The 288,358-nt window shown below is 45.4% G+C and overlaps 1 protein-coding gene and 1 long non-coding RNA gene across 7 annotated transcripts; one reads left to right on the top strand and one right to left on the bottom strand.

Moving 5' to 3' along the window:
• Positions 1 to 96,937: 96,937 nt before the first annotated feature.
• LOC147106365 (uncharacterized) lies at positions 96,938 to 172,426 on the bottom strand. Of its 3 annotated transcripts, XR_015081436.1 has the most exons (6): positions 172,338 to 172,426; positions 141,369 to 141,421; positions 132,181 to 132,250; positions 129,515 to 129,632; positions 102,788 to 102,993; positions 96,938 to 97,209 (listed from the first exon to the last, which is right to left on the bottom strand). It is a non-coding gene; the product is annotated as an uncharacterized LOC147106365 (long non-coding RNA). The 3 variants fall into 3 exon arrangements; XR_015081435.1 differs by lacking the exon at positions 102,788 to 102,993; XR_015081437.1 differs by lacking the exons at positions 102,788 to 102,993; positions 141,369 to 141,421.
• Positions 172,427 to 172,600: 174 nt separating this feature from the next.
• On the top strand, positions 172,601 to 232,854 carry lrig3 (leucine-rich repeats and immunoglobulin-like domains 3). 4 transcript variants are annotated; one of them, XM_086009410.1, is made up of 19 exons: positions 172,601 to 172,797; positions 187,437 to 187,508; positions 187,616 to 187,690; positions 208,120 to 208,248; positions 210,229 to 210,372; positions 210,549 to 210,692; positions 211,118 to 211,261; positions 213,623 to 213,766; positions 215,931 to 216,011; positions 218,238 to 218,309; positions 219,018 to 219,089; positions 219,305 to 219,468; positions 220,046 to 220,366; positions 223,012 to 223,293; positions 224,094 to 224,543; positions 226,633 to 226,791; positions 227,251 to 227,397; positions 230,326 to 230,586; positions 232,121 to 232,854. In XM_086009410.1, exons 1-19 carry the CDS (start codon positions 172,601 to 172,603, stop codon positions 232,363 to 232,365), a joined length of 3,303 nt encoding a protein of 1,100 aa, XP_085865536.1. In that variant the 3' UTR covers positions 232,366 to 232,854. The 4 variants fall into 4 exon arrangements, with proteins under 4 accessions (XP_085865536.1, XP_085865539.1, XP_085865537.1 ...); XM_086009413.1 differs by having other exon boundaries at positions 230,326 to 230,634; positions 232,121 to 232,208; XM_086009411.1 differs by lacking the exon at positions 210,229 to 210,372.
• The last annotated feature ends 55,504 nt before the right edge of the window (positions 232,855 to 288,358 follow it).

Genomic DNA, 288,358 nt, shown 5'->3' with positions numbered 1-288,358 from the left:
CCAAGGATAGCGAGGCGGGCTGTGCGGAATATGCACTTTTCCTTGTTGTACGTGAGGTTTAGGAGTTGGGCCGTGCGGAGGAACTTATCAAGATTGGCGTCATGGTCCTGCAGGTCATGGCCGCAGATGGTCACGTTGTCCAGGTAGGGAAACGTGGCCTGTAACGCATTCTCGTCGACCATCCGGTCCATCTCCCTCTGGAAGACGGAGACACCGTTGGTGACGCCAAAAGGAACCCTGAGGAAGTGAAAAAGGCGGCCGTTTGCCTCGAAAGCTGTGTACTGGCGGTCCTCAGGGTGGATAGGGATTTGGTGGTATGCTGCCTTGAGGTCAATGGTCGAGAAAACGCGGTATTGCGCTATCTTATTAACCATGTCGGCTATGCGGGGGAGGGGGTATGCGTCCAACTGGGTGTACTTGTTGATAGTCTGGCTGTAGTCGATGACTAGGCGCTGCTTGTTGCCAGTCTTAACGACTACCACCTGGGCTCGCCAGGGGCTGGTACTATCCTCAATAATCCCCTCTTTCAGGAGCCGCGTCACCTCAGATCTTATGAAGGATCTGTCCCCGGTGCTGTATTGCCTGCTCTTTGTGGCGCTAGGCTTGCAGTCGCGGGTGAGGTTGGCGAACAGGGGGGGGGTGTGATTTTGAGGGTGGAGAGACTACAGGTGGGGCGCGGCGGGCAGTTTAAAAACTGCTGGTTGCAGACAGTGAGCGGGGGAAGAGGTCCACCGTATGTCAAGGTGACACTCTTAAAGTGACAATGAAAGTCCAACCCCAGTAGAACGGCAGCGCAGAGATGTGGCAGGACGAATAGCTTTACATTTTTATATACGGAGCCCTTCACCGAGAGGGTCACTACGCAGTAGCCGCCGACGTCTGCTGAGTGGGATTTCGAGGCCATGGAGATCCGATGGCGCGTTGGCCGGACCGAGAGGGAATAGCGCCGTACTGTATCAGGGTGTATGAAGCTCTCCGTGCTCCCGGAATCAAAAAGGCAAGTTGTGGCACGGCCATTTACCTGGATGTCCATCGTGGACCTGGCTAGCTGGTGGGGTCTGGATTGATCCAGCGTGATGGAGGCCGCTGTGGAGTCGGTAGCGTCGCTGTAGAACCCCGGTGAGGCGGCGGTGGGTGAGTCGGGGGCCCGTTGGCAGAATGGCGGACAAGATGGCGGCGTCGGAGAGGAAGGACAAAATGGCGGCGCCCATGACGATCCCGATCCCCACGAGGCTGGAGGGAGGCAAGATGGCCACTCCCACAAATCGCACGCGGCGCTGCTGGAGGTAGGGGTCTTCTGACTTCTGCAGATGCCAGCGTAGTGTCCCTTCTTACCGCAGGCAGAGCAGACCGCGTTTTTCGCCGGGCAGCGCGCCCTGGGGTGTTTGGTTTGGCCACAGAAATAACATTTCTGGCTCGGGCGGGACATCGCTGCAGCAGTTGAGGCCAGGGCCCGTGGCGGCGCCGCGTCCCAAGGTGGCGGCGGCTGCGGCATCCATGAGGCGGCCGCGCGGTCCGGGGAGTAGGCCTCCATGTTCCGGTGGGCTACGTCCAACGAGAGGGTGAGTGAAATCGCCTTCTTCAGGTCGAGCTCGCTACTTTCCAGCAGTCGCTGCCGTGTGTGAGTGGACCTGAGGCCCGCCACGAGGGCGTCCCGGATGAGCTCCTCCGTATGTTCCGTGGCTGTTACTTGCTTGCATTCGCAGGCTCGGCCGAGTTCCTTCAGTGCCCGTATGTATGCTTCTGTGGGTTCCCCGGGCTGTTGTTTGCGAGACCCCAGGAGATGTCTTGCGTAAACATAGTTGACCGGGCGTGCGTATTGCTCCTTCAAGATGTCGATAGCCCCCTGGTAGCTCGTAGCGTCCCGGATAAGGGCAAAAGCTCGGTGGTTTACTTTAGAGTTCAGCACCCTGAGCTTGTCGGCATCGGCGGCGACGGTCTCGCCGGATGCAGTCAGAAAGGACTCAAAACAGTGCAGCCAGTGCGAGAACTTAGCAGTCGAGTCCGGTTCTTGCGGGTCGAGTTCCAGGCACTTGATCTTAAGAATCTGCAGCATCGTTTTTTTTTTTTTTTTCAGTAGTTAATAAAATTGATGCGCTATCAATTCTAATAAAAGGCTGGGCAGAGTTCAGAACGACAGGCTTTTATTAACTACTGAATTGCACTTCAGACAGATCAGGACTATGCCTCTAGTGGACGACCGAATGCCAGGAGCTGCCATGCGGCCGCTCTTATACTCGGTAGCCCAGGGGCGGAGTCAGCTGAGGCATAGTCAGGCACAACAGTGAAACAAGAGTGAACGACAACAACAACAACAACAATAGTGAACACAGTGAACGACAGTGGTTTACCACAAACACCATGACATTTACTTCAGTTTCATGTTAGTCGGATTTGGCAGAAGATTTGTGATCGGTGAATATATTTTTCAAGACTACCGGATCTCCGATGACACTGCTGACGGGTGGCCTGGGTCCGCAGCGCAGTTGTGATATTTGAAAGAAAGAAAGACTTGCATTTATATAGCACCTTTCACGACCGCCGGACGTCTCAAAGCACTTTACAGCCAATGAGGCACTTTTGGAGTGTAGTCACTGTTGTAATGTGCACAGCAAGCTCCCACAAACAGCAATGTGATAATGACCAGACCATCTGTTTTAGTGATGTTGATTTTTTTTAATTCATTTTTATGGGATGTGGGCGTCGCTGGCAAGGCCAGCATTTATTGCCCATCCCTAATTGCCCTCGAGAAGGTGGTGATGAGCCACCTTCTTGAACCATTGCAGTCCGTGTGGTGAAGGTTCTCCCACAGTGCTGTTAGGGAGGGAGTTCCAGAATTTTGACCCAGCGACGATGAAGGATCAGCGATATACTTCTAAGTCGGGATGATGTGTGACTTGGAGGGGAACTTGGAGGTGGTGGTGTTCCCATGCGCCTGCTGCCTTTGTCCTTCTAGGTGGAAGAGGTCACGGGTTTGGGAGGTGCTGCCGAAGAAGCCTTGACGAGTTGCTGCAGTGCATCTTGTAGATGGTACACACTGCAGCCACAGTACATTGTTGGTGGAGGGAGTGGATGTTTAAGATGGTAGAGGGGGTGCCAATCAAGCAGGCTGCTTTGTCCTGGATGGTGTCAAGCTTCTTGAGTGTTGTTGGAGCTGCACTCATCCAGGCAAGTGGAGATTATTCCATCACACTCCTTACTTGTGCCTTGTAGATGGCAGAAAGGCGTTGGGGAGTCAGGAGGTGAGACACTCGCTACAGAATACCCACCCTCTGACCTGCTTTTGTTGCCACTGTATTTATGTGGCTGGTCCAGTTAAGGTTCTGGTCAATGGTGACCCCCAGGATGTTGATGGTGGGGGATTCGGTGAATGTCAAGGGGCAGTGTTTAGACTCTCGCTTGTTGGAGATAGTCATTCCCTGGCACTTCTGTGGCGCGAATGTTACCTGCCACTTATCAGCCCAAACCTGAACGTCGTCCAGGTCTTGTTGCATGCGGGCATGGACTGCTTTGGGATTGAGGGCTAAATATTGGCCAGGACACCGGGGATAACTCCCCTGCTCTTCTTCGAAATAGTACCATGGGATTTTTACGTCCACCTGAGAGAGCAGACAGGGCCTTGGTTTAACGTCTCATCTGAAAGGCGGCACCTGCGACAGTGCACGCTCCCTCAGCATTGCACTGGAGTGTCAGCCTGGCTTTATGTGCTCAAGTCCCTGGAGTGAGACTTGAACCCACAACCTTCAGACTCAGAGGCGAGTGTGCTACCAACTGAGCCATGGCTGACACTTGGCCGCTAAGCTTGCCGACCCTTACCCTTTGAGGCCGTTGCTCAAGTCCTCCCTGTGGGGATCCACATAACTGTAGTTTCTTGTAAGTTCGTAGAGTACATTAGAGGTCAGCAAGCTCCAGGTTGGAATTCAGCATGAAATGCCTGGCTTGGTTGCATCTGCAACATAGTGTGCTATCTAGAGTGTCTAGTCTAGTATGTGATTGAAATGTGCTAATTGTTATTTTTATCGTACGTAAGATACATTTACAGCCCAAGATTACAGTTGCAGCCAGCAAGTTAAGAATCACTAATATAATTGCACAATACTGCGGATGCTGGAAATCTGAAATAACAACAGAAAATGCTGGAAATACTCAGCAGGCCAGGCAGCATCTGTGGAGAGAGAAACAGAGTTAACGTTTCAGGTCTGGGACCCTTCATCAGAACTGGAAAAAGCTGGAGATGTAACAGATATTAAGCAGGTGCAGAGACAGGGGGGGTGGGGTTAGGAGGGGAGGAAGAAATAGAAAGAACATCCTGTGCTTTTGTAAGAGGCAGGAAAGATAAAATGTTGCAAATGGGAATGGCAAAAATCATACTGCATGAAAAATGGGGGCAGGGATAATTACCTGAAATTGTCGAACTCAATGTTGAGTCCGGCAGGCTGCAAAGTGCCCAATCGAAAGATGAGGTGCTGTTCCTCGAGCTTACGTTGAGCTTCATTGGAACAATGCAATAGCCCGAGGACAGAGAGATCAGAGTGGGAGTGAAGCGGTGAATTAAAGTGACAGGCGACCGGAAGCTCAGGGTCACCCGTACGGACTGAACGGAGGTGTTCCGCAAAGCGGTCGCCCAATCTGCGTTTGGTCTCCCCAATGTAGAGGAGACCGCATCGTGAGCAGCGAATACAGTATATTAAATTGCAGGAAGTACAAGTAAATCGCTGTTTCACCTGGAAGGGGTGTTTGGGGCCCTGGACAGTGGGAAGGGAGGAGGTAAAAGGGCATGTGTTGCATCTCCTGCGCTTGCACGGGAAGGTGCCAGGTGAAGGAGCAGGGCTGTTAGGGTTATTGAGGAGTGGACCAGGGTGTCGCGGAGGGAGCGGTCCCTTTGGAATGCTGAAAGGGGAGTTGAGGGGAAGATGTGTTTGGTGGTGGGATCACGTTGGAGGTGGCGGAAATGGTGGAGGATGATCCGTTGGATGTGGAGGCTGGTGGGGTGAAAGCTGAGGACAAGGGGAACCCTATCGTGGTTCTGGGAGGGAGGGGCAGGGGTGAGAGCAGAAGTGTGGGAAATAGAACGGACATGGTCAAGGGCCGTGTCAACCATGGTAGAGGGGAATCCTCGGTTGAGGAAAAAGGAAGACAAGTCAGAAGCACTAGTATGGAAGGTGGGATCGTCAGAACAGACGCGGCGGAGATGGAGAAACTGGGAGAATGGAATAGAGTCCTTACAGGAAGCGGGGTGGGAGGAAGTGTAGTCCAGGTAGCTGTGGGAGTCGGTGGGCTTGTAGTGGATGTTTGTTGAAAGCCGATCGCCAGAAATGGAGATGGAGAAGTCAAGGAAGGGAAGGGAAGAGTCGGAGATGGACCATGTGAAGGTGAGGGCAGGGGCTCAGTGATAGTTTCCTTAGTGACGCAATGGTGCTTGAGACATTGGCCCTGATTTTAATCCAACCCGACCCCATCCCCAGCCATTTGCATATTTACTGCCCTAAATCAGGCCATCAACAATGGTGCCACACACGTTTTTCAGGTGTAAAACTAGCAGCTAAGCAGTCCAGGAAAAGACCTTCAGAGCTTAACTCTCATGTCCCCCTTCCCCAACCCATAGGCAGGCTTGTGGCCTTCTCTAATTGTCAGCTTGGTTGAGCAGTAGCAGTAGGAGGAGCAGGAATGCTCCCCCCTGTTGTGTATGTCCCTTTAAGGGAATAACTGGTCTTAGACTGCAGTACCGGCAGTGACCACCCCTGTATAAAAGGCCCTAGCAGCCTTCTGTAGTTTCAGTTTCAAGCTGCCTCTTGTTCAGTAAAGTACCTGTTAAACTGTTCTCCCGAAGTCCGTGTATTATTGAGGCGCGAACTTTAGAGTGGCGACGAGTAAGTTCGAACTCACCTGCAGTGTGGCATCATCTCACGGGGATCTCGCCTGAAAGGAAGGTCCTGGAAGGTCGTAGTCTGAGCAACGGGCGTCGACCGAGGGCAACCGCCCAAAGAATCCATCGGTGTTTGGAGAATTGCGGGAGAGACTGTGGTTCCAGCGAATCATGCTGGTAGCAGTAGCGCGCTGACCCTTCCGGACTGCGGCGGGCTCAAGCTCGATCGAGCGGCTCTACAAATCGGGCCGCGCAGTGCCGCCGGGAAAAGAAAACAAGAGAGAGAGGGTGGCGCTGTCAGTGCTCGAGAACAGGACAGCGGAGAGAAACTAAACGGGGGGGGAAGGAAAGCGAGACGCGCCGAAGCTGCGGGTCGCCGCCATTACCCCGTAGAACGCTAGGAGCAGCGTGGTAATAAGGGAGGAAGCAAAAGCGCGGGAGGCGCCATTTTATCCCGTTGGGGAAGAAGCAAAAGCGCGGGAGGCGCCATTTTATTCCATTGGGGAAGAAGCAAAAGCGCGGGAGGCGCCATTTTAAATCGGCCAAGATGCCGAAAAGTGGCAGTATCACTGCTTTCGACAACGAGGTAGAAGACTGGACCACGTATGTGGAAAGAATTGAAGTGTACTGCAAGGCAAATGAGGTGGCTGATGGAAAGAGGGCGTCGGTATTATTAAATCTGATGGGTGCGAGTACGTACGGCCTATTGCGGAATTTAATTACCCCAGCTAAACCAATGGAGAAAACTTTTGAGGAGATTGTTCATATCTTACAGGAACATCTAAGCCCTACACCACTGCTGATAGCAGAAAGATTCAAGTTCCATAAAAGAAACCAGCACAAAGATGAGAGCAATGCTGACTATCTTATGGAACTACGCAAGTTATCGAAGCACTGCCAGTTTGGAGCAGAACTGGCAGACACATTATGGGATAAGTTTGTCTGCGGGCTCCAGAGTGAAGGAACCCAGAAACGACTACTTTCAAAAAAGGACCTGACGCTAGAACAGGCTTTCAGCGTGGCAGTATCCTACGAAGCAGCAGCACGGGGAGCTGCGGAAATACAACAGAAACCACAAGAATACAGCGCTAATGAAATGGCGTACGGAGCCGAGAAGTGCTATCGCTGCAGCAGAACAACCCATGAGCAGAAGGACTGCTGGTTTAAAGACAAAATATGCAGGCAATGCGGGAAAATGGGACATATAGCAAGAGTCTGCAGGTCGGGAAAGAAGACCAACACGACAAGAACTACTAAGGAACAGTACAGGAAAGTAAAGAAACTGACAGATAGTAGTTCAGAAGATCAGGAGAGTGATAAGGACTCCGGGAGCAGGCGACTAAGTTGTTTAAAGTTACACAACGTGATCGCAAAAGAAGATCACCGAACCATTTGGGTCACCCTCATGATAGCAGGGTCCCCAGTGAAGATGGAATTGGACACAGGATCAGCCCTAACTGTCATGAATCGACGAGACTATGAGCGGCTACTCTCACACATACCCTTAAAGGACACGTCCATTGTATTGAAGACATACACGGGGCAAAAGGTCTACCCCAGAGGGAAAATAAGGGTGCCAGTTGAATATAACGGAAAGGAAACACAGAAACTATACATGTATGTACTACGAGATGGAGGACCACCATTATTGGGACGTGAATGGATCCGAAGACTACAATTGGATTGGCATTCCATTCTGGCACTAACTGTGACTGACAAAAAAGATGATGACGTCGCACCTGGACGTCTGTCACAAATTCTATCTGATGCGGAAGAGGTGTTCCAACAAGGACTCTGGACTCTAAAAGGACTAAAGGCAACCATAAAGATTGAGGATAACGCAACCCCAAAATTTTTCAAGGCCAGACCGGTGCCATACGCGATACGCCCAGCTGTGGAAGCTGAACTGGAGAGTCTGGAGCGTTCGGGGGTGCTGTCTAAGGTGGACTGGAGCGAGTGGGCCACACCCATCGTTCCTGTAATGAAGAAAGCATTGAGCAACACGCCTGGGGAGCCAAGGAAGGTTCGTATCTGTGGGGACTTCAAGGTGACTGTGAACCCAGTCCTGCACAATAGAAGATATTTTCGCCTCACTATCTGGAGGGAAACGTTTTACAAAGATTGACCTGGCTCAAGCGTATCTACAAATGGAGGTGGAAGAAGCATCTAGGAAATACCTCACGATAAACACTCACAAAGTCCTTTACCAGTACAATCGACTGGTATTTGGGGTAGCATCGGCCCTGGCTATGTGGCAGAGGGCAATGGAACAAGTCCTGCAAGGGATCCCGGGGACCCAGTGTTATTTGGACGACATCCTGGTTACAGGTGAAAATGACAATGAACACCTTGCCAACCTGGAACAGGTGCTCACGAGATTGCAGGAATATGGGCTACAAGCCAACCGTCCCAAATGCGAGTTCTTCAGGAGATAAATCTCGTATTGTGGCCACATGATTGATGAGGAAGGGTTGCATAAGTCACCGGACAAGATTGAGGCTGTAGTCAAGGCTCCAGCACCAGAAAATGTGTCGCAACTGAGGTCGTTCCTCGGGTTGGTGAACTACTACCATAAGTTCTTGCCGAATGTATCTACAATTCTGCACCCACTGAACACCCTCCTTCAAACTGGTGTAACATGGAAATGGAGTGATGAGTGTAAGCGTGCCTTTCAGGAATGTAAATGCCAAATCAGTTCAAAAGAAGTATTGGCCCACTACAACCCAACACTACCGATTCGGTTGGCATGTGATGCGTCACCTTACGGCATTGGAGTGGTGCTGTCACACAAATTCCGTGACGGTTCAGAGAGGCCAATAGCCTTTGCATCGCACTCGCTAACCTCAGCCGAGCGTAACTACGCCCAGATTGGCAGGGAGGCCCTCAGCCTGGTGTGGGGGGTGAAGAAGTTCAATCACTATCTGCACAGGCAGAAATTCACCCTACTGACTGATCATCAACCCCTGGTCTCAATTTTTAACCCAAAGAAGGGCGTTCCGGTGATGACGGCGCAACGGCTGCAAAGATGGTCACTTTTTCTAGGGGCACATCAGTATGACATAGAGTACAAAGGTACGAAACAACATGGAAATGCTGATGGGCTGTCGCGCCTACCGTTGCCTACGGCGGAAGAAGCACCTGCAGTGGACCCGGTGGAGATATTCCATGCGACCATAGTCGAATGTTTGCCTGTTACAAACACAAGTATTGAGAAGGAAACCCGAAATGACCCGACACTCTCTCGGGTCTATGATTTGACGGTGAAGGGATGGCCAGCATATGGCGACTCACTGTTGCCAGCATTCTCGCCAAGGAGGGAACAGCTGTCAGTGTGCCGGGGAACCTTGATGTGTGGATCCCGAGTGGTAATTCCACCCAAGTTGAGAGATAGAGTACTCAATGAGCTTCACGAGGGTCATCTGGGAGGGGTAAAAATGAAGAGCCTAGCCAGGGCGTTTGTGTGGTGGCCGGGAATCGATAAAGAAATCGAGGATATGACCAAGAGATGCACAGGATGCCAGAAGGTCCAAACCGCTCCACCACAGGCCCCGCTACATCCATGGGAGTGGCCCTCATCTCCATGGCAACGGGTACACATTGATTTCGCTGGTCCATTTATGGACTCAATGGCCTAGAAATTCAGTATAGCCACGTTTGGGGCGCTACAGTCGGGCGGCCGCTAAAGTTTGCGCCCGGCGCAAGTTCGCGCCACCTTCGCCGATATTCAGTCGCATCGCCCCAAGAGGTTGCTGCTGCGCTAAAACAGGCGATGCACGACTATCATTAGGCGCTAAGCCAGCGGTCCGGGGCGATACCCCCGAGGGCGGGCGCAGCGCAGGTGCGGCGAGTTGCTGATTGACGGCAGACACTCTGGCGCCGGTCAGCTCTTAAAGGGGGAGGGTGGACTTGTCTGGCTGCCATGCCCTGCGCACTGCAGCCCTGAAGCAAGGCCTGACCAATGCTGGTTCATCAGTTCTACGCCCTGGACCATGGTGAAGCCCGCTATTCTTCCAAATCCCATTGTACGCTCTTGCTGCTTGTCCAGGGTCATGGGGAAGGAGATGTACTGACGTCTCCTTCTGAAAAGGGCATTGTTCACCTGTCGGATGCAGCAATGTACCGCGAACTGGGAGATGTTGGCAATGTCCCCAGTAGCGGATTGGAAGGAGCCGGTGGCATAGAAGTTGAGAGCCACCATCACCTTCACTGCCACCGACAGAGACGTCCTGCTCCTCAGCTGTGGCTGCAGATCTCTGCGAAGCAGGTGGCAGATCTCAGTGACCACCTCCCTTCTGAATCGCAGCCTCCGGACACACTGCTCCTCAGACATGTTCAGATATGAGAACTGCTGGCGGTATACCCTGGGTGGGTAAGGCCTCCTGTGCCGACACCTGTTGGCCCTTCTCCGTCTGGCCATGACTGGCACTCTCTCACGGCGTCTCTGATCCCTTTGAATGCAATGCAGAAAGCCAACGTTTCCACCCATTGTAGCCCCCATTACAGTATATGTGGCGACTCAAGGCTATGGCACTGAAAGTGAAATCCAAGTGCAAAGCTTTGGCCTGAAGCCAGAAGTACCTGTGCGAGCGCTAAGTCAAAGCAGAAAGCTCTCTGCCTTTGTCTCTCACACAGAAGGATTGGCACAAAATGGCTGTCACTTATAATGCAGGAGGAGTCCCCTTTAAATAGCGCCCCCCGCACCCCGCAGCGACTGGGAACCGTTCCCCTCTACCAGTCGCTGGGGGCGCCAAGCGCAAAGAAGGGCGGCGCCACTGAAGTCCCGGTTTGGGGTGCACAAAGGGCGTTGCACGATGAAATGACGTCAGGATCTGCGCGCGCAGCTGAGCGCGCGCAAAGACTTTGCGCCGACGCTAAATCTCTAGTGAAGTTGGGGAGAGGCGCAGATCGCGCTGCGCCCGGCCGCTAGCCGCCTCGCGCCCAACACCTCCTCTTCCTAAGGCGCTACCGGCTGGCGCAAGCAACTGAATTTCTAGGCCAATGTTTCTAATCGCTGTGGACGCCCATTCGAAATGGCCAGAGGTCATTAAAATGTCCTCCACCACCACGGAGAAAACTATTGCAGTCCTAAGGACCATCTTCACCAGGAATGGGTTGCCAGAACAGATCTGTTCCGACAATGGCCCACAGTTTGTGTCTGAGGATTTCCGGAGGTTCCTGAAGAATAATGGGGTGAAACATTACACATCTGCCCCATATCATCCAGCCACAAATGGATTGGCTGAGAGGTTTGTTCAGACCTTTAAAAAGGCCATAAAGGCAATGTATAATGACGACATACCACTGCAACACAAGGTGGATAACTTCCTGTTTGCTTACCGGAATGCAACACATGCAGTAACCAACCAAACTCCAGCCGTACTGTTTTTCAATCGGAGACTAAGATGTCGCTTGGATTTGCTCAAACCAAACATAAGACGAGATGTTGAGGATAAGCAGTTCCAGCACATAAATGAGAAGCCAACCAGGAGCTTCAAGATAGGGCAACCAGTCTTGGTCCGCGACTACCGAACAGAAAAATGGCAGCCAGGCACGATATGCATACAGCAGGGACCACTAATGTAAACAGTGGACGTTGGAGAGAGCATCGTGAGACGCCATGCTGACCAGATTCTAGAGTCACAGGAACAAGCCAAACCTGTACCACAAGCATGTGCACCTGGTAATGAGCCCGAAGTACAGATTGCATCTACCTCAGAAGCAGGGGTATTGGAAGCTGACGAACCAACCAATGACAATGAGCCAGAATTGACTCCACCACCAGAACAGGATACTCGAGAAAGGTGCTATCCAGTCCGGATCAGGAAGCCTCCTCAAAGACTGAACTTATAAATGACTATTTCAGTTGATGTATATATTACTGAGAAAATTGTAATTGTAATTAGTTATTATTTCGTTGTTAAATGAAAGTTATGTACTGTTTATCTAAAAGGGGAGGAATTGTTGTGTATGTCCCTTTAAGGGAATAACTGGTCTTAGACTGCAGTACCGGCAGTGACCACCCCTGTATAAAAGGCCCCAGCAGGCTTCTGTAGTTTCAGTTTCAAGCTGCCTCTTGTTCAGTAAAGTACCTGTTAAACTGTTCTCCTGAAGTCCGTGTATTATTGAGGCGTGGACTTTACACCCCCCCCCACCCCCGGGCCCTGAAAGGGGTCCTTGGGCCTCCCCAGCCCCAGCCTCCCCCGATCTCCGATCGCTCATCAAGGTGCCAGACCCGACCTTACTCCTCCCGATCGCTGCCCTAAAGGCTGATTGAGCCAGCCTGAAAGTAAAAAGGCAAAAAAAAACAGCGTTCAGAGCCTTCCTTCTCCACCCTCTCCCAATCGCTGCCTGGATTCTTCCCCCTCATCCCCTCTCGATCATTACCCAGATTCTTCCCTCACCCCACTTCTCGATGGTTGCCCAGATTCTTCCTCCTCATCCCCCTCTTCATCACTGCCCAGATTCATCCTTCTCCACCCTCTCCCGATTGTGCCTAGAGGCTTCCCTCCACCCCCCCTGCCCCCCCTCTCACTGCCGGGCCCTCCTGCCACTAAATCTCTACTGCCGCTAAATCTCACCAGCCATGCAGTCAAGCTGGCCAGGGGTCGGGCTGGAGTCTACGCATATTTGTTTAAATGAAGCCCTGCCGTTAAGATCGATAGGGTCTCCACGTCCCTGGCCTAGCCGGGTTCTTCGCTCATTACCGGGCTCCCCCGCACCCTTCCCGACTCCCCGTTAGTAACAGGGCCAGTGATCCTCAGTGAAGTTCAGGTAGGGGAAGTTCTCCCTGAAGACCCCCTGTGGGTATGGCCTCCTCCTCCCTCTTCTGCAAGCTGCTCCTGCTCTCTCCTGTCTTTCTTGCTGATCCCCGTCATTTTCCAGCCCCAAAGGCAGCCTACCAGACCACCCATGACGGCAGTGCAAATGTTTGAAAGGCAGCCAAAAACAGTGCAGCACCAGCTAAAACTTCTTCTCAGAAGTCAGGATTAAGTTTTGACAGTCAGAAAACAGGCCAAAAAATGCCCAGATGTCAACCAGCAGCCTCAAATAAAAAAAGCAGCAACTAACGTGTGTGGAGGAGATGAGCCCTTTAAATACCGGTGCTAAAGGGTCCTTCTTGCCTGTTAGTGCCATGAATTCCCAGGCCAGTTTATCATGTGATGAATCAGGGGCTGGGGCAGTCCAATATCACAAAAGGGTCCTACAACAAGCGCAGGATCCTTATTTAAATATTTTATTCAGCAATTTAAATAGGACTGGCGTGTGCCCTGGACGCCTACAGTGCAGCCCAATCCAATATGGCAGGTGGCACTTCTGCATGTGGCTCGCCCACCATATGCTTAGGTACTCATTTTGGGCCTGAAAAACGTGTGCGGCGTCATCGAATTTCTGGGCCATCATTTTTTCCAGTAAATTTGTGATAAGTGAAGTATTTTTTTCAAGTTTAGCAGTTTCATAAGAACATAAGAAACAGGAGCAGGAGTAGGCCATACGGCCCCTCGAGCTTGCTCTGCCATTCAATGAGATCATGGCTGATCTTCGACCTCGACTCCACTTTCCCGCCCTATCCCTTTCCCCTGTGGCTCTGCTGATTGGTAGCCTGGGGTCTGCCAAGCCGGCCTGTCTCTTTGAGGTCACTGCTCAAATATTCTCGGTACACCACATCATTGCGGCTCAAATGACAGCAGAAATGTTGGTGCTAAACACAAGCAAGAGGATGTATCTAATTACATTTTTCTGACAATTCTACATATTTAATTATTGGCTTGGCAAGGATGACATTTAATTCCTAACAGTCACACACTAAAATAGAAAAAATTCAAAGTTGGTTAATGGTCATTAATTCACTGAAGGTATTCAGCTAATGCAACATGTCATCGAAATATTCCTCCCCATACAGCAACAACCCAACATGGCAAGCAAGTCCATTCCTGTGACATGACTGCCATTTTGAGACATGCATCATGGAAACAAGGAAACTCCCAGTGACTAGTGGAAGCATTCAAGGTATCTGATGTGATAAATACTTGTAAATATGAGTGTTGAAAAGAGCTAACTGAATGTAGTGTGGATTGTTCTGGCTGTCGCCAGGTCTGAAACAGAATAGCAATAGAAAATTACTTCATATATATTCTTTTTATCAACTGAAAGGTGATAAATAAAAGTGTGAAAGGAGAATTGAACCTAATGAAATGTTAAACCGAAGGAATGGCATTGTTAAAGTCTAATCTGGAACTGGCCCAACTTTAACACTTTGTCTAACCAGTTTAGCTGATTTTGTTTAATTTGCCTGCTAGAAACTTTATTAACCCTTGAAGTACTGAATTCAAAACTGGCCTAGTAGCCCATTGGACATTTCTGTTTCTAATTTTATAATATTCACATGAAGCTTTCTGATGGTCCACTGGTAAATGCACTGCATGTCATGTTACTGAGTATTATAGAGCAGGAAGGTTTCATGTTTAATCCCTGGTACAGCTCCACAGGCACCAGTCACTCTCAGGTACCTTGCCCAAGTGGTCCTACAATCAGTGACATTCAGTGTTAGCATGCAAGTCGGCCACAGGGAGTTTCCACAGCCGAGCCAAGCCTACCCTTGCCTATTGTCCACACACTGGTCACTGATTAAGAATGGGAACCCTGGCTGATCTTGTCCAACTGAGATCAATTCTTGCATCCCTACTAACAGCTAACTTAGCAAAGGCCAAGGATTAAACTTGGCACATTTCTGGTCTGTATGGCTCAGTTGCTCAAACTGCTTTTATATTGGAATCAGCGGACTGTTTGTTCTAAAGTTCATGTCTCGCACCACCAGTGGAAACCTCTGGTGTCAACTTGCCATCTTGGCTAAAGCTCATGTCCATAGATATCTAGGTTTTGTTACAGACACCAACCTTGGTGAACCTAGCAAGTTTACATTGGGGTTGCCACAGATTGTTTGAGACACTTGCTTCATAGATTTCAACAACAACTTGCATTTATATAGACCCTTAAACATAGCAAAATGTCCTAAAGCGCTTCACAGGAGCATTAGCAAACAAAACTGACACCGAGCCACATAAGGAGATATTAGGACAGGTGAGCAAAAACTTGGTCAAAGAGGTAAGGAGGTTCTTAAAGGAGGAGTTAGAGGTAGAGAGACAGAGAGGTTTAGGGAGGGAATTCCAGAGGTTAGGATCTAGGCAGCTGAAGGCACGGCTGCCAATAGTGGAGCGATTAAAATCAGGGATGCGCAAGCGGTCAGAATTGGAGGAGCGCAGAGATCTCAGAGGGTTGTGGGGCTGGAGGAGATTACAGGGATAGGGAGGGGCGAGGCCATGGAGGGATTTGAAAACAAGGATGAGAAATTTAAAATCGAGGTGTTGTCTGACCTGGAACCAGTGTAGGACAGCGAGCACAGGGGTGATGGGTGAACGGGACTTGGTGCGAGTTAGATAGGGGCAGCAGAGTTTTGGAAGAACTCAAGTTTACGGAGGGTGGAAAATGGGAGACTGGCCGGGAGAGCGTTGGGATAGTCCTACATTACAACAGTGACGACACTTCAAAAGTACTTAATTGGCTGTAAAGCACTTTGGGACGACCTGAGGTCGTGAAAGGTGCTATAAGAACGGAAGTATTTTTTTCTTTAAATCAGCTGTGCAAACATCCCACAGATACAAGTATAAAAGCAGCTTCACTGGACAAACTCTCCGAACCATCTCGGGAGCCCTGGGAGGTTTATTTTGATAAGAAAACAGATTGTCACATAGTTAATCAGAGGATTCAAATCAAAACAACAAATTCTAACCTAAATTTGTTTTCAGTCAGGAAAACTAAACAATCTTGATTTAAACACAAGAGCGCAATTCTCCACCAAGTGGTAATTAGCAGCAGAGAGCGGCAGGACTTCAGCAATGTGTTATCATTTAAGTGAAAGATCCTTTGAGAAGAAGCTTCCCGATAATCAAGAGAGACCAACAGGCTGTTTTTTCTCTTCCCTCAAACCCCTCTCTGAGGGGAAACCAAAGTGGGGGGAGGGGAACTCAGGGAAGAACCTGACAACTGGATGAGACAATTCACAGTTCCCCAGGGGGAAAGCTGCAATTCTCTTCCTGACCTCTTGTTTGACTGATCCTCTTATTTGTTCTTAGCACCTCGCGCGAATAGCAAATAATGGACTAATTTCAAACTGTGGCTGCTGTGGTGCCCCTCAGTGTACAGATAAACAAAGCCCTGCTTGAGTGCATTTAAACAAAAAAAAAAGAGCCGGTCAGGGGTTGTGAGGGAACAGTAAGCGTTCCTCAGCTGGTGTTTTCACAGGTGTTGAATCTAAAATGAGGTTTTCCTTTCAAACGGTGGAGGAATGAGATGGTTTACTGATGGGGGGAGGAGAGCTGCTGTTTTCAAACCATCATTTCCTTTTTATATGGTTCCATTCTTTATATGACAAAGAGTAACTATTGTGAGGGAAACGAAAGGCAGCTAAAGCATGGATTCTTGAATCTTTGACGTTTAATTAATTAAAGATTGCAGGGTTATTTTTTTTAGCACGACATAATCTGATTGACTCACGCTAATCTTTTACATATGCAGCAGGATTTTGGAAACAAATTTGAGCCCTGATGTTACCCTAAACCCTCCCTGCGGGAAGGGGACGGGTTGAAGTCGGACGCCCATTTTACGCCCTACCCAATTTTTACTCTTCGATGCCTTCAGGTTAAAATTGGGGCTTAGATTACCATTTTTGCATTTCATTTAAAAATGTGCAGCAAACCTTTCAGGTGCATGAAATTTCAAGTCAGTGATTGACCAACATTAATGCTGGACCAGAAAATGAGCTTGTAACCACAAAGGTAGGGTGAAATGTCCGCATGCCCGGTACGAGGCTCCCAAAACAAGCGCTCTACTCGGAGCTCCGGCACGGCAAGAGAGCCCCAGGTGGGCAGAGGAAACGCTTCAAGGACACCCTCAAAGCCTCCTTGAAAAAGTGTAACATCCCCACCAATACCTGGGAATCCCTGGCCCAAGACCGCACAAAGTGGAGGAGAAGCATCCGGGAAGGCGCCGAACACCTCGAGTCTCTTCGCCGGGAGCAAGCGGAAGCCAAGCGCAGGCAGCGCAAGGAGCGCACGTCAACCCAAGCACCCCACCCACCCGCCCCTTCAACCACCGTCTGCCCCACCTGTGACAGAGACTGTAGGTCCCGCATTGGACTCATCAGTCACCTGCGAATTCATTTTTAATGTGGAAGCAAGTCATCCTCGGTTCTGAGGGACTGGAGCAATATCGGCCATCATACGTTCTAGATTCCACTTCCCACATTTATTTCACAATATTATAGAATTTGAGGAAAATAGTATCAGACATGCAGATTGTCACAGCAGGTACTGAATGAAAATCTATAGTATTAGTCCAGACCTGCTCAGTGGCATTTTAATGGAGATGAAAGATGTTACTTTGTGCATAGCAACCAACTTTGCACCCTTTAAGCTATATTTTTTAAATATTTAAAATACATTTTATAATTTTGAATATCAGGGTATGAAGTTGTCATTTTGAATTTTTCTTGTGTATCTTGTCTTGTACAAAAGCAGGGAAGTTAAGCTAAACCTTTATTTTAAAAAATCACTGGTTAATCCTCAGCTGCAGTGTTGTGTCCAATTCTGGGCACCACACTTTAGAAAGGATGTCAAGGCCTTGGAGAGGCTGGAGAGGAGATTTACTGGACTGGCACCACGATGTGGTCTTCAGTTATGTGGAGAGACTAGAGAAGCTGGGATTGTTCTCCTCAGAGCAAAGAAGGGGGCAGTAATAGAGGTTTAATAGAGGTTTAAATTAATAGAGGAGTTCAAAATTATGAAAGGTTTTGATAGAGTAAAGAAGGAGAAACTGTTTCCACTGGCAGGAGGGTCGGTAACCAGAGGACACAGATTTAAGATGATTGGTTCTTTTGCCAGAGGTGAAATGGGGAGAATTATTTTAGGCAGCCAGTTATGATGATCTGGAATGCACTGCCTGAAAGAGTGGTGAAAGCAGATTCAGGAGTAACTTTCAAAAGGAAATTGGATATATATTTTGTAATATATGTGGATAGAACAAATGAAGGACAAAGACACCAGTTGCGGGTTCATGAGCTTGCTTTACTAGGCCAAAGCGAACTGAGCATGCTCATATTAAACCATGTGACTAACCATGTGACATTACACTGCTTTCTCCCCTTAAAAAAAATGTACATATTCCCCTCTCAAATACAACAAAACTATGGTCCCACCCTTCCCAGCATTACATGTACCTCATAACGAAAACCCCCGGCTTTTTTTCTTTTAAATGATCTACATATGCTACAAATGAACTACAAATCCAGTTTAATTACAGGTTTGCGAAGCCTTCCTGACCTCCTTACAGAAGGTTTTGGCGTTGAACCAATTTTCGGGTGTTTTGTTCTGTTTCCGAACTCAAAGATGATCCTGTTTCTGTCTCAGACTTGTTTTAATCTGGTACTTCAGTTACTGAAGTCTGACCACAGTTAAACTCATGCATGAGTTCATGATCAAGTGGTTCAAGATCACGTCTTGGTTCATCTCCAGCAGAGATCATTTGATCGACATGAATGTAGTGTATGTAACCGTTCTACCTTTAAGAGAACTATTGTATGTAACCGTCCACCTTTAAGAGAACTATTTTAGGTGTTGCACTACTTTATCTTGGCTGCTGTATACTGTAATACCGGGAGTGACCACACCGGTATATAAGTGCTGTGTAAGGATTTATTGGGCAGATTCGCCCTGACCTTCGAATAGTAAAGTCCTGTTAAAGTTACTCTTGTAGTCTGTGTATTAATTCACCATATAACCCACAGACTTTACAGTGGCGACGGGTTCGATCTTCCCCTGCGGCAGCGACACACCCGAAGCAGTTAACGAGCGTCGAGAAGAGGCACCCGCCCTCGTCGTTCGGCTGAGAGAAGACTCGAGTCTGCAGAGCAAGGAAGAAGGAAGGATTCAGACACGAAGCCTTCCATCAGCAACAGGCTGTTATTGTCCCTTCTGCCACGGCGGTGAGTGAGCCAATCAGCCAAGAGAAGCAAGTCAGCCACGTTGACTGTGAGTGGGGGAAAATAAAAAGAAACGGAGGATAAGGGCGGTGAACTCGACCACGGTCGGGGGGGAAAGGAGCCGGACAGAAGTCGGGCCCAGAGGCGCTGAGACTGGGGCAGCGTAGGGCACGGAAGCCGCGGTACAAGCGGGAACGCAGCCGGTATGAGAGACCGGGCTACAAGCGGGAACGCAGCCGGGGTGAGAGACCGGGCTACAAGCGAGCTGGGAGACGCAACAGCGTCGTGAGACAGCTAGACCGCGACCGGCGAAAAAGGCCGGGCAGCTACCGAGGCCACGAGGCGCTGCGACCGGGATCGTAAGGCGCGGGAAGATATAAAAATAAATAAAACCGCGGAGAACTCAGCCGCAGCCGGGGGAGGAAAGGACCGGACTGCAAGAGGGCTGGGAGGTGCGATTGGAAGCCGCTGAGGGAGGGACAGAGCCCGAGTGAAGGGGGAACGGGACCGAGCGAGATTCCGCCCAGCGGCTGGAACTGTTCGCCGCCAACGGGTTGTCCCCAGCGCCGGTTGCCGGCCGAGAAAAGGGAACAAGGAACGCACTGAAGCCGGCGCGCAGGCTGCGAACTCTGAAAGCCAGCGGTCGTCGTCCGAAGGAAAGCTTACCCCTCCCGCCAGGGGAAGAAACGCGGGAAGCCGCCAGTAGGCGGGGAAGAAGACAGAAGCGGGAAACCGCCATTTTGAAAGTGGGCGGGGAAGAAGACAAGCGCGGGAAACCGCCATTTTTGGAAAAAAAAGTAACGAACAAATTCGTTGTGGTTTCTCAAAAAGATAGTGAAGATGCCTAAGCATGGTAACATCAACAACTTCGATTCCGAGGTGGAAGATTGGGCCACGTATGTAGAACGCATCGAGATATATTGTGAGGCCAATAAAATAGCAGATGATGATAAAGCTCTCACCTTATTAAACGCAATGGGGGCAAAGACATACGGGCTATTGAAGCATCTTCTATCACCAGCTAAACCGGCGGATCAGACTTTCGCTGATATTGTTGCTGTCCTGAAGGATCATTTGAACCCCACACCGCTGGTGTTGGCGGAACGATTCAAATTTTATGCGAGAACGCAACAGAAAGAGGAAAGCAACGCGGAATACTTGGTCGAACTGCGTAGACTAGCGAAATACTGCCAGTTTGGGGGAAATCTGACAGAGGCATTGAGAGACAAGTTCGTGTGCGGGTTGTCGAAGGAAGGAACACAAAAGCGACTGCTCGAAGAGAACGATCTTACACTTGACAAGGCTGTCCTTATTGCAGCATCACACGAAGCAGCCGCGAGAGGCACTGCGGAAATGCAGCTGAAGGCAGCGGTACTCAACGTGGATCAAATGACTTTGGGTACAACAAAATGTTATCGTTGTGGGAAGACAACACACAACCAGAACCAATGCTGGTTTAAAAACCAGGAATGTAGAAAATGTGGCAAGCTTGGTCACATAGCTAAAGTATGCCGGTCAGGAAAGAAGACCAACAACAGAAAAAAGTCACCGCAGGAAAAGTACAGCAAGGTACACAAGGTGGCTGAGAAGAGTTCAGATGAACAGAATTCGGATTCAGACCCGAACGGCCAGGAACTGGGTAGTCTGAGAATTTACAATGTGAGTAAGGAAGCTGACCTACAAACTATCTGGGTCACACTAAAAGTAGCCGGAGTCCAAGTGAAAATGGAATTGGACACAGGATCAGCCCTATCAGTCATAAATCGAAGGGATTACAACCGGCTATTCTCACATATACCCTTGAGAGATACCAAGATCGTATTGCAGACATACACGGGGCATAAAGTATACCCCATGGGAAAGATACAAGTCAAGGTGAGAGACAGGGGCAAAGAACACCAAGGAATGGACTTATATGTACTACCTGAGGGAGGTCCACCACTTCTGGGATGGGAGTGGATCAGGGAAATAAACATGGAATGGCACTACCTAAAAGCAATAACGAGTGAGAACTCGGTGAAGACAATCAGCTTAGACTCTGAAACGGATGATGACAAGACCAGCCCAGGTGCGAAAGACAAGTCTAAAATGGACTTGCTGACTAAGGTTGGAAAAACGAAGGAGTGCATAAATACTGATGCTTCAAAGGAGAACAAAGTTTCAGAACAGAATTCCACTGAACAACAACAACATAGTTTGGCAGAGAATTCTGAGTCTGTCCAGTTTACAGACATGCACAAGTCTGAGGAACACCGGGCTCGAACTCAACTCCATTTCAAATTACAACAGCAATTAGAACAATTGAGTTGCCGTCTCGAGCAAGAGATAAAAGCAATGAAAACGTTCTTTGACACAGAGTGGGAGAATCTGGAAAGACAACAGAAACAGCTGAGGGAGAAAAGGGAGCAGGAGCACACAAACCGTCTGCGCAAGGAGGCCAAACGAATCAAAGCTGATCGGTTTCTGAAGGTGCGTGCTCTAATCTGGTGGAGCAAGATGTTCAGCAACTGAAGGCGCTTGTTAGCAGATTGCAGGCAGAAAAGGCTGAGTTGGTCGCCATGAATTCCGAGCTCCTACTGAAGTTGGGTGCAGCATCACCGGACGATTCATTTGTGGAAATTCGAATGGTGGAGGCTGCGGATGATGGCGAAGTAGAAACAGCAAAGGAGCCCCAGGGCAAGGTTATAAACAGCCCTGCAGCTACTGGGAAACGGATGAGGTCAGAAGAGTCAACGGTCAGCCAACTCCTTCATATGCTGAGGGACAAGACTCTGAAATGGGAACAATTTGGACATGAGTCTAAATCTTCAAAGGAGAGGGGTTTGGATCTCCCAAAAGTTATTGGAATAGCTGAGGTTGCAACACAGACTGAGAAGATGGCAGCAGAGCAAACCTTGGATGCCAAAAGTACGCTGATTCACGTCAATGTTGAACAACAGAATGCTGAAACAGCTGCTCCAGTAGAGGGATTGAATAATACAATCAATCAATCTCCCAATGAAGTTGAAGTATTGAAATCACGAATGAAGTCAGTAGTAAAAGACTTGCAGGAAGCCCAGAAAAAGCTGGATGAAACTGAACGCATGAAGAAGTCTCTTCAGGAAAGATGTCTGGATTTGGAACAAAAGCTGGCTAACGTCCAGCTGGGTATGGAGGAAATAGAAGACCCTCTCGCTGGCCTAGCTCAGGACGACACCGAATATTACCATGACCTGTTGGACGACACCGAATATTACGATGACCTGCTCTGCCCAGCTTGTGATGAAAACTCCCAAAGTGCAGAAGCCATGAAGAATCACCTAAAGTCTAAGGAACATCGGGAGATGGTGGCGCTACTACGGAAAAAGGAGGACGAGAAGGAGGAACGGTGCATACAGCTGGCAGCTGACAGTGGAGCACAGAGAGTCTCCAAGAAGCAGAAAAGGAAAAGACGAAGCAGAAGATGATGACCATCTGAACCATTATCACCTCTGCCAGGTCACGCACGTGGTCTCTCCGTACAGAGCCAAATCAGTTTGGAAGTAGAAAAACTTCCCAAGGTACTCAAGCTTTTAGAAGTCAACAATGCTGGTTCAGAAGTGATGGAAGTTCAAGCTGTTAAGTCCAGTGAAGGACTATTGGATGAGTCACTCCAGCAACGTGAACCGACTACACCGAGACTGAATCTGTGAACTGTTTTCCGCAGAGACTGAATCTGTGAACTGTTTCCCGCAGAGACTGAATCTGTGAACTGTTTCCGCAGAGACTACATCTGTGAACTGTTTTTACATGAAGTTGGATATATGTTATGTTTAATGGGGAATAAGTATGTTGTAAGCTAAAAAGGGAGGATTGTAGTGTATGTAACCGTTCTACCTTTAAGAGAACTATTGTATGTAACCGTCCACCTTTAAGAGAACTATTTTAGGTGTTGCACTACTTTATCTTGGCTGCTGTATACTGTAATACCGGGAGTGACCACGCCGGTATATAAGTGCTGTGTAAGGATTTATTGGGCAGATTCGCCCTGACCTTCGAATAGTAAAGTCCTGTTAAAGTTACTCTTGTAGTCTGTGTATTAATTCACCATATAACCCACAGACTTTACAATGAACACTTCGGAAGTTGTCACCAATCTCAACCAAATATCTCTTGGTTCCACCAACCTCTACCACGGTTCCTATATCCCACTTGTGTGACCTCGACTTTCATGGGGGACTGAGAACACGAACACACTTGTTTTGTCTGAAACTGCGACCTTTCTGATTGCTGTCATAATAACATTTCTGACTCAACTGTTTCTGTTCAACTCTTGAGGCCAAATTTGGTTGAACAAGACTCAATCGTGTTCTCAATCTCCTTTTCATCAAGGGTTCTGCTGGAGTATATCCAGTTGTAGTGTGCGGAGTAGTTCTGTACTTCAGCAAGAAATTTGCCAAACATTGCTTCATGCTGAGTCCCGAACAACCCTGCAACACTTGCTTTTTGAGAGGTTCTTTTACTATTCTGACTGACCTTTCAGCTGCTCCATTTGAAGCTGGATGATATGGCGGAACGAGAGTGTGTTTGATACCATTCCGTTTCATGAACTCTTGGAGTAGAGCAGAACGGAACTGAGAGCCATTGTCAGAAACAAGCTCTTCAGGTAAGCCATGACATGCAAAGATAGACCTTAACTCATCTATGGTACATTCAGTTGTAGTATTTGAACCCATGTGTTTCACTTCAATCCATTTTGAGTGACTATCTACAAGTACCAGGAAATAATCATTTGCTTTCTCACAGAAGTCTATATGTACTCTCTGAAAAGATCTACTTGGCCATGACTAGGGTTGTAGTGGAGTTTTGGGTGGTTTGTTACAACCTTTGAATCACTAACTCTAACACTTCTAGATTTTCTTCCTCGCTGCTTGTTGCCATCAGCATATAATCTTGATTGCATAAGCAATTTTGAATTCTTGCAAAATCTTTACCATCATAGCCTGGAAGATTTTGGGGGAGGACTTTACAGTATGAGTACAGTCCCTTGTGTGTGTTGATAGTGAGATACTGTTGACTCCCTTTGTCAACATTCAGCTGAGCGTAAGCGTGCGACAGGTCAAGCCTGGAGAAAACCTTTGACTCGTAAATCTGTAGAATTCTCTGCCCCAGAGAGCTGTGGAGGCTGGGTCATTAAATACATTTAAGGTGGAGATAATCAAGATGGCGGCGACCGAGACGGTCCGGCACTAGTGCACTCTCCCTGCTTCGGGCGGCCCGCTCTCGCTGCTCGCTCCCGCAACTGGGGCGAGATGTTCGACGAGTCGGGCGGAGGCAGCGCAACGCATCGGGACGCAGCAGCAGCCACGTCGACCCGCTAGAGCTCGTCGGCTGGCTGCTCCTCAGCGGGGAAGTATTCCGACTGGGAGGAGGGCAGCCGAGCATGGCAGCCAGAGGCCGGACAGGAAGCGGGAGAAGCAGGCCCAGGCCGTCGGACCGTGGAGCCGGCGAAGGTGAGGTGGAGGCCGCGGCGACCGGAGGATGTGTTCGGCGAGTCGGGCGGAGGCAGCGCAGCGCATCGAGCAGCAGCAGCAGCCATGACAACTTGCAGTCCGACTGGGAGGAGGGGAGCCGGGAATGGTGGCCAGAGGGTGAGCGGGAGAAGCAGGCCACCACACGTGGAGCCGAGCTGGCAACAGTGAGGAGGAGGCCGCGGTGACGAGGAGGACGGAGCGGCTGAGGGACATCGTGCTCCCACTGCCACTGGATGCCAAAGAATTGACTTTCTGAACACGGCGCTGTAAAAATAGCTGACGTGTCCCCACGGGGAGTAAGCATTCCATTGTACTAGTACATATGGCAAATAAAATTGAATTGAATATAGTCAGATTTTTGCAAGATAAGCGAGTGAATGGTTATGGGGAGCGGGCAGGGAAGTGGCATTGAGCCCAAGATCAGCCATGATCTTATTGAATGGCGGAGCAGGCTCAAGGGGCCAAGTGGCCTATTCCAGCTCCTATTTCTTATGTCCTTATGTTCTTATGACCCAGAGAGTACTGCATACAAATCTTATGATGTAGGTAATGGGTACTGCTCATCGGCAACTGCTTGGTTGATAGTAACTTTGTAGTCACCACACAAGCGTACAGTTTTGTCTGCATTGGACACTACCACACTCGGGGTAACCCATTCACTTTGGTCAGTTTTTACTAGCACTCCATTCTCTCTCAGTTTCGCTCGCTCTTCCTCCACCTGACTTTTCAGCGCATAGGGGACCGGCCTTGCCTTGCAATAGACAGGCTTTGCATTGGACTTGAAGCGGATATGCACGTCATACCCAGTGATACCCTCATAACTGTCTGAGAACATGCTTTTATACTTGTTCAGCACTGTGTCGAGCCACTTCTTTGAAGCATCTACACTGAGGATGTTTTTCCAGCCTAGTCTCAACTTTCTCAACCAGTCTTTGCCCATGAGGGTTGGCCTGTTGTTGTAGCTCGCTACAATAATAGGCAGCTTTACTGACTGGCCATTGTGTTGAACTGTACATTCCATTTGTCCACATGTCTCTAGGATTTCTCCGGAGTAGGTTTTTAACTCTACAGTACTCTTTGTAAGTGGTATTTGATTAAATTACTCTCATATGTGTCCTTGCTCATGATAGAGCAGTCCACCGCCGTGTCGATACACATATCAATATATTGCTCGTTGATCAAAAGTTTTGTATGGAAGTCTTTCTCACGACTGCTAGCGTTGCCGCGAGTGGCATAGATACTGTAGATGCCTAGTTCTACAATATCAGGTGTCTTCACTTCAATATTGTGAACTCCTCCCTTTTGTTGTCACTGCTTTGCATTGCCAGTCTTCTTCTTCTTCTTAGGCAGTCCCTCGGAACCGAAGATGACTTGCTTCCACATTGAAAATGAGTTCTCAGGTAACTGATGAGTCCAATGTGGGGCCTACAGTCCCTGCCACAGGTGGGGCAGACGGTGCTTGAAGGGGCGGGTGGGTGGGGTGCTTGGGTTGACGTGTGCTCCTTCTGCTGTCTGTGCTTGGCTTCCGCTTGCTCCCGGCGAAGAGACTCGAGGTATTCGGCGCCTTCCCAGATGCTTCTCCTCCACTTTGTGCGGTCTTGGGCCAGGGATACCCAGGTGTCAGTGGGGATGTTGCACTTTTTCAAGGAGGCTTTGAGGGTGTCCTTGAAGCGTTTCCTCTGCCCACCTGGGGCTCGCTTGCCATGTCGGAGCTCCGAGTAGAGCACTTGTTTTGGGAGTCTCGCATCGGGCATGCGGACGATGTGACCCGTCCATCGGAGCTGATCGAGCGTGGTCAAAGCTTCGATGCTGGGGATGTTGGCCTGAGCAAGAACACTGACGTTGTTGCGCCTATCCTGCCAATGGAGTTGCAGGATCTTGCGGAGGCAGCGTTGGTGGTACCTCTCCAGTGCTTTGAGGTGCCTGCTGTACATGGTCCATGTCTCTGAGGCATACAGGAGGGCGGGTATTACTACTGCTCTGTTGACCATGAGCTTGGTGCCGGGTTTGAGGTCCTGGTCTTCAAACACTCTCTTCCTCAGGCGACCGAAGGCTGCACTGGCACACTGAAGGCAGTGTTGGACTTCGTCCTCGACACCTGCCCTTGTTGACAGTAGGCTCCGAAGGTATGGAAAGTGGTCCACGTTGTCCAAGGCCTTGTCATGGATTTTGATAATCGGGGGGCAGTGCTGTGTGGTGGGGGCAGGTTGGTAGAGGACCTTTGTCTTACTGATGTTTAGTGTAAGGCCCATGCTCTCGTACGCTTCGGTGAAGGTGTTAACGATGGTTTGGAGTTTGACCTCCGAGTGTGCGCAGACACAAGCTTCGTCTGCATACTGTAATTCGATGACAGAGGAAGGGACGACCTTGGACCTGGTCTGGAGGCGACGGAGTTTGAACAGTTTCCCGTTTGTTCTGTAAATTAGCTCCACTCCAGCGGAGAGCTTACTGAGGGTGAGTTGGAGCATTGCCGCAAGGAAGATCGAGAAGAGCGTTAGTGCGATGACACAGCCATGCTTGACCCCGGTCCGTACATAAATTGAGTCTGTGGTGGAACCGTTGGTCAGGATCACAGCTTGCATGTCGTCGTGAAGCAGGCGGAGGTTGGTGACAAACACTAGAATGGTTCTTACTTCCTGCTTTCGATCTAGCTCTGCAAGCTGTTGAAATATGGCCTTGCTTCTGGCAGTGAAAACACTTCGCATTTCTGTATTGGCAGGACTGTGGTGAGTGATTTCCATTTCAGCAATAACAATTCACTGAACTGCTCTCACCGACATGCTTTTGACCCAGTCTCACAGCTTTAGATTCGGCGGTGGCTTTTTGATTGTAGACCTCAGCTGCACTCGTCACTTGAGTTGGACGGAGTTTCCTAACATTCTTAGACGCCATCTCCATAGATAGGGCAATTTTGCATGCTATGTCATACAATAGGTTCGGAGTGTTCAGTAACTTGGACTGTGCGCGCTCATTCACCTGTCCACACACAAACTTGTCTCGCAACGCACGATCCAAAAATGTGCCGAACTTATAATGCAAAGACAGGTTTTTAAGAGCTACAATGTACTCACTGATGGTTTCACTTTGTTTTTGGTTTCTGGTACCAAACTTCTAGCTCTCTGCTATTTCTAACGGCTTTGGGTCAAAATGGTTCTTGAGTTTCTCAACAACGTCTTCAAACGACACATTCTTCTCTTTCCCTGGTGCGAGTAAATTTGTCAATCTTCCGTACATATCTGGCCCGATCTCCGTTAGAAAAATTGCTTTTTTACATTCACGAATTACTTTATTTTGCGCTTGAACATTCTCAACTGCACCTTCGGTCTCAATAAAGTTATTGGCCCTAAAAAACATCTCCATCCGCTCAACGTAAGAACTGAATGGCTCGCGAGCTCGGTCATACAGGCCGAGGCTTCCGATGAATCCCGTAGGCGCGGACATGATTGTCCCAATCCCACTGAACAGTGACTCAGTACGCGACCTGTGTACCTGTGAGAATCAATGCCGCTGTTGCTGTGTATACATACACACGAAGGCAAAGCACAGACGATTCTGCATCAGCAATAATGGTAAAACATCGCAAAAAAAATTTAGCTTAGGTGTCACAAATTCACCTTAAACTTTTCCACTCGAAGGTTGGAAAAGTCCTTCCATGATCCCTAAAGATAGCTTTGGGATCCCATTCTCATCGCCAAAATGTAATATATGTGGGTAGAACAAATGAAGGACCGAGACACCAGTTGTTAGTTCATGAGCTTGCTTTACTAGGCCAGAGCGAACTGAGCATGCTCATACTAAGCCATGTGACAAACCATGCGATAATACATTACATATTTGAAAACATAAAAGTTGCAGGGCTATGGGGAAAGAGCAGGGAGGGGAGTGGGACTAATTGGATAATACTTATAAAGAGCTGGCACAGGCACAGTGGGCCGAATGGCCTCCTTCGGTGTTGTATAATCCTATGATTCTTTCTAATACTTAAATCATTTTTATTCAGTAACTTACTGGAACAGACCCTCCCCTTCATTAATGAGCTTTCATTTGTAATATTGTGTGTGAAGTCCGCTAGACTTTGGCTCCTGTTTAATTCTCATGATCCATTTTACATGCTTTTATGAACATTTACTCTCCTCATTGTAACACACAAATGCCTGGCACCCATTGACCGTGTTATAATGAGGGTGGAGTAAGTAACTATTTGGCGATGAATCATTTTTTTGCTGTGGCCAATGAATTTTTTTCCTCAAATAGAAATGATTAATGGCTCTGCATTGTTAGTTTTCATATCTTAATTCTAACAGATGTCATCGAGTTATGTGTTCTTTGTTTTTTTTTTCTTCCCCTCCCTTCTTCTTCCCCTCCCTTCTTCTTCCCCTCCCTTCTTCCCCTGAAGTTGTTGACTCTTTGCTTGAATACAGTTCTACAGGTTTTCCACCGGCACCCAATACAAGTGGCTGTTATTCACATGCGAGCCTTGAAATTGAGTGTTAGCAGCTATTTACACATGGGGGGCATCACATCTGAGCCTGATGCTGCCCTCCTCTGGCAGCCCACACAATCATATTTTCAGCAGCGGATGCTGGATAGTGATCGGGAGAGAACTTCCTGGATGCTCTTCCCAACCCAATTGTAATGCCAGTAACGCTGAGATCCGTTAACTCAGTAACAACAACTTGCATTTATATAGCGGCTTTAACATGGTAAAACATCCCAAGGCGCTTCACAGGAGCGTTCTCAGGCAAAATTTGACACCGAGCCATGTAAGGAGATATTAAGTGACCATAAGCTTGATCAAAGGGATAGGTTTTAAGGAGCGACTTAAAGGAGGAGAAGTAGAGAGGCGGAGAGGCATAGGGAGGGGATTCAGAGCTAGGCAGCTGAAGGCACAGGCGTCAATGGTGGAGTGATGGAAATCGGGGATGCGCAAGAGGCCAGAATTGGAGGAGCACTGAGATCACGGAGGGTTGTAGGGCTGTAGGAGGTTACAGTGATAGGGAGGGGCGAAGCCATGGAGGGATTTGAAATGGAGGATGAGGATTTTTAAATCGAGGCGTTGCTGGACCGGGAGCCACTGTAGGTCAGCAAGCACGGGGGTGATGGGGAAATGGAGCTTGATGCGAGTTAGGATATGGGCAGCCGAGTTTTGGCTGAAAGACACAAACCAGGAGCCTTCCCATAAGTTCTCACTCACATAAGCTTAAGTATTGGATTTGGTGGTTTCATGGGCTGATACCCCAAGTAAAAATAGAATATAAAGTTTAATTACATAGTATTAAATAGTACTTACAGCACAGTAACAGGCCATTCAGCCCAACAGGTCCACGCTGGTGTTTATGTTCCACACCAGCCTCCTCCCTCCCCTCTTCATCTCACCCCAATAACATCCTTCTATTCATAGAAACATAGAAAAATAGGAGCAGGAGTAGGCCATTCGGCCCTTCGAGCCTGCTCCGCCATTCAATATGATCATGGCTGATCCTCTATCTCAATACCATATTCCCGCTCTCTCCCCATACCCCTTGATGCCTTTTGTGTCTAGAAATCTATCTATCTCCTTCTTAAATATATTCAGTGACTTGGCCTCCACAGCCTTCTGTGGCAGAGAATTCCACAGGTTCCCCACCCTCTGAGTGAAGAAATTTCTCCTCATCTCAATCCTAAATGCCCTGAGACTGTGACCCCTCGTTCTAGCTCCCCCCCCCCACCCCCAGCCAGGGGAAACATCCTTCCTGCATCCAGTCTGTCTAGCCCTGTCAGAATTTTATACGTTTCAATGAGATCCCCTCTCATTCTTCTAAACTCTAGTGAATACAGGCCTAGTCGACCCAATCTCTCCTCATACGACAGTCCTGCCATCCCAGGAATCAGTCTGGTGAACCTTCGCTGCACTCCCTCTATGGCAAGTATATCCTTTCTTAGGTAAGGAGACCAAAACTGCACACAGCACTCCAGGCATGGTCTCACCATGGCCCTGTATAACTGTAGTAAGACATCCTCGCTCCTGTACTCAAATCCTCTTGCAATGAAGGCCAACATACCATTTGCCTTCCTAACTGCTTGCTGCACCTGAATGTTTGCTTTCACTGACTGGTTTACAAGGACACCCAGGTCCCTTTGTACATCTACATTTCCCAATCTATCACCATTTAAATAATACTCTGCCTTTCTGTTTTTCCTACCGAAGTGGATAACTTCACATTTATCCACATTATACTGCATCTGCCATATATTTGCCCACTCACTCAACATGCCTAAATTGCCTTGAAGCCTCTTTGCATCCTCCTCACAACTCACAATCCCACCTAGTTTCGTGTCGTCAGCAAACTGGGAAATATTACATTTGGTTCCCTCATCCAAATCATTGATATTGTGAATAGCTGGGGCCCAAGTACTGACCCCTGCGGAACCCCAATAGTCACCGCCTGTCACCCCGAAAAAGACCCATTTATTCCTACTCTCTGTTTCCTGTCTGTTAACAAATTTTCAATCCATGCCAGTATATTACCCCCAATCCCATGTGCTTTAATTTTCACACTAACCTCTTATGTGGGACTTTATCAAAGACCTTCTGAAAATCCAAATATACCACATCCACTGATTCTCCATTAACTGGTCTACCAGTTACATACTCAAAAAACTCCAGTAGGTTTGTCAAACACGATTTCCTTTTCCTAAATCCATGTTGACTTTGTCTAATCCCGTTGATATTTTCCAAATGTCCTGTTATCACATCCTTTATAATAGACTCTAGCATTTTCCCTACTACTGATGTTAGTTCCCTGTTTTCTCTCTGCCTCCTTTTTTAAATAGTGGGGTTACATTTGCCACCCTCCAATCTGCAGGAACTGTTCCATAATCTATAGAATTTTGGAAGATGACAACCAATGCATCCACTATTTCCATGGCTACCTCTTGTAGTGCTCTGGGATGCAGATTATCAGGCCCTGGGGATTTATCCGCTTTCAGTTCCATTAATTTCTCCAGCACTGTTTTTTTACTAATACTAATTTCCTTTAATTCCTCCTTCTCACTAGACCCTTGGGGGGAAAAATTCAGTTGGTTTGTGCCTCCTGTTAGCGCCTTAAGAGGGCGCTAACGGGGCGCAAAGCAACTAGCGCCCGGGCGCGGCGATGTTTGCGCCGCTCGCGAAATTAACTCGACATTTTGCGGCGGCGCTAAACACTACCACCACGATCTCCTGCGCCGGCAGATCGTGACATCAGTCGAGTGCGCAACGCCCTGGTAGCGCCCCGGACTGGATATTGAGTGGCGCCCCCTGCCTTACCGCCTGCCGCAAGCAATGACAGGTTGAGGGGAGCGTTTTGCAGTCAGAAAGGGACTGGGGGAGCGCTATTTAAAGGCGACCGCTTCCTGCCTTTTTTTGTTGGTGACATTTTTGCACCATGCATTCTGAGAGAGAGAGAGAGAGACTTCTAGAGAGATTCAATGCTGTGTGAAGGAGTTTTGGGTACTGAGCAGCACTTTGCAGGTACATTTTGATTTGCCCTTCCTTGTATCGATTTAGAAGAATCTGTGGGGGCTGCACTCTGAGCTCTTTCCCAGGGCCTCTCCATTGTTCTTTCCAGCAGATTTGATGTACAGGTCTATCCAGGCCGAGATTCAAGGCTGCAATGAGTAGGATGTGGATGGAGAGCAAAATCAACCCTCCCCTTTAAGATAAAAAGAGAAAATGCTGGAGAAACTCAGCAGGTCAAGCAGCATCTGTGAAGAGAGAAGCCGAGTTAACGTTTCAGGTCGATGACCTTTCGTCAGAACTCCCCTTTAAGAACTGGCCGGCGCCAGTGTGTCTGTGTTCCATTGCTGACCGACATCACATGAGCTTCGTCAGCGCTCTGAGGTAGTGCCTCGCTCCTCAGCCTTTGCACCTTAAGACAGGTGTGAAGCGCCTGATTTAGCGCTCCAATCACCTCCGGGGCGATAAAAGCCAAGTTTGCCGTCGGAGGCGATAATTAGCACCAGGCGCTAAACTTTGCGCATGGCCGATAATGGCAACCCAAACGGGGCGATACTGAATTTCCCCCCTTCATTCCTTAGCATTTCTGGGAAGTTATTTGTATCCTCTACCTTGAAGACAGAACCAAAGTGTTTGTTTAATTGCTCTGTCATTTCCTTGTTCCCCATTATAAATTCTACGGTTTCTGACTGTAAGGGACCTACATTTGTCTTCACTAATCTTTTTCTTTTTACATACTTGTAGAAGCTTTTATAGTCTGCTTTTATGTTCCTTGCAAGTTTACTCTCACTCTATTTTTCCCCTCTTAATCAATCTGTTGGTCCTTTTTTGCTGAACTCTAAACTGCTCCCAATCCTCAGGCTTGCTACCTTTTCTAGCAATTTTATATGACTCCTCTTTGGATCTAATACTATCTTTAATTTCTTTTGTTAGCCGTGGTTGGGCTGCTTTTTCTTTTGTGTTTTTGTGTCAGAAAGGAATGTATAACTGTTGCAATTCATGCATTCGTTCCTTAAATGTTAGCCATTGCCTATCCACCATCTTGCCTTTTAATCATAGCTAATTCACTCCTCATACCTTCGTTGTTTCATTTGTTTAGATTTAGGACCCTAGTTTTGGATTGGACTTCTTCACTTTCCATCTTAATGAAGAATTCTGTCATGTTATGGTCACTCTTCCCCAAAGGACCCCGCACAACAAGATTATTAATTAACCCCTTCTCATTGCACAATACCCAATCTAGGATAGCCTGTTCCCTAGTTGGCTCCTCAACGTACTGGTCTAAAAAACCATCTCGTACACACTCCAGGAATTCATCCTCCACAATATTATTGCTAATTTGGTTTGGCCAGTCTATATGTAGATTAAAGTCACCCATGATTACTGTAGTACCCTTGTTACATGCATCTCTAATGTCCTGTTTGATGCCATCCCATACATTACCACTATTGTTTGGAGGCCTATAGATAACTCTCACCAATGTTTTCTGCCCCTTGGTGCTTCTTAGCTCCACCCAGATTGATTCTACATCTTGATTTTCTGAGCCAATATCCTTTCTCATTATTGCTCTGATTTCATCCTTTACTAACAAGGCCACCCCACTTCCTTTTCCTTTTTGCCTGCCCTTCCTAAATATCGAATATCCTTGGATATTCAGCTCCCAGCCTTGGTCACCCTGCAGCCATGTCTCCGTAATCGCAATTATATCGTATCTGTTTACATCTGTTAATTCGTCTACCTTATTACGAATGCTTCGTGCATTCGGATACAGTGCCTTTAGATTTGTCTTTTTAACATTTTTAGACATCTTAACATTTTTTTATACTATGGCCCTATTTTTCTTATTATCATTTTTTCTTACCCGGACCCTATTTGTTAGTGCACTCCTTTGTTTGTACGCTCTGTCCCTTCCTGACACAATCTGGTTATCCTTACCCCAATCACTTTCCTGCACTGCTTCCTTGTCTTTTCTCTTTAGCATTCTAGATTTCTCTCCACCAGGACCCTCCCCCCCCACCCCCCCTTATTTAGTTTAAAGCCCTATCTACCTCCCTAGTTATTCGATTCGCTAGAACTCTGGTCCTTTCTCCCTGACGTATTTATTTAGCTTCCCCTTAAATGCATCTATGCTAGTCACCTCAACTATTCCTTATGGTAGCAACTTCAACATTCTAACCACTCTCTGGGTAAAGAAGTTTCTCCTGAATTCCCTATTGGATTTATTAGTGATTATCTTATACCTATGGCCCCTAGTTCTGGTCTCCCCCACAAGTGGAAACATCTTCTCTACGTCTACCCGACCAAACCATTTCATAATCTTAAAGACCTCTATCAGATCACCACAGGGAAAAGAGCCCAAGACTGTATAATCTTCCGTGATAGGTATAACCTCTCAGTTCCAGTAACCTGTCAGTTCTGGTATCATTCTAGTAATTCCTTTTTGCATCTTCTCCAGTGCCTCTACATCTTTTTTATAATATGGAGACCAGAACTGTTCACCGTACTCCAAGTGTGGTCTAACCAAGGTTCTATAAAAGTTTAACATGACTTCTCTGCTTTTCAATTCTATCCATCTAGAAATGAGCCCCAGTGCTTTGTTTGCTATTTTTATGGCCTTATTAACCTGCGTCGCTACTTTTAGTGATTTGTGTAGCTGTACCCCCAGATCCCTCTGTTCCTCTGCCCCATTTAGACACATAGGCCGGAATTTTGCCTACCTGGGCAGGTCCGGTGTGGACGGTGTCCATGGCGGGTCTCGACCCCGCTGTTGACTCAATCCCACTGTTGAAAGTGAACCTACCTTAATGGGGCCTATTAAGCCCGCCCAGCGCGTTACCCGGCCCAATGAGATGGAGCGGGTCTGGTGACATCATTCATGATGCGTTTTCAGCCAGGATCTTCAAAAGGGACCATGGCCACATTACATTTGAAGTTTAATCTAACATAGTGCTGTCAGTGCAGTACAGCATTTGATGCTGCAAACACTGACAATAACTGCACAGAGGCAGAGAGCTGCATATGCTTATGGGGGGAGTCACAGCATGCAGGGAGGTCCTCTTCCCTTCCCATGGGCGGAAGAGACCTCCGCAGGAGACCAAGACAGCCTGGTTGCAGATTGCAGTGGAGGTCACAAGCAAAGATGTGGTCAAGATGACCTGGGTGCAGTACCATAAATGTTTCAATTATCTCATTAGATCAGGAAACATTAGTACAAAGTCACACTCAACTGCATCCTGCTGTGCCTCTCATCACATTTCCATCACTCTGCCTTCCCTACCCTACTCCTGCACATCCTTACTCACACCAACACACCTTGCATGTCCACCATCCCTCTCTATCTACATTATCACATCCCCATCTCACTAGCCATCCCTCACACTCACCCTCATCCTAGTGTAACCATACCAACTAACAACACACAAGGGTAGCCACTTGGGTGTTTTATCCAATGTTCATGTAAAGTTTCTGTTAATGCGGTGTCAAACATTAAAAACTTTGGTAGTGGCTTAGTAAGTTGCAGTGAATGGTGAGACATAACGGTAACCCCCGCAATGGTGATGAGTGTGAAAGGAATGGCTTGGGCATTGTAGAGATACTTTATGGTGTTGGTGTGGGATGGTGTCAACCTGGCGCATCATGTGGCAGCCATATGGGTGTACAGCATAATCTTAATTAAATCTGGCCATGATGAGGCCATCCCTAGCCTCCTGGGCAGCAATGTGCTCAGGTGTTGATGCCCTGTGTCCTGTGCAGCATCAGGTGATTGTGGAGAAGGTTGGTGGTGTTGTTGTTGGTGCTTCTGGTGTGCCTGGTGCTGTTGGCATTGGAACTCATCGAGGTCCGATTCTGTGGCCCAAGGTGAGACAGTATAAACAGCATCCATGTTGATGGAGTAGATGGCAGGTGAAGTACAAATGACAGAGCATTCTGGCAATGGTGAGAGAGTTCTTCCAATGAGGTGACACTGGATGGAAACTTTGCTGGAAACACATGCAGCCTGCAGAATCTGTGCAACAGCTTCTGCCTGAGGAAAGTGATCATCTGTCAGGTGGGAGCTTTTACTGAACATTTGATGCTGTCAAATAATCAGCTGGAGCAATGGCCACCGAACTCCAACCTCAGGTTGCCAGACGTGCTTCCCGAGCAGCGTGAATCACATGGCCATGCAGGGAAATTTAAAAAGTAAGTGAAAAACGGCTATTAAGTGCCTTTAAACTACCTGATAATGATTTCAATTGGGTCGCCCGCCGCTGCCGGTCGGGTCGGCTGTGCGGTGACAGATGCGCCTGGGGAAAGGCGTACGGGAGCGGGATGACAGCAGGTTCCCGACCCGCTGTCAAAAATAACAACTTTCCCACCCGACATGCCACCGATCTCGCCCGCTACCACCCCGGAAAATTTTGGCCTTATTTTCCAAGGAGTATGTGGCCTCCTTATTCTTCCTACCAAAATGTACCACTTCCCATTTATCTATGGTCAAGTTAATTTGTTCAATTACATGCCCATTCTGCAAGTTTTTTTAATGTCTTGCTGTATTTTGTCGCTGTCCTCCTCTGTATTAACTATATCCCCCAATTTGGTGTCATCCGCAGATTTTGAAATTGTACTTCCGATTCCTGAGTCCAAATCGTTTATGTAAACGGTAAACAACAGTGGTCCCAGTGCCCATCCCTGTGGAACACTACTTCCCACCTTTTGGCAGTCTGAGTAACTACCTTTAACCCCTACTCTCTATTTTTTGTTTTATAGTCAGCTTGCTGTCCATTCTGCTACTTGTCCCCTGACTCTACATGCTCTTACCTTAGTTGTGGTACCTTATCGAAGGCCTTTTGAAAATCCAAATATATTACGTCTACTACAGTACCCTTATGTACCCTTTCTGTTACTTCTTCAAAGAATTCAATAAGGTTGGTGAAGCATGATCTTCCCTTTTGAAATCCGTGCTGACTTCTTTATTATATTTTCAGTTTCTAGATGTTTTTCTATTACATCTTTGAGTAAGGATTCCATTATCTTCCCTACCACCGACATTAAGCTAATTGGTCTATAGTTCCCTGGACTTGTTCTATCTCCCCTTTCAAATATAGGAATCACATTAGCTGTCCGCAAGTGCTCTGGCACTATTCCTTTTTCTTATGAATTGTTATATATATGTGCCTCTGCTATCTCTTCCCTAACTTCTTTAATATGCATGGATGCAGTCCATCCAGACCAGAGGTTTTATCCTCCCCAAGTTTGCTTAGTTTATCAATTATCTCCCCCCCCCCCCCCCCCTTTCTATCTTAAATGTTTTTATTTCTTTTTTGATCTCTTCTTCTAATGTCACGTCCACCATGTTAGTCTCCCTGGCAAATACCGGGGCGAAGCAATTATTTGAAATAAACTAGTAGTGCACAAAAATCTGCTTTGCTAAGTGTTTTAAACAGCATTTTAGTCATAAAAACAGCTAATAAGTATAATGCTAGTATATCGGATTAGTTTGCTTAATTCGCAATATTTTATGGTTTTATTTTATAAGGATTTATGAGTACTTTATTCTTAAGCTCTTACACATTTTTGTAGCTGTCTACATTCCATACCTATACAACTGATTTCCCACCATTTGTTGGGTTTTAGTAGGTGTCTACATGAACTATGCTGTTGTAATAAATCTCAATTACTTGGGAAAATGCCATTTTATATTAACTTTAGCCGAGGAAGACTGTACTTAGACAGTACTTTACACCTTGTGATTTCTCTTGCCTCCTTTCGCTCTATACGGTTCAGTGGAGGCAGACTCCCTGTGTGATTCGAGCCATTATCAGGCAGTGAAGCGTTCTGGCCAAGTACACAATTTAAACAGCATCTTTGGGGAGTTTTACTGAATTGCAGAAAGAAGATGATTTTCTTTTCCTTTCCCTCGCTTTATGCTCTGGGGGTGGTGGGGGGTTGGGGGGGGGGGGTGCGGGGAACTCAGGCAAGAACGCGTGTTTTTTTTTCTCTCTGCATCTTGTGACCAGCTGGAGATGCAACTGATCCATCATTCGGTATCTAAACCCCCAGGGGCTTGGCCCGTAATGACCTCCCTTGGAGACCTAAGTGAGCATTCTGTACATGCAGGCTATTAGCCAGTTGAAGAAGGGGAGATGAAGAGAAAACCCTGTGTTCCATGAACACAGTGCTATCATAACAACCTTAGCAGTACTACTGAACTGTTCAAATGGTGCAATTTTTAAAAGCCTCTCAACGCTTTCAACGAGCCTCAGGCAGGTCTTAAAACCCGATTTGAAAACTAATGTTATTTGAATTATCTTCCAGTCCTTCCCCAATGTGTCTAGACGTAAAAATACTAAGCAAGGGCCCACTTTATTTTCTCCCCTCCGCTCCTGAAGGCACTCAATCTTACTCGATGGATTCCACACCATTCTTCAGCGGCCTGGACAGCGAGTGTCGGCATCCTGTTCACCATGGGGTGAATCACAGCCTCTGCTCACCAACATGCACACGCATGCACTTTCTGTCTCGGATCGCTGGACAGCAATCAGGAACAGGAACGCTGGCCGACTTTCCCCCTTTGTAGCTCAGGGTTGCTGAAGCCATTTTTCAGCCTTCTGTTGCCACCCCAGCTCAGCATGGCTCAAAGTTATTTAATTTCTTCTGAACAAATTTTGTTTCTGGTTGAAATATGTGCCAAGCATTTTCACATATTATGCAAGAGTCTGCATTTTTAATCCTGTATTTCATTTACTGGCTAAAACATAAGAACATAAGAAATAGGAGCAGGAGTGGGCCATTCGGCCCTTCGAGCCTGCTCCGCCATTCAATGAGATCATGGCTGATCTTCTGCCTCAACTCCATTCACCGGCCCTATCGCCATATCCCTTGATGCCCTTACTAGTCAGAAATCTATCGACTTCTATTTTGAATATACCCAATGACTGAGCCTCCATAGACCTCTAGGGTAGAGAATTCCAAAGATTCACCACCCTCTGTGTGAAGACATTTCTTCTCATCTCTGTCCTGAATGGCCGACCCCTTATCCTGAGGCAAGGATCATATTAACGCACCTTTTGACAGGGTTTTATTGCACAGTAGCAGAAACACTGGGTTCTTTCACAGGCACGAGGCTGTATCATAAACTGATCTGACTTTGTAAATTAATCCATTATCAATTGAACGAGCTTCATTTAAACTCATCCAGCTGCCAGTGATTTCTGCACAACAGCCTTCTTTTAAACATTAACATATAAGGAATGAAAAAATTACGATGTGAACACTGCACTTCAGCCCCATTTGTCTCTTGGACCCTGTAGTAGAACTCCTAACAGAGTCGGCACACAAACCATATTACTGAAACAATTGCATGAAATAGGTCAGCTCTTTGAATGTTTTAACAGCTGTTTCTTTTTTATCAGCGAGTTCAACCAGAGATCTAATTTCTCTCTGGAGGGGTGGTCTAAATGCATGCCAAAAAAACCCAGCAGGGTAATGTTTACTTTGAGGCACAGACAGATAGATTCTTCATTCCTTGTGTCACAGATGTTGACATTTGTTGACTTAAGAATGTGCTAGCAATCCTTAGCTCTCTTTTCAAATAAAATGTAATACCAATTTATATAGGTAAATTTTTTTCACTTTTACTGAGTTTTGCAAAACTGTGCCAGGAGAGAAGAAATACAATGTAATTGGATAAGATGTTTGTTGAATGTTTCCTGCTTAGAGGTTTTATATATAGCGTGCATAAGCATTGGGAGTAATGAATTATGCAGCACACAGAAGAGTTTAGGTCTCAGATAAAGCCTTTGGTTTCTCAGTAAATAGAAGACAGAGCTTGCTTAATCGTTTTTCACAAAAGTCCATGTGTTCTTTTTTCTTCGTCATTTTCTGACCCAACTTTCCCCAGTGATAGTTCCACGTGCAATAGCGATTCTCCAGCACTTTACCCCAGTGACCAGCCGTTGATGTGCGAGCCTGGATGATTAGCATTCTACTTGACCATGGAAGCCATCGAAGCCTAGTCCGACTGTGCCCCCACCATGTATTTTTCCAGCAGGGATTGCTGGATAGCAGTCAGAGAGGAACCCTGGCCAGCTCTTTCTTCCTGCTTAACTGAAGGGATGCTGAGGTGAATTGCAGCACCTCCATTGTCACCTCAGTTGAGATAGTCAGCTCAGCACAGAAAAGGGATCAAATTTTTGTTTTTGTATAGCTCAATAACACACTATATGGTGCCTTCTGAAAGGGGAATCATGTTTGACAAATTTATTAGGGTTCTTTGAGGATGTAACAAGCAGGGGGGATAAAGGGGAACCAGTAGATGTACTGTATTTGGATTTCCAAAAGGCATTCAATAAGGTGCCACATAAAAGGTTACTGTACAAGATAAGAGATCATGGTGTTGGGGGCAATATATTAGCATGGATAGAGGATTGGCTAACTAACAGAAAACAGAGAGTCGGGATAAATGCACCATTTTCAGGTTGGCAAACTGTAACTAGTGGGGTGCTACAGGGATCAGTGCTGGGGCCTCAACTAGCTATAATCTATATTAATGACTTGGATGAAGGGACCAAGTGTACTGCAGCCAAATTTGCTGATGTTACAAAGATAGTTGGGAAAGCAAGTTGTAAGGATTCATGAAGAGTCGGCAAAGGGATATAGATAGGTTAAGTGAGTGGGCAAAAATTTGGCAGATGGCGTATAATGTGGGAAAATGTGAGGTAGGAAGGACAGAAAAGCAAAATATTATTTAAATGGAGAGAGACTACAAAATGCTGTGGTACAGAGGGATCTGAGTGTCCTCGTACATGAACAAGAACAACAACAACAACAACTTGTATTTATATAGCACCTTTAACATAGTAAAACATCCCAAGGTGCTGCACAGGAGTATTATAAGACAACAAATTTGACACCGAGTCACATAAGGAGAAATTACGGCAGGTGACCAAAAGCTTAGTCAAAGAGGTAGGTTTTAAGGAGCATCTTAAAGGAGAAAAGAGAGGTAGCGAGGCGGACAGGTATAGGCAGGGAATTCCAGAGCTTAGGACCTAGGCAACAGAAGGCACAGCCACCAATGATTGAGTGATTATAATCAGGGATGCTCAAGAGGGCAGGATTAGAGGAATGCAGATATCTCATAGAGGTTGTGGAGCTGTAGGAGATTACAGAGATAGGGAGGGGCGAGGCCATGGAGGGATTGGAAACAAGGATGAGAATTTTGAAATCGAGGCGCTGTTTAACCGGGAGCCAATGTAGGTCAGCGAACACAGGGGTGATGGGTGAACCAGGACTTGGTGCGTTAGGACACGGGTTTTGGATCACCTCAAGTTGACATAGGATAGAATGTGGGAGGCCAGCCAGAAGTGCGTTGGAATAGTCAAGTCCAGAGGTAACAAAGGCATGGATCAGGGTTTCATCAGCGGATGAACTGTGGCAAGGGCAGAGACGGGCGATGTTATGGAGGTGGAAATAAGAGATTTTTGTTATGCTGCGGATATGTGGAAGCTCATTTCAGGGTCAAATATGACACCAATGTTGCGAACTGTGTGGTTCAGCCTCAGACAGATGTTAGGGAGAGGGATGGAGTCAGTGGCTAGGGAACGGAGTTTGTGGCGGGGACCAAAAACAATGGCTTCGGTCTTCCCAATATTTAATTGGAGAAAATTTTTGCTCATCCAGAATTGTATGTCGGACAAGCAGTGTGACAATTTAAAGACCGCGGAAGGGTCGAGAGAAGTGGTGGTGAAGTAGAGCTGGGTGTCGTCAGCGTACATGTGGAAACTGACGCTGCGTTTTCGGGTGATGTCGCCAAGGGGCAACATGTAGATGAGAAATAGGAGGGGGCCAAGGATAAATCCTTGGGGGACACCAGAGGTAACGATGCAGGAGCGGGAAGAGAAGACGTTGCACAAAAAGTTAGCATGCAGGTTCAGCAAGTAATTAGGAAGGCCAATGGAATGTTGGCCTTTATTGCAGGGGGAATGGAGTATAAAAGTAGGGAAGTCTTGCTACAACTGTACAGGGCATTGGTGAAACCACACCTAGAGTACTGCGTACAATTTTGGTCCCCTTATTTAAGAAGGGATATACTTGCAGTGGAGGCAGTTCAGAGAAGGTTCACTAGATTGATTCCTGGGATGAAGGAGTTGTCTTATGAGGAAAGGTTGAGCAGGTTGTGCCTATACTCATCGGAGTTTAGAAGAATGAGAGGTGATCTTATTAAAACATATAGGGGGAAAAATTCAGTATCGCCCCGTTTGGGGTGCCATTATCGGCCGTGCGCAAAGTTTAGCGCCTAGCGCTGATTATTGCCTCCGACAGCAAACTTGGCTTTTACCACCCCTGGAGGTGATTGGAGCGCTAAATCAGGCGCTTCACACCTGTCTTAAGGCGCAAAGGCTGAGGAGCAAAGCGCTACCTCAGAGCGCTGGCGAAGCAAGGAAGGGCAAATCAAAATAAACCTGCAAAGTGCTGCTCAGTACTCAAAACTCCTTCACACAGCGTTGAATCTCTCCAGAAGTCTCTCTCTCTCTCTCAGAATGCGTGGTGCAAAAATGTCACCGACAAAAAAGGCAGGAAGCGGTCGGCTTTAAATAGCGCTCCCCCAGTCCCTTTCTGACAGCATAATGCTCCCCTCAACCTATCGTTGCTAGCAGCAGGCGGTAAGGCAGGGGGCGCCACTCAATATCCGGGGTGCTAACGGGGCGTTGTGCACTCGACTGACATCACAATCTGCCGGCGCGGGAGATCGTGGCGGTAGTGTTTAGCGCTGCCGCAAAATGTCTAGTTAATTCCGCAAGCGGCACAAACATCGCCGCGCCCGGGCGCTATTTGCTTTGCGCCCCATTAGCGCCCTCTTAAGGTGCTAACGGGAGGCACAAACAACTGAATTTTTCCCCCATAAGATTCTGAGGGGGCTTGACAGAGTAGATGCTGAGAGGATGTTTTCCCTCGTGGGGGAATCTAGAACTAGGGGGCATAGTTTCAGAATAAGGGGTCGCCCATTTAAGATGGAGATGATGAGGAATTTCTTCTCTTAGAGGGTCGTGAATCTTTGTAATTCTCTACCCCAGCGAGCTGTGGAGGCGGAGTCAGTGAATATATTCAAGGCTGAGAGAGACAGATTTTTGAACTACAGGGTAGTCAAGAGTTATGGGGAACACACAGAAAAGTGGAGTTGAGGCCAAGATCAGATCAGCCATGATCTTATTGAATGGCGGAGCAGGCTCGAGGGGCCGAATGGCCTACTCCTGCTCCTATTTCTTATGTTCTTATCTGTATGGCTCAATAGCACACACTATGGCGTGTTTACCCACTGAGCCACCAGGGAAGTTAGTTGATGATCACAAGGAATCCAATGTTTAGTTCATGATCTCAGCTATGCCATCAGGTGAAGAATAGGGAGGGAAGATAAATCAACAGGTGGGCCACCCCAGGCTATTGCAATGCACCATGTGGTGACCAGCTGAGGACTAGAATTGGTAGGGAAACTAGAGCAGGCTTTTCTATCACCTACTGCCATGTTGGAACCTAAAAGTTGAGATATTTTGCCCTTTTTATTTTCTGAATCTTCCTCACCAATCCCAGTTGAGAGGTCAGGTGGGTGGTCGGCTCCCTGGCATATACCTATACTGCTCTGAAACCAGTCTGGAAGATTTACAAGGGCACCTCCCCACGGTTACATTCCTGAGGCTGGGAACTCAACGAGTGGAGGATCATGTGGTGCAGTGTGTAGGTACTGCAAATTACGGCACAACCGTGCTATCAATGAGGAAAATAAATTAAAATTTACAAGAGAGGTCTCCCTCATCAGTGAATTGATGTAGCAAATTGGTGAGTTATATAGATCAGGGCGGGGGGAGGTTCGATTCCTAGTCTGTGCTGATCCCAGTTGGTGCCCCTGGTGTTGGGAAGAGAAATGGGTCAGGGATCCTCCTCCTGATCACTATACAGTGCCCCTGCTGGAGGCGTGTGTACAAGTCAGGTGATGACAGGATCAGTGCGTTAACCTCCCTTTCCTCCATGATTAAATAACATGCAGATACTCAATGTCAAGACTTATACATGAATAATGGTCATTTGTGCAAAGTACTGATAGGTGACTGGATACCAGTGGAACGGGACCCCAGCAAGGACTCAATGCTTTCAAGAGAGGAAGGGGGGTAGAGGAAGTTGGTGAGAAAGAAAAGATAAAATAATACAAGTGATTAATTAGCACCAATCACATTCCAGTGCAGTAAGTAGATTTTTTTAATTCGTTCCTGGGATGTGGGCGTCGCTGGCAAGGCCAGCATTTATTGCCCATCCCTAATTGCCCTTGTGAAGGTGGTGGTGAGCCGCCTTCTTGAACCGCTACAGTCCGTGTGGGGAAGGTGCTACCACAGTGCTGTTAGGGAGGGAGTTCCAGGATTTTGACCCAGTGACAATGAAGGAACGGCGATATATTTCCAAGATTAACTGAATACGCTACAACCTAAAGGCTGGAGTTGCACTAGGCTTAAGCAGCAGACTATAAAACTTCATGTCTCATGACAGCTGAGGATGAGCAAACCTAAATATGAGCCAAATCCTTCCACCTAAAATTCGATATTTTCTTATCCACATTATCCTGGTTCCAAAAGTACTAGCATTTCTACAGCGCTGATCATTTCATCCCCTTATAAGGCCCTGTACAGAGTTTTTCATCAGCACCGTTTGGCTTGGCTTTTGTGGACATAATGTAAAATTTTGTTCATGCACTCTGGATAAAACTATGTGACCCCGATCCCACCTAATCAAGGCAAGATTAAATGCTAAACACAATTAGAGATGTAAAAAAATAATTCATTGGATCCAGCTGACTTTTTAAGAGACAATCTTAGACTTGCCAGAGTGTCTCAAAGTACATTTTATTCAGTTCTAAATATCTGCAAAGGACTGTGCTTAGGGAATGATCACAGCACTAAAAATACCATGTTCACATTTCATTATAAATGTCTAAAATAAAAAAAGGGTTTAGGTCTGAATACGTGCCCCCCATTACCAATAAAAAATCTATGATATGGGAAATTAAACTTTTATTTATATTATACTTTCTCCAGGGTTGTTTTATCCCTACTCTCTCCATCGATGCTGCCCTCAGCCAAATAAGATAAAGTACTCACTAAAGTTTTTCAATAAGAAAAGCATTGCCTACTCCAGCAGTGTGATATTTCCTACTTCTCATATCAGCCATCCTTATGGTCTCGACAGGGCCTTTTATAGTATAGGTTGGGTCTTGGGAGAATGTCCTAAAAGTGCCGATATCCTAAATTTAAATTAAATTTAATGAAATGAGAGCATGGTCTTTTTTGTGCTGGTTTCCCTGAGAACTGGCAGCAAAGGTGAAATGCATGTGAAAGCGTGCCTTGAAATTATAGTCAGGGCACACGCACGGAGTGTTGACATCATGACATGAGCTTCCATTTTAACCTAACCCAGCCGGCAGGAAGGGAGCGTTTTCGGGTGGGATGCCCGTTTTACACCCTGTCCGATTTTACTCTCTGTTGAAGTCAACAGTTGACTCTAAAACAGAAAATGTTCGAAATACACAGCCGGTCAGTCAGCATCTGTAAACGGGAAATGACAGGTTAACATTTTGGACAAAATCCTTTGACAGAACTATAAAGTGAAAGATAACCAACCATTTTAGTAGCATTGGAGAGAAAAAAAAGAGATGGGGGGAAGAAACAACTGATGCTCTAATCGCAGAGAGGAAGTTAATCGCTTGGATGATGTGCACAAACCACCCTCCCCCCACTAGAACTGTGCTTTGACCAACAGTCTATACCCATAATGTATATCTGCAGCCTTTTCTGCAAAGAAAATGAGGCTGTAGCTAAAGTCTGAAGTTAATGAAGTCATGTTCAGACCAGAGGGGCAGGACTTTGAGTACCAGCAGCCAATCAAGGGCTGCTGACTGCACGTTGAGTGGCAGCAGCATTTTCCAGCATGGATTACCCACCCCATGGAATCATAGTATGCTTCAGCACTGAAACAGACCACTTGATCCAACAAATCATTGCTGGTGTTTTTCTCCATGGATGACACCTAGTTTAATCCCACTCTCCTGCTCATTCTCATTGGCCCAGATTTTGCTGTCAGTGGCAAAGGCACGGCACTAACCACTGACCTCGAAAAAAGCTGTCCACAAAGATTTAATGGGCTCTAGATCGTCAATTTCCCCTATTCTGATGTGACTTTAAATCTGGCGCCATGTATAGGGGTTCTGTGGAGTCCAGGGGCAGTGAAGTCATCAAGTAGGCCGATCAGGGGTCACAGTCTAAAGATAAGGGGTAAGCCATTTAGGACTGAGATGAGGAGGAATTTCTTCACCCAGCGAGTGGTGAACCTGTGGAATTCTCTACCACAGAAGGCAGTTGAGGCCAATTCATTAAATATATTCAAGAAGGAGTTAGATATATTTCTTAAGGCTAAAGGGGTCAAGGGATATGGGGAGAAGGCAGGGACAGGGTACTGAGTTTGGATGATCAGCCAAGATCTCATTGAATGGCGGAGCAGGCTCGATGGGCCGAATGGCCTACTCCTGCTCCTATCTTCTATGTTTCTATGATTAGTCAATCAGATTGAAGATTTCTCACAGACAGCAAACCAGAAAGTAAAAACCATGGATTATAATTCACTTTTTAATCATTTTACAGAAAGAGAAATAAAGATTGGGACATAAATATGGGATTAAGGTAGAAGATGAAATATCAAAAACAAACTTTAAAAAAAATGAAAAATTAATTTTTATTATTTTAAAAATAGAATTTTGAAATGTTATTATGAGGGGATGACACACCACACTTGTAAAATTAGTTTTTCAGGGACAGAGAGGACATTCAGCAGTAATTGTGCCTTAGTATGCCATTAAAAACTCAGTTATACCTCATTCAACAAGGCTCAACGTTTTTATTTTTTATTTTTCTTACAGCGAGAATATTGCTAAATCATATCTCAGCTTAGTAAAATTGGCTTTTCCCCAATCAAGAACTTTTACACCTGGTCTATCTTTGTCCTTTTCCATAACTATGCTAAATCTAACTGAATTATGATCACTACCACCAAATTGCTCTCCCACTGATACCCCTGCCACCTGCCCAGCTTCATTCCCAAAAACAAAGCCCAGAACTGTCCCCTCTCTTGTTGGGCTTGTTACGTACTGGCTAATAAAGTTCTCCTGAATGCATTTTAGGAATTCTGTGCCCTCTATTCCTTTTACACTAATTCTATCCCAGTTAATATTAGTGTAGTTGAAATCCCCTACTATTACTGCCCTATTGCTTTTGCACTTCTCGGAAATTTGCTTACATGTTTGGGGGTCTATAGTACACATATCGTATTTGGGGGTCTATAGTACACATATCTAAGTAGACAAAAAGCTGGAAACTATAGACCAGTTAGCCTAACATCTGTGGTTGGCAAAATGTTGGAGTCCATTATTAAGGATACAGTAACAGAGCATTTGGATAAACATAATTTAATAGGACAGAGTCAGCATGGTTTTACGAAGGGGAAGTCATGTTTGACAAATTTGCTCGAATTCTTTGAGGATGTAACATACAGGGTGGATAAAGGGGAACCAGTGGATGTAGTGTATTTGGACTTCCAAAAGGCATTTGACAAGGTTCCACACAAAAGATTACTGATCAAGATAAAAAATCACGGGATTGGGGGTAATATACTGGCATGGGTGGAAGATTGGCTATCTAACAGAAAACAAAGAGTTGGGATAAATGGTTCGTTCTCGGGCTGGCAATCAGTAACTAGTGGTGTTCTGCAGGGGTCAGTGCTGGGACCCCAACTCTTTACAATCTATATTAACGATTTGGAGGAAGGGACCGAGTGCAACATATCCAAGTTTGCCGACGATACAAAGATGGGAGGGAAAGCAGTGAGTGAGGAGGACATAAAAAACCTGCAAAAGGACATAGACAGGCTAAGTGAGTGGGCAGAGATTTGGCAGATGCAATATAATGTTGGAAAGTGTGAGGTTATGCACTTTGGCAGAAAAAATCAAAGAGCAAGTTATTATCTAAATGGAGAGAAACTGCAAAGTGCTACAGTACAAAGGGATCTGGGGGTCCTGGTGCATGAAATACAAAAAGTTAGTATGCAGGTGCAGCAGGTGATCAGGAAGGCCAATGGAATCTTGGCTTTTATTGCAAGGGGGATGGAGTATAAAAACAGGGAAGTCTTGCTGCAGTTATACAGGGTATTGGTGAGGCCACACCTGGCATACTGCATGCAGTTTTGGTTTCCATATTTAAGAAAAGATATACTTGCTCTCGAGGCGGTTCAGATAAGGTTCACTCGTTTGATTCCAGAGATGAGGGGGTTGACTTATGAGGAAAGGTTGAGTAGGTTGGGACTCTACTCATTGGAGTTCAGAAGAATGAGAGGCGATCTTATCGAAACATATAAGATTGTGAGGGGGCTTGATCGGGTGGATGCGGTGAGGATGTTTCCACTGATGGGTGATATTACGTCCGTGAATGATTGAGACACGGACAGCAGGAGTTGAACAAAAACAAGTCTTTACTGATGGAAGTCAATAGTGAAACTGAAAAACAACAGAGGCTCACTAGCGCCTTTTATACAGGGGTGGTCACTGCCGGTACTGCAGTCTGAGACCAATTATTCTCTTAAAGGTACATACACAACAATTCCTCCCCTTTTAGATGAAAAGTACATAACATTCATTTAACAACTAAATGATAACTAATTACAATCACAATTACGGTTGCTAGATACATTGGTTAAGTTTAAGCAATTATAAGTTCAGTCTTTGAGGAGGCTTCCTGATTCTGTCTGGATAACGCCTCTTTGGGGTATCAGGTTCTTCTGGCAATGTTGAGTCGGAATCAATGTCGTTGTTTGGTTCATCTGCTTCCAATATTACCGGTTCTGTGGTAGCTGCAATTGGAACGTCGATTTCATTACCAGGTGTATCAGATCGTGGTGTGGAGTTGACGTTTTCCAGTGACTCTAGAATCTGGTCAGCATGGCGTCTTACAATGCTCTCCCCAACGTCCATGGTATACATGAGAGGTCCTTGTCGTGTACAAATCATTCCTGGCTGCCATTTCTCAGTGCGGTAGTCCCGGGCCAAAACTGGTTGACCTATCTTAAAACTCCTGGTCGGCCTTTCATTCATATTCTGAAACTGCCTGTTCTCCACATCTCTTCGGACGTTTGGCTTAACCAAATCCAAGCGGCATCGTAGTCTTCGATTGAAGAACATCATGGCTGGAGTTTGGTTGGTAACTGCATGTGTCGCATTCCGGTAGGCAAACAAGAAGTTGTCCACCTTGTGTTGTAGGGGTATATCTTCATTACACATTGCCTTGATAGCCTTCTTGAATGTTTGGACAAACCTCTCGGCCAATCCATTAGTGGCTGGATGATATGAGGCAGATGTGTAATGCTTAACACCATTGTTCTTTAAGAACCTCCGGAACTCTTCAGACACAAACTGTGGTCCATTGTCAGAGCAAATCTGTTCAGGCAGCCCATTCCTGGCGAATATGGTTCGTAAAACTGTGATAGTTTTTTCCGTGGTGGTTGAGGACATTTTTATTACCTCTGGCCACTTTGAATGTGCATCCACCGCAATTAAAAACATCGAGTCCATGAAGGGACCAGCAAAATCAATGTGCACCCTTTGCCATGGAGATGAGGGCCACTCCCATGGATGCAGAGGAGCTTGTGGTGGGGCGTTTTGGACCTTCTGGCATCCTGCACAGCTCTTGGTCATCTCTTCGATTTCTCTATCGATCCCCGGCCACCACGCAAACGCTCTGGCTAAGTTCTTCATTTTTACCCCACCCAGATGACCCTCATGAAGCTCATTGAGCACTCTATCCGTCAACTTAGGTGGAATTACTACTCTGGATCCACACATCAAGGTTGCTCTGCACACTGACAGCTGTTCTCTTCTCGGCGAGAATGCTGGCAGCAGTGGTTCGCCATGTGCTGGCCATCCCTTCACCGTTAAATCATAGACCCGTGATAGTGTTGGGTCATTCCGTGTTTCCTTTTCTATGTTTGCATTCGTCACAGGGAGACATTCGACTATGGTCGAGTGGAATAACTCCATTGGATACACTGCAAGGTCTTCTTCTTCCACCGTCGGCAACGGTAGGCGTGACAATCCATCAGCATTTCCATGCTGTTTAGTTCCTTTGTACTCGATGTCATATTGGTGTGCCCCTAGGAAAAGGGACCACCTCTGCAGCCGTTGTGCTGTCATTATCGGTACGCCCTTCTGAGGGTTGAAAATGGAGACAAGAGGTTGATGATCGGTTAGTAGAGTAAATTTTTGACCGTGCAGGTAGTGATTGAACTTCTTCACCCCCCACACTAGGCTGAGGGCCTCTCTGTCAATCTGGGCGATGTTACGCTCGGCAGAAGTTAACGAGCGTGACGCAAAAGCTATCGGCCTCTCTAAACCATCAAGGAATTTATGTGACAGTACCGCCCCAATGCCGTAGGGAGACGCATCACACGCCAGTCTGATCGGCAGTGCTGGGTTGTAGTGAGCCAATACTTCCCTTGAAGTGATTAAGTCCTTACTCTTCTGAAAGGCCCGCTTACAATCATCGCTCCATTTCCATGCTACCCCCGTTCGTAGCAGGGCGTTCAGTGGGTGCAGAATTGTCGACAAATTCGGCAATAACTTATGGTAGTAATTCACCAATCCGAGGAATGACCTCAGTTGCGACACATTTTCAGGCGCTGGGGCCTTAACAACCGCTTCAATTTTGTCAGGGGACTTATGTAACCCCTCTTCATCAATCACGTGGCCACAATACGATATCTGTTTCTTAAAAAATTCGCACTTGGGCGGTTGGCTCGCAGCCCATGTTCCCGTAGTCTAGTGAGCACCTGTTCTAGGTTGTTAAAGTGTTCACTGTCATCTTCACCTGTCACAAGGATGTCGTCCAAGTAACACTGAGTCCCCGGAATCCCTTGCAGGACTCGTTCCATCGCTCTTTGCCATATCGCCGGAGCCGATGCTACTCCGAATACCAATCGATGATACTGGTAAAGACCTTTGTGAGTGTTTATCGTGAGATACTTCCTAGAGGACTCTTCAACCTCCATCTGCAAATATGCTTGTGCTAGATCAATTTTTGTAAAACGCTTCCTTCCAGACAGTGAGGCGAAGATGTCTTCTATCCTTGGAAGAGGATATTGTACTGTGTGAAGGACTGGGTTCACCGTCACCTTGAAATCCCCACAGATGTGAATCTTCCTTGGCTCCCCGGACTTATTGCTTAACGTTTTCTTCATGACAGGAACGATGGGTGTCGCCCACTCGCTCCAGTCGACCTTAGACAACACGCCTGCCTTCCCCAGATTTTCCAGCTCTGCCTCGACGGCTGGGCGAATTGCATATGGTACCGGTCTTGCTTTGAAAAACTTGGGAACTGCATTCTCTTCTATTTTTATCGAGGCAGTTACGCCTTTAAGCGTGCCCAGTTCTTGTTGAAATACCTCTTTGGCGTTAGCTAAGATTGTTGACAATCGTCCAGGAGTGACGTCTTCATCTTTTTTACCATCCACCGTCATTGCATGAATGGAATGCCAATCTAAGTTTATCATCCGGATCCATTCCCGTCCCAATAACGGTGGTCCACCATTTGGCAGTATGTAGAGATACAATTTCCGTATTTCCTTGCCGTTGTATTCGACAGGCACCCTTATTTTTCCTCTGGAGTATACTTTTTGCCCCGTATACGTCGTCAAGACAATGGATGTCTCTCTCAAGGATATGTGTGAAAATAGCCGCTCGTAGTCTCGTCGATTCATGACGGTTAGCGCTGATCCTGTATCCAATTCCATTTTAACTTGGGACCCTGCTATCGTGAGGGTGACCCAAATGGTTCGGTGATCCGCTTTTGCGAATACATTGTGAAGTTTGAGACAGCTTCGTCTCCTGTTCCCAGATTCACTATCGCTCATCTGGTCTTCGGAACTACTGTCCGTCATCTTTTGTACTTTCTTGTACGGTTCTTTAGTAGCCTTTTTGTTGTCGCTGGTCTTCTTCCCAGACCTGCAAACTCGTGCAATGTGTCCCATCTTCCCGCATTGCCTGCTTATTTTGTCTTTGGACCAGCAGTCTTTCTGGTCATGGTTAGTTCTGCCGCAGCGATAACATTTTGCAAATCCCCGTGTCATTTCGTGGGTGCCGTATTCCTGTGGTTTTTGTTGAATTTCTGCAGCTCCCCTGGCTGCTGCTTCATACGATACTGCCACGCTGAAAGCCTTATCTAGCGTCAGCTCTTTCTCTGAGAGTAACTTCTTCTGGGTTCCTTCACTCCGGAGTCCACTGACAAATTTGTCCCGTAGGGTATCTGCCAGTCCTGCTCCGAACTGGCAGTGCTTTTATAGCTTGCGTAGTTCCGTAAGGTACTCAGCATTGCTCTCATCTTTATGCTGAGTTCTCCTGTGGAATTTAAATCTTTCTGCTATCAACAGCGGTGCAGGGTTTAGGTGTTCCTGTAGGACAGCAACAATTTCGTTAAAACTCTTCGCCTTCGGTTTGGCTGGAGTAATCAGGTCCCGCAATAGGCCGTACGTTCTAGCGCCCATTACGTTTAGCAATATCGATGCCTTTTTCTCCTCCGCTATTTCGTTTGCCTCGAAATATACCTCGACTCTTTCCACATACGTGGTCCAGTCCTCTATTGTATTATCAAAAGCAGTGATACAGCCAGTCTTCGGCACCTTGCAAATCTAAAATGGCGCCTCCCGCGCTTTGCCTTCTTCCCCGATTTAACAAAATGGCGCCTCCCGCGCTTTGCCTTCTTCCCCGCTGTTGTTAGCGCTGCTTTCCGCGGTTCCCGTTGCAACCTGCAGCTCCTCGCGGTTTCTTGCGCGTTTAATATTTCTTTTTTTTATATTTTCCCGTCGTGGAACAACCCTGTGGGACTCTTGCCTCCCTCTTCGCGGGTCTATACGCAGCCCGGCTTCGTAGCACCGGCCGCGCCCTGTGTGCTCCACCCTCTCTCTCTCTTCTTCCCGACAACGCTGCTCGGCCCCGTTGCAAACCACCCGCTCGAGTTCGCGACCGCCGCAGCCCAGGAAAGATCAGTGCACTACCTGCCACCAGCCCGATTAGCTGAAGCACCTTCGACAGGAACCAGGCCCCGCTTCCAACAGCTTCTCCAGCAATCTTCAACTCTGCAAACACAGGGGCGGATGCCCACGGTCGATGCCCGTTTCTACTGCCTCTTACTTTCTTTTCTTTCTGGCCTCGACCTCTGCTCACTTCGCTGTAGGAATGGATCCCAGGAGGTGGTGCAGACTGTAGGTAGGTTCGTATCTGCTCATCGCCAGTATTACGTCCGTGAATGATTGAGACACGGACAGCAGGAGTTGAACAAAAACAAGTCTTTACTGATGGAAGTCAATAGTGAAAATGAAAAACAACAGAGGCTCACTAGCGCCTTTTATACAGGAGTGGTCACTGCCGGTACTGCAGTCTGAGACCAGTTATTCTCTTAAAGGTACATACACAACAGGTGAGATTAGAACTAGGGGGCATAATCTTAGAATAAGGGGCTGCCCTTTCAAAGCTGAGATGAGGAGAAACTTCTTCACTCAGAGGGTAGTAAATCTATGGAATTTGCTACCCCAGAGAGCTGTGGAAGCTGCAACATTAAATAAATTTTAAATGGAGATAGACATTTTCCTAGCAGATAAGGGAATTAGGGGTTACGGGGAGAGGGCAGGGAAGTGGACGTGAGTCTAGGTTCAGATCAGCCATGATCCTATTGAATGGCGGAGCAGGCCCGAGGGGCCGTATGGCCTACTCCTGCTCCTATTTCTTATGTTCTTATAATATTGCACTTTTACAAGAAACAATCCAATTATTTTTAAAGAGTTAATGGACTCTGTTTCAACAAGAATTTGTGGCAGAGAATTACATATTTTAGCCAACTCCTGTATAAAGATTATTTCCAACCTTTCCTTTAATTCTTTTCCTATTTATCTTAAACTTGTGCCCTCTTGTTACCATTTTTCTGACCAGTGGGAATAATCCATCCATATTTACCATATCGTAATTCTTGATAATCTTGCAGACCTCTAAACTTTTTCAGCTCTAGTGAGAAAACCCTAACTTCTCAAGTCTTTCTTTTTAACTGTAGTCCCTCCTCCATGCTAACATCCCCCAGTAAACCTTTATTGCATCTTTTCCATTGCTTTGACACCCTTCCTATAACAGCGTGCCCAAAACTGTGCACAATACTCTAATTGTGTCCTTACTAAGGTTTTGTACAAGTTCAACACCTATGTATTCTATGGCAATAGACACAAAACCGAGCCTTCCATTTGCCTTTTGATGGCTATATCTACATGTGCTGCCACCTTTAATGACCTGAGGATCTGCAGATCAAGATCTCCAGCTCTTCCACTCCATTTAAAACCTTAACGATGAAGGTGCATTTCCTTCCCGTATTCTAAAAAATATTTAACTACTTTAGCCACCTACCCACCCATGCCCTCCCGCAATCTTGTACAATCCTCCTCACAAATTTGCAATACTGACCAATATGTTGTCATCAGCAAATTTAAATATTGTTGCTTCAATTCCGTAGTCCAGATCATTTATATGTATTTGATAAATAAGGGCAGACCCATATGGAACACTGCACAACACATCATTCCATTCCAAGAAGTTTTATTTTGCCCCTACCCTTTGCTGTCTGACTTCCAACCATCTCTCTATCCATTTGGCCACATTCCCCTTAATTCCATGAGCCATCATCATTGCTATAAGTCTCTTTTGTAGCGCCTTAACAAATGCTTTCTGAAAATCCATACAAACCACATCTATTGCATTGACTTTATTTATCCTGTCTGTTATTTCTTCAAAGAATTCTGTAAGGTTGGTCAAGCATGACCTGCCTTTTAACAATTTGTACTGACTGGCCTGATTAACTCATGTTTCTCCAAGTGCTTGGTAATTTCATCCCATATATCAGTAAATAAGGGAAAGAAAGAACTTGGCCCCTTTCATGACCTATGAATCTCCCAAATCACTTCACATAGTCTTCAATCTAAACAGAGGAAACTACAAGGGTATGAGGGACAAGTTGGCCATGGTAGATTGGGAGACTACACTAAAAGGTATGAAGGTGGACATACAATGGCTAACATTCAAGGAAATAATGCATAATTTGCAACAAACATATATTCCTCTAGGGCATACAAACCCAAAAGAAAAAATGATCCAACCGTGGCTAACAAAAGAAATTAAAGTGAGTATTAAGTCAAAGGAGGAAGCTTATAAAGTTGCCAGAAAAAGCGGTCAGCCTGAGGATTGGGATTTTTTTTAGAAATCATCAAAGGGGGACCAAGAAATTGATAAAGAAAGGGAAAATGGAATATGAGCACAAACTAGCGAAAAATATAAAAACGGATTGTAAAAGCTTCTGCAGGTAAGTGAAAAGGAAAAGACTGGCGAAGGTAAATGTAGGTCCTTTACAGGCAGAGACGGGAGAATTTATAATGGGGAATGAGGAAATGGCAGCGAAATTAAATAAATACTTTGTTTCTGTTTTCACGGAGGAAGACACAAAAAACCTCCCAGAAATACGAGTAAACCAAGGGTGTGGCGAGAATGAGGAACTTAAAGAAATTATTACTAGTAAAAAAACAGTACTAGCAAAATTAATGGGACCAGAAGTCGATAAATCCCAAGGACCGGATGACCTACATCCTAGGGTTTTGAAAGAGGTGGCCATTGGGATAGTGGACGCATTGGTTGTCATCTTCCAAAATTCTATAGATTCTGGAAAGGCTCTTGCAGATTGGAGGATAGCAAATGTAACCCTGCTATTTAAGAAAGGAGGGAGAGAGAAAACGGGGAACTACAGACCTGTTAGCCTCACATCAGTAGTTGGGAAAATGCTGGAATCTATTATAAAGGATGCAATAACTGGGCACTTAGTAAGATTGGGCAGAGTCATGGATTTATGAAAGGGAAATCCTGTTTAACAAACCTATTGGAGTTCTTTGAGGATGTAACTAGTGGAGTAGACAAAGAGGAACCGGTAGATGTGGTGTATTTGGATTTTCAGAAGGCCTTCGATAAGATCCCACATAAGAGGTTGGTGAACAAAATTAGGGCACATGGAATTGGGGGTAATATACTAGCATGGATTGAGAATTGGTTAACAGACAGAAAACAAAGAGTAGGGATAAACAGGTCTTTTTCAGGATGGCAGGCTGTGACTAGTGGGATACCTCAAGGATCGGTGCCTGGGCCCCAGCTATTCACAATCTATATCAATGATTTGGTTGAGGGGACTAAATGTAACATTTCCAAATTTGCTGATGATAAAAAGCTAGGTGGCAGTGTCAGTTGTGAAGAGGATGTGAAGAGGCTTCAAGGGGATCTCGACAGGCTCAGTGAGTGGGCGAGAACATGGCAGATGGAATATAATGTGGATAAATGTGACGTTATCCACTTTAGTAGAAAAAACAGAAAGGTAGAGTATTTCCTAAATGGTGAAAGATTGGGGAATGCACATGTTCAAAGGGACCTGGGTGTCCTTGTACATGAGTCACTGAAAGTGAATGTGCAGGTGCAGCAAGCCATTAGGAAGGCAAATGGTACGCTGGCCTTCATTACAAGAGATTTGAGTACAGGGGTAATAAAGTCTTACTCCAATTATATAGGGCCTTGGTGAGACCACACCTGGAGTGCTGTGTATAATTTTGGTCTCCTTACCTAAGGAAGGATATACTTGCCATAGAGGGAGTGCAATGAAGGTTCACGAGATTGATTCCTGGGATGGTGGGACTGTCGTATGAGAAGAGATTGAGTAAACTAGGCCTGTATTCTCTTGAATTCAGAAGAATGAGAGGGGATCTCATTGAAGCGTACAAAATTATTACAGGGCTTGATAGGGTGGATGCTGGGAGAATGTTTCCCTTGGCTGGGGAGTCTAGAACCAGGGGCCACAGCCTCAGGATAAAGGGTAGGCCATTCAGGACTGAGATGAGAAGAAATTTCTTCACACAGAGGGTGGTGAATCTTTGGAATTCTCTACCCCAGAGGGCTGTGGAGGCTCAATCATTGGGTATATTCAAAACAGAAGTTGATAGATTTCTGACTAGTAAGGGCATCAAGGGATATGGCGATAGGGTTGGTGAATGGAGTTGAGGCAGAAGATCAGCCATGATCTCATTGAATGGCGGAGCAGGCTCGAGGGGCCGAATGGCCGACTCCTGCTCCTATTTCTTATGTTCTTACAGCCAATGAATTATTTTAAATTGCAGTTGCTGTTGTAATGTAGGCAAATTTGGTTGAGCGATAAATGCTGACCAGGACAATTCACCTGCTCATCTTTGAATAGTAACATGGGACCTTCTACTTCAACCTGAGAAGGCAGATGGAGCCTCATGTGAAAGACAGCGGCCCCGATTTTCGGCTTGTGTGGGAAATGGTCGGATTTCCCCGAATGTGGGGTTTCTGACACACATAAAAAAGTGTCAGCCAGCCCCACGCAATTTTCCCTCAATTGGCCAATTAATTCCCAGCATGTGGGAAGCCTTGCTAATTGTCTAAATCGAGTCAGAAATCCCCACAGTATGATGTCATCATTCGTGGTGCTTTCAAGGTCCATGGCAAGCACTGCATCCTCTGAAGGCTTCCAAATGAACCATACAGGATGGCAGAGGAGCCTGCAGCAGCTGTGGCCAGTGCCAGACCCCGAGCTGCCTTCAAATTCGACGAGGCTTCATTGCAGGCATTATTGGATGGGGTTAGGGCCCACAGGGAGGTCCTCTTCCCTAGGTCAGGGAGGAAGAGGCCTCCCATTGAGACCAATGCTGCATGGATGCAGGTGTCAGCAGATGCCAACTCGCTGGGAGTCACCAGAGGAACCTTGGCATTACATCTGTAACTCCTTCCTTTACTCCCCCACAGTACCATCCAGAGCCCCCGTCCTCACTGTGGAGGAGGAAGAGGCTGTGCAGCCAGACTCCTCAGAGGAAGCTCCAACCTCTGAGGGTGCAGCGTCAGCAGAAGTAAGCGCACCCAGCACCAGCGCAGACACACACACCTCGGGGGGACCTTTGGGACATAGAGTAGTGTTGTCACCTGGTGTTTCACAGCTCACAAGTGAGCCTCAGCAGATTCTGGAGACAGGGACAGCAATGGAGAGTCCTCGTCGGAGGGCGCAGGGCTCTGCCACCTCAGCTCAGCTGCGCTGCATCTCGACCCTCTGCCTCTGGGTCCATCCGCAAGAGAAGAGGTGATGGATCTCCATGCACAGATGCAGGAGTCTCTGGCAGGTTTTGTCTCCAGGGTCGCTGCGAGTGTGGAGCGAATGGAGGAGTCCATAGCGACCATGAGCAGAGCCTTTGGGGAGTCATTGGTGCATGAATGCAGCACCATGGAAAGGTTGGCAACCTCCATGGAGGAGATAACTCGCCAGCATACGGAAAACATGGTGAGTGCTCATAAGAGAATGACATCTCTTGAGGAGCGTTGGCCATCTGTTGAACAGAGAAACCAGACCTTCATGGAAGTCCTTCTGAGTAGGACTGCCAGTGCAGAAACGGGTCCCACTGACCCCCTAAAGCGCAGCAAGGTGCTCTCAAGCCACTTCCAAGCGCTGGCCCCTTCTGGCTTGTGCAGCTTCAGGTGAGTGAGCAGCAGCCTGGTGCTCCTGGTAATCATCCTGCTGTTCCTGGTTCTGCTGCTGCCACCTCTGCTGTTGGAGATCCTCTAATGCCAGGAAGGGAAGGTGCCAAAGGCCTCCCATGCTTCTAGCAGATGCCTCGGTTGAGGAGGTCCTGAGTTAGGGTGGTGAGAGGGGCTTCCCAGGAGCTCACACTGAAGAAGTGTGTGAGGCTCCAACTTTCTGCAGCTGCTCCTAAGGCTTCAAATAGTTCCCCCAAGCCTTGATCAACAAGGTCCTGCAGCCTGCAAATGCTGCCTCTTTAAATCTCTTCAGCCCTCAGCGACCTGCTGCTGCAAGCAAGCAAGCCAGCTGTTTTCACGCCAGCTCTCATCGGCGGGGTTCCCCGCAGACGGGTTTCAGGTGGGGAAAGCCCCAAAGTCGCAACGGCATGGGAAAATCGTCCTTAACAAGGTGATCATTGGTGATTAGTGCTCCGACGAGCAGTCCCGCCAGCGGCGGGCGGGACTGAAGCGGGGCGGGTGGAAACGGCGGTCCGAAAGTCGGACAGGGCGGGGAATCAGGCTGGGGGGGGGCGGGTCCCGACCCGCTTTTTCCGCGATTTTCGGACCACGGCCGCATGAAAAGCCGCCCGACAGCTGCCTGAAAATCGGGGCCAGCATCTCCAAGAGTCCATCACTCCTTCAGTATTTCCATGAAGTATCAGTCTAGATTATGCGCTTAAGTCTCCAGAGTAGGGCTTAAACCCGAGACCTTCTAACTCAGAGGCAAGTGTGCTACTACTGAGCCAAGGCTCAGTCCCTTGTGTGCACAAATATGATATTCTTCAGCTTTCCCTGAAATATTCATTTAAGGTTTAATTTTTCCTTTTGTTAAGGCTAGACCCTAACTTTGTTTTGTGATTATACTAAGATTCAAATATGTCACCTGGAGTCAGTATAGTACTTCAAATACAGGGTGGATTGAATGCAGCTGGTTCAAGTCACATAATGGGGAAATGAGGCAGATACATGAAAATGTGAGTGGATTCCTCAGGAAGAAAAATGGGGAAAATGATGTTTGGCAGTTATATTGGAAAGGTTTGTCTGCAAGCTCGTTGTTTAATCCTCTGTGGCTGTGCGTCTGTATCCATGTTGGAATGAAATCTTCTGACTTGAAATGCATTAATCAGCCTGAATATACTAGCCGATAAATTCTGGAAGATCCACTCTGCCGCTGGAAGTGTGGTGGGTCAGAATTTCCAATCACCTGGTTGCCCTCTCCCAAAACCCATCCCAAAAGTTCATGTCGCTACTGGGGCCGCCATCCCGTGAAGCCAGCAGCATTTTGGAACAGCCTCACGCGACAGCCAATTTCGCACACAGCAAGCTCCAACAAACAGGAATGTGATAATGTTCAGATAAACTGTTTAGTGATGTTGATTGAGGGATAAATAGTGGCCAGGACACCAGGGATAACTCCCCTGCTCTTCTTCGAAATAGTGCCATGGGATCTTTTACGTCCACCTGAGAGAGCAGACGGGGCCTCGGTGATACGCTTATCAATTACTTCATAAAAGGTGATGAGTCGAAGAAGAGATGATGAGTCGAAAGAAGAGATGAATAAGGCTTTTATTAGCTAAGAAGAGACCATGCTTCTTCGTGAGTGACTGAACAAGTCTGAACGAAACCCACACAGTGGTGGGTGGAGTCAGCTGAGGCATGCCTCCATACACAGCGCCACCCAGAGGTGGCAATATACAATACAGTGGTTTACCACATTCACCCCTTGTTTAATGTGAAGTCCGGCGGGGTGAAGGGTACTACAAGTTAAGTCTATCAGGAGGCCTTGTCTGACGTCCTGATCGTCGTGGTGGCGGCGGTGGTGTTACAGCATCCGACGTCGGGTCTGGTGTCTGGGTGGTTGGCGAAGATTCCTGGGGCTTTGGCATGCCGTCTGCAAGGGTTGGGTTGGGAGGGGTGGTGGGGGATAACAGTGGTAAGGGGGATAATGGTGGTAAGGGGGATAACGGTGGTAATTCAGGGGTACCCGAGGGTGCGAGATCTCGTATGGAGACCGTGTCCTCCCGCCCGTCTGGGTATGTCACCCAGGCATACTGGGGGTTGGCGTGTAGGAGGTGCACCCGCTCGACCAGGGGGTCCGTTTTATGCGTCCTCACGTGCCTCCGCAGTAGGACGGGCCCAGGAGAAGTCAACCATGCCGGTAGCGAGGTTCCCGATGTAGACTTCCGGGGGAAAACGAACATTTTCTCATGAGGGGTCGCATTAGTGGCAGTACAAAGCAGTGACCGAATGGAGTGGAGCGCTGCAGGGAGGACCTCCTGCCAGCGGGAGGTCGGAAGGCCCTTAGATTTTAGTGCTAAGAGGACTGCCTTCCAAACCGTCGCGTTCTCCCTTTCCACCTGGCCGTTCCCCCGGGGGTTGTAACTGGTGGTCCTGCTCGTGGCGATACCTCTTGTTAGCAGGTACTGCCGAAGTTCGTCGCTCATGAACGATGAGCCCCTGTCGCTATGTATATAGCTGGGGAACCCGAACAGAGCGAAGATGTCATTCAGACACTTGATGACCGTGGTACTGGTCATGTCTGGGCAAGGGATGGCAAAGGGGAAACGGGAGTACTCATCAACTATGTTGAGGAAGTACACATTGCGGTCAGCGGAGGGGAGGGGCCCTTTAAAATCGACGCTCAGGCGTTCGAAGGGGCGGGTGGCCTTGATCAGGCTTGCTCTGTCCGGCCTATAGAAGTGCGGTTTGCACTCGGCGCAGATTTGGCAGCTCTTGGTCATGGTCCTGACCTCCTCGATGGAGTAGGGCAGGTTACAGGATTTGATAAAATGGAAAAACCTGGTGACCCCCGGGTGGCAGAGGTCATTGTGGAGGGACTGCAGCCTATCACTCTGCGCGTTGGCGCATGTACCACGTGATAGGGCATCTGGGGGCTCATTGAGTTTCCCTGGCCGATACAAGATATCATAATTGTAGGTGGAGAGTTCGATTCTCCACCTCAAGATCTTGTCGTTCTTGATTTTACCCCTCTGCTTATTATTAAACATAAAAGCTACTGAACGCTGGTCAGTGAGCAGGGTAAATCGTTTCCCGGCCAGGTAATGCCTCCAGTGACGCACCGCTTCTACAATAGCCTGGGCCTCCTTTTCGACGGAGGAGTGTCTCGTCTCGGGGCCCTGGAGGGTCCTTGAGAAAAAGGCCACGGGTCTGCCCGCCTGGTTAAGGGTCGCGGCTAGGGCGAAGTCGGAGGCATCGCTCTCCACTTGGAAGGGGATGGACTCATCCACCGCGTGCATTGCGGCCTTCGCGATATCGTTCTTGATAAGAGTGAAGGCTGCACACGCCTCTGGTGTCAGGGGGAAGGAGGTGGCTTTGATGAGGGGCCTGGCTTTGTCTGCATAGAGGGGCACCCACTGGGCGTAGTAGGAGAAAAACCCCAGGCATCTCTTCAGTGCTTTTTGGCAGTGGGGAAGGGGTAGCTCCATTAGGGGGCGCATTCTGTCGGGGTCGGGCCCGATGACTCCGTTCTCCACCACGCAGCCGAGGATGGCCAGGCGCTTGGTGTGAAACATACATTTTTCCTTATTGTACGTTAGGTTCAGCCGTTGGGCCGTACGGAGGAAATTTGCTAGATTAACGTCGTGGTCCTGCTGGTCGTGGCCGCAGATGGTGACGTTATCCAAATAGGGGAAGGTTGCCCGCAGCGCGTTCTGGTCAACCATTCGGTCCATCTCCCTTTGGAAGACCGAAACCCCGTTGGTGACGCCGAAGGGGACCCTAAGGAAGTGGTAGAGGCGGCCGTTTGCCTCGAAGGCAGTATACTGGCGGTCCTCATGGCGGATGGGCAGCTGGTGGTACGCTGACTTAAGGTCGATGGTGGAGAATACTTTGTATTGCGCAATCTGATTGACCATATCAGATATGCGAGGGAGGGGGTACGCGTCCAGCTGGGTGTACCGGTTTATGGTTTGGCTGTAGTCGATTACCATGCGGCGTTTTGCAGTGGTTTTAACGACTACAACCTGGGCTCGCCAGGGGCTAGTGCTACCTTCGATAATGCCCTCCTTCAAGAGCCGCTCCACCTCAGAGCTGATAAAAGCTCTGTCCCCGGCACTGTACCGCCTGCTTTTGGTAGCGATGGGTTTACAGTCGCGGGTGAGGTTAGCGAACAGGGGAGGGGGGGGGACTTTTAATGTGGAAAGGCTGCAGGTGGTTTGCAGCGGGCGATTTAAAAGTTGTTGGTTGCAGACTGTGAGTGGGGGGAGGGGTCCACCGTATGCTAGTGTGACACTCTTAAGGTGGCACTGAAAATCCAACCCTAGCAGGACGGCAGCGCAAAGACGGGGCAGGACTAGCAGTTTAAATTTTTTATATTCAGTGCCCCCTACTGACAGGGTCACCACACAGTAGCCGCTGATGTCCATTGACTGGGACTTGGACGCCATAGAAATGCGATGGTGCGTTGGCAGAATCGTGAGGGAGTGGCTACGTACCGTGTCGGGGTGGACGAAACTCTCTGTGCTCCCGCTGTCGATCAGGCAACTGGTGGCGCGGCCGTTTACCGCGATATCCATCATGGAGCTGGATAGATGGTGAGGGAGGGCTTGATCCAGCGTCACGGAGGCCAGTATGTGGCTTAGTGAGTCACTATAGTCATCCGCCGAGACGGTGGTCGGTTCCGGTGACGAAATGGCGGTTGAGTGCGTTGGATACGATGGCGGCGGATGCCATGCGGCCGGGGGTACACAAAATGGCGGATAAGATGGCTGCTCCCACGGCCCGCACGCTGCGCTGCTGGCTGGCTTCCCCTTGCAGGCGTTAGCGTAATGGCCTTTCTTCCCGCAGCCCGAGCAGGTAGCTGTCTTAGCTGGGCAGTGCGCTCTGGGATGTTTTAACTGGCCACAGAAATAGCATTTTTGGGCCTGGTTACTGGGCATCGAAGCAGTTCTTACCGGAGGCTGCTGTCTCGGTTGGGTCGCTGCAGCGGTTGGTGCCGGGGGCGGCGGTCCCGTGTCCCACGGTTTCGATTGCCATGTCTCGGCGCCGTTACGGGGGTATGCCTCGAGGTTTCGGTGGGCCTCCTCTAACGAGAGCGCAAGGGCAATGGCCGTCTTCAGGTCGGGTTCCTTGTTTTCTAGCAGTCTCTGCCGGGTGTGGTCTGACTGGAGGCCCCTGACGAAGGCATCACAGGCGAGTCCCTGCGCGTGCTCCACAGCCGTTACCGCTTTACAATCGCAGTCTCTGCAGAGTGCCAGTAGCGCCCGTGCAAATGCCCCTACCGATTCTCCCGGTTGCTGCCTGCGGGATCCCAAGAGGTGTCGGGCGTAAATTGTGTTCACTGGGCGCGTATATTGCCCTTTTAGTAGCTCGAGGGCCGCCACGTACGTATTAGAGTCCCGGATTAGCATATATACTTGATGGCTCACCTGGGCGGTCAAAATTTTCAGTTTGTGATCCTCCTCTGTAATCTGTGAGATTGCGAGGAAGGATTCAAAGCAGCTCAGCCAGTGTTCAAACTTGGCTGATGCACCCACATCTTGAGGGTCGAGGTCCAGGCGTGGTGGTCTGAGGGCTCTCAGCAATGTCTGCTGTATCCGTTGCTGTTGTTGCTCCTCAGGTGTCGCCATTTAACTTTTAGCTAATAAAATTGATACGCTTATCAATTACTTCATAAAAGGTGATGAGTCGAAGAAGAGATGATGAGTCAAAAGAAGAGATGAATAAGGCTTTTATTAGCTAAGAAGAGACCATGCTTCTTCGTGAGTGACTGAACAAGTCTGAACGAAACCCACACAGTGGTGGGTGGAGTCAGCTGAGGCATGCCTCCATACACAGCGCCACCCAGAGGTGGCAATATACAATACAGTGGTTTACCACACTCGGTTTAAAATCTCATCCAAAAGACGGCACCTCCAACAGTGCAGCACTCCCTCAGCACTGCACTGGACTGTCAGCCTAGATTTTTGTGCTCAAGTCTCTGGAGTGGGACTTGAACCCACAACCTTCTGCCTCAGAGGCGAGGGTGCTGCCCACTGAGCCATGGCTGACACAGCTTAAAAGCTTTGGTATGCTATTTTTCAAATAGTGCCATCCCCTCTGAAAATATTGATGTACTGGTATTTAGTGGATTTCTTTTGTAAAATCAGAAAACTTGAACGTGAGAAGCGTGAAACAGAGCACTCTGATGCTTCACAGCAGCAGTGCTGCATCATTTAGTGGTCTGGCAAGAACCACCAAAACTTGTATAATGAAGGGAATGGAATGTGAATCTTCGTTAAAATTGGGCTTGAACTCACAGTTATCCAGTTGAGATCCCTGGCAATTTTACCTAGTGGAGAAGAGCATATTTCTCTCTTTAATCTCACATTTCCACATTGCTATGTCCAGTTACAAAGATTAATTTGCACATCATCGCCATGGTGTCAGTTTGGGCAGCATCCAAAAGTAATGTCAAAAGCCATGGTTAACATTGTTACTACATCTGGTGGACAGAATCCCAGACTGGTTCCTGGGATGCGGGGACTGTTCTATGAGGAGAGATTGAGTAGACTAGGCGTATATTCTCTAGAGTTTAGAAGAATGAGAGGTGATCTCATTGAAACATACAACATTCTTACAGGGCTTGACAGAGTAGATGCAGGGAGGATGTTTCCCCTGGCTGGGGAGTCTAGAACCAGGAGTCACAGTCTCAAAATAAGGGGTAGGCCATTTAGGACTGAGATGAGGAGAAATAACTTCACACAGAGGGTGGTGAATCTTTGGAATTCTCTACCCCAGAGGGCTGTGGAGGCTCAGTCGTTGAGTATATTCAAGACAGAGATCGATAGATATTTGAATATTAATGGAATCAAGGGATATGGGGATAGTGCAGGAAAGTGGAGATGAGGTAGAAGATCAGCCATGATCTTATTGAATGGCGGAGCATGCTCGAAGGGCCGAATGGCCTACTCCTGCTCCTATTTCTTATGTTCTTATGTTAAAGTCCGCATTATTTAGAATTACCTTCTGAGGTTAGAAAGAAAGACTTGCATTTATATAGCGCCTTTCATGACCTCAGGACGTCCCAAAGTGCTTTACAGCCAGTGTAGTCACTGTTGTAATGGTAACACCTCCACCAGATGTAGATTCACTTTTGAGTGATATTGTGTTGCTGTGCTAGTGACTTAACTCTGCCAGTGCCTTCTGCCATTCTCAGAGCCTCTTTCCTCTGCTGTTCCTTTTCTTCTTCCATTATTATGCAGAGCAAGGGTATGCCCATTGAGAGTACCTTTCCAGCAGCTTCCTTCTTCCAATTGCATGGGAGGGGGGTTTGTGGGGGCGGGGGTCTGATACATTTCAGATGCACTGAGAGTGACAGAAGTTCGGCCAAATATAGTGCACGTCAGTAAGAATATTTTTTGGAAAATTGCAAAGAAAATTGTTAACATCTCTGTTGTGCCCATATTAGGTGACTTTGGGGCCATACTGCGCCTAAATTTTGGGGTGTAAATCTACGCCAGCGCATTAATCGTGTAAATCCAGGAAACTCACGAGTTGGACTTTTGAATGGGGGGCAGAATTCCTCCGGGAAAGAAACTGTGCAACGCCAGTCTTACACCGTGCCGAAACTTGCCAAGAAATTCTGGTCCATTGTTTTTACAACTGAGTGGCTCGCTAAGACACATCAGAGAACATTAAGAGTCAACCACATAGTGCGGGACAGGAAACATGTGCAACCCAGACCAGGTAGTGGTAACAGGTCTCTTTCCTGAAGGATATTAGTGAATCGGTTAGATTTTTACAGCAAAAATAGTAGTTTTCATGGTCATTTCTTTTTCCTGGTGCCAGTCTGTAAATTACCAGTTCCATCTTACAACTTGTAGAAGTGCGGAGATTTGAACTCACGATGAGAGGACCAAAACAACGACTCACGTATCCTTCCCTAATGGGAGCATCGTTTCTGAAATGCCAAGTTGACAATGTGTAGATGTATATTAATACCTTATGGAACCACTGTGAGCGTGGGTGATACTTCCTGTTTCGTATATTTATTGTTCAGGGCTCAGGGTTGTGATTGGCTTGTGCCCCTGTGCAATTGCACGGGTCCCATGGTCCTAACGCCACCCCCGTGAGTGCCACGTTGTTTAGAGATGGGTAGTCTGTAGTCCTTCAATTCCCTCGGGCCCTGTCCCTCCTCTATCTGATCCCAATCCTGAGGATACTGAATATACAAGCACCTGTGCCTAGGGCTGTAATTTTATTGTGATAAACATTTGGGGAAAATCAGACAAATCATGGTAAAAATGTCAAAAATCAAGAACATTATAGTAAAATCACAAAAGTCACAGATAAGTGGCATAGTGGTTAGCACTGTTGCCTCACAGCGCCAGAGACCTGGGTTCGAATCCGGCCTCGGGCGACTGTCTGTGTGGAGTTTGCACATTCTCCCCGTGTTTGCGTGGGTTTTCTCCGGGTGCTCCGGTTTCTTCCCACAGTCCAAAGATGTGCGGGTTAGGTTGATTGGCTATGATAAATTGACCCTTAGTAATAGGTGGGGTTACAGGGATAGGGTGGGATATGTGTTGGGGTTACGGGGATCGGGTGGGATATGTGTCGGTGCAGGCTCGATGGGCCGAAATGGCCTCTATCTGCACTGTGGGGTTTCTGTGATTCTGTGATATGTTTTTGGTAACTCCTTCACTTCTCCCTCATCACTTCTTTTTTTCTATCGTGCTTCATTTCCGTCTCTTTATTTCTTCATTTCTCTTTCCTTCAGTTCTGTTTTTCTTTTTCTCCTCCTTCACTTCTCATTCACTTATTCCTCTGGGCCAGCAAGGCTAATTGTAGCACCCCTACTCTACTGCCCACTGTGTCTTGAGATAAAATCACTGTCCCTGGGCCCCCTTTAGTCTGTACCACACTGGGCAGCACATTTATCAACTGAGCCACTTGGGAACCTTTTAACCGCCCCTTTAATTATATGGCTGGTTCAGCGTTTGTGTCTGGATTGTCCACCTGTTGCCTATTACCTCCATCCGTATTCGCTGCCAGCCTTTCTCTAGTCTATTCTGCTGGTGCAACAGCCAAACTGAAGACTCTCTCAATTTGTTAACCACCTGAGCTATGTTTTACAATTTGTAATGCGAATGCTTGCTCCATGCCTAGCACACACACAGTTGCTCAACATCTTTTTTTTTAAAAGCACCTTGGCAACATCCATCTCAAAACACATGAGCTACGACCTTAACAATTACCAGATGTGTCCACTCACCATCTTTATCCACAGGCTTTCTGCACATACCAGCACGGCTTTGATCCACCCACAGAGTATGCTTTGCAATCTGATTAATAATTTGTTTTATAAGAGGAAAGAAGTCTTCCATTGTCTGTGGAGGTGCTTCTTCAGATGTGCAAAGTATAACGCAAAAAAAAAAAATCTGACCCTTGTTGAATTTATTTTTGGCTGAACTAATGGCACAGTCAAAACCAAAGAAACTTAACTTTTATTTTTGTTTTTCCCCTGGTGACTTGTTAAAATCTAATTCAGAATTCAGCAGCACTCTGCTTGACTGCTTTGGAAATATTTCATTCAGATTTAAAAGAACAGAGGGTTTAATCAGAAGAGATAGAGAACAGTTTAACTAAACTACTGACTCATATCTGCATGCCCTCGTTCAGTGAGAAGCTGGGCCTCTGACTTCCGAAGAGCTTGGCTTTCGCAATAGCGCCAAGGAAGAAGATGATTTTGCCGGTGCTGTGATCACAGTTTCATCTTTTCAAAGTTGATGAAGTGACAACGAAGTTGAAATGTTGGGATGAATCTTCCGAGTATGCGATGGCTCTGTGGCACCTTGCCCGCTGTGTGTTGGAAAATCACGGGCATGATGACCGTGATTGCTTGCCCGTAAATTTTTCGATACACACTGGCAAATGGGTAAGGCACCTAGCTGCCAGTGCGTACTTAGAAAATTCAGGCTGGTGTTTTCCATGGTATCTGCTTCACTGCCATCACAATTCAAGATGCAAAAATGTTATGTAATTGCTGATCTGTGATCCAAGTGTTGGTCCTTTTCTTTCTCAATTGTCTCCTCTTTTCTAATGAACATACTGACTGGGGCGAGGTGCCATGGCTGCAGGCCAAGTGACCATTCTTCATGTGTGAACCTAGCAGTGAAGCTCAGTTGGCTATTCAACCACAGGGGCCATCATGGCCAAGCTTAATCCTGTTTTTCACCTAAAGTCTACACAGGTGCAATTTCCAGCAGAATATAAGGCAGGAAAAGCTGGCTGATTTTTTTTCCACCTCCTTAGTCTCCACATTACTGCAATCACAGCTCAGCTTACTCAGCATATACTGGGAATCGCACCTGGGATCTTCTGGCATGTATGTCTTGTGCCAATGTGCTGTGTGCTGCCTTGACTAATTGAGGAATTGGAGGAGCAAAACCTTTGAATTTCTGTTCAGTTAACAGAAATATTCATACTTAAAGGATTAACTTTAAGTGACGCTGACTGTAACTAATTCCGCACATGCACATCCATTGTAATCAACTACAAATCATTTCTCAGTAAAACCTCGACCAGTGGCTTCACAAAGAATTTTAATACCTTTTTGTGAATGGCACACTATTATAGAGAGCTCTTGTACCATGTTTATGCTGTCGAGCTGCATTCAGATTTTCTCCTTACTATTGGGGGATCTTAGCTACAAGGACAGGTTGGAGAAGCTGGATTTGTTTTCATTAGAGCAAAGGAGGTTGAGGGGTGATTTGATCGAGGTGTACAAGATTATGACTGGTTTGGATAGGCTAGATGGGGAAAGGCTGTTCCCACTAGTTGATGGTACAAGGATTAGGGGAGACAGATTTAAGGTTTTGGGCAAGAGATACAGGGGGGATGTGAGGAAAACCTTTTTTACGCAGTGAGTGGTGAGGACCTGGAACTCGCTGCCGACAGAAGGGGTGGAAGTGGAGACACTCAATGGGCTGGATTTTAATACTGGGGCGGGCTGGGGTCGTGTAATCCGCATTTCGCGTTAGCCACCCGATTTTACATCGATGTGGGAAAATGATGCCATTTTAACTTAATTGGCCAATTGAATTCCAACGTGTGGGAACCCATGGCCAATGAGTTTTTCCAGTCTGAAAGTCGCCTCCGATGACGTCATCATTGCTGCTGCATTTACGGTCTGCAACAAGCCTTGCTTCTTCTGCAGACTGCCAACCTTTTGGCCTTTCATGTTAGAGGCACCTGCAGGAAGAATGGCCAGCCAGAGACCTAGGTCAGCACCCCGCTTTGATGATGTTGCCCTGCAGGCTTTAGTAGAGGGAGCAAGAACACATAAAGAGGTGCACTTCCCTTCTTCAGGGAGGAAGAAGCCTCCCCAGCAAACCAAGGCTGTGTGGATCCAGGTGGCAGAGGAGGTCAACTCTTTGTCAGTAATCCGTAGAACCTGGCTTCAGTGCAGGAAGAGGTTTCATGACCTTCTGCGCACTGGAAAAGTGAGTATGAATTTCCCATCACCCTCAATCTGATCCCCATTGCCTCTCCTCACCAGCACTCAGCTTTAGCAATCTCTTCCTCCACATCCCACTTGACACTGACATCCATGCACCCTTACCCATTCCCTCTCTCTCTTTGGTCACATTCACCTAACTATTTGACTATGCAGCCATCACACTCCCTATCACTGTGATGCTATGAAAACAACTTACAACACACAGAGAGGGCCCTTGGTCTTGCCACCTCACTCCATCTTTGTCTCCTTCTAAGCATCTATGCTGTGGATTCTCTACACTCACTCCTTCATTCTCACTCAACCTCCACTTGTCTCCCTCATTGCAGGAAAAGAGAGCTCAAAATAAGAGAGAAAGAGTGAGGACAGGAGGAGGGCCACCCTCAGTAGCCCAGCTCACCACCTGGGAGGATGCAGTCCTGGAGATCGTGGGAGTGGAGGACGATGTGCAAGTGGGGGACGGACAGACGGATGCATCACAGCAAGCTGGTGACAGAATAGTTTTCCATCTCTCTCATTGACATTGCATGAGTCGCTGATAATGATTCTGAAGCTCTAACAGATGGACTTATGATCATCTGCAATATGCAATGTGCATGTAACCTTGGCATCACATCTCTGGCTCTTTCCTTTACTCCCCCACAGGACCATCGCAAGCACCTGTCCCCACTAGCCAGGAGGAAGAGTCTGAGCATCCAGACTCCTCAGAGAAAGCTGCAACCTCTGAGGGCGCAGTGTCAGCAGAATAAAGCGCACCTTGCACCAGCGCAGACACTCACACCTCGGTGGGACCTTTGGGACATAGAGTAGAGTTGTCACCTGGTGTATCACAGCTCACAAGTGAGCATCAGCAGATGGTGTAGACAGGGACAGCAGTGGAGAGTCCTAGTCGGAGGGCGCAGGACTCTCCCAGCTCAGCTCAGCTGCATGTCGACCCTCTGCCTCTGGGTCCATCCAGAAGAACAGCGGTGCTGGAACTCCAGGAACAGATGCAGGAGTTTCTGGCAGGTTTTGTCTCCAGGATTGCTGTGAGTGTGGAGCGAATGGAGATGTCCAGTGCGAACATGAGCAGAGCATTTGTGGAGTCATTGGCGCATGAACGCATCACCATGGAAAGGATGGCAACCTCCATGGAGGTGATAAGTTGCCAGAGTGCAGAAAACATGGTGAGTGTTCAGAATAGAATGACATCTCTGGAGGAGCGATGGTCATCTATTGAACAGAGAAACCAGACCTTCATGGAAGTCCTTCTGAGTAGGACTGCCAGTGCAGATACGGGTCCCCATGGCCCCCCTGATGTGCAGCAAGGTGCTCTCAAGCCACTTGCAAGCGCTGAGGGGGACCTGACCCATGAGAGGGAAGTTGGTGGCAGACATCAAGGAAGTGGGGGCTCCTCTCAAAGCGCTCACACTTCCATGCCACTGCAGAGCCCTCGGTCAGAGCCCCACCAGAGTCCAGACCCAACTGAGATCAGCGTCTCAACCCCTGCACAGCCGCAAGAGCAGCAGACTGTTGGCGAGCCCTCACAGGTTCGCAACCCCAGAGGACGCTCGCCAAAGGTGCCAAAACAGGAGCAGCAAGAAACTGAGCAAGGGGCCTCCACATCTGCTGAAGCCACAGGGGGAAGCACCACGTAGGATCACGCGTAAGAGAAAGATACTGCACAAATAGTCACAAGGGTAGTCACTTGGGTGAAATTTGATGTTTTATGTTAAAAAGCCATCAGATGATTACTGTAAATACAAAATCTGATGGCTACTGCTGTAGTTGTGGCGTGTGTCATTTCGCGAATGAGACTTCCACATTGAGGGCTTAGGATTACTTGCAATTGTCAGTATGGTGGTCAAATTGCTAGGAATCCGCTGGTTCTTGGCCATTGTCGATGCTCTGGTAAGAAGCTGCGAGGCAAAAGTGCTTGATTGGCTAGGCTAAGCAAATCTGGCCAAAATGAGTGCGTTCCTTGCATCCCAGGCAGCAATGTTCTTGCGTACTGCTGCTGCTGGTTGATGGGCCTCTGCAAGATGTTTGTTTTTGCTCTCCTCCTCCTCCTCCTTCTCCTCCCCCTCCTCATCATCTGAGGAGGATATGTGAGGAGCCACTTGGTCCTCAGGAATCTGCAAGCCATGTTGTGAAGTGCACAGCAAACCACGATGATTCTGGAGACCCTGGCTGCTGAGTACTGCAGGGCTTCACCTGATCTATCCAGGCATCTGAAGTGCATCTTCAGCAAACTGATGGTTTGCTCGATTTTGGCTCTGGTGGACAAGTGGCTGGAGGTGTAGCTCTCCTCAGCTTCGTTGGATGGGCTCCTCAATGGCGTCATTAGCCATGTCTTCAGGGGATAGCCCTTGTCTCCAAGTAGCCATCCGTTAAGTTGGTCTGGCGGACTGAATAGCGGAGGCACACTAGACTGGCACAGTATGAAGGAGTCATGGCAACTGCCAGGGTATTGGCACAAACATGCAAAATTCCCTTCTTGTGGTCACACACCAGCTGACCGTTAAGGGAGTGGAAGCCCTTGCAGTTGACAAAAATACGTGGATTGCGATGGGGTGCAGTCAACGACGCCCTGCACCCTTGAAAAGCCTGCCAGATTAGCTAATCCAACTGCACGCGCCGTGACACTTGCTTGATCCTTGGTGAAATGGATGTGATTGTGTGCGATGGCAAAGAGGGCATCGGTTACCTGCGTGATGCAAGTGTGTGCGGCCACCTGGGAGATGCCGCTGATGTCTTCTGCTGATCCCTGGAATGAGCCTGAGGCAAAAAAGTTCAGTGCGGTGGTGACTTTGACGGCCACTGGTAAGGGTTGTCCACCTGGTCCTCTGGGCTCCAGGTCTTGCTGCACCATTGCGCAGATGTCACCCACTACCTCTCGCGAAAGTCGGAGCCGCCTTTGGCACTGCTGCTCAGACATGTTGAGGTAGCTGACCCTGTGTCTGTAGACCCTGTTTGGGGGGTATCTCCTGCGCCGACGGGCTTCCATGCGCTGGCCCCTTCTGGCCTGTGCAGCTTCAGGTGGGTGAGCAGCAGCTTGGCGCTCCTGTTGTTGCTGCTCCTGTTGCCGCTGCTGTTGGTGCTGCTGTTGTTCATGGTTCTGCTGGTGCCGCGGCTGGTCTTCATCCTCATCTAATGTCCAGGAGGGAAGGAAATAAATGGCTCCCATGCTTCTGGTATATGCCTCAGTTGAGGAAGGGCTCAGTGAAGGTGGCAAGAGGGGTTTCCCTGGAGGTCACTCTGGAGATGGGTGTCAGGTCCCAAACTACCACAGCTGTGATTATGCCTTCTAAAAGTTCCCCCAGACCTGAGACAACAAAGTCCTGCCGCCTGCAAATGATGGCTGATCAAATCTCCTATTTAATGGTTGAGCTGCAACTGATAGTCAGCAATCCAATTATGCTACCGCCAGGTTTCACCGTCGTGTTTCAGAACAGGCGTGCTTCACGTGGGAAAAGGCTTAAAATCACCAAGGCCTATCAAAATGACATTATAGAGGCAATTTAGTGCTTGTTAAGGGCCTTAAGGGCCTTAACGGCCTATCCCGCCTCTTGGAGGTGGGACGGAGACGGGACCAGTAGACACGATTTAATGAAAATTGCTTGGAGGCGGGATGGAGGTGGGGTTGGACCCGCCCGCCAGTTTTTGCAATTTTAACCACCCACACGCCTCCAATCCCTCCTCAAAGGCCCGATGAAATTCGAGCCCAGTGTTTTCAAGGGGAGACTGGATAGGCACTTGAGGGAAATAAACTTGCAGGGCTACGGGGATAGAGCGGGGGAATGGGACTGACTGGATTGCTCTACAGAGAGCCGGCAAGGACTCGATGGGCTGAATGGCCTCCTTTAGTGCCGTTATGACACTATGGGCTCGCATTTCCAAGCCCCGTGGAGGCGGGTTTGGAGGCGGGAGTGGGGGGAAAATTGCAGAATCGGGGGGCACGAACCCTTCCCACCCCAACCCGCCTGCATACCCGTTTTCCAGGAGGCGGGTACCCGACCTGTGCTGGGAGCCACCTCCCCGAGGCAGGAAGGGGATTAGTGCCAACAGGCAGTTTTTGGCCTAATCCCTATTTTTAGCCCTGAAGTGTGGGCTGCGCGACGACTCCAAACCACGCCAAGTTAGCGAGGCGGACCATCGGGCTGAAGGGGTTGGAGGGGTCGAGCTGTCCGGTGTTCAGGTGAGTAACATAGAAACATAGAAACATAGGAGATAGGAGCAGGAGTAGGCCATTCGGCCCTTTGAGCCTGCTCCGCCATTCAATGAGATCATGGCTGATCATCCAAATTCAGTACCCGGTCCCTGCCTTCTCCCCATATCCCTTGATCCCTTTAGCCTCAAGAAATATATCCAACTCTTTCTTGAATATACTTAATGAACTGGCCTCCACCGCCCTCTGTGGCAGAGCATTCCATAGGTTCACCACTCTCTGGGTGAAGAAATTCCTCCTCATTTCAGTCCTAAATGGCTTACCCCTTATCCTTAGACTATGACCCCTGGTTCTGGACTCCCCGGCCATCAGAAACATCCTTCCTGCATCTAGTCTGTCCAGGCCTGACAGAATTTTATAGGTTTCGATGAGATCCCCTCTCAATCTTCTAAACTCCAGTGAGTATAAGCCCAATCGACACAATCTCTCCTCATACGTCATTCCTGCCATCCCAGGTATCAGCCTGGTAATGGGTGCATGAGTGCAGAGGTAAGTGTGTTTGGTGGATTGGTGTGTGTAAAGTGTTTAAATAAGTTTTACTTACCTTTACTTACTAATGCAGGCTTCCTTCCTTCAAGTCTCGGGAGTCCCTCATCTCACCGGCACAGAAAGCAGAATGGCTGCGAGCTGTCAAAAGTTGCAGCATTCTGCTTTTTGTTCTGGACAGATTTCTAACTGAGTCTGTGGAGAAGGACTCAAGTTAGAAGTCAGATTGTCAGTGTTTGACAACTTCACAGAGCTGTCAAACGCTGATATTTCATCTGTCAAAAGCTCTTGACAGATGAAATGTCAATCCCTGATGTCACCTGTAACCGGGTCTCCCTTAATTGGCCTGCTGAGCCCGCTGGGCGGACTCAACAAGGTCAATCAAGGGAAAATCGCGTGGGTTGGCCACAAATCGATGGAGGCGGGGCTACAACCCAAAAATTGGGAGTCCCGCCTCCATCACGTCCCCATTGACAAAATCCAGCCCTATGGGGTAAAAATTTGGGGCGCTACCTTCGCCGGGGCACGAATTTTAGCGCCCTGAAAAAGTTAGTGCCCCCGTGGCCGATTTTCCCAGGTAGCGCCACGAGAGGGAGGAGGGGCGCTACTGGAAGTGCCCCGCGTCCCTCTTGGGGTGCTGCGAGCCAATATCGTGGCGCTACGTGGTGCTGAGGCACGTCGCGCCGCGGTACTGGAGGCCTTCCTCCCCTTATTAAAGGGGAGGGGCCTGGCACAGCGTGTTCTGGTGCCCAGCTGGGCCACCAGTGATCGGGAGTGCCGGCAAACGAGCCCGGCACTCATGAAGAGCAGCCGGCACTCCACAGGGGGGCTCCACGGGGGCCGGAGACAGCAACGGGGGCAGGTGCTGGCAGGTGGCCAGCAACAAAATGGCCGCCTGCCACCTCCCCTTTAACTAGTGCCGCCCTGGCCACAGGTAGGCCCCCCTGACCCCGGCAGACATCGCGTCCGGCGGTAAGTCGGGGGGCGCCACCCAATAGTACAGCCAGGGCCCGAGCGGGGCGCTGCGCACAGCGATGACGCCATCACCGGCAGCGCTAATGGTTAGCGCTGCTGCTAACCTCCCACTGAATTTCACGGGAGGCGTTAGCGGCGCCGCGCCCTGGCGCTAGTTGATTTGCGCCCTGTTAGCGCTAACGGGAGGTGCAAATCAACCAAATTTTGTCCCCTCTGACTCTATTGGTGACTTGGATGTGGGTGTACAGGGCACAATTTCAAAATTTACAGATGACACAAAGCTTGGAAATATAGTGAACAGTGAGGAGGATAGTGATAGACTTCAAGAGGACATAGGCAGGCTAGTGGAACGGGCACACACATGGCAGATGAAATTTAATGCAGAAAAGTGCAAAGTGATACATTTTGGTAGGAAGAATGAGGAGAGGCAATATAAACTAAAGGGTACAATCCTAAAGTCGTTGCATGACCAGAGAGACCTGGGGGTATATGTGCACAAATCGTTGAAGGTGGCAGGGCAGGTTGAGAAAGTGGTTAAAAAAGCATGCAGGATCCTGGGCTTCATAAATAAAGGCGTAGAGTACAAAAGCAAGGAAGTTATGATGAAACTTTATAAAACACTGGTTCGGCCTCAACTGAAGTATTGTGTCCAATTCTGGGCACCGCAATTTAGGAAGGATGTGAAGGCCTTAGAGATGGTGCAGAAAAGATTTACGAGAATGATTCCAGGAATGAGGGACTTCAGTTACGTGGATAGACTAGAAAAGCTGGGGTTGTTCTTCTTAGAGCAGAGAAGGTTGAGAGGAGATTTAATAGAGTGTTCAAAATCATGAGGGGTCTGGATAGAGTAGATAGAGAGAAACTGTTCCCATTGGCAGAAGGGTCGAGAACTAGAGGACACAGACTTAAGGTGATTAGCAGAAGAACCAAAGGCGACATGAGGGAAAACTTTTTTACGCAGCGAGTGGTTAGGATCTGGAATGCACTGCCTGAAAGGGTGGTGGAGGCAGATTCAATCGTGGCTTTCAAAAGGGAATTGGATAAGCACCTGAAGGAAAAACATTTGCAGGGCTACGGGGAAAGGACGGGGGAGTGGGACTCACTGAAATGCTCTTGCAGAGTGCCGGCATGGGCTCGACAGGCCGAATGGCCTCCTCCTGTGCTGTAACCATTCTATGATTCTATGGTGAAACTGTCCTATTTATTATGGTAAATATAATTATATAGAAATTACAGCACAGAAACTGACCACTCGGTCCAACAGGTCTATGCCGGTGTTTATGCTGCACACAAGCCTCCTGCCACTCTACTTCATCTAACCCTGTTGTATGAACAATGTTGTATGAACGCATTAAAGCATAGAGTCAGGCAGACAGGCTTCTAACTGCGATGTTCTCTTTATTGGAAAAATGGCCGACTGCTGCTTTCCCGGGTAATTCCCATAATGCAATGCACATTAGATTACCGTATTGACTGGTGTTAAACTCGCACATTAGATTACCGTATTGACTGGTGTCAAACTCGCAATCAATACACGACAAACCCTATCAGCATAATCTTCTATTCCTTTCTCCCTCATGTACTTACCTAGCTTTCCTTTAAATGCATCTCTGTTATTCACCTCAAATACTCCATGTGGCAGCAAGTTCCACATTCTAACCCCATTCTGGGTAAAGAAGTTTCTCCTGAATTCTTTACTGGATTTATGATTTATATATGCGAATATGCAAAAATTACAGATCCACCTGGTCCATCAAGCCTGCCCCACACTCACGTTGCCTAGAGCATCATGACTAGACACTTCTTTCCCCCCCACCCCACCCCACCCCACCCCGCCGTGGCCATGTAATCTCCTGGGAGAGGCAAAAAAAATGGGCGAAAAACAGGACCAGTAAGGAAAAAGAAATTCCTCTCTAAAGCGATCCAAACCAGTCCAGGAGATCGCATTGGCCATGCGTATGTTAACTGTTAATCCAAATACTGTGATTTGAATTACATGAGAGACAAATACTTTGCCATGTAGGTCTGCCTGCCTCAATCACTCTCCTGCTTTCATTGTATCTGCCGTTCGTGATTGTGGGACTTAACTAAGATGTGGCTCCTTGACAGTTTTTTTTAAACTGCAAATGAATCAACACCCTACATATAACTGTTGCAGCATGTTACTGCATAAGCTTTTTTTAAAAAAAATGTTACACTCATTTTTCAGCCTCTTTCTACAGCAGAGCAAGAGGAGTCATATCTTAAGTAGTTCTGGCTTGAAAATGTTTGAAGAAGGCAGCCAGCCAGAACAGAAATGAAAGCAGGTGATGAGGTGGCAGCCATGTTAATTTTCTACCACAAACTTATACTGAGAGACCACCACCTTTATCCTAAATGAAACCCAGCAAAAGGTTTGGTTCATTGTTGTGACTTCTCAAATTTTCAGTGCTTACCGTAGCAAATGGGAGCCACATCCACTTTTTCATTGACTTTGCTCCAGTTTGTAGTTATAAATAAGGTATCAATTTACTTCATCAATCGCATGTGAGCAAAGAAAACATCACCTCAAAAATGTAGCACACCTGAAAAACAATCGACTTCAATGAATCCTATTTGTATCACTATTATTGATGAGGAGGTAGGTATTTGTAACCATGAAAGCCAAGAACAGCGTTATATTTAGCAAAAAAAAGAAATGTAGTCACCACACTGCTAGAATCATGGGCCTAGAAATTGAGTGCCCTTAGCGCCGATTTTGCGGCGCTAGAGGGCCTAGCGCTGCATTTGGCGCCGGCGCCGAAATTGCCTGGGGCCCTTACGCCGCGGTAGACCGGTAGCGCTGCGCCGGCACCGATGACGTCATCGGTGTGCGCAGCGTCCCGGTTGCCATGCCGACGGGCCCCAGCGCCGAAATTCAGTTGCGGCCGCCTCGCCCGTGGCAGCCGCAACTAAGACTCTGGCAACCGAGTCTTCCCCGAGTTAGCGCCGGCGCATTAAGGTCGCGCGGCGGCCGGCCGCTTTCCCGTCGGCTGCCTGCCCGCACCTCCCTCCCCGGACTCCTCCACCCCCCCCCCCGCGGAACAGATGCGTCTGGCCTGCAAGCCCGGCACTTGTCCGAGGTGCCGGGCTCATTTTTTCAATATTTGAACGGACAGCGGGCGGGTGCAGGCAGCTCCTCCTTAACTGAAGGAGGAGGCCTGCACTTCCCCAGCCTGCCGCACCGCATCGGGTGCCGCAGCGCCGGATTAGCGCCGCAATTCGGCACTCAGCGCCCATTGGGAGGCGCTCACGCCCGCCAGTAGCGCCGGCAGCCGTCTGGGCGCGGCGCTACTGAATTTTTGGCGCGCGCAAGGGAATTAGCGCCGGCGCTAAATTTCCGGCGCTAAAGCCCTGGCGCGGCGTCAACTCAATTTCTAGGCCATAGAATCATAGGCCTAGAAATTCCCTTGGGTTTGCGCCCATTTAGGGGCGCAAGAGTGGGTTGCGCCGGAAGTTGCGTCGCCGCTGAAATTAGGTGGGCCTTTAAATCGGCGTAAGCCGGTAGCGCTGCGCCGGCACTGATGACGTCATTGGTGTGCGCAGCGCTCCGGTACCGCCCGAAACCACGCCGATCCCCATCTTCAGTAGCGGCCGCCTCTTCCCTGGCGGCCGCTAACAACGTTTTGAAAACCTGGCCGTGCTGCAGCCTTAGAGGCGCTATTTAAAGCAGAGGTGCGGCCGGCCGCTTTTTCGGCGGCCGCCTGCCCGCACCTCCTGCCCCGGCCTCCTCCACCCCCCGCCCCCCGCGGCATTGCCGGCTGGTTTCCGTGGAGCCCGGCACTTCGCCGTTGTGCCGGGCTCTTTTGCCGGCACTTTCAACGGGGCTCCGGCCGTTGCAGGCACCTCCCCCTTAAGAGAAGGGGGAGGCCTGCAGTACAGCAGCCTGCCGCTCCGCATCGGGTGGCGCAGCGGGACCGGCAGCGCTGAAATTCACTTTCAGCGCCCCAAGCGGGGCGGGCACACCCTGCACCAGCGCCCGCTTCCGCTTTGGGGCGCTGAAAGTGAATTTGGGGCGGGCACAACTGGCTCGGTGGCGGGCGCTAAATTTCCGGCGCAAACGTGCTGGCGGGGCATCACTGAATTTATAGGCCATAGAAGGTTACGGCACAGAAGGAAGCCATTCAGCCCATCGTGTCTACGCCGGCTAAGAAAGAGCTATGCAGCCTAATCCCACTTTCCAGCTCTTGGTCCATAGCCTTGTAGGTTTTAACACTTCAATTGCATATCCAAGTACTGTTTAAATGTGGTGAGATTTTCTGCCTCTACCACCATTTCAAGCAGTGAGTCCCAGACCCCCACCGCCGTCTGGGTGAAAAAAACTTCTTCTCAAATCAACAACTACAACAACAGCGTGTATTTATATAGCGCCTTTAATGTAGTAAAACGTCTCAAGGTGCTTCACAGGAGTATTAAAAGACAAAAATGTTGACACCGAGCCACATAAGGAGAAATTAGGGCAGGTGACTAAATGCTTAGTCAAAGAGGTAGGTTTTAAGGAGCATCTTAAAGGAGGAAAGAGGGGTAGCGAGGCAGAGAGGTTTAGGCAGGGAATTCCAGAGGGTCTAGGCAACAGAAGGCACGGCCACTTAGAATTCCCCTCTAATCCTGCTACCAATGACTTTAAATCTATGGCCCCTGGTTATTGACCTCTCTGCTAAGGGAAATAGGTCCTTCCCAACCACTCTATCCAGGCCTCTCATAATTTTATCCACCTCAATTAGATCTCCCCTCAGCCTCCTCTGAAAACAACGCCAGCCTATCTAATCTTTCCTCATAGCTAAAATTCTCCAGGCCTGGCAAGATCGTCGTATATCTCCTCTGTACGCTCTCTAGTGCAATCACATCCTTCCTGTAATGTGGTGGCCAGAACTGTACGCAGTACTCTAACTGCAGCCTAACTAGTGTTATATACAGATCTAGCATAACCTCCCTGCTCTTATATTCTATGCCTTGGCTAATAAAGGAAAGTATCCTGTATGCCTTCTTAACCACCTTATCTATCTGTCCTGCTACCTTCAGGGATCTTTGGACAGGCACTCCATGGTCCCTCTGTTCCTCTACACTGCTCAGTATCCTACCATTTATTATGCATTCCCTTGCCTCTCCAAATACATTACCTAGCAGCACTTGCGTCAGGAGATTACACCAGCAGGATTCAAAGCAGCCAGAAAATTATGTGCATTTGGGTCACGTGCTGCATGCAGGACACAATCACCATTTTAAACCATCTCAGCAGGAGAAGGAAGAGGAGAGGCAGATACCAAGAGAGCCTCTATCTGCCCGAGCTCTCAAAGACCTGCTCATCGAGGAACGCTTAAACTGTCTGATCTTCCATTCCCCGTCCACCAACAGTCCAACAATCATTACCTCTATTCTTACAACCACCATCACATTTCATTCCTTTACTCCACACTTATTGGTCTCGACCTCACTTCCAGACAAACATAAATACCAAAACCAAATTCAAAGTGCCTGTCTTTTGTGTTCCTTTGCCTATCCTAGTGCTCCTTTGAGGTGTTTCCCCAGTGGCTACAGCTGGGGAAGTGGATTGCTGCTGAGCTTCCACTGAGGACACTCCAGTTGGCCTTGGAAGATGACCTTGAGCAGCTCTGGCCTAGAGCACCATCTCGGCATGGATTGCAGCAGTGTTGGCCCACTGGCTGAATTGCACCAGCGAGGGCACTGGCAGAATGGCTGACGGGGGAGCAGGCATGCTGTCATCCTGAGAGGACAGCAGATTCCTCTTCAATGGAGCCATGGCTACTCTCCAGGGGCAGTGCCACAGCACTCGTAGTGCTCTGCAGGAGAATCGAGTGCTGGAGTGATGTGATGTGATGTGCGGCAGCAGCGGGAATCCCAGCGGCGGCAGTATATAAGGTGAGCCCGAGGCGCGGGTAGGCCTCAGTGCGGCAGCGGCGGGAATCTCAGCGGTGGCAGTATATAAGGTGAGCCCGAGGCTAACATGAAACATGTCCACGGCTTCCTTGTTTCACACAGCTTGCAGGCAAACGGCCATGATTGAAAATGGTAAAACTAACACATTTGATGGCTATAGGAAACTGTCCATCATTCATTATACACTAGAAAGGAACAGTTCATACCAGTTGGACCAGATTGTAGCAATCTATCCATGGAGCTGTCAGATTGTCGTATAAGCCCAACTGGTTTACTAATGTCCTTTGGGGAAGGAAACCTGCCGTCCTTACCCAACCTGGCCTATATGTGACTCCAGTCCCAGATTAGCATGGTTGACCCTTAACCAGTGTCAGCTGTGGCTCAGTTGGTAGCACAATCGCCTCTGAGTCACGAAGGTTGTGGGTTCTAAGTCCCACTCCAGGGACTTGAGCACATAAAGCTAGGCTGACACTCCAGTGCAGTGCTGAGGGGGTGCTGTCTTTCGGCTGAGACGTTAAGCCGAGGCCCTGTCTGCCCTCTCAGGTGGACGCAAAATGGCACTATTTCGAAGAAAAGCAGGGGAGTTCTCCCCGGTGTCCCAACCAATATTTATCCCTCAACCAACATAACAAAAACAGATTACCTGGTCATTAGCAGATTGCTGTTTGTGGGACCTTGCTGTATGCAAATTGGCTGCCACGTTTCCCACATTACAACTATGACTCCACTTCAAAAGTATTTAATTGCTGTAAAGCGCTTTGAGATGTCCAGTGGTTGTGAAAGGCTCTATATAAATGCAAGTATCTTTTTCTTCTTTTTTTAACTGCCCATTGAAGTGGTCTAGCAAAACACTCAGTTGTATGACACAGCCACAAAGAATTACCACAATGACTACACCAGTTCAAGTAGGACCACCAGGGTAACTGGGATGGGCAAGAAATGCTGGTTTTGCCAGAGAAATCCACATCCTGAGAATGATTTTTTTTTTAATGCATTGTTTCCTGTTCACCGCTGGCCCAATCTCATTTCCATCCACTTAACCAAGCCTAATCCTATCCTCATCCAAAGCCCACACAAATGTACGTTCAAGCAGGACTCATTGGATAGCCATTAGGAGGAGAAGTTGTGGCTAATTTTTCTCAACTCTCTAGTCTGGCAATGCTGAGAGCACTTATAAGGCATTGTTATATTGAATGCTTCTCTCGTTTAGGTTGCAGGAGAGCAACATCTCTATGATGGTTGTCTTGTGTTTACATTTCTAAAACAGGGTCTTCCTGCATTGGCAGCACTCATAGGGGCTGAAACTGATCTTGGGCGAGAGAGAATCGTCAGCCCCTTTTACATCCCCCCGAATTTTCTTTTCCATTGAAGTCGTGCCTAACATAGCCTTGGCTAAGAACAGCTGAATCAGCAGACATGGGATCGAACTAAGTACTTTTATGGCCTGTACGGCTTTGGACCACACTATTTGGCACAGTTATCCTGTGAGCCATTAGGAAATCCCAGTATGCATTGTGTGCGATGACTGCCAGACTTCACCACTCTAAACTATGGGTGGCAATTTTACATGTTAGTGCTCCCAGTACGGAGCTTTGCACAGGCCAAAAATTCGAGCCCAGACACCACATGATTTTCCATCCATTAAAAGAAGGAGCTTATTGAATTTTTTCACAATTGTTGATTTTATTATTATGTATTTGCCACATTCAAAACATGCGGGTAGAATTGGCCATTTACCCAGTTTCTCTGGATTTCTGCCGAAGCTATCGCGGGAGATTGAGAACCCATTCCTCCCCCCTCCCCTGCCCCAACCCCTACCCCGCCATGGAAACTCCCCCCCCATTATTTTTAGAGGTATATGGTGAAGTGGGTGGGGAACCACATGGCCACTCAAAGGAGTTGATATTCTTTTTCAGGGATGTGATTGTGAATTTTTTGAGAGATGGAAAATTAAGTGTTTAAGGCCTAGAAATTCAGTGGGCTTTGCGCCCAGTTACCGCCCAAAGAGGGCTTCTGCGCCAGTCTGCAAACTTCGGGCGAACTTCATTGACGCGCTAATTGCAGCGGTAGCCGTTAGCGCTGCGCCGCCACCGATGACGTCATCGGTGTGCGCAGCGCCCCGGTACCGCCCCGACACCGGCCCGACCCCCATCTTCAGTAGCGGCCGCCTCTTCCGTGGCGGCCGCTAATAACATTCGGAGACCGGGTCCGTACAGCAGCCTTAGTGGGGCGCTTTAAGGTGGAGGTGCGGCCGGCCGCCTGCCCGCACCTCCTTCCCCGGCCTCCGCCACCCCCCGCGGCATTGCCGGCTGGTTTCCGGGAGCCCGGCACTTCTCCGTTGTGCCGGGCTCTTTTGCCGGCACTCGCGATCGGGGCTCCGGCTGCTGCAGGCACCTCCCCCTTGAGAGGGAGGAAGGCCTGCAGTACCACGGCCTGCCGCTCCGCTGCAGGTGGCGCTGCGGCCACTAGTGCGCCGATATTCAGTTTCAGCGCCCCAAGCGTGGGCGGCCACACCCTTGAACAGCGGCCGTCCTCGACTTTGGGCGCTGAAACTGAATATCGGCTGGGCGCGAGTGGCTCCGCGCCCAGCGGTAAATTCTGGCCGCCAGCGAGCTGGCGGGGCTATAGCTAATTTCTAGGCCTAAGTGTTTACTTTTTGTTTATTTGCTTTTTAAGTGAATACTTCATTGGCCGTGAAGCGCTTTGGGACATCCTGAGGTCGTTCAAATCTGCCATATTAATGCCAGTTCTTTCTTCTCTTTCTTAAGTAAATATGAAATTTTGGCTGATCAGTATTTTTTATGAAACTGTGTTAAGTATTTTAGCCCTCTCAATTACAAAATCATTGCCACTGAAATGTAGGACTCCCGTCTTTCAAACCCTGGTCTTCCTATGATGCCAAATTAGGAGATAACATGACAAAAAGGCAATATTTCAGGTCTGTAGTGGTAATTTAATGAGTCTATGCTGCTAGTGCAGACTTGCGCCTACCATCGATGCATGTCAGAAATTTGGGCTTTGACGATTTTCTTTACATCGGAAAATTGAGGGCAGTGTGCGCCCAGAATTCCAATATGCCTTGGCCGGTGGGTGGAACTCGCTGCCAGCAAAGCACACACAGAAAATTAGCCCCTGTAGTTAAATGATTACATTGATTAGTATTCAGATGGCAATAAAGTACAGATGGGTGGAGGTCAAGTGTGGACAGAATCAGTTTCTATGATCCAATGATCCCCTGCCATTCATTATCTACCTCACCATATGGGTGAAGCACTGGACACCTATCAGCATCATTGACTCATATCCCAGCAAAAGCCACTGACATTAGGAGAGGAAGTGTAAAGGAAGAAAGTCAAGGGCAATCTGGAGGAGAAAAAAAATCATATTCAACAGCATCCTGTGCATTATCCCATATATATCATAATACTCTGCCTTCCTCTATCATAGAATCATAGAATGGTTCGTGTATACTTCCTCTTCAATAGATTGATAATCCTAAACAATAAAGATGCAATAGGGTGGAAATTCTGATTGGAAAAATGTATGTATGAATTGGTTAATGCCTTTGTAAAAATAGAGAAAAATAATGCAAATGTGCAGAGCATTCGTACGAGAACTTTGCTTAGTGGAATTTATACCTTAGTGAAACTTGGTTCAAAAATGAATAAGAAATTCAATTTGTAATGCACACTTTTGGGTATGGGGAGTGACATAAGAGTGGGATTAGACTAGATGTCTCATGGAGAAATACATTGATGCAGACCTGATGGGCTGAATGGGCCATAGCATTCTATAACTGTATCTCATTTTGCAAATATTAAGGGTTAACAAGTCCTCTTACAGAGTGCTTCATGTTAATCTAAATCTAATGGCTTTTATTATAAATGTAAGCTGCTCCTGCACTTAAGAGCACATCTAACATGTGCAACTCTGATCTGTATGCATTTTTCTCAGTCATTTCTATGGCACCAAATTCTTAATAAGAACAAGCTGCTTCAATTACATACAAGTTTGTTTTCCAGCTGTAGTACACGCCAGTGGTCTAAGGTAGCTTGGCACTCTTTTGTCCTGTAGCCTGCCCTACTAATCATTGTTTGTTACAAAAGTTCAGAATGCGGTAATAGCCTGTTAGTAACAGATGATAATAAGCTGCTTTACCGTCATTCTTCATTATCTCTAAAGCTGGCTTTATTCTATAGAGTAAATATCACTAGGCTCTGGCACCAATACAGAGCCATTGTGGTGACAGACAATTTAGGCGTGTGACATCAATGGGCGGGGTACATATTAAGGCCACGTGACGGATATGTCCGAGCCTCATCAACGTGTATATTTATTATAATTGGGTGTCACGCCAAATCACATGACTTCAGGGAAGGCTCAACCCACTGCATGTACCTCACCAATATAAAATGTGCACATCGGGAGTCTTAGGGCCTAGCGTGCTCAAGTAGGTTCTTAAAGGGGCATTACAATTTGAGTTGCTGTTAAAAGTGGGGTTTTTTTTGCAATTACATTTATAGTTTGCTCCATACCTTAGTTGTTTTTGCTCTATCACAGAACCCACATTTATAGACAATGCCATACATGCCTGGATATGTCTGAGGAGTCCTGCCTTCACCAGCTCCACCTCAGAAGAGATGTTGTCACACAGTTATGTCCTCTGCTACACAATGACCTTACAGACAACATCCAGAACAGAAATTCTCTTTCCATGGCAGTAAAGGTTACCACAGCATTAAACTCTGAGGCTAATGGATCCTTCTGCAGCACATACATGTATCAAGCAAGTGGCAAACATTATGTCAGTAAGGTGGAACACTTTCATCTCTTTCTATGTGGAATGGATGTATCAGCTGGACAGGGCAAGTGGCAGGGATTCTCTGAGTGCAAGGCATTGTAGATGATACCATGTTGGAATCTGTACTTCTCATATCAATCTGAGTGCGAGTCATCAAAGAGTGCTCTGAGTTTGGGTAAGTGTGAGAGTTCTTTAATTGTTATTTCTCTTTAAATCATTCTTGATAAGATTACTTAGGCAGTTTAAGTAAAGGGGAAAAGTTAAATATTTGGGATTCTGTTGGTTTAAGAAGAGTAAAACAAGGTTACACTGCAGTAGGAGTAAATTGGCACAGCAGGCATTGGAAACCAGTTTTCTAACCAATCAGCAGGGGTGGCTCATTTGGCTGTAAACAAACAAACAGTATAAAAAGACCAGTCCTAGTGCGAGCAAGCACTGAGTGCGAGTCATCAAAGAGTGCTCTGAGTTTGGGTAAGTGTGAGTTAGGGTAAGTGGGGTGTTAGGTGCTCTTTTCAAACTTTAACTCTGTGGGTTGGAGTTAATAAGGCCTTTCTGGTGCAGAGTGACTGTTGATAAACCATTTAACTGATGTAACTAGAGGGATTGATTTAATTTAAATCCAATTAATTAAAGGGGATACTAGCATCTAAAATCAGGCAGAGGGTGTCCATAACTAACAATAAAAATTTAATTAATTACATAGAATGGAGCAGGTGATGTGTTACTGTTGCGAGATGTGGGAGCCGGTGAACCCCATTGAGGCTCACGGTGATTACGTCTGTGACAAATGTCTGCTGCTACAGGAACTCCAGCTCCGTGTTGATGAGCTGGAGTCTGAGCTTCAGACACTGCGACACATCAGGGAGGGGGAGAAGTACCTGGACTCTGTGTATCAGGAGGTGGTCACACCTATGAAGTTAATTAATTCAGATGTAGCCCATGGTCAGGGACAGGACAGTGTGACTACAAGTGAGGCAGGTACGGGGATCCAGGAGGTAGAGCTGGAGGAGCCGCAGCCCTTGCTCTTGTCCAACAGGTTCGAGGTTCTTACTCCTTGTGGGGACAGGAGCAGGGACTGCAGGGAGGATGAGCAACCTGGCCACAGCACCGTGGAACGGGGGGCCATTCAAGAGGGGGGAGTAAATAGAAATGTTGTAGTGGTAGGGGATGGTATTATTAGGGGGATAGATAGAGTTCTCTGCAGCCGAGAGCGAGAGTCCCGAAGGCTGTGTTGCCTACCCGGTGCCAGGGTTAAGGACATCTCCTCTGGGCTGGAAAGAAACTTGCAGTGGGAGGGGGTGGATCCAGTTGTCGTGGTCCATGTTGGTACAAACGACGTAGATAGGACTAGGAAGCTGGTACTGTTAAAGGAGTATGAGCAGCTAGGGGTCAAATTAAAAAACAGAACCTCAAGGGTAATAATCTCTGGATTACTATCTGAGCCACGAGCGAATTTGGCTAGGACAAATAAAATTAGAGAGTTAAATGCGTGGCTCAAAGACTGGTGTGGGAGAAATGGGTTTTGCTTCCTGGGACACTGGCACCAGTACTGGGGCAGGAGGGAGCTGTTCCGTTGGGATGGGCTTCACTTGGCCAGTACTGGGACTAGAGTCCTGGCGGATCATATAACTAGGGCTGTAGAGAGGGCTTTAAACTAACTAGTGGTGGGGAGGTTCCTAGAGAGCAAATAATAAAAATGACAACAGAGAAGGTCATAGATTTAGGTAGCAGTGGGGAAATTAAAAACCAGAGCGTGTCAGGAAGGGGCAGAAGGTATGGAGTAAAAGGTAAAGTAATAAAAAGGGCAAAAGCAGGAACTAAGTGTGTCAAAACATATTTGAAAGTTCTCTATCTGAATGCACGTAGCATTCGTAACAAAATAGATGAGTTAATGGCACAAATAACTACATATGGGTATGATCTTGTGGCCATTACAGAAACATGGCTGCAGGGTGACAATGCCTGGGAATTAAACATACCAGGTTATTTAACGATCAGGAAGGACAGGCAGGAAGGAAGGGGAGGTGGGGTGGCTATGTTAATAAAGGAAGGAATCACTGTAATACAGAGAAATGATATTGGGTCAAAAGATCAGGATAATGAAACAGTTTGGGTGGAGGTAAGGAATAATAAGGGGAAAAAAACACTAGTGGGCGTAGTCTATAGGCCTCCGAACAGTTGCAACTCTGTTGGACGGAGTATCAATCAGGAAATAGTTGAGGCTTGTAATGAGGGAACATCTATTATTATGGGGGATTTTAAATATCATATTAATTGGACAAATCAAATTGGGCAGGGCTGCCTTGAGGATGAGTTCATTGAGTGTATTAGGGATGGGTTTCTTGAGCAGTATGTAACTGAACCGACCAGGGGGCAAGCAACCTTAGATCTGGTCCTGTGTAACGAGACAGGATTAATTAAAAATGTCCTAGTAAAGGATCCCCTTGGAATGAGTGACCATAACATGGTTGAATTCCATATTCAATTAGAGGGTGAGAAGGTTGGATCTCAAACAAGTGTGCTAAGCTTGAATAAAGGAGACTATGAAGGTATGAGAGTGGAATTGAGTAGAGTGGATTGGGAAAATAGATTAAAGGGTAAGACGATACATGATCAGTGGTGTACATTTAAGGAGTTATTTTACAACTTCCAAAAAATATATATTCCACTGAGAAGAAAAGGGTGTAAAAGAAAAAACAGCCATCAGTGGCTAAGTAAAGAAATTAAGGATAGTATTCGACTAAAAACAAGGGCATATAAGGTAGCCAAATCCAGTGGGAGGATAGAGGATTGGGAAAACTTTAAAAGACAGCAAAAAATAACAAAAAGATTGATTAAGAAAGGGACGATAGATTATGAAAGTAAATTAGCAAAAAATATAAAAACAGATAGTAAGAGTTTTTATAGTTATATAAAAAGAAAAAGTGTGGCTAAAGTAAATTTTGGTCCCTTAGAGGATGAGATCGGGAAATTAATGGTGGGAAATATGGAGATGGCAAAAACACTGAATGAATATTTTGTATCAGTCTTTACAGTAGAGGACACTAAGAATATCCCAACACTGGACACACAGGGGGCTATAGGGGGGGAGGAGCTAAACACGGTCAAAATCACTAAGGAAGTGGTACTCGGTAAAATAATGGGACTCAAGGCGGATAAATCACCTGGACCTGATGGCTTACATCCTAGGGTCTTGAGGGAAGTGGCGGTAGGGATTGTGGATGCATTGGTAATAATTTCCCAAAACTCCCTGGACTCAGCAAAGGTCCCGGCAGACTGGAAAACTGCTAATGTAACACCCTTATTTAAAAAAGGCAGTAGACAGAAGGCTGGAAACTATAGGCCGGTTAGCCTAGCATCTGTGGTAGGTAAAATTTTGGAGTCCATTATTAAGGAGACAGTAACAGGACATTTGGATAATCATAATTTAATAGGACAAAGTCAGCATGGCTTTATGAAGGGGAAGTCATGTTTGACAAAGTTGCTGAAGTTCTTTGAGGAAGTAACATATAGGGTGGATAAAGGGGAACCAGTGGACGTAGTGTATTTAGACTTCCAAAAGGCATTTGACAAGTTGCCACACAAAAGATTATTGCTTAAGGTAAAAAATCACGGGATTGGGGGTAATATTCTGGCATGGATAGAGGATTGGCTATCTAACAGAAGGCAGAGAGTTGGGATAAATGGTTCATTCTCAGACTGGCAATCAGTAACTAGTGGCGTTCCGCAGGGGTCAGTGCTGGGTCCCCAACTCTTTACAATCTATATTAACGATTTGGAGGAGGGGACCGAGTGTAACATATCAAAGTTTGCGGATGATACTAAGATGGGAGGGAAAGTAGTGAGTGAGGAGGACATAAAAAAACCTGCAAGGGGACATAGACAGGCTAAGTAAGTGGGCAGAGATTTGGCAGATGGAATACAATACTGGAAAGTGTGAGGTTATGCACTTTGGCAGGAAAAATCGTAGAGCAAGTTATTATCTTAATGGCAAGAAACTGGAAAGTACTGAAGTACAAAGGGATCTGGAGTTCCTGGTGCACGAAACTCAAAAGGTTAGTATGCAGGTGCAGCAAGTGATTAAGAAGGCCAATGGAATGTTGGCTTTCATTGCTAGGGGGATAGAATATAAAAATAGGGAGGTATTGCTTCAGTTGTACAAGGTATTGGTGAGACCGCACCTGGAATACTGCATACAGTTTTGGTGTCCATACTTAAGAAAAGACATACTTGCTCTCGAGTCAGTACAAAGAAGGTTCACTCGGTTAATCCCGGGGATGAGAGGATGGACATATGAGGAGAGGTTGAGTAGATTGGGACTCTACTCATTGGAGTTCGGAAGAATGAGAGGCGATCTTATTGAAACATATAAGATTGTGAAGGGGTTGGATCGGGTGGATGCGAGGAGGATGTTCCCGATGATGGGTGAAACTAGAACTAGTGGGCATAGTCTTGGAATAAGGGGCTGCTCTTTCAAAACTGAGATGAGGAGGAACTACTTCACTCAGAGGGTGGTAGGTCCATGGAATATGCTGCCCCAAAAAGCTGTAGAAGCTACATCATTACATAAATTTAAAACAGAAATAGACAGTTTCCTAGAAGTAAAGGGAATTAAGGGTTACGGGGAGCGGGCAGGAATTTGGACATGAGTCTAGGTTCGGATCGGACATGGCCCTGTGGGCAGCGGAGCGGGCCCAGGGGCCGTGTAGCCTGATCCTGCTTCTATTTCGTGTGTCTAATTCTGTTAGATTCAGGAGATGGTTCTGTGATAGTAGATTGGCGGTTAGGATCAGATCAGCCATGATCTTCTTGAATGGAGGAGCAGGCTCGAGGGGCCGATTGGCCTACTCCTGCTCCTATTACTTATGTTCTTATGTTCTCATGAACAGAAAGGATTGCACTAAATTAATGTTTTGAATCATCATTGTGCATGTCAATAGCCATTATCCAGGAAGCTGACATGATGCCTTCATTATGCAGCAGTCCACAGTACTCATGTTATTTAAAGGAGTGCAAAAAAGAAGATAAATAGCTTTTAGGAGCCCAGGGCTATGCTCTTCAATCATGGCTTTTGGCCCCAGTAAGAAACGGCCTTAGAGCAGAGGTGCGCCTTAGTACATTTTAATACATTCAAGGCACTATATAAATGCAAGTTGTTATAGAAACATAGAAGATAGGAGCAGGAGTAGGCCATTCGGCCCTTCGAGCCTGCTCCGCCATTCAATGTGATCATGGCTGATCATCCAAATTCAGTACCCTGTCCCTGCCTTTTCCCCATATCCCTTGATCCCTTTAGCCTCAAGAAATATATCCAACTCTTTCTTGAATATATTTAATGAACTAGCCTCCACCGCCTTCTGTGGCAGAGAATTCCACAGGTTCACCACTCTCTGGATGAAGAAATTCCTCCTCATTTCTGTCCTAAATGGCTTACCCCTTATCCTTAGACTATGACCCCTGGTTCTGGACTCCCCGGCCATCAGAAACATCCTTCCTGCATCTAGTCTGTCCAGACCTGACAGAATTTTATAGGTTTCGATGAGATCCCCTCTCAATCTTCTAAACTCCAGTGAGTATAAGCCCAATCGACACAATCTCTCCTCATACGTCATTCCTGCCATCCCAGGTATCAGCCTGGTGAATCTTCGCTGCACTCCCTCCATGGCAAGAACGTCCTTCCTCAGGTAAGGTGACCAAAACTGCACACAATACTCAAGGTGCGGTCTCACCAAGGCCCTGTACAACTGTAGCAAGACATCCTTGTTCCTGTACTCAAACCCTTTTTCTACGAAGGCCAACATACCATTTGCCTTCTTAACCGCCTGCTGCACCTGCATGCTTACCTTCAGCGACTGGTGCACAAGGACACCCAGGTCTCTTTGCACTTCCTCTTCTCCCAATCTATTGCCATTCAAATAATAATCTGCCTTCCTGTTTTTGCCACCAAAGTGGATAACCTCACATTTATCCACATTATAGTGCATTTGCCATGTTTCTGCCCAATCACCCAACCTGTCCAAATCGTACTGGAGTTTCCCGACATCCTCCTCGCAGCTTACCCTCCCGCCCAGCTTTGTGTCGTCTGCAAATTTGGAGATATTACATCCAATTCCCTCGTCCAGATCATTAATATATATTGTGAACAGCTGGGGTCCTAGGACCGATCCTTGCGGTACCCCACTAGTCACTGCCTGCCACTCGGAAAACGACCCGTTTATTCCAACTCTTTGCCTTCTGTCCGCCAACCAGTTCTCTATCCAAGTCAATACCTTGCCCCCAATCCCATGTGCCTTAATTTTGCACGCTAATCTCTTGTGTGGGACCTTATCGAAAGCCTTCTGAAAGTCCAAATACACCACATCCACTGGTTCTCCCTTATCTATTTTACCAGTTACATCCTCAAAAAATTCCAGTAGATTAGTCAAGCATGATTTACCTTTTGTAAATCCATGTTGACTTTGTCCGATCCTGTCACTGCTTTCCAAGTGCTCTGCTATTACATCTTTTATAATAGACTCTAGCATTTTCCCCACTACCGATGTCAGGCTTACCGGTCTATAATTCCCTGCTTTTTCTCTACCACCTTTTTTGAATAGTGGGGTAACATTAGCTACCCTCCAATCCATGGGTACCGTTCCAGAGTCTATCGAGTTCTGGAAGATGACCAGTAATGCATCTACTATCTCTAGGGCCACTTCCTTAAGTACCCTGGGATGTAGACCATCAGGCCCTGGGGATTTATCGGCCTTCAGTCCCATCAATTTTCCTAACACCATTTTCCTACAAATACTGATTTCTTTCAGTTCCTCTCTTTCATCAGACCCTATGTTCCCCGGCATCTCTGGGAGGTTATTTGTGTCCTCCTTTGTGAAGACAGAACCAAAGTATGTATTTAGTTGGTCTGCCATTTCCTTGTCTCCCATTATAAATTCCCCTGATTCTGACTGTAAGGGACCTACGCTTGACTTCACCAATCTTTTTCTCTTCACATATCTACAAAAGCTTTTACAGTCAGTTTTTATGTTCCCTGATAGCTTACTCTCATATTCTATTTTCCCTTTCTTTATTAATCCCTTTGTCCTCCTTTGTTGACTCCTAAACTGCTCCCAATCCTCAGGATTATTGCTTTTTCTAGCCAATTTATATGTTCTCTCCTTGGATCTTATGCTATCCCTAATTTCCCTTGCTGTTGTCGTCCATTTTCTCAGCGACGAAGCCTGGTTAGATAGAATGATATAGCACAGAAGGAGGCCATTCGGCCCATCGTGCCCATGCCGACTCTTTGGTACAGCTATCCAATTAATCCTGCTCCGTTGCTCTTTCCCCGTAGCCCTGTAATTTTTTTCCCTTCAAGTATTTATCCAATTTGCTTTTGAAAGTTACTGTTGAATCTGCTTCCACCAGCCTTTCAGGCAGTGCATTCCAGGTCACAACAACGTGCTGAGTAAAAAAATGCTTCCCAAAACCCTCATCCATGCCCTTGTTACCTCTAGGCTTGACTATTCTAATGCACTCCTGTCTGGCCTCCCACATTCTACCCTATGTCAACTTGAGGTCATCCAAAACATGGCTGCCCATGTCTTAACTCGCACCAAGTCCCCTTCGCCCATCACCCCTGTGCTTGCTGACCTACATTGTCTCCTGGTTAAACAGCGCCTCAATTTCAAAATTCTCATCCTTTCTTCCAATCCCTCCATGGCCTCGCCCCTCCCTATCTCTGTAATCTCCTTCAGCCCCACAACCCCCCGAGATATCTGCGCTCCTCTAATTCTGCCCTCTTGAGCATCCCTGATTATAATCACTCAACCATTGGTGGCCGTGCCTTCTGTTGCCTGGGCCCTAAGTTCTGGAATTCCCTGCCTAAACCGTTCCGCCTCTCTACCTCTCTTTCCTCCTTTAAGACGCTCCTTAAAACCTACCACTTTGACTAAGCTTTTGGTCTCCTGTCCTAATTTCTCCTTAAGTGGATCGGTGTCAAATTTTTAGTCTAATAATACTCCTTTGCAGCGCCTTGGGATGTTTTACTGCGCTAAAGGCGCTATATAAATACAAGTTGTTATTGTTGTTGATGCACTGCAACGACTTGCCAAGGCTTCTTTGGCAGCACCTCCCAAACCCAACGCCTCCAAGTCACACAGCATCTTGACTTGGACATATATTGCCATTCCTTCACCGTCCCTGGGTCAAAATCCTGGAATTCCCTACCTAACAGCCCTGTGGGAGTACCTTCACCACACGGACTGCAGCAGTTCAAGAAGGCGGCCCACCATCACTTTCTCAAGGGCCACTAGCGTTGGGCAATAAGTGCCAGCATTACCAGCGAAGCTCACGTCCCGGGAACAAATGAATAAAAACAATGGAATCTGGGGAACGCAGTAGAATTCAAGCTCCAGCATTCAGAGACACACACACACACAGAGCAGGGCAGGGCAGGCTGCTGCGTGGGGAAAACTTATTGGAAGATTTTGTAAGAAACAATTGCTGACCTCATGGGAAAATTCTGTGGTTTTTTTCCCCCTGAATTCTTTAATGTTTTATTTACTTATTGTGTTGTTGTAGGAATAGGTGTATTCCTAACAAATAACGGAGCTTGACTCGGAAGAACAACAAACAGGATTTTAATGTTGAATTAGATGAATTACAGCAAACAACGTAGATCGATGCAGGAGAGTCGTGGAACAGAACTTTCCCCAGTGGGGACGCCACGAGGACTGACTCGGCAGTCCGGAGGTTTGCGCGATGACGTCATCGCGTTTGCGTTGTGACGTCATCGCGTTGCTCGCGTTTCCCGCGCTTGGGGCGTCACGTGACTTGCGACGTGACGTCATCACGTTTGCCCACGTTTGGGGCGGTCACGTGACTCGCGTGATGGCGTTATCACATTTACCTGGCACCCGGCATTGGAACTGACCGTTGCGGCCGAAGTCGCAGGAGCGGGAGGCCGAGCCGGGCCGGCGATTGCCGCGGGAGCGGGAGGCCGAGCTGGGCCGGCTCGCGTTTAGGTGAGTCACGTGATGTGCGACGTGACGTCATTGCGTTAGGTCGCATTCTTAAAGGGGCAGCGGCTCGAACAGGTAAACTATATATATATACATAGGTAAGTTAAAGGGAATTATGTATAATAAGTAAGGGACACTCGGTGGTACCGCTACATTGTGTTATAAATATTATTTATACAGCTGGGTCTTTATATTCATTTGGGTCAGAAATCAAAGGAGCGATTTTAGCTCTTCCCTGATCAGTGAGAACGACGAGGGAGAGCAGTTAAATTGCGGGGCGGGGGGGAGGTGGCGGGGAATCGGGACAAAACGGACAGCTGTAAGTTGAATTTCTCCCTTATTAAGTTTCTGATTTAACTAATCATAAGATTAGAAGTAATAATGACAACTGATTCTTTATATTTCGATTCTTACCTTTTCTGATTTTCTGAGAGCACATAAGATTTCTCATCACATTCTGGCTATGTGCTGGCAATCTTTGAATCTGAGGTAATGTCAAATACAGCTCATCGCTGTTTCTTCTTTATACCCCAGCCTGTGTGACAATACCCACCAATATATATATCGCAAATGTTTTTATTATTTGTTCTACTCTTTATGAGTTGAAAAGAACAGTGTGCAACGCATGATGAGATACGGAAGCAGTTTGGCGATTCCACCCAACACAACTGGCATTTAAATAGCACCTTTGACGTCATAAAATGTCCCAAGGCACTTCACAGGAGCGATTATCAAACAAAATTTGACACCGAACCAGATAAAGAGATATTAGGACAGGTGACCAAAAGCTTGGTAAAAATGGCACAGAAGCTGTTACAACTTTAAACTGATGGAAGCTGACTTCTTGGAGGAAGACCTCAATTGCACCCGCACTTGTGAGTGTAGTATGACGCCTGGGATTCTAATACGCACTTTGGGGTCAGTTTTAAGGATTTTGTGATACGACAACACTCCCAGATATACTACAATGGAAACATTAAACAGTGAGCTGTGCTTACTTTCACAAAGCAACACAGGCAGAAGCAGGGACAAGATTTGAAACCAAATAAGGTGAATCTCACTAGGAATGAGTGGGACTTGGCAAGCTTATGATTGACAGATGGGAGAGAAATAAAAAGAACAGTTACGCAACACATTGCATCTGTGGTTGATGACTGCAGTGCTTTTTCCGACACTGCTTCAGGATTGAGGCCAAATATGACAGGCAAATCCAGAACAAGTAGAGGGGAGACTACGTGGGAATTTGTGACAGAAAACTGCTCCCCCAACCAAGCAGAAGCTGTTGAAACATTCCCTAAGGTCATTGTTTGCCCCCTTTGGTCAAACCAAATTGCATAGGACACCACTAGACATTCAGATCAGCATGATAAAAATAAGCAAGAACAAAATGTAGAAGTTGCCTAATGAAAAATGTGCTTAGTGAATAATTAAATGCTACAGTTGTTACAACTAATTCTCCATACATTTTGCCAGCCAGATAGAGAAAATAATCTTGATTGAATTATCAACTCAGTGAAATAGGATCAATGCTTTCTTTTCTTTTTAATGCAGTACATTCCTACAATCACTTAGCCAGTCAAATGAAAGAGGCTCCTCTGCACGATTATCCTTCTCAAACAAGAGATCAAAGCTTCATCTGCTTGTTATTTGAATAAAGGCCAAGGCTGAAGCCAGCATTCCTCACATCTGATCCACTCTATTCCACTTCCTATCTGCTTGATCAACTGCGTAACAGCAAGCATTGGGACGAGGTCAATCAGCACAATTAATTAGAGGTTGCTTCCTCAGCATCTATCTGTGGACCAAAGCAAGATTACTGATGTTTAATTACTAAACATTTAATCGTGTATGCATTAACCCTCTCACCCATTGATTTTCCCACATGGTTTCTCTGTTTACTGGAATAATAATTGACCTGGGTTTTGCTGCTGCGGGACATCTTGCAGCATGCCCCCTTAGTTAGACTCTATCTCTCACCCTTCAGTTTGAAAATCATTTGCCCTGCAAGTTGCTGGAAGTGCAAGCTGCTACTGGCGCGGCGAGGGTAATGGGGCATCTGGGACCTTGGTGAACGACAGTACCTACAGTCTATATCCTTAATTAATTAAATTTAAGGATTGAGAAAGAAACAGAGGAATGATGGAGAAGAAGGGGAATTAGAATGGGTGAATTAGAGTAAAATCAGGTACAGAAAGAGAAATAAAGGGGGGAATTTTAACCCAAAAAAACAGGTGGGTTAGGAGCGTTGTTGAGGTTAAATTGTTAAAAAATCGGAATCTTGACCAGCACCCGTCTTCAACCCGCCCGCTTCCGGTTTTAACGGAGGCAGAACAGGCGGGAATTGGGCGAGAAATAGAGCGGGCATCCAACCCACTGCCAGGGGGTGGGGCGTCAATTTAAATATTTTAACGAGACTGGAATTCTCTTCTTCAACTTCCATTTTGTTTTTAAATGTAGCTGGTTGGGTTTTACACACTTCATAAAACCCGGAAGTTACAGCAAGGTGAGGACTGCTGCATCCAGGTGGTAAGTGCCTTTACACTTACCTCCTGGTGTGGAAATGCCGGTGTTGGACTGGGGTGGACAAATGTAAGAAATCACACAACACCAGGTTATAGTCCAACAGCTTTATTTGAAATCACAAGCTTTTGGAGCGCTGCTCCTTCGTCAGGTGAAGTGGAGAGATGCATAAAAACACAGCTTATATAGTCAGAGAATAATGTCAGATGTTTATAGGTAATCTTTCTAACTGCCATTTATCACACCTCGGCAGAGAGATAATCACAGCAATCAAAGGTGTAAATGGTGTCCAAACAGGTCAGTCAGGAAAACATTACATCAAAGAACAATGAGGTGGGGTCAAATGTTGCAGATGCTGGGGTCTGTATGAAAAACAAAAAAAGACAAAAAACATTTTTTTTGCTGGAAATCACAGCAGGTGTGTGGAGCGAACAAGCCAACGACGACTCGAGTCTGGATGACCCTACATCAGGTGGGGTTACATGTAGCATGACATGAACCCAAGATCCTGGTTAAGGCCGTCCTCATGGGTGCTGAACTTGGCTATCAGTTTCTGCTCGACGATTTTGCGTTGTCATGTGTCTCGAAGGCCGCCTTGGAGAATGCTTACCCGAAGATCGGAGGCTGAATGTCCTTGACTGCTGAAGTGTTCCCCGACTGGGAGGGAACACTCCTGCCTGGCGATTGTTGCGCGGTGTCCGTTCATCCATTGTTGCAGTGTCTGCATGGTCTTGCCAATGTACCATGCTCCGGGGCATCCTTTCCTGCAACGTATGAGGTAGACAACGTTGGCCGACGCAAAATCGTCGAGTAGAAACTGATAGCCAAGTTCCGCACCCATGAGGACGGCCTTAACCGGGATCTTGGGTTCATGTCACGCTACATGTAACCCCACCTGACGTAGGGTCATCCAGACTCGAGTCGTCGTTGGCTTGTTTGCTCCACACAGATGCAGCCGGACCTGCTGTGATTTCCAGCCAAAAAAAATGTTTTTTGTCTGTTTTTTTGTTTTTCATACAGACCGCAGCATCTGCAACATTTGACCCCTTGTGACCCCACCTCATTGTTCTTTGATGTAATGTTTTCCTGACTGACCTGTTTGGACACCATTTACACCTTTGATTGCTGTGATTATCTCTCTGCCGAGGTGTGATAAATGGCAGTTAGAAAGATTACCTGTAAACATCTGACATTATTCTCTGACTATATAAGCTGTTTTTATGCACCTCTCCACTTCACCTGACGAAGGAGCAGCGCTCCAAAAGCTTGTGATTTCAAATAAAGCTGTTGGACTATAACCTGGTGTTGTGTGATTCCTTACACTTACCTCCTGGATTGAGGGTCCCTGCCTAACCCATCCCACCCCCCGCAATCGTAGACTCCCTCACGAGGCCTCCGATCGCCTTCCCGGAGCCCCACCACCAATGATGTTGAGGCCGGCCCTGATCTTCTCTCCCCCCCACCCCACTGATCCTCCGGTGGCCAGTCCCAATCCTCCCTTCAGCCCCTGCCCCAATCATCCAGAGGCCGGCCCCGATCCTCTCTCCAACCCCCCCTCCCGCCCACCCCGATCTTCTACCTGACTCCGCCCCCGATCCTCTTAACGGCCCGGCCCAACCCCCGATCTTCTTAACAGCCTGGTCCCCACATGATCCTGCCCTCCCACCTCCCTCCTCTGTGCAGCCTAGTGCCACAGATCTACCCGCCTGGAGCCAGCCAGCCTCTCAATCTGCCTGGCTGCGGGTGGGAAATAGAGGCCTCACATGCAAATCAAGCCCTGCTGTTAAAGTTGGCAGGGCCTGCGGGAAAGCCGGCCTCTCGGGTTTCTCGACCACCTCGGAGCCCCCCCACACCCCCACCCCCAACCCACCTTCCACATGAAGATCCAGCCCAAAGAGAGGGAAAGAAAGATTGGATTAAAAGAGAAAGAAAAGAGTCAGAAAGGAAAAGTAAGAAAATAAATTTTAAAAGTCTCTAACACCATTTTACTACCTGTAGGAATGAGACTCCACAGTTTCAATTGTTTCCTTTCTAGGCTGGAGAGGTTGAGTGGCATTGCAGGAACATAAATCTCATCATTAAAAGGTACTTATGCTGTTAAATTCCAGCCCTTTCTGTGGCAGGTTTAATTGGCAATTAATGTACAAATGCAGCAATTTCATAAAACTCGAGGGTGAGTTGCTGTTTACGCGGGGCTCACTGCAGAGCGGCGCAAATCATCCAGCAACTTGTGGCGATTCGCAATTCACGAGGTATCTCTTCCTCGCCACACATTGCTGGATGAATTACCCATTAATAACGGCAAGCCCCATTAAACTCGATATTATGGCAGCAAAATCTGGGCCAATGAGTTTAGACCCACTTGCATTTTCTTTTATTCGTTCATGGGATGTGGGCGTCGCTGGAAAGGCCAGCATTTATTGCCCACCCCTAATTGCCCTTGAGAAGGTGGTGGTGAGCTGCCTTCTTGAACTGCTGCAGTCCGTGGGAGGAAGATACTTTCATAGTGCTGTTAGGGAGAGAGTTCCAGGATTTTGAACCAGTGACGATGAAGGAACGGCGATATACTTCTAGGTCAGGGTGGTGTGTGACTTGGAGGGGAACTTGGAGGTGGTGGTGTTCCCATGCGGCTGCTGCCCTTGTCCTTCTAGGCGGTAGAGATCGCGGGTTTGGGAAGTGCTGTCGAAGAAATGTCAACATCTAAAGCAAATGAAAAATTCCTAAATGGTTCAATGTGTAACAAGGCCATGTGGACAACAAAATGAATAACACGTAGCTGCTGAGAAGGTGTTGTCAACTTTTTTCCTTTGTTAAAATTTTTTCTCCACTTCCATTGAAAGTTGATTCCTTGCTGGAGTATGTTTCCAAAGTGCTGGGTCCCCTCTTACACCTCGCCCAAACGACCATTCTTCTTGTGTGAGCTCGAACAGTAAGTGATGGCTAGCTATTCATTGTGGGGTGGAAGGGAAGGAGCATTCCGGCCATATCTAATCTTGTTCTCACCTGACATCCATTACATGCAGGGGTGACTGGATAGCAATCATGAATGGGAATCTTGGCCAGTTTTCTTCTTTCTGCAACCCAGTGCACTGATGTCAATCGTAACACCCCTATGCTGCATGGGCCCAGATCAGCAGTTGAATAGCCTGCCAAGGCTCAAATATAAATAAGGACCACTCGGGTAAGGTTCTACTCAGCAGCTGTGGAATTGTACTTTCGCAAGGAGTCAACATCTTCTGAAGAGGAGGGGACAGAAGAAAGTTAATGGGATTCTTTTTTAAATCTACCAATTTTGACGCCTAACACCATTCAAAATAAAAAAAATGGATTTGTGATCTGTCTCACTCTTCATGTTCTTAAATGTCACTCATTTTTGCCCCTTTAATTTTCTCCCCTTATCTCCTGAAGGTGCTGACACATGCTATGATGGAGAAACAGTTTGGTACCTTGGCCAAGCTACCATTCATGTGTCAGCCAGGTTATTCAACCATCGGGGCATCCCCACTGTAGCGATTCTGCCTTCACCTGATGTCTACATGTACACACTTTCCAGTAAGGATCACTGGATAGCAATTAGAAACATAGAAACATAGAAGATAGGAGCAGGCCATTCGGCCCTTCGAGCCTGCTCCGCCATTCAACGAGATCATGGCTGATCATCCAAACCCTAGCACCCGGTCCCTACACCGACAGCCATCCCACCCAAGCCATCCCACCCAAGCCCTATCCCCGTAACCCCACTGTATTTAATCCCCCCTAACACTAAGGGCCAGTTTTTAACATGGCCAATCAACCTAACCTGCACATCTTTGGACTGTGGGAGGAAACCGGAGCACCCGGAGAAAACCCACGCAAACACGGGGAGAATGTGCAAACTCCACACAGACAGTCACCCAAGGCCGGATTTGAACCCGGGTCCCTGGCGCTGTGAGGCAACAGTGCTAACCACTATGCCACCGTGCTGCCCTTAGGAATGGGAACTCTTGAGTAACTTTCTTCATGCTAGCTCAGGGATGCTAATGCCAATTATAGCAACATTTTCCCTCCTCAGCTGCGCTGTACAAGCGCAACACAGTCTGAGAATTGAGACCGGCATTTGCTGGTCTATATGGCTCACTTAGACAGTGGAGTCCTAAACTTCTAATTGGGGTGCTCCAGCAGCAGAAGTACTGATGTCTAGAAGCCATAACTCTGTCCCAAATTGCAGAGACGGGGGTCATTTGCATGGATGGGATGGGAAGCCTGCACATCTTAGGGCGTATTGGCAATACTGCCCAACAGTGGCCAGGAAAACTGGAGCAATGCCATGCTGCTACCACGATGGATCAGTGGCCTGAAAAGTGCTGAAATTAGGAAGGCCAAAAATATAAAGATTTATCCTAAGGGAGCACTGGGACACTAAAGTTAAGGTAATTGATTCCATCTGGAATCAATTATCTCAGGCTGCAAGAGTTCTGAGGCCTTTCTTGGAGCCTCAGCCAGATTCGCATCAGCTCTCAGCTGGTGAGAGTTCCTGCCAAAGGCAAGCTGGACAGAATTCCCAACGCAGCCTGGGAACTACCCCAGATATGTCACCTCGCCATGGGAAGGGGTGGGTGTAGTGTATGTAACCGTTCCACCTTTAAGAGAACTATTTTAAGAGATGCACTACTTTATCTTGTCTGCTGTATACTGTAATACCGGTGGTGACCACACCGGTATATAAGTGCTGTGTAATGATTTATTGGGCAGTTCAGCCTGACCTCCGACTAGTAAAGACCTGTTGAATTTACTCTTGTGGTCTGTGTGCAGTGATTCTTATTAACAATAACTAGAACACGCAGACTTAACAGTGGCAACGATGACGATCTTACCCTGCGGCAGAGATATATCCAAGGCAGTTTAACGGGCGTCGAGAAGAGGCATCCGCCCTCATCATCCTGCTGAGAAAAGACTCGGGTCTGAAGAGCAAGGAAGAATCCTGACACGCAGCCTTCCATCAGCAACAGGCAGTGATCATCCCTTCTATCACGGTGGTGGGTAAGCCGATCAGCGACGAGCAGCAAGTCGGCCACGTTGGCTGTGAAGTAGGGGAGGGAAAAACGGAGGATATAAGAGCGGAGAACTCGACCACGGCCGGGGAAAAGAGCCAGACAGAAGTCGGGGCCAGAGGCGCTGAGACTGGGGCAGCGTAAGGCACGGGAGCCACGGTGAATGCAAACGCAGCCGGTGTAAAAGACCAGGCTGCAAGCGGGCTGGGAGACGCAACAGCGTTGAGAGAGAGCTCGACCGCGACCGGGGAAAAAGGCCGGGCAGCTACCGAGGCCGTGAGGCGCGGGATAAAATTTTAAAAAAACGCGGAGAACTCAACCGCAGCCGGGGGAAAGGACCGGACTGCAAGAGGGGCTGGGAGGCACGATTTGAGAACCGCTGGGGAGGGCGAACGCAGCAATACGGCAATCGCCATTACAGCCAGCGGGGGAGAAAGGCAAACGCGGGAAGCCGCCATTTTCGTAGGCGGGGGAAGAAGACAAGCACGGGAAACCGTCATTTTGAAAAAAAAATAAAAGAAAAATTTATTTTTGTTTCTCAAGAAGATTGCGAGGATGCCTAAGCGTGGTAACATCAACGATTTCGATCCCGATGTTGAAGATTGGGCCACGTATGTAGAACGCATAGAGATTTATTGTAAGGCAAATAAAATATCAGATGAAAATAAAGCACTAACCTTACTAAACTCAATGGGTGTGAAGACATACGGGCTATTGAAGCATCTTCTATCACCAGCTAAACCGGCGGATCAGGCTTTCGCTAATATTGTTGCTGTCCTGAGAAATCATTTGAACCCCACACCGCTGATGTTAGCGGAACGATTTAAATTTTATGCGAGAACGCAACTGAAAGAGGAAAGCAACGCGGAGTATTTAATTGAACTGCGTAAGCTAGCGAAATACTGTCAGTTTGGGGAAAGACTGACAGAGGCACTGAGAGACAAATTCGTGTGTGGATTGTCGAAAGAAGGAACACAAAAGCGGCTGCTTGAAGAGAATGATCTTACACTTGATAAGGCTGTCACTATTGCAGCATCGCACGAAGCCGCAGCGAGAGGCACTGCGGAAATGCAGCTGAAGGCAGCGGTACTCAGCGTAGATCAAATGGCTTTGGGTACAGCGAAATGTTATCGTTGTGGAAAGACAACACACGATCAGAACCAATGCTGGTTTAAAAATCAGGAATGTAGAAAATGTGGCAAGCTTGGTCACATAGCTAAAGTATGCCGGTCAGGAAAGAAGACCAGCAACAAAAGGTCACCGCAGGAAAAGTGCAGAAAGGTACATAAGGTGGCTGAGAAGAGTTCGGATGAACAGAATTCGGATTCAGACTCCAACAGCAAGGAACTGGGTAGTCTGAGAATTCACAATGTGAGTAAGGAAGCTGACCTACAAACTATCTGGGTCACACTTCAGATAGCAGGAGTCCAAGTGAAGATGGAATTGGACACCGGATCAGCGTTGACGGTCATGAATAAGCAAGATTACAAAAGGTTATTCACACATATTCCCCTACGGGATACGGAGATAGTATTGCAGACATACACGGGGCAAAGAGTATACCCCATCGGAAAGATAAAAGTCAAGGTGGTACACAAGGGCAAAGAACACCAAGGAATGGACTTATATGTACTACCTGAGGGAGGTCCACCACTTCTGGGACGGGAGTGGATCAGGAAAATAAATATGGACTGGCACTCCCTAAAAGCAATAACGGTAGATTCCGGAAAAAAAAGATGCCAAACCTGAACGATTGTCCAGAACATTGGATGAGGCTAAAGAGGTGTTCCAACAGGGACTGGGAACACTGAGAGGAATTACGGCAAAAATCAAGATTGCAGAACATGCAAACCCAAAATTTTTCAAAGCCAGACCGGTACCTTATGCGATACGACCTGCTGTGGAAGCTGAGCTGGAAGGGCTAGAACATTCAGGAGTACTGTCTAAGGTGGACTGGAGTGAGTGGGCCACGCCCATTGTTCCCGTCATGAAGCGTTCATCGAGTAACAAGCCAGGGGAACCGGGGAAGGTCCGCATCTGTGGAGACTTCAAGATCACGGTTAATGCGGTGCTTCACACGGTGCAATATCCGCTTCCGCGGATTGAGGATATCTTTGCTTCATTGTCTGGCGGGAAACACTTCACCAAGATAGATCTGGCGCAAGCGTACTTACAGATGGAAGTTGAGGAAGAGTCGCGCCAGTATCTCACAATCAACACGCACAGAGGCTTGTATCGATATAATAGACTGGTTTTTGGAGTGGCTTTGGCTCCAGCAATTTGGCAGAGGGCCATGGAGCAGGTATTACAGGGAATTCCAAGCACTCAATGTTACTTGGACGATATCCTGATTACAGGAGATGACGATGAGGAACACCTTGCAAATTTGAAACTGGTGCTCACCAGATTGAAGGAATATGGACTTCGAGTTAATCGCCAGAAATGTGAGTTCTTTCAGAAACGGGTCTTGTACTGTGGTCATGTCATTGACCAGGAGGGGCTGCACAAGTCACCTGACAAGATCGAAGCTGTTGTGAAGGCTCCCGCTCCGGAAACTGTATCCCAGTTGAGGTCGTTCCTAGAGTTGATTAACTATTACCATAAGTTTCTGCCAAATCTATCCACAGTGCTGCACCCGCTGAACGCTCTTTTGCAGAAAGAAGTACCACGGAAGTGGAGCGAGGACTGTAAGAAGGCCTTTCGCAAAAGCAAGGCATTGATCACCTCAGAGGAAGTGTTGGCTCACTTCAACCCAACGCTACCTATTCGTTTAGCTTGTGATGCTTCTCCTTATGGTATTGGAGCAGTACTCTCACACAAGTTGCCAAATGGCTTGGAAAGGCCAGTCGCATTTGCATCCAGATCATTGGCCTCCGCTGAGCGCAACTATGCTCAGATAGATAGGGAGGCTCTCAGCCTTGTGTGGGGAGTAAAGAAGTTTAATCATTACCTGCAGGGCCAGAAGTTTACACTGCTGACAGACCACCAGCCGTTGGTATCCATTTTTAACCCTAAGAAGGGTGTTTCAGTGATGACAGCACAGAGGCTCCAGAGATGGTCCGTTTTCCTAGGGGCACATCAATATCAGATAGAATTCAAAGGTACAAAGCAGCATGGTAATGCTGATGGGCTGTCGCGCCTGCCACTACCTACTGAGGAGGAGGCACCGACGGTTGACCCGGTGGAGTTATTTCACTCGACCATCATCGAATGTTTACCTGTCACCAATGCAAATATTGAAAGGGAGACTAGGAATGACCCGACACTGTCCCGGGTCTACAAATTGACAGTAAAGGGATGGCCAGCCCATGGTGATCCACTGTTACCGGCATTCTCAGCAAGACGAGAACAGCTGTCCATCTGTCAGGGAACATTGATGTATGGAACAAGGGTGATTATCCCTCCTAAGTTAAGAGAGAGAGTTCTAAAAGAACTACATGAAGGTCATCTGGGGGGAGTCAAGATGAAAAGCCTTGCTAGGGCTTATGTGTGGTGGCCGGGTATCGACCAACAGATAGAGGATCTGACGAAAAGCTGCTCAGGGTGCCAAAAAGTCCAAAATGCACCTCCAATTGCACCGCTGCATCCATGGGAATGGCCTTCAACCCCATGGCAACGTGTACATATTGACTTTGCTGGTCCATTCATGGATTCCATGTTTTTAATTGCGGTGGACGCACATTCTAAATGGCCAGAAGTGATTAAAATGACTACCACTACCTCGGAGAAGACGATCGCGGTGCTAAGAACGATATTTGCAAGAAATGGATTGCCAGAGCAAATATGTTCAGACAACGGACCACAGTTCGTGTCAGAGGAATTCCAGAAATTCCTGAAGAAGAATGGGGTGAAACATTATACCTCTGCCCCATATCATCCAGCTACGAATGGGCTGGCCGAGAGGTTTGTACAGACGTTCAAAAAGGCAATAAAGGCCATGAGCGAAGATCAGATTCCACTGCAACACAAGGTGGACAATTTCCTACTGGCATATCGAAACGCCACCCATGCAACAACAAACCAAAGTCCTGCCATGATGTTCTATAACAGGAGGTTGCGGTCCAGGTTGGACTTGTTAAAACCAAATGTGCGGAGGGAAGTCGAAAACAAACAGTTCCAGCATATCAATAACAAGCCCACTCGGAGTTTTGAAATAGGACAACCGGTGTTAGCCAGGGACTATAAAAACGAGAAATGGCAATCTGGAACAATTCGGCCCAGACAAGGACCCCTGATGTACACGGTAGATGTTGGTGAAAATGTAATGCGACGTCATGCTGACCAACTGGTGGGATCGAGAACAAGGGTCGAGCCCATGGTTACGACAGAGACAACCGTGGAGGAAGTTAGTGAACCTGAAGCATCTACCTCAGAAGTGAATATACCTGATGATGATGTCCTATCCATAGGGGATCAACTAGATGAGTCACCCCAGCAACGAGAACCAGAGACCCCTGAAAGGCGTTATCCGTCTCGGATCAGGAGGCCTCCTCAGAGACTGAATCTGTGAACTGTTTTTACATGAAGTTGTGTATATATGTTATTATGTTATGTTTAATGGGGAATATATACTGTTAAGCTAAAAAGGGAGGATTGTGGTGTATGTAACCGTTCCACCTTTAAGAGAACTATTTTAAGAGATGCACTACTTTATCTTGGCTGCTGTATACTGTAATACCGGTGGTGACCACACCGGTATATAAGTGCTGTGTAATGATTTATTGGGCAGTTCAGCCTGACCTCCGACTAGTAAAGACCTGTTGAATTTACTCTTGTGGTCTGTGTGCAGTGATTCTTATTAACAATAACTAGAACACACAGACTTAACAGTGGGCACAAGGTTTGCCCTCTTCCCTCCTTCCAGAATGTTGTGTGCTAACGGGGCTGAGTGACCTGAGCCCCGACAAAAGTGGGTTCTGACCAATTTTCTGTTTCCCCTGTCAGATGATTTGTCCAGTTTCCAATCCAGGGCTCAATTGCAATGGAGGGAACAACTTAAGTCTCATTCTTAATATTTCCTCAATTTTGAAAGCTCTCTCATAAGCCTGAAACTACCAATGGATCTGCTCATTTAGAAAAATTGCATGCCCAGGTAAACGATAAATTTTGAGTATTATTCAGTCTGCCTATGTTGTGTAACATGGTTCTAAGTACTCTGCAATCATACTTGGGGCCACCTTTCTCATTTGTACAAAAACATGTCAACGTTTTGTCTCACTGTCTGTTCGTGGTGTCTGTTAGGGACTTGCTGTCCATTATCACCGTCTTATAGTATTGTGATGCCAACTTTGGTCTTTTTTTTTTGCAGGCTGGTTCTCTGTGTCTGCCAAGAAATTCTGGAATTCTTTTGTTATTTCTTTGTACTTCTGGCTGTAATTTTTCGCTTGCTTCCTAATACATTTGTTGTTCTCCAATTAAATATTGGGAAGACCGAAGCCATTGTTTTCGGTCCCCGCCACAAACTCCGTTCCCTAGCCACTGACTCCATCCCTCTCCCTAACATCTGTCTCAGGCTGAACCACACTGTTCGCAAACTTGGTGTCATATTTGACCCTGAAATGAGTTTCCGACCATATCCACAGCATAACAAAGACCGCCTATTTCCACCTCCGTAACATCACCTGACTCCACCCCTGCTTCAGCTCATCCGCTGCTGAAACCCTCATCCATGCCTTTGTTACCACTAGACTTGATTATTCCAACGCACTCCTGGCTGGCCTCCCACATTCTACCCTACTTAATCTTGAGGTCATCCAAAACTCGGCTGCCTGTGTCCTAACTCACACCAAGTCCCATTCACCATTCGTCCATCTCCCCTGTGCTCGCTGACCTACATTGGCTCCCGGTTAAGCAGCGCCTCGATTTCAAAATTCCCCTCCTTGTTTTCAAATCCCTCCATGGCCTCGCCCCTCCCTATCTCTGTAATCTCCTCCAGCCCCACAACCCCCAGAGATATCTGCATTCCTCTAATTCTGCCCTCTTGAGCATCCCTGATTATAATCGCTCAACCATTGGTGGCCACGCCTTCTGTTGCCTAGGCCCTAAGCTCTAGAGTTCCCTGCCTAAACCTCTCCGCCTCATTACCTCTTTCCTCCTTAAAGATGCTCCTTAAAACCTACCTCTTTGACCAAGCTTTTGGTCACCTGCCCTAATTTCTCCTTATGTGGATCGGTGTCAAATTTTTTGTCTTAAAATACTCCTGTGAAGCGCCTTGGGTCGTTTTACTGTGTTAAAGGTGCTATATAAATACAAGTTGCTGTTGCCTTAATGCGGCTGGTTGCTCTTCCACTTCTGATGTCTGATGTCTGCCATGGCTGGTATTTGTTGTATTTTGTTGTTCATTACGTGCCTCTTTTTCTACACGTTCAGCTATTTCTACGTTGTGGCTGCCTCTGACAGCACCAGGATTGAAGCTATGATAATCAATGCTCATTTCCATTATTAGGACAGATAATGTATATTTACCGAAGCAGGAGCTTTATTGCTTTATTGAGAATTGGTGAAGAAAGTGGACAATAAAGGAGCTACGTGGACACACTGAATATTCACTTGAAGCAGTGCAACATGGTTGTTAACGCTTGGAAAATCCAGGCCACTGACCGAGGGTAATAGCGTGCTGAAGTGAGAAAAGGAGTGAAGGGCTTTGAGCTTTCGCGCCGTACCAGTGTGGAGGCAAGACACAAGAGACAGGAGAACCCCTCAGGAACATATTTCTGCGAGGCTTATGTTAGACAATGTCCGTCACATCTTGGCATAGTCATCACTGCACCCATTTACCATGAACTTTTGCTCCCTTCCTTGGAGCCACTGTTGTCTACTAGTACAAGGGACACACTACTACTATTCCTACTACTATCTAATATTTACTGAAGTTCAGATTTTTCTTTTGTTACTTTTTTTATGTTCTCAAAGAAATCTTACAACCCTGTGTTGGTTTTCTTTTATGCTCTTCTTTGTGTTTAAACATGTGCCTTTTGAAATACATGGTAAGCTGTTAACCTATGTTTTTGCATTTACTTCCAACTTCCATTGGTTGATTGTGTAATATCAAAGGAAATATGGCATCCAGTATTGGAAGGCATTGCTGAAGCCATTGATGTGACAGCTGTTCCATCTCCTCTTTTAAAAATGATTTTTGTCTCCATACAATTCTTATGTGCACCACCACTGTTCATCAAGACAAACAAACAACCTACTCTTAGACTTCTGTGAATACTGTTCTACAACTGACCACAAGATGCACACAAGATTGCTTTGCTCTGATTTTCCTTTTCCTCGTGAAAGAACACTATCTCCATTCCTGTTCTCCCTCCAAAGACCCTCGCGAGTTCAGAAATTCCTCATGTAGGTCGCTGTGTGCCAGAACTCATCGTCATGCAACACATTCGTACCTCTGTGATCTTGGACAGCCATGGACAATACAGCGTTCCTCCAGCAATGGAGCGGGAATAGAAGTGAAGGGAAATGTGGGGGGAAGAAATAGACCATTAGCATTGAGTAGATTAAATTGTTAATGTGAACAATCCCTATTATCAAAAATCTCATGTCAACTGGGACAAGTTGGAAAGTCTGGGTGGTTGGATCAGTAGAGCTCCCCAATGGCTTAGTGGGTACATCATGGTGTTGTACTCAGCTACAAAGACCAGACAACCCCCCGTTTAAGAGCAGTCACAAATTGGCAAAAAGTTCTGCCACTCCTCAAAAATTATGTAGTATTGAGCACCATTACCTGTGACCATGTTGAAATCCCAAGACCCTGAACTTTTCATTCTTCCAGCTGAAAAAGGACAGTATCGAGCAGAAAGACTGTGGCCACGAATTTAATCGCAGTGAGGGGGCGGGTTTGGAAGCGGGTCCGCTATCAAAATAGCAAAGATTGGCAGTGGGTAAGAAACCCGCTGTCAACCCGCGTCCACATGAGTCTCCCAGGTGTCGGGTCTGTCAGCGCAGAACTGACCCAACACCAAGCGGTAGGGGATACAATTCAGCTACTTAAATGGCTTGTTAAGAGCCAATTTAAGAGTATTTTGAGGCTTACTTCTAATTTTACCTTCTCCCCCACGGGTTACCCGCTGTTCAGGGAACACGCCAGTTCAACCTGGCGTGTTTTGAGTCTGCACTGATGTTTGTGAAAAGCTGACAGCTGCAGAAGTGGTGTGAAGGATGCCATGTTGCAGATGGTGAGTTTCAGAGCACAGGAAATGTGGGCTACTGCATTTTTAAAACATATAGCTTACAAGTTTTTAGATCCAACTGTATGTCCAATGCCACCTCATTGGGAAAACCTCTCTCACCATTGACAGATTGCTTCTGTTATCTCACCTACATCTATTGCAGCAACATCGGAGCCAATGAAACAATCAGACCTTGGTCCACCGATTCCTTCCACGATCAGCCCCAACACCAACATCACCAACAACATCACAAACCTTCTCTGCCATCACCTGACGCTGCACTGGACACAGGGCATCAGCCCCTGACAAAATTGCTGGCTGGGAGGCCAGCGATGGCATCACCATGGCCAGATTTACTTCACTTGATGCTGTAAACCCTGGTTGCCACATGATGCGCCAGGTTGACACCATCCCACACCAGCACCGTGAAGCATCCCTTTAATGTCCAAGCCATTCCATGCACACTCATCACTATAGCGGGGTGGGGGGCGGGGGGGCAGTTATGACTGAACAATCACTGCAACTCAGTAAGACACTTCTCAAGGTGCGCTCAGATCTGTCTAATAAGGGCCACTTTTTGAAAAAGAGATTTCACTGTATGACAACACATTACTAGAAACTTCACATGGACATGGCTAAACCTCTCAAGTGCCTACCCTTGTGTGCTGCTGGTTGGTATGCTTGCAGTAGGATGAGGGTGAGTGTGAGGGGTGGCTAGTTGGATGGGGAAGTAGATAGAGAGGGTTGGGTGGAGGTGCAAGGTAAGTTGGTGTCCTGGGGAGGTCTCTTTCGCCCTTGGAAGGGAAGAGAGCCTCCCTGTGTGCTATGACTCCCTCCATAAGCATATGGAGGGAGTCATTGGAGAGCCTGGGTGCAAGCGTTCACCTTTGTGCAGTGATTGTCAGTGTTTGCAGCACCTCAATGGTGTCAAACACTGACAGAACAACTGTCAAAGTGAATGTGGCCGTGGTCCCTTTAAGGAAACCGTCTGATGACGCGTCATCAAATGACCCGCTTCCTGTTAATTGGCTGGGCTTAACAAGGCCAATCAAGGAAAAATCACGTCTGCAGAGCATATGCAGATGGGAGCGGGACCGGAACCTGGAAACCAGCTGACCCACCCCCATCCCGCCTCCTCCATTAAATTTGCGGCCTGTATGTGGATGTACAAAAAGTGAAGAAAGAATTTTGTTTTAAAGTCCAAATTAAAGTCTGGGTGGTCTTCGTAGAATTGCTAATGTCAATGCACAATGAAAAACTCCCATTATATTGGTACAAGACTATTCAATCCATCTGTGCTTTTAATTAGGGCGCACTTCAATTTCAGAGTAAGCCACTGGATTTAATAGCCGCAGCCAATTAAAAATTATCCAGCAATATGAAAGTAACATTTTAAAAGCCTGATGTTAATGATAATGTGTAAAAATAATAATTAAAGTCCTATAATAATTAATTGCTTGTGCATACTTTAATTATTTATGTTAGGGAAACTTCTGCAGCCACATTTCTTCGATAATGATATGGCACATTTTGTAAAAATGATATAACACGTTAACATGAAAATGATGTAGGTTTGCAGTATCTAACTATTCCCCCCTAAAACCTGTCAGGAGGCCCAGTTTCTAGGTTTTCTTGTCATGTCAGTAAATGCCAACCATTAAAAAAAAACTGTTTTCAATGTTGTCCCGTTTTCTGTCCTGAATGCAGTAATTCACACTGGCATAAGATCTATGATGCCAGCCATTCTGTTATCTCTTTCAAGTGGCTATTATTCAAGTATATACCCAGATATTAAAGCCGCCATTTTAACGGGGCGGAAATCGAGCGGGTGGGGGCCAAGGTGGGCGGAAAATTGTCCTGCCTTCGGCAGCACGAGACCCGGGACATTTAAACTCCTGGGCATTGCCTGCGCATTCCCGGCCAATTGCCCCACCCGAAACAGGCGGAAAGCGTCAGCTAGCCGGTGGGCAGCAGCGCAAAGTCTGGCAACAGGAGCCTGCCGCTGGCTACTGAAGCAACAGTCCCTGGCACTCAGGTATGTTGCGGAGAGGGGTGTTTCGGGGGCCTTCGCAATCGGGGTGGGGCCTAAACTGTCCTTGTGGGGCCTGGAGAAGCACTCCTGCTCCTCCTACAAGGAAAGTGAGAAAAAAAAACGTACCTTTTTGCCCTTACTCTTATTTTCGCTAGGTGGACCTGGCAGGATAGGCACAACGGCTCCCCGCTCAGGCCCATGGTTACAATAGAAGTCGGGCCCTGAGCCCGTTCTGCATGTTTAAAGAAGGACCTTGAAGAGCAGGTTAAAATCATTGGCTGCGGGATCGGTGTGGGACGTCAGCGGGTGACTCGCACGAGTGACAGCAAGAGCCCGCCTCCCCGGCAGGGTTAAAATCACCCCCCTGAGCTTTTGGCAGGGTATTTGACTGACACAGATGTTAACTCAAATCGGTCTTCATCTGCACCCACACACACTTCCAACAGGGCTCACTAATAATGATCAGGGGCAAGAATCCCAGCTAATTGTTCTCCTTTAGCCTAAGGATATTAGGTCAATTGTGGAGTCCCACCACTGCCCTGGCTAATATCAGTTAACAACGAGGGCCATGGATCAAACCTTTTTGATCTGTATAGCTCAGTATGGTTCCAAACAATGACACGTGGTGCATTTGCCCACATAGGGGGAGTGTATAACTTATTTAATTTTCAATTTAGTAACTCACTTTGAAAAACCTACGAGCAGCTTTATGCACGTCATGTTACTATGTCTTTGTCCTGAAAGTTATGAATATATATAAGTTCAATAACACTACCTGCATATAATGGGAGTTATGAGATAGTTGTCATGTAGTTGGATAATCACCTCTATTATTGTGTGCAGCCAAACTGAATTAATTGGACTACTACAACGTTGTTGCTCTTTAGTGTTGGTTTTAAAACAATAGATCATTCATTCAGTAAGTCACTCTCCCTGTCCCACAGTACATGTAAAGTCAGGTCATAAGTAGGAAGTGCTGGAGACAAGGCAAAGGTTCATAACTGTGCCACAGACTAAGAACAGTTTCACTGTTGCTATAGGAACAGTATTTGAAGTTCCAGAAGCCCAGCATCTATAGTTTCCTGAAAGAATGATGTACTGTCTGTCCCACAGCTGCATACACAAACCAAAATTAGTCTACCATGTCCATACCTGTCTTGTGGCTTAATGATAAAAAAAATTAATAATTATGGAATAATGAGCCACTGGGCATTAAACACCTCTCGTAGTTAGACTGTAAAAACGTGCGTTGCTGGCTCTTATTTTAGTATTGTCCCATTCCAGTTTAAAAATGTACCTCCACCAATGAAGTTTCTGCAGCTAATTTGGTTCCTTGCAACGTCGAAAGTATGAAATTAAAATCTTAGGAGGCTGTGGAGAAGGGGGATAAAAATCTCCGCTTTTGCATAATCCTTTCAATATGGTTATGGTAATCCTGCACATTTTCAACCAGTCAAATAAACAGCGTTGAAAGAAGAATTTAGCACAAGGTTTCAGAAGTGCTGATCTTTGACACAGGAAGTTCATTATCCAGCTGACCTAGCCTGCTAGCATATGACGCCACCATCTAAATGAGAAAAACAGATTGCACATCTGTTGAAAGTAATAGCTGCCCCTTCCTGCTCAGCCACATTCTAACAAATTGCATCTTTTAAAAATAAATGCCATAAGATAATGTTGTAAAATTCCAGTAATGCACAGATCGTAATCTTAGACAACTTTAACCTGACAAAAATGCATTGCATTATGATTCTATTTCTTGCCGCTTACTATTTTTGTTCTTGACCCCAAAATTGATTTCAGTTAGCACCCGTGCAAAACAAAATCTTTTTGATAATGTCTTTTTACAATTGCATTTGAAAGAGCCAAATGTGATGAATGGATGACTTGATAGGGTAGAAATTGTGATCTGTGGTGTTTTCACACAAACGCTTGTATCAAACTCCTCTGCACGATTTTAATTTGATACAAGGGCGCTAAATGTTCATACATGAACAGCGTCTACCCTGATACCTCCAGATGGGAGGGGAATTAGATCTGTTTCTATGATTCAAATCAATGCCTCTTCTTGGTCTATTATTTTGTTTTGTTTTGAGAGGTAAATAAGACTTACCTCTGCCTGCTTTATACGCTTGACACAATATCTGTATTGTACGACAATTTTAGTACAATTTTTCCGTACTTGTCAAAAATGGATGTCAATTCAAAGCAAATTATACGCCATTAATTTATGAACGTTTGACACGGACACCTGGGTTGCACAGAAAGGCAAACATGGATGACATGCAAAGCAACAGGAAAAAAAAAACAAGAGCCAGTGCAAAGAGCATTTCACAGATGTGGAGGTGAACTTCCTCACTGAGGAAGCCCTTAAAACATTTTGGGGATTAAAAAAGCACGGCCAAAAACCCCACAGAGAGGAAGCAGACCTGGCAGGAAATTGTTAAAAAGATGAATACATCCTCCCAGGTCAAAAGAACAGGTGAGGTTCAGCAGTTGTTGGGGGCGGTGGGGGCGGGTGGGGGGGGGAGGGTTCAAGACAACTGGTTAAAATTAAAAGGGACTCCTTTTGCATGGGTGGTAACAGAGACTAATCAGAATGTCTCGCCTCCATGAAATGAAACAGCGAGAAAGCTCGACTTATCACTGAGGGGACCATTAGACTCAGATGTGAAAGCTGCTGACCTGGATTTTGGATGAAAATGTTGGTATATCGCCTTTGTTTATTTAAAACAATAAAAGTTTTGTTGCTTAAAAAGTTCAACTCCTCAATGGCTGCTTAGTAAAAGTATAGCATTGAACAGGCCGAGGCCAGGTTTGATTTATAGTCTACACTGAATTACCTGTTCTCAGTCAAGGTAGTAATGGGGGTGGAGCCATTTGCCCCAGTGTCCCTAGGTTAGGAAAGGGAAAAATGCAGCCAAGGTTCTCAACCCTGTTCACTGCCGAGTGACCCCTGTTGAAAGGTCTATATGTGCACATCGGGTAAGGACAGGATTACGCTTGACTGTGATGCCTCATGTGGTGAAATAGCCTGCTGACGCTCAGGGGCTGAAAGGCCATGGGTCTCCATCCTGATGGTTACACTGGGATCATCCCCACCGATGCCCTCCAGCGGGGGCCTACCTGGTTCTGCGAGGTCGGCGGGAGGACACTGCTTTGGCATGGGACAAGCAGGTGCAAGAGCCACTTCGGGTGCATCTCCAGCACCTGGCTGCCCACGACGGTCATAAACTCCAGCACCCACCCACCCTGAGGGAGGGAGGGAGGGGGGCTTGCCCAGACCCCCTCACCCCAACCATGGATCCCCAGTGTAAAGGGGGCCGGCTGACCTTTAAAAAATGTTTCCAAAAAAAAATCCTGCGCGGAATCCATCAGTGGTGCCCACATTTGACCTCTGTGAGGCCAGAACGCCTCAAATCACTCGGTGTATCAGCCTCAACTGAAACGCAGGGTCCAGACTGAGCCAAAGGAGCAGAAACTCCCATCATAGGGAGTCTCTGCCCCTACCTCTATGCCCTTGCCATCATTTGCATTATAAGGAGCAGACAGTAAATAAGGATCTTCCATGAATGAGAGGAAAAGTGGGAGGGAGAGAGATCCTGCACACCTCTTAGGCCTAGAAATTTGGTATAGCCGCGTTTGGGACGCTAGTCCTGGCGATGCGCAAAGTTTAACGCCAGGCGCAATTTAGCGCCACCTAGTTGCGATATTGGGTTGCAGCGCCCCTAAAGGTGATTCCAGCGCTAAATCAGGCGCTGCACGCTGCTCTTAAGGTGCTAACCCGGCGGCGCAACCCAATTTCACGCCGGCAGGGCGCAGCGAGGGTGCTGTCAATAATCACTTTCCCTGAGACACACTGGCGCCGGCCAGCTCTTAAAGGGGCAGGTCAATTGGCATCACCAGACACACTCACTGCCTTGTAGGCCTTCAAAGCGGTGGGAGCCTACCTGTGGCGCGCCAGCCTAGCAAGACATGGAAAGGGTGAGGCAGAGGGCAGAACGCCTCACTGATGGGGCATTGGATGCTTTGGTTGGCGCAGTGGAATCAAGGCCAAGGAAGATGGTCGGAATGTGATTTATGTTTTGGACAGTCTCCCGGGTGTGAGAAGCAGTTATGTGTCAGTGTATTAGTTTTGCTTTCTGTTGCCATAGCTTTCTCATGTTTGAAGGAACCACATTTTGTGTAATGAAACACTTTCTTCATTTACAATGGCCATGCCTGCTATTTACATGCATCTTGCCCTTCACAGGCTTGGGGGTATCAGACCGGTTCCATTCCTGTTCTTGGAATGGCAGCAAGCATTCCGTGAGAGGGGCCTAGAAGCTACTTCTGATCAGCCTCTGACGCGCAGCCTGAGAAGAGCCACTCGCGTAGAAGTTCAGGCCAGCAGCCATCTTCTCAGCCACCGACAGAGATGCTGAAGCAGCTGGCACAGCTCAGTCACCACCTCCTTTCTAAATCACAGCCTTCTGACACACTGCTCCTCCAGCATGTTCATGTAGGAAAACTGCTGTCGGAAAACCCTGCCAGCGTAAGGTCTGCTGTGGCGACGTCTGTTGGCCCTCCTCCGTCTGGCCATGCCCGCCCCCCTCTCCCAGCGTCTCAGTGCCCTTTCCAGATGATTCAGCAGCAGGACGTTCCCCTCCAATGCAGCCCCCATAATAAGTGCCCACAGAAAGGTTCCCCGTTGTCAAGGCTCACCAACAGCAAGGTGATGGTCAGAAGGCTGAAGATCGTCTGCCTGCACTGGCTCAGTGGTCAAATGGCTCTCAGTGTGCAGCTCAGCAACTCTTTGTAGCTCTCAAGGAAGTTGTGCTCCAAAAATGGCTGCCGCTTTTAAACCACACCAGTCCCCTTTAAATAACACTCCTCCAGCCCGAGAGTGACTTGGTAAGGTTCCAGGTAAGCTGTCACTATTAGCGCCAGGCGCTACGGAGGGGGGCACCACTGAATTTCTGGTCCGGGGCGCCCAAAATGCGTTGCACACTCAAATGACATAATCAGCCTGCGCCCATGAGCGGGCGCTAAGATTTAGCGCCGGCGCTAAATGCATGCTCAATATGGGGCGAGCCCTGCGCCCGCCCGGAAATTGGCTAGCGCCCCACTTCTCGGCCTCTTTAGGCGTTAATTGGTGGCGCTAACAACCGAATTTCTCCCCCTTAAGGACGAGAAATTCGGTGCATTTGCACCTCTCATTAGCGCCCCAGGGGTGGGGGGGGGTTGCTAATGGGGCGCAAATGACTTTTCACCACTAAATTCAGCGGGAGTTTAGCGGCGGCGGTAACCGGTAACAACGTCATCACTGTGCGCAGCGCCCCGTTTTCGCCCCGCTTGCAAAATTGGCCCACACTCCCTGAATCTGCGCCGGGCAATGACAGCGACTGATTCAGGGGGGTGGGAACGGAGCGGGAGGAGGCTTGCAGGGTGATAACTAAAGGGGAGGTGGTGGGCGGGGGGAAGGAAAAAAATCGTCCGATTTACTTGTCGCAGCCCGTTGCATCTTTGAACACGGGGTCTGTGCCGTGATCTGGCAGCCCAGCAGTCCTCTTGAGTGCTGGGCTGTTGGCACGGCACCCCGCTCCCCGGTGGTCCAGTTGGGGCCCCGCAGAGTTGTGTACTTGGGTCCTCCCCTTTAATGAGGGGAAGAGCCTTTCCATGTGGCAGCGCTATGTGGCCCAGTGTGTAGCGCTGCAGAACGCACTGCCCCGATATTCGGGGTTAGCGCTCTAAGAAGGAAGTGGAGCGCTTGATTTAGTGCTCCATTTCCCTCTTGGGGTGCTAATACTGAATTATGTGGCCACTGGCTAAAGTTAGCGCCCAGGCGATGTTAGTGCCCCAAAATGGTCGATAGCGAATTATTCCCCCAAAGAAAATTTTAAGTGAAGTGTTTACAATAACCATAGACTAGATTAAAAGCCCAAAGCAGATATCTAGACATTGAAACAGAACATCTCAGCTGAGACAGCGGTGGGATTCCTATAACTGGCCTCAGCACATCTACATTAGAAAGGGGAAAATCAGTCAGGATTTCAGCTCGTGATCACGATTCAGCGGCCCCTGTTGGAAGTGAATGTGTTTGCAGGTTAGGTGGGAACAGGACTGCACTCAACTCTGGTGGCTCCACGGTCGAATACAATACTGGCGCTCCTCATCATTGTTTACACATGAATAATGTCCACTGGGGCAACCTATCGGAAGGTGACCAGTACTCATGGAACCATATCCCTGTAAAATGCCAAAGCTCTCGGCAAATGGGAAAAAATGTTGTCCACTCAAGTATTAAATAATTACTATCATTAAAAAAGAGCTTTTATTCAATAAATAATTGTATTTTTTTGTCTATATTTCAATGACAGGCTATAGCTCAATTAACATGCCCACTGATCATATTGATCTTTCTCTTTAATAGGGGTGAACACCAAAAAAAACATTCAAAACTTTGAGTGTGCCAGTTTAGCCCAATGTAGCTTTATCTTGCAAAATAATAAACTCTGGCCTAATACAGACACACTGGGCCAGATTTTCCTCTTCAGCGTCCCATAAAATTGTGCGCACTTTGTGCGTGAACTTGCAAGAGCGTTATCGCCCCACCAAGCTTTTAGGAAAATCTGACTCCACTGGGTTCAGGTGCACATTGAGAGTGCCGTTTTAGTTTCCAACCATCATGGCAGGTGGTGAGTGAGTTCCTACCAGCTGTGGCAAGAACTGTCATCAAAGAGACATTGCAAACTTCATTAATTGCTGTTTTCCTCTCAATAACCTGCTGGATGCTAGGGTAGCTGAGGCAGGGTGGGGACGGGAAATGGGTCACCTGAATTCCACAAAGCATGCTACACAAATGTCCTCATGGATTCTTAGTAGCTTTATAAATTGGACCACACATGATTCATTCGGACTACAGTACAAATATATTGAATTCCAACCTCTCCATTACCCATCCCCAGTTGCCCTGATGGCATTAAGATTCAACCACAAAGCATGAGACTGGAGCCAGACTAGCTAATGGTGACTGGTTCCCTTCCTTGAAGTAAACCAGTTGGGTTTTTTCCTGGCACTAATTTTTTTAGATTAAATTGTACAACTTGCCAAGGTGGGATTTAAACTCACCACTGCTGAGTTGCTTGTCCGGTACCATAATCAACAGGCTACCCTTCCCTGTCGCACCTGAAGTGGTAAATCATCAGTTTAGTTTAATTGGTAGACTTATCAGAACTTAACGAATGCGGCAAAATTCCAGGAGTTTAAAAAAAAATTGTTCTATTACTTTTAGGGGGCAATTTTCAACTGCCAGCCGTCCATTTCTTGCCTGACATATGGACGGCTAGCAGTTGAAAACTGGGGCTGGGGAGGGGGAGGGACAATGGCTGCCCCACTGACGCCTAAGGCCCATCTGATGTCATTTTTGGGGAGTCTGTAAATGGGCGAGCAGCCTTGTTTCTGGCAGCAGGCTGCTTAAATATGCCGGTTTCCAGGACCCCAGTTGCAATTTTCCAGTACAAATGGACGGACCATGCACCGCCTGTTTGTACCAGGTGTTGAGTGGCCTAGCCAACAGTCTTTAAGGGGACCGCTGGAAGCTGCTCAAAAAAAACAGCCAAGGGAGTTTCTAACTTTGATTTTTCCTGCATAGATTAAAATGGCTCCCACCTGATTCAGGTGGACACCTGGGACACCAAGCAGAAGGCCCGAGTTAAAATGTTCCTCCAGGCTGCACGAGAATAATATGGGCTGCTGCCACCCTGGGCTCCACCCACCTCGCCCCCGCCATCTCCACCGCCTTCCACGATTAGTGCCCCTTCCCGAACCTACCTCTCTATAGGTCTCTGGGCCGTCCAGTACTGTGCCAGCTTGAAACCGGCGAGCTGTAGCTCCGGGCATGTAGCTCGCCAGCCACACGTTAATAACCCTCAAAATAGACCAGGCCTCAAGACCGTCAGCAGGAACTTTAGGAAAGTTAAAATCTACCCTCTCCCACCCAATGTGCAACTGGTATTCCCTGCCATTAAATAAGGCACTTTGATGACTGCTTCATTGGGGGAGTGATGTGCCTCAATGAATCCGAGACTCAACGTTAACGGAGCAAAGCAAGGCGTTTATTAACTCAGAAAGTAATACACAGTGGAGAAGTGTCTCTCATCCAGAGATCTGCTGTACTGGATGTGAGACACGCTGGGGCCTGCTTAAGTAGGGGCCAGGTATGGGCAGAGCCCAACACACAATACAATACAGGTAAGGAAATGAAACTGAAACTAAACTCCCCTGCTTGTCACAGTCACAGGCACAATCAAACACAGAGAATACAGAGTGCCTGATGAATGGCATATTTCATCACAGGGAGCAAGTTGCTTTAATTCAGAAGTAATAAAACATGCCACAACTCTTTGAAGGAGAAAGAAGGAGGACAGCTGGTTCCTTGGCGATAGGAGTTATGGGATGCAAATGAGGTTGATTTTTTTTAACCAAAGGTATTAAGGGATATGGGATGGGTATATGGAGTTAGATTACAGATCAGCCATGATCTCATTGAAGGGCGGAACAGGCTCGAGGGGCTAAATGGCCCACTCCTGTTCCTATGTTCCTATTGATGACACCTCTGTACAATCCCCATATCCCAACAAAGATCAGATACAATACACATGTGCAAACCAGGGTCCTCACCAAGCAGACAGTTGCAGGATGAAATCGCACTGTGCGATATTCAGAACAAATGTCTTTGTATGATAATCCTTTGTCTTGCATTTTAATAAGTTTTTTAAAATTTGTAAACCTGTTAAAATAGCAACACTTCAGATCCTTTGCATCATTCATGGAGGCCCTTCCTACCACAGAAGGCGGTGGAGGCCAGTTCATTAAATATATTCAAGAAGGAGTTGGATATATTTCTTAAGGCTAACGGGATCAAGGGATATGGGGAGAAAGCAGGGACCGGGTACTGAATTTGGATGATCAGCCATGATCGCATTGAATGGCGGAGCAGGCTCGAGGGGCCGAATGGCCTACTCCTGCTCCTATCTTCTATGTTTCTATGTTTCCAATATGCTCCACAGATGTTTGGCAAAATTATACTGTGCTGCAAGTTCCCCAATATTGCAATGGACAGAGAGACCTCAACATGGGGCTTGGTTGATGATCAGCTGCAAAGACCACGATGTACAGCAGCCAATACTGGCAGACCAGTCACTGCAGGCATGGAGATTGCTGCTTGAGCTTACTATTGTCCAGCTCTTCTAATGAGCTGTGCAATTAGGCTCTGTTGCTTTCTGTTTGTTTTTTGCCTTTCCCAGGAGATTGCGTGGCTGTGTGGTTGGGGAGAGGGGTGGATAGGGGTCAAGGTATGCAGAAGTTACAGCACGCCAATGTAGGGCAGGCTCGATGGACCAGCTGGCCTTTTTCATATGTTCGTATATTTGTTCATTCATATACTTGTAGTCACTGAAATGCTAATTCCTTTACCTGTATAGTTTTTGCACAGAACTGCATATGTGAAGTTCATCTTTAGCTTTGCACATCCGACACTTTCTATTTTGCACAGTAAAACAATATGATGAAAGGAAATGAATCTTATCCTCTGTTTTAGCCCATGTGCTAAATGTATTTTGCAGGTGAATTTTTCCCTTGTGCACCACAAACTTCTGTGCGTTGCTTCCTATGTAGCTCCCTGCTTCTATGTGCTTCTGATGCTGCAGAAGCATTTGTGAAAGATGTTCTTGCTGTGCCTACAGCCTGTGTAACTATGGGGCTCATTGCAAACTGATGTTACAATGTGCTCAATCGCAGAATGCATTGCAGACAAATATTCTGTCAGGGCATTACTTGTGGGAGACAGCAGTGCACATCTGGGTGCTATATTTTCCATCCTAGCCGGCCAGCCTCTCATAGTTATGCCCAAGGAACCACACAACAGCTCAATATGCTCACGTTGTTATGCCAACCTCAATTTCAAATCAGGCTCACTAAGGTCTGCATCATCCTGCAACTTAAAAGCATGTGGGGGGCCTCTGCCCTGTGCCAGTTGTTTTTTTCCAAACCACTGCCTCTTATCACCTTGTGATTCCTCCTCACCATCAAATCTTTTGCAATGTCTGTGCTGCTGCTTGATGCAAATGTGGATGTAGATGACTGATGTTAGCGTAGCTGTGGATCCTCTAGTTCTACTGATGACTGTGAACTCCTCGCTCCGTGAAGACAGAAAATGTTACACTGCAAGAGACGATGGAGTTTAGGAAGAGAATTCCAGCGTGCAAGGCCATGATGGTTGAATGCTCTGCCCCCAATAGTGGAGTGGAATGGAAGAGCAGAGGGTTGGAGGGCTGGAGGAGGTTGCAGAAGTAAGGTGAGGGAAGACCATGGAGGGATTTGTAAATGAAGATAAGAATGTTGGAAGCTGGGGATAAGAAGCCAGTGGGAGGGAGAGGGAATCGATTTTGGTTACCTGGTCCCTTCTTCGCATCGCCGCACCACAGTTTCGGGACCAGGAGCCAAACAGCAAGGGTATCCCATTACGCATTTGTTAAAACACAGCAACAACCTATATTTATATCTTTTTTTCAAATCATGATTTATAAAGTTGCTAATAAAACAAATCCTGCTGCCGGAAAATTCTAAAAGTAAACATTCTAGTGATTCCTGCAGTTAAAAAGCTACCAGTTAGGCTACATTTATAGCATATACCTCTTCTAAAATATGTTTACCGCTAACGTGAGTATGAAGCAGAGCCTTGTTAGTTGCAGCTTGATGGCATCAGAGCACCCTGAAGTCCCACTCTGGGTCCAGTCCAGTCAGGACGCTGCCAAAACAAACTCACTTGGAATCCTACTTTAATTTGAATTCAACCTGAATCAAACACCCTTCATGTAACTGGGATACAAGAAGGAATTCTTTTTTCCCAAGTGACGAGACAAGAGACGAACCCAGTCTGAAAAGAAGTTGGGTATTTATTGAACAAATAAATGTGGTTATTAAGGGTTACTGGAGATTGTATAAATAATATACGAGTCCACCAACTGCAATTAGAATAGATGAAGCATATTTTAAGAGGAATATTCTAAGCAAAACACTTGGGGTTTTTAGTGTTTTCATCGTTTTTATCACTTATATCTTATTTTAATTTTAAAAATCATAAAAATAAAAATGAGCATGTGCTGTGTCCATATACCCCATTGCATGTGTACTTTAATGTTTTACTGCACATTTTACTGCTGTTTGGTAGGGGAGAACGCTGCGGCTTGGAGCAGGCAGGTTCCAGAACCCAAAGTTGGGGCAGGGAGCAAGCAGGGCCTGAAACTGTAAAGGAGTGAAGCAGACAAGCCCAGGACTTGAAGCTGGTGTGAGAGCGACTGCGGCAAGGTTTAATTTCTGAAACCTAAGTGGGGAAGGAGCTGAGTGCGATCCAAGTGCCAAAAGAAAGTACTTACATTTATATAGCATCTTATCATGTTCTCAGGACATCCCAATGAATTATAGAATCATAGAATCATAGAAAGTTACAGCACGGAAGGAGGCCATTTCGGCCCATCGTGTCCGCGCCGGCCAACAAAAAGCTATCCAGCCTAATCCCACTTCCCAGCTCTTGGTCCATAGCCCTGCGGGTTAGAGCATCCCAAGTGCACATCCAAGTACTTTTTAAATGTGGTGAGGGTTCCTGCCTCTACCACCCTTTCAGGCAGTGAGTTCCAGACCCTCACAACCCTCTGGGTGAAGAAATTTCCCCTCAAATCCCCTCTAAACCTCCGACCAATTACTTTAAATCTGTGCACCCTGGTTTTTGACCCCTCTGCTAAGGGAAATAGATCCTTTCTATCCACTTTATCTATGCCCCTCATAATTTTATACACCTCAATAAGGTCTCCCCTCAGCCTCCTCTGTTCCAAGGAAAACAAATCCAGCCTATCCAGTCTTTCCTCATAGCTAAGATTCTCTACTCCCGGCAACATCCTTGTAAATCTCCTCTGCACCCTCTCTAGTGCAATCGCATCTTTCATGTAATGTGGTGACCAGAACTGCACGCAGTACTCTAGCTGAGGCCTAACTAGTGTTTTATACAGTTGAAGCATAACCCCCCTGCTCTTGTATTCTATGCCACAGCTAATAAAGGCAAGCATTCCGTATGCCTTCTTAACTACCTTATCTACCTGGCCTGCTACCTTCAGGGATCTGTGGACCTTCACTCTAAGGTCCCTTTGTTCCTCTACACTACTCAGTGTCCTACCATTTAATGTGTATTCCCTTTCCTTGTTAGCCCTTCCCAAATGCATTACCTCACACTTCTCCGGATTGAATTCCATTTGCCACTGTTCTGCCCACCTGATCAATTTTTTGATATCTTCCTGCAGTCTACAGCTCCTTCTTCAGTATCAACCACACAGCCGATTTTAGTTTCAGCTGCAAACTTCTTAATCATATCCCCTATATTCAAGTCTAGATCATTGATATATACCACAAAAAGCAAGGGACCTAGTACTGAGCCCTGCAGAACCCCATTGGAAACAACCTTCCAGTCACAAAAACACCCATCAACCATTACCCTCTGTTTCCTGTCTCCGAGTGAGTTTTGAATCCAACTTGACACTTTGCCCTGGATCCCATGGGCTTTTAACTTTGTGACCAGTCTGCCATGTGGAACCTTATCAAAAGCCTTGCTAAAGTCCATATACACTACATCAAACGCACTACCCTCATCTACCCTCCTTGTTACCTCCTCAAAAAATTCAATCAAGTTTGTCAGACACGACCTTCCCTTAACAAATCCGTGCTGACTATCCTTGATTAATCCGTGTCTTTCTAAATGAAGATTTATCCTGTCCTTCAGAATTCTTTCCAATAATTTTCCCACCACCGAGGTTAAGCTGACTGGCCTGTAATTACTCGGTCTATCCTTTCCTCCCTTTTTAAACAAGCGTACCACATTAGCAGTCCTTCAGTCCTCCGGCACCACACCTGAAGCCAGAGAGGATTGAAAAATTATGGTCAGGGCCTCTTCTATTTCCTCTTTTGCTTTGCTTAACAGCCTGGGATACATTTCATCCGGGCCTGGGGATTTATCCACTTTTAAAGCTGCTAAACCCCTTAATACTTCCTCTCTCACTATGTTTATTTCATCTAATATTTAACACTCCTCCCCCCCCCACGATAGCTATGTCTGCTTCACCCCTCTCCTTTGTGAAAACAGACGCAAAGTATTCATTAAGAAACCTACCGACGTCTCCCGCCTCCACACACAGATTGCCCTCATGATCTCTAATAGGCCCTACCCTTTCTTTAGTTATCCTCTTACTCTTAATATATTTATAAATCATCTTTGGGTTTTCCTTGATTTTACTTGCCAAGAATTTTTCATGCTCTCTCTTTGCTTTCCTAATATCCTTTTTAATTGCACCCCTGCACTTTCTGTACTCCTCTAAAGATTCTGGAGTATTTAGCCCTCGGTATCTGTCATACGCCTCCCTTTTTTACTTTATCCTACCCTGTATGTCCCTAGACATCCAAGGGGCTCTAGATTTGTTCATACCACCTTTTTTCTTTAAGGGCACATATTTGGTTTGAACCCTCCGGATCTCCTCCTTGAATGCCTCCCACTGCTCTGACACTGATTTACCTTCAAGTAGCTGTTTCCAGTCCACTATGGCTAACTCCCCTCTGAACTAAGCAAAATTTGCTTTTCCCCAATTTAGAATTTTTATTCCTGGTCTATCCTTGTCCTTTTCCATAACTACCTTAAATCTAACAGAATTACGGTCACTAGCACCAAAATGCTCCCCCACTGATAGGCGTTCTATCTGCCCAGCTTCATTCCCTAAAACTAAGTCTAGAACCGCCCCCTCCCTTGTTGGGCTTGCTACATACTGGCTAAAAAAGTTCTCCTGGATGCATTTTAGGAATTCCGCATCCTCTAGACCCTTCACACTAATTTTATCCCAGTTAATATTGAAATCCCTACTATTACTGCCCTATAGTTTTTGCACTTCTCAGAAATTTGTCTACATATTTGTTCTTCTATCTCCCTCTCACTGTTTGGGGGTCTGTAGTACACTCCCAGCAGTGTGATCGTCCCTATTTTTGTTTTTCAGTTTGACCCATATGGCCTCGTTTGATGATCCCTCCAACATATCATCCCTCCTCACAGCTGTAATAGTTTCTTTAATCAATACCGCGACCACCCCCCCTCCCTTTTTACCTCCCTCTCTATCCCGTCTGAAAATCCTGTAACCAGGAATGTTGAGCTGAGATACCTGCCCTTCTTTCAGCCACGTCTCTGTAATAGCTATAATATCATAGTCCCAAGTATCTACCTGTACCCTCAGCTCATCTGCTTTATTCGCTATACTCCTTGCATTGAAGTATATACCGTTTAGTACAGTAATCCCTCCCCAACCGCAGGGGATACGTCCCTGAAAACCCCCGTGGTTAGCAAATACAGTATAAATGTTCAAATAACACAATAAAAAAGAATATAAAAGCAATAAAAATCATGTTATTTACCTTAATCCTAAATTAAAAACCGCGTATATGCAAAATTCACTGCTGCGGTTGGCAAAAGTTGTCGCAGAGAGGAAACCGTGTATACTTGAAATCCGTGTATGGCAAAACCGCGGTTGGGGCGGGATTCCTGTACAGGCAAACCTCCCTGTTGACTTTTGATGGTAAGATCCCACAAACATCAAATGAGGGGAATGCCCAGTTAATCTGTTTGTGGTGGTGTTGGTTGAGAGTGGAAAACTGGGCAGCACAAAGGAAGAACTCTCTGCTCCTCTTTTCATAGGGATCTTTTACATCCACCAAAACAGGCTGGTGACATCTCTGACAATGCAGCAACCCCTCAGCGTAAGTTGACGTATGAGGAGAGATTGGGTCGATTGGGCTCATACTCGCTGGAGTTTAGAAGAATGAGGGGGGATCTCATTGAAACTTATAAAATTCTAACAGGACTAGACAGACTAGATGCAGGAAGGGTGTTCCTGATGGAGGGGGAGTCCAGAACCAGGGGGTCACAGTCTAAGGATAAGGGGTAAGCCATTTAGGACTGAGATGAGGAGGAATTTCTTCACCCAGGGAGTGGTGAACCTGTGGAATTCTCTACCACAGAAGACAGTTGAGGCCAATTCATTAAATGTATTCAAGAAGGAGTTAGATATATTTCTTTAGGCTAAAGGGATCAAGGGATAGGGGGAGAAGGCAGGGACATTGTACTGAATTTGGATGATCAGCCATGATCTCATTGAATGGCGGAGTAGGCTCGAGGGGCCGAATGGCCTACTCCTGCTCCTATCTTCTATGTTTCTATGTTTCTATCTACTCAAGTCCTGGAGTGGGGCTTGAAGCTGGAGGTGAGGTCAACATAAATATTGCTTCAAAAGGTGTGCCTATCTTTCTATATTATTTAAACTTTTGTGTCTGCAGCATAGTAATACTATAATATTATACAGTAATATTGTACAAAGCACTCCGTTGCAGCTTCAGGCCCTGCTTGCTTCCTGCCACAACCTTGGATTCTGCAAGCTGCCTGCTCCAGGCTGCAGCTTTCTCCCCTACCCCTGTCCATTCCCATACTCATGTCCTCAGTTTCTCTCTCACCCTTAGCATATTCCAACAGTTCCCTGACATGCCATTACAGCCACTGTGGCCATAACATTAACAGGAATATATTCCAGCCTGCAATGCAGGGCATGACTCCAGATCCCCTGCTACCTCTCAGGTTGACTTCTCACCAGGTTCTCCACCAGACCCAAATGCTTCTGCTCCCCCCCCCCAGCCCATACCCCAAGCTCTGCTTCCTAGCTTGAGCCCCCCTCACTCCCACCTCCCCCGCACTCTCCCCTCCCACAATGTATCAGCCGTGGCTCAGTGGGTAGCTCTCTCGCCTCTCAGTCAGATGGTTGTGGGTTCAAGTCTCGCTCTAGAGACTCAAGCACAAAAATCTCGGCTGACACTCCAGTGCAGTACCGAGGGAGTGCTGAATTGTCGGAGGTGCCGTCTTTTGGATGAAACGTTAAACCGAGGCCCCGTCTGCTCCCTAAGGTGGATGTAAAAGAACCCATGACACTATTTTGAAGAAGAGCAGTGTCCTGGCCAATATTTATCCCTCAATCAATATCACTAAAACAGATTGTCTGGTCATTATCGCATTGCTGTTTGTGGGAGTTTGCTGTACGCAAATTGGCTGCTGCGTTTCTTACATTACAACAGTGACTACACTTCAAAAAGTACTTCATTGGCTGTAAATTGCTTTGGGACATCCTGAGGTTGTGAAAGGCGCTATATAAATGCAAGCCTTTCTTTCTTTCCCCAACCACACCCTTCACTCCCTAGCCAGATCCCAACAACCAGTTTCTCTCACACACTTACATGTTGCAGCAACTCCCACGGGGCCTCTCCTTGCCCAGGAGCAGTGGCTCCTCGCCTGGCCCAGATGCCCACCTCTGACCAATTCCGTGTTGGCTGCTATTTTTGCTGTGTTCGATACCTTTAAAAAAGAGAAAAGATACAAATTCAGTAAATCAGGGAGGGACCAAGTCTGAAAGGTATACAGAGTTGGTGAAAGACAGAAAAAAAGAGACAGAGGGAAGGTCGGACAGTCTAAAAGAGAAGGATAAAAAGAGTGAGGAAATAGAGTCGGGGGGTACAAAGACAGCGACAAGGAAATATAAAAAACAAAAAAACTGCAGATGTTGGAAAACGTGAAATCCAAAACAGAAAAGGCTGGAAACGCTCAGCAGGTCAGACAGCAGCTGTGGTGAGAACAGATGGGTTAACGTTTCAGGAGTAGGCCTTTGTCAGAACATGAAAAAGTATGCAAGAGCCACACAGAGAGAAAAGAGTAGAAGATAAAAAGAAAGAACAGAGAGGGAGAGAGAGAAATTGAGAGAGTGGGAGAGCAGAGAGACAGTTACAGGGAGAGAGCGAGACAGATATTTCTGTTCCTGTGCCTGAGCATAGCGCATCACCTGGGCACAGTGTCTGGGGGGAAATTGGGCAGCAGTGCATCCCTGTCTGATTTTAAGTCCATTAATTTGTCTCTGAGAAACTCCATGGGAGATCAACTAGTACATGTAATACTTTCAGTACTGCGAATGTTTGCAGTGCTTTGATTGTGTGACTTGTCAGAATAGGCATTTGGTAATTGTCGAGAAAAAAAATCCAAGTATTCAGAAAAAAAACCTTTTTTTTAAATTTTCATACTTATGTATCTGTATGAATAAAACCACAAATATGAAACAGTTTGCAAGTTATGACAAGGTGTGTTTGGGCTTGTGTTTTAAACCTACGTGCCCAAAGCTACATCTTGTCTTTAGGCTTAAAAAAAACGAGAGCTCAAGTCAAAAGTATTTGCGTGTTAGAGTTAATTTATTTCTCCTCTATTAATGTTTTAATAAGGTCAATCATAGCATTAAAAGGTATGAGTTCCAACAACACCCTAGCTGATCAAACTGCTGTAAGATATGTGAAATGTTCTACACCCCAGTTAAATTCCTCCACGCAAGTTACTTTGAATCTGAATCCCAACGAAGGAGAAACGTTTTAACAGTTCTAAACATGCTTCACAACTTTCAATAAACCAGCTGAAACCTTTAAGGTCAAACTGTTTCTTGCATATTATTCAGATTAACTGAAATGTTTGCAGGAACCTTCAGTTAGTTGCCTGCCTCAGTGACTACAGCATCTTTATACAAAGTGTCAAATTTCAACCATACGCAGATAGAGATAAGAAAGTTTATCTTGATACGCAACAAAAATGTGTCGTATACAAAGATTATGGGATACAAGCATCATGAGTTGACAAATTGTTTATTCCCTCTCTTTAACTTCTTGTCTGTGGATCAGATAGCAGTGTGATTGACACACTTATCACTGCTTTGACTATGGTGATACATATAAAAGAGTTTTAATGGCTGTTGCCTGAAGGTAGCTTTCATTCACGTTCTCGGCTCCTCATGCCCTGCAGCAGACATGTCGATACTTATATTCTTGTTGCTGTTTCATTCTGCTGGCTATACGTGAACACTTTTATATTACTGAAACTGTGTCGATGATAGGCACACGGCACTCCTGCTGTTGACAGAACCCTCTAATATAAGGCAGACCTCTAGACACCTGATAGCGTCAGACACTTAGGGGGGATTTTAACTGGGAATGGGTTTTGGGAAGGTGGCTGGGGGGTGGGGGGGAGGGTTGATGAGCGTCAAACTCACCTGACATCATCAGTTTGAAGCCTGGGGCTATTTTAATTCCCGGGCCTCGTTTACATCCAGCCGGCCAGCTGCCCGTCCGAATCAGGGCAGTTCAAAATTGTGGGCCCTGGAGGTGGCCTGCTTGCACCAAGGTGATCCACATTGTCAGGGCGGGGGGGGGGGGTGATGTTTGGGGTTGCTTCACAGGTGGGAAGTGGGGAACCCAACAATTAATTCACCGCCCCATTCCCACTCGGAACTCACCGTCCTCGGCCTCTTGCATTGTTCCACGGAAGCTCAACGTAAACTCGAGGAACAGCACCTCATCTTCCGATTAGGCACTTTACAGCCTTCCGGACTCAATATCGAGTTCAACAAGTTCAGATCATAACCTCGGCCCCCATTACATTCTTACTTATATTTTATATCCACACCTTTGTTTTGGCCTTTCCCCCCCTGCCTTTCTTTTTCTCTCTCTCCCACATGGCAACTGTCTCCCATTCTGTCAGCGCATTTCACACCTAATCTAGAGCCGTCTTTTGTCTCCACTAGTCCTATCACCATCTCGTCTCGCTTTGAATACCTCTTAATGTCTCTTCTCTTTTGTTCTCTCCCAGCTTGGCCTCTTAATCTATTTCATTTCCTGTGCCTCTTTAGTCTTGACAAAGGGTTTTGACCCGAAATGTTGACTATAATTTCTCTCCACGGATGTTGCCTGGCCTGCTGCGTTTATCCAGCATTTTCTGTTGTTATTTCGGATTTCCAGCGTCTGCAGTATTTTGCTATCGTACTAGTAGTGGCTCCTGCTCCTTCTGGTTTCACTAAGGAAAGTTTTTGACTTACCTTAGAGGGCCTCCTCTTTTTCCCACCAGGACTTACGAAGCGGGGCACCAGCTTGGATCACTAAAGGAATCTGGAAGAGTAGACATGTCAATGGAGGTTCTTCCCATCCAGCTCAAACAACAACAACAACTTACATTTATATAGTGGCCTAGAAATTCAGTGCCCTTAGCGCCGATTTTGCGGCGCTAGAGGGCCTAGCGCTGCAATTGGCGCCGGCGCCTAAATTGCCTGGGGCCCTTCCGCCGCGGTAGACCGGTAGTGCTGCGCCGGCACCGATGACGTCATCGGTGTGCGCAGCGTCCCGGTTGCCATGGTAACCCGCCCGAACTGGGAAATTGACTTGCGGCCGCCTCGCCCGTGGCAGCCGCAAGCAACGTTCTGGCAGAGGTGCCTTGCACAAGTTTGCGCCGGCGCATTAAAGGCCCCGCGGCGGCCGGCCGCTTTCCCGCCGCCCGCCTGGCCGCAGCTCCCTCCCCGGACTTCCCCCCCCGCCCCCCCGGAACAGAAGCAAGCCCGGCACTTGTCCGAGGTGCCGGGCTCATTTTTAATAAGATTATCGCGGGCCGCGGCCGGGTGCAGGCAGGTCCTCCTTAAGGGAAGGAGGAGGCCTGCACTTCCCGAACCTGCCGCACCGCAGCGGGCGCCGCAGCGCCGGAATAGCGCCGAAATTCAGCGCATAGCGCCAGTTTTCAGGCGCTAACAGCTTTCAGCAGCGCCGGCAGCCGTTTGGGCGCAGAAGTAGTGAATTTTTGGCCCGACCAGCGCGACTTAGCTCCGACACTAACTTCCGGCACTAAAGCCGTTGCTGCGCCAAAACCCAATTTCTAGGCCAGTGTCTTTAACATAGTAAAACATTCCCAGGCTCTTCACAGGGGCGTTATCAAACAAAAATTTGACAACAAACCACATAGGGAGATATTAGGACAGGTGACGAGGTAGGTTTTAAGAGCGTCTTAAAGGAGGAAAGAGAGGTAGAGAGGCGGAGAGTTTTAGAAAATTCCAGGGCTTAAGGCCCAGGCAGCTGAAGGCACGGCCGCTAGTGGTGGAGCAATTAAAATCGGGGATGCGCAAGAGGCCAGCATTGGAGGAGTGCAGAGACCTCGGTAGGTTGGAGGGCTGCAGGAGGTTACAGAGATAGGGAGGGGTGAGGCCATGGGAGGGATCTGAAAATAAGGATGAGAATTTTAAAATCAAGGCATTGCGGGGTAACCCGGCAAGCCAATACCCTAATGGGTCATGTGATCCTAACCAAACAAGCAATGCAGAGTTTACTAGTACTCTCGTGGGAAGCTGCATGTGTTTTAACCAGTTAAACTCCTTAAAAGTGCACACTTTTGGGTCCCTAAGTTTTGGCTTTGTCAACTTGTGTCTCACTTGTCTGGATTTAGGTACGTGGAGTACATCCCTATGGGAAAACAGTGTGCATACTACCTGGCAAACAGAAATTCTATATGTTGTGTGGATTTGTCAGTAGCTTAGTTTGAAGACTTCTAAATATGGTGATAGGTTTCCTCACATGTCAGACACCCAGTTGACCAAAGAAAAATAAGTGATAATACTTAGCCAAAAAAGGATAGCTGTGTTTGCTGCCAGTGTGTGACAGCAGTCATCCATTACTAGTATAAACGCACAGTTAGTGGTAACTACAAACAAATAGCAAAAAGCATAAAACTACTTCTTAAACCATACACGTTTCAATGTTACAATGATCAACAGAATGCTTCTGTGCTGCAGCAGTGCAGAAAAACATTGAATCTAACAAAATCTTTTTAGCACCATTTTACTTTTCTTCGGAGTTATCTTCAGGCTGGTGTAATGCAGTCGTACTTCCTCCAGCCATTCTGTTTTGTGAGTGATTAGACATGAGCAATTCATCATTTGGAGCAACAAAAGAATGGAAACGGGAGTTCAAACATTCTATTCATTGGGTAAGCATTTCACACCTGAAAATGAATAGTGATAGACATAGCAGCTGCTTAACTTGATACCTATATGCACAGGTGTGATTTTCATTTTGTACTGTCAATCATTACTGGGGGTGGGGGGACGGGAAGGGGCTGTTTGCAGGGGCCAACTAGCAGGCCATTCCAGCTGGGAAACACATGGGCCTTTTGGTAGAAAGACAAAAGGTAGTACATAAAGGAAGCTGCAGAGTAGAATGAAAATATTTCTCTCAGCAAACATTAGAAGTCACAGTTGAAGAAAGTCTGAAATATTCAAGGTTAGCCTTGATGATATGCAGATGCCTGTTATATGTAAAGGCAAAGAACTATGTTAGAGTGAATAAAATGATGTGGATTAATTATGACTAATCTATAAAAATTCTTTGAACCAAAGGATTTTGTTCAAACTAGTATGAAAGGTTAGAGTGCTATGCTAACAGACAAATTGTTGAAATGTTTCTTTTACTAAATCCAAAACGTATTGTAGATAATTGACTGATCATTCAATAAACTTCATTGAGTGGATAACAGTCAGTGTATTTTGTGGCAATTATTACTGATACAATATAAGCAGCCAGCGATGCCTGTTCCCAACTCACTCAGCCAGCTGTAAGTGGCTTTGCTTCTGAAGGGCAATCAGGGATGGGCAATAAATGTTAACCTTGCCAGCGATGCCCACATCCAAGATTCCCGCTAAGCCGCGCAGTGGTCTGGAGGTCCCGTGCAGGCCACTCGCCGGCTTTCCAAATGGAAGAAACCGCGCTCGCGCGAACATTTCAATGGGCCGCGCAGCCAGTTAAAGGAACCGCGCACCAAAAAATAATTAGAGGGAGCATTGCCCACTTCCCGTGAATGAATAAAAAAACTTGCCAGTATTTGCTAATAATGGTCGCCAAGAGGAGCCAACAACAACAACTTGCATTTATATAGTGCCTTTAACATAGTAAAACATTCCAAGCTGCTTCATAGGAGCATTATAAAACAAAATTTCACACCAAATTACATAAAGAGTTATTAGGATAGACGAGCAAAAGCTTGGTCAAAGAGGAAGGTTTTAAGAAGCGTCTTAAAGGAGGAGAGAGGTGGCATGGCAGAGGGGTTTAGGGAGGGAATTCCAGAGCATAGAGCCTAGGCAGCTGAAGGCACGACCATCAATGGTGGAGCAAAGGAAATCGGGGATGCACAAGAGGCCAGATTGGAGGAGTGCAAAGATCTCGGAGGGTTGCAGAGATGGAGGAGGTTACAGAGATGGTGGGGGGGGGCGGTGGCGCAAGGCCATGGATGGATTTGAAAACAAGGATGGGCATTTTAAAATCAGCTCTAAACTTTGCTTTTTCACCTCTCCCTCTATACTAGTGCTGTCCCAGAGAGTAGAAATAGTGCACAGAGTGAACACACTGTTAATATTTTATCTTTCGACATTCCCAGCAAATGTAAGATTTAACGAGACTTCAGATAAGTAACTTTGGTAAATGTAAGTGAAGCTGTATGCATTTTTTCCATGTGCGGAATCCTTTCAGTAATCATCATCAGCTCGCTTCTGCACTAGTCTGGTTTATGTAATGTTTTTGTCTGGCCAACCTACTGCATATAACAGAGCACTTACTGTAGCTATTCCTTTTAAAGAGCAAAGTTGACAGCTCAGCTGCTTTGGCAAATATCTGTGACTTTTAATAGTCACAAATTCAAAGTTTAATCAGCAAGGAATTGTTGGCAGGCAGCAGTTCATGTTGCCTTTACATTACGCTGCCGATGCCAGCAACAGCCCTGACATCAGGGGTGGCGGTGCTGTGAGGTAAATGAGGGGGTGCCATTGCCTTCAGCAGCGCAGAAGCAACAGCAACAACAACAATTTGTATTTATATAGCACCTTGAACATCGGAAAGTGTCCCAAGGTGCTTCATAGGAGTGTCAGTAAACAATATTTGACAATACTTCAGGAAGTAGTTTGTCTCCACTTCAAGATGGCATGGTAAGTCTATACCATTGTAATGCATTTGAAACAGCTTCTGTCTCTGTCGTTTCCTTTGTTAATTTCAAGTCCATTTCATAAATTCAAAGTCTAAGATCGAAAGATAAAAAGAAAGAAAGTCTTGCATTTATGTAGCGCCTGCCTTTCACAACCTCAGGACATCCCAAAGCACTTTACAGCCAATGAAGTACTTTTGAAGTGTAGTCACTGTTCTAATTTAGAATACGCGGCAGCCAATTTGCGCACAGCAAGGTCCCACAAACAGCAATGAGATAACGACTTGTTTTTCTTCGAACTAGTGCCATGGGATCTTTTACGTCCACCTGAGCGAACAGACAGGGCCACGGTTTAACATTTCATCTGAAAGACAGCACCTCTGACAGTGCAGCACTCCCTCAGCACTGCACTGGAGTGTCGGCCTAGATTTTATGCTTATTACAACAGTGACGAGACTTCAAAAGTACTTAATTGGCTGTAAAGCGATTTGGGACGTCCTGAGGGCCTGAAAGGTGCCACATAAATGCAAGTGTTTCTTTCTTTTATCCTGCACTTCTGGCAACGGACCGAGGAGACCCAGGTTTCGGGAACCAGTGGTGCAAGCAAGCACCTCACTGGCACCAATATAAAAGCAGCTGTTATTGTGGAGTTGCCACCTAGCGCCCAACTAACCCTAAATAAAAGCAGGCTGCTCAGCCAAGCCTCATTTCATCCAGCTCATCCAATTACCATGATGACCTATTTTCTAGTATTATAGCAGTAGTTAATCAAGAACCAAAGGTGAGAATTCCAAAATACACAAAACCGCCTCCCGAGGCACCTCAGAGTAAGCAGATGCCTGCTCTGGTGGCAGACAATTATTCAAGAAAGTAATTATCCAGAGGCCCTGCCAGGTAGATCCCTTTGTTTGCTCTTCGTTTTGCAAATGCTTTCAAAAAAAAGTATTGATGCTGCCTAAAGTCCAGATGTATTTCAAAAGAATTACTGTCAATTGCAAAACAAATTAACATTACTTTGTTGCAGTCGCAGACCAACACGCAAATTTGTCAGCGATTCAGTATTTGTCCGGTACAGTATAAGACGTCCCATGTATTTCATCAAGATTACAGGGCAGGAGGCAATGAAATGTGGAATCTTGTAGAATTTTAAAAAAATTGAAAATACTAGGCTGCATTACAAACCACAAGTAATGTGTATAATTTACAGATTTAAAACATCAACAGAGTTTTGAATATTTTCTGTTAGAACAGAAAGACGAGACACCAAATCAATGATACTTGTGGGGTGAAATCTCACTGTGTGATATTAGTAACAGATGTGTTAATGTCATCAGATGAAGTTCCTGTCTTGCTATTTAAACAAAAGTATTAACTTCATGCCAGATAAACAGGTTAATGCAGTTGTTAAAATGGCGGATAACGGATTTTTGTGGGTGAAAGAAAGAAAAATCTTGCCTTTTAGGGGCTCAGGATGTCCCAAAGTGCTTCTCAGCTAATAAATTCTTTTTGAAATGTAGTCGTAGTTGTTATGTAGCCAATTTACAGACTGCAAGGTCCCACAAACAGCACAGAGATAACAGGTCAGATCATTTGTTTCAGTGATGCTGGTTGAGGGATGAAGGCTCTTCGAATAGTGCAGTGCAATCTGTTAGAAACATAGAAGATAGGAGCAGGAGTAGGCCATTCGGCCCCTCGAGCCTGCGTCATCATTCAATGAGATCATGGCTGATCATCCAAATTCAGCATCCTGTCCCTGCTTTCTCCCCATATCCCTTGATCCCTTTAGCCTTAAGAAATATATCTAACTCCTTCTTGAATATATTTAACTAGCTGGGGGTGCTCGGCGTTGCCAGGGCAATTTTGGGCCGCGTGGTCTCCCTACCCCTGTCTGTCCCCTCTCTCTGTCCCTCCCTCTCCCCCTCTCCTCTCCCTCCCTCCCCTCCCTCCCCCTCTCTCTGTCCCTTCCTCCCCTCTCGCTGCCTAGCGCCTGAGGCCCGGTGCCGTTGTGATACTGGCCGTGCGGGGCCTAGCGCTTCAGGCCCGGCCGGGCTCTCGGGCCGAGATGGACCCCAGCTGAGCTCCCCCGCGGGTGGCGCGGTTGATGGCTGGCCGCTGCTGCTCCCCTGCCCGCTGCGTGTAAACTGACCTGCCGCTCCCGGGGCCGCAATGTGCAGGTTTGTTTGGCTGGTGCTGTGGCTGTGGGGATGAAAAAAATGGCGGGGAAGTTTCGGGAGACTGGAGGATTAGGTCCCGCCCATGACGCAGCGATTGGTCAACCATCAGGTCACTGAACTGTAGGATTGGTGAACCAGCACGTCACTCAACGCTAATGAGAGGTAGGATTGGTCAACCGCTAATGAGCGGATAGATGAATTGGCCTCAACTGCCTTTTGTGGTGGAGAATTCCACAGGTTCACCACTCTCTGGGTGAAGAAATTCCTCCTCATCTCTGTCCTAAATGGCTTACCCCTTATCTTTAGACTGTGACCCCTGGTTCTGGACTCCCCTGCCATCGGGAACACCCTTCCTGCATCTAGTCTGTCTAGTCCTGTTAGAATTTTATAAGTTTCAATGAGGTCCCCTCTCATTCTTCTAAACTCCAGCGAATATAAGCCCAATCGACCCAATCTCTCCTCATACGTCATTCCTGCCATCCCAGGTATCAGTCTGGTGAATCTTTGCTGCACTCCCTCCATGGCAAGAACATCCTTCCTCAGATAAGGCGACCAAAACTGCACACAATACTCAAGGTGTGGTCTCACCAAGGCCCTGTACAACTGCAGCAAGACATCCTTGCTCCTGTACTCGAATCCTCTCGCTATGAAGGCCAACATACCATTTGCCTTCTTAACCGCCTGCTGCATCTGTATGCTTACCTTCAGCGACTGGTGCACAAGGACACCCAGGTCTCGTTGCACTTCCCCTTCTCCCAATCTATTGCCGTTCAGATAATAATCTGCCTTCCTGTTTTTGCCACCAAAGTGGATAACCTCGCATTTATCCACATTATACTGCATCTGCCATGCATCTGCCCAATCACCCAACCTGTCCAAATTATACTGGAGTTTCTCGGCATTCTCCTCACAGCACACACGCCCACCCAGCTTTGTGTCGTCTGCAAACTTGGAGATATTACATCTAGTTCCCTCATCTAGATCATTAATATATATTGTGAATAGCTGGGATCCTAGCACCGATCCCTGCGGTACCCCACTAGTCACTGCCTGCCACTTGGAAAAAGACCCATTTATTCCAACTCTTTGCTTCCTGTCTGCCAACCAGTTCTCTATCCAAGTCAGTACCTTACCCCCAATCCCATGTGTTTTAACTTTACACGCTAATCTCTTATGTGGGACCTTATCGAAAGCCTTCTGAAGCTCCAAATACACCACATCCACTGGTTCTCCCTGATCTATTCTATCAGTTACATCCTCAAAAAATTCCAGTAATTTTACACCACCTGAGAGCGCAGATGGGACCTCGGTTTAACTTCTCGTCCGAAAGACTGCACCTCTGTACTGTACAAAAGTGTTACCCTAGATTATGTGCTCATATAGTTGGAGTGGGACTTGAACCCACTATCTTCTGACTCAGAGCCAAGAGTGTTATCACTGAGCCAAGGCAACTAATATTGCAGTGTGATTTCAAACCATTGATATACATATTAGTGTTATCAACTTTTCTCAGTGTATCGATACTAAGAAAAACCACAAATGCTGGAAATGTGAAATAACAACAAAAGATGCTGGTAATGGTTGATCAGCATCTGACAGGGAAACTAACATTTTGGATGTTCTAAAAACTACATATTCTATCCATCACCAAGACCACTTTCTGCTTCTCCACAGCATTACCCAACACTGTTCTATGTCACACCCTAATCCATGCTATTTTTACCTCCAAATTCAATTTCTTCAATGTTGTCCTAACCACCCTCCTGAGCTGCACCCTACATAAATTTCAACTCATTTAAAACCGCACCCCAGGCACCCATCTCACACTTTTCACCCCAATCCTCATTCACTGCCACTGTTGTTCCATCGGCCAATCGATTGCATTCAAAATCTTTATTTACCCGCTGCATGGCCTCATCCCAGCCTACCTCTGCAAATTCTTCCTGTCCTACATCCTAACCCATACCCTTTAGTTCTCCAACTCTGGTCTCTTGTGCATTTGCTCCTCCCCTCATTTCACCATTTGTGGCAGAGCCATAAGCCATCTAGAACCTACTTTCTGGGACTCCTTCCCTTAAACCCTCCACCGACTATTTCTCTCTTCAACCATACGTCTTGTCATCTCTCCTACCTCTTCCAGTGCTCGCTGTTATTTATCCTCTGTGAAGTCCACTGGATCATTTATTATATTAAAGTCACTAAATAAATGAAAGTTGTTGTTATTATGTCATCCTTCATTAGAAGTTATTTTAAAAAGTTCTGGTCAGTGTAAGTCCAGATAGTAGTATGGGTTTATAGTTTTCACGAACAAGGATTAAAAGTATTTGATTTGAATCTTATGCATTTGGAATTATAACAAGTGATTCTGTAAACTCTTCTGTCAGCCATAAATAGCATTGACCCTAACCCCAACTCAAACCCTTCCCCCCTTCCAGGCTTAACTAACCCCCATAACCCAAGATTAAACAAGCTGCCACAGTCACCACCTGCCCCCCACACACAAGCCGATTTGCTCACCAGCACAAGCACAGTCATGACAAGAAGCCTGAATGTGTTGATGCATTCCTCCCACAGGCACTGTGCAGTTAGGATGTGCAATGACTTTCAGAAATATGTATGGGAATGCACAGTTTCATAAAATATATATGCCAGTGTATACCTAAATGTACTACGGCCTCATAAAATATTTATGTGAAGGTACACTTAATTGCACAATGGCTTTATAATAGATATGTGAATGTACACCTATATGTATTATAGAAACATAGAAAAATAGGAGCAGGAGTAGGCCATTCAGCCCTTCGAGCCTGCTCCGCCATTCAATACGATCATGGCTGTTCCTCTATCTCAATACAGTACCATATTCTCGCTCTCTCCCCATACCCCTTGATGCCTTCTGTGTCTAGTTTCATATTTATAAAATATATATGCAAATGTACTTTCCTCAGATTTCCAAAAAAATCTTCTCTGTCAACAGTAACTTCTGAAACAAAACACTAATATCTGTTGGACTCTTAACAGTTTTACTGTGAGTCTCAGGTGGTAGATCATTGGAAATTGGATTTATTGGTAAGCAATGGGGCAAGCATGTAAACTAATGTACCTGTATGCTGTCACAGCAATTGTCTTCATCCTTTGAGGATTGAAGTAATATTTCTGCACAAAACAAAAATGTAACAAAATTACAATCTTACATTCAGAGAATACAAAGAATCAATAAATATTTTATGGTCAACACATTGCTTTTCAAATTTATTTAGCTTGCTTTCCATTTTATTTACTTTGCTGCCTCTTTAGATCCCCTTGTGTTCTGCATCAACCCAACCACAAATTATTTCTGCAGCTGTTAGATAAAGGAAAGGATAATTCTGAACACTTGAAAGGGCTTTCAATGCTCAGAGAATGAAAGTAAACATTGTAGCTATCACCCCTGGGTAACAGTATATACAATATTTGTTATTACTGTATTAGGGTTGAGCAAACAGTCTGCATTGGTAGCTCAGTGCAATCCAATCTCAGTCCTGCTCAGACTTACTGACTTTACCCGATTTATGTTCTATTCCCTCCTCCAGCTCTCTGCTAATTTAAGCTTCTTTCCTGTGTTTCCACCTCATTTGAAACAATTAAAATGAAATACAAATCCTTTCAAGCTCAAATTAAAGAAAGCATTTTCTTGGCCTGATTACATTGAGCAAGGTTTGTGATTTTTTTTGTGGGGGGGAGGGGGTGTGAGTTATATCCAGAGCAATGTTTTTTATTAATTCCAATATGTTTACAGTGTTTGAATGATCCTGATTGCAGATCATTAAATAGAGGTTTCAGAAATTATGGTTTGTTTTTAAGTGCCTCTGCCCTGCGTAAAGTGGGTGGTGGTGGCCGGAAAATGAGGTTGGGTCACTTACTATCCCGTTTATGCTGACCCTGCAGCAGCTGCTATCTTGGGTAGAGTCGTAAGAAGGGCAGCCAGTGCGCCTGCTGTTTTACATGGGAGGCCACTTGTAATATGAAAATCGGGGTCCTACCATGGGCCGTATTTTCCGGTCGGAGGCTTCCCGCGTGCGGAGGCCTCCGATCTGGGAAAAATCTACGCACTTACCTGTAGACTCCCGAGGTCTGGACACTTCCGCTCCTGGGCCTCTCCAACTGGAAATGCGCAGGGCCCAGGTATCCCAGAGGCGCAGGCGGTTCGCAGCGTCCCTGGGATCGCGTGGGCCATGGGAAGCCAATCACAGAAGGGAATCTCCCTTCATACACTTGACAGGAAGACCTGTCAAATATATGAATGGAGATCACCCCAAAAACACTGTAAAACATTAAATACATTTTTTTATCACATTTTTTAAATTAGTTGAAATTACAATAAATTAAATATTTTAAATAAAAATTTAATTTTTTGAAAAAATAATTAAAAATTTTTACGGGACTAAAAATAAACTTACCTTTTTTAAATGTATTTTTAAATGATAAATGAGTGAAAAAATTTTTTTTTTACTTTTTCCGACTCTTATGCAGGCCTTACGCTTGCTTTTACCAGATGTAAGATTTCTAAGGGTTTTCTGCGGGCGGAGGATCTCCAGAAAGTGGAACTATCTGCCCGCAGAAGCCCTTCTCCAGGGCAGCTGGAGGATCTGTCAAGAGCATTCTTGGCAGATCGGAAATGCTAGTTTTCAGCGCATGCACTTGGCATGCCTGAAACTGGCATTTCCGATGTCCCTACGGGATCGGAATATCTGGCCCAATGTACTTAGCAACTTGATTGCAATTTTGAGGTACAAATAGGTGGTGTATGCAATGCCGATGCACGGTCCATTTGTACTGGCATTGAGCGGCCTAACCAGTGGTCCTTAAAGGGAGGGAGCTGAAAAAATGGCAGAAGATCTTTTTAACTTTAATTTTTATGGGGCCAAGTGCAAAATAGATCACCGTGTCATTTCAGCTGTGCAGTGTCTGCATCAAGCACTCCCAGGTCAGGTATAGTGCAGTTTAACTATAAAGGTCTCTAAACTGCCACACAGTACTTTAGCCCTAGTATGAGAAGAGCAGCCAGCTCCCACACCAGTTATTTTAATGGCCTTTGTGAGATTGTCAATTTAGTACAAAATCAAGGACAATTTTCTGCTGTAAGCCTATGCCCACTTGGAACTGCAGCTGAAACTCCCCAATTTAATTTAACATGAGATGCTTATCGGCAACAAAAGACAAGACTTTTGTTCCATCAGTCTTCAATGGATTCAAGCCCAGTTCATTGTCTACCTCACTACACCATCAGATGGGGCAATCTTCCCAGCCCCGAGGAGGTGGGTTTGGAGGTGGGACAGTTGGCAAAATCGCAAAAAAAAGAGGGCGGGTTCAGAACCCCCCTCCAAACCACCTCCGCGCAATGTTGCCGGAGGCGGGTTTCATGGGTGCGATTCGGTCCCGCTTCCATCAGTCGGAAGAGGTAGTTAAGACCCTTAAATAGTCATTAAGGGCCTCTATAATCCTTTGTTATCTTGCCACATTTTGGGCTCAATTTTGCCAGGCCCGAGGAGGCGGGATTGGAGGTGTGTGAGGTGTTAAAATCGCAAAAAATAGCGTGCGGGCCCGATCTCACCTCCATCCCGCCTCTGAGCAATTTTCCCAGAATCGGGGTTCCAGACCCCATTTCCATCCCATCTCCAAGAGGCGGGATAGGCCCGTAAGGCCCTTAACAACCACTTCATTGCCTCTATAATCCACTTTTGAGAGGCCTTTCTGATTTTTAGACATTTTCCCCATCCTACATGCCTCCTCTGGAACACGCCAGGTAATCCTGGCGGCCTCACAAATGGACTGCTTACTAACAGCTGCAGCTCCACCATTAAAAAGGAGTTTTCAGCAATCATCATTTGCAGGTGGCAGCACTTTGTTGTCTCAGGTTTGGGGGAACTTTTAGCGGCCTACTCATTGTTGTGGAAGTTTGGAGCCTGAGCTCCATTACCGGTGTGACCTCCTGGGAAACCCCTCTCGCCATCTTGACTGAGCACTTCCTCAACTGAGGTATATAGCAGAAGCATGGGAACCATTTACCTGTATTTCCTTTCCTCCTGGACATCAGATTCGGATGAAGACCAGCCGAGGCAGCAGCAGAACCCTGAACAACAGCAGCACCAACAGCAGCAGCAACAGCAGGAGCGCCAAGCTGCTGCTCACTCACCTGAAGCTGCACAGGCCAGAAGGTGCCAGCGAGCGACCACATTGCTGCCCGGGATGCAAGGGACGCACTCATGTTGGCCAGATTTGCTTAGCCTGCACAATCAAACACTTTTGTCTTGCACCTTCTTACCAGAGCATCGACAATGGACAAGAACCTGCAGATTCCTATAATTCTGACCACCATACTGACAATTGCAAGTCGCCCTAAGCCCTCAATGTGGAAGTCCCATTTGCGAAATGACACAGGCCACAACTTCAACAGTTTGCCATCAAATCTGTTTATGATACCATGACAAGGATGGCTGGTCGAAATAAAATACATCGCAGCAACCAAGTGACTACCCTTGTGACTACTTGTGCATTATCTTTCTCTTACGCATGCTCCTACGTGGTGCTTCCCCTGTGGCTTCAGCAGATGTAGAGGCCCCTTGCTCACTTTCTTGCTGCTCCTGTCTCGACACCTTTGACGGGCGTCCTCTGGGGTTCCGAACCTGTGAGGGCTCGGCATCAGTCTGCTGCTCCTGTGGCTGTGCAGGGACTGAGATGCCGATCTCAGTTGGGTGAGGACTCTGCTGGGTCTTTGACCGAGGGCTTTGCAGTGGCATGGTCGTGTGAGCGCTTGGAGAGGAGCCCCACTTCCTTGTTGTCTGCCACCAACATCCCTCTCATGGGTCAGCCCCACTTCAGAGCTAGCAAGTGGCTTGACAGCACCTTGCTGCACCTTCAGGGGGGCCATGAGGACCCGTTTATGCACTGGAAGTCATGCTCCAGAGGACTTCCATGAAGGTCTGGTTTCTATGCTCAATAGCTGACAATCGCTCCTCAAGAGATGTCATTCTATTGTGAACAATGACCGTGTTCTCAAGACCCTGGCGACTAAGCTCCTCCATGGCCGTAGCCATCCTCTCCTCTATGGTAGCCAGCCTTACCACGGAGTTAGCCATCCTTTCCACGGAGGTTGCCATCCTTTCCGTGGTGATGCATTCATGTGCCAATGCCTCGACAAAGGCTCTGCTCATGTTCGCGATGGACTCCTCCATTCGTTCCACACTCGCAACGACCCTGGAGACAAAATCTGCCAGAGACTCCAGCACCTGTTCCTGGAGTTCAAGCACCGCTCTCCTGGATAGACCCGGAGGCACAGGGTCGATATGCAGCTGAGCCGAGCTAGCAGTGTCCTGCGCCCTCCGATGAGGACTCTCCACTGCTGTCCCTGTCTCCACCATCTGCTGATGCTCACTTGTGAGCTGTGATACACCAGGTGGCAACACTACTCTATCTCGCGAAGGTCCCACCGAGGTGTGAGTGTCTGCGCTGGTGCTGGGTGCACTGAATTCTGCTGACGCTGCGCCCTCAGAGGTTGCAGCTTCCTCTGAGGAGTCTGGAAGCTCAGGCTCTTCCTCCTGAACAGTGGGGACGGGGGCTTTCGATGGTCCTGTGGGGGAGTAAAGGAAAGAGTTAGAGATGTGAGGTCAAGGTTACGTGCTCATTGAATAGTGCAGATGATCATAAGTCAATCTGTTAGAGCATCAGATTCATTATCAGTGACTCATGCAATGTCAACGAGAGAGATGCCAAACTATTCTGTCACCAGCTTGCTGTGATGCGCCCGTCTGTCCGTCTCCCACTTGGGAATCCTCCTCGATTCCAGCAATTTCCAGGGCCGCCTCCTCCCAGGTGGTGAGCTGGGCTACTGAGGGTGACCCTCCTCCTGCCATGGCTCTTTCCCTCTTATTGTAGGCTCTCTTTTCCTGCAATGAGGGACACAAGTGGAGTTTGATTGAGAATGAAGGAGTGAGTGTAGAGAATGCATAGCATAGATGCTTAGAAGGAGACAAAGGGCCCTCCCGGTGTGTTGTAAGTTGTTGTTGTTGTTGTTGCATCACAGTGATCGGGAGTGTGAGGGCTAAATGGTCGAATAGTTAAGTGAATATGACCATAGAGAGAGAGGCAATGGGTAAGGGTGCAGGGATGTAAGGGTCAAGTGGGATGTGGAGAAAGAGGTTGGCAAAGCAGAGTGCTGGTGAGGAGAGGCGATGGGGATCAGATTGATGGTGATGGGGAAGTCATACTCGCTTTTCCTGTGCGGAGAAGGTCATGAAACCTCTTCCTGCATTGCAGCCAGGTTCTGCGGCTCATCGGTATGGAGTTGACCTCCTCGGCCACTTGCAGCCACACAGCTTTTGTCTGCTGGGGTGGCTTTTTTCTCCCTGAGGAAGGGAAGAGCACCTCCTTATTGGATCTTGCTCCCTCCACCAGAGCTTGGAGGGAGGGCTCAGCGAAGCGTGGATCCCAAAAGACTAATTGGCCCAGGGGAACCCACACTTCTTAAATTAACTGGGGGTGGGACTAGAACCCGGAAGGCAGCAGTCCCAATGTGTCTCGGTGAGTCATAACAGCACAGAAGGAGGCCATTCGGCCCATCGAGTCCGTGCCAGCTGTCAGTGGAGTGATCCAGTCAGTCCCATTCCCCCGCTGTATCCCTATAGCCCTGCAAGTTTATTTCTCTCAAGTGCCTATCCAGTCTCCCCTTGAAAACATTGAATGTTTCCGCTTCCACCACTTCCGAAGGCAGCGAATTCCAGGTCCTCACCATTCACTGCATAAAAAAGATTTTCCTCACATTCCCCCTATATCTCTTGCCCAAAACCTTAACTCTGTGTCCCCTAGTCTTTGTACCATCAACTAGTGGGAACAGCCATTTCCCATCTAGCCTATCCAAACCCGTCATAATCTTGTACACCTCTATCAAATCACCCCTCAACCTCCTTTGCTCTAAAGAAAACAAATCCAGCTTCTCCAAACTGTCCTTGTAGCTAAGATCCCCCATCCCTGGAACCATTCTGGTAAATCTCCTCTGCACCCTCTCAAGGGCCTTCACATCCTTCCTAAAGTGTGGTGACCAGAACTGGACGCAATATTCCAGTTGTGGCCTAACCAGCGCTTTATAAACGTTCAGCATAACTTCTCTACTTTTGTACTCAATACCTCTATTTATGAAGCCCAAGATCCCATATGTTTTGCTAACCATCTCTCAATGTGTCCTGTCACCTTCAGGGACCTATGCACATTAACTTCCAGGTCCCTCTGTCCCTGCACACTCTTTAAAACGGTGTCATTAAGTGTATATTGCCTCTCCCTGTTTCTTCTGCCAAAATGCATCACTTCACACTTCTCTGTATTAAATTCAATCTGCCACTTGTCTGCCCATTCTGCCAGCCTTTCTATGTCCTGTTGCAGTCAGTTGGTATCATCATCACTGTTTGCCAAGTTTGGTGTCATCGGCAAATTTAGAAATTCTACTTTGTATTCCAATATCCAGGTCATTTATATAGATCAAAAAAAGCAGTGGCCCCAGCACTGACCCTTGGGGAACACCACTATCTACCATCCTCCAGTCTGAAAAACAGCCATTTACCACAACTCGCTGTTTTCTGTCCTTAAGCCAATTCCTTATCCAAGCTGCCACTGACCCACCTATTCCATGAGCCTCAATTTTGTTAACCAGCCTTCTATGTGGTACTTTGTCAAACGTCTTCCTAAAATCCATGTAGACAACATTCATTGCATTCCCTTCATCGATCCTTCCTGTTATTTCATCAAAAAATTCAATTAGATTAGTCAAACATGATTTGCCTTTTACAAATCCGTGTTGGCTCTCCTTAATTAGCTTAAACCTCTCCAAGTGCCTGTTAATTTTTTCCTTGATTATTGTTTCTGAAACTTTACCCACCACTGATGTTAAACTGACCGGCCTGTAGTTACTAGGATTGTCCTTACACCCTTTCTTGAACAATGGTGTCACATTTGCCACTTTCCAATCCTCAGGCACCTCCCCCACATCTAGGGCAGATTGGAAAAATATGGCAAGCCCTTCCGCTATCTCCTCCCCCAATTCCCTTAGCAATCTGGGATGCAAGCCATCTGGACCAGGCGACTTATCCACTCTAAGCATACCCAGCCTTTCTAGTACATCCTGTCTATCAATTTTCACCCCTTCCATTGCTTCTACCTTTTCCACGGCTGCTGATATTTTGTCAGCATCCACCTCCTTAGTAAACACCGATACAAAGTACTCATTGAGTATTCTAGCCTTGCCCTGCGCCTCTAAGCATATAACACCTTCTTTGTCCCTAATAGGCCCCATCCTGCCTCTTACTACCCGCTTACTGTTTACATGCTGGTAGAAGATTTTTGGGTTCCCTTTTATGTTAACTCTCATATTCTCTCTTTGCCAATCTTATTTTCATCTTCACTTCCCCTCTCAACTTATTGCATTTGGTCTGGTTCTCCCTTGAAGAATTCACCTGACATGAATTCACTCCCTCATTTTTTGTTTCATCAGTCTCCATTATAATGTTGGTGAGGCTATCTTTCCTCTGGACTGATACAGTGACATAAATGTCTTTCAAGTAAGTGTGAGTAAACATTCAGAATACGTGTTTCATAAAAGAATGCAAGCAGAAAGAGTACCAATATAGTTTAAGACATTTTACTACATTAAAGGCGCTATATGAATGCAAGTTGTTGTTGTTATCCAGAGCAAGATTTTCATTTTACCATTTAATTGGTGCTGAAAGGCTATTCTGATGCACAAAGTAATGTTTTATAAATCAGAACAGATGCTACTTGTATTATGACAGCCAGAGGTAGGGTAAAGTAGATTGCAAAAGCAGTGCTCAGTCTTCCTGAAATACCTGAAACTTGGAACTCTTGTGCTACGACAATCTTTTGCATGATTTACAAAACACATTGAAGCTCAAGCATTTAACTTGGGCATGCAATCGCAGTAATGAAAAATGAACCAAATAATTGCTTCTATTTGAATTCCTTCCTTTAACAAATCAAGGCACTGATGTCCGGAACTGCTATGTCAAGGCTATGTTGATATGCAAAAATTTATTACTAATGCCAAATGGACCTTTAAAAACAAATGTTACAACAGAGACACTCTGCATGCCTGCAGCTACTGTATTCATCAATGTCATAACAGGACGTTGTCGGCACTGCAGTATGATACTGGCCAAAGTTCTAGGATAATAGAGAAACAGTGTCTGCTTACAGTTAGGCTGAAATTGGGTCAAACCCAATCTAAAAGTATCAATAATTGTGCCAAAAGAGATTTATAAAGTAGGCTTGAGTGAAAGATCTTTATTACAGTTGTCCTTCAAGACTCCACCATGCCTGTACCAACCTGTGTCTGAAATCTATATATTAAGTGCAAAGACTTGTAGCATCGCTGTGACCCTGTGCTTGCAGGTTAGTAAGCAGACTACTGCCACGGGAAGATTATAGCAGTGGCAAATATTCCAAATAGTAACATTGGCGGTATTATAAATCAAGGGTGAATCTCCTTCACGGGACTAGTATGCAAAGATACCACACTACTAACTATACAGGCAGCTTTGATCCCCAGTCTGTGCTGTGTTAGCTGAGCTCAGTTGGGGCAGAGCTTTGGTACTAAAATTGGCCTCAGCATCCCTGCACTAGGAAGGGAAAAAAGTCAGCCAGGGTGCCCACTTTTCATCTTTCCAGCAGCTCCTGCTGTAAAGTATGTGTTTGTGGACATCAAGTGAAAACAGGATTGAGGTTGGCTGCCATGGTGCCTTCCATGGTGAATTCTCTTCCAACTCTTTCCGTTGAAGCTCACTCAGGAAGAGTGGCCATTTGGACAAGGGCCCTATAGGAAAATGCCCGATGGGTTTCAGCATCTCACAATTGATTGCCAGTTGTAAAATGCCAGTACATTCTGATTGTTCCACTGTAATACGGTGAGAAGTGTAGAGGTCATGCTTGCACCCCCTAGAAGAGGGATGACTCCAATGCCAAGGAAACTGAGATCATTTCAAATCCTTTGATTTCATTGATCAAAGTGGTCTTCTTTGGTCATCCTTGTCATAACAGGAAGTTGTGAGCGCTGTAGCATCGTGCTACACACAAAATTGGCATGATACAATAAATATCTGCTTATAGTTACCAAAATTGGGTCACACCAATCTAGAAATGCTAAAATGCTGCCAAAAAGAGATTAATGAATGCAGGCAGAAACCACATCTGAGAGAAAAATCTACATTATCATTGTTTCTAAGTCTGCTTCCCCCTTCTTTGTGCTATTTAATAAAAATTACAAAGACTTGTTATAGCATATCTTTGTATGTGTTTCCACTAACAAAGAATGTAAATGTGTACACCTACTGAGAGGAGGTAACCAGGTAAACATGAATTTCTGCAATACAAACAACACAGATACATAAACCTAAAAAATCTCAGTAAAAATTACAATCACATATGTGTATAAAACATCAATTAGAATGTACCATAACAAGTTATTAACCAAGGTGTTGTTTTATATCTCAGGCAGATTCATTTCTCTTGGATACCTGCGCATGCAATCCCTTAATCCAAAAACTGCATCTTGGCCAATTTCATTTTTTGCTATTTAGTAAACAAATGACTGCTCTCAGGAAGATGGTAATTTTGCTAAGCAGTCAAACTAGGAGGAATGGCAAAATAAATGCTTATAAATTAGTATTCATACAAGAAAAGCCTGGTGGCACAGGAAGTTGGTGAACTAATAAACATTGGTCATTGTGGTGTTATATTCACCACTGTGATTCCTCAATGAGTACAATTCCCAATCTTTGGAGAATCATATAACGGGAAGCAATATCAAAGGTGAAAATGGATGCACAAACACGGGCTGGATTTTCATTGAGGAGGCATGTAGGAGGCGGGACTACAATTTTCAGGGTTGTAGTCCCGCCTCCATCGAGTTGTGGTCAACCCACGTGATTTTCACTTGATTGACCTTGTTAAGCCCGCCCAGCTGGCTCAGCAGGCCAATTAAGGGCCACCTGGCAACAGGTGACGTCACAGATTGACATTTCATCTGTCAAAAGCTTTTGACAGATGAAATATCAGTGTTTGACAGCTCTTTGAAGCTGTCAAACACTGACAATCTGTACTCCAAGTTAATTCCTTCCTCTCAGGTTGATTTAGAGATCTCTCTGGTACAGAAAGCTGAATGCTGCAACTTTTGACAGCTTGCGGCCATTCTGCTTTCTGTGCCAGTGAGATGAGGGACTCCCGAGACCTGAAGGAAGGAAGGCTGTAAAGGTAAGTAAATTTAAGTAAAACTTCTTTAAACACTTTACACATACCAAACACACTTACCTCTGCACTCATGCACCCATCACTCACCTGAACACCGGACATCTCGACCCCTCCAAGCCCTTCAGCCCGATGGCCCTCCTCGCTAACTTGGCATGGTTTGGAGCTGTCGGGAATCCCACACTTCAAGAATAAAAATAGGGATTAGGCTAAAAACTGCCTGTTAACTACCTGTTAACAGACAGTTAATTGGCACTAATCCCCTTCCTGCCTCGGGGAGGCGGGTCCCAGCACAGGTCGGGTATCCGCCTCCTTTGAAACTGGCATGGAGGCAGGTTGGGGGCAGGATGGGCTCGTGCCCCCCAATTTTGAGATTTTAACCCCCCACACGCCTCCAATCCCGCCTCCACGGCCCAATGAAAATCCTGCCCTCATACTCTACAATGGAGTCAGAACTTTTTTGAGGAATCTAATGTACAGTCTGCCACAAGGATCAAACATCATCATTACAACAACTTCATTTATATGCCATCTTTAATGTAGAAAAATGTCCTAAGGCACTTCACAGAGGCATAATCAAACAAAAATGGATGGCAAAACAAAGAAGGAGTTATTAGGAAGGGTAACAGAAAACTGGTCTAAGCAGTGGGTTTTAAGGAAGTTCTTAAAGAGGAGAAGGAAATGGAGAGGCAGAGGGGTTTAGTGAGCAATTCTAAAGCCTGAAACAACTTCAGTCCTCCCTCCCCACTGAACCAAACAGCTGGGGAAACTGGGTATATACTCAGCATTAACTTCCAGGAATCAGCATCCTCATCCCCCAATCAGGAAAAGTGTTGCATACTCATCATTAAACTAGCCAGGATCAGACATTTACACTACGCAAACAGTAAGCAAACTACCATTGCTAGTCCATCAGCAATCGGTACAACACATAAATAGTGAAACATCACAAGTACTTCATGGGAGTGAAATGGGGAGTTTCTAAAACCAAGTGGGAATTGGGAGATGAGTCAGGGAAAGTGACTGGTTGAAGGGATAGTTTGTGTGGAGTCTTTTAAAGGTGAGAAGAGAGGCAGAAATCAGAAGGGTTTAGGAATATAATTCCAGAGTGCAGGGGTATGATAGTTAATGACTCTGCTATGGTAAAGTGGAGGGAACTGGTATGCACACTAGTTAGAACAGATGATGAAAATGGGGATACAGTGTGATCTGGGTCGTAGTGCTGGAGAAGGTTGCAGAGATTTGATGCAGGAGGCCATGGACAGATTTGTAAATGAAGACCAGAATTTTAAAATCAATGCAAAGGTGAGCAGTATTTGTCAATAGGACATGTGTGGTAGAGTTCTGGATGAGTTAGAGTTTGCATAAATTGGAGTTGAGGAGATTGGCAAGTAGAGTTTGGAGAATTCGAGCTTAGAGGTGACAAAGACATACATGAGGACTTAAACAGTGATAGGGATCAGGTAGTGTTGGGCAGGTGTAATAGGTGACCTTAGTGATGGACTGGATCTGGGATTTGAAACTGAGCACGGGGTTCAGCAGAATACTGGGGTTGCACACCATTGGGTTCAGCCTGAGTAAACAACCAGGAAGGGGGAAGAAACCCAAGCTAAGGCGTGGAGCTTCTGGCAGGAATTCAACAGGATGGCTTCAGTCTGGCCAAAGTTTGACTGGAGGAAATTTTGGCTAACCCACGATTTGATGTCAGAAAGGCTGTATATAGCACAGGTAATCGAAGGGGCGTCTTCACCCAACCTCTCGTGATCCATTGATTCCATCAGTCCAGCAGAAATGACTGTATTTCAAAATTAAATTAAATTTTCAGTGTTTTTGCAAGAGCTGAAGTCCATGGCAGAAGACCACCAGAAACGCTCACCTTTCCAGCACCACATTTAGCCTTTTTCTAAGTAGTTTTTTGTCTCCCTTTAGAAATAAAAAGTTCTCTTGTTCTGCATTATCTTTTCTTCTACGTTCCTTGTATTTGCACCTTACTTTCCCCATCTACTCTCTGGTATACTTCAGTCAGGCATCACTACAGCCAGGAGGTCAGGTGGGTGGTCCACTCCCAGATCTCCATCAATGTTAACCTGAACCAACTGGCAGGAGGATCATGTGAGCAGTGCACAAATGATTTTCCTGAAAGTTTTCTCTCCTTCCCTGTAGAGAATCGCTTGATCTCTCCTTTGTACCACCCACAGTAATGCACTGAAATCACAGGAATTTCATTATTCTAGTTATTCAATTTGCTGCCTTTTTAAAAAAAAATGACATTATAGGGTTGATTTTACAAATGCACACCGTCCCAGTTACACTGTTCACAATGTTCTGTCAATTAATTTTAATAGATGTAAAATCATTGATACTGTGCAGGCAAGGGTCCCTCCTGATAACATAGACTGAGAAAATCAGTACTTAAATTCCATGATTATACTGATACCCAGTTACATTTTTAGAATAAGCATATCAATCGGCAAGGGTAGACTGAGTGAAACTGCCTCAGTTTTACTGGATGGTCTGGGTGTGAGAACACCACTGATGAACTCTTCATTTTTCATTTATCAGCCCATGTGCATGCACACTTACTTAGGACAACTAGAGCTTATTTTATTTAAATATTTTGCTGAAAATAAAGCAAGGCACAACCTGACAGTGGCCAGCTACAGATATCTACAGTGGATATGAAAAGGAAAAGTGATTTGGTGTCAGGGTCAATACCAAGTTTCATTGGTATATGTATGAAACAGGACTATCTTCAAATCAGTCCCTGGCACGAGTTTGATTTACACTGATACCAAAAGAAAATTCTGCAGATGCTGGAAAACTGAAATAAAAAACAGAAAATGCTGGAGAAACTCAGCAGGTCAGGCAGCATCTGTGAAGAGAGAAACAGAGCTAACGTTTCAGGTCAATGACCTTTCGTCAGAACTAGAAAAAAGCAGGAAATGGAACAGATTTTTAAGCAAGTGCAGAGGCTGGGAAAGGGGGGAGGGGATGAAAGAACACTGACACTGATTTGGTGCGTATCAATTGGCTTAAATATTCTGAACTTCAGAGATAAGTTCCCCTGTTAGATCCGTGATTCTGAGAGTATGATGTTTTTCAATAACCACACGGATGCTGTAACTTAACAATCAACAGGTGTTTACTGGAGGAGGGTAGTCTCAAGACTGGGGTACAGAGGCATGCTCAAGGCTTATATACAGGTGTGGTCACTGCCGGTACTACAGTATACAGGAGCTGTAAAAGTAGTTCTCTCTTAAAAGGTACATACACTACAATTCCTCCCCTTTTAGATTAGTAGTACCCATAATATTCAAATAACAATTAACACTTTAACATGTACATTAAACAACAATAGTCCATTTATAGATTCAGTCTTTGGGGCGGCTTCCTGATCCTTTCGGGATAGCGCCTTTCCTGAGGTTCTTGTTCTTGGTGCAGAGGTGATTCTGGCCCCTTTTTATCGGTTAGTTCATCGGGTTCCACTGCTACTGGTTCAGAGGTAGATGCTACCGGTATGTCGGGTTCATCCCCAGGTACGCAAGACATGGGGTTGACTCGTTCCTGTGACGCTAAGATCTGATCAACGTGGTGTCTCACAATGTTCTCCCCGACATCCACTGTGTACATTAATGGCCCCTGCCGTGTGCATATCGTTCCAGGTTGCCATTTCTCTGTTCGGTAGTCACGGGCCAAGACTGGTTGTCCTACATTGAAGCTCCTTGTCGGTTTCTCATTGATGTGCTGGAATTGTTTATCCTCAACATTTCTTCGCACATTTGGTTTAAGCAAGTCCAGACGAGATCGCAACCTTCGGTTAAAGAACATCATGGCCAGGGTCTGGTTGGTAACTGCATGTGTCACGTTTCGGTAGGCTAATAAGAAATTATCCACCTTATGCTGTAGTGGAATTTCATCGTCGCACATGGCCTTTATCGCCTTCTTAAAGGTTTGTACGAACCTCTCAGCCAATCCATTTGTGGCTGGATGATACGGGGCGGATGTGTAATGCCTTACCCCATTCCTTCGCATAAATTTTCGAAACTCTTCGGACACAAACTGTGGTCCATTATCAGAGCAAATCGGCTCTGGCAAGCCATTTCTGGCAAATATGGTCCGTAGGAATGCAATCGTTTTCTCTGTAGTGGTTGAGGACATTTTTATCACCTCAGGCCACTTCGAATGAGCATCCACTGCTATTAAGAACATTGAGCCCATGAATGGACCAGCAAAATCAATATGCACCCGTTGCCATGGAGAGGAGGGCCACTCCCATGGGTGTAGAGGGGCATGTGGTGGTGCATTTTGGCCCTTCTGGCATCCTGAGCAGCTCTTGGTTTGGTCTTCAATTTGTTGATCGATTCCTGACCACCACACATAAGCCCTAGCAAGGCTTTTCATTTTCACTCCCTCCAGATGACCTTCATGTAGCTCATTTAGCACTCTCTCCCTTAACTTGGGTAGAATCACCACTCTGGATCCACACATCACTGTCCCCTGGCATACTGACAGCTGTTCTCTTCTGGATGAGAATGCTGGCAACAGTGAGTCGCCATGTGTTGGCCATCCTCTCACCGTCAAATCATATACCCGAGACAGCGTCGGATCATTGCGGGTCTCCTTCTCTATATCCGCGTTCGTTACTGGCAATCGTTCAATTATTGACGAATAAAATATCTCGATAGGGTCCACTGCTGGTGCTTCCTCCACAGTAGGCAGTGGCAGGCGCGATAGCCCATCAGCATTTCCATGCTGTTTTGTGCCTTTATATTCTATTTCATATTGATTTGCCCCTAGAAACAGGGACCATCTTTGTAACCGTTGTGCAGTCATCACTGGAACGCCCTTCTTAGGACTAAAGATGGAGACAAGTGGTTGGTGGTCAGTCAGCAAGGTGAACTTTTGCCCATGCAGATAGTGGTTGAATTTTTTTACTCCCCATACTAGGCTGAGGGCCTCCCTGTCAATCTGGGCGTAGTTGCGCTCGGCTGAGGTTAGTGACCGAGACGCAAAGGCTACTGGCCTCTCCACCCCGTCTGGGAATTTGTGCGACAGCACCGCTCCAATACCATAGGGTGATGCATCACATGCCAAACGAATTGGTAGTGCTGGGTTGAAATGGGCCAACACCTCTTTTGATGTGATCAATTCTTTACACTTCTGGAAAGCTCGTCTACGTTCGTCATTCCACTTCCATGGTACCCCTGTTTGCAGTAGGGTGTTCAGTGGGTGTAATACCGTGGACAAATTTGGTAAGAACTTATGGTAGTAGTTTACCAGCCCGAGGAACGACCTCAGTTGTGACACATTTTCCGGTGCTAGGGCCTTGACTACTGCCTCAATCTTTTCAGGGGACTTATGTAACCCCTCTTCATCGATGACGTGGCCACAATACGAGATCTGCTTCTGGAAAAACTCGCACTTGTGGCGATTAGCTGATAGCCCATATTCCTTTAATCTGGTGAGCACCTTCTCCAAGTTGGCGAGGTGATCACTGTCATTTTCGCCCGTGACCAGGATGTCGTCCAAATAACACTGGGTCCCTGGAATCCCTTGCAGGACTTGATCCATCGCCCTTTGCCAAATAGCCGGAGCCGATGCTACCCCGAACACCAGCCGGTTGTATTGATAAAGACCTTTATGAGTGTTAATCGTAAGGTATTGTTTCGAGGCTTCTTCTACCTCCATTTGCAAGTACGCCTGGGCTAGATCAATTTTGGTGAAGCGTTTACCTCCAGATAGCGAGGGAAAACATCCTCAATTCGTGGAAGCGGATATTGTACCGTGTGAAGGACTGGGTTCACTGTCACCTTAAAATCCCCACGGATGCGGACCTTCTTTGGTTCCCCAGGCGTATTACTCAACGACCTCTTCATTACAGGAATGATGGGTGTAGCCCACTCGCTCCAGTCTACTTTGGACAGTACTCCTGAACGTTCCAACCCTTCCAGCTCTGCTTCGACAGCTGGTCTGATCGCATAAGGCACTGGTCTGGCCTTAAGAAACTTTGGGCTTGCATTTTCCTCTATTTTAATCATTGCTGTTATGCCTTTTAGTGTTCCGAGTCCCTCCTGGAACACTTCTTTTGCGTCAGTTCGCATTTTTGATAGTCGTCCAGGTGTGACGTCATCATCCTTTTTGGCCTCAACCTTCAGTGCCTGTATGGAATGCCAATCTAATTGTATCTTCCGGATCCATTCACGTTCTAGCAGTGGTGGTCCTCCATCTGGCAATACATATATATCCATTTTAGGTATTTCCTGGCCTTTATATATCACTTTCACCCTTATTTTTCCTTTGGGGTAGACTTTTTGCCCCGTGTACGTCTTCAAGACAATCTCTGTAGCTTTCAAGGGTATATGTGAAAATAGCCGCTTGTAGTCCCTTTGGTTTATGATTGTTAGGGCTGATCCTGTGTCCAATTCCATTTTCATTTGGATTCCGTCTATCTTGAGTGTAACCCAGATAGTCTGGTGATCCTCCATTTTGGTTACCTTATGTAGTTTCAGACAACCCAGCTCCTTGCTTCCGGAGTCTGTGTCACTTTTCTGTTCGTCTGAACTACCGTTCATCACCTGGTGTACCTTTTTGTACTTCTCCTGTGGAGATTTCTTACTGTTGGTTTTCTTCCCAGACCTGCAGACTCTTGCTATGTGTCCTGCTTTTCCACACTGTCTGCACACTTGGTCCTTGAACCAACAATCCTTCTGGTCATGTGTTGTTCTGCCGCAGCGATAGCACTTCCCTGTTCCATAGGACATTTCATTGGTGCCATATTCTTGCGGTCTCTGTTGTATCTCTGCAGCGCCCCTTGCGGCTGCTTCGTGTGATACTGCCATACTGAAAGCCTTGTCCAGCGTAAGATCCTTTTCTGATAGAAGCCGTTTCTGGGTTCCTTCACTTTGCAGCCCACACACAAACTTGTCCCTTAACGTATCTGCTAGTCCTGCTCCAAACTGGCAGTGTTTCGATAGCTTGCGCAGTTCCGTTAGGTACTCAGCATTGCTTTCGTCTTTGTGTTGGTTCCTTTTATGGAACTTAAATCGTTCTGCTATCAGCAGCGTTGTGGGGTTTAAGTGGTCCTGTAGGATTTCTACTATGCTTTCGAAATTCTTGTTCACCGGCTTCTCTGGGGTTATTAGGTTTTGCAGTAACCCATAAGTTTTTGCACCCATGGAATTTAACAAAACCAGTGCTTTCCTAGCATCTGGCACTTCATTTGCCCTGCAGTACACTTCAATACGTTCCACATGTCGCCCAATCTTCGACTTCATTGTCAAACATAGAGATACTGCCACTCTTCGGCATCCCTGGGTGTGATTTAACTGTCAAAAATGGCGTCTCCCGCGCTTCCCCTTCTTCTCCGCTGGCACAAAATGGCATCTCCCGCGCTTTCCTTCCTTCCCGCGCTCGCCCTTCTTCTCTGCTGCGGCTTCTAAAATGGCGTCTCCCGTGCTCTTCCTTCTTCTCCGTGGCTCAATGGCGTCTCCCGCGCTCTCCCTTCTTCTCCCCGCGGACACTGTTCAGCCCTTGAGCACTGGCTGTGCTCTGCGCGTTCTTTTTTTTGTTTTTTTGTGCGCCTTTCCCGTTTCCGCCGCTCGGTCCTGAACCCGGCTGTTGCTTTACCCTCTCTCTCTCTCTGTTTTGTTTTTCCTCGACGCCGCTCGGTTTTCAACCCCCGGCTGCGCCCTGTGCGCTTCACCCTCTGTCTTACCCCGTCGACGCTGCTCGGCTTTCTCTCCGCCGTCGGTCGGCTCCAGCCGCCGCTGTCCGGGAAGGGTCTGCGCTGTACCTGTCGTCAGTCTATTGCTGATCGTCGTGGCTGGGGAACCAAGCCCGGCTCTCCACAGCTTCCCCTGCGATGTTCGCTCTCTGCCGGACGACTGGGCGGTTGCTCGTGGTCGACGCCCGTATTTCTGGCCTCGACTTTCTTCCACCGCCCTCCCGGAGCGAATCCTCAAAGGGAAATGCAGAGTTGCAGGTAGATTCGAATCGACACTTGTCGCCACTGTTAGATCCGTGATTCTGAGAGTATGATGTTTTTCAATAACCACACGGATGCTGTAACTTAACAATCAACAGGTGTTTACTGGAGGAGGGTAGTCTCAAGACTGGGGTACAGAGGCATGCTCAAGGCTTATGTACAGGTGTGGTCACTGCCGGTACTACAGTATACAGGAGCTGTAAAAGTAGTTCTCTCTTAAAGGTACATACACTACATCCCCGATACTTAGGGGGAAGCAGGGTGTGGGCCAGTCCAAAAATGGCTAAAGAACCCGGCACGGCCGGGGACGTGGAGAACCTGCCGAACTTAACGGCAGGATTGCATTATCATTTTTTTGTTCCGTTTCCCACCCGGCGGCCGGGAGAAAAAAGCAGCAGCAGGAGGCGGCAGCCAGAGACCCTAAGGGACAGTCCCCGGCAATTGGAGTGGGTGGCCGAGAGGTCGCGATCGGCAAGGGGGAGGGCGAAGGATTCCATGAAGTGCCAGGGGAGGAGCACTCCTGCTCCACAAGAAGTGCTGGAAAAGACACTTAATTTGTGGAACCAGCAGCTCCCGACTCCCTTTCGCTGCCGGGTATCCGACCCCCCGAGGAAAACCTGTGCAACAGCAGTGAATTTTAATTCGGGCTCCCGCGGGCACTGTGGAAGCCCAATTCAAATATGTTAATGAAATCTCCCGCCTCTTCACGGCGGGACACTCAAACGCCTCTGTAAAACAGGCGATGGGTGGGTGTGTTGGGGATGTGTTCCCTGTATTTAAGTCTTTAACCACCCCCCTCGCCCTATCCTGCCTGTCATGTGGTGGGGGTGGTGTTAATATCGAGGCCAAGATTTCAACCAATTTAAGAATCAATGTGACCTCTGAAATGCAACCAAGGGAAGAACGATTCACTGAGAGCCAGGAACAGAAAGTTCAGATGTGAAAACCCTGTCCCTATTTAATTAGAATTTGTTGTTTATTGCAGTCCCAACTTCTGCAATTGAACTGTAATAGTGACTTGTGTGTGGGGGACCTCCTGCAAATATTAACATTCTCCTAGAGAGCCCCGCCCCCGCCTTAACTTTTGAAATGTGGGAGCGATTTTAACCCTACTCGCTCAGCAGAAACCTGGTGGGTGGGCAGTTAAAATCTCCCTGGTTCTTACCAGTCCGAAAGCCACCATGATCGCAACATCTCCAATTTTAACCTGCTCTCCTGAGCAGGCGGCAAGGACACGCGCCTGGAGCCAACAGGGTCCTTTACATATGCATGTTGTGGCCTGATGACATAATTGAGGCCCGACTAATTTTAACTCAGGCCTGAGTGGGGAATCCACCTGAAGTTAAAATCGGGGCCACGTGTGTCAGCCATCCAAAGGAAAATAAGGCTAACATTGCAGAAAATGTATTTTATTCATATGTAGCAACAGAAATAATGCGCTAGTAAGTCAACAATACAGAAAAATTCAGAAATCTGTCAGCAGATGAAGAGATGACTTTGGGGACCCTGAGGGTCCTCTTGCCTGTACTTGGGGTCTGGTGACTCCAGCTTCAAAACCTATGCTGTAATATAAATGAGCAGGTGCTACTGCTCCTGAGGAGGGAAGGAAGACCTCGGAATGTGATTTGCTGAGGCTTTTCCTTGGAGTACTAGAGGAGTGGATGCGAATGTATGCAGTATCTGGCGAATGTATGCAGTATCTGGCACTTGTCGCTGGCTACCAATTTTTATGGTGGAGGGTTCTCCCCACCTGTACAGACCACCGGTTCAATATCCCCAACGCTGGTCAGTAGAGACTTTCCTCGGCCAATGAGGGCAGAGGTTAGTGGGCCTTCAGCCACAAATAAAATTCACAATTGTGACGTTTGAACAACTGCACATACGCTGAAATCCACTCCAAAATGGAGAGGGGGCAGAACTACTTCAAGTAGAAGCAACTTGGCAATGTCAAGGGGATAACAGAATGCTCTGCAATATCTAACCATTCAAAAAAAGCATTCTTGGAATGAAGACTTTGATGTTTATTCTCTTCGTATATTCAAAGCAATGTTGTTGTTGTCCATGCACACTACCTTCACCAATCCAAAGACTGAGATGCATGCTGCAACATGAAGATAATTAACAGCACATTTTTATTGACCACATCCATTCAAGCAATGCCTTTGTTGTTATAAATAAGCTTATCTTCACAGCCTAGCCTTTATGGATGTTGATTCTGTAATTACCGCTGTCCTCAAATACCCGATGTTTCGTGGTGAGAACACGTGTGGCGTATCTTGAAGATATGTTTGAAACTGGAAATGCCTTAGGTTGTACGTTTATTTTCTTTTAATTTGAAAAAAACCACTCTTTTGCATTTCGGCTGAAATTAACAGAATTTAAACATTCTTTGCCCTAGGCAGGACGTGCACTGAAAGTTCATGTGGTTCTGCTGTTTGCAATCACAGCATTCAAATTATGCATAATTTAGTTGCCATGGTTTCAGTCTGGGATCACATAAAGTCAAGCATAATTGTTACCAATGAGAGAACCTCTACATGTACCTTGGGACATCCAGTATGTGTTCGTAACACACCAGAAAAGGAACAGAATTAGTAGGAAATTACTTAAGTACACTTTACTGTTTCCTTCAAAGGCACATGGAAGCATAATGAATGATAACAGGAACTTCTGTAAATGAGCATCAGGTTTTAGGGATATTGTAAAGTGAAACAATTTACCATAATGATATGGTACATTTGCAAATATCCAGTTAATTGGTCTTTTGTCAATAAAATTCCAGAGGTATATTCCCGTACTTTTTTTTGTCTTTAGTTGGTGCTGGGAATAAAACAAAGAATCTTGGATTCCTGCTCTCTTTAAAAAAAGGTCACTGGATATATTAAAAAATATATAGAGATCTATCATGTACAGCATTTACAATCCAAGTTTTCGGGCTATTGAGGCTTCTCAAGGTCTTCTTGCGCAATCAGTGTAAACAAAATTTCATTTGAAGACGTATTGTTCTAACTTAATCATGAGAAAAATAACATAAATTTTATGCCCAAGAAAGAAAGACTTGCATTTATAAAGCCCCCTTTACAACCACTGGACATCCCAAAGCACTTTACAGCCAATTAAGTACTTTTGGAAGTGTAGTCACTGTTGTAATGTAGGAAACACGACAGCCAATTTGTGCACAGCAAGCTCCCACAAACAGCAATGTGATAATGACCAGATAATCAGTTTTAGTGATATTGATTGAGGGATAAATATTGGCTGGACACCGGGGATAACTCCCCTGCTCTTTTTCGAAATAGTGCAATGGGATTTTTATGTCCACCTGAGAGAGCAGACGCCTCTGTTTAACGTCTCATCCATACTGTAAATGAGAAATACTTACAAAAAATCACCCAGTGTTGACAGAAAAATCAGTGGAAATCATCCAACATTGATGAGAAGTAAACACAAACATTTACATCAAGCTGAAAAGCTATCAGCATCTGAGCTTTTCCTCCCCAAATCTTTTCAAACTACATATTGAGCACTTAGTTAAAAGCATATATCGAAAGTCCCTTGTTTCAATGGCATTCCTGCTTTTCATGGGCCTATGCCATAAGGGGGTCAGTTTTAGTACTGTAGTCACCAGAAGCTGACTCAAGGATGCCAGTGTCCCAGAAAGAGGCCACTTTTATATTACAGGAAACTTTGTGCTATCCGGCACCGACGGGACCGAGCTGTTGCCGTCCCATCAAAACTGCCAGACAAACCAGCGCTAATGTTAAAACACACGGAGCTTTTGAGCTCCGTATCTAGCAACAAACCCTGACAGCTTCTAAACAGTCGGCCGTAGCTTGCAAGCGTCTCTGTAGCTAAGCAACAGCTTTAGCTAGACCTTGCAGAGCCTGACTGGTGAAAAAAAAGCAACGAAAAGAAAAAAAAACTTACTGAATTGACTCCTGAATTTTGCCGGTGGATCGAGCATTCCGGACAGTTAACCTCCGGATAAACCAAAGTTTCCTGCACGACCCACAAAAATATCAGGTCATACCCCAACCAGAAACCCTGGATGAACGGAGAGGTCCGCTCACTGTTGAAAGCACGCGACGCAGCATTTAAATCTGGCGACGCGGCGGCTTACAGAGCAGCTAGGACCAACCTAAAAAAGGGTATCAGGACTGCCAAATGGAAACAGACACTGCGGATAGAGGATCACTTCCACAACAACTCGGACCCCCGGCGCATGTGGCAAGGCATCCAGTCGATCACTGACTACAAGGGCAAAAACACCAGTCCCCCGGTCAGCGACGCCTCCCTTCCGGAGGAGCTTAACAACTTCTATGCTCGCTTCGACAGGGACAACAAGGAGCCGGCTACCAAAGCCTTGCCACCCCCGGAAGACCAGGTGCTCACTCTGTCGACCTCCGACGTAAGGGGCGCTCTACGCAGAGTGAACACACGAAAGGCTACTGGACCGGATAGCATCCCTGGACGGGTACTCAAGTAATGTGCTGATCAGCTGGCTGATGTCTTCACCGCCATCTTCAACCTGTCATTGGCCCAGGCAGTAGTCCCTACATGCTTCAAGACCGCCACCATCATTCCTGTGCCTAAACAAGCGGCTGTGACGTGTCTGAACGACTATCGACCTGTCGCACTCACACCCATCATAATGAAGTGTTTCGAGAGACTGGTCTTAGCCCACATCAAAGCCAGTGTTCCTGCCTCCCTTGACCAACACCAGTTTGCCTATCGGGCAAACAGATCAACGGAGGATGCAATCACAACTGCTCTACACTCGGCACTGAATCACCTAGATGGTAAGGAGACCTACATCAGAATGTTGTTTATAGACTACAGCTCAGCATTCAACACTATCGTCCCCAACAAGCTGGCCACCAAACTCCAAACTCTTGGCCTGAACACTTCCCTCTGCAACTGGACCCTTGACTTCCTAACAAACAGACCCCAGTCTGTCAAATTAGGTAACCACACCTCCTCCCCCCGACCCTGAACACAGGGGCCCCACAAGGATGTGTGCTGAGCCCCCTCCTTTACTCCCTCTTCACCCACGACTGTGTGGCTGTTAATGGTTCCAACACCATCATCAAGTTCGCAGATGACACCACGGTAGTAGGCCAGATCACCAACAACGATGAGTCAGCCTACAGGGAGGAGGTCCAGCATCTCGTGAAGTGGTGCGCCGACAACAACCTGGCCCTTAACACCAAGAAAACAAAGGAAATAATCGTGGACTTCAGGAAGTCCAAAGGCGGAAGTCACACCCCCATCCACATCAATGGGGCGGAGGTGGAAAGGGTGGCCAGCTTTAAGTTCCTCGGAGTCCACATCACGGAAGACCTCTCCTGGTCCCTCAACACCTCCTCTCTGGTGAAGAAGGCCCAGCAGCGCCTATATTTCTTGAGGAGGCTGAAGGGATGTAATCTGTCACCCCCGATCCTCTCTAACTTCTACCGCTGCACTATAGAGAGCATCCTGACAAACTGTATCACGGTATGGTACGGCAGCTGTAGCTCCCATGACCGGAAAGCCCTGCAGCGGGTAGTCAAAACTGCCCAACGCATTACCGGCACCCGGCTACCGACCATAGAACATATATATCAGAAACGCTGCCTACAGAGGGCACGGTCCATCATCAAAGACCCTACCCACCCCAGCCACAGTCTGTTCGCCCTCCTACCATCTGGAAGACGCTACAGATGCATTCGCACCCGTACGACCAGATTTAGGAACAGCTTCTTTCCCAGGGCTGTCATCCTACTGAACTCCACAAATAAACACTAAAGCCTGCACATCTGCCAATGCACTTTATTATGGTCATATTTATGCTAATATATATGTACAAATGTATGTTGAAATGTTTAAGTGTCCTAATCCAAATTGTACACTCTCGGGAGCCACAAGCCTACATTTCGTTGTACTGCACTTGACAATAAAAGTTGATTTGATTTGATTGATTTGATCTTTCAGGCCACCGACCTCAGTGAATCCATCAGGATTATTCTGGAGCTGCTGCTGGCTATGCAGCACCCTCGAGTTGGGAACAAACACTCCTGCCAGCTTATTCAATCCAATGTAAAAGTAGCTAAACAGTGAGTTGCTTTATCTCCGTCACCTCCGCCTCCTCTCCAACAGAAGGGGGAAAAAAGTTTATTTTTAAACTTTAACAACTAGCACAATTGTTTGGAAGGTTATTATTCCAGGCGTCTACCATTGTAGGTCTTTGGCCAAGGTGGAAGCGATTTGGGATCTCAATGACTCAGAGATGAAGAACAGGAAGTGTTAAGTGTCTATCCCGAGTCTGTGGTGAGTTTGCAGGGACAGTAACAGGGGTGGTACAATTAGCTACTGTAACTCAAGATCGGGGAAAGCAAAATCATGTTCTCACTCCTGATTGCTAAACAGTGATCCCTAATGAAAGTGAATGTGCTTGGCAGCTAGGGGTGTGGGGGATAGGATCGGATTTAGCGGTGATGCCTTCCTTGGTCAGATAACCTGTAGCACCCTTTATCAAGGCTCTTCGAAGAATAATTACCACTTGGGCAAGGCACTGGAGACTGACTGATCCCTGTGGAACTGAACTCTGATAAGATTGTCAACCAGTTGAGGGGAGAAAACTGGAGAGAATATTTAGGAATATACTTTAAGGCAGTAATGATAGTCCATTGAAAGGTTCACATTATGTTGATAAAGCATTCAAGTTACAATTCCATTTTGACACCATCTGAACCCCTTGATGTATTGCTTCATTTTGTCATTTTTCTTTAGATTAATAACATTTAGATAGATACATTGCCCTTATTTGGCATCTTTTTTGTTGCCTAAGGATTGGTATGATCCTTTGAAGTCACCACATTCTAATTAGCAGAATGCTGACAGAATACAATAATCTACAAGGATGCTAGGAGATGGAGACCTGATTGAGTAAGATCCAAATGCCTTCACGCAGATATTTACAGAATTTTATTGAAATACAGTTATGATCTTCATAAACCTTAAAAACTCAGTGTATTTTAGATAAATAAAGTATACTGACTTCTTAAAACATAATTAGATTTCTTTTCCGCTTCACTAATTTTGTCCTCGTCACCAGAGCCACTGACTCCTTGCTGGGGTATGGTTCCATGGGGCATTCCCTAGTTCTTTGCTCAAGTATCCTTTATTTGCATCAGAGCTATGGCTGTAAGCATCGATAGGGTGGCATCACTGCCAAGCCCAATCTGATCCTCAACTAGTGTCCACATACATGCACTTCCAGCAGAAGTCACTGGATAGCGATCAGGAACAGAATCCCAGGCTGATTTTTCCTCCCGAACCCCAGAGGCCAATAGTAACACCCTCATGGCCATCCTGGTTGTGATTAGTTAACTCAGCACAGATCAGGGATCAAACCTGGGACCTAACTGTCGGTACGTTTTAGCTACCTTTTGGATAAATTCACTGGGGAATTAGGGCAGCCCTTAAAAAAAATGATCTTAATGAGATTTATTTTATGAACTTAATTTTTAATTATGACTCTATATTTTCCTCCTCATTGTTCTTATGATTCAAAGCCACTGAATAGCATAGCAGCTTTTATACCACAGGTGTAGGCAATAACCGTGGCAAATATTTTCCACATTTCCACAGGCGATTGACACCAGCAGCTGCAGTGACTGAATCGACTTTTTACAAGTCCCTCAGTCCCAGAAACTTCCTGTTCTCACCATCACATTTCATTTTTCCCTATTTATCACAAACCTGTTTGAATTTCAAGCTCTTTGTCTCTTTGACCCTAAATATTTTAAAGATATAACACTAAAAAAAAAACCTCACAATCTTTCCAGTACCACTTGCTGTTCCATCAACACAGGGAAGGTCTCTCTATGCAGAATATAAAATGCACGTACACAGACTGAGCTTCACTGAACTATAAAATACAACGATAGAAAGCATGAGTGGCACTTGTAGAGCACAGTCCTGCAACTCTTAACTTGGATCATATTTTGGGGGAAAATAGTAACAGCGATCAATAATGGAACTAGACATCTGAATGAATCACGAGTAATCATGTGTTCTAGAGGCTGTATTCAGCATTTCATTCTTACCCGAATACCCACTAAAAGGAAAAATTGAATGTAGCAGTTGCTTTTGGAGGTAAGAACCAGCTAACGTGAAATCATAAATATTGAAAGGAAACCCATTATAATTAATAAGTCACCTATGAATTATCCAGTCAGCCTAACTCATTAAAAATATTAAATAACAACAGAAAATGCTGGAGTTGCACAACCAATCTAAAAGGAAAAGCATGGTTAACATTTCAGGTAAGACCCTTCATTAGAACCTGTAAAATATTCCCCGGGGAAGTAGCGTGGGTCCTGCACATATAGAATCATCTGCGCATAAACCCTGCTTTTAACTTGGAATAAAAAGAACAAGATGTAGCAAATATTAATGTAAAACATTTATTATTAGAACTTGCATGATAGCGCAGTTCACTGCCATGTGGGAGAAACACTCAGCTGTGGAGAAATGTAATACAGCCTTTGGAAACAGATTAAACTTTCCAAACAAAAGGAAAATATTCATTCAAATAGAAACATAGAAGATAGGAGCAGGAGTAGGCCATTCGGCCCCTCGAGCCTGCTCCGCCATTCAATGAGATCATGGCTGATCATCCAAACTCAGTACCCTGTCCCTGCTTTCTCCCCATATCCCTTGATCCCTTTAGCCTTAATAAATATATCCAACTCCTTCTTGAATATATTTAATGAATTGGCCTCCACTGCCTTCTGTGGTAGAGAATTCCACAGGTTCACCACTCTCTGGGTGAAGAAATTCCTCCTCATCTCTGTCCTAAATGGCCTACCCCTTATCCTTAGACTGTGACCCCTGGTTCTAGACTCCCCGGCCATTGGGAACATCCTTCCTGCATCCAGTCTGTCTAGTCCTGTTAGAATTTTATAAGTTTCAATCATTTTACCTTACTGAGATACACTTGACGATGTACATTGTACATGGAACTAATCATGATTTCTATAAATGAGTAGTAAATAAATCTTATGAAATTCCTCTGTCTGAAATTTTAGCAGTTGTTAAACCGTTCATGTGGAAAGAACCAAAGAACTTGCATCAAATAGCATCTTGCATGTGCTTAGGGCATCCCAAAGCGCTTCACAGCCAATGAAGTGCTTTTGAAGTGTTATTGCTGTTGTCATGTAAGGAGACACAGCAGCCAATTTGCACACAGCAAGCTCCCACAAACAGCAGAGATAAATGACCAGATCATTTGTTATTTTAGGTATTGGTCGAGGGATAAATGTTGGCAGAGCAGTGGGAGAACTCCTCTGCCCTTCTTCAAATAGTGCCATGGGATCTTTTACGTCCACTTGAGAGGGCAGACAAGCCTTCGCTTTAATGACTCATCCAAACGAGGGCACATCCAACAGTGCAGCACTCCCTCAGCGCTGCGCTGAAGTGTTAGCCCAGATTTTTGTGCTCAAGTCTCTGGAGTGGGACTTGAACCCACAACCTTCTGACTCAGAGTCAGGAGTGCTACCACTGAGCCAAGGTAGATCACAACAGGTGTCTAGAAATGGTATTTTCAGCCCTAAAACCATAATTGAATGAAGCCTGGAAGCATCATTGTTATGATATCTCGTTTTAGCCAATATACAGACCTAGAATGTTTTGCCTTTGGGCATTACTAGCCCAGACAGTCCTTTCCTAGCATGCACTGGCATTTTAGAGTTGATCCAGCTGCTGAAGAAACTGCCCTGCAATATAAATGGCGTGGATTCTACAGCTAAAATTCCAGTAGTGGCAAGCCACTTCTGGCAGCATACATTCCAATGAGCCAGAGCTTGATTCCAGTTTTGTAACATAACATTCTATCAAGCTTATATTTCCCAGATGTTCACATAATCAGGAGGCCATTCGGCCCATAATTCCTGTGCCATATATCCAAATTCCTTTTGAAAGTTAATATTGAATCCGCTTCCACCGCCCTTTCAGGCAGTGCATTCCAGATCATAACAACTCGCTGCGTAAAAAGATTTCTCCTCATTTTCCCCCGGTTCTTCTGCCAACTACCTTAAATCTGTGTCCTCTGGTTACCGACCCGCCTGCCAGTAGAAACAGTTTCTCCTTACTTACTCTATCAAAACCCTTCATAATTTTGAACACCTCAATGAAATCTCCCCTTCAACCTTCTCTGCTCCCTGATTCTCCAGTCTATGCACATAACTGAAGTCCCTCATCTCTTCCTCTACTTAAGTACTGACTCTTGCACTGGCAGTCCAGTTTACCTTGTAAAAGTGGTAATTCTTCGTGTGTGTGCCTAGATGGTGAGTGTTACTATGCTGTTTGACTGGGGGAGGGGAGGGTGGACATCACAACCCAGCCTAACCCCGTCCTCAATTGTTATCCGCACATGCACACTTCCCAGCAGGGTCACTGGATAGTCATCAGGAGTGGGAAGATTTTCATTGCTCTAGCCCAGGAGCACTGAAGCTAAAATAGCACCCTTACTGAGATAACTCAGCACAGACCATGAATAGAAGCTGGATATTACAGTCTGTATGTCTCAATGACATGCTTCCAATACCAACTGAGCCATTAGGGGAGGTGTGAGGCAGGGTTTATAATTGTGCTGAGAATTGTATCCCTATGTCTGAGAAAATTCTGGTGAAACTTTTAGAAGTTAGTACCTTTGTACGGTAGCAAGAGAGCCATCTAATTATTCATTCATTATGTAAAGTGTAACAGAGCGCAAACCCACAGAAATGCATTATGTATGGAAATGTGGATCGTGTACATGTTTCACAATAAAAGCTGTGTTAGTCAGCTTGTAAGGATACAGACGAAGATATATATTCCAGTGTTTGCTTTATTTCTCATGTCTGCTGCCTTTGGTAAACAAACAGGTGCGAACTGTTTCCTTCTCACAACAATTTGTGTTGATTGGCTTTTAATTTCCAATTTCCTCCCCTGAAGGTGCTAACTCTTGCTAGGCAAAACAGTTGCACAAGCGACCGCTGCCTTCCAGCACCAAGCAAGAGGAAGAGGGCTCCTAGGGATGCAAATATACTCCAAACCGCCAATGTTGCAAACAAATCAAATAAAGCTTTGATGTAATCACACTGTGTCTTTGCAGGGCACTCGCAATTCACCACGGTTAAGGCATAAGGAACCATGATTACGCTGCAACAGCACCCCAACCAAACAGCACTCGGGCATTGCAAAGCCGCTACAACTCCCAACACGTGCGTCCAGCATATAGAAACATAGAAGATAGGAGCAGGAGTAGGCCATTCGGCCCCTCGAGCCTGCTCTGCCATTCAATGAGATCATGGCTGATCATCCAAATTCAGTACCCTGTCCCTGCCTTCTCCCCATATCCCTTGATCCCGTTAGCCGTAAGAAATATATCCAACTCCTTCTTGAATATATTTAACCTGCTGGGGGGGCCCGGCGTTGCCAAGGCTTTTTTGTAAAACTGCAGTTTACAGGGCCGCGCAGTTGACGGCCGGCCGCTGCCGCTCCCCCGCTCTGTGTCTCGGGCTGAGCGGTTGGCAGGCCCGGCCCGAGTGACCCCAACCCACCTCCCACTCCGGCGGGCCGCCACAGCTGCCCCGCTCGCTGTTGAGTAAAAGCAGTGGAAAAAAAATGGCAGCTACGTTTCGGGAGGCTGCAGGATTAGGTCCCGCCCACACACGGAATGAAACGCCCCCCGTGACGCACCGATTGGTCAACCATCAGGTCACTAAACTGTAAGATTGGTCAACCATCACGTCACTCAACGCTAATGAGCGGTAGGATTGGTCAACCGCTAATGAGCGGATTTTTGAACGTTTTTTGTATACTGTCCGAACAATTTTTGTCTGACCAAAAAGTAAATACACCTATGAGGCTCCCCTAATCATAAGCTTTCTTTTGATATAACATATGTGTAGGTACGCTCTATAACTTTTGAGTGTATAGCAGACAGACAGACATACAGATAGACAGACAGACGGATCCTTTTATATACATATAATATAGATGTAAAATAAAATAAAGAAGATCAATAGATGAATTGGCCTCCACTGCCTTCTAGAGAATTCCACAGGTTCACCACTCTCTGGGTGAAGTAATTCCTCCTCAACTCTGTCCTAAATGGCCTACCCCTTATCCTTAGACTGTGACCCCTGGTATAGGACTACCCCGCCATCAGGAACATCCTTCCTGCGTCTAGTCTGTCTAGTCCTGTTAGAATTTTGTAAGTTTCAATGAGATCCCCTCTCATTCTTCTAAACTCCAGCGAGTACAAGCCCAATCGACCCAATCTCTCCTCATACGTCATTCCTGCCATCCCAGGTTATCAGTCTGGTGAATCTTCACTGCACACCTTCCATGGTAAGAACATCCTTCCTCAGATAAGCACTTTTTTGCAAACTCCAGGCAGCAAATAGTCCAAAAGGCAGGCGAGCGAGCGAACGCGCGCACATGCAGGCCGGGAGTTGGTAGTTGTCGAGCCCATCTCTGGTGACAACAAAAACGATGATGTGGAGATGCCGGTGTTGGACTGGGGTGGACAAATGTAAGAAGTCACACAACACCAGGTTACAGTCCAACAGCTTTATTTGAAATCACAAGCTTTGGGGAGCGCTGCTCCTTCGTCAGGTGACGAAAACTACAAAGACCAGCACCCACCTGGGTTTTTTTGATCACGTGGGGCGGGAGGCTGTCCAATGAGGGCCCGCCGATGGGTGGGAGGAGGCTGGAGCCCACAGGAGATTTTTTTTTACACACACACAGATCGCACATCGTCGCGTTTTGTACCTGTGGTAAATCGAGAGAGGCGAACGGAGTATACAGACTGAGGGATTTTTTTCCAATCGAGAGTTACCAACTTTTTTTTTCTTTCGACCATCCCCCGCCGGCCGTGGTGTGACGAGAAAGAGTTGCTTGAAGTTGAAGTTAGTCGTGCGGAAACCTCGTCTGGTGTGGGGAGCGGGGGAGAGAGAGAAAGAAAACAAAACATTTAAGGGGAGAGAGGAACAGGAGGAGGAGGAGGGGGTGGGGGGGAGAAAGAAAGGGAAAAGATGTCTGCGATCATCCGGCGGCTGTTGAGCGCCGCGCTGCTCTGGGCGCTGCTGTCCGTCCCGATCCCCGCCGCCTTTGCCCGGGAGCAGCCTGGCGCCTGCCCGCCCCGCTGCTCGTGCCTCGGTGAGCTGCTGGACTGCAGCCGCAGCAAACTGGCCCGAGTGCCCGAGCCTCTGCCCAGCTGGATCGCTCGCCTGTGAGTATTCCCAGCAAACTTTTTCTTTTTTTTTTAAGGAAAGTGTGCCTGTTGCAGGGAGAAAGAAAATTAAAATGCATATTTTACTAAAAATGCATTGCAACCTTTTTATTTAAAAAAAAAAAGAAGCGTTGCTTTCTTTAAAAGTTTCAAGGCAAGTGCACAAAATTAAAATGCAAATTTTACTAAATGCCATTGCAACCTTTTAAAAAAATAAAAATAAAGCGTTGCTTTAAATGTTTCAAGGCAAGTGCACAAAACTTAAAATGCAAATTTTACTAAATGCCATTGCAACCTTTTTTTTTAAAAGCGTTGCTTTCCAAACTTGGTTCTAACAACTTTCTTGCTGCCAATTGGCGTGGGGTCGATCGTGTGATGAGCGAGGAAGGTGGGCCTGTGTTCCTCCACAGATGTGCATTTGTGCTGCGCGGCAGCTTTGGTCCAAATTCAGATCGGTGGAGAAATGTCAAAAGGATTTAGAATGAATTGGCTAAAGCCGTTAGCTTTGAGTGTTGTGGATAAATTAAGTCTGGATGATGGATCGTGGTGCCAGTCGACTTAACTGTGTCTGCGTTTGGATCTAGAAATGCATTTTCTGATTGCCATCCAGTTGAAATAGTTGGTACCAGCATCTATAATACAACCAACACTACGATTTAATAGCAAAATACTGCGGATGCTGGAAATCTGAAATAACAACAGAAAATGCTGGAAATACTCAGCAGGCCAGGCAGCATCCGTGGAGAGAGAAACAGAGTCAACGTTTCAGGTCTGGGACCCTTCATCAGAACTGGAAAAAGCTGGAGATGTAACAGATATTAAGCAGGCGCAGAGACAGGGGGGGGTGGGGTTAGGAGGGGAGGAAGGAATAGAAAGAACATCCTGTACTTTTGCAAGAGGCAGGAAAGATAAAATGTTGCAAATGGGAATGGCAAAAATCATACTGCATGAAAAATGGGGGAAGGGATAATTATCTGAAATTGTTAAACTCAAACTCAATGTTGAGTTTAACAATTTCAGATAATTATCCCTGCCCCCATTTTTCATGCAGTATGATTTTTGCCATTCCCATTTGCAACATTTTATCTTTCCTGCCTCTTGCAAAAGCACAGGATGTTCTTTCTATTTCTTCCTCCCCTCCTAACCCCCCCCCCCCCTGTCTATGCACCTGCTTAATATCTGTTACATCTCCAGTTTTTTCCAGTTCTGATGAAGGGTCCCAGACCTGAAACGTTAACTCTGTTTCTCTCTCCACGGATGCTGCCTGGCCTGCTGAGTATTTCCAGCATTTTCTGTTGTTATTACTGCACGATTTAAACCAGTTACATTAATTGCAGCCCATAACAGCCTTTAGATTTGTAATAGTTTACAGTTTGTTTATATTCTGAATGCAATAATGTATCTGAACTTATCAAATGCAATCAATTAAACAGTGTCCCAATTAAATTTTGCTCTTTATTTGTGACCATTTGGAATTTCTAGTAAAGTTCATTTTAAAGGTAGTTTCCTCAATTGCGCAGTTGACTAAGGATGGGAATATCTGAGCCATACAGACCAGGAAGGTCTTCATTTTGATCCATCATATGATCTGAGCTCTCTAATCCCAGCCAGGAGGGTGGTGGAGCGTGATAGTTATTTTGTGCCCAGGTTTGGTGGAGGAAAGTCCACTAGGGTTCATGCTTCCGATCACGATCCCGAAACCTCTGCTGGAAGCGCACGTAGGGAATGATGGGTGAGGACAGAATTGCACTTGGTCTGTGATGCTTTCTGCAGTGGAATAGTTTACTATATGGACTCAAAAATGAAAAATTGCCACTGAGTATATGTGCAACTGTATCCTAACGAGGAGCAAAGGTCCTCGGAAGGAAGAAGTATAGAAAAGAGAAATTGATCGAAAAAGAAGGGAGAAAATTAAGCGAAGGATCATGTAGTGGTTGCAGTATAAATATTGTCCATAAATCTATTAAGGAAATCTAGGGATTGGCACTCTTTTTAACTTTTGCAACTCTTCATCCATATTTGAACATGTGCAGAGAAGGGTCTAAACGTTGAACAAAGCAGGAAGACTTACAATTAGTTGTGGCTAATTCCCTTCAAATGAGCTCATCTGGAGGTCATGCTGCCATACTCACGATATGTGAATAGCTCTTTTAATGCACTTTTTAAACATTTGAGTGCCAATGGAGTCCACAACTTCCAAGGATTAAATAGCAGTAAATGCAATTGGTTTTAAAATTAAGTTACTTGATTTGTAGAAAATGTTCCCTTTGTCAAATTAAAATATATCTCAACTTTGTATAAGTTGTGTATTATATAATAGGCTTTAGTACATTATATCTGGAAGTTTGGAAGTGAATGAATTTCTTTGGGTGAGAATACTTTATCAAGTGTTCTGTGTCCCCCCTGGCAAAGTGACTTCTAATATTATTGGAAGTTTTTTGTTAAGAGCTATATTTTGAAGTTTAGATGCATCAAAATTAAAATAAATTATAGCCAGGTAAGTTTTTTCTATTAAGGAAATTGAACAAGGCATTTTATTGTGGCCCCCTCTCACCCCCCCCCCTTTTTTACTTCCGTAAAATACCAGCACCTTCCAAACATGAAATAGATTTTTCCATGTTTCAATAAGTGTGGTAAAGGGGCTGAAATACTAATTTATATATGGTTAGGATTTTACTTGCATAATATCAGAGGTCAACAGTTTAAAAATGAGTGTTCAATATGTAGGAGTTTGGAAATTGCTTAAAAAGTGTTTTCTGAAAGATAATGGATAGACTTTTGTATGAAGTATGTACTAATTATGAAGCTAATTCAGCAGCTGGATTGTCCCTTCAGTTATGTTTGAATTATTCCATTATTTCAATCACTTCAAAGATGTCCCTCTGTACCCGTACATTCCTCTTGGGCAGTGGAGAAGTGTTTTGAGACGAGCAGCTGTGAAGAGTTTCCAGTTGTGTAAACAAGCACTAGCAGTGCTGTTGGTGCATATGCTGTGATCACCCTTTGGAGAGTTCGACCAGTTGTTCAAAAAAAATCACAGTGAGCATCTCTTCTATTTACACCAAACCATGTGTTCATGTTATCACAGTGTATAAATACTTATAAAGCATATTCACCATTAATCAGATCTTTCCTGAGGAAAACAATGGGTTGTTTTGGCGTTGAGTGGGGGAAGAGTTTCATATAATTCTCTCTCTGTCCTCGTGTAGCTAACAGCGTGTAGGTGCACATCTAGTAACATACAGTATATAATATATCAGTGTTTAGGCAGAAGACCATTGGTCTGTCTAGTCAGCAGTTCCAAATTTTCCATTATTGTTCTTGCTGTGATTCCGGAATTGTTTCTGGAAGTTTTGTATCCCCTTACTAATAATAACCGAGAAAGAACTTGTATTTAGACAGTGCCTTTCATGTCACATCCCAAAGCACTTCACACTTTTACTTTTGAAATATGGTCACTGTATTTATGTAGATAAACGCAGCAACCAATTTTCACACAAGGTTCTACAAAGCTCATATGAAGTAAATATTGTCTGGACACTGGAAGAACTCCCCTGTTTTTCTTCGGATCGTGCTATTGGCTCTTGTGTCCACCTGAACAGGCAGACAGAATTCTTCCAGTTCTTTCTTTAAAACCTGCTATGGTTTTTTGTTCAGTCATCTGCAGCTTGCAATCTGTTGTGCAACAGATTATCACCTTTACTAAAAAAAAAGTTACCTAAACATTTTTCAGTTGCCACCCATTACTTTAATTCTTGTCCCTTAGTCCTCAAATCTTGTGCCCAGGTTTAAATAGACACAAGTTTTCCTCTCTTCCATCTCCTCCCCCCCCCCCCCCCCCCCCCCAGAGAGTGACGTCCCAGGGTAGACAATCTTAATAACTCAATCCTGTAAATTCAGGAATCAGCTTCTGAACTCTCATTTTGGACTGGATTCTATGTCTTTCCTGTAATATGAAGACTGAAACTAAACCTCAGTACTAAAGGTGCCCCTTTCTACGGTCACGTACGACTTCAACATCATCTCGCACACCTTTAACAACTCTGACACCCGTAACAATACGTCTCGACATTTTATTTGTTTACCAACAGTTTTAATCTATTCACCAAAGCCTCGGGTCGCTTTCCTGCTCTCTTCCGTCAAGCAATCCACATTTCTGTTCTTCGACTTAATCTCATGACTTTACACTTGTTGAACTTCACCTGCCACCTCCCTGCCCATTTACGAAGCCGACCCACATTCCTTCGAATTACTACCCATTGGTTAGCATTGCTGACCACTACCCAATTTGGTGTCATCCGCAGTCACCTTTGACAGCGTTCCATGCTCTAAATCATCTAGAAAAATTATAATGGCAGCAACACTGGCAACCCGGTCCACTCTGACACCTCTCCACGCACCACCATCCTTAACTCTCTACATTTCAGCCAGCATAAATCCAGCCCTATACTTTGCTAGATGTCCTGTAATTGTGGAACGATCATGAAAATTGTTTATGATTTACAAGCTTCCCTCGTTCACTGCTGAGACCTTGTGCCATTGGAATCTGTCAGTTAAGTGCTCCGTGAGAAGCAAGTACAGTAATATCTATGTAAAATGCAGGTACAGTACAAGCAAAAGTTTAGTTGGCAAAAAAAGTAAGTGCTAACGTGCAATTCGGCAAAATGTTTTAAATGTATTGTCCAAAGGTTTTAAATTCGGATGTTATTTTGATCACATTGTGCTCCCAGAAATAGCTCGATGCAGTCTCACAAATGAGTGGCATGATTATTTCTTTCAAGAGCAATTTACATTTCTATAGCTCTTTTATGAAGCACATCCCAAGGTACTTCACAGAGGAGGCACAGACTGGGTAATGGTAGAGTTAGAGGTGACAAAAGCATGGTCGAAAAGAGAGCTTTTGAGGAGGCATTTAAAGGCAGAGAGAAAAGTAACAAGAAACTCAGTTGCCACTACTCATCCTTTTTTAGCCGATGGAAAAGGTACTCTACTCTGAAATGTTCCTGACTATTATCAGCACCGTTCTATGTCCAACAAGCAGGAGGCACATTAGAATGAGGAAGGTTGGATATTTTTCATAGTTAGAAGCTCAATAACTTTATACATTCAAGCGACCCGGGCAGCTCTCAAACTTGGAACCTGCACGCTTCTGTTGCAATGTAGTAGAATGAGGATTTGCACCAGCAGGTTCCTATGTCGAGGTTCCCAGCCCTTTCCAGACCCTTGGCATGAGGCACTGAGCAAGTTGTTTCCCCCACAGTGCAAGAGGAAAGAAGTGGTGTAGTCATTTCAGGCCAATTTCAACTTCTAACAAACATTTACAAGTTGAAATTGGCCTGAAATGACGACTCCTGGGAGCAGATTGCCTGTTAAGGTGAGAGCCGATGAGTGAGGGGAAAAAAGTAACATTTAATTAATAAACCTGTGACGTGTGAGAGTTTAAAAATAAAAGCGCTTTTGATTGGGAATCAGGTGCTGACTCTTGGGGACCTACCTGATGCTTTGTTTTGTGTGTAAATCACTTTTAATACACACTTTCATGTCGGAGTTTAGTCAACGCTCTAAGCCTGTACTTAAACTACAACTAGTGCTTTACACCAATGCTAAGTGGTTGTAGTGTAACTCTGAGTCAGGGCATACCAGACTCCTGAGTGAAGTGGAGTCAGACTCTTCTCTAGAGGAGGGAATCTCACTCGAATTGTCATACAGACTGAGGGGGTCCTGATCTGATGAGTTACATGATCTCCGCTGCTGGTCTGCAGTTGGCTCAGTGTATCCATTCTAAGGAAGGGGAAAATCAATGTGTTTCACTCCTGATTGGCATTAAGTTCTGCTGAAAGTGCAAACGCATGATCTGATGAGGGCAGGATCTGGTTTACTATGATGGCTTCCTTGTTAAATAGCTCACAGAAACCTATTACCCAGCCTTGTATATCGGTATCAGATAGCTGGTGGCAGCCGTAGAACTACTTCAGCGTGAATCGCTGCCTTCAGGATAGGAGGAGTCGAGGAAGAAAACTGTCGGGGCAGTAGAGAGAAATTAAATTTAGGAGCCAGAAGATGCACTCTGTTGTAATTAGACTTTTTTCAGAGCATGTTCTCAAGACTGAGCTGTTCAACTTGTGTTGGCATTTGAGTAACTTTTAGTGAATTGAATTAGCTCTTTGTTGTCAGTGGATTGCTGTCTGACTCGTTTATTTGTTCTTTGAAGCTGTGGTCACAGTCATAATTGCTTTAAATACTTCAGCACCTGTCAGTTGCAGTGTAAATACAAACTTGAAGAAAAATTAACTTTTGCTTGGAGATGCTTCAAAATGAAAACCATAATTATGACCTAAACTAACCAAACAAAAGGTTAATTGGTTATCTTTTTTAATGGTGGCTTTATTTGTAAATTAGCATAAAGTGTTAATAGCTGGAATTTTAGGACGGTTTGTTTATGCAAAGGAAATAGAACTTTAATGGCTATGGGGGTGGAGGTGGCGCAGGTGGGGTGGCAAAGTAGTTCTTTGGACTATTGCCTGTTGTAAACTGTTTTTTGGCTACCGTATATAAGGGTCTGTACTGTACAAGATTACTAAAACCCAATGGATACATATAAATAATAAAATGAGAGGTAATAAAGCAGTAATGCCCCCTGTCATTTGTTTTTTGATAGCTTATTTATCCTTGCTCCATATTCCATGAAATGTTCTTAAATGGCCTTATTTGGGGACAAAATAGGTAGGAGGAAACAAATGTGAGGAGCTACGTGTTTAGTGAAATGACTATGCCACATTAGGCCTGTCTTGCTTGTTATTTGGTAACTTTACTTTGGGGTTGCCACTGGTTGTGGAAGACCCACGTCAGGAGGCAGCACTAGCATGGCACTTAACCCAGCATAAAAGCAGCTTCACACTAGGTAAAGAGGGAAAGGTTGAAGGAACAAGTGACGGAATGGAAGTGTGTACAAGCACCAAGACAAAAGAATTCATTGTAACAGAAATGAATCACTTCTCAGACCACACACATGGTTATAAATGGAACAAATGTTTATCTGGGACTGATTGAGGCAATAATCTAATCAGGGGTTTAGATGATTGCAAATGTGGGAGCAAAGCTCAAGCCGTTGATAATTTCTAGGATTAGATTATAGCCCTGAAATCAATCTGTTATCAGTAATTATTTATAATCTAAATACTAGTATTTGGAAGTTGAGGGGGGCGGGAATGCGAGAATTCTGCCTTTTGAGCTGGTGGTGTCTGGCTTTTTACTTGCTGCCATTTATGCCTGTAGTTATTCAACACAAGACCAATGATTGAGATCACAACTGTATCACCAAGAAAAAATATCCATCATAATCAACTGTAGAATTTCTCCTATGTGTGTTTGCTAGTTTACAGAGCAATGGACGCAACTTCTTTTTCAGAATATTTTACCAGTTGCTTGACTTGCATTTACTATTGGTATTAATTTGCTTTGTAGTATGTATTTCTCCACTGACTCAAGTAAATCCGTGGCTCAGTGTTAAACCCTTCAGGAAAATTCTGTCTAAAGAGAATAGATTCTACTTGGAATGCCAATCTTATAGTTCTGTTTTCTGAGTACATCAGTAAGTAACTAGCCCATGTAGTGGGAAAACGTTTGGTATAAACGGTCATCCTTTTGCTGAAATTAGCGCAATAACTCTTAAGATCCAGAAAAAGACGTGATTTTATTGTCGTGGCAGTCAGGGAAACACACATGGCAATGAGCTATTCTCCACAGCTGCTTCTCTGTACAATCCAGACCAAAAACTTCACATACCAGGCTGATTGATGAGTCACTCCGTATTGGTGTCTTAAAGTAGTTAAAGCTTTGCTCCCTCCTCCCAGCATACTACTTTTTCTGCTGAATTAGCTGATCTACACCACACTATGGTATTGATTAAAATCGCTTTAGTTTTGCTTATACAGAGGTTTTAACTCGGGGATTAAACTTTTTGCAATATAGAAATGGCTCTTGATACCTGTGACTAAATGGCAAAAAGTCCTCTATCCTCGAACACAAATGTAGTTTGCAATTCTCTTAAGTTTATGAAATTAGCCCCTTGCAGCCTTTTGGCCTCCAGTATTTACCCCAGGTGCAGACTGTTTGCTGCATCACTGTGTAGCCTTTGTTCCCTGCAGGAAGAATGTGTCTTTTAGCGTGGAGGTATTAATTTCTTACAATTGACTGCTGTTTTGTCCTGTATGGTTTGGGGCTATTTCCTCACTTTCTTTGTTAACACCTTTCAAAAAGGCATGAAGAATAGGATTTTTGAAAAGGGAGAGCACAAGAACTTGCCGTAGCTAATTGAGGTGGGAAACTATAAACGGTTAGCTATGTTCATTAAATGTACCAGACTCCTTTTTTATGCAAATATAAATATCTCCGAGTACTTTTTTGTGAAGATTTAAAAAGCACTTTGAAGTTAAGCACTGGTTTTTTTTTAAACCCCACCGTGCAGATAGAGGCCATTTCGGCCCATCGAGCCTGCACCGACCGACACACATATCCCACCCGATCCCTGTAACCCCTACACCAACACATATCCCACCCTATCCCCGTAACCCCACGTATTTAATCCCCCTAACACTAAGGGTCAATTTTATCATAGCCAATCAACCTAACCCGCACATCTTTGGACTCTTGGATCCTGTTTTGGGAGATTGAGTTTTGTGCACTGCTCCTCACTTTTACATTACATTTTGGGAGAGAATCTATATATGCCATGCTGGGTTCTGCTGTTAATATGGAGACACAGAGTGCACACCCAGTTTTGGCACTCCCCATTTACTGCAAGAGCTAGCCTTGACCCAGTGGCATAGTTGTAAACCTTTGCCTTTATTGCTGTGCGGTGCTGCCTGTTCCTGTAAACCTGGGTTGTGTGCACTGGAGTTTTGCAGATGGAGGGATACCTGTCTGTCTGCAATCAGCTGCACTTGTATTTTGTACACACATCTGAAGGTTGCCTACAGAACAGAAATCTTTTAATTAATACAGATTCTTTACAAATTCACACTTAAGAATACTTGGTTACTGTTGGATTATTCTGTAATTAATGGGCAATTGTTTCCAAGTGTATTTGCTTGGGTTAAGTACACAAGTTACTGATAAAGCCACTAATCCATGCCCACATCCTGTGATTGAATAATTCCACCCCCTTAGTTTGAATTTAAGTTCCAAGTTGCCAAAAGGAAAAAAATTACCTAGATGAGTAAGTGCTGATAATGACTGTTCGTAGACAGTTAGGCCACAAAGGCAACATAGCTAAGCATGATCCTGCCCTTGCCAGATGTTCACACACATTTCGTGGAGGCTGCTGGACAGTCATCAGTAACGGGAACATTGACCAAACCCAATTGTAGCAGTCGATTTGTGATCGGCTAATTTGACACGGCAGTGATGAAACGCTGGTTCTTGATCTGTGTTGCTCAGCTATTCATTGGACAGTATCCTAGAGCTGGCTTGGGAGTCAAATCAGTTATTTTTAATATCCTGTCATGTCGGTGTATTCATTTATAGCAATAGTTTTAACATTTTGTTTTGGATGGTGATTAATCTAGGAGCTGTATGGTATGAGCAGGAATCTACTTGCAAAATAAATGAAAAGCAAATGCTAACAGTAATTCATTGTGTGATGTGCTTTGAGACATTTAAACACGTGATTAAGGTGCTACATAAATTCAAGTGTTTTATTTGTTAGCTGCCTCAGAGGTGACTTTTTTTTAACCCCAAATGGCTCCTCTGCTCCTGAAAGGAATGACCCACGGTTTCAAGTTGTTAGCCACCCTTAAATACCTCACCCAAAATGGCCATTCTTCCTGTGCAGGTTTATAGTGAGTATATTCCAGGGGCATCCAAGTTTTACGGGCCACATAGTTGCATACCGTATAAAGTTATAATCCATGTTTCTATTAATGTGGTTCTATTTGCAATAGCATTTTAAATTTTATAAATAGGGGAATAGAGCAGAAGTTTGTACAAAATGATTAGATCACAAAGTACTTTGCAAATTTCAGCATCCCATCCCATTATTGAAAGAGCATTAAAGCCTTTGAGAACGTATATAATAGATTTACCAGAATGATACCAGGACTAAGAAACTAGTCATAAGGAGAAAGTTGAGATATTGGGACAATTCCCACTGAAACAAAGAAGGCTGAAAGAGGAGATTTAATTGAGGTTTTCAAAATTGTGAAAGATTTTGATAATGACGAGACTATTTTCTATGATTGCAGAGTAGTGAAAGGTCACGGATTTCAGATTGTCACTAAGTGAATGAGGAGAGTCTAGGAGAAATTTCTTCATGCAGAGTGCTGTAAGAGTATAAAATACTTTGTCACAGGGATTAGTTGAGGCAGAGACCATTGCATGATTTACAGGAAGAGTAGATAAAACATTTTGAAAGAGGGAAGATATGGGGTTATGGAGAGAGAACAGGACCATGGGTTTAGTTTTGGATTGCTTCAGCAAAGAGCTGATGCTCACTGTTACACACAAAGATTGCCTACTTGGAGGGGAGAAATTCGGTATCGCCCCGTTTGGGGCGCAATTATCAGCCGGGCGCAAAGTTTAGCGCCTGGTGCTAATTATCGCCTCTGACTGCAAACTTGGCCTCTATTGCCCCTGGAGGTGATTTGAGCGCTAAATCAGGCACTACACACCTCTTAAGGCGCTAACGCCGAGGAGCGAGGTGCTCTCTTAGAGCGCTGGCGAAGCTCATGTGATGTCCGTCAGCAATAGAACACAGACACACTGGCGCTGGCCAGTTCTTAAAGGGGAGGGTTGATCTTGTTCTCCAGTCACACCCTGCTCATTGCAGCCTTGAATCTCACCTGGAGAGACCTGTACATCAAATCTGCTGGAAAGAACAATGGAGAGGCCCAGGGGAAAAAGCTCAGAGTGCAGCCCCCACAGTCTCTTCTAAATCGATGCAAGGAAGGTCAAATGAAAATTAACCTGCAAAGTGCAGCTCAGTACCCAAAACTCCTTCACACAGCGTTGAATCTCTCCAGAAGTGTCTCTCTCTCTCTCTCTCAGAATGCGTGGTGCAAAAATGTCACCGACAATAAAAGGCAGGAAGCGGCCACCTTTAAATAGCGCTCCCCCAGTCTCTTCCTGACTGCAAAACGTTCCCCTCTACCTGTCATTGCTAGCGGCAGGTGGAAAGGCAGGGGGCGCCACTCAATATCCGGTCCAGGGCGTTGCACGCTCGACTGACGTCACGATCTGCAGGTGCAGGAGATCGTGGCGGTAGTGTTTAGCGCTGCCGCAAAATTTCTGGTCAATTTCGTGAGCGGCGCAAACATCGCCACGCCCGGGCGCTAGTTGCTTTGCGCCCCATTAGCGCCCTAACAGGAGGCGCTAATCAACCGAATTTTTCCCCCTAGAAGTCTCGTGCTGCCTGTGGAACTGTACCACGGTAACAAGTCCGCACCTTCAGAAAGACAATTGTAAAAATAAAATTACAGTGAATGAAAGCTTTTAGTATGAGCAGACAAATGGCAGGAAATCCCTGTTGATGATTTATATTTTGCTTTTCTCAGCCATGCATCCCTGACAGAATTGCAAGTTTTTTGGGCTTCTTGATCCTGTTGTCTACTGAGTCCACATACTCCAATTTTTCAGCAGTGGGATACTGGATACCAGTTGGGATTGGGAATTATAGCTTTTAAAAAAAAAAAAAAAAAAAAAAAAAAATCCTCTCTAGTCTAGGATCACAACAATCCAATGTAGCGCCCTGACTGAAAACAACTACCCCAGCAAAGGCTGGAGATCAAACATGGGACCTTCTGATCTGTACTGATCAGTGTTGTGCTGGGCAATGACTGGTATTTGTAAGTGTTTCTTTGAACCTATTAGCAAATACTTTCTTTGATTTCAGTCTACAATAAGTCAAAAGCTTGACATTAAATAAATGTTTTTTTCCCCAAAGTGTTGTCTTTCCCTCCCCTCCTAAAGGTGGTGGTGACTGGTTGGGTACAATTTCTGAGTGGCCATTCTTTGTAGTTTTTTTTGGGGGTGGGGGGGCGGTGGTTGGAGGGGCATTATGGAGGACCTACAGTTTACCTTCACCCAAAGTCCATATGTGCACTTCACATCGGGACAAGAAGCAGGAACCCTGACTCATTTTTCCCTCCATCCCGTGTCCCCCAGTGACAATGAGGGTAATCAATTTGCCTCTACTGCCGCTCTGGTGAGATCAATAAACCAAACCAAACCAAATCTTGGGACCATTTTGGCCTACACGGTTCGATAATGAAATTTTCCACTGAGCCACCGGAGCAGGACTGGTGAGTTTTAATTATACATATGTGTGAATTACCTGATTTTTTTTCTCTTGTACTAGCAGCAGTCCTAAAACATGCCAGCAAAATAAATTCAAATCTCAGTTTAAACTTAATTTGTCAAACTAGTCCAGCAATTGGGTCAAAAGAAGGTAACAAAATCAATAACTTAGAGGTTTAATTTCTTTGGTCAAAACAACTGTGTCTAGAATCTAATGCCATAAATGGTGATTGTCTTGGCGTTGGATTTTTTGTGTGTGTATATAAAGAAATTTATATGTGAAGTGGGACACAGCACTTTTCAAGGGCAAGTTGCCATATGTAGAAAATTCCTTAGCTGAAAATAATCCTTTACTAAAACAAGCTGTTCTTCTAGTAGAGACTTGCACCTATGTTGCTTCCAGACTATAGTGTCTGCATTTTCTAAAACCCAATGCATAAAAGTGGTAAAATGAAGGCCTTTCCACTAATGGAGAGTGCAGTTATTGAGTCCTAGTTTTTTTTTCCTATCCAGCATTTTGGAGATAAAAGTTACTTCAGAATTCAACTGCATTGTTTTTGTTTGCACATGCAGTAATGTGCCAGTTTTGTTGAAATGCTTAAATGGTTCCAAAAAATTGTGATCAATAATTTAAAATGTCTGTTTGTTCAACTTGTATGCACAAGATTGCTGTAAATTGAGCTCGAGTATGGTTCCAGGGTTCTCCGAAATCTGTTGGTCCAGCTTGCACTTTAGTTTCTCTCATTTCTGCTATAGTTTTTTTTGACATTTTGTAACCCTCTGCAGAAAGTATTTGGGGCAACTTTGCTTAAAATGGATTGAATGCTGTTTTCACAGTCACTGATCGACTACAGATGGGACGGAGCTTGAACTCCAAGTGAAAGTGTCTGGCTCCAGTGTGGCGATCTTGCACAGCAGTATTAGTAATTGGAGGATTTTGTAGTTTAAAGCCTTTGCCAGCTCAGTACATGTTACGACTGCAGCAGAACAGATCTGCTCGTGTCTGTAGCTGTCTGGTAGGTCCCTTTGCAAACAGGCTTCAAATAATTTTTTTTCGCAATGTTTCAGTTTAAGTTCTCTGGTATGATTGTAGTTCAAAAACTACTGATCACTAGACTCCAGCTTGGTTCATGACTAGGTTGTGCAAAGCCACTGATTATAAAAAGGTTATTCTAGTTGAAATTAACTAGAATAGCCTTTTTTATAATGTGTTGTCTTAACTAAATATTAAGTCAGAAACCTAATTCTTTCCTGTGAACAGCATAAGTTTAAGTAAAATCTTTCAGCCCTTGACTCTTTTGTATACTGTACAGTATTGGAAATTTGTTGAATCAGTATCCTTATGGTTCAGTGATGCACATCCAGATTTTCACTTATAATTATATGTTTGCGAAGTTTCAGAGTTGTGAAAAGGAAAATTTGTGTTTGTTTTTGTTCTCCATTTGTGCTCTCTTCTCTCTCCACCATGTGTCTAATGCTTAAAGGTATATCGATCAATCCTTCAGATCAAGCATGGTGCAGTATTATACACTCTTGATTCATTGTTCAGATCCTGTCCTAAAGCATGGTAACAGTTTGAACACTTGTCCCTTATTAACTGAAAAATACAATTTAAATGTTTGGAAAGATTCAGCACAGTGTAAACATCTTGCACAGCATATTGTATTAAGCAACAGTGTTATGTTTAAAAAAAAATAAAAATAAATAAATAAATATTTGGCTCCCATGTCCTTCTGAAGGCAGTGTTCCATACATACTGGGGCACCGTTTTTTTGGCACCAGCAGCGCTCTGGTATATCGTCTAAATAATCATTCACCAAGTGAGCCTGGACAGTGACTATTTGGTAGACTATTTTACCCCATAGGATGTCACAGCGGATCCTGACTATTTATAAACTGCAAGAAAGTAACTCCCCGATGGCTTATTGGATCAGTGCACCACATGTACGGTTTCCAGTCCAAATCACTGGAAAGCAGAGCGGGAAACCTGGCCGAATTGCCCTCTGTCCAAGCTCAGGGGGCACAGAGTGCCATTGTAGTTCCACCACTGCTGGCCTCGTTCAGCACAAACCAAGAATTGAACCACCTTGGTTTGTATATCTCCGAATTCGTACATTTGCCCCACTGTTATCGGGGAGCTACCTTTTGTAGTTTATTTACCAATTCAACTAGTTTGAAGACTAGTTTGCAGGAGATGTGGGTGTAAGTTTACCCCTAATTTCCCCATGACCCCAATACTGTAGATTGTGCAGGTGGTTTTATCAGATTATTCTATCGTTCTGTTGTAAATTATATATGCATTGAAATGGAATTGCACATTAATACGTAATATGTGTCATATTTTACAGGGATTTGAGCCACAATCGAATTACTTCCATCAATGGCAGCTTATTTAACCATCTTCACAGCCTACGGGAAGTGTAAGTCACACTTTTTTTGTTAGCGATAAATATGATTCAAGTTGTATGAGATTCTGATGATAAATTCGCTACCCATTTATGACTGTTCTACCTTTTATGACTTTCAGAAAAATAACCCACAATGAATTAACTGCAGTACCGAGCTTCGGAGTTGTAGCTACAAACATTACCCTTCTTTCACTGTAAGTGCTAAATTTTTATCTCTCTTTAATATTGGGATTTCTGGCTATGTTTGAAATTCAGAATACCATCAGGCAAGTATGTATGTATTACGTCATGCATCGTATTCATGCTTTGTAATGGTGCCCTGAATTTCCATGGAAGCTGGACAATTCGGACAAACCAGATCAGCATACTTGTGCGTTACCTATAATTCCAGGAGTGTGTCTGCTTGGCACCGTTGCTGGCATTGTAGCCTCTGGGTCAGTAGATTGTGGAAACGAGAGCTATACCACAATTAAACTCATAATCTAAGCCGACAGTCTAGTGTACTCCTGAGCGGTGCTGTTGTTTGAGGTGCTACCCTTTGGATGAGATGTTTTCGGTTGTTCAGGTGACAAAAAGATCCTGTGCATTATTTGAAGAAGAGCAATTCTCTGGTATCCTGACTCCTACAACCAAAAACAGATTAACTGGCCAATCACCACACTAGTGTCTGAAGGAAGTTGCCGGTACAGAATGGTTGCCGCATTTGCCTACGTAACAGCCACTGCACTTCAAAAGTAATACATTGTGTGAAGTGCTATATAAATGCAAGTATTATGAGTTGGACTTGTGTTGTTGGAAAATTTTGGTAGCTTTTACACCGGCTCTTGTTTTAAGTCTGACTCTGGGAGATCGGCATCCATGAACTTGCTCTGGGTGTATGACTGCCACCAGGATAAGGAAAATATAAATACTAGGATTTTGTTTGAGCTGGAGTCACAAGCTCAAACCTAAATATGTCCATATAGTGGCTTTTAAATTACAGCATTTAAGTGTACCATGTGCATTAGCTGATGGTGTTTGACACTGAAGCTGATAAAGTGATGCTGCACTGCTTCATTACTACTGTGGATAGTTTTGCCGGAAGTGATGTGGGCAGAATAGTTTGATTTCCGTAACTCCATACTGGAGTTTTCACACTGCATTTACAATAGTAGCAGAATGAATATATGACCAGTCAAATGTGACAAGGGAATTGCTGTTTGTGAGACAGTCAAATAGTGTTCTTTGTGGTCAGAATCAGAGGTATTGGGGGGGGGGGATGGAAGGAGAGGTGTGCAAATCCTTTGGAGCTCTGATTCTCCAAAGTAATGGTAAGTACATGGGAAAGTCTGAGCATCGCTGCGCAGAATCCATCTGTCTGCTCATTTATCCATCCAATACCTGCAGGGACCAATTTCTGTAGTTCCCAACAAACTCGAATGGTAGAAGCAACAACATTGAAAGGTAAGGAGTCCCATGGTATTATAAGCTGAGCTCCAGAGATGCATTTTAAACCTTTAGAAGCAGCCAGAAAGTTTAGTGTTTACTGTGCGTAATCTTGCTGATACTGCTAAATTGAATCTTTTGCATTGTGAATGTTAGTTATCGAGGAAGCTTCACCCCAATTTCTGAAATTGCTTTCAATATCAATGTTTACAAAACCTGTATTTTGTTACAAAATAAAGAGCCCTGTTAATGCTGCTGTTGAAAGCAATACAGTCTTAATAAAAACATCCCTAACTATCATCCAAGTGTCTTTTCAATTTTTATGTTGCACATACAGGGGGAAAAATTCAGTTGTTTGTGCCTCCCGTTAGCGCCTTAAGAGGGCGCTAATGGGGCGCAAAGCAACTAGCGCCGCACGCGAAATTAACTAGACATTTTGCGGCGGCACTAAACACTACCACCACGATCTCCTGCGCCAGCAGATCGTGACGTCAGTGGAGTGCGCAACGCCCCGGTAGCGCTCTGGACAGGATATTGAGTGGCGCCCCCTGCCTTACCGCCTGTCGCTAGCAACGACAGGTTGAGGGGAGCGTTATGCTGTCAGAAAGGGACTGGGGGAGTGCTATTTAAAGGTGACCACTTCCTGCCTTTTTTTGTTGGTGACATTTTTGCACCACGCATTCTGAGAGAGAGAGAGAGAGAGAGACTTCTGGAGAGATTCAACGCTGTGTGAAGGAGTTTTGAGTACTGAGCAGCACTTTGCAGGTTTATTTTGATTTGCCCTTCCTTGCTTCACCAGCACTCTGAGGTAGCGCCTCGCTCCTCGGCCTTTGCATCTTAAGACAGGTGTGAAGCGCCTGATTTAGCGCTCCAATCACCTCCAGGGGCGATAAAAGCCAAGTTTGCTGTCGGAGGCGATAATTAGCGCCAGGCGCTAAACTTTGCGCACGGCCGATAACGGCGCCCCAAACGGGGCGATACTGAATTTTCCCCCACAAAGTCCCTTGAATCATACACAACTGTGCCAAGAGCATAGGTGTGACATGTGGGCCCATGCCTCCAATTGTGCTATTATTAGCTCTGCTGTTAATTTCCCCCAAAATGTTTACTCTCCCCCCCGCCCCGCAGGCACTTGTCTAGTCTTCGTCTATCTCTCCTATTGTCCTGAATAAATCGGCATTTATAGGGTCCTGTTCCTTGGGTGTCAACAGCCTACTGATGTTCTGCATAAGTGGTCATTCTACATGTGAGCCTAGACAGCAAGCGGAAACAAGTTGTTTAACCATGAAGGGTAGCATATCTTGGCCAAATCCTGTGCACACACATATACTTTCAACAATGCATACTGATTAGTAGTGGGAAACCTAAACTCTCTTTTGCCCACCCTGAGTCATGGGCTATTGAGGTCAAATGTTACATCCCAACTGCCACTTCCAAGACCGAGGTCAAAACTGGGGCCTTCCTGGTCTGTATGGGCCAGTGTCACACTAAACGGTGCTTATTTTGTTGTTGCCAGTTTTCACCTCTTTGCTGTCGTGAGAGTTGCTATCTCGGCATAGCCTGGAAATTGAACCTGGGTCCTTCTGGTCTCTCTGGCTTAGTTACTGACTGCCTTTACCAACTAAGTCATTGGGAAGCTGGGCAGTGCATTCCTCCCACTAAGCCATTGCAGGGGTGTTAATAGTTTAATATTCAGATTGGTAGCGCCATTTGCATTCCTTTTGAATGCTGTAACTTCTTTATTTGAAGTTTTTTAGGAAGCTGCAGAAATTGGTCTTTGCAGAAATTGTATACATATAGAAGCAGCGAAATGGATTCTGGAATGATACTGCTGAGACTTCTCTAGAACCGAACAGCACAGCTGAACCCAGCTTGAGCTGAAGAGTGGTACCATTATAACCACGATTGATGGTACTATATGGGTCACATGGATATAAAGACAAGAAAGACTTGCATTTATATAGCGCCTTTCACAACCTCAGGACATCCCAAAGCACTTTCCAACCAATGAAGTACTTTTGAAGTTTAGTCAATACTGTATTGTAGGAAATGCGGCAACCAATTTGCGCACAGCAAAGTCCCTCAAACAGCAGCAATGAGATAACGACCTGCTCTTCTCTGAAATAGTGCCATGGGATCTTTTACGTCCACCTGAGAGGGCAGATACGGCTCCATTTCATCTGAAAGACGACACCTCTGACAGTGCCGCACTCCCTCAGTACTGCACTGGAGTGTCAGCCTAGAGTTTGTGCTCGGGTCTCTGGAGCGGGGCTTCAACCCACAACTCGGAGGCGAGAGTGCTACCCACTGAGCCACAGCTGACACATACCATGTAATCATATCTTCCACTATTGAATTAGATGACCGTGTGGTTTTTTAAAAAAAAAACGTTCCTTTCACCCGCTTATGAAAGCATCATTTTATGTTTGGAATATAGTTCCACCAAATGCAGCGCATCCTTCAGCACCATGGTGAAGTAGCCATTCTTCATTTGTGAGCATAGACAGTGTATGTTGCTAGGCTAGGGCTGGGCATCAGAGTCAATCTCAATCCTTTCCTTTTACCCCCCCCCCCCCCCCCCCCCCCCCCCCACCCGCACCCCAGATTTGTAAATGAGTACTTTCCAGCAGGGACACAGCCAAATCTGTGTGTCCCTGGAGCTCTGAGACCAGATAATGAATCTGTACAGCTCCGCTGCACAGCGTCTTTGCTACCGCTGGAGAGCTTGCTTCCGCTTTTATTAAAAAAAAATATCTTCAGTTAAGATTATGAACGTTAAATACCGCTTCATGTTGAAAAAGTTGACCAGACGAGAAGCAAAGTGATGTCAGAGGTGAGTATGCAAGAAGACCACACTGCACACAATACTTGAATTAAATCAGCGATGGGCAAAGATTGTTTCACCTCATAAATGTGCAACAGACCATGAAACCAGTGGTTTTGGGCTTCAACTGACTCTTTTTCAGTCACGTACATAGTAAATCAAGCCTTTGTAAATGGGAAAAACGAAACTAGGACGATCTGAATTATGTTTGAACCCATCTGTTATGTCCGTACTTTGCACCACCCCTATATGTGGCTCTTTGCACAGGTTTTGACATAAATATATAAAATTAATGTTGGCTGTAAGAAAAAAAAAAATCCTGGTGTTCTCTCCTCCTTTCCTGAAGTTGGTGAATTCACTGGGTTGCAGTTTCAGTGGTGCCAACAGTACTTTGATTACCTCAGCCAAGTAGCCATTGTTCATGTATGATTTCTAAACAGTTGAGAGTTGACAGCCTTGGCAGGCCATTCAACTGTTTGGGAAGGGGAGAAAGGGACAGCTTTTATTTGTTTGTGCAAATGTGCTGAGCTATGTGTGTCCCTGTTGGAGGGTTTTAAAGTTGTATTCCGCAGAATCGTATCTTTATTTGCAACTTTGGCACAACCTATGCTGCATGTGTGGCATTTCCTATTGGAGAAGGAACACACATTTGTAAGCCATAATATGAAATGTTTTATTCCGTGGTGCCTTTAATCAAAAACAGAATCATTCTACACTTTGAAGGAGTTTGACTCATAAGATGAAATGAAACTTGGGAATTAGTACTGAATGTTACCAGATAAACATGGGGCACTGGCTAATCAGACTTTCTTCAGGCAAGAACTATACCACCACCATATGTTCAATTTTAGCAAGATTCTCAATTTCAGCTAATCAAACTCTCATTCACATAGAAAGTAACGTACCACAGTTTCTAGCCTGCAATTAACATCTAGGATAATTACTTCAAAATGAGCTGTGAGTTTTGAGGGTTACGTAACACAATAAATTCCCAGGAAACTGTTCAATTAATTAATCTGATCACAGCTCAATTACTTACATCTGGTGATTTATTGGGGTTTGTTTTTACTAGGCCCGGGTCAGCTGGTGCAGTCAGCATGTCTGTAGTGCTGCTTGAATAAGAGCTTCGTGACACATGATATGAATGTGGGTTTCCCAGGAGTGAAGGGGGAAAAGCAGATGGTGCTCAAGAAATGTGCCACTAAGCTTAAAATGCAAACTTTTTTTATGTACTCATTTTTAAGGCTAGGAGGTGAAACCTTAAGAATTTTTCTTGAAAAAGTTGTCAGGTGGAGCATAAATGCTCATGTTAATCTGATTTTGGTCCACAGTGGAATTCTGACAGCAAAACAAAGTCTGATTTTTCAAAGTTAATTTGACATCAAACATTCATGCATGTTACATATCAAAGGCTGCTTTTCTATTGCACAAGGCCTCTGTTGATGCAGCCAGCTCGTGATGTGCGAGTTTCGCGCGGAGAGTGGCAGCACCAAAACTTGCCAGTTTCTCACTTAACAAATCTGGCCACTTTACTTTGTTGTTGCTGGTTATGTGGGACCAGTGGGTCATGAGCCGAGCTAGTGTGGGGCTCCCTATAAAAGCAGCTAAAGACTGTTGGTTTAGCAAAGGGTAGAATTAACAGACTGCTGTATGAGTTTTTAATCCCTTCTTCTATCTGCCACATAAGGCTACAAGTAGATGTAAGATGGCCTTTTGTAAAAAGCAAGTCGATTTGTGCTTTAAAATGTAAATGTTAAAATTACAAACAAATGGCAAAGTTAACAAAAGATGAACTGTATACAGCTTTGTAGCTTGGGCTGGACATAGCATTGAAGTGATTAAACTCATGCTGGGCCGTAATAAAATGAGGTGATTTTAGATTGTAGAAATGTGAGAAAGGAAGAGAATGTTGTGTTCAAGCTAAATGTGTCAGTAGATTGATGGCTGTTTATTGATCTGAGGTTTGCAAATTGAGGCTGACAAATGGTTTAAAGATACCAGAGTAATGCTATCTGGTCTTGAGCAGTGACCCAGAATGAAGCTTGTATAAAGAGATGGGAAGCTTGTTTTTAAAGTTTTATATAACCTTTCTTGAAAAATCTTCTCGAAGGACTTTTACACCAGCATGGGGTTGCCCAATGCTAAAAACTGCAACTTTGTTGTAATGGCACACTCGTGTTTTTGTGATGTATGCATCAGAACTGAAATTCTAGTTCATACTGTTCTATATAAATTCTTTTATAAATGACTATAAGTAGTATTTGGTATTCTTAATGTCTCTGCCATGGTTTAAGAAGTCTTAACAATAACAAATGAAAAATAGTTTAAGCTTTGAGTGTGGGTAGGAGTAGGGAATAACAGTGTCAATCTTCATTATTATATAGCCTGAGGTATAAAGAGGTATAGTAATTGTAGCACATTAAAATATCAGCTGTCTATAATGTATTGGATTAAAGATGATTTACTAAAAGTTCAATTTAGTAGATTCTGCCCTGTAAATTGAGGACAAAAATTAAAATAACCACTTCACGTGATAATGTTGCTTTTCACTTCGGAAAGATTAAATTCAACATAAAATATGGAGCAATTTTGAACTTTGTGGTAGTCGGAGATTGTGTATCAGAAAATGCAGAAAGGCTGCCTTTAGTTAAATTTAGCTTTAAAGCTGTTCCAGTGGCAAGAGCCTCCACTTTGACTGCAGCTTTGGAAGGTAAATGAGCTAGCACTCGAGTCTAGATGGTACCATGTCCTATTTGAAGTGGTTTTTCTCTTGCGCCTCTAGAGGCGGCAGCACTAGAGCAGCGCTGTTTTTTGGCCATTTGTTTTCTTTCTGTTTGATGTGGGCCGAGTGCTTCGTCTGTCCCTAATAGGTCTGCATTGTGGTTTATCTCTCGCTGGCATGTATTGACTGTTGCTAGACATGGAGGCAGGTTCAGTGGCCAAAAATGAAAAATGTAATTTGCTACTTTCAAATAGTTTCCAATACCAGTTGTTGGTGCTGTGGAATCTGCCCAGCAGTGTAATTGGAGCAGCTATCAGGCACTGGCGGTTCTAACATATTACAGAAATAAATGCACTATTTTTCTCTCTCTTCCTCTCCTCCCTTTTGTCCCAAATCAATGCATCAAGATACATGACATTATGGAGCGGGTGTTATCCGTATTAGTCCAAGTTTGAGTTTGACTCTTCAAGGTACACTTGGAATGTGTGAAACTCTCTATCTGATGGTGTATATTTGCAGTGTTTAAATCCAAAGCACTTGGAATGCCTTTCAAATGGTGTTAAGTAGATCTTGCACAAGATAAATCTGAGCTGTGCTCAGTCCTCACTGTGTTTTCCCCAAAGGTAGGCAAACTATACTGTTCACGTCAATCTGTGACCTCCAACTGATTGTTAAGAAGATTATTTGAGCTTATTTGTACAGTACTAACCACTTTGGATTCTGAGGATTATAGGTCAGAGAAAGCTGATGAGAAAACAGCTGCATTTGTCTCAGTCAGGTGATAACTTCATGAATAGGTGATTGTAATGTCTCTACCTTCCCCATCGTTCTCTTGTTATCTATCTTATGAAACATCAATAGTACAAAAAATTAAATTGTTGTATTAAATGCATACTTTTAAGAGTTTTTTTTAACCATCTGCAGTGTTTCCAATCTCCAGAAAACAAATCGTGAGAAAGGAATTTAAAAAAAATTTAAACCCTGCATGCTGGGGGTCTGGAGTGTCTTAATTCAACTTTGTTCCTCTATTTGTAGATGAAACGTGAGATTCTAAAGAAATTATGTGCCTGAAATAATATTTCATATTCATTGCACCACTGTGCTGTGCCAAAGAGTGCCAGTTTATGGCTGTGATTCAACCCAATGAGTCCCCTTAACCTCTGCCAGGCAGTTCCGTCGTGAGGTGGAGAAGTTGGCTATGTCAGCTGTAGCAGGCTGTGAAGTGGTATCGTCAGAGGCTTCAGTACAGGTGGCTTGCCCTGGGGAACCGAAACAAAAATACCCAACATGGTAATACTGGAAAAAAGTAAACTATCAAAAGTGGAACCAGTTTTAATGTGTCTACAATTTCACAATTTAACCTGGTTTAGGAAGAAAATTTGAAACTGCTTTAAAAAGTATCTCCAATTTTCTCCTCTTCCCTTCTAAAGACACTGGTTCCCTTACTGGAGCATGAGTAGCAGCCATACTCCAGTGCCTCATCCAAATTTTCAAGTGGGAATCTTGACGTAGATGTCCATAGACTATCCAAACATGAAGGGCATCACAGCTGAGCCTGTCCTAGCCTAGCGTGCGTGCGCACACACACACTTACAATCAAGATTGTTGTATAGCAGTCTAGAGCAGGAGAAGGGCAGGTAAGGAAAAAAAATACTTCACGCACACATTGGTTAGGATCTCCTTATTAGCATAAAATGCTGTTGAAATTCTTTTAAATTGGAATTAAATAGATACACGGATAAAAGAGGAATGTGAAAGTATGAGAAGTGAGCAGGAGAATGGGATTAGAGAAAAACACCAGTGCAGACTTGATTGGCTGAATGACTGACTTGTTTCTGTATCATAACACCTTGGGAATCCCCCTTTACCCAATCTTGCCTCTTCCTCCCGTTATCCCACAGGTGCTACAGTTAGTTACGTCACCCATACTACTGCCCACGCTGAGGTCACCAATGCAGCATAACCTAGTGATTTGAATTTGGGACCTTCCTAATCCGTGTGAATCAGAAACTGTTCTTGCATTGCTTTTCTGCCCCGTTAGTGCTGCTGGCTCCTGATATGCAGGTCTTACGCAGGAGGTGGCAGCACCAAAGTAAACTTGGTGGATTTAATGCAGCTGGGAAGACCCCGTAAAATTTGGTCTTTCCAGCTGCTGGCCTTAACAAATCTGGCAAGTTTCTTTTGGTGACATTTATTGAAGCTATTGATTCCTTGCTAATGCAGAGGTGCAGCGTGGCAGTGATCCTCCACTGTTGGCAGGCTTTTCGACCATAGGACACATCAAAGTAGAATCCAGTACTGCCTTCAACCAACATCTACAAATACGCACTTCCAGCAGGTCTGTAACACTCTAACACATAAATACAACAATATAAAAGCAGGTAGAAATACCAACTTTCCTTCTTAAAATGCATTTTGAGCTCCTCTGATGGTTCAGGAGTGAAGTCTTTGATGGCTAATTTCAGGAGTGAAGTCTTTGATGGCTAATCTGAAAATCCTACGGCAAAATTGTGTGTGAAGTTGTTTGAACGTGCTGACAGTTTCGTACAAGCAGGCCAAAGCTTGAATTGTTGGGTTCGCATCCAAATTCAAACTGGATATTCAGGTTTTATTCTTTGCAAATGCTCCGTTTTGAGTATCTGCTCAGGTTTCAGTTTACAATGTGCATTTCTATTGTTTAAGAAAGATTAACTAATCACCATTTCAAGACTATTTGGAACACCAAGTACAAAAGGTACCTTATGAGGAGTTGGTTATATATGGTGGTTTGTGTTAAGCACCCAGGTGAAACTTTGTTCTAGTTATCTTGCTAGTTCAAACGGGCAAGTAACTAACAATTGTATTGGTATCCATGTATTACAGTCTAATTGTTGTAAAGTCCTTTATCTACTCCTTTTTCCTTTGCAGCTCATGCAGCAAATTGACTCTTTATCATTTTTATATTAAATTTGTAATGTCATTGGAGTGTTTTCAAGGAATAAAATTACTTGCAGTGAAATTAGTCTGGATATGTGGCTCTTAAAATGCTGATCAGACTTGCCTTTTATACTGGCAGAGGATATAATGAGGCCAAACAACAACTTGCATTTATACAACTCCAAGTAAAAGAACATCTCCAGGGGGATAGCGAGCAGGAAGTGACGGGGTTTAAGAGTGGAGACCCTTATAAATGAATTTTCTGGAAGGCTTTTGGAGGATTGGTGTGGTAGTAAGGCAGAATTGGTTTGGAAGAGAATTTGCAGAGAACAGAAATGTAATGGTTGAAAGATTGGCCTTGAGTGGTGGAGTGGAAGGCCTGGGTCATAGTGTAGAATTGGAAGGAAGCAGAAAGACTTGCGTTTATGTAACACCTTTCACGACCTCAGGACGTCCCAAAGTGCTTTACAGCCAATGAAGTACTTTTGAAGTGTACAAATGTAAGAAGTCGCACAACACCAGGTTATAGTCCAACAGTTTTATTTGCAATCACAAGCTTTCGGCGCGCTGCTCCTTCGTCAGGTGAAGTGGAGAAATGCATAAAGACACAGCTTATATAGTCAGAGAAAACTGTTGGACTATAACCTGGTGTTGTGTGACTTCTTACATTTGTCCAACACCGGCATCTCCACATTTTGAAGTGTAGTCACTGTTGTAACGTAGGATAAAGAGTGAAGGGTATGGGCTGAGATGTATGATTGGGAAAACATTTCTGAAATAATGTAATTGTGGGGGATTTAAAAATGAGGAATGCAGTCTTAAAATTAATTTCTGGGACATAGTAGCTTGTAGCGCTGGGCAAGAATGAGGGTGATGGCTGTGAATAAAATGTGGGAGGGAAAAGAAAATAATCTAGACGAGGGAACTAGATGTAATATCTCCAAGTTTGCAGACGACACAAGGCTGGGTGGGCGTGTGTGCTGTGAGGAGGATGCCGAGAAACTCCAGTATGATTTGGACAGGTTGGGTGATTGGGCAGAAGCATGGCAGCTGCAGTATAATGTGGATAAATGTGAGGTTATCCACTTTGGTGGCAAAAACAGGAAGGCAGATTATTATCTGAATGGCAATAGATTGGGAGAAGGGGAAGTGCAACGAGACCTGGGTGTCCTTGTGCAGCAGGCGGTTAAGAAGGCAAATGGTATGTTGGCCTTCGTAGCGAGAGTGTTCGAGTACTTGAACAAGGATGTCTTGCTGCAGTTGTACAGGGCCTTGGTGAGGCCACATCTTGAGTATTGTGTGCAGTTTTGGTCGCTTTATCTGAGAAAGGATGTTCTTGCCATGGAGGGAGTGCAGCGAAGATTCACTAGGCTGATACCTGGGATGGTAGGAATGACGTATGAGGAGAGATTGGGTCGATTGGGCTTATACTGGCTGGAGTTTAGAAGAATGAGAGGGGATCTCATTGAAACTTATAAAATCCTAACAGGACTAGACAGACTAGATGCAGGAAGGATGTTCCCGATGGCCGGGGAGTCCAGAACCAGGGGTCACAGTCTAAGGATAAGGGGTAAGCCATTTAGGACAGAGATGAGGAGGAATTTCTTCACCCAGAGAGTGGTGAACCTGTGGAATTCTCTACCACAGAAGGCAGTAGAGGCCAATTCATTAAATATATTCAAGAAGGAGTTAGATATATTTCTTAAGGCTAAAGGGATCAAGGGATATGGGGAGAAAGCAGGGACAGGGTAGTGAATTTGGATGATCAGCCATGATCTCATTGAATGGCGGAGCAGGCTCGAGGGGCCGAATGGCCTACTCCTATTTTTTTTTTAAAAGCACTCCTCTTTCTCTCGGTGCCTGCACATTATTTATTTTTGATTTAACTGAAGTTATTACATCATTGCCTGTGCTTTATGTATTCTACTTCTGTAACTTTACTGAAGTTTTGGGCATTTGGGACTATAACTGATGTGCAACTGTTGGCCCAATCAGCGTAACTTAAAGGATTCCAAGATCAAAATGCAAATGAATAATTTGCTGATTATTATAGGCAACTGCACGTTATGGCTTCACACTGAATCATGCAGATAAGAAATAAATTTAAAACGGAGATAAACAGTTTCCTAGCTGATAAGGGAATTAGGGGTTACGGGGAGCGGGCAGGGAAGTGGACGTGAGTCTAGGTTCGGATCAGCCATGATCCTATTGAATGGCGGAGCAGGCCCGAGGGGCCGAATGGCCTACTCCTGCTCCTACTTCGTATGAAAGGTCTGATGAGCTAGCCAGCTCCACACAGACTCGCAGTCGGGACATTGCAGTCGGCCTCCGCATCACTAGACAAGGGAGGGGAAAAACTGGGCGAGGTATTGGTAGACTCGCTGCTTGCAGAACAACAATACACCATAAGTCAGTGACTTCAAGAGAGGTGGAGTAAGGAAAGGAAAATTGGAGAGGAAAAAGGGGCTCAATTACACAACAGCATTTCTTTTATAAATAGTGTTGGCATTCTCTGTTTAGCAGAAAATGCAAGAAATACACAGCGGGTTTCTCAACATCTCTGCATGGACACCTTTGTTACTGGAAACTTTTTCAAAGTTAATTAAAAGGTAGGAACTTGTATCCAAACTGCTAAATTGCATTTTTAAGTAAACTGAGGGAAGGGGAACTTCCACAATAGCTTCAGAGAGTAGTTGAGACATTGAGCCCTGGAAAGTCCTGGGCTTGATCTGTGATCTGTGAAGGACTCCTGATTTGCTTCATCCAACAACCAATGCAAGAGCACTGAAAAAATAAGTTGAGCTCACTGCAGTTTTGATGAGGCAGTTCATGAAATTGTTTCCAACTATAGCAAATCTTCAAGCTTGAAATTATCATTAACGTATAGCTTCAATAGTGAGTTATCAGATTTTTTTGTAATTTAGATAAATATAAAGTTTAGGAGCCAGAAAAAGCCATTAGGCGTAACAAGTCTATCATTTTTTGATCAATTGTATCTCATCTCAGCTACCCGTCTTCTCAACACATCGCTTGATCATTCCTCTTTTCAGACACTCATCTGCAGGAAAAAAAATCCTCTAATCACTAATTGTAGCAAAGTCATAAATGTGTTTATAAACAACCCTGCAAAATTTTGCTACAGCATTTTCCTGACAACTTGTTTCTCAAGCCTAATATCCTTTGTGTGAAAACATTCCACCTGACTTTTCTTATTCCAAAGTACCTAATTTTCATGTGAGCCTAAACATTGACTACTGGCAGGCTACACCTTCGAGAGACTTCACAGCTGAGCCGCGTCCTGCCTTTATCTGCGCCCACACATACACTTTACAGTCAGTGTTACTGGTTGGCTAGTAGCAGAAACCCTCCTTTGGGATGCCAAGGCCAATTGTACTGGCCCTGCTGCCACTCTGTCTAGGATCAGCACCACACTTACTGGGAATAGCCCGTTCCTTGCTCCAGAGCCACTTTTTCAATGCTGCCCTCCAATTCTCAACATTTCCTGAATTCACTGAACTGCCTGTTCGAATTTCACTGCAGTAATTTGAATCCCCCTTATTTCTAGACTTTGAGCTCCATGTTGTCTGGACTAGGTATTTCACCCTTTTTAAAGTTCAATTAACATGTTTATACCCATATCTTCTGAAAATATTGTTTAGGTTTAATTACTTTACACACAGGGTGGTGAATGTATGGAATGGACTAATGAAGGGAGGCAGTGAGGGCAGATTGTATCTGTAAGCTGGCAAAGTAGCTGGAGAAAGTTTTGATAGAGGGGTATGAAGGGTATCATTGGATATGTAACTTGATAGTGTGACTGGCCAGATGGACCACAATAGTCTGTTCCAGTCCTATGTTCCCAGTTGTGTACTGTCTGACTCCCAGGTGATCTGATTTGTCCACTCCCCACCCCTCCTTTCCTCATTATTGATGGATATAAAATAACTATTTGATAATTATCAGTTTTTGTCCCCCAGTATCAGTATTGTGGAGCAATACTTTCTACCGCCTTTTATTGAATGATTAGTACAAAACCATCAGGTGGTTCAGCATCAAAGTAAAGTTATGTTCTGGCGCAGACAAAAGAAACAGCATAGCATATAGGACAGATGATTATGAAACATGGAAAATAGTCTATGGATGAATTGTTCACAGAGCCCATACTAAATTCAGAAATGGATTATGTTAAGTTGGGTAGGTACCTTATTGAATTTTCTGTACTACAGAATATATGTTGTAAGACTAATGGAAAACGAACCCCCTCCCTTTAGGGTCTGTTTATAATTAAGTTTATTGGTATTGTTATATAGAACGAGTAGTATTACAAAGTATTTACTGCATAGAAACCGGCCATTCGGCCCAACAGGTGTTTATATTCCACACGAGCCTCCTCGCACCCCTCTTCATCCAACCCCATTCAACATATCCTTCTATTCCTTTCTCCCTCGTGTGCTTATTTAGCTTCCACTTAAATGCATCTATGCTAGTCGCCTCAACTACTCCCTGTGGTAGCGAGTTCCACATTCTAACCACTCTGAGTTTCTCCTGAATTCCCTATTGGATTTATTAGTGACCATCTGATATTTATGGCCCCTGGTTCTGGTCTTGCCCGCAAGTGGAAACATCTTCTCTACGTCTACCCGATCGAACCCTTTCATAATCTTGAAGACCTCCATCAGGTCACCCCCCAGTCTTCTAGAGAAAAGGGACCCAGCCTGTTCAATCTTTCCTGATGGGTGTAACCTCTCCGTTCTGGTATCATTCTAGTGAATCTTTCTGCACCTTCTCCAGAGCCTCTATATCCTTTTTTATAACATGGAGACCAGAATTGTTCACCGTACTCCTAGTGTGGTCTAACCAAGGTTCTATACAAGTTTAACATGACTTCCCTGCTTTTCAATTCTATCCCTCTAGAAATGAACCCCAGTGCTTGGTTTGATTTTTTTTTATGACCTTATTAACCTGCATCGCTACTTTTGGTGATCTGTGTATCATTACCAGCACATACCTGTATGCAGTGAAAATTGTGTTTTTGCCAGCACACTGCTTTTACTGGACACATTTAAGACTGGGTGGAGGGTGAACGCATTTTCCTGCCCACCAGTCTAAACAAATATGACAGTTTTGCTTTCATCTCACTGCAGCACACTTGGGCTATGAGAGCCGGTGGCCAAAGAACAGGTTTAGTTCTTGAGAACGCACTGAGTTAGGGAAAAAGAGATGTGATTAAAATTGTAAAATATGCAAGTGCTGGCCCCTTGTGCTATTTTAGTGTAAAATTTATCCTGTGGAATAGGTCCCTGTGCATATCTTTAAAAATTGAACAACATTATGCAAAACCATTTTTCTGCAATGTAGTTAAAGGGCCACTGTCAAAACCACAGCATGTTTGTTATGTTGAGTATCTATCAATTTCCAATCGTCTCTCGGAACTGAGCTATGTACTGGTCACTCATAATGACCAGTGTTGACGCCTATGCTTTCATGGTTATGTTTTGTTGTACCAAAGATATCTAATCTCTAGATGGGATGCATCCTAGGTTGCTGAGGGAAGCTAGGATGGAGATAGCAGAAGCTCTGATCACAATCTTTCAATCCTCCTTGGATATGGGAGAGGTGCCAGAGGATTCGAGGATTGCAAATGTTACACCCCTTTTCAAAAAGGGGAGAGGAATAAACCTGGTAACTACAGACCAATCAGTCTAAACTCAGTGGTGGGAAAACTACTGGAGGCCATTGAGGACAAAATTAATTCTCACTTGGAGAAGCATGAGTTAATAAGAAACAGCCAGCACGGATTTGTTAATGGCAAATCATGCCTGACTAACCTGCTGAGTTATTTAATGATGTTTAACAACAGACTTATTCCAGAAATACAAGCACATGGTTTAAAGAGCTGGTAGTAACTTGGGTACGTGATTGGGATAGGAGGCAGAGAGTAGTGGTGAGCGGATGTTTTTCTGACTGGAGAGAAGCATGCAGTGGGGTCCCCCAGGGGTCAGTATTAGGATTATTGCTTTTCTTGTTATATATAAATGACCCGGACTTCGGTACAGAGAGTACAATTTTGAAGTTTGCAGATGATCCAAAACTTGGCATTATAGTAAATAGTGAGCATGACAGTAGCAGACTTCAGGAAGACATAGACAGACTGGTGAAATGGGCAGACACATGGCAGATGCAATTTAATGTGGATAAGTGTGAAGTGATGCACTTTGGAGAAACAACAGGGCGAGGCAGTATAATCTAAATGGTACTACTTTGAGGGGGCAGGTGGAAGAACAGAGGGACCTGGGGTTGTAAATTCACAAATCTTTGAAGGTGGCATGGCAGGTTGTTAAGGCAGAAAGCGCATGGAAAACTTGGCTTTGTAAGTGGGTGCATTGAACACAAAAATAAGGAAGTCATGCTAAACCTTTCCAAGTCTCTGGTTAGGCCTCCGCTGGAGTATTGTTAAATTCTGGGCACTACATTTAGGAAGGATGTCAAGGCCCTGGAGAGGGGACAGAGGAGGTTTACCAGGATGATACCAGGGATGAGGGACTTCAGTTATGTGGAGAGATTGGAGAAGCTGGGATTGTTCTCTTTCAAGCAGAGAAAGGTAAGGGTAACAGGTGTTCCAAATTATATGGGGTTTTAATAGAGCAAGTAGGAAGAAACAATTTCACCTGGCAAGTGGGTCGGTAACCAGAGGTCATGGATTTAAAATAATTGGCGAAAGAACTACAGGAGAAATGTCTTCACTCACAGGGTTAGGATCTGGAACGCACTACCTGAAAGGGTGGTGAAATCAGATTCCATAGACATTTTTAAAGGGCAATTGGACATGTACTTGAAGAGGATTAATTTGCAGGGTTCTAGGGAAAAGGCTGGGGTGTGCGACTAAATTGGACAGCTCTTTCAAAGAGCTGGCGCAGGGATGAATGGCCTCCTGCACTGTAATAAGATTCTATAATGAAGCCAACTAAAGTAGAAAAATGTTCATTGTGTTCCTCTCCCTTTAGTATTTGCAGCTTTCCCCCGCAATCCACGCTTGCCTTTCCCTGTGATTTTGTTGCCCTCCTCTCAAAGGTTGTAACTTGTGTGGGAATGCAGTTCCATGGGTGATGGTGACGGCTCTTCACAAGAGACTGGACAGTAAATATTGGCTATCTATTCAGCCATAGAAGCCATAAGAGCCAAAGTGACCCTGTCCTCACTCAATAGCCGCACACGCATTTGTAGCAGAACCGCTGGCTGGTGACCAACAAAATGCTGCTCATCTTTTTTCCCTCTTCCTAGCCCAAGAACACTAAAGCAATCCCCACTGCTACATAGGCTTAGATGACTTACTGAGTAGACCAGAGATTGAACCTGGAAATGTTTTGAGTTCGCGTTCGATCAGCGCTGCACCATATGATGCAGTAGTTCCTGAAGAGCGAGAGGTCCCTGGTGTTTGGATTTTGTGTTCTTGCTTGAGCGGTTATCTCACCCCTGTGTATTGTTAGCTTGCTGATTGTGTCATTTGTATTGCAGTAGTGTAAAAGTTAGTGTCTCGTGATTCACTTCAACAGTAATGCAAAATAAACAACCAACCAATCCCACTCAGCAGGTTGGAGGAGAGAGGAAGACGTTTGTGTTCTGTTTAGGGCTGGGGAAGCAGATATTCATAAGCTTGAATGCTGGTATTAAATCAAAACATTTACAGTATTTTGAAAGGTGTAATTTTAGCACATTAGCATGTCAGAATCTCAAGATTAATATATTAATGGAAACTATGTACATATTTAATGTACAATGTAATTTCATAAAAATGACAACTTAATCTGAAGCTAATGCTTGCCAGTAGAACTGAATAAAAGTGGAAGTAAATTCCAACTATAACCCATAGAGTATACTGAATATATTGAGTCAGTGTTGCACTTTGCTTATATTAGTATAAATAGACTCCCTTTATAAATAAATCACAGATTTACAAGTAAACATCCATAAACTGTTCATGCAAGGTTCAGAAGTATTTAGTTATGTAAATTTGAAGTAGTGGAAAACAGTACAGTTTTCTAGTTGATGTCCTTTAGTGATCATCTATGATATAATTTGGGCATTTAGTAAAACCTGCAATAAAAATTATTTGAATGTACTTTTAAAATAATTCCAATAACTAGTTAGGGGTAAGTTTCAATAGTGAAGCTGCACAGTCAGCATTTGAGGTTGGCTTTCACGCTCGCCCAGAGACGCTCGAGTTAGTAAAAGGTAGTTCTAGTCCAAAGTGCAGCTGGTGCTTCCTTTTCCTGGTTTATACAACTTCAGGTTGGTAACTGGACTCCGCTGATAGCAGTGGATTGAAGCCTCACTCCAGGCACACAATCTAGGCCATCATTGCAATGCAATAATGAATGACTGCTGAACAGCGAGAGATGCTGTTCTTCAGATGAGATGTTTTAAGATCTCATGACAGCATTCAAAGAAGAGCAAGGGGCATGCTGGCTAATGTTCTTCTCTCAAACAATGTCATCAAATAGCTGATTAACCTGGTCATCTAAATTTGCTGTTGGGATTTTTCTGTACACAAAATGGCTCCAATTAGTGTCTACATAACAGTGACTACAGTTCAAAGTTGTTCATCATTGCTGTGGAACGTGTTTGAGATACGGTAAGGCTATGTATAAATGCAAGTTATTCATACAGTTTTGAATTATCGGGGGCGATTTTTAACCCTACTCGCTCAGCAGAAACTGGGCGGGTGGGAAGTTAAAATGGCCTTGGCTCTTGCCTGTTTGAAAGCCGTCATAATCGCAATGTCTGCAATTTTAACCTGCTTCCCTGAGCAGGCAGCAAGGACACGCGCCCCGAGCCAACAGGGTCCTTCTTTACATAGGCATGTTGCGGCCCGATGACATCATTGAGACCCGACTGTAATTTGAAAGTCCAGCCTGAGCAGGGAATCCACCTGGAGTTAGTTTTACAGCATAGAAGGAGGCTATTTGGACCACGTGCCTGTGCCAGCTTTCTCAAAGATCCATCCACTTCGTCTCAATACCTTACCATGCTCCCATAACATGTTTTAAATATTTCTTGTTTTCAAATAATAACCACTTCTCTTTTAAAAGCTATTATGGCTTCTGTTTCCACCACTGCTTCTGATGGAGCATGCCATGTCTTAACAACCCTGTGCTTTATAAAAAAAAAAAAAAAATAAAAAAATAAAAAAATTAAAAATTCTCCTAACCTCTCCTTTCGTTCTTTTGGTAATGATATTGAAGTTATGCCCTCTAGTTATTGACTCATTGACCAATTGAAATAGTTTTTCCTGATTTTACTTTATCAAAACCCCTCATTTTTGGATACCTATCAGATTTCCTCTTCATCTCTGTTCCAAGGGCCAATTTTAACTTGGCCCACCTAGTGGAAATGCGGCAGGAGCAGAGTTAAAATTGCTGTGCATCACTTCCCGCCCCATTCCTGCTCCATCGCCATGTTTACTGGGGCCTTCGGCTGGGTGGTCCATGCGCTGCCTGAATCAAGCGGGACCTTCATAACTATGCAAATTGGAGTCCTATGATATACAAAAGCCCCTGGAGTATTTGAGGGACACTGTACAGGCTCCACCAGGTCCAATCAGGCAGTGAAGAGGTGGAGTTCCCAAAAATCATATTGTCAGCCCAGAATTGGCTCACTACAGTGGGACACCCGTTTGAGGAACGCAGCTCCACAGTGGCATGGTAATGAAGCCCAGCCCTCGAAATGGCCTAGGCCTGTTGCCTGCCCGTTCCATGCCTGAATATAAAATATACCCCTAGTTTTCTCCAGTCTCCACATAACTAAAATCACTCATCCCTGGTATCACTTCAGCAGATCTTTCCTACATCCTCTCCAGGATCTTGATATCTTTCCTAAAGTAAGGCCCCCAAAACTGGACACCGTATTCTAACTGCAACATAAGTAATGATTTTTATAGGTACCTCTTTGTTTTTGCAATTTAAAACCCTGTTTATAAAACCCATTTGACTTTTTATATACAGCTTTATCCACTTGTTCTTTGAGGTAAATTTCGCTCCCTCCCCCCCAGAGTGGACTATGGGCGGCTGGTTGGCCGTCCGGTAGTCCCGGCGGGAGGCCTGGTCCATTTTGCAGGACAGCGGGCTGGGGCTGGAGATCTAGTGTCCATGGGCAACCCGGCAGTTCCAGGCCACCGTAAGTAAGTAAGTTATCAAACATTTTCAATACTCTGCACTTTTTATGGCCTTATCCCCGGGAGTTATGCCCGGTGTTCTGGCCAATATTTATCTCTCAATCAACATCACGAAAACAGACGATCTGGTCATTATCACAGTGCTGTTTGTGGGAGCTTGCTGTGCGCAGATTGGCTGCCGCGTTTCCCACATTACAACAGTGACTACACTTCAAAAAGTACTTAATTGGCTGTAAAACGCTTTAGGAAGGCACTATATAAATGCAAGTCTTTTTTCTTTGTTCTTACGCTGCTACGTTTAGTGATTCATGTCGTGCGAAGATATTTTGTTTTCTCAGCACAGTGTAAATCTGGATTGGTTTTTGTTTTTAATTTCTTGGCTACACCTACAATATACAGTATGCTATTTTGTTACACCACCCTTCTGCCAGGAAAAAGTTATTCGTACGCAACTTTTTTTATACATAAATGTAAATGAATTACAAGAATGGTACTTTGCTTTATTTCCAGAGGTTGCATCTCTGTAAAAGTAGTTTGTGTTCAACTGATTTTATTTTCTCTGCAGGTCTAATAACAAAATTGTTGAGGTACTATCGGAACAACTGACACCATTTCAGTCCATGGAAACACTGGATCTCAGTAACAATCACATGTTTGAACTGAAAACATTCCCTCCTCTACAACTTCGATATCTGTGAGTATATTGGGGTAGTTTGTAAGGTGTTTTCTGATGGTCATGCTGAAGGAATTAGCAGACAGGTAGCATTTCAAGTTAAACAGAGAAAACTTTCAAATAGCCTTTCTGCCTGACATTGTTCAAAATGTAGGACCCTATTTACTTTACAGGGTTACCTTTGACTGTGCAAATCCTGTTGAATGCACCACATCTCCCTTGGAAGAATGCTTCCTGAGATTCCTCCAGCACCGTGCCAGTAATGGCAAATATAAACCATAGCCAAAACAACAACTTGAATTTATTTTGTGCATTTAACGTAGAATAATGTCCCAAGTCTTTTCAGAGGTGTAATCAGAAAACATGGATGTCAAGCCAACAGAGGAAATATTAGGAGGGGTGGATTTTAAGGAGGGTCATGATGGCAGAGAGGCCACAGGAGATGGCATGGTCAGAAGGGTGGCCGTGAATATGGATGGGAGAATTCATCTGAAGGAAGAAGTTTAGGCAGGACAGGAGGGCAGTAAAATTAGAGGGAAGAGGGCAATGGGGAGCTGAGTTATGGCACATTATGACCTTCCCTTTACATTGGGGAACTTCCCAGACATTCCTGCACAGTTATCCATGATCTCAAGCAGTTCTATAAGGATTATAACCTGTTTATATCACAGAGTTGGTTGACCATTATGAAGCTTTCAGCCACAGGACCTGCTGAAGTTTGCATTATAAGCAAATTTAAATAGTAAATTATGGTTTGCTAGTGAAGGAATTAGCAACATTGAGAATTAATGCAGTATTCTATTTGTTGAATCATTAAAAATGTCATACCTGCGATCTTTCTACCATCTAGATGTTAGTCTCTCTCACTTCCCTAGTTTATAGTTCACAAATGTCTTTATGAAAATGAGACCTGTAAACTGTGTTGTAGTGAAGTATGATTTTCTAGATCATGCACAATTATGGAGTTGCTAACATGCAAGTTCTGATTTTTGTACAGTAGCATTGTTAACCAAGTTATGGTACAGTCTACTCATAATTTGAAATTCAAGTTTTCTTTGACTAAAAATTGTCTTTAAATCAACAAGAATAGATTGTATCTTGATGGTTTACAATATCACTGTGGGCACTTCATGTATTAATGTAAAAAAAAAAATATTTGTTCGTGGGATATAGGTGTTGCTGGCAAGGCCAGCATTTATTGCCCATCCCTAGTTGCCCTTGAGAAGGTGGTGGTGAGCCGCTGCCTTGAACTGCTGCAGTCCGTGTGGTGAAGCTACTCCCACAATGCTAATAGGGAGGGAGTTCCAGGATTTTGACCTGGAATGCTTGTGAATGAAGGGAAGAGACATTTTACTGTGATGGTATTGCTGTATATATATCCATTTTCCCCATTGAGTAGAATGCAGTGATAAAACAGACCTTATCGATGAGTTGAGTTTAATATGCTCACTTATCCAGTAAACAGGATATGTGATTTTTGTTTTTCCCCTCCGCTTTCGAGGGTGCTGGGGTGTATTCTGGGTGCAGGTTGCCTTTCTCCACCTTGCCTAAATGGCCATTCTTAATTTCTGAGCCTAAATGGTGAGTGTTGGCAAGCAGTTAGACTGGTGGTGGGGGTGGGGGGCTGCGGTGGCTGTGAGCTCAATCTCCTCCTCGTTTTCTAGCAGGGGTCGCTTGATGGAGATACTCTGGAGTGGGAATGCTGGCTGATTTCCTTCACTCGAACCCAAAGGCTCCTGGGCCAATTGTAGTGACCTTGTTGTCACCCGGGCAGGGATTGGCTAATTCAGCACCGACTGGGGATTGAACCGAAGATTTTGGATGTGTATCTTATGAATGGAATGACGTCTGCTCTTTTTTTTTTACTTTTTTGGGTGGGGCTGGGGGGGGAGAACCAATGACTCGCCTGAGAAATCAAATGAGATTTGTTCACTGAACACTTCTACAAATGTCTTTGGAATAGTTTTATAGATATCTAACCGTAGGTGTGTTGTTGTTTAGGTATATCAACAATAACAAAATAACTTCTCTGGATCCTGGTTGCTTTGACAATCTTTCCAACACACTTCAAGTCCTAAAATTAAACCGGAACAAAATTTCAGCTATTCCTTCCAAGATGTTTAAGCTGTCACATCTTCAGCACTTGTAAGTTCATTTTGTATCAGAATCACAAAAAAGTTTCACATTTCAGTTACATTTATACATACAGATTTCTGAATTAAATACTCAATCTGCTTTCCCCCCCCCCTTTTTCAATTTTGTTCAACGTAGAAATTTTTTTTACACTGCAAAACCAGTCTTTTATTTTTGTTTTGTTGCAGGGAACTCAGCCGCAACAAGATTAAAAAAGTGGATGGCCTTACGTTTCAAGGACTTAGTGCTTTGAAATCTCTTAGATTACAAAGAAATGGCATTAGTAAACTCATGGATGGAGCTTTCTGGGGTCTGAGCAACATCGAGATCTTGTGAGAACTGTTTTTAATTATTTAAGTTTAGTAAAGTTTTTGTATGAACTATTAGTAAGTTCAAAATAGAATTGATTTGTGAATCTTGGATGCAGTAAAAGATTGTGTTCAGATTGTTCTAGTTATAGAACTGCTTCATTCGAGTTTTAACCAAAAAGTTGTTTTAAAAAAAAATAAAAGTAGTACTTGATTCAGCAAAATATGTAAAAACTTGTTTGTAAAATGAGCTGCTTTCTACCTTTTTGGCCTCGCAGCTTTGCCAATTGACTCTCATTCCAGAGAATCCAGCCACATGGCCTCGATTTTTTTTAAATTGCCATTGCCGAGCTTTTTAACTGTGTAACGAACAGGTAAAAGTACGAACGAAACCCTATTCTTCAGGATAATGCAAGCTAACGTTTTGATTTTTAATTTTTTTTCCCCAGACAACTAGATTTTAACAATTTGACAGAAGTAACTAAAGGATGGTTGTATGGCTTGCTGTTGTTGCAGCAACTTAACCTCAGCCAGAATGCCATAAACAGGATCAACCCAGATGCCTGGGAGTTCTGCCAGAAACTCAGTGAGCTGTGAGTAGCTTTTATTCCATTCCAGTTTCAATGTAGACATCATGCCAAAACGTTAGCTTTGTGTTTGAGAGTTTTTTCATAACATCGTTTTTTTATGAAGGTGAGCAAAGCAGTGTTTCTTATGAGAGGTAAGATGCGAGATTTCCTTTAAAACCACAAGTGCCTTGTTTGTTGTGCTGTGGGTGAGGTTTGTTGGGTTTTTTCTTTTTAATTTTACAGCTGTCAACTCAGATAAGATTTGTAGTAACTTAATACCCTGTAATACATAAAACATGATAAACAACTAGGCATCTAGCTGAAAAACTTAGACCAATCATGCATTGGTTTATATCTTGCACTTAACGAGGCTCCGCCTGCCTGCTCACATGGATATAAACTACCCCAATGGAACTGTTCGAAGAAAAACAGGGAGTTTTCCTGATTTTTGTGGCCGACATTCCTCCTTCAACCAACATCATCAAAAACAAATTAACTGGCCATTCATCTCATTTGCTTTTTGTGGAACTTTGCTTTGTGCAATTGGTTGCTGCGTTTGTCTAATTAACAACAGTGACTGCACTTCAAAAGTAATCCATTGGTGGTAAAGCACTTTGGGGCATCCCAATGATGAGGTGTATAAAGTCAAGGTTTTTTTTAGGGAAGTTACATAATTTATATTGGCCTTTGGTAAGAAGTGCCTAGAAATTAGTTACTTGGATAATGGATACCTTTAGACAATAATCTCCATATTCCAGCATGGAAGCTGTGCCCAAAGGAAGCACAGGTTGGAGAATCGGGGCTACTGTTGATTGTTGAATGGTGACTGGCAAGTGGCTTGGACCACTAAAGGATTTTTTTTTTTTAACTTCCTGGATTAGCCCCTTTTCAGGGACATTTGGAACAGGGGAAAGGGTCCTGGGAAATCCTCACCCCCTTAGGCAGGGGCCAGGCAGAGTCTCTGCTGGCATGAGGGAAGTAGATGTCAGAGAAGCCCACCAGCCCCATGTAAATGAGGTGCCCTCCAGTGACCCAAACCCCTATGGGGATGTCGGTGTTGGAGGGTACTGGTGGGCAGAAGGACTCTCCACCCGTGGAATTTCAGAGCTGTTCACTTTAAGCAATCATTCTAATGAGAGCTCTACTCATTAACCAGTATATATTGTGGTACTTGTCCGACAGTAACCTAGTGTGTGGAGTAAGTGTACAATTACATTACTCTTTATACAGGCACTATGTTTCACACAACTTGAATAACGTGCCTTCACTTAAATAGAGAGTAGTCTGTTGCTAGTGCGAAGATCAGAGTAATAGTTCCAGGCAGGAAAAGACCTCTGGTTCAACTAGCCCACCTATACACTGTATTCCCTTGGTGCCTTTTTAATATTCCTGAATCCCATGTTAATACTTGGGCTCGCTCTTTTTACCTCTGCCTGAAAATGACCTGTCATCTTAAGATGCGTATCTATTTTAGTTTGGATTCCAGGAGCTGGTAAAATCGGGTCTACAAGTTTGCTGCCGTGCTATGGAAAATTGATTTAACAATATAATACCGGGAGCTGGATCCGAATTAGAAGAGCAATATCAACGCAGCCTTCCAATTCCACCGAGCAGGAATGAATCACGCTCTCTGGTCTCTCGTGGGGCAATTTAGAATATATTGCAGCAGTGAGCCATGAAGCAAAAGCCTCCCATTAGCTTTCTGGCTTGCTGCTGCAGCAATACAGTACAAAACAGACCCAAGTGTATAGCTGACTGCCTAAACTTGAGTAGTTGTAGTTGTGCTGAGATTTAAAGAAATCAGTTGTACTTCATTTTGTCAATTATACACTGCTGGATAGCTGCGGGGATATCTAAACTTTGAGGGGGTTTTTTTTCTCTCTCTCTCCAATTTTCGCCAAATTGTGTTCTCCTGAAAGCATTCCACAGTTTGCCATTATCTTGTGTGACCCTAGACAGTAAATATCTGCAGGCTATCTGACTGTTGGGGTGGGGTGGAGAGGAGGGAAGCCTCCACAGCTAACCTCAATGTCCTCACCTGGTGTCCAGTCACGTCCTCCAGCAGGGGCCACTAGATATCAATCAGCAGTAACTCTGCCCATGCCCCCTCTCCCCCCCCCCCCCCCCCCCCCACACAACCCCAGGGATGCTGAAGCCAATTGTAAGACCCTGCTGCCACACTGGGTGAGTTTGCATAATTCGCGATCAGACCAGGGATCAAACCTGATACGTTCCTGGTTTGTATGGTCCAGTTGGTCACTAGGTAAACTGGCTGAACCATAGGGGGAGATACTGAATTTGAGATTACTTAAATACAACAGGTATGAATCTTTTTGTAGTTTTATTTTCTGTTTGCAATGCTAAATTTATTTTTCCCATTGACAGAGATGTTTCATTCAATGAACTAACGCGTCTAGAAGATTTCAGCTTTGTTGGTCTGAGCCTCCTTGGACAGCTTTATATAGGAAACAACCAAGTGAGCTACATTGCTGATGGTGCCTTTGGAGGACTCTCCAGCTTGTACAGTCTGTAAGTTTTATATTATATATCTGTGCACTATTTTTGTTTTAATGGGAAAATTATCTGTGATGTATGGGTTAAACACAAGTGTTTATTTCAACCTATATTTGCCAGTCTGTTTTCTTCTACTTGTGATTGATACAAGTCTGGTACAGGAAACTCTCTTAACTGGCACCTAAATAACTGGAAATCTCTGTTAACCGGCAAAATTCCGGAGTAGGTTCAGGTAAGTTTTACTTCATATTAGTGGCAGTTCCTGGATCTGTGGCTGTGTAACTGGGGTTCGTGCACTTGTTGCTAAGCAACAGGGACGCTTGGTCTGTGGCTGGAATTCCTGCACATGTTGCTAAGCAACAGGGAAGCCTGGATTTGTTGATGTGTACGGAGCTCTCGTACCTTTTAACTATACTTCTCTGTAATCCGGACTTTTTGATAAACTGGCACCACGCCGGTCCTGTCGGTGCCGGATAATAGAGTTTCCTGTACTTTTACAGTTTTTTTTGGCTAATAGCAACTGTTTTCAAGCAGAAAAACCCCTCAGTGCCAAGAAATAGACTTTTTCTGTTCGTAAACTTTGTGTGTGTGTTGTGGGGCTGTGTATTCTTGTGTTTGCTGCCAGTCCAACATTTCATATTCTGTGCCAATCCTACATTGTCTTCTGATGCACTGTTTACTTTACAGGGTTTCCTCTGGCAGCATTTTTGCCACTGTAGGCAACTCTTGTAAAATACACAACCCAGTGCCGGGGTAGCCAGGATTCAAGGGGTGGGGGGGGCTAAAATATTTCTTGGGAAGTAATGTTGCTGGCTGCTTGCAACTGCTGGGTAGTGGAAAAATATAATCCAGCCAGCACCTAGGTCAGGTCCACTGTACAGTGTTACTGCACAAAGGTGAATGGTGGGATGTTTCTCAAATCCACCCGGCAGTTGAAATGGAGCAAAGAAATTGAGTTATATAACGAGGCACTTTTAGAATTGCATTTTTTACACGAGGTTCAGCCCGTGGTTGCAGGAAAATATCTTTGTTCCGGATAGTTTTGCACAGCTAGTTTTATCTCATCAGATTTCCTGTCTGTTCTACTTGTGCAGTAGTTGGAAGCCTTTATTTCACACTTGTTGCCCACAAGTCTGTACCTTGTGAGCAGGTTTTAAAAGAGCCAAGAGAAACTTAAATGAAGTGGTATTGTTCTGAGAGCTTGATGCATCTTTTAGTAGGTGTTATATCCAAAGAAGCCCATAGATAATTCTCGTAGGGCCATTGAAGGGCAGGTGATGGTTACTTGGGCCCCAGGTCATTCAGCTAGCCAGCATGCAGAACAGTATACAGGAAACTTTTTTTATCCGGCACGGACGGGACCGATGTGGTGCCGGTTCATCAAAAATTCCGGACAACCGAAAGCTATAGTAAAAGATACGGAGTTGAGAGCTCCGTATAAAGCAACAAACCCTGTTGCTTAGCAATAGCTTCAGAACAATGGCCACAAGTTGCAAGCGTCTCTGTAGCTTAGCAACAGCGGCAGCCACACCCTTGCACAGCAACAAATGGAGGAAGGCAAGTAATAAAAGTTACCTGAACCTACTCCTGAATTTTGCCGGTTAACCGAGATTTCCGGTTATTTAGGTGCCGGTAAAGCGAAAGTTTCCCTTAGTTGAGCCCGCTGTCGATTGAAATTCAAGTCAATGCAAGTCCATGTGAGCCTTTTACTTGTTTTTGTATCATAAGAATTAATAAGAAGCTATTCAATCAAGCTGTTTTTTAATTTAAAAAATGTTTATGCAGCTTTAACCACTGGCTATGGACTATTATTGACTTTCAAAATGCCTCCTAGCCAATAAAACCTTTTATGCAGTTTATTTTTTAAATTTAGACAAAAATTCTGTTCTGGTCAGTGATTTAATTGGTCTTTAATAGCTCGGTGATGATGAAGGCTTATAGGTGAACAGACTAAGGGTCTTGAATATAACATTTTTAAGCACGTGACATGAATTTAGCTGTATACTAATATCAAAGGCGGCTTACCGTTTAGTTGAAGCAAATATGAGTTCACCGACTCCAGTGTTTTTGTTTGTTTATAATATTGAGTCAAGACCCACAGATTGAAATTAAAAATCCATATTTTACAAATTGTTTGCTTATTTATTCTCCATTCCTTTTTCTTCCTCCACCCCAACAGAGACCTGAAAAACAATGAAATATCATGGACTATTGAGGATATGAATGGGGCTTTCTCTGAATTGAGCAAACTTAGGAAATTGTAAGTGCTCTTAGTTTTTTTGTGATGGAATGAACAGTGAAAACATCCCAGTAATTCATTGTAATGGTTTTGTGCATGAGAGCTGAACTTGGGTGCAAAGATAGATCAGAAGTGACTTCAAAAGGTTAAAGCAAACCATTTCAGGCTCATGAGCCTTATGGTGTGGAAAGTAATGAGGGTCCTATACTCTGTTTAGGATGAGGAAAGTAAGGGCTGGATTTTGTCAATGGAGGCGGGACCCCCACTTTTTGGGTTGTAGTCCTGCCTCCATCGACTTGTGGTCAACCCACGCTATTTTCCATTGATTGACCTTGTTAAGCCCGCCCAGCGGGCTCAGCAGGCCAATTAAGGGACACCTGGTTACTGGTGATGTCAGTGATTGACATTTCATGTGTCAAGAGTCATAGAGTTATACAGCACAGAAAGAGGCCCTTCGGCCCATCGTGTCCACGCTGGCCATCAAGCCCTGTCTAATCTAATCCCATTTTCCAGCATTTGGTCCGTAGCCTTGTATGCTATGGCATTTCAAGTGCTCATCCAAATGCTTCTTGAATGTTGTGAGGGTTCCTGCCTCTACCACCCTTTCAGGCAGTGAGTTCCAGATTCCAACCACCCTCTGGGTGAAAAAGTTTTTCCTCAAATCCCCTCTAAACCTCCTGCCCCTTACCTTGAATCTATGCCCCCTTGTTATTGACCCCTCTACTAAGGGGAAAAGTTCCTATCTATGCCCCATATAATTTTGTATACCTCAATACGGTCCCCCCTCAGCCTTCTCTGCTCCAAGGAAAACAACCCCAGCCTGTCCAGTCTTTCTTCATAGCTGAAGCATTCCAGCCTAGGTAACATCCTGGTAAATCTCCTCTGCACCCTCTCCAAAGCAATCACATCCTTCCTATAGTGTGGCGACCAGAACTGCACACAGTACTCCAGCTGTGGCCTTACCAGCGTTTTGTACAGCTCCATCATAACTTCCCTGCTCTTGCCTTCATTAGCCGAGGCATAGAATATAAGTATCCCATATGCCTTTTTAACCACCTTCTCCACCTGTTCTGCTGCCTTCAGGGATCTATGTACATGCACACCAAGGTCCCTCTGATCCTTAGAGCTTTTGACAGATGAAAAATCAGCGTTTGACAGCTCTGTGAAGCTGTCAAACACTGACAATCTGTCTTCTAACTTGAGTCCTTCTACTCAGACTCAGTTAGAGATCTCTCCAGACCAGAAAGCAGAATGCTGCAGCTTTTGACATTTCAGCGGCCATTCTGCTTTCTGTGCCGGTGAACTGAGGGACTCCCGAGAACTGAAGGAAGGAAGCCTGCAGGAGAAAGTAAAGGCAAGTCAAACTTATTAAAACACTTTACACTTACCTCACACACTTACCTCTGCACACATGCACCCATCACTCACCTGCACAACGGACATCTCGACCCCTCCAACCCCTGCAGACCGATGGTCCACCTCGCTAACTTGGCGTCGGGAAGCCCACACTTCAGGGCTAAAAATAGGGATTAGGCAAAAACTGCCTGTTAACTACCTGTTAACAGGCAGTTAATTGGCACTAAACCCCTTCCCGCCTCGGGGAGGCGGCTCCCAGTACAGGTCGGATACCCGCCTCCTGGGACATTGGCACGGAGGTGGGTTGGTTTCCTGCCCCCACCCCGATGCTGCAATTTTCCCGCCTCCACGGGGCTTGGAAATTCGAGCCCTAAGTGTGCCTGAGGATATGCTTTGATCGGGGCAGCCCGATACATCCATGCAACTGGAGATGCTATTGGAACTGAAGGGGGTTTTTAGGCCCTGGGCACCATTTTAAAAACCTAAAACTGAAGGTCAGGATTGTACTTGTGAATAATAAAAATCAGGCCAAAATTACCAATTCTATCTCATAGCAGAGAAAACAAGACTAAAGTGCAGCAACAAAATTGGATTTCTTGTTAAATACAGTGGGTTTGTGAGAGACTGCGGATTTTAGTTTCAACATTAAAAATCTTCAACTAAGAGTTAGCAAAATGATGCTGCAGTGGTTATTTTGCGAGAGATTCGTGTGATGTGATCTTGCGAAAATGAGTGTCTCGTTGTTAGTATATAGAAAGATTTTTTACACGAAGCGGAAGCTTGTTTCATCGATATTTTACAAACACTTCTGACCCCATTAATACTCCTGATTTTATTCAAATATGCACATTTCTGTTTTTCTATAATCAAAATTAAATGCTTGTTCTCTAGGGGACTGCAGGGAAACCGAATTAGATCAATCACAAGAAAAGCATTTTCTGGCCTGGATGCACTTGAACATCTGTAAGTATTCTATAATTCCAGCACAGATGGTGCTGAGTGCTTCAGCCAGTTAAATCATTAATATGTACTTGCTGATAAAGTGGTAAATGATCATTTTCCTATTGATTGTTGTGTAGAGATGAACACACAATGCTGAGCCAAAGACCTTTTGGCTTTTAATTGTTTTTGTTTATCACATAAGTTGGTGATTAGTGGTCTTTAAGCAATCAAAGTTTACTGGTCCAATTGATGCTTTTAATCCAATGTTTTAAATTCGGCAAAGCTGTAACTATAATACAGGAAACTCGTTTAACCGGAGGTTAAAAGTCCGGAAAGCTCTATCTACCGGCAAAATTCAGGAGCTGTTTTCTGTAGGTTTTTTTACTTCTCGTTGCTTTTCTTTTCCCAGTCAGGCTCTGCAAGGTCTGTAGCTAAGCAACAGCTTCAGCTGGAGACGCTTGCAGCTGCAACCGACTGTTTTGAAGCTGTTGCTAAGCAACAGGGTTTGTTGATTCACATGGAGCTGAAAAGCTCTGTATGTTTCAACATTAGGGCTGGATTATACGGCAGTTTTGATCTAACGGCACCAGCTCGGTCCCGTCAGTGCCGGATACCAGAAAGTTTCCTGTAGTTAAAAGTTACTGATGTACAAAAAATGTTAAGTGTGAAAACTTGTGACGGGTCTTGTATTTCATTAGTATACCATTTTGTTCTATTTATTTTTTGCAGTGATCTGAGCAATAATGCAATTATGTCTGTCCAAAGCAATACCTTTTCTCAAATGAAGAAACTTCACGAATTGTAAGTGTGACATGATTGTGAATGTTATATAACATAAAGGGCTGCAACTAAATTTTTGATTTCTCTTAAATTGAGTACTAAAGCAATTATGCCATTACAGTTTAATATCTAAAGTCCTGTTTGTGCAGTTCAGTTACAAACCTTAACTGCCCTTATGATATTTTTCTTTTGTGACTTATTTCACTTGCATGATACTGAGCATTTGTTTCTCTCAGACACTTGAACACGACGAGCCTTCTTTGTGATTGCCAGCTAAAATGGCTGCACCAGTGGGTGACAGACAATGGGTTTCAGCCATTCATTAATGCGAGTTGTGCCCATCCCCAGTGGCTGAAAGGAAGAAGTCTATTTGCCACCAAACCGGAAGACTTTGTGTGTGGTAAGTTGTGATTTTTTTTTAATGCAAATTAAAATTTTCTAAATCATTTGGGAGTAAAATTGGGTAAATATATGGCCAAAGTGAATAATATTTCAGTGTTTTGTTAGTTCAAATTTTGCATAAAGCTTCCCTTTATTTATGAATTATTGCAATTACAGGAAACTTTCGTTTAACCGGAGGTTAAAAGTCCGGAAAGCTCTATCTACCGGCAAAATTCGGGAGTCGTTTTCTATAAAGTTTTTTTTACTTCTCGTTGCTTTTTTTTCCCCCAGTCAGGCTCTGCAAGGTCTGTAGCTAAGCAACAGCTTCAGCTGGAGACGCTTGCAGCTGCAGCCGACTGTTTTGAAGCTGTTGCTAAGCAACAGGGTTTGTTGATTCTCACGGAGCTGAAAAGCTCTGTATGTTTCAACATTAGGGCTGGATTATACGGCAGTTTTGATCTAACGGCACCAGCTCGGTCCCGTCAGTGCCGGATACCAGAAAGTTTCCTGTACTTCTGTACACCTAGATAGCCAACAGTTTTCATTGAGTTTTTTTTTTGCTGAGTTTAAACGTATTGAAAAATGATTGCTCACAGATGACTTCCCCAAGCCCGAGATCATTGAACAGCCTGAAACCCAAGCAGCCGTAAAGGATTCCAACGTGAGTTTCATCTGCTCAGCAGCAAGCAGCAGTGACTCGCCAATGACATTTGCCTGGAAGAAGGATAATGAAGTGCTTCACGATGGCGAGATTGAGAACTATGCACATCTTCGGTCTCAAGGTGGCGAAGTAATGGAATATACCACCATCTTGCGCCTTCGACATGTGAATTTCAGCAGTGAAGGAAAATACCAGTGTGTCATTTCCAACCACTTCGGTTCATCCTACTCCAACAAAGCCAAGCTGACTGTGAACAGTATGTATCGACAGTTATTCAGTGATTGAACAGCTGCAAGTTACTCTTGGTATATTTGTTTTAAATGTATTTAATCAAGGATGATACCAGAAATGCGAGGGTATACCTATCGGGGAAAGGATGAACAGGCTGGGTCTCTTTCCTCTTGAAAAGAGAAGGCTTGAGGGGTGACTTAATTGAGGTCTTTAAAATTATGAAAGGTTTTGACAAAGAGAGAATGTTTCCACTTGTGGGGAAAAGCAAAACTAGAGGCCATCAATATAAGATAGTTACCAAGAAATCAAAATAGGGAATTCAGAAGGAACTACTTTACCCAGAGAGTGGCGAGAATGTGGAAGTCGCTACCACAGGGAGTGGTTGAGGTGAATAGCATAGATGCATTTAAGGAGAGGCTAGACAAGCATACGAGGGAGAAGGGAATAGAGGTTATACTGATCGAGTTAGATGAGGAAGGCTGGAAGGAGGCTTGAGTGGAGCATAAATGCCGGCATGGACTGGTTGGGCCGAATGGCCTGTTGCTGTGCCGTATATTCTATGTAATTCTAATTTACAACTTTCCACTTGGACACTTCATAGTACACAAAGGCCAGTGTAGAAATGTTCCTTCACGCTTCACATGCATGAATTACTTTGAAATATGATAACTTTTATGTAGACAAACAAGGCAGTCATTTTGTGCACAAGATCCCTCAGACAGCATGTTAGATGAATGACCAGTTAATCTGTTTGGTGATGGTTGATGGAGGAATGATAGCCAAGGAACCTGCTCTTTGAATAGTACCATGGCACCTTCATTTTTAATGTCTGATCGGAAGAGCCAACGTCTCCAACCATGCAGCGTTCCCCTCAGTATTGCACTGGAGTGTCAGCCGGGATTGTGTGCTAAAGTCTTGGAGTGAGGCTTCAATCCACAACTTTCTAACTGAGGTGAGAGTGCTACCAACTGAGCCAAGCTGACACTTGAAGCAACAATGAAATTCTTGCCAACAAGCAATGATTATCTCTAAACCTTTATTCCCTTTTTCAGTATGTTTTTGAAATTCCTACGTGTTCTCGTGTATCACAATGGCAGCAGTGCATTTGGTTTATGTCTTTTTTCCCGCTGATATTCTTGAGTCAGTTGTCCTTGGTGCACTGTGTGCTTTTTTTAAGGGTGATTTATGGTGTCCCCAAATGTAATTGTGTTTATATTGATTTGACAAGTTGTTCTCCGATCACAATTAGTTTTTTTACTCTCTTTTGTCTGTTACTCCTGCAAATCTTTCACTCTGTTACTGTGTGATTATACACCCAAACATGAAGACAAGGGAAAGTACGGAAACAGCAGTATTAATATGGAAACACAACGTGCTAAACAAAAATACCATGACCATTACAGTGTCAGCTGTGGCTCAGTGGGTACCACGCTTGCCTCTGAGTTGGAAGGTTGTGGGTTCAAGTCCCACTCCAGAGACTTGAGCACAAAAATCTAGGCTGACACTCCAGTGCTGAGGGAGTGCTGCACTGTCTGAAATGCTGTCTTGTGGATGAGACGTTAAACTGAGGCCCTATCAGGTGGACGTAAAAGATCCCATGACACTTTCAAAGAAGAGCGGGGGAGTTCTCCCCGGTGTCCTGGCCAATATTTATCCCTCAATCAACATCTAAAACAGATTATCTGGTCGTTATCACATTGCTGCTTGTGGGAGCTTGTGCGCGTTTCCTGCATTACAACCGTGACTGCACTCCAATTAAAAAGTACTCATTAGCCGTAAAGCACTTTGGTACGTCCGGTGGTCATGAAAGGCGATATATAAATGCAAGCCTTTTTATGACTTCACAGATGGCAATCATTGTATAACCAATGTCCTGGTTTGTGCTGGTGTAATTTCCTTATGTTTGATTTTTATCTATTTCAGCTAAAATTAAATTCTTTATACAGTAGTCTTGCATTATATTGCCATTCTCTTCATGTCATAAAATTGTCTGGATGGTATTTGCTGCTTTATTGACTCCATTTTAGCAGCACATGCTGTGTTCTGCCCACTGATTAATCTGAAAAATAAACTGGCATTGCTCCATGTTTATTCCTTATTATCCTAATACCTGTATGCCACATACTGCAATCAGTGGGATAAGTGGCAGAAGTGGATGAGTCACTGGAGTGAAGAGGTGGCGAGATTGAGAGAACATCTCACTAGCTCACGGATAAAAGCAAATGCTGGAAATCGGTGATACTCGCATCTTAACTCCAAGTGGACTAATGAAATGGTAAATGCAGAAAATACACCGCATCCATAAGGAGAAAATACAGGTAAATGACATTTCAGCTGTATACCTGTCAACAGAACAGATGAAACATCACTACCTGTCTGTCTTCTCACAGATGCTGACTGACCTGCTCTGTATTTCCAACAGGTCACTCAGCATCTGTAAGGAGAAAAGATGGGTAGTGACACTTCATCTGTTCTGTTGAAAGGTATACAGCCGAAACATCATTACCTGTCTCTTCCCCTTCTGGATGCTGTGTATTTCCAGTATTTTCCATTTCATTAGTCCACTTGTAGTAAAGATGTGAGTAGAGTCATGGTTGTGTATCGAATTAAGATGTCCATTAGACATGCAAACAATAGCTTCTTTAATTTTGATTTTTTGTGCTTTTGCAGTGTTACCATCATTTACAAAATCGCCAACAGACCTTACTATTCGAGCAGGAGCTATGGCCCGTTTAGAATGTGCCGCGGTTGGTCATCCAATACCACAGATAGCCTGGCAAAAAGACGGCGGCACCGATTTCCCTGCTGCACGAGAGAGAAGGATGCACGTCATGCCAGAGGACGATGTATTTTTTATTGTAGATGTGAAAATAGAGGACATTGGAATCTATAGTTGCACAGCTCAAAATAGCGCTGGAGCCATTTCAGCCAATGCAACACTAACTGTACTAGGTGAGTCCCAACAAAGTGTTAACATTTAACTGACGTAAACAGAAACTTTAGAAATAAATGTGCAGCTTTCATTATGTGGAATAAAAACAGAAAATCTTTTGTTTTCTTTATCTTAAAAAAAACATTGCGCTCAATATAATTGACATGACTGGGGTGGACAAATGTAAGAAGTCACACAACACCAGGTTATAGTCCCAACAGTTTTATTTGAAATCACAAGCTTTCGAAGCAGTGCTTCAAATCGATTTCAAATAAAACTAGCACTGTTGCCTCACAGCGCCAGGGACCCGGGTTCAAATGCGGCCTCGGGTGACTGTGTGGAGTTTGCACATTCTCCCCGTGTTTGCGTGGGTTTTCTCCGGGTGCTCCGGTTTCCTCCCACAGTCCAAAGATGTGCGGGTTAGGTTGATTGGCCATGATAAAAAAAATTGGCCCTTAGTGTTAGGGGGGATTAAATACATGGGGTTACGGGGATAGGGCTTGGGTGGGATGGCTGTCGGTGTAGGGACCGGGTGCTAGGGTTTGGATGATCAGCCATGATCTCGTTGAATGGCGGAGCAGGCTCGAAGGGCCGAATGGCCTACTCCTGCTCCTATCTTCTATGTATGTTTCTATAACCTGGTGTTGTGTGACTTCTTACAATATAATTGAGAGATTATCTTTTGCACCTTGTGTGATCTTAATTACCAATTTAGCCAATACATTCTTAATTAGTTGATTTTTAAATGACATTAACTGTATAAAAAATGTGCAATTGCTGCTATGTAAAACTTACAGATTCTCAACTTCTTTTAACCCAGAAACACCTTCATTTGTGCGTCCTTTAGTCGATAAAACAGTAGCAAAAGGTGAAACGGCAGTTCTGCAATGCATAGCTGCTGGGAGTCCCCCTCCGCGGTTGAACTGGACCAAGGATGATAGCCCTTTAACAGTGACGGAAAGACACTTTTTTGCTGCTGGAAACCAGCTGCTGATTATTGTGGACACCAGCCTCGAGGATGCTGGGAAGTACACTTGTGAAATGTCAAATACCCTTGGAACTGAGCGGGGCCACGTTCGTCTGAATGTCATTCCTACACCCAACTGCGACTCTGCACAGAGTGCGGCCCCATTTGAAGAGGATGGCTGGTCTACCATTGGAATTGTAATCATAGCGGTGGTCTGCTGTGTGGTTGGCACTTCTTTAGTCTGGGTGGTTATTATTTACCATACGAGAAGGAAGAGTGAGGACTGCAGTGTAACGAACACAGGTGTGAACATACTTTGTGGTTGTAAGCTCACAATTACTTATTACTAAAAACACACACAGATGTCGTTCTGTCTTTATTTTCTCCTTCCTCCTTATTTTGAGGGGGAGAAGTAGAAATAAGAATTAATACAATATATACATTTTTTAATTAGAATTCTCCCGTTTTCTCCCCTCCCCACCTCCACTTTCCTTTCCCAATTGCATTGACTGCTGTTGGGATACAAATCCATGAATGCAGATCACCCGAGCCAAAGTGGTTGTCATTCGTGACCTATAAGTATTGGCAGGCTATTCAACTACAGGGAGGATCACAACCTAGTTTAATTCTGTCCTCATTTCATGTCATTTGACAGTTCCTTTTAGGACAGATGTATCAAATATTTTGGTTTAATATATTTGTCAAATGCAGCCAATTTTTGAAGACCGCAACAGTGATGGATTAGTACTTTGGAAGTCACGAATATCATTTCTAAACAACACTCTGGTGTGTTGTACATAATTATAATCTCTTCTATTGTCCTACTCTGGTACTAACCATAAAATAACAACTTTGAAAAAGCCATGTTTTTGTAATATAGTACGTTAAATTGAGATTCACATCAGTAAGACAATACAAAAATCAAATAAGTATGTGACAGGTCACTGGGTAACAATCGGGAGAATCATGGCTGATTTGTTTTCTTCCCCTCTCACTCGAGCATCCTGGGACCAGTTGTAGTACTCCCTGCTGCTCCCATTGAGATCATTTAAGTCAGCACAGGTCGGGGATTGAACCGGAGATCTTACCAACATGTATGGCTCAGCTATTCACTTGATTAAATTACAGAGCCACCCTGGGAGCTGCTAAACTTTTCCTGTAAAACCATTTTTTTAACCTGTTTTCCCTCCCCCCACTCTTATAAAAACAAATAAAAACAAATAATGAGTAGTCCCTGGGTAATTAATTCATCACTTGCACCTGTATTCTCATTTTTTGTGTTATGACACACGGCAGCATTTTGAAAACATTGGAGACAAAATGTTCAACATTTATTCCCAAACGTAAAGCATATTCTTTCTCTTCTAATAGATCCTTAAGCAGAACTGTTTAGCTTTCTTCCACTGTCTTCTGAACTTTTATTGTAAAAGGTGAATTTGGTAGAAAAATGGGAAAAAAATGTACTTTGGAATTTTAAGAAGTTGAGATTGCAATATTTATGAACATTTTTGATTTTAAAAAAAGAATTAGTTCTTTCAGTTTGACTGCCAGTCATAGATGACTTATCTATATAATACCGTAGCATCACTGGATATCATCTCTGATCAGTATAAAGAGCCAGCAGCTTTGCTTTTTTTCCTCATTTCTCTCTTCTATTCTTTCTCTTCATCTGAAGGCTGTGACTCATGCTGTTGTACCCGTTCAGTGTTTATTTGACTGTGGGGAGAGTCACAGCCATCGTGATCCTGCCTTCCATTAACATCCTCCAGCAGGAGTCACTGAGTAGTGATCAGGAACAACAATGATCCCCCCCGCCCCCAACCCTCCTTAGCCAATGGAGCTATGAGGCTAATTGTTTTGTACCCATCATTGCCCTTAAAGAGTTTGACTAACCTAACACAGGTGCCCAGGTGTCATGCCCAGGGCTGCCTTGGTCTGCAGAGCTCAGTGCTGCATCACATGGAGCATTTATGCATTGAATCTTCAAACTTTTTAACTTGCTGCTACTTCACTTTCCTTGGCTGAAGAATTATTTGATTTTGTATTGTCTTACTGATGTGAATCTCCATTTAATGTACTATATTACAAAAAATGGCTTTTTCGAAGTTATTTTATGGTTGGTACCAGAGTAGGACTATAGAAGAGGGTATAATTATGTACAACACACCAGAGTGTTGTTTAGAAATGATATTTGTGACTTCCAAAGTACTAATCCATCACTGTTGCTGTCTTCAAAAATTGGCTGCATTTGACATAAATATATTAAACCAAAATATTTGATACATCTGTCCTAAAAGGAACTAAAGAAACTTTCAGAAATGTTTTAAATTCTGAGTTAATGATTAAAACAGTTGACAAAACTGTTCTCATGATCATTTATGTTGTTTCACAGATGAGACTAACTTACCCGCAGATATCCCAAGCTACTTATCATCCCAGGGAACACTATCAGATCACCAGGAAGGGTATGGGCGATCGGAAGCTGGAAGTCACCATCAGCTTATGACTGCTTCTATGAATGGATATTTACTTCAGCACAGAGGAAGTGATGGTAAGCATTCAAAAGTAATTTGCACAGGGAAAAATCCTCTACGTACCACAGTAATCTGACTAACTTCATTTGCACTATGAGCATGTTCTGGTTAGTGTTGACAACTTGTATGTACACCAGTCCAGATTGTTAACCAAGCTGCTAACCTAAAATTATATTCTGTATATATTGACCTTCATGTACAAGCATCTCCGAGGGAGTTAGTTGGCTGTCTGATCGAGGGAAAATGAGGAAACACTTCCCATATTCTGCGACGTCTCCTAACCATTTGATAACGAGCAGCAGAAGAGGATTTGAGATATTCCCGAGAACTGTGATAGGCGCTTCTATAAATTTAACTTTCTTGAGATTTTTGTTAAAGGTGGTGATGCACAGAAAAAGAAAGGCGATTTTTAGAAAGGTGAAGCAAGTTTGTCTGGATCAGATTGATTAGAAAATGTGTGTTCTGTTTTGTTTAAGATCTTTGTCACATTGACAATGGAAGTGACACCGATCTAGAAGGTATGGCTGACCCACTCGTTTTTCATGACCCAGACCGAGCAGGCTCCGTGTACATGGGAGGAATTGTGTACGATACTGAAACGCTGCAAGGAATCCATCATCCAGGTAAATGCAAGTTGGGTACTTAGTATTTGTTTGTTCTATGGATGTTTGCTGAGCTCACGCATTATTAATCAGCTGTATAAAAGTGAGAGTTCTGTAGAGTGCTCGCTGCATGTGCAGTGAATTCATGTTGGGCTTGACATTGTGACCGTAGCGGCCTCTGTGGTACTGGCACGAGTTAAGCAATGCCAAGCAACCAAACTGTTGTAATGTTGATGGTTAAAATTGCCATATTTACTCTTATTTTCCACTCTCCATTCCTAACATTTCTTTTGGTTTGGGAAATTGAATGTGGTTTTCTTTTTTCTTTTGAGTTTATTATGTGGATTCATATAACATTACAACAGATTTCATTGCTGCAAGTGGGATTTTGGCAGGTTTCTTCAGTGATTACAGGCAAATGGAGACTAACGGCTCTTTATTGAAGTAGTGAGGGCATTGTACAGTCGCTACTAAACTGGTTGTGAAAACAATATAATGGCCCAGAAATTCGGGTCTCCACGGGTGAGTATGCACGGGGTACTCGCCCGTAGGCCCAATGGAAGTGCCAGTTTCCTGCATACACTGCGCATGCGCGGGAAACCGGCACTTCCGTTCCCCTGAACGAAGGGGTTCAGAGGTCGAATCCGTGCGCAGGAGAGGCAGCGCGTGCGCATCGAACTTAGGTTTTTTTTGCAGGTTTTCCCGGGAGGGTAAGTCTGCAGAATTTACACATATAAAAAGCAGGCGTATGATCTGCTTTTAAGTGGTGAATTAATTAAAGTTAAAACATTTTTTCCACAGGTTTATTATTTTTAAATACTTTAAAGAAAGGTAAATTTATTTTTAGCCCCGTTAGAAAATAAAATTATTTTTTTCAAAAATTTAAATTATTGTTTAAAATAGTTATTTCATGTAATTTATAGTTTATTTAAAACACGTGATGGTTTTTTAAAATTTATTTGAAGATTTAGTGATGTTTTGGGGCCCGTAGTATTTGTAAGTTTTGACAGCTCTTCCTGTCAATCTTATGAATGGAGTATTCCCTGCTCCGATTGACTCCCCATGGCCCACGTGATCCCAGGGGCCGCATCGAACTAACTGCGCCCCTGGGATACGCAAGCACTGCGTGCCGGCAGCTGGAGCAGGCCCAGGATCGTAATTCCACGGGGGCCCACAGCACAACGGCCGGCGCGCAAAGTAAGTGCAGGTCGGGGGCTTACACCCGCGGGAAGCCCCCCGACCCAAATTTCTGGGCCATTGTAGGGAGTATGTAGGATATGTGCTCAGAAGTAACACAAAACCCAAATAATTAAAATAGAGTTAAGTATGCATACTTTATAGAGATCTGAAATGTTTTCTAAACCAACATCCATTGTTGCGATTTATTAAGTAATTTTGTTCTGTTAGCAAATATCAGTGGTCAATGCATATTCCCAGATCAATACTGTAGTGTATTTTTGAGTTTAAGCATTTTTGTTTCTCCCTCTTTTTTTGCTCATCAATATTGCTCATCCTGGGGGTCACCATTGACCAGAAACTTAACTGGACCAGCCACATAAATACTGTGGCAACAAGAGCAGGTCAGAAGCTATGTATTCTGCGGCACGTGTCTCACCTCCTGACTCCCCAAAGCCTTTCCACCATCTACAAGGCACAAGTAAGGAGTGTGATGGAATACTCTCCACTTCCCTGGATGAGTGCAGCTGCAACAACACTCAAGAAGCTCGACACCACCCAGGACAAAGCAGCCCGCTTGATTGGCACCCCTGCTACCATGTTAAACATTCACTTCGTCCACCACCGGCATACCGTGGCTACAGTGTGTACCATCTACAAGATGCACTGCAGCAACTCGCCAAGGCTTCTTCGGCAGCAATTCCCAAACCTGTGACCTCTTCCACCTAGAAGGACAAGGGCAGCAGGCACATGGGAACACCACCACCTCCAAGTTCACCTCCCAAGTTCCCCTCCAAGTCACACACCATCCTGACTTAGAAGTATATCGCCGTTCCTTCATCGTCGCTGGGTCAAAATCCTGGAACTCCCTCCCTAACAGCACTGTGGGAGTACCTTCACCACACGGACTGCAGCAGTTCAAAGCGGCGGCTCACCGCCACCTTCTCGAGGGCAATTAGGGATGGGCAGTAAATGCTGGCCATTGCCAGCGACGCCCACATCCCATAAAAACTAATTAAAAAAAATTATAGGCAACCAAACTCTTTCAGGCTTCCACTGTTGACATTAGCACTCCTTGGTCAGGCACAGCACAGCCAGACTTGCATTTATATAGTGACCACCGGACGTCCCAAAGTGCTTTACAGCCAATGAAGTACTTTTTGAACTGTAGTCACTGTTGTAATATAGGAAAGCCAATTTGCGCACAGCAAGCTCCCACAAACAGCACTATGATAGCGATCAGATAATCTTTTTTTTCCAGTGATGTTGATTGAGGGATAAATATTGGCCAGAAGCAGAGTAAAGCTCTTTGTTTTGCCCCAACAATGTGCCTCAGCGCCAACCTCCAAAGAGACGCCACTACAGCACAAGTGTGACTCTTTTTTTCCAACCTGTGGCTCTCTGAATGAGATTGCCAATTGGCGCTCAATTAGGGACAGTTTTGTACCACTAAGAATTGGATTAAAACTGCCCAAACTCGTTTCATATAGAACCAAGTTAAAGCATTTCTAAATTTGCTTGGTGAAAGAGAATACCAAATTTTGAAAGTACCCAGCTTTGCTTTACACATGTCTAATAGACATCTTGCCTATTTTAGAAAGTGTTTCGTGGTTATTCCACTAATCACCTATAATGCCTGGGAATAGTCAAAACCCCTTTCAACAGCAAACACTTCTGATTACGTAAACGAACACAAGTGAAGTATTCCAAAGAATTGTTGACCATGCAAAATGTCTCTCAGTTTCTCACTGTAATGTTTGTTATTGAAACCAGATGGAAGCTCTGATCAGGTGACGGTTTGTGCAGGTGCCTACGATGATTCCAGCATATATTTGAAGAAAAAAGACTCTTGTCAATACACCCAAGTGCCCCCAGAAGACCCCTTTGACCAAGCTATCGCAAAGATAATGATGCAGCTCCCGAATTCGAACTTGTTCAATTCTATTCAAACTCTGCACAAAGGGACTGCTGTTGACATTCCAGTTTCAAGCAGGCATCCAGAAAAATTCCCAGCAACCCTCCACATGTATGGTGGTAGGTATTTTTCCCCCCTCACTCGTGCAGTGGAAGGATTATGAAAAGGTTAGATGCACACATTGGTTGACCAAATTTTAACTTTTTTTTAACCATTGCGATGTTCCATTTTTAACTTGTCAATTTTGCCATAAGAAGAATAGCTAGTTCCAGGTGACGATAATTAAATAGTTATGTATCACTGAGTTCATTTTTTAAAATATTTTCATTTGCCTTGATAATTCAAGCACGAGCAGCATGTTTTTTAGTTATCTCACTGCAGTATTTTGCCCAACTTTGTCTTCATTCACTGTCCAAAATACACGCGTGTGCGCGCGCGCACAACACAACCAGGAACTCCGGCCAATTTGTTTTTAATTTCCTTTCATAACCAAGAGACTTTGGAGTAAAATGTAGCGCTCTTGCCAATCTGACTACAATCAGTTACCTCATCACAGACTGGTGATGTAACGTGGGATCTTTGCAGCCTGTGTGGTTCAGCTGCTCACTGAATAAGCTGGCATCAGAGGAGCTGTCAGTAACACGTTCAGAATCTTTTTTGAGAACTATGGTCACGTTTCTACGGTAAAGCATATATACCTAAAATTGCACTCTTTTTTATTCTTTTGCATTTTCGATTACATTTTTAATTGGATCCTTTTAGTTGCAGCATCAATTTTTTGGGGGGAGGGGTTGAGTTGGAAATGGGACAAAGATTTGTGTAAATAAAACGAAACTGGAAACTTGAGTAATGTTCAAAGAACGCTATGATTTTTGTGGTTCAGTGAATCTTCCTAATTCTACTTTTGTTCAGGATTAAAAATTTACAAATCCTTTCTGCTTCACTGGACATGAAGGGGAAGGAATTTATCTTATGGCTCCATCTTTCACTGGACACTAACATGTCGCCAACTTAAAATCCCTCGGTAGATTTAAAAGTAACTTCATGGGTGACTTTTATTTTACTTTTGAAAACCAGCATACTTGGAACTACTGTGACCCATTCACACTTCTGTAAGCTATGTCACCACAAAAACTGAACGTTTCATTATTTTTCAGATTACACTAAGTATTCTGACCTTCACAGGCCTCTGTTACAATATTCCAGTTGGCCACAAAAACTTTTTGCTGTAATATTTTTAATAGTTATTAAATTTGTACAAGGCAAATAATAAATAGTATGCAAGCATCTAGTGCTTGAGTTGGACCCTTTTAAATTTGCAGTCAGTTTGAATTTCTGTGTGTACAGCAATGTTCTGGCTGCGCAGCAGTGGGGAAAGTCCCGTGCAGGGTGCTCGCCAGCTTTCCCATTGTAAATACCATGCATGCATGGAAATTTAAAGGGACCGCGCAGAACAAAACGCAGCTTACAAGGAACATTGATGTACAGTATTTCATTCTTGATATTTTGTACTATGCTTTTGATTTGTTCACAATACCCTGTCGGCTTATTGTGTAGATTAGCAGTTTGAAAATTTGTGCAACTAACTTGACAAATCTCATGCTCTTTTGAACAATTTTTCCTTCTTTGACATTTGTATCTCTTTGTTTCCAGGGACATTTGGAAAGCCTTTGTGGAGAACACTCCAAGATCCCTATTCTGATTATACCCAACCAGCTGCATCTCAGTCGTTAACTCTTCATCATAATCCTCAAGCCTCGTTGGACACTGACTCTGAGGCTGAAGAAGAATCAGAGAGTCCCTCAGTTTCTGTCACTGGGCAACACAGTAGTACTTATGAACACACCATTGATAAATGTAGGACTGCAACATCTCAACCTTACAGAGTCAATACGTAGTCACGAACAACATGAACTACCACACTGAAATTTATTGTACCAAAGAGAGACTTGAACAAACTACCTCATAAAGCCGTGTTGCTTCAGTTCTCCAGACAAGCGATTCTTTCATTTAGGAAATACTTGTATCTTGAAAAGATTGTGGATCGGTGTAAACTGACCAAGAGGAAGCGATGCCAATGTATGCTTTTATTTTGAGAGCACTATCCTTTCTGAAGTATGATGGATTTGCTATATTTTTTATTATTTTATACTTTTTTTTACTGAATATTATAAATTTTTCACCTGTAAATTAACTATGTAAATAATTACCAAGTATTTTACCTATGTTTGTATAATAGGGGATACTTTTTGTTGGTATGCTAGAATTTATCATTGGCGGTACAGCATGTTAGTTATGTGGTGCTAAGTCTGACTATAGGTCAGAACTTTAGTGCCTTGTTTGCACATTTACGTTGACAATAAAATGGCATTTTGCTTTGAACTATATTTTTAAAGGAGCCCTTTTTTGTGTTCTGACTTGAATTTGTTCACTATGTAATCTTTATAACTTGCATTCTGCTCTAAAGGACCCAGCACAGCCGCTTCAAAAGGTGATCGAGTTACTGTGATCACATGCAGAAGATCAAAATTTGCACTTACTGATGTATCACATGGTGTTGAGCCTGAAAAGATGAAGATTGCCATTAGACTGCGGTGTATGTGCCTTGCGGCAGAGCTGCAGCGGTATTGAAAGTTCCTAATTTCTCAAAGTTTGCTGTGTTTTATCTCCATTAGAATAAGTTTTGGGGTCTGAACATTAGGCACCAGATTTTTTTAAAATTTGTATATGGGTTGCGGGCGTTGCTGGCAAGGCCAGAATTTATTGCTCATCCCTAATTGCCCTTGAGAAGGTGGTGGTGAGCCGCTGTCTTGAACCGCTGCAGTCCGTGTGGTGAAGGTACTCCCACAGTGCTGTTAGGGAGGGAGTTCCAGGATTTTGACCCAGTGACGGTGAAGGATCGGCGATATATTTCTAAGTCAGGGTGGTGTGTGACTTGGAGGGGAACTTGGAGGTGGTGGTGTTCCCATGCGCCTGCTGCCCTTGTCCTAGGTTGGAAGAGGTCACGGGTTTGGGAGGTGCTGCTGAAGGAGCGTTGGCGAGTTGTTGCAGTGCATCTTGTAGATGGTACATGCTGCAGCCACGGTACGCCGGTGGTGGAGGGAGTGAATGTTTAAAGTGGTGGATGGGGTGCCAATCGAGTGGGCTGTTTTGTTCTGGATGGAGTCGAGCTTCTTGAGTGTTGGAGCTGCACTCATCCAGGCAAGTGGAGAGTATTCCATCACACTCCTGACTTGTGCCTTGTAGAAAGGCTTTGGGGAGTCGAGAGGTGAGACACTTGCCGCAGAATACCTAGCCTCTGACCTCTTGTTGCCACAGTATTTATGTGGCTGGTCCAGTTAAGTTTCTGCTCAATGGTGACCCCCAGGATGTTGACAGTGGGGGATTCGGTGATGGTAATACTGTTGAATGTCATGGGGAGGTGGTTGGACTCGCTTGTTGGAGATAGTCATTGCCTGGCACTTCTGTGGTTTGTATTGCGTAGCTTTAATATATACTGCAGTGCACCATAATGATCGATATAAAAAGTATGTATTTTTAAAGATCAAATCCTATTTTACTTTAGGAAGCCATAATTGCTCAGGTCCTACATCTTGCACTGTAACTTATGGATCTTACCAGCTAAGACTCTGTACTGAGCACTATGGTAAGTGGCTTTTAAAGGACATTTTTGTGCTGCTATTTAATCCCTCAAGTTGTATGCAGAGGAAAATACCACTAAAGGTAATTTGCTATTTTCTGTCCCTAATTGTTCTGTCCAGAAAATAAACTTTTATTCTTCCCCGTACCCCTTACACTTCCAGGTGCCTGATGGTGCCATGCTACCCAGTCAGTAGGATGTGCATACAGATTGGAGTAAGTTGCACTTTTATTTATTATTTCCACTACGAAAATGCCTTTCCTGCTCCACCATAACATTCTGACAGCCTGGCTTAGATCAGAAATATTCTAAATGGCTAATTGCAGATGCAAATTCTTATCCTGTATTCAGAGTATATAAAGCAGCATATCTAGCTGTTGGAGTAAATCTATGTGCATTCAAAACAATCCCCCAGAGGCTAGTGTGTAAGATTTATAGAGTTGGACAATGTAGTTGCAATTAATTTTGTTAACTGTTAACTCTTGTGGCTGTTCTGACTGAGACAGATTTAACCTACATTTGTAATGTAAAATCTATTGAATGGCACTGCTAAAGAACTCCAACTGATTATCATGTTGTACTTTGCACATTACATGAAAAGAAAGCAATGACTCATTTCCCCCAACCCCCCCACTTTTTTTTTTAAGTAGGAATTACAAGTTGGATTTCTCGACCTTGTGTGATTCAGAGGACTTGAAGCACTGTGATTGAGAGCAAGATACTGAAATTCAACATTTAAAGATCTCTTTTTTTTCTCATCAACCCAACTGTCAAACCCAGGAAATGGAATACAATATAATTTTGAGTATCCATGGTTCATAAGTCAGACATCTGACTCGATACAGAGTAAAGCGCACTCTACTTCAACACTGCTATCCAGTCTCCGAGGAGCACCCTCTATTGCGTCATTGCGACAATTCCTACATCAATCATCCCTGTGCCATCTGAATGAGCGTGCCAATTTATACTGAATTAACTTTGTGCTGTGGGCCCACTTTCACTGGGAATGGGATTGAAACTGGCCAAACTCATTCTGTTTAGGACCCTTGTAGCTGTCATAGAAAAGAGATTTTGATTTCACAGCACCTTACTTCTTTCAGAAAGGTGGGTGGGGGGAGGGAGCTTTAATCTCAGTTGATCTGGATTCAAAACCAGATCCCACAGTTGGAAAGCCCTAGTTAGATTAAGGGTGCACTTTTTAAATGTCCTCATTGACCTCGCCTATGCCTTTCATAAGCTCTAATTAATCCAAACATTTGCAGCCCTCATGCTTTTGTTTACCATAGTGTGTATTCCCATTACCCCTCCCCTTGCTAAGCTCCACTGACTCCCTATCTGCCAGCACACTGATTTCAAGATTCTAGGCGTCCACTCCATGCCTGTCTCCAACTGATCTGTCCCAACTGCATGCCTGGTATGTACCCTCCACTCCTCTGACTCGGGCTTGCTGCCTATCCTTCACTATATTTATTGGTGACGAATCCTTCAGTAACTGCATCCCTGCCCGCTGGGACTGTCTCCCTAAACCATTGCACCTCACTACTTTCGAAAACCTACTATAAACTTCTCTGACTGCTTGTAGCCCCTCTCGCTTAATTCTTCCCATCCCTTCTCTGTGCTCTCATTCTTATACAGGAAACTCTTTGGTATCCGGCACCAACGGGACCAGCGTATTGCCCGTTGATCAAAAATTCCGGAGGACGGGAGAGGGTTATCTACCAAGGCTATTTTTAACCAAGAAAAGTTTAAAAAATCAAGAAATGTGCAGTATACAATAATTGGGTACTCGCCTACAGAATGTTGTGTTAAATGGATGGTGGAAGATGCTTGATTAAGTACAGTACTGCCAGTTGAGGGTAATGCAATGCAATGACTACCAGCAGCGTGGGAGACACACAGTCCCCCTGTAAAATGGCAGATCAGAAGAGACTACCGGCAGCGCGGGAGAGTCACTCCTGTTACAGGGGGATTGAGGTATTCCGGCTTCCGACAGTGCCAAGAAGCCGAGTAGTGGGAGAACTGCCACCGCGGAGACTCGGACGCAGACTCGGCAACATTGCCGGTTATTGAGGTGTTGTTTGCGGAGTGAGAATTTTGCCGGTTAATAGAGAATTCCGGATATTTAGGTGCCGTTTAAATGAGAGTTTCCTGTAGTTGAGCACCCTGAGCTCTCATAGTATGCAAGGGGCGCTGTACAAATATAAGCTGTTGTCCAAAGTGGAGGAGAAGCATCTGGGAAGGTGCCGAACACCTCGAGTCTCTTCGCCGGGAGCAAGCGGAAGCCAAGCGCAGGCAGCGCAAGGAGCGCACATCAACCCAAGCACCCCACCCACCCGCCCCTTCAACCACCGTCTGCCCCACCTGTAACAGAGACTGTAGGTCCCGCATTGGACTCATCAATCACCTGAGAACTCATTTTTAATGTGGAAGCAAGTCATCCTCGGTTCCGAGGGACTGCCTAAGAAGAACAACAAATATAAGCTGCTGTTGACAGTCTCCTAATCCACTGCACGAGCCAGTTGTTGCCTACACCCTGCCCCCCACCACCTCAATCTTCCCTCTTCTCCTGAAGTCATGTTGAGATGTGATTACACCAGCAATGGCGATGCTCCAATGCCTCATGCAATAAAGGCATTCTCTAAGTGCAAGCCTAAACATTGAGTGCTGGACATTCAACTATAGATACCATCACAGCTGAGCACTCATTCAGTTCTCCTCTGATTGATATGTCTGCTTTCCAGCAATGGTCACTGAATAGCTATCCGAAATTCTGCTGAGTATTTTTCTTTGACATCTTCTCCCCCATGCGCCCCCCCCCCCCCTCTCAGCCTGGGGACATTGAAGCTTAACCATAGATTTTTGCAGCCACCTGGACTGGGAGCAGCTAACTCGGCACAGACTGCGATTTAATTCCGAATTTTCAATTGACTCGGCATCCAGTCTTTTGGGGCAGAGTTCCAGATTTCCATTGCCCTTTGTGTGTAAAGGTCTCTCCTGATTTCACTCCTAAATGGCCTAGCTCTCACTTTAAGATATGCCCCCTTAATCTGGAATATCTACCCTATCGAGCCATTGTATCCTTTTAAACACCTCTATTAAATTATCACTCAAACTGCTAAGATTAAAGGAATACAAACCAAATTTATGCAACCTGTCGTCATAATTTAACCCTTTCACCCCTGGTAAGCAGTAGGTTTAATGTCTGTATTTGCTGAGCCATTGCAGAACCCACTTAAATGTTCAATAAATAAAGGACAGGTTGGTATTTTTTGATTACTTGGTGATTCATTTAATAACTACATACCTGACTGCCCTCTGGAGCTTTCTTCCTGAGCCACTCCAGCTCACTACTTCTTTTCCCCCATTACTTTACATTTATACCACCAATTTATATTTTCAGTTGGAGGTAGAATTCTGCAAACGGTGAAGGCTGTCAACTGTATTTGTTTTCTCATTCAGTGCAGTTCAGATTCACTGCAAGTACTTAAGCCAGAAGGTATTCCTGGGATTAAAAAGTGACCGACAATAAATCAGAAAACGTTCCATTTGTGGCCCGTGGTCATAGTTGAGGTGAGTGTCGTACATAAGACAAATTGCAGCCTTTTTTTTCTTTGCAGTGCCATTACCTCAATTGCTTTAGCTGCAGGAGTGGCCTGAGACTGCGGAGTAATGCAGCATAAATTATGCCATAAATGTAACATTTCACACACAAGTTGTGCAGCAAATGCAGATGGGCCCTTCAACCGTTATGTAGATGGGACTAAGATTATCCTTAAACAGTTTCAAGTTCTGCACTTTCTTGTCAAATTGAGGAGAATTTGGGCACTGGAAGAATGAGGTCAAAAGTTGTCGTCATTTCCGAAATATAGTAAGATGGTGATTAAGTATATCCTGGTTACTCATTTATATTATACCGGCTTAGAGCTGTTGGTCTGAAAGGCCTGTTTCCATGCTGTAAATACTTTGTAATAGATTTCTTTTTAACATTCAGTAAAATTATTTTCCTCTGTTTATCCCATCAGCTCCTACATGTCTCTGTCCTTAACTCTCAATAACCTCCCCAATAATTACTTCAGGTTAAGTCTGGTGGTGTGAAACCTAGGGGGTGCTTCTTGATCCTGAGCTGTGTTTCTTTCCCCACATCTGCTTCACCACCAAGATCATCTTATTCCGTCTTCCATTTCAAGAAAGGAGGGAGAGAGAAAACTGGGAACTACAGGCCAGTTAGCCTGACATCAGTCATCGGGAAAATGCTGGAATCCATTATTAAGGAAATGGGAACAGGATAGTTGGAAAATCATAACATGATTAGGCAGAGTCAGCATGATTTTATGAAAGGTAATTCATGTTTGACAAATTTATTAGAGTTTTTTGAGGATGTAACTAGCAGGGTAGATAAAGGGGAACCAGTGGATGTAGTATATTGGGATTTCCAAAAGGCATTCAATAAGGTGCCACAGAAAAGGTTGTTCAGCAAGATAAGGGTACATGGGGTTGGGGGTAAGGTATTAGCATGGATAAAGGATTGGTTAACGGACAGAAAACAGAGAGTAGGGATAAATGGGTAATTTTCAGATTGGCAGGCTGTAATTAGTGGGGTGCCGCAAGGATCAGTGCTTGGGCCTCAGCTATTTACAATCTATATTAATGACTTAGATGAAGGGACCGAGTGCAATGTATCCGAGTTTGCTTATGATACAAAGCTAGGTGGGAAAGTAAAATGTGAGGAGAACACAAAGTGTTTGTAAAGGGATATAGACAGGTTAAGTGAGTGGGCAATAAGGTGGCAGATGAGGTATAATGTGGGGAAATGTGAGGTTATTCACTTTGGTAAGAAGAATAGAAAAACAGAATATGTTTTAAATGGTGAGAAACTATTAAATGTTGGTGTTCAGAGAGATTTGGGTGTCCTCGTACAGGAAACACAGACAGTTAGCATCTAGGTACAGCAAGCAATTAGGAAGGCAAATGGCATGTTGGCCTTTATTGGAGTACAAGAGTAAGGAAGTCTTGCTATAATTGTACAGGGTTCTGGTGAGACCACACCTGGAGTAATGTGCACACTTTTGGTCTCCTTATTTAAGAAAGGATATACTTGCCTTAGAGGCGGTGCAACAAAGGTTCACTAGATTGATTCCTGTGATGAGAGGACTGTCCTGTCAGGAGAGATTGAGTAGATTGGGCCTATACCCTCTGGAGTTTAGAAGAATGAGAAGTGATCTCATTGAAACATACAAGATTCTGAGGGGGATTGACAGGGTAATGTTGAGAGGTTGTTTCCCCTGGCTGGAGAGTCTAGAACTAGGGGGCATAGTCTCAGGATAAGGGGCCAGCCTTTTAAGACTGAGATGAGGAGGAATTTTTTCACTCAGAGAGTTGTGAATCTTTGAAATCTCTGCCCCAAAGTGCTGTGGATGCTCAGCCGTTGAGTATATTCAAAGTTGAGATAGATAGATTTTTGGACTCCAAAGGAATTAAGGGATATGGCGATAGGGCAGGAAAGTGGAGTTGAGGTCGAAGATCAGCCATGATCTTATTGAATGGCGGAGCAGGCTCGAGGAGCCATATGGCCTACTCCTGTTCCTAATTCTTATGGTCTTATCTGTGCAATACTGCCTGCCTCCACCCTACTTCCAGCCAAGACTAATGCTTTTATTACCTCAAGGCTTGACCTCTGTAATGCTCTCCTAGTCAGCCCCATGCTTCCACCTTCTATGAACCAATTTATTTAGCATGCCACTGCCCATATCCTTATCCGACTTAAAGCCCCTCGCTTCCATTAACCCATTCCTTGCTACATCCCAGTAGCATCCTTACGAACCAACTTCGAGACTCCTGCTCAACTTTAAATGCCTCTATAGTCTTGCCACATCTTAGTGACTTCCTTACCTACACACCTGCTTGCATGTTTTGTTCCTCTAACACTAGTCTAGTCCATGGTCCTCATCCTCTTTGCACCACCATGGGTGGCCATTCTTGCAGAGCCTGGCCTCTGGAACTCTTCCCTAAATTCCTCTCCCCTTACCTGGTTTCAAAAGCCTAATAAAGGCCTTGCTTTGTCAGCCTTGCTCCTTTACTTTGTTCTACCTAACCTTTTGTCGCCTGCTTAAAATCCATTACATTCTCCAGTCTTTCCAATGTGAGGAGTACTGCAGATGCAAGTTGTGGTTATCTCTCTCTCTCAATTGCTCTGTCTTTCCTTTTTTTCTCTGTCTCTCCTTTCTCTTTCACTCCCCCACTTGAATCAAATCTCACACTAGGAACACAGTTAATGCTCTTTCAGAGAGACAGCACAGGCATGATGGGCCAAATGGCCTCTCTGTGCTGTAAGTTTCTATGACGGTATGATGAAACAAGCTTTACAAGAAGATATCTTTTAGCTGATCCAGTTTTTCTATTGATACTGAATTTTCGCCATAAGAAAGAAAGACTTGCATTTATATAGCACCTTTCATGACCACCGGATGTCCCAAAGCGCTTTACAGCCAATGAAGTACTTTTGAAGTGTAATCACTATTATAATGTAGGAAACGCAGCAGACAATTTGCACACAGCAAGCTCCCACAAACAGCAATGTGATAATGACAGATAATGTGTTTTTGTTATGTTGATTGAGGGATAACTATTGGCCCCAGGACACTGGGGGGGAACTCCCCTGCTCTTCTTCAAAACAGTGCCATGGGATCTTTTACATCCACCTGAGAGGGCAGACGGGGCCTCGGTTTAACGTCTCATCCGAAAGACGGCGCCTCCGACAGTGCGGCACTCCCTCAGTACTGCACTGGAGTGTCAGCCTAGATTTTGTGCTCAAGTCTCTGGAGTGGGGATTTGAAGTTGTCACACATGTGTATAGTATAATTAATTAGCATTTCTATATTACAATATACTACAAAATCTTGTGTGTGAACTGATTAACTCCTGTAAACTGCGAGCAATGAAGGGTTTCACCGGCGTAAACAATCCGCACAGTGAATTGCCTGGTCTTTTGAAGCAACTGGGACTGAATACGAAATGAAACTTGGGAAACTGGCAAGGGGAATTTGACCAGAAATTCCAATACTTACTCAGAAATAAAGGGAGAAAGAAAGTAACATAACAAGTTGAAGGTTTACAGTTCTTGCATGACAATTGCAAAACATCTTGGCCTTCATGCTGAGCAAGCCAGTAAAATGAACTAGAACGATTAATTTTCTTTTGTATCTGGGTTTACTGTACCAGCACCTTGAACATTCAATTGTCTGAAAGTTACTTTGATCAAAAACATTTTCCTGTGCAACTGTTTTAAGCACCACTTCCAGAATATAGCTTCGCGTGCAGAAATCGGAGAGGGTTTCTTTTTTAAGTAAGCAAGGAATCTGTTACAAATGATTGATAAAAGTTAAATCCTGTACCATCATACCTAATAGTTCCAGTGGAGCAAACAATGATTGATATACAGAGGAATGGAACACGCATTTCATTCTGCTCCTTTTCTTACTAAGTTATTGACCTTACACTGGATCCATTAACAACCTTGTTTAACGCTGCTCTCACATGTGAGATCAATGATTGACAGGAGAAGAGAAAGTGTATTGGGTGAACCATTGATTGATTTCTCTCTGATATTCATAGCATCAGCATGAAACAATAGAACAGTGTAAGGAAGTCAAGGTCTTGCAGGGTAATATAGGCAAGGACGAACGCATGAAAAGTACATGCAAACCACACAAAGCAGCGGTACTGCACGCTGCGATGAATGGAATTAATCATTGTACATCAAAGAAGCTGCCTTGTATATAAAATAAAGTAAATAAGGCTGCCAGTTGAGTTCTCATTGTGTTTTTTTTAAATCAAGGCAAAAATGCTAGGATTTGTTTTCCAATGAGAAGAAGGATGCAAATATGCAAGTTTAAATTCATAAACAGTTACGTACCAAAAATCTGTTCAAATTTACAGTAGGTTGTAAGTTTAATAGCATGTGGATTAATTGCTATTACAAAAGCTAGTTACTGGTAAGTTCTTAAACTACCATCTTCATCAAGAACACGTTAAATACATAGGGAAAACCAATTGTGCATATTGAAATATTTCAAGTAGTGCTCTCAAATATATAAGAAAAATACACACAGTTTAAAAAAAATTCTAACAAGAAATGCTAAGCACTTAATTGGCATGGCACAATGCTGTTATTTGAAATGCTGCATTCTGTGGTCAATGGGACCGTCTCTTCATCCAGCTGTTTTTATTACGGGGCAATGTCACACAGTATTAAGAGTTTCAGCAGGCTTAATTCTTGGGACAGGTAAGAAATGTAACATTTGCATATTGAATTATCATTGGCCCGCAGGCATCTGTAAGGAATACCTATTATATTCACATGTGATCACATGCTGAGTTGTCATTGGGCTGCAGGCATCTGTAGGGGTGGTTCTAACTCCATCTTGTCCCCACTGTGCTGTATGATTGAGATCACAGACCTGATGCTTCATAAAAGAGTTTAAACTGTAATACTCTGTTGTCCTGCAATTTATTATTTTTGTACAAAGTGTGCAAAACAAGACATGGTGTCAGAACAGGGATTTGAAATGGACATCATTGGAGCTCCCTTACCTCAAATGAATTGGGAATCTTTGAACTTACATAGAGAATGGAGCAAGTTCAAGCAACACGTGGAGTTGATATTCTCGGGTCCGTTGAAAAGCAAAGGGGAGGAAGAAAGATGCAGCTACCTACTCTTGTGGATCGGAGAAAAAGGGAGAGACATTTTTAACACATGGTCTCTCACCGCAGATGAAGCAAAGGTACTGAAAAGTTATTTTGACCGTTTTGAATCATATGTGATGCCCAAGACAAATACGATATTCGCTAGGTACAAGTTTCAGGAAAAAGTACAAGGAGCTAGTGAGTCGTTTGAACAGTTCGTGACTGAGTTAAAACTACTGGTAAAAGACTGTGAATATGCCGATAAAGATGAGATGGTCAAGAGACCGCATCGTGTTTGGAATACATTCAGCTAAAGTGAGAGAGGAACTTTTGAATGTTGGGTCCGGGCTAACGCTGGACAAAGCTATTGACATAGTTAGATCGCACAAGATAGCCCAAGCACAGTTGAAAACCATAACCGGCGCCACGAGCAGCTCACGTGAACAGACAGTGCACGCAGTTAATAGACACACACCAAAGAACACCACCCAGAGAGCGTGTTTCAGAACAGAAAGAACAGAGAGTTCTAAAAATGGGCGACACAGACATAAAACGCTTCAAAAACTGTGGATATTGTGGAAACAACTGGCATGGAGAAAAGGTGCAATGCTCTGCCAAAGGAAGGCAATGTGCTAAATGTGGTAAACGGAACCACTTTGCTAAAGTTTGCAGGACTGTTTTCGGAAAAACAGTACACACAGTGAGTGACAACCAAATGCCAGATAGAGAGCCAAGTGCAGAGGAACTGTTTATTGATTCTGTGTCATAGAAAAAACAGATTTCAGAGACTGAGCAAGCCTATGCCGATATTGAGATAGGAAAACAGGGCACAGAATTTAGGTTTAAACTAGACACTGCAGCTCAGGTTAATGTAATTCCTCTGAGTGAGTATCACAGCTTGAAGGATGAGTGTGAGCTACAGCCCACCTCACGCAGACTGACCGGCTATGGGGGTGAGCAGCTTAGGCACATGCGTGATGAAATGCAAGTACAAAGAAAGCGACATGATGTTGGACTTTTACATTGTTGACACTCGAGCACCTCCAGTGCTAGGTCTAAAGGCATGTTTAGACATGGACCTCATCAAGCTAGTGCTATCATTGACAGCACCAGTTGAGCAGACAGTCATGGAGGAGTTTGCTGACGTTTTCAAAGGAATCAGACTATTCCCAGGTGAATGCACTATTCACCTTGACCCAGCAGCAACCCCTGTGGTTTGCCCACCGAGAAGAATACCCCTTGCTCTACATAGTCACCTGAAGGAGGAGCTGCAGAGCATGGAGAATACAGAAATCATCATCCGGGAAACAGAACCGACAGAGTGGGTCAATGCGTTAGTAGTGGTTGAGAAACCACATACAGGCAAGCTCAGAGTCTGTCTCGACCCCAGAGATTTGAACAAGGCTATCAAATGCCCTCACTACCCTCTACCAATGCTAGATGACATCACACCCAAGCTAGTGGGAGCACGTTACTTCAGTGTAATGGATGCACGATCAGGATACTGGACTATCAAGCTCACGGAAGAGTCATCTAAGCTAACAACATTCAACACACCATTTGGACGCTACCGATTTCTGCGTTTACCATTTGGTCTTAGCTCAGGATGAATTCCAGCGGAAGATCGACGAAACCTATGAAGGCCTCGACGGAGTAGTCGCAATCGTAGACGACATCCTCATCTATGGCAGGAATAGAGAGGAACATGACATGAACCTCCGTGCGATGCTACAAAGATCACGGGAGAAAGGTATTCGGCTCAACCCCGAGAAAAGCATAATCAGATCTACCGAGATCAGTTATTTTGGGCATTGCCTCTCAACTGATGGCATTAAGCCGGATCCAGAGAAAATCTCCGCCATCAAGAAGATGGAGCCGCCGAAGAACCGCGTGGAGCTAGAGACAGTACTAGGCATGGTTAACTACTTAGCCAAGTTTGCCCCGAGCCTCTCCGAATTCAATGCACCCATGCGTCAGTTGCTCAAGCAATCCAATGAGTTCCTGTGGGACAAACAACATGACACAGCATTTCAGAAAATGAAAGACCTAATCACCAGAGAACCAGGACCAGTTCTTGCCTACTTCGACCCCAACAAAGAGCTCAGACTACAAGTGGACGCGTCAAAGTACGGACTAGGTGCAGTATTACTGCAAGAAGGAAAGCCCATCGGCTACGCTTCCAGATCTCTCAGACAGTGAAATCAACTATGCTCAAATCGAGAAAGAGCTATATGTAATTCTGTTTGGATGTAAGCGTTTCCACCAGTCATTGTGGAATCTGACCACAAGCCCCTCGAGTCAATCATGAGGAAACCACTAGCCGCAGCCCCACCAAGGCTACAGAGAATGATCCTTCAGCTACAGAAGTACGACTTCACAATCATTCACCGTCCAGGCAAAGACATTCCTGTCGCAGACACGCTCTCCAGAAAGTCTGTTAGCTACCAGGACAGCAGCCTCAGTGAAGGCATGGATGTGCAGGTGCACATGGTGTACAACAGCTTACCTGTGAGTGACTCAAAACTGAAGGAGATCCGAGCAGGAACAGAGAAAGATGCACAACTCACACTGCTGAGCAAAGTCATACATGAAGGATGGCCTGAGGAAAGGAGGAAATGCCCTCAGAGCATATCTGAATTCTGGAACCACAGAGACGAACTGTCACAAATCAACAGAATCGTCTTCAAAGGGGAGAAAATCATCATTCCTACCAGTCTCAGAGAAGAGATGTTGACAAAAATTCATGCTTGACATATGGGCATGGAAAAATGCAAACAAAGAGCACGTGACATTATGTTTTGGCCCGGAATGTGCAAACACATTGAGGACATTGTCGGAAAATGTTCCATTTGTCTAGAACGCCGCCCATCAAATGTCAAAGAGCCCATGATACCTCACCGTATCCCAGACAGGCCCTGGCAGATCGCGGCAACGGATCTATTCACATGGAACAACGAGGACTACATAGTGACTGTTGATCACTACAGCAGATTTTTTGAACTGGACAAGCTTCACAGCACCACATCTGCAGCTGTGATCCACAGCTAAAGGCAGCCTTTGCCAGGCATGGCATTGTAGAGACTTTAGTCTCAGACAATGGCCCCCAATACAAATCAAAAGAGTTCGAGTCGTTTGCCAAGGCATTGGATTTCACACATGTCACATCAAGCCCACATTACCCTCAAAGTAATGGCCTTGCTGAAAAAACTGTCCAGATTGCAAAAACACTCATGGACAAAGCCAAAGCGGACAAAAGAGACCCCTACATCAGTCTCCTTGAGTACCACAACACTCCGGTTGACAACTTCAAGTCACCAGCACAGCTGTTGATGAGCCGCAGACTTCGCTCAATCCTTCCAAGCACCAACCAGCAGCTGCAGCCAGAGGTCGTCAGCTGCAAGCAAGTGCATGCAAAACGTGTACAGAGACAGCAACACCAAAAGAGATATTATGACAGGTCAGCTAGACTACTGCCGCCACTGTGCAATGGAGAATCCGTCAGAATCCAGGAGCACGACTACTGGAAGCCAGCAGTCGTCATACAGCCAGCTGACACTGAGTGATTGTATCACGTTCGCACCCCAGAAGGACAGGTGTACCGCTGCAATCGCAGGCACCTCCTGAACACCAAGGAACAACACCGTCATTCCGACGAGAGGATCAGTTCAACAGAGTGTGATGAACAGAGCAATACACAAAACACATCATACTTACCTGAACCTAAACCTGAAACTGAATTGTTGACCGATTCAGGAGCATGCTCAGTTCCATACCACACAAGGTCGGGACGAGAGGTCAAGCCTAGAGTTATCCTTGACTTGTGAACTGTCAAAGGGTGTAGGCGGATCGCTGCCCTAAAAAAACTGTACATCATTATTGAAATGTTGAGATGTTTTCAGTGCTAGTTAAATGCTGAGTTTACTTATATATTTATGCTACTGAGAACATTATGTAGAAGAAAGGTTTAAAAGTAATGCATAACATTTTTCTTTTAAAAGAAAGGGGATGTAACATTTGCATATTGAATTATCATTGGCCCGCAGGCATCTGTAAGGAATACCTATTATATTCACATGTGATCACATGCTGAGTTGTCATTGGCCTGCAGGCATCTGTAGGGGGTCCTAACTCCATCTTGTCCCCACTGTGCTATATGATTGAGATCACAGACCTGATGCTTCATAAAAGAGTTTAAACTGTAATACTCCGTTGTCCTGCAATTTATTATTTTTGTACAAATTGTGCAAAACAAGACAAGAAAAACCATCTCGGAATACAATGCTGGCCGTTGTAAAAAGTTGAAAAGCAATCCCGGCCACCACTGCCCCCCTGGCATCCTTGTCTGTTGCCCTTCATCTGCTTGCTGGAAAATCAATGGGCAGCCAGCTGGCTGTTAGCACCTGGTTTTAGGCCTGATGCTCTTGGCTTGTCACAAGCAACAGGTCTTGAACATTAGTAAATAATGCAAATGAGGTGACCTGCTGCTACCACGCATTTTGGGTGCACGGTGCAGTATCAGTCCCCACTTGTTATTTGTATGGTTATAACAGGGCTAGAGTTTCTGCTTTGGATGCACTTGCCTATTCCGACGCAAATTGCGCCCAAATTTGCACCGGTTTTAAAAAGTGCCCCCCCCCCCCCAGTTTCTGCTCAAACTTATTTGCATATCGCCAAATGTGAAATCTGCCATGAGCCAGCGCAATCAGGCAGCGTTTAAAACGTAATTTTTAACAAAAAATTTGCTTTAAAAAAATGTCCTTCTTCTACTTAAAAGTGGTAACTTGGTGGAGTTTGATGAAAACAGCTGAAAATGGGTTAATCACAAAAAAATAAGCATTTTTAATCCTAGCGTCAGTCCAGCACCTGTGAGTAACCCAATTTTAAATTACTGAAATTCACTTGTAAAAAAAAAGAAACTATTTTCCAGTTATATTGGGGTACATTAGTCAGTTTCGTAGTAAATTAAAACAAAAATCACATTTAAAAGCTTTTAAAACCTACCTTTTAATGTCCTTGCGCCCAAAAAGCTCTAGCTTAATTTTTGGAGCCTCCTCGCAGGTCCGCAAACGAGCGCAATTAGCGGAAACTCCCAATGGTGACTAATGTCTACATTGTTTAGCTCGACCCTACCTTCGGCAGCCTTCTTGCAGTCTCTGCTCCTCCAACGCTGGTCTGTGGCCATCTTGCCCCCACTCTCTGGAACTCCTTACCTCTCTCTACCTTGCTACCTCCTTAAAACTTGCCTTTTCAATCTTGTGTCATCCTCTTTTCCTAATTTCACTCCTGCTCCTTAAATCCGACCTGAACCAAGAAGTGTTTTGGGATGCTTTTTGCCAGCTGACAGGCTATATATACGTACATTGCTTCTGAAGCACCTAATTAAAATCATAGGGGGAAAAATTCGGTAGGTTGGTGCCTCCCGTTAGCGCCTGCAGAGGGTGGCAACAGGGCACTGATGTAGTAGCGTCGGGGCGAGGCGAATCCGGCACCGCATGACAAATCTGGACCCCCCCCACCGTTGCACCGCTGGTATGTGGTACCGCCGGGGACTTAAACGCTAGGCACATCCTTCCTAAAGTGTGGTGCCCAGAATTCGACACAATACTCCAGTTGAGGCTGAACCAGTGTTTTATACAGATTCATCATAATTTCCAAGCTTTTGTACTCTATACCTCTATTCATGAAGCCCAGGATCCCATAAGCTTTTTTAACTGCTTTCTCAACCTGCCCTGCTACCTTCAATGATTTGTGCACACATACCCCCAGGTCTCTCTGTTCATTCACCCATAGGATTGTACCCTTTAGTTTATATTTCCTCTCCTCATTCTTTCTACCAAAATGTATCACTTCAGACTTTTCTGCATTAAATTTCATCTGCCATGTGTCCACCCATTCCACCAACCTGCCTATGTCCTCTTGAAGTCTATCACTATCCTCCTCACTGTTCACTATACTTCCAAGTTTTGTGCCATCTGCAAATTTTGAAATTGTGCCCTGTACACCCAAGTCTAAGTCATTAATATATATCAGGAAAAGCAGTGGTCCTAGTACCGACCCCTGGGGAACACCACTGTGTACCTTCCTCCAGACCGAAAAACAACCGTTCACCACTACTCTCTGTTTCCTGTCACTTAGCCAATTTTGTATCCATGCTGCCACTGTCCCTTTTATTCCATGGGCTTCAACTTTGCTGGCAAACCTATTACGTGGCACTTTGTTGAACGCTTTTTGGAAATCCATGTACACCACGTCAACTGCATTGCCCTCATCAACCCTCTCTGTTACCTCATCAAAAAACTCGATCAAGTTGGTTAAACACGATTTGCCTTTAACAAATCCATGCTGGCTTTCCTTAATTAATCCACACTTGTCCAAGTGACTGTTTTTGTCCAAGTGACTGTTAATTTTGTCCCTGATTGTTTCTAAAAGCTTCCCCACTACCGAGGTTAAACTATTGCTGGGTTTATCTTTACACACTTTTTTTGAACAAGAGTTTAACTTTTGTAATTCTCCAGTCCTCTGGCACCACCCCCGTTCCTAAGGAGGATTGGACCTCTGCGATTTCTTCCTTCACTTCCCTCAGCATCTGTAGGATTCGCAAAATTGAACTTTATATTATAAAGGGTCGAATGGCAGAAGAGGCCATGATTTTAAAGACTGTTTTAAAAGAAGCCCAGGAAAAAGTGGCATTCAAAATGGCCACCAGACCCCATGACCAACTTATTGGGACACTTTAAAATGGTTCCTGCAGTCCTCAGACAGCTTTGTGGTTTCAGCCCGCAGTAAGTTCTGGAAGCCGTTTCTGAGAGAACGAAACCAGACACCCACATATACATATAGATTGGATGCAGATCCAGTCAAGATCGGCCTGTAGATAAAGGCCATCTAAATGTTTACCAAGACAAAAGGGAACAGTTTCATATTCATGAGAAGAGCATCAAGGACCCGTTAAGGACATCACCAGGACATTAAAAACAATGAAGGTCATTCCAGACCAGAGATGGCCCGTTACCGGCCATCCAAGAAAAGTTTAAAATATAATAACTACCCGGTTGTGCTCCCAGCCCGCCAAAATTAAAACAAAAGACTAACCTGATTTGGCGCGAGATAAGGGCTTCTGATGAGAAGTATATCTGGGAACCCAGGGGTAGAAAGAAAAAGCGGCCATCGTGGTGCTACCATCGTATCGGTGGCATCATCGCTAGAAGAAGGAGAAGAAGACGGTTCGAGCCGGCGTCCTGCCCCGGGGTAAAACATCGGGAGATCATCGACCAACCCCGGGCCGTTGACGAAACGGGAGGTCATCGACCCATTCCGGCTCGGGAGAAGAGACAATAAGAAACTGAAGAAACGATGGGGGCCAGCCCGAGGCTCCTCTGACCGGGGTCGAGCAGACGATCCCCGACCCCGCCGACATCCAGACCAGCCGGTGTCCAGCCGTCTCCGACCCCCACCTCAGGAGATAGGTGTGGTGCAGCTCGCTGGGGCTCCACCAACCATGTGGAGACGGGGCGCCTGAAAGGATCAAACGCAGACCTGTTTCAAAACCTTACACTTCCTAGTTGGATTGGTGAGCATGTTTCTGGCCCTTCATAATCAGATCTAAATAGGTTTAAGGGGGTGGACATTTAAGGGTATAATTAACATGAGTTGTTGTCCCTCGATGTTCCGTGTGTTTTCCCCATTTCATGATGATCTTTGTAGAGTATAATATGCCTGTATTTGCCTTAGTTAGTATTGTGTCATTATGATTTGTTTGTGTTTCCCCTCCCATGTACCCTCTTATTTGCTTGCATTTTGATTTGTTTTACATTATGAAATAAAATTCCATTTTGCTTCATCAAACTTGGTCTATAAGAGTTTTCTCTACATTGTAGTTCCTGCCCCAAAGTCCAGAGTACAGAATCTAAGGGGCGAGTGGGTCGAACCACTCACGGTTTTACTGTGCAAGAGAGAGAGGCCTCTAGAGAAAGAAACCTCTGCGATCTAAAACCCCTTACACATCCTAGAATGCATCCCATCCGCTCCTGGTGACTTATCTACTTTAAGTATAGCCAGCCTTTCTAGTATCTCCTCTTTTCTAGTACCTTATCAATTCTTATCCCATCCAGTATCTCCTCTACCTCCTCATTCACTATGTCTATGGCAACATCCTCTTCCTTGGTGAAGACCGATGCAAAGTACTCATTTAGCACCTCAGCCATACCCTCTGCCTCCATGTGTAGGTCTCCTTTTTGGTCCCTAATCTGCCCCACCCCTCCTCTTACTAACTGTTTACTATTTATATACCTATAGAAGACTTTTGGATTACCTTTTATGTTAGCTGCTATTCTGTTCTCATACCCTCTCTTTGCCCCTCTTATTTTCTTTTTCACTTCTCCTCTGAGCTTTCTATATTTAACCTGATTCTCAGATGTATTCTCAACCTGACATCTGTCATACGCGCTCTTTTTCTGCTTCATCTTACTCTCTATCTCTTTCATCATCTAGGGAGCTCTGACTTTAGTTGCCCTACCTTTCCTCCTAGTGGGAACATACCTTGACAGTACCCAAATTATTTCCTCTTTAAAGGCAGCCCATTGTTCCACTACATTTTTGCCTGCCAATCTTACCAATTTACCAATCGGGTCAGATCCGTTCTCATCCCATTGAAATTTGCCTTCCTCCAATTAAGTATTTTTACTGTAGATTGCTCCCTATCCTTTTCCATAGTTAATCTAAACCTTATGATACTATGATCACTGTTCCCTAAATGTTCACCTACTGACACTTGCTCCACTTGACCCACCTCATTCCCCAGAACCAGATCCAGCAATGCCTCCTTTCTCGTTGGGCTGGAAACATACTGATCAACAAAGTTCTCCTGAATACACTTCAGAAATTCATCCCCCTTCCTACCCTTTACATTATTACTATCCCAGTTTATATTAGGATAGTTGAAGTCCCCCCATGATGACTACTCTATAGTTCTTGCATCTCTCTGTAATTTCCCTGCAAATTTGCTCCTCCATATTTTTTGCAGTAGTTGGTGGCCTACAGAATACACCTAGTAGTGTAATGGCACCTCTATTATTTCTTAACTCTAGCCATATAGATTCTGTCCTTGACCTCTCCAGCAGTGTAACATTCTCCTTAACCAGTACTGCCATACCACCTCCTATCTTTCCTTCCCTATCTTCCCTGAATATCCTATATCCAGGAATATTTAATACCCAACCCTGCCCTTTTTTGAGCCAGGTCTCAGTTATTGCCACAACATCATATTCCCATGTGACTATTTGCACCTGCAACTCACCAACCTTGTTTACTATGCTTCGTGCGTTCACATACATACACTGTAAACCTATCTTAGACCATCCTGTGTTCTCTCTTAGTCTGACCTCACCTAATACCTTACTATTTCTTGCTTTAGTGCTATCCGTCTCTGCCAATCCTTTGTGCCCTTTGTTTCTCCTTTCTAATGCTACATCCTGGTGCCCACTCCCCTGCCAATTTAGTTTACACCTTCCCAAACAACACTAGCAAACCTCCCCGCGAGGATATTGGTACCGGCTCTGTTGAGGTGCAACCCATCTGGCCTGTATAGGTCCCACCTCCCCCAGAACCGGCCCCAATGCCCTAGTAATCTGAAGCCCTCTCTCCTGCACCATCTCTCCAGCCACGCATTCATCTGCTCTATCCTCCTATTTCTATACTCACTCGCGCGTGGCACCAGGAGTAATCCAGAGATTACTACCTTTGAGGTCCTGCTTTTTAATCTCTTTCCTAGCTCCCTGAAATCAGCCTGCAGGACCTCACCCCTCTTTCTAGCTATGTCGTTGGTACCAATATGGACCACGACCTCTGGCTGTTCACCCTCCCCCCTCAGAATGTTCTGCAGCCGCTCAGTGACATCCTTAACTCTGGCACCTGCGGGCAACATATCATCCTGGAGTCACGTCTGCAGGCGCAGAAACGCCTGTCTGCTCCCCTAACTATCGAACCCCTTACACTATTGCTTTCTCTGTCTTCCTCCTTCCCGCCCCCCCCCGCCCCTGAGACACCCGTGGTGCCATGGACTTGGCTCTGGTTGTACTCCCCAGAGGAACCATTGTCCTCATCATTACTCAGAACAGAATACTGGTTGGAGAGTGAGATGCACTCAGGGATCTCCTGGAATACCTGCCAGGTCCTTCTCATCTGTCTGGCAGTCACCCATTCCCTCTCTGCCTGCACACTCCTTAGTTGTGGGGTGACCACCTCCTGAAATGTGCTATCCACGAAGCTCTCAGCCTCGCGGATGCACCGCAGTGGCGCCAGCTGCTGCTCAAGCTCCAAAACCCGGAGGCTCGAGCTCCTCCAGCTGACGACACCTCTTGCACACGTGGTTGTCCAGGACATGGGTAGCGTCCGTGAGTTCCCACATGGCACAGGATGTGCATTCCGCTGGACCGAGCTGTGCTGCCATGCCTTTATTCATTCGGCTATTAATTAACTTATTTTTTTTAAGTAACTTAACAGAAATAAACTTAAGACTTAAAAAAAAAAATCACCAACTACTCACCAATCAGCTCCTTCCCTTGCACTGACGTCACTTACCTCGCTCCCTGACACTCCCGCTCCCTCTGGGCTTTTGGGCCTACCTTTGTCTATGGCTGTTCCTCTCGCTGTCCCGTAGGTCCGCTCTCATGTCTATTAACTTAGAGTTCTTTGTTTCTATGGCTCCACTCCTCCTTTTCAGTCAGACATCTCCACCGCCTTCCTCCTCTCCACTGATTCCTGCGCTCACAAAATTCCTCACTCTGCTTGCGAATCACTCCATTTGCGAATCTTCCAGCTCTTTCTCCAAGCAAAATATTGCAAACTTCATTAATAAATTTATGTATAACCATATCACACATATCACATTCATTCTAATAACTAATGACCCTTGTGCCTGCCATAGTTGAATAGCTGTCATTGTGTGCAAGGTATGAGATGTGGGTTTGAGTGTTGGTAGGTAGAGATTGTTGGTGTATGAGTGTTGGGGGTCTGGTGCTTTGGGCAGTGTGTGAAGCTTGTGGTACAGATGGTAGTATGTAGCATTTGGTGAAGCATTCAATCACCCTGACCACCTGACTGAGGCGGATCTGCCATGAGCACACCTGCTCTAGTCCTCCGGCTCCTTCTCCTTGTTCTACTTCTCCTTGCTGAGGCAGCTGCACAGCCAGCAATGCTGAGAATGAGGTGCTGCAGTATCAGTGAACCTCCCCTTTAAGTACTGGGAAAAGCCTGTGGCGATGATGACTTGCGATTAGATTGCACCCGATATTGGTCCACCCTTTGAGTTTAACACCAATGAGCTAGGCCATTAAGACTTGAATTAGCGCTCCAATCATTTCTCTGAGCAGTGAGAATGAATTTTGCGTGCAGTCTAAAGCATTAGCGCCTGGTGCTAATTCTCAAACTTTTCTAAAGATACTGCCCATTCCTGGGCTGCAATGAATTTCTAGCCCATAGAATGTTATTAACTATATGGCCAAAAAGCATTACTTTTATTAAAAATACTTACATCTGCTAATCCAATAACAAATGAGTTACAGCACTGGCTAGGAATCGGGTCTATAAAACAGCAACTGATGCCTAAACTATTCCCATCAACTGGCAAATTTTCCTATTGGAATATATGGGAAGTAAGTTGGTGCCTGAATAAATGTTCCCTTTAAGCAAACATTCTAAGGTTGCAAAAACCAGAACACTGGACTCTTAACTATGAAATCACAGTTTGCATTCCAGTCTTCCCATTCCCAATTTATCCCCTCTAATGCTGAAGGTGGTGACTCGTATTGGGTACAGTTCTACGGTTGCTGGCACCACTCTGGTTCTTTACATAAATGGACATTCTGCAAGTGTTGGCTATCCAATCAATTGAGCTAACTTCTGCTTTCAACCAATGCCCACTGTCCAATCAAGTGTCAGTGGAGAGAACTCTCCCAAGCTGATTTTCCTTGGGACCTTCCCAGTCTGTGTAGCCAAGCACCACACCAAATAGTACATTTATCCATTAAACCATTGGTGGAGTCCTTCATCCCAGTCCTGACTGACACTTTCTCTCAGGCTTTCTCGCTTGAGGGGAGCCGTTCTCTTTCTACAGCTATTGAATACACCTTCAGGTAGTTCGACACTTAGTGGAGGTGGTCATGGGTAGGATGTTGCCGAAACAAGGAGGATATCATGGATAGAGGGGCCAATAGGTATGGTAGTGTGGCGGCTTTCGTACTGGACTAATAACCCAGAGGTCATGGGTTTGCACCTCACCATGTCAAGTAATGAAAGTGAATTCAGTAAAGATGGTAATTTGTGGGCTCGCAGCAAAAATGTCCATGAAAGCTGCTGGGCTGTTGTAAAAATGAAGAAAATGTGGCTCCAGTTCTATTATATTCCTAAGTATCTAATCAAACCTTGTGAATGAAATTGTTACAATGAGAAGGCTATAATAAAGTTTCAAAGCTGCCAAAATCATTCAGATTGTTCCTGATTAGTAGAATGCACCCACAATAAATCTTTGATCGGGTAAGTATCAGTTAATTAAGTACTCACTATCTCACAGCAACAACATTTGGTCAAAGCATAAAAAAAGTTCTGAATTACCTTACATTTTATCCCTGATAGCAAAACCAATGACAGCACTTCACATTGCTAAATCTGCACGGACATAATCCTGTCATATGCATTTTTTGCAGTTTCCAATAAATTATTTTAATTGAGAAATTGTCTCCATTTTCGTTGTGCAGAAGCTGCTAAAACGGCATAAATAACTGTTCTGTTTCGGTTTGCAGCAATTTGTCATGGGTGATACTTGCATTTCCATTATTCTATTATCCAAAGCTATAGTAACAGCAGTTCACTCTATTCCACTATTAAAGCAAATCAGTTGAAGCTGTGAAGAGATTTAGGTAGATCAAAATGTTAAAATGCTGAATCAATAGATTTAAGTGTTCTCTTTATATACGATTCCTCTGAGGCTTCTGAAGTTTTCAATCTGCTTGTAATTCCTTTTAAAGACCAAAATATGTCCTTTGGAAACCAATGGTCCGATACAATGGACACCATCGCGCGAAAATCTGGCTATACAATGATGTGTATGGTAACATTTCTTTAATTCCTGCACTGTTGTCAGTTTTAAACAAGCAAAAGATTTGTGGGGCGGTTTTGCCCGGTCACAGTCAGCAGTAATTGCATGTATCTGCTCTGAACAATATTGCATTGAAAGGTATATATGGTATTCACAGAATACTTTAATCAGAATCAGCAAAGGTATCATAATACAGCACAGTAGCAGACAATTCGGCCTATCGTGCCTGTGCCGGCTCTTTCCCCATAGCCCTGCAAATGTTTCCTTTTCAAGTATTTATCCACTTCCCTTTTGAAAGTTACTATTGAATCTGCTTCCACCGCCCTTTCGGGCAGTGCATTCCCGATCATAACAACTCGCTGCGTAAAAAACATTCAAAACATTCTCCTCATCTCCCCCCTGGCATTTTTGCCAATTATCTTAAATCTGCGTCCAATGGTTACCCATGTTCCCTATAAGGTGCACGGCCACCTCTCTGCCGGTCTGGAAAATATCGTCTGAATCCCAACACAACAAACGCTAGATGCTATAATCATAGTTTATACACTTTATTGAATTAATTCTACAGTGAAATGATGCAAATTTTGAAAAATAAAGTGCACGCGCTATAATATTTGAACACAATGAATAAAATGCTACATAATTTAAGATTTAAAAAAAAAATTGGTGCGATAATGGAAATATAGTAGCCCAGTGCAGCCCAGGACCAGCTTTTTCAATGTAAAGTTTCGAAACTGTGAATGGGCCACGCAGCCCCTTAAAGGGGCCGCGCACCCAAAAAAAAATAAGAGGGAACATTGCTGGTTACCGACACTCCTGCTAGTGGATACAGTTTCACTTTATTTGCTCTATCAAATCCCTTCATCATTTTGAAATTTATATTTTCAAAATTTGAGAAAAACATTTCAGTACGGTTATTGGAGAATATCATCTGAATCCCAACACATCAAACGCTAGATGCTATAATCATCATTTATACACTTTATTGAATTAATTCTACAGTGAAATGATGCACATTTTGAAAAATAAAGTGCACGCTCTATAATATTTGAACACAACGAACAAAATGGTACATAATTTAAGATTTTTTTAAAATTGGTGTGATTTGGAAAATATACTCCAGTGTAGTAAGACTCAAATATCTGCCATGTATTGTTTTACCTGGAAACAGATTCATTCTCTTCCAGCTTCTCCTCCAAGCAGCAACTAGACATGAATGACGTACTCTTTAACACAGTCCAGGTAACCAAGTATCATGTATAAACAGAGGGGACTTGCTAAATGATGTTTATTCAGTGGATGGACCCAGCTGAACAGCACACAAGCAGCAAATTCATAAGTTTGTTATGAAATTGAGTCTAGCCTTTGAATAAATGTCACGTGTGAAGAAGTTAAGTGGGAGGGAAGGCAACAATGGAAGCAGTTGGTCAGGTTCGTCAGCTTATACATAGAATCCATAAGTGATCTCAGGAGGGCGTATTGCACTAAAGCCATGGTATTTCGCAAGTTACTTTTTTATTAACGTTTAGAAGGTTAAACAAATGACTTATGAGTAACCTCAATAGTAATGTGATCCAGTCTGGCAGAAACATCAAGTGGCAGAAATTGTACCATATTGCGCCTGCTTTCTAGATGGAAAATAGGGGCAAAAAGGACCAGTTTCACGGAACTGCGTCATGCACCCCAAAGTTGCCTGAAAGATGGGTCAGGTGCTTTTTCAGGCATCCCTGGTGGCCATCTAAAACAGGTATGAGATGCCTTGCATATGTTAATGAGGGGCTAACACCCGTTTTAAGCCAATTTCAGAAATTCGTCGCGCAAAGCGGAACAGGTGCTGATTAGTTGGTCTTCATGGAGCCTAAACATTGGTCCTTAAAGTTACTGCTGGAGGTCACTACCGAAAAGGTAAGTTTTTTTTAATATACCTACCTTAATGTGGAGCTGGAAGGAGCATGAGTACTGCAACAATACAAAAGCAAAATACTGCAGATGCTGGAAATCTGAAATAAAAACAGAAAATGCTGGAAATACTGTAAGATTCGAAATTTTCAGCAATAATCACGCAAGAAAACAGGATAAAATAAGGCAGTTTATTGACCAAAGTAAGCTTGCACAGAAATACCTTTGATAAAAGGGCATAAAAAATGGCCGCCGGGCCTCGTGATCAGTTTTCTGGACCATTTGATTTCTGTTACTGCAAGCCAGACAGGCTTGTGGATTGAAGACAGTAAGCCCGCGAAAGCCAGTATCGGGGAACCGAAACTCAGGGAAACAGCATACATATTCAATGGATTCTAAGTACAGGATGGGGCCCATCAAGATATGGGCGGACAATGCACGAACACTTATACCCATTTACTGTACAAAGGAGAAACCGTTTAACAGCCATCAAGGGAAATCTCCAGACCGATCAATATGCGAACCAAGTCACGGTGACAATGTAAAAGACATTAAAAGACATTATCGGCCAGGAAGGCCAGTTAAGTTATCACCGGCTCCCGTTACAAGACAAAGCGCCCCTGCAGAGATTTCTGCCCGCCAAAATTAATACAAAGACAGGACTATGATTTGGCGGGAGATAAGACTGTCCCAAAAGGGTATAACTATGGATTGAAAGTCCATCAAAGTTACGGACGGTGACGGTTACACAGATCCAGGATCAAGCGCGCCTCTTCTACCTCGGTAGCTTCGGAATCGATCAAGACGCTTCGTTTTTTTAAAGACGCTTCGGACGGACAATTTCGGTGAAAAGACAACGTGGTCGGTGTTCAGCCAGACAAGGCCCGGTGACGACGGGAAGACGACGAGGTTGGCCCGGGTGCTGTTGTCGGGAGATCATCGACGACCCAGGCCGAAGAAGAAGACACCCTCAGGAAAACCGACGATCCAGGCCGGAGAGAAAGGACATTCCGGGCCTGACACTTCCGTGCCTCAACATCCCATCGGGTTGTTGTTCTGTTCCATGAACCCAAATCGACAACAGACCTAGTGGATCTCAACCTTGACGAGCGCTCATCGAGGCTGTGTCTACCCCGCCGCCTCGAGAGAGAGAGAATATCGACTGCGACAGAAGTTTCCAAATCCACGTGACGACGGAAAGCTGTGCCAAAAGGCTGCGAACCCCTTTTTTGCGATTTTGAGAGTGGTGAGCATGATCCCGAGTTCCTCAGGTCAAAACTTAGTTTAGGTATAGGGGAGGGAGTTAAGGGTAATCGTAATGTGTTTTCCCTTTTACGATGTGCCCTGTGTTCCCCATTTCCATAGAGTCAAGTTCATAAATTTGTGCATGATTGTAGTTACTTTAATCTGTGCCTATGACATGTATTTTGTAATGCTTCAAACTGTTTAAAAATAAAAGCATCCATTTCGTGCTATTCAACCTGGTCTATTGAGTCCTTTCTCTGCACTACAGTTCTCTGCATCTAAGTCCAAGGTCTAGAACCGTAGGGGAGAGTGGGTCAAACCACTCAAGGGTAATTATTGCACAAAGCCTGGCAGGAGACCAGAACGAGCAAGAGAAACCCCCTACAATACTCAGCGGGTCAGGCAGCATCCGTGGAGAGAGTGAAACAGAGCTAACGTTTCAGGTCGATGACCCTTCGTCAGAACTGGAAAAAGTTGGAGATGGAACAGGTTTTTAAGCAAGTGTAGGGGCAGGGAAAGGGAGGGAGGGGAAAGAACAAAAGGGAAGGTCTGGGATAGGATGGAAGGCAGGAGAGATTAAAAGACAAAAGGGATGATGGTGCAAGGCAAAAAGCGATGATAATGGGACAAGTTAAGAAACAAAAGATGACTCTAGATGAAGTGTAAATGGCAATGGCAGAATGATCGACAGCTGTCATGTGAGAGAGAAAACAAATGAACAAAAGATTGGGGCAGAGGTTATGGTCTGAAATTGTTGAACTCGATGAGTACTACTGGCTCCTTAGAACTAAGGGAGGCCATTGTCGGCCTGCATTTTACCTCCCCTCCTGTTCTCCTCCATCACCCCCCTCTCTCCAAGGACTGACCTCAGGGTGGCTGCTGGTAAAGGTAGCTGGCCCAAATACAAGGGCACCGAAATGGCATATTGCTTTTGGAGGTTTGACAGGAACTTGCAGGAATTGTTAAGGTGATGCCCGAGGACCAATTTTCAGTGGTGCTCGGGCCGGTCTCTTCTGGCGCAAGCAAAGTGCGCACCTCCCCATTCACGCTCGGAAAAAGGCCAGAATTAATTTATCCCCCATATTTGTGGCTGAGATTGAGACCATTTACTTTTGGGGGAGAAATTCATTCTAGCCCTGTTTGGGGCGCTAAATTTTAAAAGTTGAGAAAGTTAGCGCCAGGCGCTAATGTGTCTAAACTTTTAAAAAATTCGGTTTTGCACTCCAGGAAGGCAGTGAGGCGCTAAACCAAGCTCTCCACTTCTTCCTCGGAGCGCAATCAGCAGCAGGCGGGGCGGGGACATCAGCAGCGTGGCATACTGGGCCATGCAGCGCCGCTGCGTTCAAAGGCTCCTTCCCACCCTTAAAGGGAAAGGCCATCGCTGCAGGCTCTGCAATATAAAAGTACCTACCTGGACCACCAAGGCAGCCGCGATCCCGCGCGATCAGCCCGGCACTCAAGCAGAGTGATCGATTGTGGGCAGGAATCCGTGAAACACACTAGAACAAGAAAGTTAAGCTTTTTTTTACTTACCTCGGCCACCTCGCCTTTAATCATCGCCCCTGAAGCGGCCGGCCGCCCGATGCACGCCTCCTGCAGATGTCAGTGTTTTCGACTGGCGCTGCTGCAGGGGGCGGAAGTCAATTTCGGGTCCGGGCCGCTACCGGGACGATGCGCACGCCGATGACGTCACGATCTCCGGGCGAAGGAGATCGGGGCGCAATGCCGTAGCGCCACCGCAAAACTCCCGCCTAATATGGCGGGAGTCGATGTCAGTGTCGCACCTGGTCACAAAGCCAATTGCGCCCCGTTAGCACCCCTCCGGGCATTAATGAGAGGCACAAAGACACCCAATTTCGTCCCCAATATGTTTGATGGTCAACTAATATTTATTTCTGTTTTGTGCTGCCTCACCAATCACAGAACACAAAAAGAAAGAAAGAACTTGTATTTCTATAGCACCTTCACAATCTCAATACATCCCAAAGCACTTCACAGCCAATGAAATATTTTTGAAGTGTAGTCACTGTTGTAATGTAGGGAATCAGAGCAGCCAATTTGCGCACAGCAAGGTCCCACAAACAGCAATCAGATAAAGGAGCAGATAATGTTTTTTAGTGGTTTCGGTTGAGGGACAAATGTTGGCCAGGAGAATTCCTCTGCTATAATAAAACAGAAAATTCTGGAAATACTCAACAGGTCAGGCAGCATCTGTGGAGAGAGAAACAGAGTTAACGTTTCAGGTCAATGACCTTTCGTCAGAACTGGAAAAAGTTAGAGATGTAACAGGTATTCAGCACGTGCGGGGGCAGGGAAAGTGGGGAGGGGAGGAAAGAACAAAAGGGAAGGTCTGTGATAGGGTGGAAGGCAGGAGAAATTAAATTACAAAAGGTATGATGGTGAAAGGCAAAAGGAGATGGTAATGGGACAAGTTAAGAAGCAAAAGATGGGTCTAGAAGAGGTGTAAATGGGAATGGCAGAATCATCAACAGCTGCCATCTGAGAAAATAGGGGCAGAGGCTATGGTCCAAAATTGTTGAACTCAGTGTTGAGTCCAGAAGGCTGTAAAATGTATAATCGAAAGATGAGGTACTGTTCCTTGAGCTTACATTGAGCTTCATTGGAACAGTGTAAGAGGTCAAGGACGGTGAGGTCAGAGTGGGAGTGGAGCGGAGAATTAAAGTGACAGGTGACCAGAACCTCGTGGTCACGCTTGTGGACTGAACGGAGGTGTTCTGCGAAATGATCACCCAATCTGCGTTTGGTCTCCTCAATGTAGAAGAGACCGCACCGTGAGCAGCGAATACAGTATACTAAATTGCAAGAAATACAAGTAAATTGCTGTTTTATCTGGAAGAAGCGTTTGGGGCCCTGGACAGTGGGAAGGGAGGAGGTAAAAGGGCAGGTGTTGCATCTCCTGCGCTTGCACGGAAAGGTGCTGTGGGGTGGGGAGGGGGTGTTGGGGGTGATTGAGGAGTGGACCAGGGTGTCGCGGAGGGAGCGGTCCCTTCAGAATGTCGAAAGGGGAGGGGAGGGGATGATGTGTTTGATGGTGGGATCACACTGGAGGTGGCGGAAATAGCGGAGGATGATCCGTTGAATGTGGAGGCTGGTGGGGTGAAAGGTGGGGACCTGTGCTGTTCTTCAAATAGCGTCAAAGGATCTTTTGCAGCCACCCAAGGGAGTAGACAGGGCTTCAGTTTAACGCCTCACCTGTAAGACAACAGCGCTTCTGACACTGCAGCACTCCTTACTTACTGTACGGCAGGGTCAACCTAATGATGTGCTTAATGCTATAGTGGGGTTTAGAACCCACATCTTTTGACCCAGAGGTAAAAGAAAGAAAGAAAGACTTGCATTTCTATAGCGCCATTCATGACTACTGGATGTCGCAAAGCCAATGAACTACTTTTGAAGTGTAGTCACTGTTGTAATGTAGGAAACGTGGCAGCCAATTTGCTCACAGCAAGGTCCCACCAACATCAATGTGATAATAACCAGATAATCTGTTTTTGTTATGTTGGTTGAGGGATAAATATTGGCCAGGACACTGGGGTTAACTCCACTGCTACTCTTCAAAATAGTGCCATGGGATCTTTTATGTCTACCCGAGAGGGCAGGCGGGGCCTCGGTTTAACATCTCATCCAAAAGACGGCATCTCCGACAGTGCAGCACTCCCTCAGCACTGCACTGGCGTGTCAGCCTAGCTTTATGTGCTCAAGTTCCATGGAGTGGGACTGTGAACCCACAACCTTCTGACTCAGAGGCGAGTGTGCTATCAACTGAGCCACAGCTGACACTGAGTTATAACTAAGGTTCCTAGTTCTCAGGTTAACAGATGAAACACCACCAGACAGTTCTTATGTTCATTAATAAATAGACATTCTTATTATGAACACAGCTAGCTTTTGCTAGACACTTTTATTGAGCACATGTGGACTAGGTACAGTGTCTGTAGAGGCGTCCATCTTGACTGCTGCCTTGTGGGTAGCCTAGTGCCTCATGGGTAATGTAGTCTTAACATACATACAGCTGGGTAGTGTAGTCTTATACATACAGCTATATACAGCTCTACACAGCTCTACGGCTCCACCTAGTGTCCACTATAGAATGACATGTTATTGATCATTACAACAGTAATATTTGGATTCAGCTTTTAATTCAGTATACAAAACAACAAACTGAAAATTAGAAACCTTACCTTTAGCAAGTTGACCTGCTGAGAAGGTGCTGCAGTGCGTCTCATAGGATGTTTTTTTTTCAATGGCAATGACACCTTCTTCCATTTGGATCCTTCCCTTAGTTGAACTAATTGGGGTGCCCTCGTTTCCAGTGACAAAAAATTGAATCGAGAGGAGCAGGAGGGGATCGAGTCACCTGCATGTCGACTATATATTAAGGGACCACTTCAATCAGACGTAAAGGGTGAGGTTTATGAACAGCACAGTATCTGAGGAGCAAACCTAGATCTAACCAGCTGGAGTGGACTCAGGTAAGAGACAATTATTTAAGCATAAAATAGTACGATCAATCCAGATTTACTGCAAGGCAACCAAAAACACCAGCAAAACACCACATTTGTACAAATAATTAAAAAAATCAGTAAAAATAACAACACCAAAACTCCCCTCATGTAAACCAGGAACCCTAGCCATTACCAGTAGAAAGTAGCCACTATTCATATATGTGTCTTGATTGTAAGTGCTGGCTGGTGTTTTGGTTGTGAGGGCATCAAAGCCAAACCTTCTAAAACAGTTAGGGTTTAATTTCCACTGGGGTTAATAACATAAGAACGTAAGAAGTAAGAGCAGGAGTAGGCCATATGGCCCCTCAAGCCTGCTCCGTCATACGGCCTCTCGAGCCTGCTCCGTCTTACGGCCTCTCGAGCCTGCTCCGTCATACGGCCTCTCGAGCCTGCTCCGTCATACGGCCTCTCGAGCCTGCTCCGTCTTACGGCCTCTCGAGCCTGCTCCGTCATACGGCCTCTCGAGCCTGCTCCGTCATACGGCCTCTCGAGCCTGCTCCGTCATACGGCCTCTCGAGCCTGCTCCGTCATACGGCCTCTCGCGCCTGCTCCGTCATACGGCCTCTCGAGCCTGCTCCGTCATACGACCTCTCGAGCCTGCTCCGTCATACGGCCTCTCGAGCCTGCTGCGTCATACGGCCTCTCGCGCCTGCTCCGTCATACGGCCTCTCGAGCCTGCTCCGTCATACGGCCTCTCGAGCCTGCTCCGTCATACGGCCTCTCGAGCCTGCTCCGTCATACGGCCTCTCGCGCCTGCTCCGTCATACGGCCTCTCGAGCCTGCTCCGTCATACGGCCTCTCGAGCCTGCTCCGTCATACGGCCTCTCGCGCCTGCTCCGTCATACGGCCTCTCGCGCCTGCTCCACCATTCAATAAGATCATGGCTGATCATCGACCTCAACTCCACTTCTCCCGATTGTCTGCCATAACTCCAGCGGAAAACCCCACCCCCCCAGATAAAACTGTATGTTTATGCCGTTTCTGTGGCTCTTCCGCCAAAGTTACAGTGGAGATTCGGGAGAAGCCCTGTGGAAATTCAACCCTCTAGGTGTTTTTAGTTGCCTTGCTGTGAAGCTTTCACTAGGTCCTGTCGTCATTGGTGTCTGCGCTCATGCAGTTTCTTCAGGGTTCACTGGAGAATGAAGTGGAGAATGAACACGAGTGGAAATTTTGGCCTGATTCCCTTTCCCTAACCCAGCAACACTCTGGCCAAATGTAGCAGTGTTGGCCCTGCTGTGGCTGCGATCAGCTAACTCTGGGCAAACTCCTCTCTGCCAGACTAAAAAAAAACCTGCATTTTATGAAACTGTCTACTATGTAATTGGGAACGAGCATGACAAATAAATCACCTGTGTTTTCTATTAGCAATTTGAAAGTTGCTTAATCTTCACTAATAAGGGAGTGGGCGACTCCGTCACTTCAACCCCAAGTGTGATTAACCAGGAATTTCACCTCTTGTACAAAGGTTTCATCCCATACTCATACCTAGTTCAGAGATTTTGGCTGGAATTTTCCCGGTGCCGAGCGTGCGGGTTTGGGGGCGGGTTGCCAGTTAAATTTGCGGAAATTGACAGCGCATCCGGAACCTGCCGTCATCCCGCCGACTTCCGCATTTAACCCGGGCGCGTTTCGAGGCACACCACGGGCCCGCTCGGGAGAGGCGGGTGACCTCATTCAGGTACTGAAATGCTTGTTGAGAGACCCTTAAGAGGGTGTTTAACAGCAGCTTTTGGCACGGGATTCACGCACCTCAGGAACCTCGCCTGTGAAGGGGAGGCGGAAGCTCAGTGGCCATTGTGCGAGTCCATTCATTGACAGCTGGGAAAAACACATAAATACTCCCACATTACACCTGATTACTGGGCTAAAGGAAAGGCTCTTGCTGACTCCATTTTGTGCAGCGATTTAGCTGTCAGCAGTTTGCTGGTCATCTTTGAAACTTCAAACCCACTCTCACCACATTGCTACTCACTATCACAACATTGAGGGATTTGGCATCTGATCTCCACTTTACCTGCCGTCTATTACATCAGTATGGGTGCCGCTGATGATTCCCAGCACCAACAACACTAGCCACACCAGCAGCAGCAGCCACACCAGCCTTCTCCTCAATGACCTGATGCTTCACAGTAGAGAAGGGGGCACCACAGGGCTGCACCGCGCCGGAGGTGATACCCCCAAAACAGGGTATACAGGCAGAGGATGAGCTTCCTCAAAATGACTGAGCAGCAGTACTTCAGGAGGCTCAGACTATCGCGTCAGGCTGTCGCAGACATTTGTAGCTGGCTGGAACAAGACCTGCTGCCCAGAGTACCTGGTGGACACTCCTTACCAGTGGCTATCAAAGTCACCACTGCCCTCAACTTCTTCACCTCAGGCTCCTTCCAGGGATCTGCAGCAGACATTTGCAGGATCGCGCAGTTGGTCGCCCACAGATGCATCACCCAGGTGACCGATGCCATGTTTCTCCAAGTTTGCAGATGACTCAAAGCTGGGTGGGCGTGTGTGCTGTGAGGAGGATGCCGGGAAACTCCAGGATGATTTGGACAGGTTGGGTGTGTGATAATAATAATAACTTCCGGGAAGTTATGTCATCACTTCCTGTGAATTGTGAACTATGAACTATGAACTGTGTACAGACCTCACTTCCTGTCATATGTCACTTCCTGTTGGACTGGTATAAATACTGGACTGTTCAGTATTGTAAGAGGCTTCTACCAGAGGCATGGTAAAGACCTCTCTTGTATATAGTGTGTTTATAATTTACTTAAAGCTTACTTTAAAGTTACTTGATGGTAAGACTCCTTTTTCTTACATCAATTTAAGTAACTTAAATTTACACTCACAAATACTAGACCTTCGGACAAACTCGGAGTTAAGGATCCAGGGAACCACCCATCATGGAGAGAATCCTTAGACCTATTCGTCTGGACTTGGACCCGAATACACCAGCAGCTGGCAGGGTATGGAAGCATTGGTACCGTACTTTTGAGAATTTTCTGGATGAATGTAAAGCGGATGCTCCTACTAGATTGAGGATACTTATCAATTATGTGACCCCAAAAGTGTTCGAATATGTTGATGAATGGGATAATTATGATGAGGTGATTCGGGCACTTAAGAAACTGTATGCCAAGACCCCAAATGAGGTCTATGCTAGACATCTACTGGCCACAGCCCAACAAGGGCCAGGGGAATCAATTAATGAATTCCTGCAAGAACTTCGCAGGCTCAGCATAGATTGTAACTTTCAGGCAGCCTCAGCTGAGCTGTACCGCGAAGAAATGATTCGTGATGCTTTCATCTGCGGGATTGCCTCTCCATTTATACGCCAGCGTCTACTAGAAAGTAAAACACTTGAGCTACAAAAAGCTTTTGACCTAGCTTGTTCTCTGGATTTGGCAAAGAGAAATGCAGACCTCTATCAGCTGCCCAGATCTCGATCTTCTGCTGTAACTGCAACCAGACAATTCAAGCGGTCTCAGGTGAACCCTATCATGGGGGAATCTAATTCTGATAATTCTGATGAAGAAGAGGAGGATGACCCCACTTTGGCAGCCTCTTGGCAATCTAGGAAGGAATGCTTCTTTTGTGGAGATGCTTTTCACCCTAGGAAGACCTGCCCTGCTCGCAATGCAATCTGCAGTTATTGCAAAAAAAAAGGACACTTTGCTAAAGTTTGCCTATCAAGGGCCTCTACGAGGGCCAATCCAGCTAAGGCCTACCGAACTGCCCCAATTAGGGCCTATCAAGATGCTCCAGCTAGGACCTATCAAGCTTCCTCTCGAGCTCTCTCCCGAAGAAGCACACCGAGAGTTTTAGCCACTCTCTGTGCAACGACACCAATTACAGCTGCTTGCCCACAGAACCTGTCTCATGCAGCCACAAAAATTTCAATTAAAGGGCATACCTTAGATGCCTTAATTGACTCAGGAAGTACTGATAGTTTCATTAAGGAACAGATTGTTGCGAAATTGAAACTACATGTCTTCCCATCGGACCAGGCAATTGCGATGGCTCAGTCATCACTTAATACCAGAATCTCCGGCTTTTGTGTTGTTGATATGACACTTCATGGTCGTATGTATCCCTCCACCCGACCTTCGGTGCTCAAGGACTTATGTAGTGATCTCCTCTTAGGGCTGGACTTCCAAAAACAGCATAAGAAACTCACCATTGAGTTCGGTGGATCCAAACCCGGACTTACTATTTCTAATATACCATCTAAATTACCGTTTTGTGCATTGTCAGCAGCTTCACTGGATGAACCCTCATTATTTGCCAGTATTCCGCCTCGATGCAAACCAATAATAATGAAATCGTGGCGCTTTAATCAGGAAGACCAATCTTTTATTGCAGCTGAAATCTCTCGACTTCTAGCAGAGGATATCATCGAACCATGTTCGTCGCCCTGGCGGGCTCAAGTCGTCATTGTCAAGAACCCTCTAAAACCTCACAAACAGCGACTATGCATTGATTATTCGCAAACCATCAATCAATATACCGACTTGGACGCCTACCCATTGCCACGCATTGATGATATGGTTAATAAACTGGCCGAATACAAAGTGTTCTCAACTTACGATTTAAAAAGTGCCTATCATCAGGTACCCTTGAAGGTCTCAGATAAGCAGTACACGGCCTTTGAGGCTAATGGACGGCTGTACCAATTTCGTCGCCTCCCATTCAGGGTTACTAATGGAGTGGCTGTCTTCCAACGGGCAATGGGTGGCCTGGTTAAGCTGGAAAACCTAAGGGACACTTTTCCCTATCTTGATAACATTACCATTGCGGGTCACGATCAACAGGAACACGACGCCAACCTCCAAAAATTTCGGGATGCCCTCCATCACCGTAATTTGACCCTGAATGAATCCAAATCTGTTGAGTCGCAACCGACCATCAACATCCTTGTCTACTGCGTAGGCAATGGTATCATTAAGCCAGACCCAGAAAGACTTCGCCCGCTCCAAGAGCTCCCGTCACCTAAGAATCCGGCTTCTTTACGTCGGGCTCTCGGTCTGTTTGCATACTACGCTAAATGGATTCCTCATTTTTCGGACAAAATCCAACCCTTGCTGCATGCTAGATCATTTCCACTGGGAACAGCGGCTGTTGCAGCCTTTAACCTTCTCAAAAAACAGTTGGAGAAAGCGGCTCTTCACTCCATCGATGAGAATCTCCCTTTCGTGGTTGAATGTGATGCCTTGGAGGTGGCGATCTCGGCTACTCTGAATCAGGAAGGTCGTCCTGTAGCATTTATGTCCAGGACCTTACAAGGTGCCGAGCTACATTATCCTCCGGTTGAGAAAGAAGCCACAGCCATCATAGAGGCAGTACGGAAGTGGAACCATTTTCTAGCTCGCCAGCACTTTACATTGATCACGGACCAACGATCAGTCGCCTTCATGCTCGATAATCGAAAACGAACCAAAATTAAGAATAATTAAATACAACTTTGGAGGATGGAACTGGCCTCTTTTGGTTATACCATTCTCTATCGGCCTGGCAAGGAGAATGTGGCCCCGGACACCCTCACACGGGCATTCTGCTCCACTATGTCATCCTCCACTCTCATGGATGTCCACAATGGTTTGTGTCATCCTGGCGTTACGCGCATGCTACATTTCGTACGATCACGGAATCTCCCTTTTTCCACTGGAGATGTAAAGAAAATATGCTCAGAATGCCGGCTTTGTGCGGAATTAAAACCTCAGTTCTTCCTCCCCTCAGATGGTATACTCATACATGCAACCCAACCGATGCAACGACTTAGCATCGATTTTAAGGGCCCAGTGCCCTCTTCAACTCGGAACACATATTTGCTCACCATGATCGACGAATATTCACGTTTTCCGTTTGCCTTCCCCTGCTCCAATATGCTGGCGTCCACAGTGATCTGCTGCCTTGAGCAGGTATTTTCTCTCTGTGGCATGCCGGCTTATATTCACTCAGATCGGGGTCCATCCTTTATGTCAAGGGAACTCAAGGACTACCTCTCAGAACGGGGAATTGCTACAAGCAAAACAACACCATACCATCCCATCGGAAATGGGCAGGTAGAGAGGTATAACGGTATCATCTGGAATTCCGTACGTCTCGCTTTAAGATCTCGGGGCCTACCAGACCCACAATGGGAAACAGTGCTTCCGGGTGCATTGCACTCTATACGGTCCCTGCTTTCTACAGCCACAAATACAACACCTCATGAGCGGTTCTTTGGATTCCAGCGTCGCTCATCTCATGGGACATCACTCCCATCATGGCTAACTACTCCTGGACCTGTATTACACCGAAGATACGTTCGGACATCTAAAAATGACTCTCTCGTAGATGAGGTCGAACTAACCGATGCCAACCCCACCTATGCAAACATACGATATTCCGACGGCCGAGAATCTACCGTATCATTACGGGATCTGGCTCCCTGCCCACCAGGACCTAGTGGGACATCGGGTGATGGCACTTCACCAGGAAACTCTTGGGACCTATCGGGTACCCCTCTCCAGGATCCTGATCGGACACCAACTAGCTTGGTGCCGATAGAACCCCGTACTCAAAGTTGCGACCCTCCCAGTACCGCGCATGAAAGTACTGATCCGCCACAGACCAGCTCTGCACCTCCCTCTGAACAGAGGCAGTCCGACTTTGAACCTATTGGGGCTCGTACACGAAGCCATGATCTCCCCGACCCTTCACAGGGCAATCCAGGCCACACAGACTCTGACCAATGGCCAACCGCATGTAAGCGGACCAGCGACCCTCTACGACGGGAATCCAAACGGGTGCGACTCTTCCTCGTTCGGCGGCTGCGGAACAAAAGGTAGACCACAGCCTCCTAATCCTGCAGGAGGGAAGAATGTGATAACAATAATAACTTCCGGGAAGTTATGTCATCACTTCCTGTGAACTGTGAACTATGAACTATGAACTGTGTACAGACCTCACTTCCTGTCATATGTCACTTCCTGTTGGACTGGTATAAATACTGGACTGTTCAGTATTGTAAGAGGCTTCTACCAGAGGCATGGTAAAGACCTCTATTGTATATAGTGTGTTTATAATTTACTTAAAGCTTACTTTAAAGTTACTTGATGGTAAGACTCCTTTTTCTTACATCAGGGTGATTGGGCAGAAGCATGGCAGATGCAATATAACGTGGATAAATGCGAGGTTATCCACTTTGGTGTCAAAAACAGGAAGGCAGATTATTATCTGAATGGCATTAGATTGGGAGAAGGGGAAGTGCAATGAGACCTGGGTGTCCTTGTGCACCAGTCGCTGAAGGTAAGCATGCAGGTGCAGCAGGCGGTTAAGAAGGCAAATGGTATGTTGGCCTTCGTAGCGAGAGGGTTTGAGTACAGGAACAAGGGTGTCTTGCTGCAGTTGTACAGGGCCTTGGTGAGACCACATCTTGAGTATTGTGTGCAGTTTTGGTCGCCTTATCTGAGGAAGGATGTTCTTGCCATGGAAGGAGTTCAGCAAAGATTCACCAGGCTGATACCTGGGATGGCAGGAATGACGTATGAGGAGAGATTGGGTCGATTCGGCTTATACTCGCTGGAGTTTAGAAGAATGAGAGGGGATTTCATTGAAACTTATAAAATTCTGACAGGACTGGATAGACTAGACGCAGGAAGGATGTTCCCAATGGTCAGGGAGTCCAGAACCAGGGGTCACAGTCTAAGGATAAGGGGTAAGCCATTTAGGACAGAAATGAGGAGGAATTTCTTCACCCAGAGAGTGGTGAGCCTGTGGAATTCTCTACCACAGAAGGCAGTAGAGGCCAATTCATTAAATATATTCAAGAAGGAGTCAGATATATTTCTTAAGGCTAAAGGGATCAAGGGATATGGGGAGAAAGCAGGGACAGGGTACTGAATTTGGATGATCAGCCATGATCGCATTGAATGGCGGCGCAGGCTCGAGGGGCCGAATGGCCTACTCCTGCTCCTATCTTCTATGTTTCTATGTTTCTATATTTCACAAGTCAGCCAATTATGCCAACTTTGCCACTGATGAAGCCAGTGTTACTGAGCGGACGCTCAGCTCTGGCTGGCTGCCCACAGGCGCAGGGCGTCATCAACTGCACACATGTGACCATCAAGGCACCCCATATCACCCAGGAGTGTTTGTGAACCGCAAGGACTTCCACTCCCTCAATGTGCAGCTCATCTGCAACCATAAAAAGATCATCATGCATGTGTGTGCCAGATTCCCTGGCAGTTGTCATGACTCTTTCATCCTGCGCCAGTCCACCCTCCCTCAGCTCTTCGCTCCTCCAAACAGACTTTCCAGCTGGCTGCTTGGAGAAAAGGGCTATCCACTGAAGACGTGGCTCATGACACCCTTGAGGAGGCCAAGTACTGAGGCCCAGGAGCGTTACAATGAGAGCCACATGTCTACCAGATGTGTCACAGAGCAAGCAATAGGCATGCTGAAGATGCGCTTCAGATGCCTTGACAGGTCTGGAGGAGCCCTTCACTACGCACCAGCCAGGGTCTCCAGAATCATCGCCATTTGCTGCTTGCTGCACAATATAGCGCAGCAGCGAAGATTGGAGCTACAGGAGGAGCAAGGCGCAGAGCGCACAGCCGCTTCAGAGTTGGAGGAGGAGAAACAGGTGGAAGATGAACAGGAGGAGGAGGAGGAACCTGACATGGAGATGGCACCAGCAGTGGCACACATTTCTGCCCGGGTGGCCCGGGATGGCCTCATAATGGCCAGATTTACTTAACTTGCTCCAATACACCCATATGGCTGCCACATGCTGTACTAAGACCCCCCTCCCCCCCGCCCACCCCAACAGCACCACAAAGCATCCCTACAATGACCAAGCCATTCCTCTCAACTAAACCCCCAGTGCTCGGGCTTAAGTAATGTTGTAGAATTCGCAAAATTGAACATTGTCCTATAAGGGTCTATTGGCAGAAAAGGCCTTAACTTTTAAAGACTGTTTTAAAAGAAGCCCAGAAAAAGGGACACACAAAATGGCCACTGTTGTGTATGTACCTCTAAGAGAATAACTGGTCTCAGACTGCAGTACCGGCAGTGACCACCCCTGTATAGAAGGCGCTAGGGAGCCTCTGTTGTGTTAGTTTCACTATTGACTTCCACCAGTAAAGACGTGTTTTGTTTAACTCTGCTGTCCGTGTCTCAATCATTCACGGACATAATACTGGCGATGAGCAGATACGAACCTACCTACAGTCTGCACCACCTCCTGGGATCCATTCCTACAGCGAAGTGAGCAGAGGTCGAGGCCAGAAAGAAAAGAAAGTAAGAGGCAGTAGAAACGGGCGGCGACCGTGGGCATCCGCATTGTGTTGCAGAGTTGAAGATTGCTGGAGAAGCTGTCGGATGCGGGGCCTGGTTCCTGTCGACGGTGCTTCAGCTAATCGGGCTGGTGGGAGGTAGTGCACTGATCCTTCCTGGGCTGCGGCGGTCACGAACTCGAGCGGGTGGTTTGCAACGGGGCCGAGCAGCGTTGTCGGGAAGAAGAGAGAGAGAGGGTGGAGCACACAGGGCGCGGCCGGTGCTACGAAGCCGGGCTGCGTATAGACCCGCGAAGAGGGAGGCAAGAGTCCCACAGGGTTGTTCCACGACGGGAAAATAATTTTTAAAAAAAATATTAAACGCGCAAGAAACCGTGGAAAGCAGCGCTAACAACAGCGGGGAAGAAGGCAAAGCGCGGGAGGCACCATTGTAATCAGCGGGGAAGAAGGCAAAGCGCGGGAGGCGCCATTTTGTTAAATCGGGGAAGAAGGCGCCATTTTAGATTTGCAAGATGCCGAAGACTGGCTGTATCACTGCTTTTGATAATACAATAGAGGACTGGACCACGTATGTGGAAAGAGTCGAGGTATATTTCGAGGCAAACGAAATAGCGGAGGAGAAAAAGGCATCGATATTGTTAAACTTAATGGGCGCTAGAACGTACGGCCTATTGCGGGACCTGATTACTCCAGCCAAACCGAAGGCGAAGAGTTTTAATGAAATTGTTGCTGTCCTACAGGAACACCTAAACCCTGCACCGCTGTTGATAGCAGAAAGATTTAAATTCCACAGGAGAACTCAGCACAAAGATGAGAGCAATGCTGAGTATCTTACGGAACTACGCAAGCTATCAAAGCACTGCCAGTTCGGAGCAGGACTGGCAGATAACGTACGGGACAAATTTGTCTGTGGACTCCTGAGTGAAGGAACAAAGAAGAAGTTACTCTCAGAGAAAGAGCTGACGCTAGATAAGGCTTTCAGCGTGGCAGTATCGTATGAAGCAGCAGCCAGGGGAGCTGTAGAAATTCAACAAAAACCACAGGAATACGGCACCCACGAAATGACACGGGGATTTACAAAATGTTATCGCTGCAGCAGAACTAACCATGACCAGAAGGACTGCTGGTCCAAAGACAAAATATGCAGGCAATGCGGGAAGATGGGACACATTGCACGAGTTTGCAGGTCTGGGAAGAAGACCAGCGACAACAAAAAGGCTACTAAGGAACCGTACAAGAAAGTACAAAAGATGACGGACAGTAGTTCCGAAGACCAGATGAGCGATAGTGAATCCGGGAACAGGAGACTAAGCTGTCTCAAACTTCACAATGTAATCGCAAAAGAGGATCACCGAACCATTTGGGTCACCCTCACGATAGCAGGGTCCCAAGTTAAAATGTAATTGGATACAGGATCAGCGCTAACCGTCATGAATCGACGAGACTATGAGCGGCTATTTTCACACATACCCTTGAGAGAGACATCCATCATCTTGACGACGTATACGGGGCAAAAAGTATACCCCAGAGGAAAAATAAGGGTGCCTGTCGAATACAACGGCAAGAAAATACGGAAATTGTATCTCTACATACTGCCAAATGGTGGACCACCGTTATTGGGACGGGAATGGATCAGGAAGATAAACTTGGATTGGCACTCCATTCATGCAATGACGGTGGATGGTAAAAAAGATGAAGACGTCACTCCTGGACGATTGTCACCAATCTTAACTAACGCCAAAGAGGTATTTCAACAAGAACTGGGCACGCTTAAAGGCGTAACCGCCTCGATAAAAATAGAAGAGAATGCAGTTCCCAAGTTTTTCAAAGCAAGACCGGTACCATTTGCAATTCGCCCAGCCGTCGAGGCAGAGCTGGAGAATCTGGAGAAGGCGGGCGTGTTGTCTAAGGTCGACTGGAGCGAGTGGGCGACACCCATCATTCCTGTCATGAAGAAAACATTAAGCAATAAGTCCGGGGAGCCAAGGAAGATTCACATCTGTGGGGATTTCAAGGTGACGGTGAACCCAGTCCTTCACACAGTACAATATCCTCTTCCAAGGATAGAAGACATCTTCGCCTCACTGTCTGGAGGGAAGCGTTTTACAAAAATTGACCTAGCACATATTTGCAGATGGAGGTTGAAGAGTCCTCTAGGAAGTATCTCACGATAAACACTCACAAAGGTCTTTACCAGTATCATCGATTGGTATTCGGAGTAGCATCGGCTCCGGCGATATGGCAAAGAGCGATGGAACAAGTCCTGCAAGGGATTCCGGGGACTCAGTGTTACTTGGACAACATCCTTGTGACGGGTGAAGATGACAGAGAACACCTTAACAACCTAGAACAGGTGCTCACTAGACTACGGGAACATGGGCTGCGAGCCAACCGCCCCAAGTGCAAATTTTTTAAGAAACAGATATCGTATTGTGGCCACGTGATTGATGAAGAGGGGTTACATAAGTCCCCTGACAAAATTGAAGCGGTTGTTAAGGCCCCAGCGCCTGAAAATGTGTCGCAACTGTGGTCATTCCTCGGATTGGTGAATTACTATCATAAGTTTTTGCCGAATTAGTCGACAATTCTGCACCCACTGAACGCCCTGCTACGAACGGGGGTAGCATGGAAATGGAGCGATGATTGTAAGCGTGCTTTTCAGAAGAGTAAGGACTTAATCACTTCAAGGGAAGTATTGGCTCACTAGAACCCAGCACTGCCGATCAGACTGGCGTGTGATGCGTCTCCCTACGGCATTGGGGCGGTACTGTCACATAAATTCCTTGATGGTTTAGAGAGGCCGATAACTTTTGCGTCACGCTCGTTAACTTCTGCCGAGCGTAACTACGCCCAGATTGACAGAGATGCCCTCAGCCTAGTGTGGGGGGTGAAGAAGTTCAATCACTACCAGCACGGTCAAAAATTTACTCTACTAATCGATCATCAACCTCTTGTCTCCATTTTCAACCCTCAGAAGGGCGTACCGATAATGACAGCACAACGGCTGCAGAGATGGTCCCTTTTCCTAGGGGCACACCAATATGACATCGAGTACAAAGAAACTAAACAGCATGGAAATGCTGATGGATTGTCACGCCTACCGTTGCCGACGGTGGAAGAAGAAGACCTTGCAGTGTATCCAATGGAGTTATTCCACTCGACCATAGTCGAATGTCTCCCTGTGACGAATGCAAACATAGAAAAGGAAACACGGAATGACCCGACACTATCACGGGTCTATGATTTAACGGTGAAGGGATGGCCAGCACATGGCGAACCACTGCTGCCAGCATTCTCGCCGAGAACAGCTGTCAGTGTGCAGAGGTACCTTGATGTGTGGATCCAGAGTAGTAATTCCACCTAAGTTGACGGATAGAGTGCTCAATGAGCTTCATGAGGGTCATCTGGGTGGGGTAAAAATGAAGAACTTAGCCAGAGCGTTTGTGTGGTGGCCGGGAATCGATAGAGAAATCGAAGAGATGACCAAGAGCTGTGCAGGATGCCAGAAGGTCCAAAACGCCCCACCACAAGCTCCTCTGCATCCATGGAAGTGGCCCTCATCTCCATGGCAAAGGGTGCACATTGATTTTGCTGGTCCCTTCATGGACTCGATGTTGTTAATTGCGGTGGATGCACATTCAAAGTGGCCAGAGGTAATAAAAATGTCCTCAACCACCACGGAAAGAACTATCACAGTTTTACGAACCATATTCGCCAGAAATGGGCTGCCTGAACAGATTTGCTCTGACAATGGACCACAGTTTGTGTCTGAAGAGTTCCGGAGGTTCTTAAAGAACAATGGTGTTAAGCATTACACATCCGCCCCATATCATCCAGCCACTAATGGATTGGCCGAGAGGTTTGTCCAAACATTCAAGAAGGCTATCAAGGCAATGTGTAATGAAGACATACCCCTACAACACAAGGTGGATAACTTCTTGTTTGCCTACCGGAATGCGACGCATGCGGTTACCAACCAAACTCCAGCCATGATGTTCTTCAATCGAAGACTACGATGCCACTTGGATTTGGTTAAGCCAAACGTCCGAAGAGATGTGGAGAACAGGCAGTTTCAGAATATGAATGAAAGGCCGACCAGGAGTTTTAAGATAGGTCAACCAGTTTTGGCCCGGGTCTGCCGCACTGAGAAATGGCAGCCAGGAACGATTTGTACACGACAAGGACCTCTCATGTATACCGTGGACGTTGGGGAGAGCATTGTAAGACGCCATGTTGACCAGATTCTAGAGTCACTGGAAAACGTCAACTCCACACCACGATCTGATACACCTGGTAATGAAATCAACATTCCAATTGCAACTACCGCAGAACCGGTAATGTTGGAAGCAGATGAACCAAACAACGACATTGATCCCGACTCAACATTGCCAGAAGAACCTGATACCCCAAAGAGGCGTTATCCAGACAGAATCAGGAAGCCTCCTCAAAGACTGAACTTATAATTGCTTAAACTTAACCAATGTATCTTGCAACAGTAATTGTGATTGTAATTAGTTATCATTTAGTTGTTAAATGAATGTTATGTACTGTTTATCTAAAAGGGGAGGAATTGTTGTGTATGTACCTTTAAGAGAATAACTGATCTCAGACTGCAGAACTGGCAGTGACCACCCCTGTATAAAAGGCGCTAGGGAGCCTCTGTTGTGTTAGTTTCACTATTGACTTCCACCAGTAAAGACGTGTTTTGTTTAACTCTGCTGTCCGTGTCTCAATCATTCACGGACATAATAGCCACCAGACCCCGTGACCAGCATTTGGGACACTTTAAAATGGTTCCTGCAATCCCCAGACAGCTTTTGTGGATTCAGCCCACAGTAGGTTCTGGAAGGCAGTTTCAGGGAAAACGAAACCAGACAGAGCCCCCATACATATAGATTGGATGCAGATCCGATCAGATCGGCCTGTAGATAAAGGCCATCAAAATGTTTACCCAGACAAAGGGAAACAGTTTCATATTCATAGGGGGAACATCAAGCACCATTTTAAGACATCAGAAGGACATTAAAGACAATACAGGGTCGTCCCAGACCAGAGATGGCAGTTACCAGCCATCCCGAAGATACTTTAAAAACAAAGACTACCCCGCTGTGCTACAAGCCTGCCAAAAGTTAAACAAAGACTAACCTTGATTTGGCGGGAGATATGGGCTTCTTTGAGAAGTATAACTGGAGTCCCGGGGTAGCCATTGAGAGCTTTTCGAGCTAGCTTGCTTTTTCGAGAGCCGTGGAGGAACTTCGATCCGGAGACCAGCCAAGAAGGTGATTCGAGTCTGCGTCCCGCCCCGGGGTAACCATCGGGAGATCATCGACAAACCCCGGGTCGTTGACGAGACAAAGGACAAAGAAACCTATCTGAAAATGGTAATCCAGCTGGGCTCTGCGAAGAAACCTATCTAACCATGGTCAAATAGGTGGTCTCCGTCCACGCCGACGTCCAGGCCTTCCAGCATCCAGCCTGTCCGTGACCTTCACCTCGAGGAAGAAGAGAGAGTGTTGCAGCCCACAGCATTGACCACGTGGAGACAGGACGCCTGAGAGGATCAAAACGCAGACCTTTCAAAACCTTATACTTTCTCATTGGATTAGTGAGCATGTTTCTGGCCCCTCATAATCTGATCTAGCTAGGCTTAGGGGGTGGGCATTTTGGGTATAATTAATTATGAGTTGTTGTCCCTCGATGTTCCGTGTGTTTCCCCATTTCGAGATGACTATTGTAAAGTATAACATGCCTGTATATATGTTGGTTAGTACTGTATTATGATTTGTTTTTCCCTCCCATGTACCTTAGTGGCTTACATTCAATTTGTTCCTTTGTGCAATAAAATTTCATTTCGTTTTCATTAAACCTGATCTATAGAGTATTCTCTACATTGTAGTTCCTGCCTCAAAGTCCAGTGTATAGAACCTAACATTTGTTGATACATTCATGTCATTACCCTTGTGCATCTAGGATTGTCTTTTTTCTTTTCTGCGTGCTTCTACGAAGTGCAGCCCCTGTGGCTTCAGTAGAGGTAGAGGCAGGCTTCTCACTTCCCTGCTGCAACTGCTTAGACACTTTTGGTGGACGTCCTCTGGGTTTTGGAGCCTGTGAGGGCCCCGCCAAAGACTGCTCCTCCTGTGACTGTGCAGGAACAGACTTGGTCATTGCTGTCCGAGGAGGCATCTGGGGCTCTGACTAAGGGGGAGGCAATGGGGGAGAAGCGTGAACGATTTGAGAAGAACCCCCACTTCCATGTCCCCTCTCACCATCATCCCTCTCATGGGTCACCCGCACTTCCCTGCTGGCAAGGAGCTGGAGAGCACCTTGCTGCACAGCAGTAGGGCAATCTATGTTTATATCCCTCCTTGAGATGAGGTCTATGAATGTCTGCCATCTGTTGTCCACAGCAAGCTTGTTCTTGTGTGACTGGCGCATTTGCTGCTCCATGCAGGTGGCCATCCTTTCCATGGAAGAGCACATCGTCGCCATCGCCTGTGACACGGTGCTTCTCATGTTGGAGATGGACTCCTCCATTCTCTGTACATTTGCAGACATCATGACTGCAAAAGCTGCCAGAGCCTCCTGCAATTGTTGCTGCACCTCCAAGATCACCCTCTTTCTCGATGGTCCCCAAGGCTCAGCATCTGCATGTAGCTCAGCAGAGCTTGGAGCGTCCTGCACCCTCCGGCGAGGCGTCTCCACTGGTATCCCTGCCAACACCATCTGCTCTGGTTCACTTGTGATGTGAGAGACACCAGGTGACAACACTACTCTATCTTGCACAGGACCTCCCGAGGTGTACGTATCTGCGCTAGTGTTGGCTGCGCTTGGGTCTGCTGATGGTGCGCGCTCAGAGGCTGGAGCTTCCTCTAAGGAGTCATCTTCCTCCTCCGGCTGGACAGTGGGGGGGGGGGGGCGCTTGATGGACCTGTTGGGGAGTAAAGAGATGAATTAAAAGTGTTATATTAAGAATGGGTAATGTTACCATAATGTGCACAATGACATTTTACTGGCTGCTGACATCAGTCACCATATGAGATTTAATGCTGTCACCAGGTTGCTGTGAGGTCCCCCTCACTCCATCTCCCACCACCAACAGCTCTGCAACTCCAGAGATCTCCAGGGCCTCCTCCTCTGCTGGAGTCAATTGAGTGAAGACTGGAGGGCCACCTCCAGTTCTCTGCCTCTCCCTATTGTTGTGGGCTGGCTTCTCCTGCAAGGAGGGAAAAAAGAGAACTTTGAATGAGAGTGATGGAATCACTGTAAGGAATGGATGGGCTACATCTTTAGAGGGTGACTATGCGGGTGTGGCGTGACATTGCCAAATGGTCTCCTTCTGCGGTGTTACTAGCTATGTTTGTATTAGAATGAGGGTGAGTGTCAGTGTTCATAAGTCAGATGGGGATATGAGTATGTACATAGACAGAGAGGGATGGATGGGCCTGAAAGGTAGGTTGGTGTGAAGAATGACGTGCAGGACTGGGCTTGTCAAGGCAGAGTGATGGGGTTGTGGTAACAGGCACATCAGGATGTAGGTGAGTGTGGCATTGCACTCACCTTTCCTGACCTCATGAGATCATTGAATCTTTTCCTGCACTGGATCCACATCCTCCTGACCACATCCCTGCTGCTGACCTCCTCTGCGATCTCCAACCATGCCCTTTTTGTGTCTTTGGGTGGTCTTTTGCATCTATCGCCAGGGAAGGGGACCTTCCTGCATGCTCTTACTGCCTGCACCAGGACATCGAGGGAGGCATCATCGGATCTTGATGCAGCTTTCTGCCTTTGTGTCTCCACGACCCACACTTTTATCAGTTTTCTGATGCTACTCAGACCTCTGGATACCAACTTAATCACTCCTACATCAACCCTCAAATGAGATGTGTGCATCGATGATGTCATCAGACCCACTCCATTTAATTGGGCCTGGAAATATGTGATGTGCCATCAATAACTCAAGGACAAGAAGTTAAAGGATTCAACTGAAGGCTTTTAATCGCTAAGAACATTGCACGTCATTCCACATCGGATTCGTCTGGCAGAATGACTCATACAGCTCTTGAGACCTTTATATGACAAAAGACAGGGGCGGAGCCAATACACACAATAGGGGAAAAGGGGGCGGTACACACAATACAATGCAGGTAAAACACAGGGGCTGATGAAGACATATATTTCATCACATTCACCCCTTCTACAGATTTAGTCTGTCCGGGGGTGTGATAGTCCTTCCTGAACGTCGCAACAGTACCTCGGGTTCCGACCGGGAGTCCGTGGTGCCCTCCTGGGCATACCCATGTGCTGGGGGTGTTGCAGGTACTTCTGGGGGTGGTGAGGATACCTCTGGGGATGGTGGAGGTTCTTCTGGGGGTGCTGAGGATGGGTCGTTGTCGCTTCCTGCCGAGGCGAGGTCCTTTATGGACACGGTGTCCTCACGCCCGTCGGCGTGCTTGACGTACGCGTACTGTGGGTTTGCATGGAGTAGGTGTACTGCCTCCACGAGGGGATCCGTTTTGTGGCCCCTCACATGTTTCCGTAATAGGACTGTCCCTGGGGTGGAGAGCCATGAAGGTAGGGACACTCCCGAGGTTGATTTTTGGGGAAAAACAAACATCTTCTCGTGAGGAGTGGCGTTAGTAGCAGTACACAGTAGCGACCTTATCGAGTGGAGTACGTCTGGGAGGACCTCTTGCCAGCGGGAGGTAGGGAGGCCTTTAGACCTTAGTGCTAAGGTGACCGCCTTCCACACCGTCGCGTTCTCCCTCTCCACTTGCCCATTACCCCGGGGGTTATAACTAGTGGTCCGACTCGTGGCTATCCCCTTCGACAGCAGGTATTGGCGCAGTTCGTCGCTCTTGAACGACGCCCCCCTGTCAGTGTGGATGTAGTTCGGCATGCCGAACGTGCAAAACAGGCTGCCGAGGCACTTGATGACTGTGGCACTGGTCATGTCTGGGCAGGGGTAGGCGAATGGGAAGCGGGAGTACTCGTCCACAATGTTGAGAAAGTACACATTGCGGTCGGTGGAGGGGAGTGGTCCCTTGAAATCTAAGCTCAGGCGCTCGAATGGCCGTGTAGCTTTGATCAGGTGGGCTCGGTCGGGTCTGTAAAAACGGGGCTTGCATTCCGCACAGGTGCGGCAGTCCCTGGTCATAGACCGGACCTCCTCGATGGAATAGGGCAGGTTACGGGATTTTATAAAGTGAAATAGCCGGGTGACCCCCGGGTGGCAGAGGCCATTGTGGAGGCCCTGTAGCCTGTCCCCCTGGATGCTGGCACACATCCCTCGTGATAGGGCGTCGGGGGATTCGTTGAGGGCCCCCGGCCTATATATTATGTCGTACTCAAACGTGGAGAGTTCGATCCGCCACCTGAGAATTTTGTCGTTCTTGATCTTCCCCCTCTGTTTGTTGTTAAACATGAAGGCTACCGACCGCTGGTCGGTAAGCAGGGTGAAGCGTTTGCCGGCTAGGTAGTGCCTCCATTGCCGCACTGCCTCCACTATGGCCTGGGCCTCCTTCTCTACCGAGGAGTGCCTGATCTCGGGCCCTTGGAGGGTTCTTGAGAAAAAGGCTACGGGCCGCCCATCCTGGTTGAGGGTGGCTGCTAAAGCGAAGTCGGACGCATCGCTTTCGACCTGGAAAGGGATGTTTTCGTCCACTGCCCACAGCGCGGCCTTCTCAATGTCGTGTTTAATGCTGTTGAAGGCGGCGTGGGCCTCGGCCGTGAGCGGGAAGGACGTTGATTTCAGGAGGGGACGGGCCTTGTCGGAATAATTGGGGACCCATTGGGTGTAATAGGAGAAAAACCCCAGGCACCTTTTCAGGGCCTTGGGAGTGTTTGGTAGGGGTAGCTCCCGTAGGGGGCGCAATCGGTCGGGGTCCGGACCGATTTCCCCGTTTTCCACCACGCAGCCCAGGATGCAGAGGCGCGTGGTGCTAAAGACACACTTATCCTCGTTGTAGGTGAGATTGAGTCTGAGGGCGGTTTTCAGAAATCTCGCGAGGTTCGAGTCGTGGTCTTGCTGGTCGTGGCCGCAGATGGTGACGTTGTCTAGGTATGGATAGGTGGCTGTTAACTGGTTCTCATCGACCATGCGGTCCATCTCCCGCTGGAAGACCGAGACCCCATTCGTTACCCCAAAGGGGACTCTGAGGAAGTGGTAGAGGCGTCCGTTTGCCTCGAAGGCGGTGTATGGACGGTCCTCCGGCCTAATGGGGAGCTGGTGGTATGCCGATTTTAGGTCGATGGTGGAAAACACCCGGTATTGCGCAATTTGGTTAACCATATCCGCTATGCGGGGCAGAGGGTAGGTGTTTAGCTGGGTGTATAGATTAACCGTCTGGCTATAATCTATCACCATCCGCTTCTTTTCGCTACCCTTAACTACTACTACCTGGGCGCGCCACGGGCTGGTACTGCATTCGATGATAACCAGTTAACAGCCACCTATCCATACTTATATTAAGAATGGGTAATGTTACCATAATGTGCACAATGACATTTTACTGGCTGCTGACATCAGTCACCATATGAGATTTAATGCTGTCACCAGGTTGCTGTGAGGTCCCCCTCACTCCATCTCCCACCACCAACAGCTCTGCAACTCCAGAGATCTCCAGGGCCTCCTCCTCTGCTGGAGTCAATTGAGTGAAGACTGGAGGGCCACCTCCAGTTCTCTGCCTCTCCCTATTGTTGTGGGTTGGCTTCTCCTGCAAGGAGGGAAAAAAGAGAACTTTGAATGAGAGTGATGGAATCACTGTAAGGAATGGATGGGCTACATCTTTTGAGGGTGACTATGCGGGTGTGGTGTGACATTGCCAAATGGTCTCCTTCTGCGGTGTTACTAGCTATGTTTGTATTAGAATGAGGGTGAGTGTCAGTGTTCATAAGTCAGATGGGGATATGAGTATGTACATAGACAGAGAGGGATGGATGGGCCTGAAAGGTAGGTTGGTGTGAAGAATGACGTGCAGGACTGGGCTTGTCAAGGCAGAGTGATGGGGTTGTGGTAACAGGCACATCAGGATGTAGGTGAATGTGGCATTGCACTCACCTTTCCTGACCTCATGAGATCATTGAATCTTTTCCTGCACTGGATCCACATCCTCCTGACCACATCCCTGCTGCTGACCTCCTCTGCGATCTCCAACCATGCCCTTTTTGTGTCTTTGGGTGGTCTTTTGCATCTATCGCCAGGGAAGGGGACCTCCCTGCATGCTCTTACTGCCTGCACCAGGACATCGAGGGAGGCATCATCGGATCTTGATGCAGCTTTCTGCCTTTGTGTCTCCATGACCCACACTTTTATCAGTTTTCTGATGCTACTCAGACCTCTGGACACCAACTTAATCACTCCTACATCAACCCTCAAATGAGATGTGTGCATCGATGATGTCATCAGACCCACTCCATTTAATTGGGCCGGGAAATGTGCATGACTCGTTTAACTGGGGCCATTAAATAAAAGTCGCACAGAAGAACGCGCTGTTCACATCCTCGGGTTCTCGACCCACTATGCGGCTCTCGCACGTGCAACCCAACTCCAAGGTAAAGATTCCGGCCCGTTACTCAGGATTCCAAACAAGGTATTTCTCCAATGAACACATGGATCTCCAACTTTCTGCGGAATGGAAGCCTATTTATTATATCTTTCTAAATGTTTCCTTCTGATTTGGTCCACTTGCCCCTCTTTTCCAAAAGGCATTGACTCATGCTGAATTAATGTTTCCACAGATTGGCAGCAGTCCTCCAGTACCCTATCTAAGTGGTGATTCTTCAGGCGTGAACCTGGACAGCCAATGCAGGTAGACCATGTCATCATGGAAGTAATCAAAGCTGTGCCCAATTCTGTCTTTGCTTTGAGTCCTCACATGCAGACCGCTAGCAGAGGCCACTCAATAGCAATCTGAAGTGATTCTTCCTGTTCCTGGTTGATTTTTCATTTTCCCTGGCTAGGGTACAAGGAACAGAGTTGCAGTGTCCTGGTGAAGATGACCTAACTTGGATCTGCCAGCTTGTACCACTTTGTGCCACACTATGCCGTGCATTTATCCACTAAACTACTGGGACAAGGTTTATTTTCAATACCTCCAGTTAAAGGTAGATGAGGAATCATTTTCTTGTTAACAATTTATTACTATTGCGCTATCCAGCTGAAAACCATAGCAAGTGAGAACATTGCTTCTCCAGATGTTGCTCGGTAGGATATGGAGAACATGATGTGATGGCATGTATTTATACCCATTGGACAAGTGCCATACATGGAGATTGCTGAGTTCCCAAAGACTGCCAAGTTCACCCGTGCTACCCATTGTTGGTAAAAAAAAAATGCTTTCATTGCATTTCTTCCTTTGGCAACACTCAGATCTGCTTATTCAATTTTAATGGAATAGATTTTAAACTTGGCACCAGAAGATTGTTAAGGAATTTGCAGAGGAGTTACAGAAGTTACCTTAAAAAAAAATTCACTGGTTTATGGGCTATCGTCTTTGGGGAAAAGAAAAGAATTCTTTGAATAACTCCTGATTCAACACTTCATCCAAAGCAAAGGAATGTACTTCAGTCTATGGACAGCAAAGTGGAAACCACACAGGAAGCCAGTATTATTACTGAACATCATTTTTATTTTATTTCTATTTTAGTAGACATGACTTCTATCAAGTAGGCTTAGGAAAAGGACAAACGATGGGCTTATTTTATGATAAAGAGTGGGAGGCATCGTAGAGGACTAGTCATACCACCTCCACTATAGAATTAAAGGCCAACTTAACATGTTGTGTAGAGTGCTGTATCAATGTAAACTGTTAATGCCAATATTCCTGGAGTTGTTGGAAAGAATGCAGTGAAACTGACATCTTAGAACAGAGCTTCTAATCTTGATTTTTCCTTTTCCCTGGCTAGGGTGCAAGGAACAAAGTTGCAGTGTCCGCAATGATGCCCTGGCGAAGAGGACCTAACTTGGAAGCCCCTTTGGAACTTCTCAGCAGATTTAGAATTCCCACAAAGAATGGCATATTGACCTGCAATGCTGCATTTTGGCAACATTGATTTTTCACCTGGACTTAGTTATTTTAAGAAATAGGAGAAATTCAAGGAAAGTCAAGAAACATATTCAATAAAAGTGTTAAAAAATGTTAGCTTTTCAGTATGTCTTTTTACCAAGTTTATCTAACATTGCAATAATGATAAAAGCCTATATTCCACAACATTAAGGATGGATTTGTTACGGGCTCCAGCACAATTTCAGGAACCTGCCATTTGTGATGTTATCCCAGTAAAACCCTAGCACCTGATCTTATTCCATTCCTAATCAAGCTAATGAGTAAATCCGTTTTGTTTTTGGAAAATGTTTTCTCAAATATACTGTTATTATTTTAAAATACTTAAGCGTGGAATTTTGTGGAGGATTCATGTGGCTTAGCCTTGATCCGGAACTAAGGGTCTGGTTCCAAGCAGCATGCATGCATGCCTACTTTGGAGACTGCCAGAGTATGTCTCCCAGACTTCCTAACTTCACAGTTAGAAAAACTAAGGCAGAGGTCACAGCAGAAAAGTTTAAGGAGAGCATGTTTTACTCCTTTGAATAACATAAAATGTTTTTAATAGTCTGAGCAGCTGCCTCTTATACACATGCTCAGCACAAAGGGGTAGAAATCAATGGAATGAAAATCAGGCGGGTTCTCCAAAGGACAGGCAATCCGCTCCGCCAGATTACTGCCCAGGTGGTGAAGATGAAAATCTATCCCAAAATGTATTGGACCGATTACTCACTGCAGTCTACTCCTGTTAATTCAAAGCCACTTTTACATAAAATGTACAGCACAGAAACAGGCCATTCGGCCCAGCTAGCCTGTGCTGGGGTTTATGCTCCACACGAGTCTCCTCCCACTCCATCTACCTCATCTCAGCCTTTCAGCATATCTTTCTATTCTCTTTACTCTCATGTACCCGTCTAATTTCCTTTTGAAAGCACCTAAGCTATTTGCCTCAGCCACCTCCTGTGGTAGTGAGTTCCACATTCTAACCACATTTTGAGTAAAGACATTTCTCCTTATTTCCCTATTGGGTTTATTAGTAACTATCTTGTATTTATGGCCGCTAATTTTGGATTCACCTACAAGTGGAAACATTCTCTCCACATCTACCCCGTCCAATCCATTCATAATTTGAAAGACCTCTATCTGGTCTCCTCTAAGCCTTCTCTTTTCTAAAGAAAAAAGCTCCAACCTGTTCAATCTTTCCCGATAGACGTAATCTCCATTACTGAATAATTTGAATGTAAAATTGGCAGAATGGTATGGTGTAAACTGTAGGCTTATACAGATAAAGAACTCATTTTGCATGAGCTGCACTGAAAATATGCTGATTAGATCTATTACTAAATATTTCTTAAGCATTGACAAGGATCTTTTAACATGTATGGGGCCTATTTTTGGATTCAGGTATTGCAATGTGGGTAAGGTCCTGTGTACGGCCCCCTAGGACAAAGCAGTGTTTATACTAAGAGGAGGTATGAAACCATTGAATTGAGTCAGGTCTGACATCCACAGAGAAGGAAGCATAGCTCATAATGGAATATTTATACAGCCACTTGAAGTTGAAGGTATTTTCCTCAACATTTTCTGATGGCAATAAAGTCGGCACCTTTGAGTCTAATGGCTAATAGCCGTTCTCGTGGGCATGATCGTCTGTGTAACAAAAATCAGGACAGGCATCCTACATGATTCCTTTGGGAGAAATTTGTTCAGATTCCTGAGGTGAAATAGGGGCCTGAAACACCCTGTCTACTTGGGGGACTATGAAGAATGGAAATACAACTTATGCATCTTCTGATTTTGACCTCGATACTACACATCAGTTATTATCTCTTCCAGTTGCATGAGTCTTCTCTGAATTCAGCTTTCAGGCATGAGCGCAGGTGAAGCCAAGGCATCGCTACACAGGGACATCAGTGTTGGATGCTCTTGAACCTTTTCTGAGACATTCTTGGACACTTGGGTTAGAACAGTGACTACACTTCAAATGTACTTCATTGCTGTAAGGCACTTTGGGATGTCCTGAGGTCGTGAAAGGCGCTATATAAATGCAAGTTCTTTCTTCTTTCTTTCTTTAGGAGCACTTGTTTTGAGAATGCTTCTTTCTGGAAAATATATGCTGGCTGATCAGAAGGTTTGGGGGAGGAGAGTTCGCATTGTTGCAGAATGTCCTTGCTATTATCTCTAAACTTACTCAATTTTCTTCCACTCCATTTTCAAACAAATCTCTGGATATTATCTGACAATGAGTCCTGCATTTGCCTTTGGGAAACTGCTCCGAGAGCAAGCCAACTCCCTGGTTAGTGACCACAATTAATGCTTGTAATTGGGGACTGTTAATGCTTGTCTTCTTGGTATCAGTAACAGAATGGAAATGTAGCATTGGTATCTCCTGTTAATGACAACCTGTGATGATATTATGTGTGCGAGGAATGGTGGTTCATAATTCAGGGCGGGTGCTATTTGCAGGGAACATGGTATCTAATGTATTTGA

The sequence above is a fragment of the Somniosus microcephalus genome, chromosome 16 (assembly GCF_052327205.1).
Source record: "Somniosus microcephalus isolate GS21.2 chromosome 16, FLI_Smic_1.0, whole genome shotgun sequence".
NCBI lineage: Eukaryota > Metazoa > Chordata > Chondrichthyes > Squaliformes > Somniosidae > Somniosus > Somniosus microcephalus.
The sequence above is the reverse complement of the archived record's forward strand: the minus strand, read 5'-3'. Positions and strand labels throughout refer to the sequence as shown.

Coding starts and splice junctions, on each gene's coding strand:
- lrig3 (XM_086009410.1), top strand. CDS start 172,601: ATGTCTGCGATCATCCGGCGGCTGTTGAGCGCCGCGCTGCTCTGGGCG. Junction 187,691..208,119: donor AACATTACCCTTCTTTCACT/GTAAGTGCTAAA, acceptor TTTTCTCTGCAG/GTCTAATAACAAAATTGTTG. Junction 211,262..213,622: donor TGCCAGAAACTCAGTGAGCT/GTGAGTAGCTTT, acceptor TCCCATTGACAG/AGATGTTTCATTCAATGAAC.